Here is a 246929-nt window from a genome sequence, read left to right on the forward strand (position 1 = left end):
GTGGCAATTTCTGAGACAAGGCCAGGATTGGTCATGTCAAACCACACAGAGGAAAAACGAATTATGCAATGTCGCAGGTTTTTTTTCCCCTGTGCCCCACCTCTGCCAAACATTGGTATTGCCAGCTACGCTCATAAGCAATCGAATGAGACAACAGCATGGGCCATACCCCCTTTAGGAGCTCAGAGGTGCTTTCCCAACATTTAAAACCCAGACACAATTTCCCCTTTCTGCAGAAATCCAAAGGATTGCAGAGAAGTTTAGCACCACTAATTTATTACAAACAGATGGGAGAAGTCTTAAGTATGGCCCTTCCACCTTCAGTGGCAGTTTCACATAAATCAGTCCTCCGTGTCACTTTGAAATTTACCACTTTATTTCCACCCATTACATAAAAGCCTAGAGATTAAAGCAGCAGAATTTCTGCAGACCCTACCAATGTCTATAAAAGAAATACTGTACTGCCACCCCCATTTTCCCGCACGGCTGGCTGTAGAAAGAGACATGAGCAAGAAATGTCTTTTCTCACAATTCTACTATCACTACAGTGACCATCCGACCTTTATTATAAACAACAGGCCTTCATTTCAAAAAGCTGTCCTTTAGATATATTTATTTTTCAAACCCTCACTTTTGTCCTTTATTTGGGTCCTTTAACTTTGACCGTGCAAATGGTACCGCTGAATGCACCGTCTTTGACATTCATGTGAAAAACATGGAAATTGAATTGTCTTTTTCAAATAAATTTACATACACTGTTTGATTTTATTAGAATGTTTTGTAAAGTTTCTCTTGGTTTTGCTCTTGAATTTTCCTTTGTAAAGCAAAGTTATAAACATAAACAATTAAATGATTTTATTCCTATGAACCTCTTTCAGATTTGCCTCTTTTTCAGGTTTGTCCTTATTTTTTCCAAGAAAATATGGTCACTGTAACTATCACCCCATCCTATATAGTGGGGAGGAACAGGCAAAATTAAATAAGGCTGTCTAAACCCTTCCAAAGGAAGTGGCTGTGTAGAAAAACCTTTCTCTCCCCATTTGCCCGAGTGGTGATCATTTCGCACACAATGAGATCCTGTACAGGGGAATAATTTCCAATCTGTAAAGTTCCAAAGTCTGATCTATGTAACAGGGTTCCTAGGAATAATAGGGTAAAACAAGTTTAAAGAGAGTCAGCTGTTTTGTTCATGAAAAGTTGTTTTGTTTTTTTCATTTTGAGGATTTATGGCTTGACGCCAGTACTGCATCAACAATGGAGAAGAAAGAGGGATTCCCATAGAAAGAAGACCGGAAATTGTGACCAGAGAACGCCCTTATCCACAACCACCAGCTATCTGTCAAACTAAGGAAAGAACTGGGGGGCCCTGATCTGGCTGCTCAAGGACCATTTCCTCTCCTCGCTGCTCCCACCCCGTGTCCAGTCCTCAGCCAAGTTTTCCAGCCTGACCCAGATGGCCCCCGTGACTGAAAAGATGCCTTGACTTCTGGCAAATGATCCTCTTATGCTTGCTCAGCAATTGTGTCCTGAGGCTTGAGGCACCAACCCTTAAAAGGTTTGCAAGAAGGGACCCTTTTGAACACCCTTCAAGGGTTGAGTTTCTCAACCTTGGCGACTTGAAGATGTGTGGACTTCAACTCCCAGAATTCCCCAGCCAGCCTGGGAGTTGAAGTCCACACATCTTCAAGTTGCCAAGGTTGAAAAATGCTGGAGAGGACAGGCCACCCAGGAGAGAACCACCTACAACAGAAAAATTATTAAGTCTCATTTCAACTTAATCATGTGCAGACAACTTCAACGCAGCTTTCCTATTTGGAAAGAGAAGCTGCTGCAGAATCCTCAGAATATTTTCTGTTTGCTTTGATTTTAATTTACAGTTGCTAAAAAAGCTGACCTCTTTTTTGAGCTCCAGGATGCCTAGGTGAAGGCCATTTTATTCTTTCCATTTCTAAAATCATCGGTAGTGCTTTTAGAAACTTTACATTATTTATTCAGGTGGTAGTTTTATGGTGATTTTATGTGCTGTGTTTATTATTATTATTATTATTATTATTATTATTATTATTATTATTATTACCCTTGCTAATGATGGTGCTGATTTTATTTTGGTTTTATTGTCCTGCTTCTTGTTATTCTTTGCATTTCAATGATGTGTATAGTGCTCAGAGAACAGCAACTTAGAAGGGAAATAAGCAATCATGAACATAACATTAACTTTATTTTATGCATTTATCTTCCAGCTGCTGCTGCCAAGCCATTCACCCTCTTTTCTACAGTTCAGTTCTGTTTTTGCTGACTTAGAAACACCCTCCACTGAAGTCAATGAGATTTACTCCTGGGTAAATCTGTAAGGGAGCCTATGTACAGTAATTTCATTTATTGGCAATATGAAGGGTGGGAGGGGAAAAAATACAGCTGCTAAAGCAGTGTTGTCCAAACTTGGCCACTTTAAGATGAGTGGACTTCAACTCTCAGAATTCCCCAGCCAGCATGCTCACAGCTGGGGAATTCTGCATGGCTGGCTGGGGAATTCTGGGAGTTGAAGTCCACTCATCTTAAAGTGGCCAAGTTTGGACAACACTGTGCTAAAGGTTGAGACAGAAGGTAAAAATTCGCACTCGCAGCTCACATGCTCAAGACTATGTCACCCATGGCTGATTCCCTTGGGAACTGGGCCTGGTGACCCCCACAAGCCAGGCTCCAATCTGACTTAATTAAACCTCATTTGATAATTTTCACCGCATGGAATAAACACCAGGACTCTTTGGCAAAATTAAGTATGACATTTTAAGCTCTCAAGGGGCATAATTCCTGCACCTATGAAGTTTTTTACATTGTCATGGAAACAGATTACGCAAGGCCAGAGCCCAGTCCCCTTGAGCTTTCCAGTTGTCTGAGCAACCCCTAAATTAAAAAAGGGGGGGAGAGGAAGAGGTCACAAGCTCCTTCCAATTCCAGGCTTATGATTATCTGGAGGCCCCTGCAACATAGCAAGAATTTATACACCAAATGACAGCACCAGATTAACTCAATTAAGCAGCTTTGGGCTAGGCTGATGTTCTTAACTGTGGAGTACTTGGTGCTCTCTGAGCTTGGTTGGTTGCTTGCAGATGGTTTATTATCCAGCTAGGTAGCATCATCAGTACACTGATAATGTTACCTGGTGGGGTAATGAAATGTCTGCAAACAAACAAGTTCAGAGAGGCCCAAGGACTCCACAGTTCAACCCTGAGCAACAGATATTCTCTTCTATTGGTTCTTAACTTGGTTGTTTAACTGTGCTCAGTTGATAACGTCTTTTCCCCCCTCCAAGTTTCACCAACTATGATCACTGGCTGAAACTGTTGCTTTAACTGAGGGACTGTGAGCATGTTTCTTCAATAACATAAGGACGGCCATCATATCAAGAGCTCCGCCAAGCAAAAGGAGGGTGGGCATCCCACAATTCCTTGAGAACTGCTTCTGACACTGAGATGGAATCCCAGCAGATATACATTTACCCACCACCACTAACAAGGACTTGCACAACTAAATAGTGCCATCAGTGCACTGGGCCTTATAGAAAAAATTAGAGGAGAGAAACCCTGTGCCAAGGAAGATTTCTAAAAATTTAACAGACAGGAAGCAACAAAGGAATGGGGAGGAAAAAATGTCAAAAAAAGAGATCAGTATCCCAGTGACATAATCATAATGAAGATGATGGCAATCATGATAATTTATTCAATTTAGGTGCTGCCAGACTTTAGAATGACTGATCTTAATACTGTATTAATATTGCACTTAATACTTTAGCATGGAACTACTGTAGGGCAATTTTTTCAACCTGGTATCTACTCAATGTATTTGATTCCAATTCCTGCAGGCAGGGGATGATGGAAGCTGCAGTCCAATATATCCGGGGGGCACCGACATAGAGAAAAACAAACTACAGGGCTGTTCCAATGGCTTCACAGCATAAAGCAAAGGTGGGCAAGCCACAGCCTGTACGCAGCCATTTTGCAACCCTTCGGAATCATAACTGCAACAGGGCAATTTTCCATTTTTAAATGAAGCACACCATCTATTTAATTCAATGCATCAATTTTATTTTACTTAGGAAAAACTGCCTTGCATTAAAAAAAAAAAAAAGATGGTAAAAACTGGAATGATCATTCTAAGGTCTGCTTTCTCCAGGGATATCACAATCCCTAGATTCAGCTGTTACTGCAAAAGATTTAAAAAAGGATGGTTTCTGGCTATAAAAGGGTTGCCTGGCCTTGGTCCAGAAAGCAGATTCCTAAGTATGACACTGTTCCTCAGCATTTCTCCAACCTGAGCTCCTGCCAATGGTCTTGGCTAAATAAGAGGAAGAACTGACTAGATCACACAGGAGTTAGCTCTATTCTGAAGACGCTTCAGAAATACTTGGGACCCCAACTCCATAATGCAACTCCTCCAACAGAAGGAGACCCATCTTCAGATTGAGATGTCTTGGGTCTACACCCCATCTCCCAAACACCGCACTACTACTGCCACCCACCTTTTCAAATTTGCTCACCTGGCGCCAGGAACGCAGCGGACATACATGCAACTCACTCGGTTCCCTCGGCTGCTTTTGGTAAGGAACACCTCAATGGTGTCCAGTTCTCGTTGGGTATACTGGAAATCAGCCCGATCTGTCAAATGAAGCTTCCAGCGAGCCATGGTGCCACTCCGGGAGGAGGCGTTGCCAGTGCTGCCAGCAGGATCTGGTTCTGGGACAATTGTATAAGTGGGCTCTGGAGGTAGGAAAGCCAGCTTGGCAGCTATCCGACTAGGACAAGGTGGACAGCAAAAAAGACAGCAGAGTTCACTAACCGACAGCCCATTCATGGCCGCTGGTGGAATAAAGGGGAGGAACTGTGGGGTATCGGGTAGTTTTCAGGGAAGACCAGGAAAAGCAGGAGTCCCAAATAAAAATGAGGAAATCCAACCAGTTAAGAAAACATTTTAGCCTCCAGTGAGATATAGCAAGTCTTTATGACATGTCCACTCAGAACAGCCATAACTGGGGTGTCCCACATTCCAGCGTAGGGGTTGAGAATCGCGAAGTCTCTCTCTGCACATGAGTTTCGCTGCACAGAATCCTAAAACCAAACAAGAGAGGAAATTGGTTTTTTTTAAAAAAAGGGTCTTTCACCAACAGAAACAACTTGCACAGAGAGGATGTAAACAGAATCCCCCGTCAAAGAGATCCAGTAAAAAAAAGGGGAATTGTCATGGTTTACTGATCTCGGTGGATCTTCTTTAAGCATAGTTACATCTAATCCAGTGTCACCAAATACCCATTTATCTGCCTGTAGAAGCCAAGGCCATACAGTTGTTGCAGCATCCACAGGACTGATCCAGCAAAATTCAGGTGCAAAATGGCATGTCCCAATGGTATGACTTTGGGGTTTTGGAGTCTTTAAGGAAGATGTGACAGCTGTCTGCCTTCCATTCCCATTCCCAACCTTAATCCCTCCCCTAAATCTATCTATCTATCTATCTATCTATCTATCTATCTATCTATCTATCTATCTATCTATCTATCTATCTCAATCAAACAATGGGCAATAAAATTTCAACCACACCCCATCTGGTGGTATCACCAATGGCCTTCTGAGTCCTTCTAAGTCAAGAAGCTGTACTGCAACCTCAGAAGGTGGTCTCTAAGATCTTGAGATGCCTTCTGATTCTTATTCAGTGATAAGAAACCAGCTTACAGTGGTAGGGGTAACAACATGGGGCCTAGGGATGCCAAAGTCTTCAATGGCCTTTTAAAACATGCCCACCCATAAAATTTCACACAGAAACCAGCCTCATCAACAATCTTTCAAAAGTCTGTTCATCTTGCCCAACCAGAAGGCAAGGGGGGTTAACTGTTTGCTGATTCCTGATTCGTAGCCAATATAAAGCCAATGATTTATCACACATTTATGAACAAATAACTGAAACAATGATATAAACGTATCCATGCAATTTCCACTAATAGAAATATAATAAAAGGAAAATGACTTTTTCTATAAAAGTTGAACATAACATACAGTGGTAGACTGGCTCATAAAATTAACTGAACTTGCAGAAAGGGCAAAGTTGACCAGTTAGGTCAGAACAAAAATGATAAAGACTTTTTTAAAAGACTAGAACCCTTGTATGGACTTTTTGCTGAAAGAAGAAAAAATGAATTGATGATTTGGGGATTAAAAATGAGATGAAAAGGTTGGGGAAAAGTTTTAGATGACAATGAATGGATAGAAAGAAGGGCAGAAGGTATAATTTTATGTTTTTTCTTTCTTTTTTTCCTATTTCTTATTTTCTATCTTTGTTCTTGCTTGTGTTGTATATTTTATTACACTGAAAATTTATATATACAGTATATATAAAGCTGAACACAACAAAATTGAACACACTGTCTGCTTATCTTGTAGCTCAAGCTTGGAGGAATCTATGGGGTGGGGAATCCTCAATCTAGATTAAACCTAGGTTAAACTAGGTTTAACAAACCTATACTATGCAATCAATAATATTTTTTTTCTGGCAGGATTCACACCTCATGTAAAAAGACCGTGTGCCTTGTTTACTTTCGGTGTAATGGCCTAAGTTTAAAGCTTGTATGATCCCAGCCAACTATGGTTTATGAAGCAAAGCAGGCTTAATGGAATATGTGAACCCCAATCACAGCAGAGACAAATCACATGAACCTCACATAACCCAGATGTTATTGTTACTTGTCTTTGATCCAGGCCATCTAGATGAACTTCCTGCTCAGTGCCAGACTCATAATAAATTGTAATAACTAACAGCTGCCTAGCCTCTCCTTCAATCCGTCCAGTGCAGGGGACAGAAACACATAGATGTCCATTACAAGCCACGATAGGTCATATCAGAACTCTCTAATCAGGACTGGAAACAAATAATTCAAGGAACAAGCCCTTCTGAGTTTGGATTAGTAAGATTTATTAAGAAAAAGGTTAAGGTGATAGCACAAGAATTGCAACCAGTACTTTTGCTTTCCAATGTGAACTTTATATTCAAGCAATTGAAAGCCATTAGCTTTTTGCTTGGCTCCACCTGCCTTTTCGGTGAAGAAGGGAGGAAGTTTGTCTTACGCTACGACTACTAGACTTATGAGGATGACTCCACTCTCACGGGTAAGACGTCTTGCAAATGAAGCAATTAAGTGATTTACATCATGATGTCCAATATAAGCACACAAGGCACATCATTTGCAGGATGACATGATGCACATCATCATTCCTCCCCAGAGACTCCCATGCTACCAATGAGGATGGTGCGCCCAATTCACAGAACATCCCCCTGCTTCTACGAACAATGCAACTCACCCAGGCAGTCTTCCAGGGGCCAATTCACCTGTCTGGATACTTCCCTTCCTGACCACCTAAACCTGTGTTTCTCAACCTTAGCCACTTTCAGATGGGTGGACTTCAACTCCCAGAATTCCCCAGCCAGTCCACTCATCTTAAAGCGGCCAAAGTTGAGAAACACTGACCTAAACTATCCATAGGGTTTTTTTTCAAAAAGCAAGGAGTGGGAGGGCATTGCTTGCTTTTAAAAAATAAAAAAGCAGCAAAAGCAGCAACTGAATTTGTGCAGGTATTCGCACTTGTGAAGCTTCTCCCGACAACCATAGTAGCTCAAGGCAAGGCTGCATACACCCGCATGTCTCACGTCAGCTTCAGAGACTCAGAGTCCCCAAAGCCAACCCAAACCCCACGTTGCCTGTGCCAGACTTGTACACAGCGGCCACATGAAGAACATCGCTAACACAATACTACATCTCCCCCTCGGCGCATGAGTTCCAAGCCGCATGAGTCACTGGAAAGCAAAGTAGACCCACAATGCATTCCAGCTCCTTGCAACAGATCCATGCTCTCCCCCGCGACGCAAAGCCCCCAACCACTCCCCCTTCGGTTGCACATTCCAGCCTTCCCCAAAACAGCCCCCTCCGTAGGCACTGCATTATCCCACCCATTATCCTCAGCCAGCGTGACCTCTACCTATAAAAACATCAACCAGGCTCTGCCGTGGGGCACTTTCCAAGTGTGTCTAACTGCAAACCCCAGTATCCCCAACTCTTCTTGCTGGGGATCATGGGCACTGTAGTTCAGGTGTGTTGAAAGGCCTCGGCTGGGGCCGCTTAACGCAGACACCGCAAAACCCCCCTCAGTCAGTCAGGCCATACCTTTAACAGCGGTCAAGAGGGATTTCCTCCCGAGCAGCCCACCTCGAGAAATCCCCGCGCGTTTTCGCGGTTGGCATGGCCAAGCCGGCGCTCACGCAATTCTTCGTCGGTGGAAGCAGAGCCCAGTCCACTGGGGCGGGGGGATCGCTTTCCTGGCAGCGCCGAATTACGGAAATCCGAGCGAAATTCCTTCCAGCGCTCCCGATCAACAACGTGGGATTCTTTACGGAACGGACAAAACGAACGTGCGGAGAATGGATGTCGTAGCGGCACATGACATCATCGGGGCTGTCACTACACACAAACATGCACACGCGAGGTGGCTTGGCCACTTTAGGGACCCGGGCGCCCCTAGAGCTCCTCCTGAGCAGCCGTGCGGCGCGCTCCCCAGCGAGCCCCGGCAAGACTTTTCGGTTTGCCAGGAATAAAGGCAAAGGACCGCCGTTTGCCCAGCAGAACCGACCCCCACACCTCCCCTTGCCAAAGGGGGAGACCCAAACACACGCGCGCCCCGGAGGTCAGGAACACCGCACCGGTCCAGAAAGCGCGGCAGCCGCCGCCCGCAACCCCGGGCTTGGTCCTCGCCAGAGATGGAGAGGCGGCGCTCCTCGCGCGCATCACGCCCGGGCGCCCCAAACTCTCCGCTCTGCCAGCATGAAGCGCGGCCAGCCGAGAGGCACGCAGCCCCCGCGGGGCTCCCCAACCTGCCCCGTCCATCCCACCCTCTCCCCGCCCGTAATCACCCGCGCGAGCCCCCCGGTCCACGTTGCCCGCGGGGGTTCCCTAAGCCGCCTCGGGCGCGCACCGGCTCCGCGATGGGCAGCTGGCAAGTCTCTCTCTTCCGTCGGCAGGCAGGCAGGCAGGCAGGCAGACAGGCAGGCTGTCCTCCGGTCCCCTTGCAGAGGCCGCGGCCGCGGCCGCCCTGCTCAGCCGCCAAGCCCTCGTCCGGCCCCGATCTGCTGTTTCCCGGCTCCCGCCAGGGAGCTCCAACCGGGCGCCCCTGCGCTCCGCATTACGCGTCGGGCCTGCAAGTTGGAGCGAGCAGCCGCCGCTGCGCCGGGCCTCCCACCCTCTGGCGTCTCCTCCTCCCGGGGAGGCGGATGTGACAGCGCGACGCCAGCGCTGGAAATGACGACACCCGCGCGGGTGGGGCTTTGAGGAGGTCGGGATGGTGGGGAGGGTCTCTGGGTGATAAAGGGGAGCTCCCCAAATCCGTGCTGCGCGGGGGTGCGAGTTCGACGTTTTCGAGCTGGAAAAGGCGCCCGAGACCCTGTTCATGTGGCGTGCAAAGCCGTGGCTCGCTTAATCGTGGCTTAGAGCAGTGTTTCTCAACGTGTGGTCCCAGGACCCCTGGGGACCCCCAGGACCCTCTCAGGGGTCCGCGAAATCAAAACGATTTGCCAGCCTACGTTGAAAAATAACACAATATTACAATCCCATCAAACACGCGTGAGAAGCCGGAGCGACAGCGAATGCGTCCATTTTAACTCTTAATCTGGTAAATATCGATACATGTAACCCATACAAACGAAGCTCTTTTGGGGTCCTCCATAATGTTTAAAAGTGGGAAGGGGCCCTGAGTGAAAAACGGTTTAAGAAACACTGGTTAGAGAATAACCATAATTGGCTGACTTCACAGGCGCGCAAGTAGTCCCGTTTTGGCTTAGCTTATACAGTAGCGGGACTAACTGCTGCGGTTTGTAAACTGAGTTAAGGCAGAGACTGTTCTCTGCCTCTTTGATTCAGGAATATGGCTTAGTTAACCCACTATTTACACGCGGGCTGTTTTTATGTGCATAAAGACACTTTTCCTCCAAGGAGCAGCACTCAGAGTATCAGGACGGAGGACTTTGTACAGGGGCTGCGTTCAGGGGCCACAAACGCCATTTAAGCCCAGCATGGGGACCTCCTGCAGCCTCTGTGGTTCATTGTGTGATACACACCCTGAAAATAGGGTAATTAGGATATCAGCTAGCCACAAGTAAGTGTGTGGTTGAACCCAGCCTCAGTTACCTAGCAATAAATGTGCTTGAATCAAAGGTCTTCAGCCCGTAGAAATGCAAACTTTAGCATCTCATTGCAGATCACCATTGAGCAATATCCAACTTCTGATTATTTTCCTCATATTCTGATTTTCTGCTGATCTGCTAACTGGCAAGGCTTGTTACCACCACACTGATGTGGCCGGACAAGGCAGGTACATGAAACTTACCAGCCTTCACACAAACATCGTTGTTGCTCTTCTGAAAAAAAAGCTGCCTTATATCCCCTCTGTAACAATACTGTTTGGGCCAAGAGAACTGCCTTTTCTTGCAGAGTGTCTGTTGCATCCCTGCATGAGTCTCTTAGGGAAAACTTCCTCCTTCCTGCTGGCCTTTTTTGAGGGCTGGGACAAAGCTGTGCTTCACATGAAGCGTTTGAGGGAAACAGTTTTATGGGGAGACCGAAACTGCGGTATTACATTCTTTCCAAGAAGATAGATTTGTACAAGTCACTACATTCAATTCCTCTTTATTCTCTGAGTCATAGAGAAATGCACGAGAGAATCCTTAAGGGATATTCACTCTTTTTATAGTTCTCAGAAGTAAAATCCTAATGCTTCCATTTTCTATTCAGGGGGAAAAATGCACCAGAAATTTTGTAAGAGCGCTGTTAATCCACTCCTTTCTGCAGTGGAGAAACAGGCTGCCACAAGAAATGTTGTCTATTGACTTAGATTAATTTGAAAGGGTGGGTAGCAAAATTCAAAATTTGGAGGATATATACCCCTGACTAAATAGCCAAAAGCCGGGACAAACAATGAGGGAGCGCAGTTGCTTTCTTACACACTTCTCAAATATCTTTAACAAGCAACTGTGGGAAATTCTGTGTCCCCCATTCAGCAGAGGTGGCCGGGGAGAATTTTTTTTTTTTTAATCCGCACTCAATCGTGACCGATTCTGCGGCGACTGCCTGGACGAGTCCCTGCAGTTTTCAAGGCAAGGTGTTTCAGAAGTGGTTTGCCATGGCCTCCTTCCTAGAGCGGAGCCCAGCTGGCGAGTGCAGGAGGCGGGGTTTCCGTTGCTTCACGCCTTTTTCGGGCGTGTGCGGCTTCCGCATTACCGGCAACTGGTCCCGTCTCCCGTGCAAGCGGTGCCAGCATTTTTCCTCCCACCAGGGTGAGAGTCCCCATTTATCTACTCACGTAAGTTTTCAAGCTGCTGGGTTGGCAGGAGCTGGGGAGGAAGCAGGAGCTCGCTCTGCTGCGCAGAGCTGGGCTCGAACCGCTGAAGTGTTGACCATTTCTGGCCGGCAACTTTCAGCGTCATTAAGCTGCTGCACCATTGTGTCCCCATTTAAATTTAATTTAATTTAAATTTAATTTAATTTAATTTAATTTAGAAATTTAATTTGATTGATAGATAGATAGATAGATAGATAGATAGATAGATAGATAGATAGATAGATAGAATTGTTGGTCTCATTCGGAAGAGCTGTGGCTGATGCGGAATTTGGAGATCTCTGTGGAGCGAAGAAGTTGGAACTGCTGGCCCTGTGCCAATCAAGATGGCTTTTGGTAAGTAGCCAGACATTTCCAGCACCAGAAGTACTGTCATATCATCAATCCTCTGATCTCCTTTGGAGTGATGCTTACACCCAACCACCCAAAGGCCAGCAATTGAATTGCAGCTTGGACAAATGCTACAGAAGGAGACAAAATAGTGTTTGTGCCATTCCCACATTCCTTCTTCTATGTAATAGAGTGGGAAGCCTTAATAACAGTCCCTACTATTTTGGAGCTGGACTACTGAAATGAACGCTACTTGGGGCTGCCCTGGGAGACTACTTAGGAACTACTTTTGTGTTTGGTGCAAAATGCAGCAGCCCATATACTGGAAGGGGACTGACACTACAACAGTGCTGCACTGCTATGATTAGTAACCAGCTTGTTTCTGGGTACAACTCATGCTGGTTATTACCTATAAAACCCTGCTTCCAAGAGTTGCTTTTGATTGTGGCAGGATAGACATACAATAAATAAATGAACAAACACATGGCTTAGGTGCAAACTATCTATGGGACTATCCAGGACAAAGTCCAATTCCAGGTCGATCTATCCATGAAGAGATGCTCTTGATCAGTGTTTCTCAACCTTGGCAACTGTAAGATGTGCGGACTTCAACTCCCAGGATTCTCCAGCCAGCTGTGCTGGCTGGAGAATCCTGGGAGTTGAAGTCCGCACGTCTTAAAGTTGCCAAGGTTGAGAAACACTGCTCTTGATACTCCCATCTGGACAATTAAGGGAAAGAGGAGCAGACTAGGAACAGGACTGTCTCTGTAAAATATCCACATTCATAGTTCTTCATAGAACAGCAAGGCTGTGGCTCTTCAAGAGAGCATCTGGAAATTAAGAGCTGCTGTTTTATATTGTGGTTATTGTTATATTTATGTTACAATGATTCTTATGGCGAGGGGGTCGAGGAAGAAACGATATGCGGCTTCTAATAAACCTTAAGGTAGCATTAACTAATTCAGGTCATGAAGGACCTCTCCAATCCTGTTCATCTCCTGGTGACTTCATGGACATTTCCATGTGGAGGTTTGGAAGTAGTTTGCTACTGTCTTCTAAGATGTTTTTTCAGCTGCTCAGCCTAGACTACAGTCTGGATTTCCTGGTGTTCTCCCATCTAAGAACTAGGCAAATCCTGTGCTGCTTTTGAGGTCAGCAAAGCTTGCTGTGGTTCTACCTGGATCTTTTTCAAGGCGCAGGATAGATTGCATGACAGCCCCCCATTTTTGAGAATGCAAAATCTAGGGATGATGTGGTGGTGGAACAATTATTACCTGCTTTCTAATAATGCCATTATTTAATTACACTTGACAGCTCATTGGAACTTGAATTGTATGCAGATCCCGGTTTGTTTTTTTTAACCTTGGCCACCTGCTTTTTGTTTTCTACTCTGAATATGGAGGCCTCTTCGTTGAGAGAGAATGGTAGATTTTTACTGAGCAAAAAGCACAGGGTCAGATAGAAATGGAAGCCATATTAGGTGATGTTACCTAGTGATTAGAAATCACAAAATCCTCCCCTTACCTACAGAATCCCATCCTATCTCATTCATTACAGCATATTTTTGTCATGGACAAAGTCCATTTGTCCAGATGGATGAAATATTTCCACTCACATGGAATTTTCCTCTGGGGCAAGCGAACTGTAAGCTACACAAAAGGAAATGAAGAATGACAGATTCAGATCATGTCTGCTTTTGAGGGCTTGGATGCATGCAAAATAAGTCCAGTCACCTGTTGGAGGTTCAAACTGAGTGTGACAGTCAATCTCTCTCAAGGAACATAAACATAGGCTTGCGAGCTCTGTGGCAGAAGATTCAAGGACGTGCCTTAGCGAAGTTGCATTTACAGCAGAGACAAGGGGAGTGCTTGTAAGTGTACTTTTATGTCAGGTTTAAATTCTGCCTCTTCCTTTCCTGCCCTTATGTGATAAAAGACTTTACTGCCTGGTTGTCAGCCTTGGGTGTTGAGAGTACCCGCACAGTGTTTTGGTAGCAGTCTGATCTGATCACAGACACCTCTGGCTTGCCAGTTTCAGCCCTCACACCACCCTTCACAACAGTAGTGGGAGATGGTGACATCATGACTGGATTTACACAACCTCACAAACCCAGGTAATGATGTACATTCTCTGTAGTCACACAGCAGCCTTTGCCCAAAGAATTCAACCTTATTATGTGATGACCTGGCTCATACAATATATCTCGACAATGCTGGGATTCCCACAATGTGCTGTATCACAAGCCTCATAATAACCTAATTTGTTATGCATGGTGAGCCATACAGCAGTGCTGAGTACAGATGAAAATCAATTATGTGCTACCAAGTTGTTTTCGACTCCTGGCGACCACATAGATTTTCTCCATGACAATCTGTCCCTAACATGGTCCTTCAGGTCTTCCAACAGGACACCCATCACCACTGTAACTGAGCTCTGCTGGTCATCCTCTTCTTCTCTTCCCTTCCACCTTTCCCAGCATTATGGACTTCTCCAGAGAGCTGGGTATTTGTATAATACTGAAGTAGGATAATTTGAGCCTGGTCAGTGGGAACTCCAGGTTGATTTGTTTGATGATCCATTTGTGTGTTTTCTTGGCTGTCCATGGTATTCTCAGGAATCTTCTCCAATTCCTCCCAGGGTGGAGGTGCAGATGGAGACAAGTGGAACTGACAACATTGGTCTGAGGAAAATCCAACTCAGTCTTTTAATCCAATTACTGTATTAAAAATCCAACTTTTAATAGCCCAGTCTATAGGAACTGGTAGTTGAAGCTTTTCAGGGTGTGGAGATAATACTCTTCCTATCCTGCTTCATCAAGGTCCAAGAGTATGAAAAGAGAGAGCAGAAAAACTAGGATTTTATTAAAACTAAAATGAATAGCACTGAACCTGGTGAATTCTAATTAGCAGTTTCAAACTAGAGCACCCATGTCAAGGTGTGGTCTGGGATAGTCCATGGCAGAATGTCTTGCTAGTGGGAAATCGCTTATGGCTGAGTTAAAGTGCATCCTGCCAGTCCTTGCACCAACAATGCACATAAAAATGAGCTGTTTGCATGGTTATGGCCACCATCTTGCATTTTTTGACACACACACACACACACACACACACACCTGTGGGCATCCCTTCCCCTTCCCACCAAATATCACCATCAAATTGCAAAACATCCACCAATCACTCTTCTGAATATTGGACAGGGCTGGGACTGGGGAAGAGGCAAGCTTCAACAGATGGCCAGAGTGGCAGATCTGGCCAATCCTCCAAACTCTGTCTAGTGTTTTACATGCATGCATTTAAAGTGAGTTTGACTAGCAACTTTTATCACCCGATAACCAGGGCTCCTTTTGGACAAAGGTCCAGCACTTGAGAAACACTGCTCTAGAGAGTGCTATTCCAGAAGAGCATGTAGGAATGTTAAACCTTGAGATGGCAAATGGAGACCCAGCAATCTCTCTCTCTGCTTCACCATGTAGGCCCTTCTCTGCCCCCATCACTGGTTAGGGATCAACTCAGAGATCTGGACGATACAGCGGGAGAAGCCTGCTTGAAACAACCAGGTTCTCCTGCTGCCTAAACCAAAATGGCCCATGAAGATGGTGCCTGGGGCCAGAAAGGAGAGGCTGTGCCTTCACTAGCCTAAAGTGGCCAATAAATTCCGGATTGATGCCATTCCCTAAGAATCACCCAACTAGGACATGGACCAATGGTAGCTGAAGCCTCTCATCCTCTATTGTGACTTGTTGCCTACTTAAAGGGGAAAGCGCTGTTTAACACCAGAACAGCTAACAGTTAAGCTGTCTCAGACAAATGGGGATGAGATTAAAGCATGCAAATATGTTTAAAAAAAAAAAAGAGTGAGATTGTGCCATGGTTAGGTGCAAGTGGGGAAAAGCCCTTTGTTTCTGGAAGTTGCTGTTTCTATGACCATATTTGCAATCCCTGATTTTTTTTCCCCCATAGAGAGATCTTAGTCCTAAACAGAATGGGAAGTACGTTCCAGCAAATTATGAGATATATCACATTGTCAAGGACCCTTGAGTAGTGTTCAACACTGACCTCTGTATTACCGAGACCTGCAATAAGATCAACCTGTGGTTTTGGGTGCTGTTCGTAATGTTCACATTTCCCCAGCAGGTGGCATTGGAATTCCACAGTTCATGGAAGCAGGAGGTTGAAAGAGGCTCCATGTCATCCAGTGCAGGAGTTAAATTTAAAGCATCTTAAATTAAATTAAATCAAATCGGTAGATGTGTTTAAGGTGTTGCTTAAACACATCTACCGAAGGGGGATTCACTGTGTCCCTCTGTACCTGCTCCCACTGTCAAACTGCTCTTTGTGTTAGAAAGTTTTCCCTACCTTTAACCAGGATCTGCCTTCCTGGAACTCAGTCTATCATTCCATGCCCTGCACTCTGAAGACAACAGAGAACAGGCCCCGACCTGCTTCTCTGGGACATGCTTTCAAGTGTTTGAGGAGTGTTAACCATATTCCTGCTCAGCCTTGTGTTTGAGGTCTAAGCATACCCATTTCCCTCAATTTCCAATCCCCCCAGTCATCTTCACTGTCTTCCTCTGACCCTGTTCTAGTTTTCCTGAATCCTTCTTAAAAAGTGACAGCAAGAACTGAATACTCTCTCAAGGTTGTATCCAACCAGTGTATAATAGGTTGGATTTATTACTTTCCAGTATTTGGAATTACACTTCTGCTGATGCAGCCTAAAATAGCATTTGCCTTCTTAGCAGCAAGATCACAGTTTTGATTCATATTTAGCTTGCAATCTATTCTGAAATCAAGTTCGTTTTCACAAGGACTCTTACCAAGCCTGTTATATACCTGTTCATTTGATTCTTTTTTTTCCTAAATGAAAAACTCAGCATTTGTGTCCACTGAACTGCATTCTGTTACTTTCCGTTTTACCTTTTATATGTGCCAGTAGCCTCGTAGTTTTAAAAAAAATGGGAGGGTAAATAAATCTTCTAAATAAATAAAACATAAAATAAAATAAAATAACTGCAATTTTTGGCATGCATCCTTATTCTAGCTCCTGTGCTTCTCCTGCCTCCTGGTTGGTCTCTTGCTCCTCTCTCTCCTATTTCCCTTTTTCAAATGCTAATCTGGAGTCCCCAACTGCATCTGATTTTACTGTGCACTGCTGTCTGTGCATTGTTGTTGTCATCAAAATACTTTTGCAAGCTGTCAACTGCCTGAGTAGTCCTGGCTAAATTATCAAGTGTCTTCCTTTTGCTAGAGACAGAGATTGCTCTTAAGAATTAGCCTCCTCGACAGCTAGGAAATAACCATCTCAAAGAAAGGAAGACAACTCTTCTCCTGCATCTGCATTTCTGTAAAGAGCTGGTGGGACAGGCTTCAAACCTGGGGGCCACTGGGCAAACCCTTTTTCCCCCTCTTCCGTGATTGCAGTTCACATGGTTCTGAACTGTTGAGTCTAGCTGACTAAGATTTCCTATCCTGAACCAGAATGATACAAATCTGTTAGAGGAGGGGTTTAAGACTAAAAAGAGGGCGTTTGCAAGGGGCTTGATGCTTGGCCAGAATAACTTTGAAAGAAGGGAGGGAAGAACAGGACAGATCTCCAAGCAACAGCGACATTGGATTTGGGATGGAGCTTTAGTAGCGTGGCTTGACTTGCTTTCTCCAGCGGGGTGCAAACCTTGGTGTGCCAGTCCCAGTGTGGAAGCCCTGAACTTTCCTGAGGCATAGGGAACTTTCCATCTCTTCCTGCACTGGAAAAAATATATATCCTGGATACAATTAGATGGGAATTGATGTCACCCTGTGCAGAAGACGTATTTGCAAAGGGAGAGGCAATCAGACATCACTACCTGCGTGGTTCATAGCAGCAAGGCTTTGCAGAGCCCAAACTCATGCTTTTTGGTGCCCACCAGGATACATGGGGATTTCCAGTGGACCAGATTCACTACCAAAGACTTACCATGAGTGACTATGCTAGGCAGAGGACAGGGTCCTCCACTGTATCTGAGGGCAGCCGTCTTGCTTAGTGGACACAGGAGTGCTGACCCTTGAGGAGGGAAAGGATTAGCAGCCTGAGGATGAAATCTGATGGAGCTGATCCTGCCTTTCAACACTGGCCACCTAAAGCAGGTGTCTTATGGGGGGGGCGGTCCCAGCAGCCAGGCAGCTGGAAGCCATGAATCGCTCCTCCAAATAACCTCACTGTAATTACATTCTGTTACTTAATGGAGTTGAAGCCACCAAAGGTCTTGCAAGTTAGACCTTGCCAGCGAAGGAATCACGTGCAAACTAGGTGTTCTGCATAAGCAATTCCAGGGAGATCGGTCTCCTCTGTGCATTTGCAAAACTCAGATTTCTCCGAGAGGAGGGAGAAGGAAAGCCTTTGGGTTTCAGCCTCAGCCCTTGATGTGACAGGAAGCAAATGCGGGGCGGGGGGGGGGGGGGTTGCATCAAACCAGGGACCCAAATCGTTTGCAAGGAAGGGCGACACACCATCCACGTGCCATGTCAGCATTTTGAAGACTATGTTGCAGCAGAGGCACACAGGGATTAGAAGTTGATGGATGGAAGGGCTGTTGCACTTTCTTGGGTGACCTTGGAGAAATCTGAGGCCTGGATCCAGAGATCAACATACAAGGTTTCCCCACTCGCTGAAGAAATAATAATGTTCTCTATGCTATTATTCTCGAGACTCAGTCTACTGGGTGTGATATGTCCTGAGGGGTTCCATTTCCAGCCAAAAGACCACATCCAAGTAGGAAGACATAGTTGGAAGAAAACATCAACCAGATCATGAATTTCTATGAACGGGGCAGGGCAATTGTAATAAAAGGTGAGGGAGAGAGTGCATTGGATTCTACTTGTCCTAATAAATTTCTGTACAAGTCTTGAACAATCAAACCAACAAGGGTGTCTTTAATCTAGAATTTTTGCTTCCCGCAGTGGCCAACCAGGCGTCTTTAGGAACCCCATGAGAAATGCTGCCAAGATAGGACCCCTTTCCCACTGCTGCTTCTTAGAAACTATTACTGTTTTTGTGACCAGCAGGCACAAAGCCACCGCTGAGGTGATGCTGAGGAATTGTTTTTCCCACGTTTCCTGGATATCTGCACTGAAAGCCACACATCGCTCCATGCTGGCTGGGAAATTCTGGGAGTTGTCCACATATCTTAAAGTTGCTAAGGCTGAGAAACACTGCTCTACAGATTGAGAGCTAAGCTACCCATTTCTCAGTATCATCTTAAGTCTATAGTAAGTGACCAATTCACTATTCTTAAAAAAGAAAAAAAGACAAGACACTAGCAAGAAAAAGTTACGCTTAGCTGCTGCCCTTGAACTATTCCTTGTCTGTGTGCAGAATTACCAACCTTTTCACTTGCTCAAATATTTGGGCCACTCCATCACTATCATTTACACCTCAAAGGGACTAAAGGCCAGAATTCCACCACCTTGGTCTGTAGTTTGCACACTTGAATTAATATTTGTCATAGAAACACTCTGGTTCCAGCTTACAGAAGCTCCATTTGTGTGCATGTGTATGTTTTTATGTGTGTTGCATGTGCGACACGCGTAAAAAGTGGGTGAAGCTTCAATCGCGCCACTGTGGCTGTCAACTTGACTTTTTCTTACTACACCCTGCAGACCCCACTGGAAATGCAGGCTTTCTGCCAGAGTGGATCATCCCTAATGAACTTATTTGTTTTTTGGGATTTTAAATATCTGTCTCCACATACTCTTAATGGACTTGATTCTCTGCAGACATGTTTGCTCTGCTAAAAACAGAACCCAACAAAGGCACAGGGAGACATCAACATGGTTGTCTCTGTTTTCTTGACACCTTCTCAGTCTGAGACTGTAATTTCCACCTGAAAGGCACCAAAGAAACCTACTTTGGAAGGATTTAATCAGACTTTGTCCAAACAAAGCAAGGTTACCCACCCCCAGAAAAGGTCTAGAATCAAGTAGCGGTCTCCTTTACAGCTGGGCATGGCAGGCTCTTCCTTTTTGTTTTATGCCTTACGTTCTCGTAATATGAGAAATAGGTAAAGGAACAAAAAAATTAAGGACATCAGCAAGTCATTTCTTCATGTGATGCAAGTGTGTGAAGCAAAGGAGGACTATGTGTATAAACTCAAATGTACGAGGATAGGAGAAATGCATGGAAGATGGGATGGGCGTGTTTCAGATTTCATCCATTTCCCAGCATGTGGGAAAGATCCGACAAGGAAATGCAGTCTTCTATGGCTGTGAAAGATTCTCTCTTGCTCTGTTACATCCTATGTTTTTCCTACCAATTATCCTTCGGTCTCAAAACAATTTGCTCAAAATAATTTGCTTTCAAAATTTCTTTTAAAAAAACATTAGAGCGAAAGCCTCGTGGATGGAACAGCACTGTCTTCTCCTTATGAGGTGGCCAGGGGTGTGAGTGAAATGAAAGACAAGTGATTTGCCTCATTCATCTCTTCAGCCATCTCCAGCAACCTTGGCTACTCATGAATCAGTGCAATCCGCCTCAGAAGGAAATGCCCGCTACAGAGTTTATTCTGACTGGGGAGTGAGGCTTCACCATATTGAAAAGAAGCACAACAGAAAACAGTGTTTGCAGTATTGCCCTCTGCCACTGCCAGGAACAAAGTAGGCTCTAAACACTTCTGGAAAATCAGAAAGGAATTCTCAAATACTCTGAGGATAAGATCGCAAACTGAAGCCTGTTTCAGGAGAAGAAAAAAGTTGAGCAATCACTAGGCAGTTTTTGGCACATTAATTATAACAGGTAGTCCCTGGGTTAAGAACGCCCGGTTTAAGGACGACCCACAGTTAAGAATGGAGCCTACTGTAGCAACATTTGAGTTAAATACACAATGATTCGAGTTAAATACACAATGGTTCAAGTTCATTACACAACATTGCTTATACAGTATTATACAATAATACTGTTCCGGATTACATACACATTCAACTTAAGGACAGACCTTGGAGACTGGAACTCGTTCTTAAATTGGGGACTACCTGTACCCACCATCACTCTGTTGTCTTTTCATTCTTGATCCTAAAAAGGCCCCAGCATGGTAGCTGTTCCAGTCCCCAATCCTTTAGGGTGACTTTTCCTACACCTTTCCCAACATATCTGCTGCGCTTTGAAATGAGTTAAACAAAAGTGTAGCAATTTTCCAATTTCTAGGCTTTCAAATGAGACACGAGACACAGCACAACTGTTGAAAGCATAGCTTATTTAATTTTTTATACATTTTTCCCTTTTTTTTTTCCTCTTTTTCTTTTTTCCTCTTTTTTCTTTTTTTTTTTTTAAGTTTTAAATTGTCCTTTAGGATTTTTTTTTTCCTTTTGCATAGGGGAAAAAATTAAAAAGAAAAGAAAACCAGAGTTGGCTTTCAGGTAATGGTACATAAAAGTAGGCGCGTTGGCTAATAGTATGCGTATAAATGCTAGAATCAAATATTGTGAGAACACCAGGGAAGTGAGCGAGTAGGGAGGTGAAGAGGGTGATAATGGCCTTGAGGAAAGACATGGCTCCATTTTGGAGGGCTCCAACTGAAAACTGCACTGGGAAAATGATGTTTTGAATTGCATTTTGCCTACAATCTAAAAATCTAAAATCTGTCATGGATTCCCCTCCCCAGTAACTCCTGTATTGGGGATATGAGGAGCTTTCTGTTAAAATTCCCTCTTTACAGAACCGAGGGAAAAGAATTAAAGTAGTTTAAGGCTGTAGTGTAAAGTGTCCTCCAAGGCTGATTCTCTTTCTTCAACCACCCATGAAGATCTTCACCCAAGGACGGGGCTCGCTCATTTTCCCTGGTGCTTCAGTGTGTCTGTGTGTGTGTTAATGTGATGTAGCAAGCAAGAAGCAAGACAGAGAATAAAATATTATTGTTAACCACTGTAAAATATAAATGGACAAAAGTATGTGCATGGGTCTGAGAAGGTCAGGGAAGAAATGTTCTCCAACACAAACGCCAAAAGAGAGAGATGGCGAGCAGGGGAAGGAGGGGTAAGGGGAGGAAGGAAAGAACATTTGAAAATGGCCACTCCAATCTTGGCATTGAACTTTAGGAAACCATTTCTGCTGATTTCTCCCTTCTTGGTGACCTGCTCCTCAAGACCATGTAATAACAACAGAAAACAAATCCAAAGGATAGAAGATGCATGTCCTAAGTCGAACGGTGGCTGCTAAGGGTGATGTGGATGGGGGGACTGTACAGAGTGTGGTTTCAGCTGGGCAGGGCAGTCTAAGACCCCTCATCCTCCTGTAGTTACCAATCTAGGCAAGTATGATATCATCCAAGTTATTAACCACCAGGCCCAGCCAAGCCTTACTTCTTGGGCTAATCCAATATGCTTGGCAAGTAAGATGAGGAAGCCACGCCTATTCTAGTCATGCGACCAGACATTCACCTGACATTCTAGTTATTCATTAATTTCAGATTCCAAATTTGAAGAAAGAAACTGAGCTGGAGACTTGACTTTCTGACCCAAAGTGGAGATTTTAATTACCTAGGAGTTTTTTGGTGACTGAAACAAAAAGAAGCAAAGAAAACATCTTGAGATGTTTTCTGGAAAGGCTGACCACTCCCACTTCTGAGAATACCTGCTTTCTGTGCGCACACTCCTGGGATGAAGTAGTGCACAATATGTTTACCTCTGAGCAAATAGGACTGCAACCTTGAATTGTGCCCCCATGCCACTTATTTCTATACATACGGACATAAGGAGATTCAGTTCTCTCTTCACTGTACATAGGATTGCATTGCAAATTTCCCTTAACTGAACAATAGTAAGATAAAAAAAACACAAAGTGGGCAGAGCACAAAACGCATCTCCGGCCACTCAGTGTCTGACCGCAATTGAACTCCATCTTCTTAATCTCTTCCCCTCCCCACCCTCAGCCAATCCTGATGGAATGGAGTTTCTTGGACATCCAATCCCCCCCGCCCCCAAATCCAATCAAAACTTCAAATAGACTACAGACAATAACCTGGAGGAAGAATTCCATGAGCAAAAACAAAGCAGTCAAGGAAACAAAAGCCAGCAGTATAGGCACAGCTTAAGTTATATTTTTGGTATTTCATACTTCTGCTGGCTTCTCTTCCTTGTGTGTGTGTTTGCGTGTGTGTATATTCAGCTATTACTCGCTTTACGTTATGGTCTGTTAACAACACAGACCTGGAAACATCCAGAATTCAAAGTGTTTGGTGTAGAAATGTTGGAAAATTAATGACAGTTTTAATTACCAGAAAGCCTTCTTTTCAAACAGAATACGCACCCCCCAGCACACGTGCACTTCCTGAACTCCCACTGCCTGTCCTGTTGAGAGAGGATCTGAACAACCCTAAGCAACCACTTGAAATCTGCAAATAATATGAGAGAAAACAGAGGCACCAACAAGCCAAATACTGAATCACTTAACTGTTGGTGGCACAGCTACTCTTCTGGAGGTAAAACAAACTCTGTATCAACACAGCAAGCTTACATGGGTTTGAATCCAGTTTAATTGTTAGCTCTCTCCTTTCACAAACACACAAACACACACACACAGACCAGTTCTCAGATTGTTGGTGCTTTTGCAAAATTGCTGTTTTTAGATCTACTAGAGGAAAACCATGAGATTTCATCCAGATTCAAACACAGTTGCTACTTCTGCAGATAGGAGCAAACATTTTATATGGAGTCAACTGCAACCATCTTTCACTTAAACAAGAGTTGCTGCCAAGGTTCATTTGGGGATTTACCCTAGGCTTTTTCCAAAAGAACAGATTTAAAGAAACTCCAGATTGTTTCTTGACCTCAATTTCATCTCACTCAGCCTTCTTGGAATCTTACCTTCAACATGCAAGGGGCCACGTCGTCCTCCTGCAGATATTCAGTGCCTCCTCAGGCACCTTCCTCCCCCATGTCATGGAAACCAGAGTTTTGACTTTCCAATCCAATGCTCCCTTTCAGCATTTCTCAAACTTGGCAACTTTAAGATGTGTGGACTTCAACTCCCAGAATTCTCCAGCCAGCCATGCTGGCTGGGGGTTTCTGGGAGTTGAAGTCCACACATCTTAAAGTTGCCGAGTTTGAGAAACACTGCTTTAGATAATATCATTTCACTCTGTGCCACCCACCCCATCTTTTGAAAAAAAAAACACCTCAAAATCTAAAATCAATGACCAACTATGTGCAAGTTAAAAGAAACTTTCTTTCCAGAAAAAAGCAGCAATGTAATAAAATTATATTCCAAAAGTATTTTTTTTAAATATATACCATTTCTCCCCACCCCCACCCCACATTGCAAGGTTATCCTGGTTTATAAGGAAGGATTGTCTATTTAGATTCTATACCCCCTGCCTCCCCACTGACCCTTCCAAGCTTTCCCCTTTTAACCATTCCAAGAAGACCCCTCATTTTTTGGAAATTGTATTTTGTTTTCCAGAGGGAGGGGCATGGGGGCAAGGTGGGGGTAGAGATGTATTACTCTTCCAGCAAGTTGGAATAACCGAGTTGCCCAAGTTGTAAAAATCCCCCAATAGCACCGCATAAGTAAATATATTATATATACTATTTTTTTCCTATTTATAACACAAGGCCTTTCAAAAAGCAATAATAACAACAATACTAATAATTAAAAGTGTCATTTTTTTCATCCTCTGGGATTTTTGTAGTGCATGACCATGGCAGTTGACAGCAAGAAAAGAAATGGGACAGGAATGAAAACATGAAGACCACTCCTGCCTTCCTGGATGAGGCTAACCCAAACTTGATCCATAAAAGTCTGATTCTCTCCAATACCCTTTCTTTCTTCCTTTCTTCCCTTCCCTTCTTTTCTTTTCTTTTTTCTTTCAAACCCTTTTTTCTTTCTCTCCCAAATAGCTTCAAAAACGGGGCAGAATACCTCATCAGAGTTCTGAACTGATGCTGGGGAATTTAGAAATTAGCCCCAAAGCTACATTAAATTAATCCATGGGCTACAAGTTGCTTACACCTGCATTCTCCAATGGGTATTCTGTGGAATCAAAATACGGCATGGAAACTGGGATGACTTTGTATTGCCCACCCTAGAATCTGGTAGGAAGCAAACAGCTGCCCGCTCTGCAATATCTTTAGCTTCTTTGATTGCCTAAGATACTCTTCCAACTGTTGATTGCTGGGAATGATTCAGAAAATACCTCCAGGTAACCAAGAAAGATGCTGAATTTGCATCCATTTTAGGAATGAACTAAACCACTAATGAACCCACTAACTACTCTGATTTGCTTTTCTCAAGGAAAGTAATTCTGTATGCCCTCCTTCCAAAAAGAAATTAGGAACATGTCCAACCATCATTTCAAATCTGGAGCATGTGCAACTAGAGAGTCCAGTTCCTTTAATTCACTTGTTCATTACTCCTTGTATTCTGTGTTACCGATGTAAATTTATAAGTGGATCCCACCCCTACTAAAATCAGCCCCTTGTGGTGAAGTTGCAGAGATATTCTGCAGCAGGTTTATGCAGTCCCATGATCAGTTCAAGTACTGCAAAGGAGAAACTGCAAACCCCTTCCATGACTGGAGTTCAAGGGAAAGGAGATTGCAATTCAAAGAAAGAAAAAGGCCACCATTTGGAAAAGTAAATCCAACCATCTTACTTCTCTAAATGCTCCATCAATGTTTCCTCTGGATCTGAAACACACTGGAGAGAAATCTGCCCTGCAAACAGCTGTAAATTTACACTAGTCCATACAGTGTGCATCTGTCCTTGAGTACTGAGTCTTGATGCAATAATTGTGCAAATGCATTGCTACTTGTGTGTCTCTGTGTGGTGTCATAATGCAGAAGAGGATTTATCAAAATGGTTTTAGCTCAGAAGAAGGTCACCTGCTTTTAATGCAGAATGCTGCAAGTTCAGTTGCCAACATCTACAAACTGGTCCGGGAAAGGCCCTGTCCAACACTATGGAGAATTGTTGCCAATTGGTGCAAGTGAACCTGAGTTAGATGGATCAGTGGCCACCTTTTATGAAAAGTAACTTCCTAAGATCCTGCATATGGGGTAGTGGAGGCACTCTGGAAAAGGAAGCAACGGTAAACCGCTCAACTTCAATGCTTGGTATATTTAGAAATAACCTTTTTGAGAAACTACAAACCTACGGAACGTTCCCGGTGTGAAAAAAAGCCAAATGGAAAAGGAAAAATAGTGAAGGAGATTTTCAGAGGAATCTTGTGCTACAGATGACTACATCTGGGGGTGAAGGCTAGTAACAAAGCACAAGGCCCATGGCATTTCCAAGGTCAAGGGGAAAAAGAAAGAGGCAATAGCTTTTTCTTTGACAATAAAGAAGGGGCTGAAAATCAGTGGGGACATAGAAACATCCCCATTGATAACGGCGCAAGAGAGTGGAAGCTTACAGAGCCAGGGCAGATATTGTATCATGTAGGGCAGTGTTGTCCAAACTTGGCCACTTGAGGATGAGTGGACTTCAACTCCCAGAATTCCCCAGCCAGCCATGCTGGCTGGGGAATTCTGGGAGTTGAAGTCCACTCATCTTAAAGTGGCCAAGTTTGGACAACACTGATGTAGGGCATTCTTCCTCAGGCATCAGGGTGGGGATGGGTGAGGTAGGGGATACCTTCTATGTCACAGAAATAAACTGCTTTAATATTAATTTTTTCTTCACCCCCCTCCCCCCGCAAACTGCATAAGATCCTGTGGAAAGAGCTAGACCAGTGTTTTTCAAACTTGGCAACTTTAAGATGGGTGGACTTCAACTCCCAGAATTCCCCAGCCAGCATGCTGGGGAGCTAGACTAAGAATTGCTTATAGCGCTTTTGCCAAGCTAAAATCCCAAGAATTATTTTAGAAGATCTAAGGAAAAAACTAAATTGGGCTCACCCTGAGCTTTGCCTCTTGCAGAGAGGTTCCAGGATTTATTTTTTCACACTCGCAGGTTCCACAGCCTGAAAAAGTTTGTAAACCCCCGGTCTAGGATAGCATTCTCCCCTCTCCCTTTAAATGCAGAACCAGGCACATAGGTCTGGGATATGTACAGAATAAAGTTTACACCAATTGGCCCAAATGCTCTCCTGATTTATGGTTAGATTATCCAGAGACGGGAAAACTCAGGGGACAGAAGAATGGAATTTGCATGAGGCTCCAATTCATCCTTCCAGATGTAAAAGGGTTGGCTTGTGATACGGATGGGGGGATATGTGCTCTTTGACATCTGTACAAGGAGACAAAGGTCAGATAGGGAGATCTGTCTAACCCGATTGCACTAGCCTTGCAAACAGGTGGTCCAAAAAAGCTAACAATGAAAGCACGCCAGGGAACACTCAGTCAAAAGCACAACTGCAGATCCGTAAAGATTTCCTATCCAAAGCTTCATGGATCACATTTCCCCCTCCTCCTCTTTTTCTCCAGAATACATTGCTTTCTCCGTCACAGGCAAATTGTAGGCAACCACCATTCTAATTCCATGAAAGAAGATGGCTGTCTTCCATGGCTTGCAAAATAACTTAATATTTACCATTTGGTTGTTTAGGACTTGAAGGAACAGTCCTTCTCCAAGCTGGTGCTCTTGCATTGGGACTGCAACTCCTGGAATTTTCAACCAGCATGTCTTAAGGTTCAAGAAGACACGACCCCATGAAAAGGATACGGGTTTCATACTGGGAAGCATTATAACAAGGTCCTATTCTGTGAATGAATTATTATTTCTGATTACTTCTCCCAGGTAACACTTAAAACGCCTCCTCAATTTCACCTCCATTTTCCCTCTATCTTATGCCATTTCTACATTTTCTCCATAAGCAATGATTAAAAAGTGGGGAGACACAGGGTTGGTGGAAGAAATGGGAAGAACATGTTTTTCCTAGCGGTCTTTATCTGGGAGATGGCAGATGAAACAGAGAAATTTGAACTGTTGGGAGGATATTAATAGTGCTTTCATTTTTGAGTTTCCTCTCCACTGGCTGATGGTCCATAAACAACATACTCAAATTAAGTGCTATTTTCAATAGTTGAAGAGTTTGGGGAAGGGGTCTACTACTTCCAATCAATCAGGATGGGCAACATTTTTGAAACTGGGGAGGCATAATTTAATTTAGATGTATTTGGGAACTCTCAAAGGGCTAGGGCAGAATGTTTCCCTTTCTCCCCCTAATTTTGCAAGATTTGAGAATTTTCTAACCAGTAAAACAGGCATGTTTGGCCTAACAAAGGGTTAAATACATACTATCACATGATGGTGGTGGTGGTGATGATGATGATGATGATGATGATTCATTGAAACTATGGGTTGACTGATCAACTGTCTGATCTATAGACCAGTTGTTGGCAGCATAATTTTTGTATCTCTTGGGTTCCATCTAGTGATCATCTGGATTTGTGCAGCCATTGGGTCAGTGCTGCTGAAAAAGAAAGGGTTAGCTATGGGAACTGGTGGAGGAGCTGTAAACTATTCTAAGAACTTTCCAAGGGGAGGTAGGAAAGGAACGGCAGCCACTAGGAAGGAAAGTTTCTACCAGGGCTATCTCTGGCTTAATGCATCTAACTGGAAGTGTAAATAAAAGGACTTGTATCTTGTATTTCTCCCTCACAGCCAAAAGAGGTGAAGAACAGGTCAGGGACTAGATATAAGAGGGTAGTCCCATAGGAAAACAGCAGAATTAATTGGAGCCACACGTTTACCAACACTGAACATGTCATTTCAGGCTACTTCACTCATATGCATCAATGCACCTAAACTGCCCACACAGGGTCTGGAAGCAACATAAAAGGGGAAATACCACTTCCAGACAGAAACATCTAAACCTTGGGCTGATTCAGTTGCGTATGGAGAAAGAGATACTGGCAATGGCATGAGCACAGCACCTCTGGAAATCAGTCAAGGCAAGGAGGCTGGGTAGATTTGCCCATAGTCTGAGATCAGGAGAGTGCAAGGAAGCAAAATCGGCAACTGTGGTTGGTGTATAATATATCACGACAGGCTGGTCCTAGTAGAAAATAGAAGGAACCTGGTCTTCAGGCTGTCCCAAGCCATCAATGCAACACCATTAGCCTGTTGAAATTCAGACTCTCCATCAGGGGAGGGAACTTCTGTCCTTCCAGATGTTGCTGATTAATTCTTAAGCCCCAAGTGACATGGTAATAATCAGTGGAAACTATTTTAGGCTCAACACATCTGGAAGACCAGTTCCTCAGTCCTGCTCAAGGTTTGCTGTTTTCCACACTGAAGCCAGTTAGAAAGCCTCTGCAAAAGCACACTTTCAAGGTCTTGGTTTGGGTGTGGCCAAGGATGCCTCATCACTTTGCCTAGCTCTGAGTGTTTGTTACCAGTCTGAATGTTTGCTTTAAAAAAGCCAGCCAAACAAAGTCCAGATATGTTGAATTACAGTGCTTATACTGGTTGTGAGATGAGACTTATAATTTAATACATCTGAAGAGCACCAAGTTGGGAATGTCGGCTTCAAGACATATTTTTAAGAATCAATGTATTTTTCCATCCTTTCCGCCAAAATTGTTGTCTGCTATTCACTGTTCTTGCACAAAGAGCCTCTACAGAAAAACCTTTGTTGCTTAACAAAATGGGGCTGTTTTTTGCCTTCTCTTTAGACCAGCTTTGATAACGCAGCTTAAATAAAACTGGTATGACAAAAATATCAAATTCAGATGAAGCACAGGCCATTACAGCCCTCCAACAGAATGATAAATACTGTTTTCAAAGTTTTCAAAACTTGTTTTCAGGTTTTAAAACTAAATCCATACTGTAATGTTTCTGACACAAAAACTGACCTACAAAACAAAGCAAATCTTTCCACATGCCAGTGTCTCAGCTGCAAGATTTTTTTTATGGAGTACATTAAGATGGGAACATTTCCTGTAATATTGAGGTAAGCAAGTTGGTACCTTCTCCTTATTTTGGACTAGAGATTCCATAATCCTTTGCAATGAACTGCTAGCAAGGGCTGATGGGAATTCATATTCAAAACCTCTGGGGAGCATCAGGTTACCTACAGTGCTTCTGTTGTTAAGTCTTTGTTAAATGTGATAAGAAAGAGGGGGCTGGCTATGGATATATATCTGGTTTTTTTAAACAATTGAAATATAAAATAAGCCAACTCAAAATCACTGAGATTTTCACCTGGAATTCTCTTGAACCACCTGTACAAGTCATGGAAGGGAAGATAGAAAGAGCACCATTTGTTTGGGCTTTTCTAATCAATGAAATGCCTATATAATTGAGACTCTCTCTCCAATCTATATATAATTTGGCAGATTCTAATATTTTGAGAAAGTAGACTAGGCTTCATTCTTATAGAAAACACAGAAGTTACAAACAGATGATAAGCAACAGGCTAATAAAAATATTTATAAGTAGGAGACCCTTTGTCATTATCTATTTCAAAACGGCAGATTTGAAAAAGTAATAATAAAATGCCTGCGAATATAATGCTATTTGGATGGAAAAATCTTAAAATCAGAGGCACCCAAAGAATAAGCTAAGTCTCCCATAGAAAATGACTGGAAAGAAAAACAAATGGGAATAATAAAAACCACAAAACCAGCTATGAAAATCAAAGAAAAAGCAAATGTGTGAATAATTTTTGTTTAAATAATGGAACTAATAAAGTAAGTAACTAGTATTTTTTTTTCCCCCTTGCGCTCCCTTAACATCAAGCAGAAACCAGAAAGGAAAAATACAGCCATTGAAGAATAACTAAATAGAATCATTGGGATGAATGCGTGTAAGGATTTGCAAGCAAATTCAGTGTCAGTGAAGCAGAGTAGCAAATCTTAAAGCTCCACCTTGGGCAAGGCATTAAAAAAACTGACATGGAAGGAAACTTTACTTAGACTCACAGATTCCTGAAACAGAGAGAAGATGGGGCGATGGGGCAGATTAGTAGAAATGACTGGGGATGTTGGGAAAGTCTTCTCTGCTTGGGGCTTACCCATAAGCTACTGCCATAAAAAGTCTTCTTTTTTTTTTAATCATTTTTCCTTTATATAAAATTGTTCACCCATACTATCACACCATCTTTTAGTTCAAATAAATCTAAACAAAATTATAGGGAACAGCAAAATTCACCCCACTACCTTCTGGCTTAAAAAGTCTGGGGAACTTTTTAAGCCTAGGGAATGTCCCCATACAATGTGAGGGATTTTCAGTGCCATAAAACACAGTTTTGAACATGGGAAGGAATAATAGATATGAGTGTGGGCATGTGTACAGGCAAATCTTCCCTGCTCATAGCAAACACCCCCCACCCCCAGTAAACACACAAAAAAGAAGAGATCTGGAGGACTTAGGCCTTATGGTTGGAGCATAAATCAATTTCTCAAACTTTTGATATGCTAACCCAGGGTTTCTCAACCTTGGCAACTTTAAGACGTGTGGACTTCAACTCCCAGAATTCCCCAGCCAGCATATGCTGGCTGGAGAATTCTGGGAGTGAAGTCCACACGTCTTAAAGTTGCCAACGCTGAGAAACCCTGCGCTAACCAGTAAAATAAATTTTAATTACAGATGCAATTAATCCTATTTTTACTGTAAAAGCAAAGTGGCCTATCTTTAAAGGACTCTGCCAGTCTCTCTCATTCTCCATACACCCCTTTTAGGGAATCCACTCAAAGGGTATTGAATTCTGTTTGGCCAGTACACTGAACGATTGGACGAAGTATGCTGGTGGAGCAGTGGAAGAGGTAGCTTCACTCCCACACTCTTAGTTGTGAGTGTGAGAGGTCACACTCGCAGATGATGCTAAATTACCGTCTTCTAATGGGAGCTGATTGGGTTGGGCTGATTGGGCCTTCTTCCAAATATAGAAGTCTTTCTACTTTTTCAGTCAGTAGGAATCTTGAATGTCCTTTGGTGAAACAATTTGAACAGATTCCCTTGTAAATTTGAAGCACCAGCCTTTAACCCACGCCTTCCCCACGTCTGGAATATCCAAGTCATACATATAAGCTACCCATATTTGTACACCTGCCTGAGCCACCAATGTACATGTACCTATTTCACCACTCTTCCAGTCTATTCCAAATATCACAAATCAGCCCAAAAGAGAAAAGTGAAGGGTTGAGTTCAACTCTTTTCCACTAACTTCAATAAGCCAAGATTGAAGCTCAACAACAATAACCTCCATATGCTACCACTGGAAACTTGGGGAAGTTACAAAGCAAAAGAAAATGTACGGTATTAGAAATCCTCAGCCAAGCCTCCTCTCCCCAGAGTTAAAATCTACCCAAACCAAGACATACATCTCTCATGGACATTAAACTGCTGAGATAATCGTGTTACTACAATGGGGGCTAAACACGCGTTTAGCCACTGCACACAGAAGGGCACTGCATATTTGAAACTTCATTTCTGATTATATTTATAACTGGAAGACATGTGACAAGACCCATAATGCCAGGTTTCCTAGTTCAGATTATCACCTCACTGCCTTGCTGAGAAAGAAAGGAAATGATGGCTTATTATGAGGAAGAAACCACATTTGCCTCCTGCCTCAAAGTGGAAAAGACTGGACTGATGCAGAGTCAAAATTCTAATCTTGATTCCTTGGAGAATATCTGTTCTGCAGTAGGCTTAAAACAGGAATGGATACACATAGCCCCATTGCTGCATTCAGCACTGCCATGCTCTAAAACCTGTCCCAAAATTTGTGGTCAAGTTGTAATTTTTATACGACAGGAAAAAAAAAATTAAAACACACAGGAAGGAAATTTGTTAAAACCCACAGGGAATATTCATATAATATTGCATTTAATGACGTCTGAATTTAATCTAATTTAGTTTTATTCTGGAGCCATTCACTTTTTTAGGAATTCAGCCTCTAGCATATCTATCATTCAAAGACCAAGTGGGGCTTTTAAGCTGAGAAATGGTTCTGTGCCCTGGCTTAAAATCAGTTGCTTCTCTTGTCTAAGCTGAAAATAAATTATTGGGATGTTTATAAGGTCTTCCAGGCTCAGGTGGGATTCTGCCTCCAGGTACAGAGAGCAGGGGAGGACCACAAAATAGGAGGCCTTGTTTGTGGGAGTCCTCCAGACATCCGGTTTGCTACTTCATAAAGAGAAGTCTGGATAAGACAAGTCTCATATAGCAAGGCAGTTCTTGGATTCCTGTTTTGAAGGAGTTGCCCTTGAAGTTCTCCACATTCCTTTCCCAAAATTTCTGGGAGAACAGGAATACTAGGACCAACTGGATATACTCATATCCAAAATATACAATTGCCTTTAAAAACAAATAGGTTGTTTCAAGTTGAGTTCATCACATGGGTTATTATGGCCAGTGGCTGGAGGCCTAGAAATACAGTTCCCTTCTCAGGATGATCCAGTGAGCAGTGCAACCTTAACATGGATTTGCAACTCAGGGAAAAGAGTGTAAGCAAACAAACAGTTTGAGAAAGCCTTTGCTTCTGACAAAACCAACCAACCTACCAATCTGTTTTCTGCAGGGTGAAAATAAAATAAATATACCCCATGTCTTTTACATATAACTTTCAGCAATAAGACTCTCAGCCCAGAACTTCTGAAGAGAAGCTCTGGAAGAGAGAGATGGAGCCGTAAAACTGATCTCATTGAGCTCCTCAGCTGTCCAAATGCTGTTTCAACCTTTTCTGGCCCATCCTAGTGTAGATCAGCTTCGTCCAACCTGGGGCCCTTCAGATGAGTTGGGACTGCAATTCCCCAAGTTCTCAACGAATGAAGGCTCTGAGCATTTAGGGAACTGCATTCACAACACACCTGGAGAAGCCTGAACTGGGGATGGTTCACGCAGACATTTTTAATAAAGATCTGAATTTGTAATTAAAATTAACTGAAAAATCCCACTTCAGTTCCCCTATCCCTCCCATGCTCCCATCCATGTTTTTTTTTAAAAAATGGCAATATATCCCCCACCCCTATGCCACCCCAACCCTTTTTTCTTTCTTTTTCCCCATTTTTCCCCCATACACGCATCAAATAGCATGCAGCAACACCTGTGCATTGATCTCATTAGAGTTAATACGTTTTTTAGAAGGCAAGGCACATTATGTGGTATAAAACGTATTTTCTTTTTTCTCGTGCAAATTAGGAAAAATGAAGATTTTTCTTTTCTTTTCTTCTTTTTTTTTTTGTGTCCCTCATCATAGATGTGGACTAAAAGGAAAAAGAAGGGGAAGGGAGGGGGTGGGGTAGGGATGGGGGAAAAGAGCCTTTATGTATAATTGCCATGCACATTCTCAGCCAGCTGATTGGTTGAGCTAGGTCACATGAATTCCTGTTTAAAAGCACCATGCATTCTATATTGTAAGGGTTAAATCTTTTTTTTTCCTTAAAACATTGCCTCTTCATCAACTGCAGATTTTTTTCCTTTTAGTTTCACTTTAAAAAAAAATCTGATCAACCTCACATACGAAGTCCCTCATTGTCTCCATGATACAGTCCTAGCTTGGAGACATCTGAGGTCGGTTTTCTGGGGTGGAGGGGCTCTGACAGATATTAATTTCTTCTGCCCAGTTCCCACCCATGGGTTGAACACGGCATCAACATTTCTTATTGTAAAGGTGCAGAGGTGTAAACAAGTGCCGCTGGAAACTCCCCCTCCCCATGATGCCAAATTCAAGGTGGGGGTATCTAGGAAAGTCTTTCACTGCCATTAGTCCAAGGGAGCAGGTCGGAAGGAAATTTTGCATATGCAAACGCAAGCCCCAGATGGGTACCAGGTAGGCTGTGGCGCCGGAGGCCAAATTGCATGACATGTTAAGACGCACAAGGGGGACAGGAGAGCACAGAGGTCGGAGCTTTTCAACTACAAAGTTGTACTGAAGATGGAAGATTCTGGAATGGAAGATCCACCTGAGAGAGGACTGTAGAGCCATAGGTTGGCCTCGGCCAACATCCTGGGCAAACACCGCAGTGAAGGAGCAAAGGGGTGTTACTTGTTTCTTCTTTGTTAAAAAAAATATCCTGCTTTCATGTGTTCCTTTGGACATCGTTGGAAAGATCTGGAACACCTTCAGCCTGTTTGGACACACAAGAAAAAATTTACTCCCCCCACCCCAGAAGAATAAAAGAAATTAAAATCACCCAATCTTAGAAGTGGATCTCCTCTGTACACAGCGACAGGTTCACTCTGAAAGTTAGGAAAGAAACTTATGCTTGTATATTGGAAGTTGTTCACATACATGGAATAGGATATGCATTCCTCTTGGAAGTCCAGAGAAAGGTATCAAGGTGCAAAGAACTGAAGATTAGTGTTGGTTGCCCAAATTTTGTCATCTTTCCATCCTGGAGAGGATTGAAATGTCTTCTTCATATCTCATAGAATACAGTACAAAGGTAACTACATATTACCCTAAGAAGAGATGTGAATACAGTACTTTCTCAAAGAATCCTAGGATGTGTAGTATGAGGGTGAGGAGAATTCCATTAAAAGTTCCCTAGCTCCTTCATAGGACTACAATTCCCATGAGTTCCCTGGGAAAGAGAACTACCATTAAGCCAATTTTAGTCTGCTGGATAGCCACTCCATTAGGGATATACTCTTAAGTTCCCACAGTTTTCTAAGGAGTAAAAGTTGGCCATTGTGTTAGGCCAATGTATGGCAAGTTAGTTCTGCAAATCCAACTGTCTGTGGCTGAAGCTTTTCATTTGAAGATACTGATGTTTTCTTGGGCTTTCCAATGAACTATTCCTTGCAACTCATTGGTCTCATTCAGTCTTGACAGATGTCTGCTTTCTGATTCAAATCCACTCCAGGATGTAATCTGGGATAGATTCCTCTGCCTCAATGAGATTCCTCTGAAATCTTGACAGTTTGGCACAAGGAGAAGGAAACATTCTGAATGCTTTTAGAATCATGGATGACGGCACCAGCCCTCAGAGGAAGGTTGTCCAGAAGCCAGCATGGACTGCCCAGTTCATCAGCTGTCCACCTGGCCGTCACGGAGGACTTAGAGCCAAACTCTGGCACCCCAATCTTGGCTGGGTTAAAGGGAGTTTAATCCGTGGCCTCTAAAGCTTTGGTGTCTGCTAGGAAAGAGGGATGGGGAGTAGTATTGAAGTGAAGTGGGTGGAGTGCCATTGCTCAGCCTGCCCCTGCCCCATGGGGGTCTCCATCACGAATGCCGCTCTCCATAACCCAGCAAAAGGACTGGAGCATTAAAATGTAGGCACTTGAACCAGTCCTAGATGGCTTCTAGGCTCCACCTTGGGGCTTGCATGTGGGGTGGGGTAGGGGCAAGAAGAGGATAGAGCTCTACATGAAGGGGCAATGATAGAAGAGGGTATCACCATCCCCTGCTCCTACTGAATCTATTTTTTTTCTCTTGTCCTGAAAGGTTTCTGTGTAAGGCCCCACTTGACACCATCCCGTCCCAGTGGGCTGGATAGTCATGATGATCCTCTCCACACAAATTACACATACCCTATAGGAGATTACCTTCCTTATCCCTCCACCCTCAAGTTACTTTTTCCTCCCCCTCCTCTTCAAAGTGCATTTCCTACAAAAAAAATGTGCAATCCATATTAGCAGTCATCAAAATCATCTTGAAGCTGGTCTGCAAGGGCATGCATAGCTCTTTGTACACAAGGTTGGAAGCTCAAGGGGGGGAGGGGGAGAGAAAGCGAAGCCCTGCCGACCCACTGTCCCCACTCAACTTCTTCCTGTCCCCTGAATCAGAGATTCAACAAGTTGCACAGGCCCCTGCTGGTGTTCATCTGACTGGCTGCCCACCTTTTGAAGAAAGGATGTTAAAGCTGGTCGGAAGCCATCTTTAAGAGAACCTGCAGGCTGTGGATGCCATGTCCCCACCCCACCCACAAGAGCAATTCCCTCCCCGTAAGAGAACAGGCTGACAAAAGTCCATACAGGCTGAGCAGAAAGAGCCCACCTCTCAGCCTTGGTCCAACTTTAAGGCAAGGGTTAAAGACAGACCTATGGTCATGGCAGAGTTGCAGCAAGGGGAGCTGGGGTGCTGTTTAAACACAGTGTAATGGCAAATTCTTTCCTGACTCCCCCCTTGAAGAAATGCCACATTTCCCCCAGCTTTCATTCTATCCCAATCCAACAACACATGCATGGTTTCAACATTCACAGCCAAGTTTCAATGTCTCCCCACTCCCAAACAAAAACAAAACCCACCACCATTCCAAACCATCTGGTTCAGGATTGCACTAAGTCAACAAAATTAAATTTAGGTGGCTTGAATCTGTTCCCTTCTCCCACAATATCAGACTCTGTCAAACCAACCCGTCTCCTTCCCTTTCCCCACCCCACACCATTGGCACTCAAATCCATTCAAAAAAAGGATGTCTTTTGAGACTAAAGCACAAAGCATTCTGGGAGAGGAGTGCAGAAAACAAGCCACGTGCCCCCTTCTTCTCCACCAAAGAAGTCCTGCTAACACCATGTCAGTAGGTGCTGGGGACCAGCAAGCCCCCATCAGAAAGCAAAGCATAGATTTTTGTGTGGGGAGGAGGACAGATAGATACACTGAAAAGGTGCCCAGCATTTATCTTTCCCTCTCTCTTGAGCGGGAATTAGCTCACTTTGCATCTTGACGTTGGCCCAACTTCAGCTGCTTGACCAGTCTAGATGATTTGTAGTGCAGTCTCTTGGTCACGCTGCCCCCATTCCCAGAGGAGGAGAAGCGGGGAGGGTGTTGAGCGTAGAAAAAAGAGAGGGGAGGGTTCTGCAGCAGGCCAGATTAATTTTTTTTTCTACTCACAAGAGATGGAAAAATAATCAGAAACTTTTGCATATACATCCCTTTCGAGTATGGGAGAGACAGGATTCCAGCTAGCCACGAGTTGGTAGGGTAGATGGGGAAATCCATCCCTCTGAAAGGCGTGTAGTGCTTCTGGCCAAAACGCCTCCCCTCGGAAAGCTGCCTGCTCGAATTTGCTCATTTCAGGAAAATCGCAGTCGGGATGGCTGGAAAGCAGGGTCGGTTTTCTGTTTTTATCTTTTAAAAAGAAGTTTGAGCTTTTCCCCTTCCCTTCCTTCTGTCCTTCTGTGATGTCTCTTCATGATGTTGACGTTAATGCGTGTCTCTCTCTCTCTCTCTCTCTCTCTCTCCATGCTGCCCCCAAGGTTTGGGCCAGGGGTGGGAGGGCTGCACTGTTCTCCTCAAAGGAAGCCCAAAGCCCGGGGGGGAAAGGAAGATGATGATGATGCAGATGGAAGCTGCAACTAGCCTAGGTACCAGGACTGGGAGAAGATTGAAAACAAATTACTAAGTGGGAAGGCACCTGGATCCCCATGCATCCTCACCCGCCCACCTACCCAAATATCCATTCACAGTGACATCTAAGTGGGATGTGCATTTTGGAACCAGGAGGGCAACACGTATACAACATTTAGTGAAGCTGCTGGAAAATGGATTCACCCATATCATAGCAGCCACTTTCAGTGGGAAGAGAGCACCTTTTTCCCTGAAAGGTTCTCCCCACTTGGATTTTTATAATGAACTTCCCTCCCTCTGCCTGGCTGGCTGCCACAGCAATGAGAACATACACACATTGGCTTTGATGTCCTCCCCTCCCATTCTAGAGCAGACCGGAAATTTTGCTGCCCCCACAGCACACCCTTCCCATACACCCAGGACAGGTCTGTACTGAACAGCTGCCATATAGCTTTAAAGCACAATATTCCAAGGGTCATAATTGCTGGTTCCATTGGCTGAAATTTCAGCCCTGCCCAACATCATCCACAATGTGAAAAGATTCCTTCCACTGGCAGGCACAATGCCCTGTTTAGTCCATGCAATGTCATTTTTTTCTTTCCCTTCATACCATCATTCATTGAACTTTTTTATTGTGCCTTGAAACTGTGGTTGATCAGTCAGCTGTTCACCCTATTGACCATTAGGTTGCGGCAATGAGTTAAATTTTTCCTTATTTCTTGGTTGCCACCTAGTGGTTGCCTGAATTTGTGCAGCCACTGGATAAATGCTGCTGAAGAGTTGGAGTTCAAGAACAGGGTTTAGCTGTGGAGATCAATGTAGGAGCTGTAAAGTACCCCAAGAATGTATTGTCGAAGGCTTTCATGGCTGGAATATGATGGCTGGTGTGGGTCTTCCGGACTGTGTGGCCATGTTCTGGAAGTTTTGTTTCCTAACATTTCGCCAGCATCTGTGACCGGCATCTTCAGAGGGCAGGAGCACAGACAGAGAACCTGTCTGTGCTCCTGCCCTCTGAAGATGCCGGTCACAGATGCCGGCGAAACGTTAGGAAACAAAACTTCCAGAACACGGCCACACAGCCCGGAAGATCCACACCAGCTACCCCAAGAATATTCTGTAAGGATAAGAGAGCTCCTGGGAGCAATGGCTACTGGGAATGGAATTGCTGGCTAGACAGTCCACAGAAGTACAAGAGATGAATCCTTTCAATTACATTTCCAATTTCATGCATTAAACCAGGGACAGGCTAGTCAGTTTCAGATTTCCAACTCTCTAGGTGACAACTTATCCAAAAAAAAAAAAAAATGTTGCAAGGATTGAGGGACAGGATAACAGGTCAAGGCCTGGATGGAAGAGAGTAGTCTAATTGGAGCCACGGGTATGCTGACCTGAAATGACCCAATATGCCCTAAATTCCCTGCATGCAGTGTTTGGGAGCAGGATAAGAGGGACTTCCAAGCAGAGGCGCGTACACTACACTGCCTAGCTGTGGACGGGTAATAAGATACAGGCAGTGGCATATGGACATGTCTCTGGAAATGGCTAGTGGACCATTCTGCAACCTGGGCAAGGAGACCGTGTGGATTTGCCCAATGCCCAAAGTACTTTGTGAGGGGCAGGTGTTGGGATAATATGGTCACTGTCCTAGAGAGGTCTTTGGAGTATGATAAAGTCTGAAGTCCAAACTTAAGATTAAAATAAACTGAACTATTTCCAACTGCTTTATTTTGTTACTACTTTTTAAAAATTAATCTGCCAAGTCTAGTTATAAATCAAAGTGAAGAAAATTTGGCCATTGGCTGGATGAAAGGGGAAAAACAAACAATCTAGCCCAGGATAACAGCCAGATATCAACCTTTGGAGTGTCCACAAAGAGAGCAGAAATATAGCTTCACTCTGCTGCCCCACCCCACTCCCTTCCTGGAATTTAGAGAGTGACTGCTCTGAGTATACAGAATTTATATAGCCGTTAGGAGTACCAAGTGGGACCTGGACAAAGTCCCAGTATGTTCCTATTGATGATTCCAGCCAGCCATGTCTTTTTCATAACTGATCTCCAGGTTTTCTCATTTTTCCCAACAGGCAGCCAACAGAATTTGGATGCAAACTACCCCCTCATTCTTAGGACCTAAGACATTCATTCATTAAGCGTCCTTGCTTCCAAGAATCTGTCTGATCCAAAGCCAAGCGGGTCTTGTGACCAACATCACATCTAGTTACAATGAGCCCTAGCATCTAAACTGGATAGTAAAAACAATAGTAGGTCAGGACCCCAGGTCAAGATTTTTTCAAGGGAAGTCTTTTCTTGCAATTCTGGCTTCAGATATTTATAACTCTCAAAGACACGATTTATTTCATTAAAAAAAGAAAAAGCCAGGAGCCAGCAGCTGATCAGTGAATCAGTGTGTGCATTCAAGTCAGGACTTTGTGAAGCAATGACTAGTATAGTGATATTTCAATGCTGAATTTTCAACATTGTATAAAATGGAGGATAGGGCGCCTGGACAGATTTGCCATTCATTCTAGGGGTTTCTAATCTGGCTGTCAGTTTCAAAGACTCCCCAACTCGCTATCTCCTGAGCAGAGTTATGAGCAAAGCTCTTCTCTATCAGTATCGTAAGCAGCAAAAGGATTCAGTCTGAGGTTCCCGTTAAGTACCTCCACTTGGTATAAACAAAAAAACAGTTGAATGCTTGTAACTTCCCTTGGCCTTCCAACCCAGCACTCCCAAAGCTCTAATTTGCTCCTTGGTTCTGCTGAGTGGGGCCTTATAATTTGTGGGATTACTTTGGAAGACGGAAACTAGAGAGAAGTCACCAGCATCATGACTGCACAAAGGGGGAAGCTGCCCACAAAAAAGCTGCCCGCAAAGAGGGTGTGACCGTGAACCAGAACAGCTTTATGGTGGCTGAAGAGATACAATAATAGAGGAGGGATGGATGGAGATTGTGTGAGAAAGAGAAAGGGGAGATGAGGATGGTCTGGTGGCTCTGAGCCCTATCTGAAATCAGCCATCACCTACAAGTTGCACTGCCAAGGGGCAACATTTTCTTTACTCAGCAGACTTTGGATATCAAACCTGAGGCCCTGAGATTAACATGGGCACCTGAAAAACATGGATGTAGCCAGAACACTTCCAAAAGTTGCCAGTATTGTAATTTTTAATGCAACCAGAAAGGACAGACTTAGCATATTTGGGCTGCAAAAATCCAGACAACCATGAAGTTGCAGGAAAGAGCTACAGTGTTAGGTATCTCAGTGCTGCCATTAGTGGTTCTCCAGATTTTTGCAACCCAAATACGTAACCCCACAGAAGCGAAATTATTAAATACATGAAATCAGGAGTTTGGGAGCACCTTTTCCACCTGCTGCAGAGTATGAAAACTTAAGCCTTTTAATAATTATGTTAGTTGGAAAAGGTGCTCCCAGACTCCTCCTGATTTTTTGCTACGATAGACTACCATGACTGTTCTCCTACAATGTATAAAATACATAACAAGATATCGTATCAGTGATATCTTATTAACATTAAATTAAATTACAAAATATTGTAATGTTTGTTTTCACCCTTCCGAATTCTCAGTTCTTGCTCCACTTCCATTTTGGAATATACCCCATGGCCTAAATATACTGAATTTTTTTGGGTGTTGTTGTTCAGTTGTTAAGTCATGTCCAACTCTTTGTGACCCCATGAACCATATCGCGCCAGGCCTTCCTGTCCTTCACTGCCTCCCTGAGTTTGCTCAGTTTCATGCTCATTGCTTCAGGGATGCTATCTAACCATCTCATCCTCTGCCATCCCCTTCTCCTTTTGCCTTCAATCTTTCCCAGCATCAGGGTCTTTTCCAAAGAGATCTCTCTTCGCATTAGGTGACCAAAGTATCTGAGCTTGAGCTTCAGTATCAATCCTTCCAATGAGCAGTCAGGGTTGATTTCCTTTAAGATTGACTGGTTTGACCTCCTAGCAGTCCAGGGGACTCTTAAGAGTCTTCTCCAGCACCACAGTTCAAAGGCATCAATTCTTCGGCGCTCAGCCTTCTTTATGGTCCAGCTCTCACAGCCATACATTGCTACTGGAAAAACCATAGCTTTGACTATGCGGATCTTTGTCAGCAAGGTGACGTCTCTGCTTTTTAATATGCTATCTAGGTTTGCCATAGTTTTCCTCCCAAGGAGCAAGCGTCTTTTAATTTCATCTTGATTCCTGGTGACTGCCTGAACTAGTTCCTCCAGGTTTCCTAGCAAGGTTTTGGAAGTGGTTTGCCATTGCCTTCTTCTTCCTAGGGCTGCGAGAGAGGGAGTGACCCAAGGTCACCCAGCTGGCTTCCTGCCTAAGGTGGGACTAGAACTCAGAGTCTCCTGGTTTCTAGCCTGGTGTCTTAACCACTACACCAAACTGGCTCTCACCTATGCTGTGAGGCTCTCAAATATGCTGAGCACCCCTACAAATATATCCCTCCCACTTTGTCGTGGCTGCACAAAGAAGTTGTGTATGAAGGACTAGTAGGTTTTAGACCCTCCCAATTTATATAGGAAATTCGAACTGTTCTCCCAAATTGGCTTGATTTATCCCTACATTTCTGATTCATGCTGATTTATCTGAGAGCTACCATTTTCTGCACCAGGGTTAGAGAATGGAGCCTTTGAGCACCTGCAGATAGCTTTATTTATTTGTGTAAAATATTTATATCCCACCTATACTTTACATACGTAGCTCATAAAATCATGAAAACATATAGGATTGGGTTCAGCACTTCTTTCAATAGATTTCAGCAAATGACCAAATTGGTTGAAATTCAGTGTTGGCTATGGGAAATTTGATTTTTCTAACTGGTCTAAGGAAAACTAAAAGTATGTATCACCAGATTCTGGAAGCTGTTGAATTCGTCTGAAATTACAAATAATAATTCATAACAATGAATTTGAGTCAAGCAACTCCCCCTGGATCCTGCTCTCCAAGCAAACAGACAGGAATCTAGACAAAAACCCATGCATTCTTGGCATGGTGGAGTAGCAGGAGGGCTTAAGTGCTCTGGAGGTGAACTTTGCTAATGTAACAAAGAGAGGGCAGAGAGGATATCTGCACTCTTCTCATCCTGGATATAATCTGTTCCAACTTCTTCCTTCGGGATGGCGCTATAGAGCTCCGTATGTTAAAACATCTAGACATCGGAATAGTTTTTTCCCTTGTGCCATTGCTCTGTTAAACACTGTATGATTTGATATGTACTGGACAGTGGCTTCTTCTTTGGAAAAGTTATTTTATTGGGCAGTGTTATTGTTACTGTTTATTAATTTTTGTTGCTATCCAAATGCACCATTGATCTTGCTGTTCGTCACCGAAGACAAATTCCTTGTGTATATTTTATACTTGGTCATTAAAGTATTTGTATTGTATTGTAACAAGGCCAAGGACACAAAACCCACACCTAGCAAGTCCACACTGCGGACATTTGAGGCTTCGAGAGAGACAAGGTAACATTGTGGATAGTCTCCAGTAAGATCTTGGCGGTTTGCATGCCATTTTTGCATTTTCTCAAGATGGCTTGGGCAGGAACTGGATCTCAAGGAAATGTAACCAGGACAGCCTCAAAAGGGCTTTAATGTGCCAGGTTGGGCTTAGAGTTGGAATAAGGACAGGAATTTACAGTTGGCCACCCTTCGGATTTGGGTACCAGCAACTGCGGATGGAAGGGTCCATACATACTGTCATTTCCAAATCCCACGATTTAATTGATTAAATATTCGCTCTGTAGTTTTTGCATACAGTATTTCCAGCAGGTGGCAGTGTGAGACTCTCCTTGTGCATCTCCCATCTAGCTATAAATTTAGTTTCTGGGTTTAGTCAGTATAGTACCGCTTGAAGAAAAATAGAACAAGTGCTGAAATGTTGTTCTGGGCACAAACTACATCTTCCTAAGAACCCCTGGCTTTCATTGAAAAAAAATAATAAAATTTTTAATCCTGAATAAGATTTCTGTTAGTTAGGAGACATTCTTTAAATGCCCTCAATCATTTCTAGCTTGTCCCTATCAGTAGCAAAGCCAGAATACTGTAATTCACACAAATCATTTCATCGTTTCCTGATAATCTTATCTTAAATTTGAAATAAGGAAGACTCTAGCCCTGATGAACTACATAGACATACTCTGAAATGTATGGAACATATCTGCTAGAATTTCTGAAATCCCAAGCAGCAAACTTTTTTCTCCCCAAAAGTCCTACTGACTTTTTGGATTATCAGAACCAGAATCAGTTCTGCGTTGCAATAAACAAGGGAAAGAAACATATTTACAGTACTTGAACTTTTTGGAGAAAACACAGGATTAAAATAGAATAATTTTCATAATGTTTCTTTCTGTCCTTTTTACCCCAACATTAGCTGCATTTAGAGGAGTGAATGGAATGAACCCCAGGCTAGCCAAATGCGCATCAGGACTGAATGAAGGAATCGAATCCAAATCTCATTCAAGGTCCCCTCATCACCAACAGGTGCAACTGATATTGGCAACAGAAGATTGACTTTCCCTGTTGCAAAGATGTGGATCACCTGGGCAGTGAATTTTAATTTTTAACCTGGACTATACTCACTCCCATATTTATTAGGTAGCTGTATCAGTAAATCTGGATGCCACCCGTCACAATGGTGATGGGAGACCACACTATCATTCTTACAATGCTCAGGCAGCATTTGCAGAATCAGCAGTACTGTACCACACTGGTGAAATTCTCTCCCTCACTCATCTTTCTGAACTGCACAACCGCAGCCTGTATGCGGCGGCCTTCGCTGCTTTGCACTTGCTCTCTCTGCAATCAGAAGTGTTTTTCTCTTCCTTGGGGACTTTTCAAACCACACAGTGGATTAAGCACACACAAAAATGATGCACGAAGGGAGACAGCGAGCACCTGAGTGTCTCCTGCCTAGTGAGAACAGAGCAGAAAATCTCCTTGCATCATTATCATTATTATCATCATCGTCATCATCAAAAGACTTTGTGTGCAGAAGTACATGTGCCACTAACCACAGCTCTCTTCACTGAGGTTACGAGTCCTGTTCTGTTTATTTTGGAGTTCATGAGCAATGAACAAGAGGTGATATATATTCACCTCCTGATACTTAATTCCACCACATGGCTTCATACATCTCTGCAAGGAGCCTACTACTGTATTCCACCATCTCCTGGCCTGGACCCCTGTTTTCCCTCACTGCAGTTGCTACTGGATTACTTTCCATCTGCAATCAACTAAGTATATAAGAAGGAACCAGAACAAGCAGAAGAAAAGGCGTACAGTATTTTGTCTTGTACTTGCCTCTGGACAGATTGATCCAAAGGAAAGAAGGAAAGGTTGCTGGTGACGAAGAAAGAGATGGACCCAGGCGTGGGAGGCATTGGGGGTTTTGGCTAATACCCCTTCAAATCTGGAACCAATACTACCTTTGTGTTGAAAACTCAATGATGAACTATCACTGAACAGAGAAGTTCCATTTTTTAGCACTGACCAGGTGAGCAAGTGAGCCTCTTTCATCCGCCATAGGCAAATTGTGGTTTATTTGTAAAGAAAGGGGTACTCCTTTTCTTCTTATACAGAGAGGTATGGATGGATACATACATGAGATGAGACAGGGAAAGAGAGAATAGAGGAGACAAAGGGATGGTGCCGCCCCCTGCTTTGTATTCTGGCCTTGCTGATATTAAACAATTCCTTGCCATGTCCAAGGAACAATTGGAAAAAGGGCTTACACCTGTTCTAACCCTTCAATAGGTCTGGTAGATAATAGCTAAGAAATGAAGTTTTAACTCCCCATTTCATGAACTTTTAAAATAGACAATCTATCTCACTTTCTCTCAGCCTCAGTCTTTCCCCTGCAATAGGGGGAGAATAATTCTAGCCTATTCTACAAAGGTTATTTTCACTGGAAAAGTGAGAATTACCTAGATAATATATGGAAAATGATTAAAATGCCTGAAAACAATATATAAAAATAGAAGAGGTAAATTACAGGAGATAGGGAGATCTGCAATTTTTCTCTTCAGCAAAACCCAAAAAATCTTTAACAGAGAGCTGTAGTAAACTGCCTTTCAAAGATATTTAAACAGGTGGGGGAACCCATCAAGGATGATCTCCAGGACTGATGTGAAACTTTTCTGCTTCACATTTTAATACAAATCCTCCTAATTCACACTTCCCAAAGAAAATGGCAAGAAAATTATCTTGTTTTGGCATTTCTCTTAATTTTACAATGCAATAGAAAAATGTGTACATTAGAAAAATTGCATCCAAACATGCATATACAAGGGGAAATGCCCATCTTACAAGAAAACATATACAAAAATACACAATAAGTTTTGTGCAGATTTTTTTTTAAAAATCACTAACTTATGGGGAAACAAGGCAGAACAAGCTCGTGTTCAAAAAACACGACCACAACTGAAAAGTAAAACAGATGGATCTGACCCATCAAATGATCTCTGACAATTTCATTTGATTTGACTGAATTTGAACGCTGCGGAAGATGAAAGCAGCCTGCGATTGCTGAGGTTTCGTTGCGGAGCACCTCCCCTTTCCCCGAAGTCTTAGCCCACTAACAACACGCAAAGATGCAGTGAAAGGGAAGAGGAGCTGAATGACTGAGAAAGGGAGTTCATTTCAGTCCTCCTGTTTGTTTTCAAAGGTGGCTTGTGAATTGTGTTGTCCTGCTACCATCAGGAGCTAGACATTTGGCACCCTTTCCCCCCGCTCTGCAGTCTCCAAGATTGATCAGGCTCTTGGGTTCAGCTCAGCAGGCCTCGGGTTTTGCAGGGCCAGATGAAAGGCAAGGAGTCAATACGTGAGCTGCAAGCCCAGCCTCTCCCGCAGAGCACACACCCACCCATGGAATTTTACAATCTGGTGTCACATTTCTTACACCCTGATGGTCAGATCCCAGAGAGGAGAAAGGAATGCAAAAGCTAATTCCAAAACAACCCTTAAGCCCACTTGGAGAAAGTGGTACACATTGGAGTTGTTGTTCCTTGTGGGGGGGGAGGCACTCTCTCGGATACCCGGAAATCCTCGTCACGCCTCGGCCAGAGCGGCAACTAATGGCTGGTGCCAGTCTCTAACAACGCCAGAGGGGAAGGAAAGGAATCCCATTGGCCAGGAGCCATCATGTTAAGCACACCATCCAATTGCATCTTAAGAGGCCAAGCAGAGGGAGGGTAGGAGGAGAGACTGGGCTTAGCTTTGGCCTCTGAACTTGCTCCCTGTCAAGGCTGTGAGTGTGTGTGTATGTGCGCGCGTGCGCTTTGTTGTTATTTTTCCAGAGGCATGCAAAAGTAATTGTAAAAGCCACTGAGCTTCCCCTCGGGTGCTGGGAAGGTGCCAGGCAGAATCCTGCCAGGAATGACACTGGAGAAGCCAAGTAGACCTAGACTTGGAGCCAAGATACAAAGGACAGCATCAGAGATGAAAGGGGACTGTGATTTCGGAGTGGGGCGCGGGAAGGCATGAAGCTGTTTCCAGAGGACATTTTTATCCATCTTCCAACTTTCACAAATAGAGATCTGGATTGCACAGACATGCAGATCTGAGCCACCAAACCTCCTGTTTTGTTTTTAGAGGCTTCTAGAAAAATACATACTAGTAGGCCCAATCAGCAGCTACTGAACATAACACTGAGAAATGGATCCTGAAGATCAGAAGCAGTCCACTTCCACGTACCAGGATAACCAGCCTGTCCTGGTTTAAAATCTCAGAAGAATTGCCCCAAAACCCATCTAGAGGACCTCATGTTGGGGTACGGCAGATCTGCTGAGAGTAGCAGCAGCTATCCAGGATTTCAGAAAGACTATTTCTCAGCTCTACCTGAATAAGACAAGGACTATATAGCTCAGACTAATGGATCCTGGGGTCAAGCAAGTGGGAGGACATTATGCTTGAATGCTGTCCCTTGCAGGTGTCAAGGAGACCTCTGGCTGGGCAGTAGGGAAAATGGGATGTTGCACTAAATAGACATTTAACAATGTCCATATATTAAACACCAGATCTTAAAAGAACCTCTCTATTCATGGACTTTTTGCTGAAAATGGATAAAAATGAACTGGTGATCTCTGGATTTACTAATGAAAAAGGCCTGTATATGGGAAGAAGGAACTATGTTATGTAATTTGGAAGGACAGAAACAGTATTATGTTTGCAACTGCTGCAAAGAAAATCGGAAGTTGCTTCTTTAAATATTGCTTTTTTTCTTTCTCTTTTCTTGATCTATACTGTTGTTCACTTTTTCTATCTTTCTATCTTTCCTATTTTTCCTTTGATATCTTTTTTTTCTTTTCTATATTCTTTTTTATTTTTCTGTAGCTTTTAACTTAGTAAAAATTTTCAGGAAGGTCCTTGAGACTCACCTGTGCCTGATAGATGCTGCCAGGATCCCGTGGTCCTAATCCCACGAAGCGGTTCGCAGGGGGTGTGCCTGGGGTGGAGTAGGCTGGGGAAGATGGTAGGGGGGAGAGGAAGGTAAAGAAAAGAAAAAAGGAGAGAAAGAGAACAAGAGAACATTCTTTTTAAAATTCAATCAGTCCACTGTTCTGATCAACAGCTTTCATCTCGTCACGGGAACCACTCTCCGCCCCCTACCCCAAAGATCTTCAGTCCTTCTTTCCTTTGCAATTATCTTTCTTTTCAGAAGTTTGCTTATTCTGAATATAGAGACTTCAGTGCAAAAATATCCATCAGCAGGAAAGCCACAGAAACTTATCAAGGGCTGCTTTTCAATAGTCAGAGGGCTTTCTGTTTAATTTCAAAGGGTGAAACAGGTTCCTTAAGTATGTGCATGACGGTTTGGGGACAGCAAAGGGCAGGGTGCGAGTTTTGCATCCCTGCTTTAAACTGTGGAATGATTTAAGACAGGGATTCATCTCCCAGGGCCTCAACCAAGCCTGGCCAAAGAGCAAACTGGAGAATGGCCGTTGTCAAATATGTTCTAGCTGCATCTTGCACTGTACATCCTGCAGTGAGTAGCAGGTTGGACTAGGTGACCTCCAAGGACATTTTATCTCCACAGTTCTGTTCCCTCACATTAGAAAAACAGAAAGCTGCCTCATACTGAGTCAAACCATTGGCCCATTTAGCCCAATAGCACCGACACCGATTGGTAAATTCAGGAAAAATATTTTTCAGCCCTCTTGGATACACCAGGAATTGCTTATGAGACCTTTTGCTTCCAAAAATGATGTTCTCCTACTGATCTATGGCCATGGCATGCTTCTTACACTATCAAGCTAGAGTAGATGAAAAACTCATCCTAAGCAACTGATATGAACCACAGAAATTGCAGAAGTCTAGAATCACGCAGTCTGAACTTTAGGTACAAATTGAAATCTGTTCCAGGACATGATCCCAAGGTCCATTCAGTTGCAGCATCTCCAGTTAAAAGGATTCAAGTTCACAGTGCTGGAAAACAACTCTGCCACCCCCAAGGTCATAAACTATAACCCTGCCCTGCCCCCATGTGATTACAGGAACTTTGAATCTGCCCAGGGAATCTATTTCCAATGCTGAGTTAAAAGAAGTGGATCGATACACCTTTGCTTTGTTTCTTGCATACAGAAGAGCCCCATGTTATTCAGCAGCAGAAGAATAAATTTACACCTTATTTGCTGCAGCAGACAGCCAATATATATTGTTTGTCAACATCTGGCTCAGGCTTCTTTTGATAGAGGGGTTAAGAAAAAAGATACTCAAGAGAGGTAAACAAATTTTCTGGATATGTTTTGTCTATGATACAAAATTCCCTGGGTTTTTTTTCCCTTTAATTTCATAACATATATGGACTGTTTACACGATTACTTTAGAATCGAAGTCTTGTCCACAGTTGTATAATGCTGAAATATTATATACATGCACACACACACACATATACATGCATGCATATATGCACCACTAGTCATTACTAATATTATTATTTTTTTAATTAAGCACACCCAAATACTATTCCTGTATGCTATGCTTCTTACTCAGTTTCTTCCTTTCTGTAGAGTTGAAAATGCTTACTGTATTTGCAAAGAGGTGTGTGCAAAGAGGTGCGCTAGAGGCAGCTGATGGGCCTAGTGGAGATATTATTCCAGAGGATACAGGCCGTGTCCCCATTGGCCCCTAAGCATAACACATATATGCTCTGGAACTTCTTTTTCCTTTAGCATTCCATTGAGGTTGCCCTTCTCTGATCCCCAGACCATGTGGGAGACAGGATTAAGTTGCTCTTCACTGCATCACTGATGTATTTCCCCTCTTATTTCAACACCATTCAAGGACAGTCTTAAGGTGTGCGAAATCTGTTAGGCTTTCTCACTTTGGATGGAAGTCAGGGGGCTGGCAGAAACAGTGACTGAGAACAGAGGTAATCAAGGCAGGAAAGGAGTTGGCAATCGGGATAGCCAGTTTCAGCTGGGATCGTTTTCTGCTATGTCAAGGTTGGGTAGACAGCACTATAACTCAGAGGAAGCACTATGGGGAAAAATCTGTAAAAACTGAGTTTTTTAGAGCATTACTATATCTTGCTGATAAATTTAATTTGTGCAGCAATTACAATGGCTCCCTCCTCCCAAACCTCATAAATTATCATCCCCTATGTACTGTGTAATGATAAGCAAACATATACACACATACACACATTTTGCAAATAGGCATCCCGCAGCACCACATGACTTGCTCAAGGTCGGAGAGAAGAGAGAAGTTAACTCAGGTCTCTTTTGCCACCCATGTAAATTCAGTTTGTTGGAATGTTCAGAGTACCCACACGCAAAAGAGGAGGAAGAGGTGGTTGGCATCAGGAATGGGTAACCTGGGAAAGCTACTGGGAATGAATACCAAATGTAATCAGCTCCCTGGAAACATCAGAAAAGTATTTTGGAAAAAAAGAAAAATGGCAAGTAGGACTTTTAAACAAGAGACACAACCTTTGAATGTATCTAATATCAGATTTCACAAGATGGCTTTGTAACGTAGCACCTTCTTTTCCATTTAGACATCACAAATTAACAAAGATCACGAGGATGATTCATGTTGAATCAACAGAGAGTTTCTTCCCTAGTCCACTATAAAACCTCAAAAACAAGCACAGAGACATTGTTTAGTTCAAAGAGCCAGTCTAGTATAGTAGTGAAGGCACTGAACTAGTATGTTGGAGACCTGATGGAAGTCCATCTTCAGCTATGGAAGGTCACTGCTGATTTTGACCCAGTCAGCCTTTCTCACCTGAACATACTTCAGAGGAATGTTATTCAGGGGAAATGTGAAAGAAAAGAGTGCTATACTGTACATCAAGGTTTCTCAACCTTAGCAACTTTAAGATGTGTGGACCAACTCCCAGAAGTCCCCAGCCAGCAAGCAAGGGGGAATTCTGGGAGTTGAAGTCCACACATCTTAAAGTTGCTAAGGTTGAGAAACCCTGCTGTACACACTGCCTTGAATTAAGGAAGGAAAGACGGGATATAAATCCAATTAACAAATTAATAAATTAAATGTTGTGTAAGGCTGCTCAACTGCAATAAATTGGATGAGTAACGGAAGCTACATCACAGCTGATGAGATAAGCTCCTAGGAAGACCTTCAGCTCTTATTAGAAGCAAAATAAGTTTTGCTAAGCCACCTCCTCTCCACAACTACTAAAGCACAGCAGAGATATTTACAAGACCTTTCCTCAGCAAATTGCAATAAGCAAAATAAATTACACCAAATACACAGCCCTTAAAAGCGACATTTGGCTTCTTCCCTGCAATTAAAGAACAGTGAGCCAAGGCACCAGTTAAGTTCTTAAGTTCTGTTAAGCCTCTAAACAAAAGTTTACACCAGTCCTCAGTTTCAAAGCAGAGCATTATGCTCTGCATATTGTTTTTAGACATTTAGGAATATTATCTGGAAAGGAGAAAATGGCATGCTATGTATTTTATTAGTTTGCCTGATTGATTGGTACTGGGAACTGAACTACGGTCAGTCTAAAATGTGGTACATTTTAACATTTACCTTATTTTTTTCAAATCAGCAATATTAAGGGACCTGGTTTGATACAACATCTGATCGCACTGCAAACTATACAGTAGAAGTCAACATTCATACACTCACCACGATCAGTCTATAAGCTTCCATTAAACACAGTAAGACGCCTAGGTAAAGAACTGATGAAGTGTGGAGAAAAAATAATAATATTTTACCAGTAGGTACTAGAAGAACACAACTTTTTCGAGATAAGGAAAATAAACATTGATGCTGTTTGCCTGAGTGATTAAATAGTGAGAATTTGCATAATCAAAGTCATATATAAAGATTAAGAATTAACAAGGCTTCCTTTTAATTATTATTATTTTGGAGTGTACTATGTTAACATCAATATTTAGATCACAGGCGGGCAAATTTTCAGAAGCTAAGGAAAGCAATTGCCCCTTTTATATAGGATAAAAAATGGAAGATGATATTGTATGGGGGAGCAGGAAGTGAGAATAGACATAGTCAGGGAAAAGATCCTAACAATAAGTCTTTTTAAAACCTTATAAAAATGTTCCCCAAATCATAAGCAGTGTTGTACTTCAGGAAAATCTTGGGAAAACACTGTGCCCAGTCATAATAGGCTAGGAATGTGCAGCACTTCCAATTCATTTCCCAAAAGTGTCTTCAGAGCCCACAGGGACAGGAACAGAGCCTGTCTTCAAGAGATTAAAGCAGCTGTGTCTTTTCCTGAGATTGAGCAGTATGCTCCTGGGACAAGACACAGCTGCTTTAAATAATTTCATATTGGTGTTTTGTTGGTACCCCTCTATGCTTTGAAGGACCTTTCTGAAATCAAAGCAGAAGTGCTGCACAGCTGTTTAATACACCATTCCATCAATGATACAACGAGGAATAGGCTCTAGGGCAATGTTTTTCAAACTTGGCTAATTTAAGCTGGCTGGGGAAGTTTATGCTGGCTGAGGAATTCTGGGAGTTGAATCCACACATCTTAAAGTTCCCAAGTTTGAAAAACACTGCTCTAGAATCTCTGCAATGCCATGCAAAGTTGCATGGAGGCTGCTGCTCACAGGCCCCAAATTTAGAAGGCCAACTAAAGAGCATGGCTGATGAACTTTTATGTCTGCCATGTAACTACCCGCTTTTGCTTGGGATTTTGTATAATTTCCAAGGAATTGATCTCATTCAGTGTCCTGAAATATGTAAAGAGAAAGCCAAATGGAACGATTTCATTCCATAGTTGCTCTCCTAAATTCAAGGTCCCCTTTGTACAACAGGCATGCAAGGTAGATGACGTTGGATTACATTCTGGGGTGCTACAAAGCCTTTGTTTACTGCAACCTGGCATGTCCTATGGTAGCATGCATGTTTGCTTGGGTTTTAAAAAAATAATGGATTTAAATCCGTGGCAATTTCTGATAATTTAAATGAACAATTTGAACTTCCTCTGTTTAGATCCATGCACCCTGCTGCCATCTCATCTCAAAATCCTTTCCCCCAAAGTGGCCATCCCCTTACCCCAAAATAACAAGGCTGCAGAGCAGTCTGAACTGGTGAATATGGCCAGAGGGTAGGGAAGAATTAGTGACAGATGGCAGGCAGGAGGACAAGGCCGTTTGGGAGTGGGTAGGTGCAGGAATGGTGAGTGGGCTTGCTTACTGGGAGACGTCGGCGAGGTGGTCCCTCCCTCGGAAGTTGTCGTGGTAGATTTGGTGTCAGGTGAGATTGCCAGGCGGGGCATACCTGGGGGTGGCGGCGCCAACATCTGGGTAGGAAGGTAATGCCCGGGTACCTTCACTTGACCACCTCCATTTAACTAGGGACACAACATAAAAAAAAAACACAGAGCAAGCCATTAGCACTGCCCACAGGAGTCACCTGCCCGCCCAGAGGAACCTCCCCCCTCAAAACGGGGACAGTGGGCGGGCTTCACTGGGGACCCTGGGAATCTTGGCCAGCTCACCTGACTGCGAATAAGGAAGATCTATTGAATTGTCATGGCCCATAGCCAATGACAGTGCCTTCCAGTATACAAAAACTCTTCACAATCCCATTTAAAAGTTCTAGCTCATGTGGCCACATTTGGCCTCTAATCAATCTTTCAGGATGCTTACTTTGACACTGTGCTAACAAATGGCTTTTTCTGCGCTCTTTATTACTCTTTAGCATTGCAAATGTCGGTTTATGTTTTGAGATTTTTGTGCAAATTGCCAAAACTTAATTTATAGCCACAGCCACACAAATAACCGTACCTATACTTGGGTGCATTCATAAAATACCACAAAAAAGCAATGATGTTACTATGATATGTGCAGCGGCATCTTTTTCTCCTGAATTTTACGTATGTACACATGTGTTCCTGAATATTATCAAAACACTGCACAAAAAGAATCTTGGTACAATCATACGTGATCACATAAATGGCCCTCCTGTAAAATATTACTGTTATCAGCATTTCACTTGATGACAAAAAGGAAAAAAACAGAGAAAGATACTGAACACTGTTATCAACTATGGACTGAATAACATTTGAAAAGTAAAAAAAGAAAGAATGGCAAGAATGTTAATATATCAACTTCACTTTGAATGTAAGACCAGATAACTCAGAACTCAAAAATTGGGGGAAAATCCAGATGAACAGATTTAAAAAGCTTTCTTAGTGCTCTCGCTACAGTCAGTAGTGTTGCCTGTGTAATACCACTTTCAGTTCTATCTCCAGCCTATGTTTTCCACAACAGTAAGGAGATGTATTGGCCCAAGAAAGCAATCACAGATATTCAGAAGCAATACTAGCTTCCAATTGCTCTGTATGTGTCTGTATGTGTGTGAGAAAGAAAGATAGAAGGCTCCTTCCATTACTCACCAACTGCCCTGCAAGTAACTAATACATTAACTGCCCTTGAATGGTGCCATCCACCAGGACGGGCACCCAGCCGAAATAGAGGAGAGGAGAAACAAGCTGGACTTCCAGTAACAGACATATGTGTCCATGTGTGTACACATATGGCCTAGATGCAGGTTTGATTAGGAGAGCAGTGGGAATATTTGTTATTAAAGCTCTCTCTGTGGCTCTGCATCATCTTCTGGTCTGACAATCTACAGTATTTTTTTTTTCTGATCTTATCTAACCTGATAGCTCCTTCAGAGGCAAAGATGGCATCTTCAACACATAGCTGAATAGATGGGGCAGATCCTGCCACTCTATTCGGAGGATCCCAACAGTTTTGTCAAGACTTTTCCTTGATCCCACCCTGGGCAGAACCGGAGTGCCACAATCAACTGCTTCATTGCGCAAGTTCTCAGTATGGAGACTGAATTAGTGTGAATTCATTACCTCTTCACGAGCATCAGCCCTGCCTGCAAAACAGCATGCAAATACAGGCTTCTTGATCTCCACTTTGATTCTTATTTATCTAGTCCAAGAAGGATTGTACCGTATCTTACTTCAAAACGTACAATGTGACTGTAAGCTACATTTTTCCCTCACTAAACCCTTTACATACCTTGGGTACCAATGGCCTTGGGCTTCATGAACTTGCCTGAGGCATGCTATGCAAATTACAGATAATTACCATCAGTGTTTTGAAGATCCATGGATTTAAGATGAGCAACCCCACTCCACCCCTCCTCAAGCACACACATTGTTTTGAGTCCTGTTCAAAACTCGCATACGTGCAGGTGGCACTTAGGAATTAGCTGTTTTAGGAGTGGAATTTCAAGAATGGAAGGGACAAATCTCACCCCCAATAACCATTCCCCCCAATCATCATTTTTTATTTTTTAAGAATAATAGCCTAGAACAAAACTGTCAATTTTTTAATGTTCCGGGGTGTTACTGGAAAGTAAAAATAGCTGCTGCCAGGCCCAAACATAAAACAAAACATAAGAGCAATGATGACTGTTTCAATCAAATATGAAAGTGGAAATGTCTGTCCAAGACTGAGATGGTATGGCTTAAACCAGTGTTTTTCAAACGTGGCAACTTTAAGATGAGGGGACTTCATGCTGGCTAGGGAATTCTGGGAGTTGAAGTCTCCTCATCTTAAAGTTGCCAAGTTTGAAAAGCACTGGCTTAAACTATGTTGCTTAGGGATTCCGGAAGTCCAACACATTTGGAGAACAGCAGGTTGGAGAAATCTGGCTTAAGTATACCATTTAGAAAATGTGTAAGTATTTTCTTCTAGGTCTTGTGATGGCTGAAAAAAAAAAAAATCTGAAGGGCTTGGAGACTGCCTGGTTGTATGGGCATTTCAAATAACTGCCCTGCTGTTTCTCCTCAGACTCAGCACGTCATGAACTAGACTGACTGAGCAGAGGCTTCCCACATCACAAGACAAGAGGTGACAGGAGTTATAACCCTGGCAGTTCCTTACCGGTCCCGGCTGTTGATTGGATGGGTCACAAGCCAACGAGACGAGGTCTTTCAGAGGGTCCTGCGGATTCAGATGAGGCGGGTACCTTATGGCTGTGTGCGGGAAGTAGGTGGAGGCTGCCTGGGGCAGGATCGAGGTGGTGGGAAAGTGCAGCGCTGAAGAGGGGTGGGGACTTCGAGAGATACCTGCAGGGGGTGAGAGAGAGAGGAAACTGGGCGGCCTTCATCAACAACTCGCACCCAGACCCTCCTGCTCCCGGGCACCTCTGCAGAAACCATTAGTATGGGGGCAGCAGAGCAGCCCCAGATGATATGGCCTTCCTCCACCTTCCTCTGCCTCCTTCTGGGGCAAGCAAACATCCATCACCTTTTCCCTCTCTGGCATCCTTGGGCAAGTTGACAAATCCTATAGGAATCTCTCACTCCCATTCATCTTTATGTTATGCACAGGATGGAAGGTAAGGGGCCCAAGTACCAACTTTGGTCACACTATCCTTTGGGGGGCAACATCTGGCCTTTGGCCACACAGCCAAAATTGTTCTCTGATCCTGCAAGGGGATTTAGCACTTCACTGCTAGCTGCATAAAGCCAGTGGCACCTCCCTTGCCTCACCACATGAGCACTAAGACCCTAAACTTCCTAGAATTCTGTTAAATCTTTAAATGTGTGGCTGTGCTGCCCTAAATATTTAAAACCTAATCATTCTTTTCCTTTTGACAAATAAACCACATGCAACTTCTGCTGGAAAACTTTCAAGAGAATTTGGGTTGCCTAACACATTAAACTTTTTTTCCCTCTAACTCCCACAATTAATAGTATTCTGAAGAATTCAAAAAAAAAAAAAAAGCTGAAATGATATGTAAGATCCAGTTCTACTCTATCCTGTGCCAGAAAGCTTCCTTCCCTAGCTTGGTGTCCTATAAATTACTATGTTGATGGGAGCTGTACTCCAACACATCTGGAGGGCACCAAGTTGAGGAAGGCTGCCATTAATTTTGGCAATTCATCTCAGCTCTACCTATAATAAAAATTCTTTCCACTTGGTCTGCATGACACTGTTAAATGCAAAAGATGCTAAACAGATGCAATAGGGAAAGAAAAAGAAAGAAGTCAGAGGTATCATAACACAGAATCATAAAACCATAGGATTGGAAGGGACCTTAGAGGTTTTCTAGTCCAACCCCCTGCCCTAAATAACTGAACTCAGAGTTCACTCACATCTGCAAGAAAAATCCAGTTTTCTTCTCATTTTGACAGCTAAAATGTTAGGCCCACATATACGCAGTGGAGTAATAGTTTAGCTAGCAGCCTTGCCCTCTTCTCTATTTATTTTAAATGTTGCATGGATATACTCACGTATTATGTATACGTTCATCACTGCCTTGAGGTTTCATTTTCATTTTTTGTTTTTGTTTTTTAAGGGCAAATAATTCTGGAAATTGAGAAAAGGAGGTTTCCTGTAGACGTAACAAGCACCTACCAGTTAGGGCTGTGTGCACAGCTGGATTCTGTTACAAAGTTCCAGGACAATTTCTTCCCAGAGTTAGACCCCTGAGAGGAATAGCTATATTTTTGCTGATTGCAGCAAGGACGCTTCCAAAGCAATCTTTTCCTCTAATAAAGTTATATTTATCTTAACTCAGGCAGTTTCCTCTGATGGGGGTTGACCTATGCTAGTGTTAGCTGCTGAATCTAGTATATTATTTAATAGGCACGTGAGAGCTCTTAATGTAATTTTTTTGAACTCTTCTAGAACTATCGGATCTTCCATCATATCTCCTAAAAGCATTAATAACAATTTTCTTCTTTGAGAACTTCTACCCATGCAGCTTCTTCTCTTCTTTCCCCACATGTTGCTGAACTACCATTCTTAAGAAAAAGGAAGTACTATTAAAAAGAATAAGCAAACAACCTTTTTTATAATTAGATCTCTGAGACCTATGCCGACCCACAGGCTGTTCTAAAATGGCAAACAGGCAGAACATAGAAAGAAAGAAAAATGATGATTTTGAATGTTCCCCTAGATGAGGAAGTATTGGAAATTAGAAAAGAAGCACAGAAAGGAGACCCTCATTTTTGACATGCTAGTTTTCCACGTAGATGTTTAAAATTAAACAATATTATTAACACTACCAGAACCCCCTCCCATACACCCAAGGTGGTAACATAACTCTGTCCTCTTAGGATTCTACTGTCAAGTCAACATAAAAATAATATTAAATTTATTATTAAATTTATATGCTGCCTGACTCCCAGCATGAGTTGACTTGGTCTAAATCTAGAGATCCTTGCTCTTTGGCCCTCCCTGGTGACTGCTTACATACCACTGTGTACAGCAATGACAGGACGGTGATGCTGAGTGAACAGCCGGGGTGAAGTGTCCTGCGGAGATGGGCTGTTGAAGGGAGACTTGTCCATTTCTGTCTTTTTCACAGTTGGGGAGATGCCTGGAGAAGAGTTGAAGGAAGTGGCATGTTATGATGTCATTGAAATACTTGATTGCTGGCATCACTATGCCCTTTAAACTATATTTCTGCTCTGTCTATATAGCTTGGAACTGTCCTTTAACTACAGCAGCCATGCTCTTCAGAGACCTAACCAATGGAAAATGTCACCTTTCCTGAGCCATTAGTCCCGTTTACTGCAGTGCCCTGGTCTTCCCAACTGTAAAATGGGACCAGGTGCCCTTCATGTAATACAGTGCATGTATGTGACTTAGTTCTATCAAGCATGTCTTGTTTTTTGTCACTTGGAGTTATCCTTTTCCATGTCTGTGTGGCTTTTTCCTTATAGCACATTGATGCTGAGCCACTATGTCATTGGGTTGCCAGAGATTGTTCAAGATTTACCAATTTTCCTGCAGAAGTTTTTCTATTTTAATCTGTGACATATTGATGGAAAGGGGTTTTCTCCTAGTTGGTTGTTAGGTGTGTCCTCAAATGTGTGTCTGTCTTTCCCTATAAATATCAAAGGTCTCCATTGTATGTGTGTGTGTCTGTGACAGGATGCAGTTAATCTCCTCTGTTTGATGGCTCAGATTTATCTGGGCCAGTTGGTTTAGTCCATGCCACTAAAAGGTTTAGTCCTTTCTCAGACACTCACTTGGAAGGATTTTACAGAACATCCAGTACAGGATTGAAATTAAACCTCTTCTTGCAAAGCATTTAAAGATATTTCTACTTGGAGAAGGAATAGGTGGGTGTATTCTCTTTTTTAATTGTTTGTCTAAATGCAGGCAAATAATAACCACAAAAATATTGCAATGTTTATTGAACTGATCATTAAGCTAACTGATCAATTCTTTTAAAAAAAACCTTTTATTTTAAGTGAGGAAAAAATAAAATCCTCTAATTAGATAGCAACCTTTTTCTTTTTATAAAAAATCCCACAATTTATAACATCTGCAGGTGGCAAGCATCTTCTCAAATGAGCATTGACCCACTGAAAGAATAGGGTACTTCTCAAATTAGCATCACCAAAAAAATATAGCCTCTCTCATTTTGGCACCTCCAGTGGTGTAGGATTGTAAGTCCTATTTGCTGTCCTGGCTAACAGACTGTGAGCGAATACAAGGCTGAGAAAGCTAATAAGAAGAACGTTGCTACAGAACTTGGGTATCTTCCCATCACTCTCAGTAACACTAAATATTGTCTTGGTACTGTATGAGGATCCTGTAAAACAATGTTCCACTATACACAACTTCCATCAGCTTCAGGGCCTCATCAGCTTTCTGCAGCATGTTAAGGACACCCCAAAAATGGGTTGAGTTAGAGTCCACTGTGGGTGGGGGGGGAATGGGTGCCTTAAGCATCTGCAAGGCTTACGGTATCAATTTTGTTTGGTTGACACCTATCCTATGCCAAAACGTCCACAAGTTTGGCCCTATCCAATTTTGCACTCCTGCATCTCTGATACAAAGTAAACTAGCATTAAAATAGCTACACTTGCCAGCAGTTTAAGTTACAGAAGGCAGCTTTCCTATGATAAGAGATAAAATTTAGGAGAAAAGATATCTAAATACTAGATAAACTAATTAGGAATCATTGCCTTTTAATAAGTAATACCCCACATCTTCATCAATGAAAATTTTTTCTATAGTTAGTTCAGAACAATGGTGTACCTCTTTCGAGCCTTCGCTTGGCTGAGAACCATGAATAATGTGATTATATTAGGAGACACAGCATTTCCAGAAACCAGGCAGAAGGAGATGCAACTGTTGATAATTGTCCTAACAAACATGGTTATATCTCAAGTGATATTTCTAAAATCGTGGCTTAGCATGTGGATTTGCCCAGTTTGCAAAATTAACCTGCAATTCCTAATAATCAAGCTTGGAATATTAAAAAAGACGTTATGCATCCATAGTTCACATTCTGCATATATCCAGCTCTTTTACCAATATATGCATGTATAGAGTGTCTTAGACCAAAGTCCCTTCCCTAATCAAGCACTCTCCAGATGTGTTGGCACTAGAAGTTCAAAATTCTCCAACCACTGTAGCTAAAGAATGCCAGCTGAGAAATGCCGGGAGTTATAGTCCCAACATTTCTGAAAGGTGCCATGTTTGTGAAAGTTGTTCTATACTCACAGCATAGGTTGTTCTATCCACAGCAAACCACAATGATGTCAAAAGAATGTGTCTGCAGTGCTCTCATCGTACAGATGCTGCCATTACATACTGACATCCCAACATCTGATGCAAATGTATAAGTCGCAGCATTTTTGTGATGATGTCAGGTTTCTTTTGTCATTTCCTCCCTTGGCCCCTGCCCCAGATACCCATGACTCTAAGGTGCTGACATTCGTGTAAAAAGCCCTTAACAGAGTGTTGCCTTTATTATAATCTTTTAGCATGAACATCCACTGAGAGGCCCCTCTTGTAGCCCCACTAGTAGGTCTGTGGCTGGGTGGCAAACAGTAGAAGTGAACCCTTTTTAAAGGTAGCATCAAAAGTACAGCCTCCTTACTGTCTTGTTTTAAATGATATGTGAAGGCATGCTTATTCAGCACGTTCGCTGGCTAGCCATGGACAGGATGGACTTTTGGACTATTTTTTGAAAATGAACTTATCTTGTCTTATTCTGTTTTTATTATCTTGTTTTATGGTAGTTGTATCCTTGTCTATTTCATCTACATAATTGCTTTTAACTGAATCTAGTTTTTATTGTTCTTTGTTATATGCTACCCTGGGAAGAAGCGTAAAAATAAATAATAAAAATGGAACACAAGCAATGTTTCATAAAAACAGAGAACATAAGCAGCGCCCTGCTGGATCAGACCCCTGGCCTGAGTAGTCAACAGTCTGTTCTCACAGTGGCCAACCAACTGCACAGGGAAGCCCACTAGTAGATAGCTTTCAGGGGCAGACCCGCTGCCATCAAGGCTAATTGATCCCCAGCTGTTGATCCCCAGGACTTCCATGAATTGGTCCAATCCTTTTTTAAATCCAGCCAAGCTGGTAAGCAGCATCACATCTCATCAGCAGCATTTTCTCACATCTCAATCAGCATCAGTAAAACATGACATACTGAGAAAAATCTTGAGGTAATCATATGTACAAACATATAAAGATAGCTTTTTTCCTTCTACTATATATATATATGCATATATAACATGGATGCTGAGGAGGGGAAAAACAAATGGAAGTAATTTGTTTAAATTAAATTAGTAATGCTCTGATTCTGGAATTTATTCTAGGTATTTATTTATTTATTTATTTATTTATTTATTTATTTATTTTCAAATTTGTATGCCGCCCATCTCCCCCAATGGGTGACTCTGGGCGGCTCACAATATTAGACATTATTCTAGTTGATCCAGAATTAATCTGGATTAAGTAATTCTGTACTGTTAATGAGACTGAGCTCTCCTGCAAATTATATATTTTTTAAGTGGCTTTAATTACGTTTATTTTTTTTTAATTATTCTTGTGGTTATTTTTTGGTAATTATGTTGTATTGTTTCATGTTTTTAAATCTGTTCACAGTTCAGAGTCACATATGTGAGATGGATGGCTATATAAATTTACCAAATAAATAAACAAATTAAGAAAAATTAAAAATCAGTGGATAGCAGATTCCCAAACAATAAGGGAATGGAATTAGAAGAAAAATAATTTTCTTCTAATGAATTAATTAAATTAATTAGTTTCCAAACAATAAGGTAATGGAATTAAATTAATTAATTCCCAATCAATAAGGTAATGGAATTAAAGAAAATTGTTATATTTTTTTTAATAAATGTTCCTCACTCTTCAAACAAACTTAAATCATAATGATTTGTTGATTTGGTTGCTAAATATTTCCTAGCTATGCTCTATCAACACAATTGTTCTTCTGGCCTATCTCTACATTCAGTAGTTCAAAGACATGCGACAATTACACACTTCACACAAACGGTGAAAGCATCAGAGGACCTGGGGTGTTGGGCCCTGAAACTAGGAAAACAGGAAGCCAGTGAAAATGCGAAATATTCTGCAAGAGCATTTGAACTCGCAAGGAGGGCAGGCCCACCTGCCCCACACTTACTCCCTTCCATGTCCTCCGTCCAGTTGCGGCTGCTACTTGTGGGGGAGCTAGGGGATGCATAGTATTCACCCCCGGGGCTGGTGTCCAGATCATCCTCCATGGATCCTGACTTATGCCGTTTACTCCTTATGTGAAAAAAAGGAGACACGTGGTTTTAACAGCAATTTAAATCTAAGAATATCAAGCTCATCTAACCACATCTATGATGAACCCCTCTTCAAAAGCAGCATGATAGCATTACAACAGCTATCAAAGGTAAACTTTGAAAGGAACATCCTCCTTTTTATACTTCACTGCTCTGTGTAACAAATCACAAAGTCCAAGGAGTTAAGACTGCTCAGAGGAGCTTACATTGTGAAATAGGATTCAGAAGAGAGACAAATGAGGTAAGAAAATCAAGGCAAAGGTAAACAATTTGCAATTATTCACTTAACAAATTCCTAACATTATAGTGGAAAGAATAAAGAAGAGAAGATAAGCTGGAAGAAGTATGAGGTACAGGTGCTTTGGTAGAGAGTTCTGGGCACAAGAAGTAAAAGAGAAAAGGTAGAATCATTTTAAGGGACAGGAACAAAGGACAGAACAGTGATATATTGGGATAGAAGAACAGAGCAATAAAAAGGAAAAAGTCATGGAGGGCTTCAGAGGCATCCGGGGGTCAAAAAAGTCAATATGGCAGCTGTGACCACATGATCAAAGCCCCACCACTCTTTCTGTGTATCAGACATGCCCCTGAAGGATTCTGAAGATAAGGATCAGGAGTTTGTACAGGATATGGGAATGGGTAGTAAGGCAAGATAGGGAATGAAAGAGCAATTTCAGCAGGTCATTAGCTACTTAGTGAACAAAGCTTTTCCTTTTCTTTAATTAAAAGATGACAGCACTCCTAAAGGCTGAGATGGTATCATGTTTGGCTTATGAGTCACCAGATGATCACCTTTAAAATTTCAATTCTGGTCCTAAGAGCATATTAGAGGGGGTTGCTTCCATTATACAGAAAGACATTCGGAGGGCTGTCAAACGTTCCACTTTCCCCTTTCTCAAGTAATTTGCATTCCAGATGCTTGAGACATGTGGATGTGAAGTGGTTGAATAAGTCAGGATCATGATTCAAGTTGTTTAAAAAGTGAGAAAGGAAAGAGAAAAAGTGGAGCATAAAAGCTACAGCCTTCTAACTTGAAACCTTTTACCTCAGCTGGAAGAGAGAGAGAAAGACTGCATTAAATCACACACAATGTTTGTCTGCATATGCTAACTAGAAAATAATTTCTAGTTACAAGAAATAGCTGGATAAAGATCCTACGTTCTTGAAGAACCACTTCTGGACATGACCCAATTTCGTAAGACCTGGCAACCTTCAGATCCCGTCAGTTGCATCCTCAGTGGGGTAAAAGCCTTATTCCGTAAATATATATACACACATGGCAAATTTAGACTTACCCACTGGAGGAAGTGCTGGGGAGCGTCCGCCTCATCCCTGTACTCGAGGGATTCAGGTCGTATGCTAAGTGCCCCTGCAACTCTCCCAAAGAGAAATTTGGCCCTGTGCCTGTCACCACTGGTGCTGTGGATGACAAAGAGAGAAAAACTATCAACAGTAGGGAGGGAGAGTGAATGATTCATAAAACAAGAAGGGCTGAGTATTGCTGAGGGTGGAATGGATATGTGTTTTTTGAAATCTCTGCTTCCAACAGTGTTGTTGTGTCAGAGTTTATGGAGCGAACTGATGGGAAATCTGTATATCTATAAAGATGCACTCCAGACATATGCATACATATATGTACAGAAATCATTCACATCTTGTATATTTACAAAAAAACCTGTACCTTCCGCTATCCAATTCTCCTGATTTAAAAATGGCTAATTAGATATTCTAGAAAGATTTCCAAATTTTGGAATGTCAGAATAGATTTTATGCATGTATCTCACAAAAATAATTTAAAAACAACATTATGTCACAAGTTTCCCTATACCAAGTGACTATGAATCCATGTATTCATTTATTTATATTTTATCTATTATATTTATAATTTATCTTTTTTGGCGGGGGGTAAGCTCAAGATAGAACTTACTGTATATGGAGATCTCCCTTCATTCTATCTCCACAACAGTTCTGTGAGGAAGGCTGGGCTGAGAGAGAGTATCTGGCCCAAAACCCCTTAGGAGTCTCCATAGCTGAGAGGGAACTTAAATCTGAAACTCCACAATTCTTGTTCATACCTTGTTCAGTGCACCACACTGGCTCAGATTTAGCTCAGGGTCAGGGTTGACCTAACAGATCTTGCAGTTGCTATAGTCTGGACTGAGCACCAACCTGGCCCTGTTGCCAACCCAATGCAATCTGGACCGGAATTTCTAAAGATGGTTTAAGAAACAGCCAGGAGCACCATGGGAGAGAAGCAGGTTAGGCTGCAATGCAGAATTGCCTGGAATCTTAAAACCAATGAATACTCTGGATCCACCCAATACTACCAGATTCCACCAAGTTCTCAAAGATTCATAATAACTGAACTACTCTCATCTCTTTCAACTCAGGTGGGGAAAAGTATTTTAAAGTCAAATGCTGGGAAAGCTATACCATGGGAAGTTAGAGGTGAAAAACTGAAATCATGTATAGAAAGTAGCTGAGAATTTCATTTTTAAAATATATGTTTCATATAGGGAAAAGAGCATCCCAACTGAGAAGAAACATATGGGGAAATATACAACATACAAAATGTCTGTATTATAGAAATATGTACAAAATACATAGGAAAAGTGTGCATGAATATTATTTTATTATTAATATTAGATTTTTAAACTGTCACAATCATGTGACTTTTGATCATGTGACTTTTGATGTATATTTTCTAGGGAAAAGTTTTTCTATCGTATGGGGCCATCATGGAGAAACTCTTTCTCCTGGCCTTAGCCCCTAATTTCCCAGTAGTAGGGAACTGAAAGCCGTTTTTCCTGAAATCTTCATATCAGATAGATTGATCAGGTTTAATACGTCTGTGACCCTTGACACGGGGACTGTTGCATTTTGAACCAACTGCAGTTTCTGAATTTTCTTTATAGACAGCCCTATGCAGAATGCATTGCAGCAGTCAAACTGGATGGTGGTAAGAACGTGAATTACTGCATGAAATCCTCCCGCATCAAAGAGGGCCACAACTGGTGCAACAACCAGAGCTGGACAAAAGCCTTCTAGCCATGGCCTCCTCCTGCCCATCCAGCAGTAATTATGAGTCCAGGAAGACCCACATCATGAAACTGTTCCCTCAGGAGCAATGCCATTCTTTGGAGACAACACTGGAGTTGGCAGAGAACCTAGTTTATCAAACAGCAACGTTATCTTGCTTGGGTTCAGATTCAGCTTGTTTCCTCACATCCAGACCCCAATAGCCTACAGTCGCTGGGACAAGACTTCAACAGTCAGTAGCATCAGTACATTGATGGTAGCACACACTGAACCAACAGATACTTTTCCCAGTAGCTGTATGTAGATATTAAAACTAAAAATATGTGTACAATTTTTAATGGAAATTTGTTAACGTCTACAATGAGGAAAAGGAATGGATTAAATGAATGGTGGGAAAAATTAACAACTGAGCAAAAGTCTTACTCATACCCGCCTTTCAAACTATATAAAGTAGTTGACAGAAGTGAGAATTAAACAGGAAAAAAAAAATGAGACAAGCTACTCACTCCGGGAAACTTGGATAAGTTCTGTGACACTGAACACACCTGACGTAACAAAATTCTCTTGGAAATCTGCTGCATCTGCAAAAGAGATTTTGGACTCATTTAGAAACTGCTACAATAATCAGGTTTTTTTTTCCTGAATTGTTCAATGTTTTCAATGTCAAGGTTTGACTCAAAGAATGAAACTTCTTAAGCTTTAAATCAGGTAATTAGCATATAATCCTAAATATTCCAAACTGAATACTTTTTAAACCTTTTCCTCCCATTTATCATTGTCAGAAGGGAAAAATGACACTTAAACTAAATATCCCTGGAGCCACAGGCTATCCATTTTTTTAGACTAGAAAGAACAAGAGTCTAAGAAAGCAACCGGCAAAAGAAGTCGGACCCTAAACTAATTTAATATTATATAACAGCATATAAAATATTGAGATATAAGATATCTCAACTGCATCAGGTTTAAGAAAGCCTTTATAAAGAAAATATGGAACTGAATGAGTTTTTACAAGCTGGCTGCCATTCCCTCCTGACACTCGTTTATACTGGTGTCTGTTTTTAACTGTGATATCATTGACTCCATTCTTATTCATTGATAGGTTTCTTCATTTTGATGTAGGTTTATTATTGTTCAGTCTTCCTGCACAGCCATGGGCTACCTTGCTCAAAGCATGCAGGGTCAAATTTTAACAGTAAACAAAAAATACATAGCCCAAAGTCTAGCTTCAGCAGGCAATGCTTATCAATGTGAAGCACACACAAGGTACAAGGACTTTTCAGTGGTGACGCTTAAACTGTGGAATTTCTTCTCTGAAATGATTGCAATTCATCTACCTTAGCAAGCCTTGGAATTCTAATTGCTGCTGTTTCAGATCCTTTTCAAACCCAATTTCATTCCTGCTTTTTTTATATGAAGATGTTTGCTGTAGCTGTGTTTCAATTTCAAGATTTTAGTCATCTGCACAGGGGCAGAAATGTTTATCTATTTAGACATCACTGAATATAGCATTCCGTATTTTTGAATGTGGAATGCAAACTGGTAAATACAGTAATTGTTAGCATTTATTTACTTTTTTATTAGATTAGCATCCCTTACTTTATCCACACAATTACAATCTCGTGAGGTAGGCTGGACAGGGAGAGAGGGGTTGGCCCAAAGTCATCCAGTGAGCTGTGGATGGACTCGAATCTGGGTCTCCCCTCACCTGATCCAACACTTATCCACCACAACACAATGGCTTTTAGAAAATAATTGCTACAACAATATGTACAGTCATCATGTTACAAAACATTCTGTTTCATTGTAATCTAATTTCATTTCAAGTTAAGTGTTTGTCCTTTTATGTACAGCAGATATAACAAGCAACAGAATTAAAATGTAGAATATTTAATTAAAATTCTTGGACAGATCATTTTTTCCAAAATATTCCCTAAATCCAATAAATGTCTCTTACAGGTAGTCCTTGCTTAGTGACCACAATTGGGACCAGCGACTCTGTTGCTAAGTGACCTGGTCACTAAGTGAAACATCACGTGGCCGCAACAGACTTACAATATCACTTCCCATTCAATCGTACAGCAAGACATCACATGACGGTGACTTGCGATTTTACAGCCAGCTTTTCCATTGACTCTGCCTGTCAGAAGCTAGTTGTGAAACACCTGAATGTTAATCACATGACTGTGGGGACGCTGTAACAATCGTAAATGCAAGGACCTGGTTGTAAAGTTACTTCTTCAGTGCCGCTGTAACTTCAAACGGTTGCTAAACAGGGCAGTCATTAAGCAAGGACTACCTGTATATATGTGTGGGTGTCCACACATTCAGATAGGAAAGAAAAGCTTACACAAGAGGCCTCCAAAAGTTGCTAACGACACCTTCCAACATCCCTGTCATAGACTACTTGCTCACTATTTAGAGCAGTGTTTCTCAACTTTGTCCACTTGAAGATGTGTGGACTTCAACTTCCAGAATTCCCCAGCCAGCCATGCTTGAAGTCCACACATCTTCAAGTGGACAAGGTTGAGAAACACTGATTTAGAGATCTGCTGAATGAGGCTGGGTCGGGGATGTGCATTCCTAAGTATATTGTCCTCAAGGCTGCGGCAGGATCTGATTTGGTTTGGAATAAGCCAAGTTTTTTTCTAAATTGGGAAAGTGGGGAGAGACAGAACAGGACCCCAAACCAAGCTTATTTCTAAGCCTGCCTTGAGGTGCTTCTCCATTATTACACCCATTTCCTGCTTGGATCATCCCTTGATGTGTAGCTCCACAGAATCCATCTTTCCATGGGCCTGTTCCAGGGTACCATCCCATCTAATTCTTTCAGGATTTGTACTGCAGGTCCAGCGAACAACAGACCGACGGTTTCATACATTCACCCACACCTTTCCTCTGTCCTCCTCTTTTGCTATGGACATGCTCTTGCTCACCCAGCGTGATTATGGGTTTACTGTCCTCCTGGTCAGAACTGATTCCCGTTCTCGGACTGCTGCTTTGATCTGAATCTGAAAAAAAAAAATGTGCATTATATTTTACAGCTCTACACAACCGGGGCATGCACAAATACATCTGTCTCCTTTTTTCCCAAAAGTGGCTTTCCTACACCATCACCACAACCGAGAAGTTTAGAACAGCGTCCAGGGCTGGCTGACCAAAATACAGTGTCAGAATTTCTTTAGACAAAGTGAGGTGGCTTTTTCAGACAGCCGCTGATTCTGGGTGGCCTGAACAGGCAGTCCAGAGTTAGTTTTAATGTTATATTTTTGCTGTGAGGGAAAATGTTTGTGTAAAGGGGTGTGTGGTAGATTTTCTGCCTGATAACTCTATAACTTGTGGGATTTTAACACTAGACACTTAGACTTGGGGGACAGCAAGGGAGGGTCACTGGTTGTGTCACCCCAGGCCACAAAGCGCTCATCTTGGTAACAACCTTTGCTAAGATCCTTGGTCTTTCTTCATCAAGGTAAAGATGAACAGTGGCTGACCACAAGTCTAGGGCCTACTGGGTTGCTATGGCAACCGCCAAACACTAATGGGTGCTTGGAGTAATGTAATTTTTGCAGTAATGGCTGCCCTCCTCCCCATAATCAGCCCTCCCTCGACAGCACTCACTTTGCAGCCCGGATGGGTGATTAACGAGCAGAGCCGCCAATGCAGATGAAGCTTCTCCCTCGGCCTCCCTTCCCGGGCTATCAGCCATGCAGGCAACACCTGACCTCAGAGCTCTGTTGGCGCCACTAACGCCAGGCGTGCAATGCCACTGCGGATCCCAACCCCGTGCCATGTATTTGAGCATGATGAAATAAACATTGCCCATTGATGCAATCCTTCACCTTTATATATGGGAAACATAAGGTACCGTCTTATGCTGCATTAGTTCTTTGTTCTGCAAGGTTGGGTGGGGATAGATTGGAATCTTCTGGTGGGTCTCGGAATAATTTGGCACAGGGCTGCAACGAAGTTTCTGACTCCGTTCTCAAGAGTAGCAACATCTAAGAGCCCTTTCCAAGGAAAGCAGGAGCTGGAGCTTGCAGGGAGGGAGGAAAATTTTTGTGTAAAGGAACTTGTGTTGGGTCTTTGGTTCTAATCATGCTCAGAGACAGTTTTTCCCTTAATGCTCAAACTATGGGCACTTCCACGGGGCACTCTGGGGCAGTTCCCAGATAGTGCCACATCCCACTGTTCCTGGTGTCACCCTTCAGCAGCTGAGCTGATTTTCTTCAGGCTTTGCTGCCTGAAATCTCAAATTGCGGAACTCCCATTTTGAAATTTGATAAGCCTGAATTCCATGGGGTTGGTGGAAACTCCCACTTGGAGCTGCCTCCTGGTTCCATGGCTCTTTTTCCTACTCTAAACTGCAATGCCTCTGAAGCGCATCAGAATTCTCACACTGCACTCCAGGGATTTTTGCAGCCAGAGGGGTTTCCTCTCTTCCCCCTTCCCCCCAAAAATAAAACTCATGGGTGATGAAAAAAAGATAAGAGATGAGGTGCTGGCCAAGTGTTAGCACACATTTACTAGTGGCTAAAGGGAGGGCAAGTTGTAACTGGCCATTGTTGCAAGGGCTGTGGTGAGTGCAGCTGCAAGCTATTGTGAGAACAGCCGTAGGGGTTTGCAGGGTGGCAACACTGGCCGTGTGAAAATGCCCATATCTGCCATCTGACCCATTGTTTTGCACCCAGATCCAGCTGGCAGATGAGAAGGCTGTAGTAAAGAACAGAATAGAACTTCTTGTAAGCTTGAAACTTGCCCATTACTCAGAGTGGCAGAAGCTCCCACAGTCCGAGGTAGAGAAGGTTATTCCCCACCATCTCTCAGTCCATCGGTTTTTAAAAAGGAGATATCTGCATGCAGTGTTCTGAATGAAAATCATGAATTCTCATGCTAACCTTGGAGCAGTCCATACTACCTCATTCTTGCAGCAGGTCCTCTCATATATATCCAACTAGTTCCCTTCTCAAAGGAAATGCACTTTGCACATAATCAGGTGCCCTTTTGCTCTCCAAAAGAACTTTTTAAAGGGAGAAGAGAAATCTTGCAGACGCTCAGGGTCTCATCATCAAAGGTACCACCATTTTTCAGAAACATCAAGAAATTGGCAGTCTCAGACGAGGGGAGATGATTAGATAACTGTTGAACTCCCTTTGAACATGACCAATTCTCAATCAAATGCAAAGGCTGAGCCTCTCTACTTGAGAAAGGAGCCACAGGGACTTGTGGAGACAGCAGAACAGTGCAGAAGCGAAGGCCACTGAAACAATCCTCCTCTTCCACCCTTCCCACCTCCTGCTTTCTGTTCCTCATCAGAAACACAACTCACGCCTCACATGGGCTGCCTCCCAGAACTCCTCGTTCTCTCTCTGCTTTTCATCTTATCTAAAAATAATCAAGCTCTTTGGGCAGTCAGTGCAGACGCTGAGGTCAGCACTATAGGTTCCTACTAGCATCCTGGATTAGCCAACCCACCACCTCCTCCTTCCAACTGAGTCTCTTTTTACTTTCTCCCCACTGCACACACACCTCACTTTCTTATGCAGCAACCCTTGGCTACAATCCACACGTCCCTGAATATCCTTGATGCAGCCAGGAACATTTTAAAGTGTCTTTTTATTATCCCCCCTCCCCAAACTCAGGGTGCTTGTGGGTAAGTGCATGTGTGAGTGAGAGAGATGCCTGAGCTGTTCCAGTTCACCTGACACAGCCAATTTTCCCAATATTCTGGTACCTGTTTTATTCCTACTGCTATTCTAATGTTCAGCATACACTAAGAGCAGAGTCATTCTACCTGTACCAACATGCATGTTTGCCAAACAGAACACCAACAGGAATATCACAGTCCAATGGGTGGGGGGGAGGGAGAAGGTACCCCACTCAGTGAGAGCTAAGTGTGCACAGTGGCCACAGAATCATACTAATATGTTACATAGAAAGTGGATAAAAGTATGGTTAGTGAATTGGGAATTACAGGTACTCCTCGTTTAGTGACCACAATTGGGACGAGCAACTCAGTCATTCAGCAAAGCTGTCACTAAGTGAAACCGCGACTGTGCTTATGATCTTACTTCAGCTTTCTTTTGGTTTACAGACCTGTGAAGGTCGTAAATGCAAGGATTGGTCATAAAGTTACTTTTTCATCACTGTCATAATTGCAAACTGTCGCTAAATGAGGCAGTTGCTAAAGGAGAAGAGAAGCTGCAGAGAGAAGCACTATATTTTGCAACATTTTGTTGCATCCCGAGTGATAATTCACGACTTATACCATCGTTGAGCCTCATTGCAGCTTTTAGAGTCCTCTCCTCATCACACCACGGAAATTTGGTAGCGTTTCTTTTTTCCCAATTTATAATGGCAAATCAGCTTTTTAATGCAGTTTAGGAGACTCCTTGTCCAACTGTTTACTTTTTAAAATTTTTCTGCTGTGCCCCACACACAATAATATCATAGTGCTTTTCTTGGCCAGAAAGAAAAAAAGTGTGGCCATGAGGCACTGAAAAGAAGCCAGCCCTGATTGAAAACCCGCTTAAATCACTTACTGTGGAAATCTATAAACATTATACAGTAGCAATGTAAAAGTGAAGCCTTAAAAGAAGTGCTAAACAACAAATCAAATGAGAGGTAAGCAAATGCTAAAATCAAAATCGTAAACAATAAGCTTGGATAAAATAAGTAAAAAAAAAAAAAATAACAATCCCTCGATCCAAAAACTAGGGCAGGAGGAACTACTGAAAAGCTATAGCAATATGTCATGATATGTATGGAAAATGCCTCCCATAGTGGTGTGAGCATTTGGGATACTAAATCATACAAGGAGCCTCCATGAGGTTCCCCATTTCCTAAATTATGTTCAGCGCGGTGGAAGCAAAATGAAGTGAGGTCCCTTCCACCACAATTTCCCTATTTGTGTGAGTATCGCATGAAGCATTCCTTTGCACTTAGCAATGCTCCTGAAATTCTCATCCATACTAGCTCCCAGACAGCTACACAAGGGCATTCAATTTTCTTGGGCAGCTGCAGGGTCCGAGCAGATCACACTGCCAACAGTTTCTGGGCTCTTCCTGCACTTACAGTTGGGTTGGGGGATGATACTACATTAAGCCACAACATGACAGGATCTCAGCAGCACTGCAAGTAGTTAGAATGACGACCATGATGCGCACCACCATCCTTACATTCTCTAACACAGGGTCCCTCAACCTTGGCAACTTTAAGACGGGTGGACTTCAATTCCCAGAATTCCCCAGCCAGCTTTGCTGGCTGGGGAATTCTGGGAGTTGAAGTCCACCCGTCTTAAAGTTGCCAAGGTTGAGGAACCCTGCTCTAACAGACAATTTTACCTCGGGGGGGGGGAAGCATTAATGTTAGAGCGGGACCAGCATGGGACACTACTTTGCTAGACTACCTGTCATGGATAAGTCATGGGCAATAGGAGCAGAGGAGGAGATGGTCTCTCAGCCTTCCTGATGCAGAATTTGATGCAATGGGTGTGGGTGGAGGTATAAACGAATCTTAGTAGAAAGTTAATGGGGTCTGCCTATGTCGAGGAATACAAAGAATTGACCTTATTTTTTTAATGATGGCTAAACCTGGAAGACAGATAGAAAATGCATGCATCGTTCACTGCCTCTTGGGGGTGATGGAAATTGTAATCCAGCATCTCTAGAATATGCTAGGTGGGGAAATAATGCTGTTTTTAAAGAGAGTTTTGGAGGGCGATGTTTGTTTTAGGGGCTTATATTATAGTCACCATATGTTGCCCATGTTAAAATGGCCGGGAACCGGGCTGTCAGTTTTCAGCTGTCATGGCCAGTGGGCTCCAAGGGTTCCTCATCTCTTGTGTAGGATTGCAACTTTGGAAGCCTTCTCCATAGACTAAAAGACCTATAAGACCAAAGCAACATTGATTTTTTCCTCTCTCTGTGTGCTAAATTCTGATCTAGGCAGTTCAGATCATCTTGATGCAACTGATCTGTCAAGGCTCCCCACGTCTAAAGATCTAGGAAGACACTTCCGCTTTCAGATTTTATTCTTTTAGCTTGTCCTTTAAAAAAAAACACCCTGTTTAAGACTCTCTGAAGATGGCTTAGTTTAAAAGTTTAATGAAATAAGAAATGCTACACAAAAAAGTAGTTCCTTCTACTTGAAAGGCCAAGATGACCATGTTTGTGGTTTTAATGTATTACTGTCTTGTTCTTTTGCTTTAATTGCAAGCTGCTGAGAGCTGTTGGTGAATGGGCTGCCCTAGAAATTTAAAAGGAAGGAAGGAAGATCAAGAGGGCGGAAAGTAGATTACTAAACAGCAATTCTGTATTGGCTGGGTCTAATTTAAAAATTACTATTTTTTTTTTTTTTGCATTTCCTGGCCAACTGAAATGTCATCTTGCCTTACATTATTCATAGGGATTAATTCTTTGACTCTATCCACTGATGCACACCATTGTGTATGAAAACACAAAATCCAATCCTGGATTTGCCCATATGCCTCCCGTCAGCCTCCCCCCACAAAATCCTTTGGTGCATTTATTTTTTAAAAATAAAATAAAATAAAACAGGCGGTTCAAAAACACTAAGGCCACTGCTGCGTCGAATGTGTCCCAGGTGGCTCTGCCAGCCAAAATGGCCTAGCTAGCAATGGCGGCTGCTCTCACCCTTCCTTTAAAGTCTGGCCCACTATTTTCCTTTATCCAAGCCGATATTTGGCTGCAGAAACTGGGCACAAGCCAGGTATCTGCACGCCAAATACTTTTCTCCTGCCATCTTTCTCTCTCTCTCTCTCACACACACACACACACACGCTCCCTCCTGTCCCTCGCACGGCCATCGCTCCCTCTCCCTTCTGCCAGTTCGGCCTTTGGCATTGCACTCGGCTGCCTTTGCCCGATCTCCCAAGCCGAGAGTCACCCCAGTCAAAACAAGGAGCTGCAGCCTTGCCAATCAGCCTGGCGGCATTTCCACATTCCCCCTCTTGCACGCGGTTCCAAAAGAGGGCTTTGGAAACCGCGGCCACACTTTTTCGCTGTGCTGCAAAGAAACTTTTGCCAGGCTAGGAGCTGGCCTTTGGTCGCCCTCCGCCACCGTGCAAAAGGGTAGAGGTCTGTGCGGGAGAAATTCGTCCTCATTCCATTTTGGGGGGATGATCATTAAAACCCATCAAATTATGGTGCTCTTGGGGAAGGGTTTCAAGGCAGCACCTCCCCAGTTCATGTCGCCAGGCAGGGGCAGCCATTTTGTGTGCCCCCCACATGCCAGGCTTTCCCCATGCAGCCATTTTGTGCCGAGTTAAGATTCCCGGTGCAGGAAGCAGACAAATGGAGCCTTGAGGCTTGCAGGAAAAACAAAAACTCTCTGCAAATGTGTCTTCGGTCAAGTATTGCTTCCACCAATATATACGCACACAGAGTTAAAATAATTATGTGCTTGTTATGCCAAGGCTGGGGGGAAAAAAAACAGCCTTCTCCTCCCCACGAGATACCATTTTTCCCCCAGCTTGGAGAAACTTCTTTCCCCCAAGAACTTGGTTTTCCACTGATCCCGCCATAAATAAGCAAACAAATAAGTAAGATATCCACTTGGTGTAACCGAAAGCATTTTTAAAGCAATGCATGCATAACATTCTCTGTTTCTCTCCCCCCACCCTTTGCAATCCAGTCTTTTCGTGTCCCCTGTAAGTTGGAAATCAATAATTGTTTTTAAACTGAAACAGGAGAAAAAAAGAAAGGAGACGGGAAGAAAAACGCAATTTGCAACAGAATGCACCAGAAGAGAAAAGAACATGCAGTTCGCAGGCTGTTTATTTAAGTGGAATTTTGGCTCTTGCAGGCTGGTTTTGTTTTGTTGGTTCTTTTAAAATAAATTCTCTGCAGGCCCCCAACCTTCCCCGCCTGCTCCTTTTCTCCAATTTCCCCTCTCCATGCACACTTCCATTCTCCGGCGGCCATTTTGAAGGCAGAAAAGCACAATTACATGTGCTGTCTCTCTTGCTCCAAAAAGTTTATTTTCCCTCCTTCCCCTCTTGGCAGCCATCTTTTTGAAAAAGTGCCGTGAATTTCTCCAGCTGTCCCAGAGAAAAGCATCATCGCAGCCAAAGAGAGGAAAGGGTGCCAGGGCAGGGGTGGTGAATCTCCCCTCCCTATCTGTTTTTTATTTTTAAACTTAGCACGGAGCCACTATCCTTGGCAAGGGAGGAAAGCACACCTCCCAGAAGTGTCTGTGAAACGGGAGTGAGTTATTTGAGCTCAAAGAGAAACTGAAAAGCCAGCAGGAAGGGATTAGAAAAGAAAGAAGAAGGCTGGAGAAAGTTCCTCGTTGTACCTTGGTACATGCAACAGGCGCATTTTTGCTCATCCTCATAAAGTGGTTTCCCCTCCCTTCTCCTGGTGCTATTTGCAAAAGTTTTCTCTTTTTTCAAAACAACTTTCCCATCCACCCGATTTTCTGGAAATGGTTCACCATGGAGATCAGCCAAAACACACAGCCCAGGGTTTGGGTGATGGCTTGGGGCTGGTGCAAATAAATAAGCCAGGAATTGAGGATCTTCAATTTAAGGATTGGGGAACAAGCTTTGATTAGAGGACTTGAAATATCCTATGGGCCAAAGAATTGAGAGGATCACACATTTACCCACTTCCTGTGCCCACAAATGAGTAAGGGGCCAGCAAGATCAAGTGCATTAGGCATGACTCCTCCATGCTGATACATGCATTATCAACATGTGCTCCAGGGTTGTGTGAAAGAGCAATGCACACGCACATGCACACACACACATATATCTTCTATATCTATACATCCAAATTCCCTCTGCACCACTTCCACTCCATGATATATAGAGCAGCTATGCACAGTCCCTAGTGCAGCTACGTGCACAACTGGAGCGACGTACAGCAGGCCTGCATGGAAGGGCACGTGGCATTAACCAAACATTTTATCTTTATCTTTTATGTTTTACTGATTTCATTGTAATTTCTTTGTTTGATTTTTGTGAGCCGTCCAGTCGTTGAGAGCAATTTTCGGCATAGTGCCTGGGACTGACGCCACCTTTGCAAAATATGATTGCCAGATGGATTCTGGGAAATAAAGGGTAGGCTGCTGGTAAGCTCCTCATGAACCTTCTTGATTGTCTATTATAAAAGCCAAGAGTAGGTGAGAGAGATCTAGATCAGTGTTTCTCAAAAGAAACACTGATCTAGATATACTAAAATATTATTTTAATGAATATTTAATGAATGTTATTTTCATTATAACTGCAGGATCGGTGCTTCTCAGGATTGGCATTCGCATTTTTGTTTCTGACATGAGAATTAATCTGAATAAGTTTCTTGGGCTGTATCACTGTGCATCAAACTCCACCCTTCCAACTAGCAAAAAGTACTCTTAAGCTAAAATATATTTCATATCTCCCACTTCAAAGAAAAATCACATGAATATATGTTCCATTTTAGAGTCTGTCTAATAAGCAGCTTGTTTTAAACCATGCACATGCCAAATTTCAACTTTCTTGCTCAAATGAGAGTACATATATATACTGTATATATATAATCATCATCTCACAAACATGTAACTCCAAAAGTAGCCAGTCTCCATAAATATTCCACTAGTTACAAAGAAGACAGATCTTATCTACCACGAACATCCTTGTGTGGTGTCCCTGCTGTTTGAAATAATCATCCCGTCCTCATTAGATAGATACAGCAAGAAGCATTGGACAACACAGATGTTCAATTTATTCATTAAGACCCTTTTAATCCTTCACTGTCTGCAACGTTACAGACATAGTAGCCCTTGTTCTGTCTGCTAAGCTGCAAGATTCTCTGTCTGCATACTTTCAGAAATTATGTCCATTACTAAGTTTATCATCTAGACCAGTATTCTCAACCTTAGCAACTCTAAGATGTGTGGACTTCAACTCCCAGAATTCCCCAGCCAGCAAATCAGCCCCTCTGATTTGTTAATACAAGACAGTTTCATAAAGTTACCTTTCCAGGAAAGGTTGCGTTTTAATTTGTTCCCCCTTGATCATGGAGATCACTGGGTGACATTGGGCAAGTTGTTTTAAGGACAAAATGAAGCAAGACCCCATACATATGCTGAATGAGAAAAGGTGGGATGTTAATGCAGCAAATACATAAATTAAATTCAAAAAGTTAAAAGCCCATTCTGCTCCTGCCATAATAAAAAGCATAGTTACCATCATCATCTCCATATCCTCCTAAGTCACTCTTAACGACCCAAAGTCTCTAAATGTACTTTAAAAAAAAGAATCAGCCTGGACTATCCATGCCATGATCTCAACTGAGGGCCAGAAACATACTGACGTATGTATGTGGAAGATAGGGGGTTCATGCAACTGTTTGAGACAGAAGAATATATTCTTTTATTTTGTTTGGGTTGACAGATATTTGGTTGGTTGGTTTTATGGTGCTGATGCTCTCTTTAAACTGCAGCTCGATACCCAGAAATTTTGAATGATAATTGGCTTGAGGCAGGGGCGTCCCTTCCTACCGCCATTTGTACATTGCTCTGTATGCTAGCAGTGCTATACACAGGATTAAAAAATGAGCCCATGAGAGAACTTTCCCCACCTTTTATTTCGCCAGGACAATCGTCTCTTGCTAAATTTCCTCACCGTCGCTGCAATGTCCTCTCCCTTCCAAAATTCACCACCCCTACTTGGCTGGAATAAAGCTGAAAGAGGCCATATGACAACATTCGGTGACGGTAGGGAAAGCTGGGTGAGCGCACAGAGAGCAGGTGTTCATCCTGGCAACTGCCGTTTTTCTTTTCAGAGGTGTGGGCAATCCACAGCCTGCCAGCCCCACCTCCCCGGAGTCCCCTCTGAACACCATTGTGCCAAATCAGCAGTGGGATTGCAGCCATTTTGAGGTGGGAAACGGGAAAAATGGATAGCAATCCCTACAAGAGGTTTAAAATAGCTTAAAAAAAAAAAAAAAAGACGGGTCTCGAACCTCTCCAAAAGCCAGGGAAAAAATTCCCAAATCTTGGCACACCTGTTTGCAGGATCCCCCACCCAACTTGGTCCTAAGGCTCCCTCCGTATACTGCTGTATGGACCTTCAGCCATCTCACGGCAGCCCAGCTGACAGAAGTTCCCTTGAAACAACACACCCTCATCAAACAGAGTTATTCTGAAGGATTTCTGGGGGGAAATAGCAGGGAGCCACTGGACATGTTATGGTATCTTTGCCTCCCCCCCCCGCAAGTTTATTTCCAAAATTCCTTTAGGATAAATTTATAGTTTGGCTTTTGCTTAAAAGCACACATTTTCTCTGTTGTGGATTATGATTATGTTCCATCAAGTCATTTTTGACTCTTAGTGACTGCACAAATAGGTGTTCTGGACTTACTTATTACTCTTATCATTATTACTGTATCATTATTGTGGTTGGTCGCACAGTCAGCCAGATGTTTAGACTGGATTTGGCATTTTTATCCACCTATCAAGTCTTTCCCAAGGACCTGGGATAGGCAGATGTTGTTTGAGGGCGTTAAAGGTATCGTTGCAGGATGAAAGCTGTTCCAACTAAAGCTGCCTTTTGCAATTAACGGATGGTGATTTTCTCAATGCCGATGGTCTTCAAGTGGTGCTCCAGATGTTTTGGGATTGCACCCAAGGCACCTATTACTATTGGTACTATCTTTGCTTTCTTTTGCCACAGTCATTCTATTTCTATTCTGTTTTGTGATTTTTTCCCAGTTCTTTCTCTTCTATTCTGCTGTCTCCAGGTATTGCAATGTTCACTATCCAGACTTTTTTGTCTTTCTTATCAACAACTGTTAAATCTGGGATGTTGTGTGGCAGGTGCTTGTCTGTTTGAATTCTAAAGTCCCAGAACGCTTTAGCTTCTTCACTTTCTATTGCTTTGTCTGTTTTGTGGTCCCACCAGTTCTTGCTTGCAGGCAAATGGTATTTCTTGCAGATCTTCCAATGCACCATGGTTGCTCCTTTGTCATGCCGTTGTTTGCAGTCTGTCTGTGCGATCTTCTTGCAGCAGCTGACTAGGAGGTCCACTGTTTCTTCAGCTTCTTTGCAGAGGCAGCATTTGCTGTCTGTTGCTGTCTTCTCGATTCTGGCTTTGTATGCATTTGCTTTTAAGGCTTGGTCTTATGCAGCCAGAATTAGCCTCTGTCTCTTTCTTCAACTTTCCTGCTCTTAGTCATTGCCAGGTCTTGTTGTTATCTGCTTTGCCTACTAGTTTGTGTTTGTGTGTGTGTGTGTGTACTGGCTATGTAATACTTTGCCTTGCCATGTCTCTTTTCTATTCTTCATTTGGTCTTTCTTGTAGGCCAGTTTGGTCTCTTCACTATTCAGTAAGCCTTCATGGTGTACTAGTTTCAGTGCATCTTCTGCACTGTCTTTCAGATATTCTTCCAATGCCCTTTTTTCTTCTTCAACCGTCTGGTGTACTTGCAACATTCATGCCTACCAGTGCTCCTTGGTAAGTAGAGTCTGTCAACATTGCTGCGTGGATGAAGGGCATGATTCATTGTCATTATTTTTCTGGTCTTCCTATCCAGGGCTTCTAGTTCTGCTTGAGTCCAGTCCACTATTCCAGCTGTGTATCTAATGACTGGAATTGCCCAGGTGTTAATCGCCTTGATGGTATTTCCTCCATTCAGTTTGGACTTTAAAATCTTCTCTCTCATGATGTATTCACTCCTAACCTTCTTGACTTCAATGAGTTTGATGTTTTCAACTTGAAGGATGCCCAGGTATTTGTAGTGATCTTCTTCATCCAGACTCCTGATGTTATTTCCATATGGCATCTTGATTCCTTCAGTTTTCACTATTTTTCCCCTGTGGATGGTAAGGGTGGCACATTTGTCCAAACTCCATTGCAATATCTTGGCTGTATATTTGGACCTTGCTGAGCAGTGATTCCATTTCCGATGGTGTCTTTCCATACAGCTTCAGATCGTCCATGTAAAGGAGGTGGTATAGCCTGGCAGATGTTTTTGATGTTTGATAGCCATGGCCTGACTTGTTCAGTATTGTTGACAGAGGAATCATTGCAATGACAAACAGTAGTGGTGATGGTGAGTCTCCTTGAAAGATTCCTCTCTTGATGTTAACCTCTCCCAGTCTATCACCACTGACCAGCAACTGTGTCTGTCTTCCATTGTGTCATTGATCTTTGCACAAAGCTTTCTACTGACTCCTGTTATTTCCAGGCACTTGATTATCCAGTCATGTGGCAGGGAGTCGAATGCCTTCTTGTAATCAATCCAAGCTACATTCCAGTTGGTCTTCCTTCTCTTGCAGTCTTCCAAAATCATCTTGTCAGTCAGGAACTGATCTTTTGTTCCTCTGCTGTTTGGGCAGTTTCCTTTCTGGTTTATTATCACTACCAACACAATTTCTTTTATTCTCTTTCTCCCAGACAAACCCTAATGAGGCCTCTCTGTTCCAGGAACAGCCTTGGCCAAGCCTAAAGAAACTAATTGCAGACTCCTTTGGGACAATTTCCCATATATATTTGATGAATCAAATTAATGTTAAATCCACTGATTAATTAACTTATTAATGCAGCAAACCTTGATACGATTACTCAGAGGTAAGTCCCACTGAGTTTGGATTTACAAGCTTCACTGGCACAGAACTACAACCTCAATCTCCATTGCTTTGAAGAAGAAAAGCTTTTTTTAGATAATAGAAGTATACTTCACAATAGGTGCCATCTTAGAAAAATATTATTTCCAGATGGATAATGCATGTTCTGTGATGCTTGCCCTCTGTGGTTTTTGTAAATACTTAATTATTTTAAATCTAAAAAAGCTGTTATTCAAATATTCAAGGCTTTTTTTAATTGGTTAAAGGGATTTCAATCTAGACATCTAACAATTTCACTGATGAAACAGTTCACTGCCCCTTTTTCCATGTAAAGCTAAAGACTTGGCGGTAACATTTCCCAACCTCACACCTTCCAGTTGATGAAAGTTGTTGTCCAATAGATCTGCAAGGCCACATTGTGGAGAATCAAAAATATTCAGTTGGACTACATAGATAAACCAAATGTAATCGTTCTGGAACATCTCTTTGTTTTTCTCAATTTAAGGGAAAAGGACACAAATATTGGTAAGCATGATTTGAACAGATCTTGCCAAGGCAAGGAATACCATGTTCTAGGCACTACAACAGAAAAAAGCTCTTTTGTGGATTCCGGCTAAAGTTTTCAGATAAAGGTGCCAAGAGCCAAACCATTCTTTTGTAAGGGAACTAACATCTGTACCCCTGGCAGTTACCCAGCCCAGCAGCAGGAAAAGGGTTAAAATAAATCACTTTAAATGTTGTGGGGAGGGATGGACAAAGGAATAGAATGGATATAAATGACCCAGCCAACAAAATCAATAGGTTGCTTCTTCAGTAAGAACAGAAATAGAGGGAGGGAGGAGAAAGCAGGGGTGGGGCCACAGCAGCTTGCCCAGGCCTGCTTCTGGTGACCTGGATCAGATCCATCAATTGGCAACACCAGGCACTTAGCAGCAGAGGGAGAGATATACAGTGCAGCTTGTAACCAGCACAGACCTGCCCTGCCATTTGGAAGTCCATCTTCGCCTCCTTCCTCCCTGGCTTGTTGAAATTTGATTGCCCCACTTGGAATGGGGAAAAAAGAGTTTTGTGCTGCTCAGTTTCCTGATTGGCGAGATATCTCGAATGCCAATGTTGTCAATTAAACAAAGCGCTTGGTAAACCCTGCTGGGCCTGGAAGCAAATTAAAAGAAACCAGGCACTTAGAGTTGGCAGTCAAGAAGTATTTCTTTATTAGATTTACTTCCCACATTTCTTCTCAGCAGTTCCTCCAATGTTAACTTCACAACAGCACTGCCAGGTAGGTTGTGGAAAGAGAAAGACAGAAACGCAGTTGGTCAAAGTTCACCTACTGGGCATTTAAACCCAGGACTAAGTCTGACCCTCTAAGCCAGTGTTTCTCAAACTTGGCAACTTTAAGACACGTGGACTTCAACGCCCAGAATTCCCCAGCCAGCTCTAACCACTCCACTGCACTCCACTGTGTCTACAGAAGTACGTCTGTTGAATGGTTGGACTCCAGACCCTCAGTCCCATAATTTTCTAGAGGCTACCTGTATAGTTATAAGAAGGAGAAGAATTTGCAGCCTCAGACTCTTAAATTTTAGCTTTGTATTTCTCTGATCCCTTTGATCTGTGAAGTTACGTCAGTGTGCCAGTCAGATTCTATCCAACATCTGACTAAGAACAAAGCTTGTTCCTTATTTCCAATATTTTGATGCCAATGAATGATTACTGTACAGAGCACCTGAATAACAGACAAGCATTACTTTCCTATATGAATTTATATAGCAAGATTTAAACTATATGAATAGGAGACGCAATTAAGTACTTTTCAAACTTGTCAGGTCACCTGTACTAATGTCTTGCTGTTGTGTGATGATTTTCTTCTTAAAAATGTTTCTGATGACAGACCTCTAAGCTCTCCTTTCAAAGCAAGGCATTCTGCATACCTTCTCAGCAACCTGCTTTGTTATTCGCACCTGACTCACTGATCAGAGCCCAGAATGACAATCGCTTTATCTAAGCCTGGAAAGCCAGAAAGGAAAGCTGCCAGGTTGTCATCCTGGCTTTTTGCAAAAACAAAGAGACTGGGTTTTGCCACTGGGAGGAAGAGGGTTCTGTACCAGCAACAAGTTTTCATTGTTTGGCCTTTTACCCAAGCAATTATGGCAAAGTGGGTACTGATTACCATCACAGCATTTGGGAGAGGCCCAAGGAGGAGAGAGGAATTTCTTAAGACTCTCTGATCTATTGACCAGTGTTTCTCAACCTTGGCAACTTTAAGACATGTGGACTTCAACTCCCAGAATTCCCCAGCCAGCTTGCTGACTAGGGAATCCTGGGAGTTGAAGTCCACGCGTCTTAAAGTTGCCAAGGTTGAGAAACACTGCTCTTGACTTTGGCCAGGGGAATGAATGCCAGTTACAGCAGGAAGTCGTTTATGATCCTATTAAAGCAAGTCGTCTACCCCAGGACCGAACTGATACAAGTCCCAGAAGCCTTTTTCCCATCCAGACGGTGCCAGGAACCTGAGACTTGAATGCAAAGAAACCCTCCTCTTACCGAGCGGTGTCCTCTCTCCAATGCACAAGTCGTTACTCAGAGGGAACGGCTGCTGCAACATATGGAGGAATGGACAGACTGCAGGAACAGGCATGCATTTTTGATGCCAGGGATTACACTTGGCCTTTGCAAGTCACAAGGACTGTGGCTATCCATGTTCTCTGCATCATTTGTATTTTGATGTCATGATGTCTAATGACCACCCCAAGCTTTCTATTTAAAGGGTGCTCGAGAAATGAAGTACTGTAGTTCTACATCAAGGAAGCACACCACAAAACTACAAATAAAAATAATCTACCTTTATGTTTGTTCCACTGCAATTAAGAATAAACTAAAATAAATGCTGAGCTGGTAAATGACTGTAATAAAGTTGACTTACTAAAATAAATGAATTGCATGAGGCCTGCCCCACAATACGTCTTTTCAACAGACGTGAATAATATGTCTTTTTCCCCACAATATTCTATTTATTGCCTTTTTGTAATGCATGTATCTGCATTTACCTTCTCTAACACTGCCCTGTCCCATAAACTGAATTTGAAGTTGTAGAAATCCAACAGAGAGAGCTGAAGTTTAAAGAAAAACAGGCATGCTAGTGTTTTAACTAGGCACTCCCTGAATCTTCCTCTCTTGAGACAAAGAGGATTTTCATTCATTTTGCTGGAAGTGAGAGGAATACTTCCCAGTCCCATTTTAGAATCAGTTTGCCCTTGTCTGCTAATTTTATTCACAACCTTAAGATGGCTGGTGCTGTGCAATAAATACACCTTGCATTTTTTAAATGGCCAGTTCTCATTGAATGTTATGAAAACCTTGATAAAGGTTTTCCAACTTTCTTTTGAAGGGAAAAAGGATTTTGGTAATTTTCTCATGGGTGGGGTGTGGAATTTTTGCCTTTATTTAGTCACAAGGTGTGACCAGATTTGTTATTTGCGAATATCCTGTCATTCATTGTACTACTCCTCTTATGGGCCTTTTCCAGATTGGAAAATGTTGGCAACTGAAGATGCTTCTAAAAGGTAGAAAGGTGTATTTTCAAAAAACAGTATCTCTAGTGCAGTGTTTTTCAACCTTGGCAACTTTAAAATATGTGGACTTCAACTCCCAGAATTCCCCAGCCAGCAAGTTGTACTTTCGGCCATTTGCAACAACAAAGCCAGCAGAAACATCCCCAATCAAAATGTGAGCCTAATTTTCCAGCCTTTTGAGAATCGGGCTGAAAAACAGAAGCATCTCTTGCAGGAGAAGAAAACGTCTCAAAAAACTATAACACAAATTTTGGCACAGCACGAAACAGAACAGATGGTACCAAACAAGGTTGAATGCTTTGGTAGTAGAATTTTAGAGAACACCACTTCAGGATGCAAATGGTGCGGAGGGAAAAGTCTCCTTGTTTACTTATTTTTTTAATGCTTCCTCCACAAAACCGGGACAGTGATTTAGGAGGGATGTGCCTGGTGGATGGCAAAAGTCTGTGCAACAGAATTAAATCCCCTTTCTAAATGGTTCTATGCCTCAGCACATTCGCAAAGAATAGTATAGTGCTTTACCTAAAACACAGGGGAGTTTCATTTGTGTAATCCTCTCTTATATAATAAACCTGACGAAACAATTTGTTCCTGCCACACATCCTGGCTGAACTTCCTGGCCTGCCTAACAGTCTTGAAGTTTGTCAGGGAGGGGGAGTCAAGAAGAGGGCAGTGTGGTCACTGCACCGTCAAGGCTGCCAAATTCTTCCCCAGCCTTTGCTCCTGCGTCCCACAGCATCTAATTTCTGCAGAGCCATGGCTGAGCTGTTCAGTTGCCAACAACAGGTGGCACGCTGAACTGGATACTTTAAGGTCCTCATGATCCCCCCAGGCCGGGAGGTTGACCAGCACACCCCTCTATGATTTTGACCTGGCCTCTGCTTTGCAGGGTTGGAGATGGGCGTGCTGCCAGAACTCTGTATGCAGTGTGGTCAATCACGCTTAATGCATCTTAAGGCACAAATAAAAATGCTATATTAGCCCAGGAGTCTCTCCCACCCAACATATGTTTTCTATCATCCCCAACCAGGAAGACCACAAGCTGTTCTTAAATGCTTTTAGCAGAAAATCAAGGTTAAAATAATGTAAATAAATAATAAAGAAGGCAACAGCACGCTCCCACTCATGTTTTCCAGCGAGAAAGGCAGGCCATGTCCGAGTCTGGAAAAGATAGAGCCACGAAACAATGAAAAGCTCAAAAGAGGTTCTCTGTTGTATCTCTGCATGTGTCAGTGCACTGGGCTTGCTTTCTTCTAATCAACAGATAAACTTAGAACGTTTATGGAGTAACCCAGAGAGTTGAAATGAGCAGTGGATGGCTAACACTGTCCCCTTACATGCCCTAATTAATTTTGGAGCAGAAGTTTGGAGGGAAAAAAAAAAATCCATGTATTCTGCAGTTATACAGGAAAACAAATAAATAATAAAATTCTACTGACAAGGACTTGTTGGCCCAAAGTCTCTACCAATATGGTATAATATTAATCTCTACTACAGCGTTTCTCAGCCTTGGCAACGTTCAGATGTGTGGACTTCAACTCCCAGAATTCCCCAGCCAGCAAGGCTGGCTGGGGAATTCTGGGAGTTGAAGTCCACACATCTGAACGTTGCCAAGGCTGAGAAACACTGCTCTACTCTAAGCCCCTTTCCACCTGAAATAAACATTTACTTTGCAATACTCTGAACAGATTTAAAAACAAAGATGTCTACCAACCAGTATACTCTACCACGTAACCAAGCACTTGGTCCAGGACATTGCAGTGTGTGTAGCTTAGCATGCGCCACAAGATGCTCATGAAACATCTCTGGCTTCTTGAGCTCCCCTGGCTCCTAGTTAGGCTTCCAGATGCAATTCAAGGTGCTGATGGTCATCTATAAAATCCTGTATGGTTCAGGGCCAGCTTCTTGGCAGACAGCCTGTCTTGGATTACCTCTGCCCATCTCATCAGATCTGGCAGGGCGGATCTGCTGTGGGTCCCTTCTGTGAAATAATGCCATCTAGCTGGATCCAGAATTCAGGACTTCTCCGATGTAGCACCTGCCCAATGGAAGCCCCCCCTTGCACTGAGATGGGATATGGTTTATTAGGAGCCTCGGTGGCATCGCATTATAGTTTATTTATGCTGTGCTCTTTTATGTTTTATGAATCGCGAGCTGCTCAGACTCACTAGAGTGAGATAGGCGGCCACAGAAATCCAATAAATAAATAAATAAATGAATGAATAAATGAATGAATGAATGAATAAATAAATAAATAAATGCCCCAGTTATCAGTCATTCAAACAGAAACTCAATGACTATAGCATAAACGAAAGGACAAGCACACACCACCAAATTCAGATTCCTGCGCAACCCCTGAGGCTCCCTGGATAGTCTCGTCCCATTCCAAGATCTAGTTCTACCTTGCAAGGTTGTTGAGAAGATAAAACGAAAGCAAACTCTCTTAAGCTTTTTGGGAGAAGGGCGAGATTCACGACTCAGATCTATGACTGCCTCCTTTGTTAGAGTTTTTAGAAAGCGATGAACTTTTAAATCAGCTGATACTGTATATGCTGAAGTTCTCGACCAGGGGAACTTTGCTTTCCCCCCTCTCATCTAAGCAATAAATGGGAAAGAAATATAACAGTAGAAACTTGGTGTTTCTAGTGTGCAACTGTAATCAATAATATCCACAAAATTATGAAGATGTACACCGAAGGTGAAGGTGTACACCGAAATGCAGAGAGACTGAGGTATGATGGTCAGACTCCTGGATTAGCACCAGGGCACTGTCTTGTTCTCCGGCTCAGTGCTATTCTGAGCCCAAAAAGGGGTTGAGCAAGTGGAAGAAAAGAACAAATTCTGTCCCGTGCTCATGCTTGGTGTAAAAGCAGAGGAAATCAGTGCAACAAGACCAGAGAGAGACACAGGCCTCCAGAAAACCAATTTGCCAGAACACACGAACAAAATTGGAATTGTGCTGCACAGAACAGCCACAGCCACTGTTTATGCCAACATCTTCCTCCCAACTTGTTTGCTTCTTGGCTAAACTGGGACACTCTTCCTTCTCTGTTAAGAAGCTCTGCTATTCATTTAGTCGGGCCAGGAGAGGAAGCCAGCAAGAAAATCACATGCTGGTTTAACCTAGCGGTTTCCTCTGCACAGCTCTGTGTCCGTACAGGGGTGTGCGCACGCGCGCACTCCTGTGTGTGGCCGAGGCCTGCAAAAGCGAGTTGGAGGCCCCGCTGCAGGGAAGTAGACCGAGTGCCACGTCAGGGCAGCAGTGACGGAGAGCAGATCCTGTTGGCCAGGCCTTGCCAGACGAGACGTTAAGTGGGGAAGGGAGAGGTAGAGCCAAGCTGGGGGGGAGCGGGAGGGCGGGGGCGCCACTGCGGCTGCTGCGCCTTTAAGTGCGATGTCTGCCTAGCCTCGTCCTCGGTTGACCCCTGGCGCATGGATGGCAGCAACCGCAATTCTTCCATAGGCAGGCCTGACCCACATTCCTGGCCAGGGCGAGGAAGCTAAGCGGGAAAGGAGGTGGAAAAAATGAGACCGAGGATCAAGACACAGAAAGAGAAGCAAAGCACAAAGAATTATCGGGAAAGAAAGGCGCTTTGAGAAAGGCTGGTTTAAAATGCCCTCCCCCAGCGCACCAGCTAGACACGATGAATTAGGGGGAGCCGCTTTGGCTGTTTCAAGAAAGACACTCTCAAATTCTTTTAATATTTCTACATCTTCTTTTCCCTCTCTTTCTCTTCCTCGCTCGTCCACACACACACACCATCCTGGATGTGGCAAAATCTCAGGGCATTCTGGGGGGAAAAAATGCCAGCAAGAGAATGAATAAACTTGCCAGCAATTTCAAATTCTAGAAGGAACTTCAAGAATTTCAGGCCCTCCCAACCTAAAACTGACCCAATCTGGGAGTTGAGGGAGGCATATTCCTTGCACCCCCACAGTTTGTACACATTATGCATGAGATTCAAAAGACATCTTCTCAAACCCTGCTACATCAGGAGCAAGTGAATTATCCACTAGTCCAGTGTTTTTCAACCTTAGTAACTTTAAGATGTGTGGACTTCAACTCCCAGAATCCCCCAGCCAGCATACAGGCTGGGGGGTTCTGGGAATTGAAGTCCACACATCTGAAAGTTGCCAAGTTTGAAAAACACTGATGTGGACCCTTATGGATATTTATTATTCTCTTGCATCACTGTCATTTTTAAAGCTTATCAGCACACACAATCCTGGTGAAATCCAATAGCAAAAAAGTGAAGTAAATGTTTGAAAACATAGCATCAACTTTTAATGGCGCTGAAACAATTGTGCCTCCTTAAAAATGAGTTTATATTTCAAGGTCCAACCTTTGCTGGATATTCCCTGAACATTCTAACATTACAGAGAGGCCTACAATAGACGACAATAGTTTGAGATTTATAACAATTAATATCTGATTGCATTCCCTAAATCAGGGTTCCTCAACCTCAGCAACTTTAAGATGGGTGGACTTCAACTCCCAGAATTCCCCAGCCAGCATGGCTGGCTGGGGAATTCTGGGAGTTGAAGTCCGCCCGTCTTAAAGTTGCTGAGGTTGAGGAACCCTGCCCTAAATCAATGGAATTTTTCACAGCTTACTAATCCTGTTTACATCCTGCTCTTCTCTTAATGACTTTTGGTTGCCCTCTGAGGTCCATCTCCCTTCACTATTTTCTCCTCATTACAACCCAGTTGAGAGAATGCAACTTGCTCAAAGTTCCTACATTTCATGGATGAGTTAGGTGAAACCATACAAGCTCTGGACTGCATCGGTACTGTTGAATTATTTTTGATAGCATTTGAAAGATGACATTCAAGGGAGTGCAGTATTTGACGATGGACGGGGAGGGAGGGGGGAGGAAGGAAGGAAGGAAGGAAGGAAGGGAGGAAGGAAGGGAGGGAGGGGGGGGGAGGACAACCTCTTGGATCATACCAAATGCCCATAAGTCGCACATCCTGTTTGCAACCCTGGCCAAGAACAGCTGCTTCCAAGAAAACTCACAAGCAGCTGTCCCCTGTTGTTTATTCACAGCTCTTTCCTTCCTCTTCTCCTATTTCTCTGAGTTTGCCTCACTCCTTTTCAAAGCCAACCAGGCTTAGTGGCCAGCAACCCATCTGATGGCAGCCAATGTCATAAATTAAAGACAGGTTGTGTCTACTGTTTATGAATGTCTTTGGGTGACTCAATGTTCCAGCACTCTTGAAGAAAATGTCCCCCCCCCCCCGCCTGCCAGTTTTCTCCATTCTGCACAAGATTTTGTGGATCTGATTTATTTTTCTCTCCTCTGGACTCCACACATCTCCAGAGTAGCACCGGATGAGAAGAAAATCCAAAATCCTTCCAAAAGATACCTGTGAGGTACCTTTCTTCAGATGAGTTCATTTCATATAAAACTCTACAAGCTTCTGAGTTCTCCAGAACACTTCATCGGGTTCAATGTTAGAAAAACACAGAGAAGGCGGTGGCGGGGCGGGGGGGAATAATGGAATTGTTTAATAATTAGGCTGGGTGTTTAAAGCCACGAGACTTACTTGAGAGAGTAAGTGGATTCCATTCCACTGTCTGGACTTACATAGCTGGAATGACTTCTTAAGCTGAAGTAAGGAGGCTTAGAGGCTTCACTCACTCTAAGGCAAATCTGCTTTATGTACACACAATTTCAAACCCCGTCCCTCTCCCACACAAAATGATGAAAAAACAAAAAATACATCACCACAGTGCTATCACCCAAGGAGGCCACAAAAGTCCTTGCCAGTTAACAGTGGGCAGGGTTGCCCGCAGCTGCCAAGAAGCCATCTGGAGCCCACTCCCCACCCTTGATTTCCTCCCCCCACCCAAATGAGGCACCATACTATTCTCCCAACACCCAGGCCATTTCTTCCTGTTTGGAGCTGGCTTTGGGGCGTATTGCCACCTGCCTGCCCATCTGCCCAAAGCTGGCATTGCCATCTGCTCAGCCTCATCACCAGGGTGCCCACAAGCGCCAAGGAGACAGCTGGTGTCGGGTTTTCCCAGGCCGGTGGCGATGCCAAGGCCGAGGGTCGCTCCAAATGGGAGCCGTCTGTCTGCCTGTTATGTGCTACAAAAAGAGCTTGGTGGCAAGCAACAGATTCCCTTTCATCAGATGGTGAGGAGGGGTCTCCAGCCATGCCAGGGGTGGGATAGGTGGGGGGGAACCGCAAAGAGGTCTTTGTGATGGCGTGGGCGATGCTGATTGCTAGAAAACCCAGCTATACTGCGTGTCTTTCTGTTGTTCTTTTCATTATTTATAAACCCTCCTTAAATTAAGAAAGAAAGGTGGCAACACTCAGGAATCTCACACCGATAAGTCTGATTATGCAATTCATGTTATGCACTGTGTAAAAGGTCCAGTACAATACAGATGAAATTCTTCGTCCCCAATAATGCCCTTTTTCATCTCCCCCTCCCCACGACATCTATATCATTCTTTTTTCAAATTCATTTCTGTGAAAAGCATTTGTTGCTACACATTGGCAATTTTTTAAAAAAGAGGTGCATTCACTGGATGAAAATGAAGATTCTCAAGAAAATGGGTACATCCTGTCATACTAGATAGTTGCCTTATTCTGTTCTTAACCTCATTTCTATACCGCCAAATAGCTGACCCTCCCCATGTGATTCACAAAATAAGGCTAAAAGTATAAAATCCGATAACATTATCTATAGCCAAAACCCAATTCAAAACGGCTGCTGAATAAATTTAAAGCCAACAGCAAAAGTGTGAAAAGTCCTTTCAAAAGAAAATGAAGGAGGATGGAAAAAAGTCTTCACCTCGCCTCGAAAAAAAGTCAAAGCAGTCAAATGGGCTTAAATGAAGGAGGTCATTGGCAAAGGGAGCGGTACCACCACAATCGCTGCCTTTTTACTTATTCTTTAAATTTTTATTAGTACAAACAGCACACCCACGAAACATCAAAGATAAAAAAGAGCAGAACGCTGAAAGCAAAGCAAAATCAATTCACCAGTTTAATGTTGGCTTTTGTGTTTTGTTGTAGTTGTCAACAGCTCCTTTTCATCATCTGTATATTAAATGCATCCTCCGAGCTCCAGTAGGATGTGGACTTCTCCCCCAAAGTAACTTAGGCTTTTCAAAGGTTAACTGCAGAGTATGTTCCTTTAAGGCCAAATCCTGGTTTTTCTATTGGCATGGCTGAATAGGGATTTGAACTCAGATCTGTCTAAACCAGTGTTTCTCAACCTTGGCAACTTTAAGATCCGTGGACTTCAACTCCCAGAATTCCCCAGCCAGCATGGCTGGCTGGGGAATTCTGGGAGTTGAAGTCCACAGATCTTAAAGCTGCCAAGGTTGAGAAGCACTGGTCTAAACCTTCTAAAAGATGACTTACACGCTATGCAGGATGTGGTGGTAGAATCCTAAACCCCATCGCTTCTGATCACTAGCAAACTGAAGACTGAATGCTATCAAATTTTCTCCACAAGGAAAACACTGATCTCCTTGCCTGTGGAAAAGTAGCACGAAAACAACGGCCTAGAGGTGATCTCTGCCTGAAGTGCTAGTTTTCTTACATATGTGGAATTAAAATATATCCTGCCTTTCTGCAGTCTGATGTAACAAACTCTGAGATTCTAAGCATATCCCACTGAGTTCAACAACCGTCTTTATTCTGGTCAAAGACTAGCATAAAATGACAAAACTACAGCAGCAATGAACAGGCAAGCTGATCTCTGGATGGGACGACTCTTCGGTCCAATCCACTCCGACAATTTCAAAATTGTTCTTAGGCTTTAAAAAAAACACCCACCGAGGAGGTGCTATCGGTGAACCGAGATGCCTTGTACCAGAAAACAGGATTTGAAAGTTGAAATGACAAGGAAGCTGATTTAGGCTAAGCACTAGGAGAAACATGTGTTTTAAAATTGCTTTAGTGTGCAGAAAAAGAACAAAACACACGCACACACAAAACAGTAACAGCAGACAAACAAAAAAAGAAAAAAACAGCTCTGTTTTTAAACACAGCATTAAACCTTCGACTAACTAATATTGATCAGTTTTTCCATTACATCGATAAAGAGCCAGTTCATAAGCAGAAAATGACCGCAGATCATCAATCTGAGATTGTAAAACCTGGGGTGGCGTTATCTTTCCATCTTAATAGAATATTTTTTTGCTGTAACCCATAGTTTGTAGGTCTGGAGTTCCTCATGCTATCCTAATTCCAAAGTTTGGATACATAATTCAAAATCACCCTGACAGCTTTTAAATCATATTAATCTTTCCAAAATCATATTCACAAGCTGATGGACACTAAGCCAAACCAGGGCAATAGCAGGACAACCTTCTCCACCATTTTACACTTCCAACACACTGAAGGCTGTTGCCCTCCCATCCTGAATATTCTCTGAAGTGTCCAACAAGCATACTATAAACATTGTAGAATTAATTATCTTAAGATCAAAAGGGACCAAAATGATGTTTGACAGTGGAACAGTCTGTCTCAGGAGGTACACGGTTCTCCAGTCCAGATGACCATTCATTCAGGATTCTTCAACTATATTATATTCCAGTGTTTCTCAACCTTGGCGACTTTAAGACGTGTGGACTTCAACTTTTAAGATGTGCGACTTATGGGCATTTGGTATGATCCAAGAGGTTGTCCTCCCCCCCCCTTCCTTCCTCCCTTCCTTCCTTCCTTCCTCCCTTCCTTCCTTCCTTCCTTCCTCCCTTCCTCCCTTCCTTCCTCCCTTCCTCCCTCCCTCCCTCCCTTCCTTCCTTCATTCCTTCCTTCCTCCCTCCCTTCCTCCCTCCCTTCCTCCCTTCCTTCCTTCCTTCCTTCCTCCCTTCCTCCCTCCCTCCCTTCCTTCCTCCCTCCCTCCCTCCCTCCCTCCCTCCCTTCCTTCCTTCCTCCCTCCCTCCCTCCCTCCCTTCCTTCCTTCCTTCCTTCCTTCCTTCCTCCCTCCCTTCCTTCCTCCCTCCCTCCCTCCCTTCCTTCCTCCCTCCCTTCCTTCCTTCCTTCCTTCCTCCCTCCCTCCCTCCCTCCCTTCCTTCCTCCCTCCCTCCCTTCCTCCCTCCCTCCCTTCCTCCCTTCCTTCCTTCCTTCCTTCCTCCCTCCCTCCCTTCCTCCCTCCCTCCCTCCCTTCCTTCCTTCCTTCCTTCCTTCCTTCCTTCCTTCCTCCCTTCCTTCCTTCCTCCCTCCCCGTCCATCGTCAAATACTGCACTCCCTTGAATGTCATCTTTCAAATGCTATCAAAAATAATTCAACAGTACCGATGCAGTCCAGAGCTTGTATGGTTTCACCTAACTCATCCGTGAAATGTAGGAACTTTGAGCAAGTTGCATTCTCTCAACTGGGTTGTAATGAGGAGAAAATAGTGAAGGGAGATGGACCTCAGAGGGCAACCAAAAGTCATTAAGAGAAGAGCAGGATGTAAACAGGATTAGTAAGCTGTGAAAAATTCCATTGATTTAGGGCAGGGTTCCTCAACCTCAGCAACTTTAAGACGGGTGGACTTCAACTCCCAGAATTCCCCAGCCAGCCATGCTGGCTGGGGAATTCTGGGAGTTGGTCCACATGTCTTAAAGTAGCCAAGGTTGAGAAACACTGCTGAACTGTGAGAACTGCCCGAGGGCTGAGGGGTGGGGGTAAAGTTAAAGAAATCAAGATGGCATGCAATCAACTTTTTTACACACGCAGACACCTGGTTCCTGGCTTGATCAGAGTTGGACTGGAGGATCTCCAAGGTGATTTCAGCTTTATCCACAGCCCCTGACACCGAAATCAGTTTACATTCATACAGTCAGGTCCTAAAGCACTTCAGATAAAGTTATCACTTTGGATAAGATTTCCCTTCTTTTGCTGAGCACACATTAAAAAAAAATGAAGGCAACAGGGAATGTACTGTTCAATTTTTAAAGAGAAAGAGGCCCTGGAGCTTAAATCAAACTGTGAGTTGCTCAGTCACTCAGAGTTCTTCACTCCCTCTAGGACACTGGTTATTCTCTGGGAAATACACTCTGCACGTGCTCAGAAACATTCTCACCTTGGGCTGCTGCTTGGTAGGCTCCATGTCTGAGCACCAGTTCTGGACTTGAATACAGGAAAACAATATGTTCCCCAACATTAACAAAAAACTCTCTCCATGCAGACAATTAGCACATCAGAGCATTGCTCTAATTTACTGCCCATAGGGAGATACTTTAAAGCAGTGTTTCTCAACCTTGGCCACTTTAAGACATGTGGACTGCAACTCCCAGAATTTCCCAGTCAGTCTTGCTGGGTGGGGAATTCTGGGAGTTGAAGTCCTCACATCTTAAAATTGCTAAGGTTGAGAAACACTGCTCTAAAGATGATGATTAAGACTGGGAAAGCTTAATAACTGGGGGGATCTTTCTCCAATTTGTACCAGTGAAATGAAAATTGAAGGTGGGCAGCATAAGTCACTCCTGGGTATTCCAATAACCCATTTCCAAGTTGACAAAGTGGGACACTGTGGCTCAGCCCTAAAACCTCCAGGCTATATTCACACCACACAAGGCAGCACAACCAAGCATATTTTAGCTTAACAAGTCATGGAAATGCAGCCATAGTGCTGAGCTAATTCTTCTCTCCCACCCTAATCTACTTCGCAGAGCTGTTGTAAGGATAAAAGAAGGTGAAGAAAATCATACAAAACCTTTCCAACAAAGGCTGACATTGTTAACATAAAACTGGTTGCACTCAGGCAAGAATGCTGTAAATTGTCCTTTCTGGGAAGGGCAGCTGATACATTTTAAAGGAAAAGATCTTTGGCAGTGTTTCCCAACTTTTGCCAGTTCTAAGCACGTGGACTTCAATTCCCAGAATTCTACAGCCAGTATGGCCATTGATGAGAATGCTGGGAGTTGAAGTCAATGTCTCTTGAAGTCACCAAGTTCAGAAAACACTGCTACAGCCAGCAAAATTAATGGGATTGAAGGGAGTCATGACCAAGTCTAAATATAAGATACAGCATAATCGTATTTTGTCAACGAAAGAAATAATTGTGCAGATGCCAGATTGTGACTAAGAACTCAAGCTGTTGCCCCCATACATCTGGAGTTCCTGTGTGTTGAGTGTGTAGATAAGCATGTGTGTGTGTTATTCAAGGGTATAAATCTACCCCAAAGGAGGCCAGCATTGTTCGACATCTTTTGGGTCAGCTCCTGGAACAGTGTTTCTCAACCTTGGCAACTTTAAGACGAGTGGACTTCAACTCCCAGAATTCCCCAGCCAGCATGGCTGGCTGGGGAATTCTGGGAGTTGAAGTCCACTCGTCTTAAAGTTGCCAAGGTTGAGAAACATTAAGAAACAGAATGCTGGGCAGAAACAGCTATTGATGTCATCTAGAAAAAAAAGCTTTTGTGTTCCCTTTGGATCTACCTGGGGAATCCCTGTCCACTTCCAACCCCACCCCTTTCCGCTCCTCAAAGTCTTCCCATGTGAACATCCCTTCCCAGGCCCCCCACCTCCCCAAACCCCTGCAGCTGGCAAGTTTGGAAAGCTGCGTCCCAAGAGACAATCCGCCCTGGCCTCCTTCTGTCTGCCAAAATAGGACGAGTGATTCTAATGGAGTTCCTGGCAGAGAAACTCGGTGCGAGAGAAGGGTTGGGGAGGGGAAGGGAGGGAGGGAAAGCACCGGCAGCTGCCGCCATCGTGGCACTGAATGAAGGCAGGCCTGCTGCCAACCGGGTAACTGCAAACCCATTAGAGGGCAAGGAGTTTGCCAAAGCGGGAAGGAGCAGGGGAGGGGAACAGGTGCATGCCAGACTTCCCATTTCATCTTTAATTCAACAGCCACAAACAGCGAGGGAGCAGCTGAGCGGCATTCCCTCCCACACAACGTGGGAGCCATGGGTCTCCCGGTGACAGAGCAGCCCCTTGCTCCAGGGCTTCGCTTGCCAAAGGTCCTTGCCCACAGCCGTCTGCACACTCAGACCCAGGGTTGGCAAACGGCAGCCTAGCCTACAAACTGGGCGCCAGAGATGCCTTGCCAAGCTCTCATCAATGATAGATGGGACACAGAAAAGGCAACTCTGAAGGATCCTCCGAGCCCGCCACCAGCATTAGAAACATCTCATCAGAAGGACGCAGTTCTCCTTTTGTGATGGTTATTTCAGGGTGTTTTCATCTGTTCCGCCCTCCGCGATGGAAATTTATAAAGTGGCACAGGCAGGATTCTGAAAAGGAAGGTGTGCTTTTCCATCTTTTTTTAGAAAATGACAATCTGTCCCTGGTGCCCTGTTAATAGAAGGAAATCCCTGCCCCAAGGAAGGTCAAGAGTGGCTTACTTCAAGATTATTTTTGGAAGGAAGGAAGGAAGGAAGGAAGGAAGGAAGGAAGGAAGGAAGGAAGGAAGGAAGGAAGGAAGGAAGGAAGGAAGGAAGGAAGGAAGGAGACAGACAAAAAGAATTCATGAAGAACTGTCTCGACAGATATTAACTGCAATAGATTACTGTCTGCCTTTGGGATGATCTGCAAACACCATTAATCCAAAATGAGGTTGGATTAGATTATTAGACTGTTAATGTGACTGATCCATATGTCAATGCACCAGCCACCAGTTTAAGTCTGGACCCTTCCAATCTGGAGTACTGACTTTAACCTTTGCAGAGTTAAGTGGCTTGGAACCAGATTTCCTGAAAGACTACAAATTTTCTCAACCTTGGCAACTTTAAGATGTGTGGACTTCAACTCCCAGAATTCCCCAGCCAGCATGGCTGGCTGGGGAATTCTGGGAGTTGAAGTCCACACATCTTAAAGTTGCCAAGGTTGAGAAACACTGGATTAGATTCTCCTGTATTGACCTACCCGAATCCAGAGGTAACCATCTCATCCCTACTCCAGAGGTTCCCACAACCTACGCCAAAACAGAAGGCCACTAGAGAAAAAAAATCTGTCACAGGTGTCTGCAGGGAGGGGATGAAGATGGCAGCCACTGAAGACAGATGTAAAAAAGGTAGCAGGACTTCAGTGGCATGTTTGTGGCCACCACCTTGAATCTGCAGAGACCCCTGTACCTGTAGCCCTTTCCTTGGTGCCTTCCTCAGAGAGGCTTACCAGGTACCTACATGAAGTTTTTTTTGTTCAGTGCCAGATAGGAAACATTTCCTTTCTCCTCACCAGGAATTTTAGAGGATTCTTGGGGAGTTTTCAGATCTTCGTACTCTCTGTTGGCTTTATCCCATGATGTTTTATCAACTTGGAAGGATTCTGGGCACTATAAATATGTAATTTCATCAAGTAGATCCTTGTAAGCCAAGGCACTCTGCCTCCACATATGAGAGAGTGGGACAAACAACAGGGGCCAGCAGTTGCCTTCATAAGTTGCTTGTAAACTGTTCAGAGGCCATCCATGGTTGGAAACCCTATGCTGCCGGGGACCCAGAGACATTTCTCCTATTTTGGACAAGATCTGGGAGACCCATGGGCTGCCTCTTCCACTGACTCAGGGGAGGTGGATTCCTCTGTACTGTAAAAGCCACCCAATATCCAGTGTTATGTTGATCACATAATTAGAATAAAGTTGCAGAGGAGCTCATAGCCCAGGCTGCGGTATTGGAAGCTATTACAGTCTTTTTGTGATAGACGGCTATCCAGGCTTCACTGCCTTATCCACAGTGAAAAAAACTAGCTCTACTGTACCGCCAAAGGCCTTGCATTATTAGAAGGTTTCTCCTTATGTTTAAGTGAAATCCGGCTCCCCATAATTTCCGGCTCCCCATTTGTTCTAGTCCCACTGAATTCCAAGAGAGCAGATCTGCTCTCTCTTCTTCCTACAGCTCTTCAGATAGTAGAAGAGAGCAATCATGCTACCTCTTACTCTCTAAGTCAGTGTTTCTCAACCTTAGCAACTTTAAGATGAGTGGACTTCAACTTCCAGAATTCTCCAGCCAGCCATGCTGGCTGGGGGATTCTGGGAGTTGAAGTCCACTCATCTTAAAGTTGCCAAGATTGAGAAACCCTTCTCTAACTGCTCCCTCACAAGATATAGTTGCCAGGCATACAATAAGCTCATCATCCTGATCTCCCTCGTCCTGGACATATTCCATTGTATCAATATTCTCTTGCAATCTGGCACCCAAAACTGGACACAGTTTTCCAACTGTGCCTTGACCATCAGTATTGAAATATAAATACTTTGAATGCCCACATCCTTTACGAGGATTAAAGGAATCATCGGCTGACGCCATTAATATGCCCAAGTATTTCCATTGGCTTAAGGAGGCAACAACCAGCCCCCAAAAGCCACCCTGTAATGGTTCAGTGCAAAAACAGCAATGCAGCAAAACTCCCACACGCCCACAGAAATACAAATGTTCTGCAGCCTTGTGGTCACTACTTTCTCACCCAGTGACCCACCCCAATAAATAAGGAATTGGCTTCAGATTGCAGTCTGTGGCTTTGGCTAAAAACAAATCTCAGAGAGAAGCAACGTTCACGGCCCTGAGGATCTGACTGCCTTATTCTCCCCTTCCCCGCAGTGATATTTCAGTTTTTGTCTAACACGGAGTGACCAGATGTATCCAAATTTTGTGGGAGGTATTCTGGGTGCCTGGCATGTACCACAAATACAGAAAAATGCCTTGGTTTTCAGAAGCCCAATCCACCTGGCCAGAGAAAAAAGCAGAGTGAGAAGTAGGAAACTTCAGTGACAAGAGCAGTAGAAGGCTTGCACCAGCCTGGGGAAGAAATTCACATTTGCCATTCATTGCATCAAGAGCTATGAGATCAGGGCTGCAAGATTCTGGATGACTACTAGAAAGAAGCAAAGAGAATTTTTGATATCTCTGCTCCTATCAGGCTCAAATTATCCTACTTGGGAGATTTTGTACGAAGACCTAGCTCTCTGGAGAAAGTTCTAATGCTGGGAAAGGTGGAAGGAAAGAAAAGAAGAGGACAATCAGCAGCACGATGGTTGGACTCGGTTACAGTGGTGACAGGGGCACCATTGAGGAATCTGAAGGACCACGTTAGGGACAGATTGTCCTGGAGAAAATCTATCTCTGTGGTTGCTAAGAGCAATGACTTGACGGCACATAATCAATCAATCTTTGCTTCTATGTAGCAATGTAGGTAGTCCTTGAGTTATGATGGCAATTGGGACCAGAATTTCCATAGCTGAGCAATGTGGTCGTAAAGCGTGACATCACATGACTACATCACTTAGCAACCGCAATCCTGACAGTCCTGGTTGCCATCATTAACCGAATCCACCAGTTGTTAGCCAAGGACCCACCCCAATCCAAGCCACGCCTGGCTTGGTCCCTCCCAGGCCCGAGCCTTGGTAAGGTAAGGGACTGCCTCCTCTTCAACTCCCCCCCCACCTATCTCCCCCCTATCTCTGCCCTTTTGGTCACCTTGCACTCTGCCACCTCTGCTGGTCTTGCTGCCCTGTGCTTGCTGGCCCTGCTGGCCTTGATCACATGATTGCAGGGGTGCTGCAAAGACTGTAACTTTGGGGACCGGGCATAACTACCATTTGTTCAGCACTGCCGTAACTTTGAACAGCCGCCAAACGAATGGTCATAACTCGAGGACTATCTGTAGTCCTCTGGGTTTTTGCAGCCCAGATACAGTGACTCTAATTGCAACTGCATCAGTACTTAGTTATGGATGAACTTTAGTAAATACGCAAATTTATACAAAGTAATATGTCCTAATTTTTACTCTTGGAACTCTGGTCATCCTGGTCCAAGAAAAATTTGAAGTATCTTGGGGGAGAAGGTCCATCCTCCAATAGACCATTCTTAGACAGTTCTGACACATCTTGAAGCAAAGGCTGATACTAGATAGCATCACAAAGAACACCCAAAGCACTTCTGTCACTGAAGAGCCAGTGGGGCATGGTGGTTAAGGTGTTCAACTAGGATCAGGAAGACCCATGCTCACATCCACCTTTAGCCCTGGAAGCTCACTTATTGGTTTAAATAATCACTGTCTCTCATCCTAACCTATCTCAGAGTATGGTTGTAGTAATTACCCTACATTAAGTTCCTGAATTAAGCTCCCACATTAAGCTCCTGAAGGAAAGTAGAATATAAATCTAATGCATAAAATCAGTAATCCAAAATTATTTCTTACATCTTACACATCTCAGTGACTCCTTATTTCCAACAAGGCAGTGAGCAATTTAGATATTTTGGCCCAGTAGATGCTTTTGGACATGGAACTCTAGATTGCCTCTTGCTGGCCTCTAGCAAACTTCAGAGGGTAACTCTGAGAGTCACTTTTTAAACAGAACAAACATGCAACAAATCCAGAGGCAATCTGAACAAATGAGAAGAGGTGAAATTTAGTAGAAATTTTCCACTTGCGTAAGACATTCCTGGACCGTCTTTTAAAACGAAGTTCACTGTGGACTTTGGGAGGAGAGAGAATCATCACGGGATAAAACAATATTTGGGAATTTTCATGAGCTTGAAAAGACAGACAATGGGCTATCTTGCTTTTTGGATGTGATGGACATGCTACTCCTAGATGACATGTCAGGTGCCAAGTGATCTTTTGTGACCACAAACATCTCAGAGAGAAGGAGAAGCTGGATTTAATCTTATTGTCATTTAACAACAAAAGTTATTCAAAGAAATAGGAGAGCGCCTGAAATTTGGAAGCAACGTTAACGACTCCTTAAGAAGCCACAGCCAAATTGTATTCCCACAGGCAGTAGCTGAGAAGGGCAGCCTCCCACTCCCGCCCCACCTCCAATTTAAGCAAGAGAATGGGCAGCCTTCTCGCCTGCCTGCTGAGCTCAAGAAATTGCAAAACCCAAGAAACCTAACTATATTGGCACTGGGCACCTCCCTCCACCAGGGAAGAGTGGGCTGCCCATGAGCTTGGCACAAGAGGGTGGCACAGACGCAAAGCCTGGCATATAAACAAAAATTGGCAGATTGTGGCCATCTGCTTGCTTTTCTTCCTTCCGGGGGTGGGGGGTGGAGGGTGGGGGTGGACGGGAGGAGGAGGTGGCCTCTTGCCAATTTGAAGAGCAGGAAAATAATATATAATAGGTGACAATTCCTTGCCCTCTGCGTGTATGATGAGCTCAGGTCAACCCCACGGTTTGGCTGCACCTGCTAGTCTTCCTACAATGCTTGCACACCTGAAAAGGAAACTGTACAGCTCCAGTTACCTGCTCTCCCACCATGACTCCTGGCATCAAAGTTAGTGTTTCCTTAACAAGTACCAGTTTTGCCGTAATATTTAAAATGTTCAGCCTTTTCACATGGTTTATAGGGATGGGTGACTCTATTCCAGGATCCAGAGGGCAGAATTTTTTGAAGCCCGTTTCCCCATCCCATTCCTGCAGCTGCTTGTCATTTCTGGATAACATGTCTGCATGAAAATTCATACACATTTTTTGCAGGGACTTCTTCTGATGTACGCCTACATACATACATAGATATGTATATTACTCATCACACTTTCTCATTTCAGAATAAGCAACATAATGCGATGTGCAGAAAAGACAAAAGAAATAGTAAGCTGAAGAAATTAAAGGCAGGAGAAAAGGAAATATAGCTAAATTTGATTTACACCAACCTCATTCACTACACCTCTTGTACTGTTGTGTCTGTGCAAAACCACCACGTCCATATTCCACCTTAGTTATTTATTTATCACATTTATATAGCTACCCATCTCACAAAAAGCAACTCTGGGCAGCCTAAAACATTTGAATAAAACCATGTATATTGGTTTTGTTCAGTAAACCACATACATTGGTTTTGTTCATTTGGTTCATCCATTGCCTTTGTTCATTAAATCTCTCTAATCTCTCTTTTTGAGGATTTCATTCATTCTATTCAACCATGACTTTCTGGTGAACCTATTTCTTTCAATCCATTCACTCTTCCTTCATATATCTGATGTGCAATTTGATCCTCATTTATTCTTTCTATATGACCAAACCACCTCAACACACTGTCTGTATTCCTTCTCCATTCATTCAGCACCCATTCATTCTTGACTCTATCCCTTAGATTCCATCCACATTTCTCAAGTGTCCCATTCCCTCTGTCTAACTTCTGTTTCTCCTGACATACCTAACTCTCACTTCCATATAAAAAGTAGGCAGAAATACACTCTTATGCAGACCGTTTTTGCTTCTCTCAACATCCATTCATCTCTCACAATAGACCACCTATCATCTATTACTTTTCTATCAGCATTTTCACATCACAAAATTTCTCTATTGTATCCTCTTTAGTAAACATGATATCAAGATACATACATTCATCTACTTGCTCTGTTTTTCACCATTTACGTATAACTAGTTATTGTCAACTCCATTTTCCCTTTCCAGAAGGGCATTAATTCATACTCCCTGCTGCATTATACAATCTTTCTAATATTCACTGCAAATCATTCAGGTTCTCAACCAATTGCCCAACATCCTCTGCACAGAAAAGAACATGCACATTCATCTCCTCAACCAACACACCTCTAATATTACCACAAGCATTCCTATACTTTTATCCACAAATACATTAGACCATGTACGAAGCATTCTATTTATTCTCAGACATGCTTTATTACCATCACATATCCTCTTCACACATTCAAGAATCAACATTCTATCAAAACATTCCATCATGCAAAGATATTATTTTTTTCTAAATCTACAAAAGTACAATCGACTTTCTTTCTTGGATTCAGATATTGCTCAATAACCTGCAAATGAGCCAAATCTGTTCTGCACACACTCTGCCTGGCATAAAACCACACTGCGCTTCCCAAATTTTGCTCATTGACACCTCTTGTACCTTTCAATTAGAATTCTGCCAAACACATTCCTAGGCATTCTTAACTAACTACAGTAATCCCCTGTAGTTTTTGCATTTACTCTTGTAAATGTACCTAAATGTTGATGTACCTAATCATCAGGTATAGATGTCATCTTCACATGCAGGTTACACAGGTGTATTTTTCTATGAATGCATGCCAAACAAACAAACAAAAAAAAGCATATATTTGGGTGAAATGGGAGCAAGCAACCCACACACATCTAGCTCTTCAAAAATTGCTGGGTTGCAACATCCATTGTTTCACCATTGGTTATGCTGGCTAGACCCAATTAGAGTTGTAGCATCTTAGACCATGCCATATTCATCCCTAAGTTAATATACTGGTAGAACTTGTTTAGTGACAACAACTGGGACAGGCAACTCAGTCATTACGTGAAGCAGTCACTAAGTGAAACTGCAACTGTGCTTATAATCTTCCATCAGCTTTCCTTTGCTTTACAGACCTGCAATGGTTGTAAATGCGAGGATTGGTTGTAAAGTTACTTTTTCATCAACATTGTAACTGCAAATGGTCGCTAAATGAGGCAGTCGCTAAACAAGGACTATCTGTATGCAGCTTGTTACATATTCTTGGATTAGAGAAGAAATTCTAAGTACAAAAGCAGCATGATAACTGTTTTTGCATTTGCACAGTAGTGTGGGAAGTGGAATCTCATTTATAACCTGTCTTTCTTTTAACAGAGTACTGTTCAAGGTTCAAAGCACATATGGTTCGTACTCTCTCCCTGCCACCCACAATTTTATTCTTGCAACAGTTTTGTGGAGTAGATCAGGTTGAAAAAAGTGATTGGCCAAATTTCTTGGCTAAGTGAAGATTTGGACTGAATTTTCTGAACATAATCCCAAACTCTAGTCCAGTGTTTCTCAGTCTTAGCAACTTTAAGAGGTGTAGACTTCAACTCCCAGAATTCCCCAGCCAGTATTGCTGACTGGGGGATTGTGGGAGCTGAAGTCCACACCTCTTAAAGTTGCTAAGTTTGAGAAACAGGATGTCGCTGGAACCAGGGAAAGTAATCTGACCCCAGAATAAGAAGCACAACCTGAGCTCAGCCCCCAATTTGTAAGCTGGGGAGAATCTTCTTCCGAAGAACCCCCCCCCCCGAGAAAGAAAGGTTTCGGTATGGTGCTCAGTGGAAGAAGCTACAAGGCTGCCTCACGTTCCCAGTCTGCACCCATCGTTTCAATGGGATCCTCTAGAAAGCAGGTCTCCCAACTCAAGAGTTTTATCTCTGGCTGCCTCTTTGCAAGCAAGCTGGGCCCAAGGCGAGAGTTCCGATGACCCGTCGCCCCAGCTCCTGTGTCAATTCAGCAACTTTTCGAATCGTGTTTTTCCTCCCCGTAAAAATATCCACCCCCCACCTCATCCTTTCCTCCCCCACACCAACACGGATGGGCCTTTTCTTGCCAGAATGCTGAGCGGAGGCGCGATCCAATTTGATCGATGGCGAGAGATTGATTACTATTACGCTGCAATGGTTTTGACTTTCAGCACTGACCTCCTATCGTGCAACTGGGAGAAACCTTCACCCCCCCCCACACACACACCATCCTCTCCTCCCTTCCCCCACTGCAGTCACAGCTTAGGCCCTGTGCAAAATACTGAGGATGCTGGTTGGGTTGGGGGAAGACAGAAAAAAGAAAAAAGAAATGGATGCCCAGATCTCCTGCATTTTTCGCATAGGCTCTATTTGCTTCGGCTGAAAGAACTATTACAGCTGGGATCCCGGCAGGGTTGGGACACCCCCACCCCACAGCAAAGGCAAGGGCTTGACTAAATTGCCTTCTGGGGTCCTGTCCATGCTTTCTTTCAATTTGGGCCCGGCAAGCAAGGAGGGGTGTCTGATTGAGATGCTAAGCAGATGCAAAAGCTTTGGTCTGGCAAAGACTTTGCGCCTGCTCCAGCAGCGCTGCTGTTGCAGAGGAATAGGCTGAGAATTTTTTTTTTTTGCTGACGCTGGAGAAAAAAAGGGCATTATCACAGGGAGGGGGAGAGGCTGCAACTGCTCCAGACTGATAATGTCAGAGACAACGGCAGCAGCATCTTAAGAATGGCTAGGCTGCCAGACCACCTCCATCCAACCCGGGGAGTTACTGCCTTCGCTGATAAGTCTGAGTTTCGGTGTAACTTGATGCCCAGATCCAACCTTTTTAGTCTCGGCTTCTAATTGAGACCCTGGTCTAATGCCGCCTTCTTTTCCAAATCCAGAAAGTTTATCTCTCCTGGGTACAATTAAACCCGGGGCAGGCTTAGGTCTGTAGGCAGACTTGGCTGTCTGTGCACGGCAGGATGCTCAGCTGAAAATCTTCAGCAGCTTCAAACCTAATTTTTAGGAAGTTTCATCCGATTGTTTGGTTAATTCCTGATTAGCTAGGGTGGCTGTGTTATCCTGCCCCCCCCCCGTCAATATTACCCTCACTCTAAATGGGCTTAATTTACTTTTCGTGGAATCAGCACATGTCCATCAATTTAGCTGGCTTTAAAAAGGCATGAGTTAGATTCATGGAAGATTAGGCTTCAGAGCCTACTAGTCATAATGGTTATGCCTTATCTCCAAGGTCAGACTCAGCAATGACTCAATGTCAGCCATTGGGGGAACCGCAAAAAGCCATCTTTTTTGAGCTTCGAAATACAGAGCAGAGTTTTGCAGAAGCTTGGCCACTGTGGGGAAGTTTCTGGTATCTGGAGGGCGTCCAGTGTGAAGGCTGGACTACATTTGACTGATAGCATGCCATCAAGGCAGGGTTGATTCTTAGCGACCACATAGGATCGTGGCAAAAGCACCATTTCACCCTGTGCAGGAGAAGGCAGTAGTAACCATTCCAAGAAAACCATATAGACTAAACTGGGCTTTTCTTGTTTCTAAATGTATTCATTTAGGACCTTTATGTGCCGCTCGCTCCTTTCATCGCTGCTGCCAGTTTCAAAAGTCTCTGTGCATCACTGTGATGTCAGTTAGCTACTTGGGGATCCCTGGCTGGCTGGCAGGACTCAAAAAGAAACAAAGGTGGAAAAAAATAAACTGGTACAGTACCACAAAAGCACAGGCACCTGCTACAAACTGCAGTGACATGAAAAGGATGACACGCGCATCACGATGCAAGCCCTAGCCTCCCGTACTCGCATCTTGTCATTGCACACATGTACGTCAATCACATGGTTTGCGCTGTGCCATTGTGACACGCATTTAATCATTTCTCCACCCCCTGCCCGTGCCTGTCCTCTGTGGACATCCATGCCCAGGAGTCAGTGAGGGGATAGAGCAAATGTACCTCTGTACAGTATTTAAAAGAAGGGGCAGTTGATGGATTCTGCTTTGAGGTTAAAAGCAAAACTACTTTGGAACGGTTATTGCAAAAGAACATATCACAGAGCATCATGGCATCGTTAGTGCAAAGACATCAGGGGAAAGCTCGCAGGAATAGCTGACCAGGATCCCAGCAGTGCAAATTTTTACGCTCAAGTAAAGAGCCAGAGAGTTTAAAAACAGTCTTTTAAAAAGAGTTAAAAAGAGACTGGAGAGAATCCTTCTTCTCGTGGCGCACACTAGCTTTCTTCAACTGGCACCCTCTAAATGCATCAAACTACAGTCCCATCATCCCCACTCATTTGCCTGAAGTGATGGGAGGGGTAGTCCAGCACACGTGGCAGGCATCAGGTTGGAGAAACTGGAGAACACCTGAACAGATTTGCTAAACATACTGCATTTAACCATAGTTTGCTTAACTATAGTGTAAGCCAACATTGGCCGAGTGTGCCCAACCTCCTAAGCCATAAACTTTGGTTTCCAAACCACAACAGCTGGACTTGTACAATACATTAAATCAAACAAACCACTTTATCTTTTAGCAGACCATACAGTTTTCCAAGAATATTACTTGGGATTCATCTGAATGGGAAAATTGTAGGGGTGACTCAGAAATATGATTTGCTTTTTCTTTTACTTATGTCTTTTACTCTACAGGTATTTTCTAACATATATTCTTATGACTGTTCCGTATTTTATATTTTGTATTCTGACATGGCTTCATGGCTAATCAGTAAATGATTATTGTTGGTCACACAGTCAGCCAGATATTTAGACTGGATTTGGCATTTTTATCCATCTATTGGATGATATTCTTATTATTATTTTCAAAATGCGCAGAGGAATTCAGAAGAGAACATTCTGCCAAGGAGCCAAGGACAAGAATTCCCATTCTACCTTAAAATCAGACATCTGGCAGCACCTTTTCCGACTAACAAATTGTATTAAAAGGCAGAAGCTTTCATGAATTTTTGCCACCACAGACCAAACAGAGCAATCTTTCTACAGCCTACCTTAAATAATACTATGGAGCCACCTTAAATAATGGGGGGGGGGGAGGGAAGAACCCAGCCACAACTCCCTCAGCCTGGAGAAAGTGACAGCTCCAAGAAACCTTATCAGCTGCCTATTTACTACCAATTAGAGGGATCAGGTGATTTCAAGGCTGCCTCCAGACCCACACAAGGGGGTCAAGGTCAGGAGGCAGCCTTGAAGAGAAGAGGCTTGCAAGGCCCCAGCAAGACAATGACCTCCCAACTCTATAAAAAAAATAATAATAAAGCAGAAAAAAGGCAGCCTTTTTTGCTTCCCCTCCCCTCCCTTTTTTCCCCCTAAAAGTTATTGCTCTTCCCCTTTATAGCCCTTGCGTGAGTTTGAAAAGAAAAAGCAAGAAAAAGAAATCTTGTCTCATTCATTCTGCCCTCCAGATGTTGCAGAGGATTCTGAAATGTCATTTTAAGAGGAACCAGGCAGGGAAGTGGAATTTCAAACACCACTAGCAGCAACTACAAGGTCAGGCTTTCCCAACCTAGGGGCTCCCCAGATAGGCCGGATGGCAACTCCCATCAGTCACAGCCAGCATGTTGGTGGCTGGGCGAGGATTAGGGATGCTGGATTGAGTACCCCAGCCAAACTGGAGAAAGCGTGGTTGATTAAGAGGGTGAAGCAGTTCTTATACGTTCCCTGTCTTAGATGCGCTCAACTTCCTTCTGCAACAAGAGACCACTCCTCCGACCACCCCAGGATGACTCTCCAGGACAAAGAGTGGCTTCTCCTTTCCACCTGGAGCAGGTGGGGGCCAAACCTGAGACTTTGTGAGTAACACAAATTAACCCTCATCATGATCATCCAACCAGAGGACACGTCCATCTCAGCTGATAAGAGTCTACTGACATCAGAGAGGCTGGCTGTCTAAACCAGTGTTTCTCAGCCTTGGCAACTTTCAGTTGTGTGGACTTCAACTCCCAAGCTGGCTGGGGAATTCTGGGAGTTGAAGTCCACACAACCGAAAGTTGCCAAGGTTGAGATACACTGCTGTAAGCCATTCAGGCTGGAGTCTTTCCCAGGCCTCCGTAAGAGTGTCACAGATTGTGGCCTTCTACACACAAAGCAAATGCCCTGCTATTAGGAAGAGGTACAATAAGATTCTAGTCCTCATCAGTCTGAAGAAAGGGGCAATCAGGCCGAAAACAATACTCTTATCAAGAAATCACCAAGGAGAAAACCCTACCCCCACCAACCCTGGCAGGGCAAGCTACTGTATATAAACAGGGAGCAAACCCCACACTCCCGCACACTGATGATGTTACCTAGTTGGGTAATGAAACGTCTGCAAGCAAACAACCAAGTTCAGGGAGCATTAAGAACCCCACAAACGGGCAACTTAAGTGGACACACAGGGATCAAACTAGGCCTCTAGTCATCTAGCCCAGTCTTGCTGAAATTCTAAACTTTCAGAAAAGTTTAGAATCTCTTCAAGCTGCCTGGAATTTGTCAGAACGCAACTTGAGCTTTGTTACAAAGTCAAATGGATTTTCTTCACATAAAGTGTTATGTCCAGTGGTATCGGGAGGGTTAAAATCAGCAGGATGGCAGAAGGAGCATCGCAACACAAGCCCCGCCCCTTTTGAATGATGCATGGACAGAAGGGGTGGGGCTTACACCATGATGTTCCATTCACCACCTTGCTATTTCCGACCACCAGTGCTACCTCCATCGCCCGCAGATGTGGCTGGAGGTGTCCAAGAAAGGAATGTCATTAAGGCTCAAAATGTTGGCTTGGTTCACGCAACAGGCTAAGACAATGTCTAGTCTAGCATGTTGCACTAATCCAGCCTTTATGTTCTTCTGTCAATATGTGAGGCAGAAAAGTTCTTGAGGAAAGCAAACACAAAGTCTTAATTTCTGTAGGCACTATACTGAAATGGGACCCCATCCCCTTTATTCTATACTGATTTGCCAGTTCTAAAGTAAATGCCTGTCCTTCTTTAGAACAGTTTAATGACCTCAGGGCACCTTATAAAACCTTAGATCTGAGCTATTTAGATTTTTTTTTTCAAGAAACCTTGATTTTAATTCAGTCATGGCCTTGATGACTCCCATGAAGCCAGTTTGCATACGGGCAACCGAAAGGGATTTGATCCCTGACATAAATCCAGTAGCTTTCAAATATTCTTACCTTCAGGGACCCAATCCCACAATTAATTATCCACTGCCACAGAACTACTCTCAGCACAAAGGATTCTGTGGGACCATTCACTTATGAAACCAACCAGGCATGTTTAATTTCTGTGTGTATCCAAAATACACCATAGCGCATACGCACCATTGCACTGAAGTTCCATGTTGTATATAGCTTTACCTGAAATATCCAAGAAACTACCATATGCCCCAAGTATGATGCTATAGAAAAGGGTATTCACCCAGACCATCTAAGAAAAGTCTTCTATTGAGGTGCCTTTAGAAGCCCAACAGAATAGAAAGCAAAGGGCTTTGTCTGTATTTTACACTCCGGACCTGAGAGCAAGAGACATAACTACCACTAAACATGACAGTTCTTTATGTAACAATCATGGCTTAATTACCATTGTATTCCATTAAAAGAATCCTGCTGGTTCAGACTACTGAACCCATCTGCTGCTTCTCACATTGGTCAATGTGGTACCATCTGGAGACCCCTGAAGGGGGGCACGAAAGCAACATCTTCTCTAGATATTGCTTCTTATTAATTTCTTATTCAGCAACAGACTACCTCTGAACATAGAGGCCCCATTATTAACTTTAATGGCTAATAGTAACAGGAGGATAACTAGGCTAGACCTGGCTCAAGATTCATGAAGCCAAACTTCCTGCTTCACACAAGGTCAACCACATTCTTCTGGGCCTCATACAACATTACAGAGCTGCCCTCATGTATTCATAGGGGCACTGTCCTCTGAATCAGGAAGTTCCCTTCGGTATCATAGCTAAGAACTATTGATAAGAACTCTCCCTGAAGGTGCACAATCCTAGGTTACAAACAGGTTGGAAGCCTACCTCTCTCACGAACAAAATATGCCAGGTAGAGATCAAGCTCTTTGACCGAGACACTGATGTGGTGTGGCTGGACACAGAGAACAGAGTTGGTGCACTGTGCGGCCTTGACAAGGCGTTCCCCGTCGGTGCTCTCCAGGGGGATTCCTTTGAAAAGGATCACCATGACGAGGTCGAGACGCCAGACTTTATCAGCCTGGCGGAGACAGTCGATTCGGCGCATTTTGCCCTTCTGATCAGGGTTGGAGAGGACGCAGCATGAGGGCTTCTTCCCCGTGATGGAAAGCACAAAGTCCTCCCGGTATTCGGGCCGGATGTCCTTGCGCAGCTTGGCCAGCAAGCGCGAAGCCCACTTCTGTTTCACTTCCGGCTTCTCATTGAGGAGCTCATCTTTCACAGCCCGCTCCTCATCTTTTGTCATCCGCTTCTCATGCTTCTTGAAGTACTTGCGCTTCCGGGCCTGGAGGTTGAACCAGGTGTAGGCGAAGGCCCGGACATGTGGGAGGAGAGCCTCAATGAAAGGATGGAATTCATCCTGAAGATGGAAAATTAAGAAAAAGAAATACTGGTCAGGTATAAGCTGTGCTTGGAAATATTTATCTTCTTCTATCAAGCCAACAAAAGGACATGTGTTGGGTTGCCAGGTCCCATACAAACCTGCCTGGTTTTAGGATCAGGCATCTGAGACTCTACTTTTTGTCTTGTCACCATACATGGTCAGACAACTGGGTTCAAAACACAGAGACTTTATTGTTTGGGGGGGATGAGCCAGTTCAGTAATACTGTTTGTTTTGCATGCAGAAGAAATCCATTAGGTCCCACCTATCCCCCTCCTATCAAATCATGAGTAGGGTCACTGGGCAGACAATGATTTTTTTGTACCAAGTTTGCTCAAAGAAAAGAAGATGGTCCCTCATCCTTGCAGTGATCCTGCCCATTGGAAATAACCCTCCTTAGCTGTCCATGAGGTAAGATGCTTGGGACCATGACTTCCCAGCACTGCTGCTCTGCACTGTTGTTCCACGAGTGCACAGTTGCACTAAGGAAGAGATGGTGCTCCTTGCAATCTCACTGATCAGCTGTTTGGCAGGATGTTTGGCAGGCACAGGGAAACTCCTTCCCCAGCATGGTAACATTCCCTGCCAGTCTGCCAATGGATTGCCAAGGAGAGCGGGAAGGGCATAAGGACCTGTAGGAGGCTATGGAGCCAATGACCAAGGGTTAAGTGTGGCAGCATGTAGCAGTAGCGACACTTCCAAAGGAAATTGAGAACTCTTGGTCTCTTATTTCCAACAATGCCCCAGAGTGCTTGATCTAGTGACATGTCAGAGCAGCTTCCCTCATCTGGATGTCTTTCTGACATGCTAGGACTGCAACTCCCAGAATTCTCCAGCTTCCAACCATGTTGGGGAAGAGTTCTGGGAGCTGCAGTTCCAACACACCTGAAGGGACTCTTAGGGGGTTGAAACCAGGCCTACCCTACCCACCGCTCCAAATGTTTTGACCAACAAGCAGCATTATATGAAAACAAGGGGTCATTCCTGAGAATACTGTCTCCACCTGGTCTTATTACTCATTTTACTCCAACCCTTTGAGCATTTTTTTTAGATGAATGGCTGTGTAAGTGATGAATAACAGTAACAGTAACAGCAGCTATACCAATACACTAGTAAATATTTCTGAACACTTCCCTTATCATAAAGACCACCTGATGTTCCACACTATCTTTCTGCAGCTGTTCTAACAGTAACCCTGCCTTTCATAGAATTCAGGATCTTAAACTCTGTGTTACATACAAACGCAGGAGACAAATTGCTGTATTTTCTTTTAAGGAAAGCAACCTCAAGAGGCTCCCAAATTGAGCAGATATTGCCTGTCACCCACAAGCCTGAGGAATCTATGGGTCATGGATTCCATTGGCAGGAACAAAAACATCCATGCCTGGACTCCAGGTTATCTACGAGAACAGGGAACACAATGCACCAGATTCAGGGCCACCAGCAAAATGTCAAGCTAACTAGAAGTAGGTCTAGAAGAAAGGGAACATTCCTGTAAACGTCTGCCCCGATCTCCACAAGGTTGAAACCCAGGAAGAGGTGGTACCTCCAGCTTTTGGCTTGAGCAAAGCTCCCTGGCAGCTCTCCCACATGCTTTGCTTCAACTGAAGAAACAGAGATTTCCCCAGTGACTCTTCCAACCCCAGTGTGAGAGGACAGTAAGAGTTTCCTTTCAGGAAAAGCGAAAGGAAACCAAATCAAGCTTCACGGGCTGCTTAATTTCACAACAAATCTAGTGTGGAAGGTCTGACTAAGCAGCAGCTGAAAAGACAAACAGTGACTCTATTATCCAGAAAACTGATTTCTGGGAAGAGTAACGAAGGGAAAGGAAACAATCTGGTACTGGGCACAGGGGCATTCACACACTTACAGAAAATGAGAAAGGCAGCCTCATTGGGTCAGTATGAAGGGCAAATAGGTGGAGAAGATGAAGGTGCCACATCTCTTCTCCACACACCACACTACACTCAGGAGTATCTCCCAAGGGCTCTTGGCTAAAGTCTACTGCACAAACAATCCTTGGCTGGATGGGGTGAACCATTCATGGGAGATTGGTTAGACAAGTTAAATAGGTTATAGCTACCCCTATAAAACAACACATCTCTATGCCAAAATGGCAGACAGGGAATTGTGGCTTGTTCAATGGAGCATTCAGTGAATGTGACCCACATAAAAATCAAACCTTTGATCTATCTAGACCAGGACTGTTTACCTTGACTGGCAATAACTCTCTGGAGACATTTCCCAGCTGAACCAGAAGCTATCAAGAACCAAATCTGGGACCAGCACATAAGGCAAAGCAAGGATTCAGCAAGGGCTGTGGCTCCTGTTTTCAGAGTTTATCTGGGTACAAATCTGAGTTTTGCTCAGATACAACAATATCATACGCCTAAAGTTCATTCACAAGATTAAAATTGCACACTTGGATATGCTATGTAGCTCTCTTGCACAACGCCCAGCCTTACCCTCCATATAGTGGAGGGTGAACTTTTGCAGCAGGAAGCCTGTTGCCCTAAGTTGCTCCTAGCATGATTTACAACTAGGTTTCTAAATTATGGTGGGAGCCCATGTGAGTACAACAGTTTTAGTATGACAGATATTAACCTCCAACACATGAAGTATGGTAAGATAATGTTGAAAAATTGTGCGCCATACCTCAGCACATCTCTTACATATGATTCTAACAGCAAGGAGTTAAGAGTCTAAGCAGGGTGCAAGAGCATTCTCTGTGTGAACAGATAATCAAAAAGCAATGGTATCAGAAGAAAACTGGTCAAGAAAATGTTCATACTACTGTTGCTTAAAATCTGGTTCTCCTTTTGGACCAGTGTTTCTCAACCTTGGCAACTTTAAGACATGTGGACTTCAACTCCCAGAATTCCCTAGCCAACCTTGCTGGTTGGGGAATTCTGGGAGTTGAAGTCCATATATCTTAAAGTTGCTAAGGTTGAGAAACATTGTTTTGGACTCTTGAGGACATTCCACCAACAGCCAGCATCTCCACTCCTTCCCAGTGTCAAAATGACTTGACCTCTGCATGGAGTTACTGGGAACTGCTTTCTCATGCGGCTGGAGATAGCCATCAAAGGTCAACATGGCCCTCTGCTTTCCATACTTTCAGAATGTACAGCTTTGGATGGACAATATCAATCGCACACAAACTGGCAGTGATGGAGCTAACAGGAATAAAAAAATCCATCCTGGGATACAAATGTAAGAAAAGTGGCATAATCTTGGAAACCTCTCTCTCCTCCAATTTTCCTTGTTTCAGGGTAATATTTACATGACCAGGTTTGAGAAGAATTTTTTAATAAAAAATTGCACCATCTAAATCAGTGTTTCTCAAACTTGGCAACTTTAAGATGTGTGAACTTCAACTCCCAGTGCAAATCAGAGCACCATTTTTTGCTTTTCAAAAATTAAAGGCGGGGATGGAAATATCTGAGCGACTTCCCACTTCCATTCCAAACTTTAAAACTCTAAAAAAAAAACCACTGAAAATTGGGGGCCAAAATTCTGCCACTTGAAAGCTTCCTTTTGCCTTCCAAAATTCAGGAGGCTGAGTTCTAACCACCAGCCCCTCAAATGTTTTCCATTGCTGACTTATTTCAACTTTAAAAATTAATGTAACCACACTAACCAAAATTGAATTTTGCAAAACGGCTAGATTACAGAAATTAAATGAAATATGAATTTTTCATTTCTAGTAATCTCCGGTTAGGTCTTTAAAAAGGCAGAAGACAGCTGATAGACTCATCTCATCTCCTGTAACAGATAGACACAGCTCTGAGTCCCAAGTTGTATGTTCTACACAAATGTAGGCAATGATTGTTGAGTAATTCAAAAAAGCCATTTTATGAGAGGGCAAACGTGAAAGAAGAAAACATCTAACCCAGTGTTTCTCAAACTTGGCAACTTTAAAATATATGGACTTCAACTCCCAGAATTCCCCAGCCAGCATGGGGGAATTCTGGGAGTTGAAGTCCACACATCTTAAAATTGCTGAGGTTGAGAAACGCCGGCTTATAGTATGGGAGACTAATATTCACCTATTGTCTCCATAACAGATAGTGTGCCAATTCGAGCCAAGGTGAAAAAGCTTTTATGACTAACATGTAGGATGTTATAAAAATATCTAGGGATTGTCCCTGGGGAACCTGCAATTACACCATCATGAGAGTGAGAAATGTTGGCTGGGGAATTCTGGGAGTTGAAGTCCACACATTTTAAACTTGCCAAGTTCGAGAAACACTGATTAACCGAATCCCATTTAAAATGTTCATTTTTTAGTAGCTTCTCCTCACTCCCCATTTGAGGCTTTAAAAGTGGAATAACATCATATTTTAAATCCCTGTTGGTTTGTGCAAGAGGCTAATTTGGAGGAATTTGTTGTTCCCCACAAGAAATGGGGAAAAACTTAAATGCCCCACTAAGGTGAGGTGTAATGTATTTCTATTTATATTGCAGTTATGTAGCTTTGTATTCATACAAATTAACATGAGGAAAAAAATGCTAGTCTGTATTTCCTTCTATTCTCCTTGCTGATGATCCATTTTCCTTCACTATTATCTTCACTCCCTGTCTGTCTCTTGGCATTATATTAAATGGGCACTCAGTCTGAACCATGCCGGGCATGACACAGCTTCCAGTTCATTTGTCCATTACCTCCCTTCCTTTTTCTTGTTTACATCCAGCCCAACAAGTTTACCAGCAGACTTACAATAACCCCCCCTCTTCTGCAGTTACTAAATGTGCATCAGTAAACGTAACAAGAACTCTTGACATCATCTTATAAGCGGATGCATTCAAGTTCTTTTTGTATGCTGATTGCCAAGGGGGTCCTGCACGCAGGTGAGCAACCTACAGAAATAATGAAGGATTTCACAGCATCTCAAAGCCCAACATTTATTATGGCATCAGCTTTCCCAAACTACTGTCAATCCATTAGCCAAGATGTCACGAGACCGTTTGTTATTTTTGCTGTAACAAACTCAGTTACCTCTCGGCAAATGCTACCCAAAATAATCTTGATACCTTCGTACCAATGATTGCATCAATATGTTTTTCCCATTGAATGTTTCATCAATGCCCATTATTTATTTACTTTCTATATAGCTTTATACAGCTGCCCGAAAGCAATTTCTGGGCAGTTCACAATACAAAATGAAAGGATGCAATTAAAAACATGATTTTCAAGATGTACACATTGCATACTCAGAACAAGAGCCTGCATGAAAGAATTGATAGAAGTATCACACCTGGACGGGAAAAGATTTGGCTGTGTTCACACATTCTGCTGAGCCAAACAGAGGTTTGGTTGATTTTGGCTTAGTACGTGGTATATGTGGTGCAGAAGATGGAGCTTTAATTCTCCACATTTCCAGAGAACCAATGGATGGAAATCACTGGGAAGCAGGTAGCATCTAGCTGTCTTTGGCTATCACAAAAAGCTAAGCAGGGTCAGACCAGTTAATATTTGGATGGGTGTTAATGCCAGTGATACAGTTGAGGCTAGAATTTTTTTAAAAAATGAAGGAAGCATGAATAACTACTTCCACATTATTGTCAACAAAACTGCATGGAGGTGTCCATAAATTACCCGATGCATCATCAAAGGAGGCTTTACCTTTCACTTTGAGCTAGTTAGCTGTTTTTTAGGATATTTTTGTTGCAGATTGATTTGGGGCAAAAAGTTCAGAGATAAGTCATAAACATAAATAACAAAAAAGTAAATTCCGTAAATAGGAAACATGGTAGTTAACCATGGAACAAAGGAGGGTCTCAAACAATGTTTCTCAACCTTGGCAACTTTAAGACATGTGAACTTCAACTCCCAGAATTCTGGGAGTTGAAGTTCACATGTGTTAGTTGTTAAAGTTGAGAAACCCTGGTCTTAAATGTACCAGTTTGGATGGTTCCATATGAACTAGGTCTATTTAGCAAACAGAGAAGAAATTTGGAACCATGCTAATGAAGATCACCTCCCTCTTTTATCACCATTCAGTCTTTTTCTCTTCTTGAGGTTACACTGGATCAATCAATCTACCCCATCTATTCAGCACAAATGCCCAGTTTGGGCATGTTTGTTGCTGCTAAAATAGATGTCATTTTATGCGAAACATAGGATATATTTGAATTTAAAATAATGATAATATTTCAGATATGCAGCTGAGAAGCAATCTCATAAAAATATGGATTCTGAATGGCTAGGGTGGGGAGAGAAACTTAATCCAGAAATTCAAGTGAGCTGTAGTTCACAAAGGCATACCCCTTTTAATGAAATTTGTTCATTTGAAAAGGTGCTTCCTGACTCCCGATTTTTCAGCTACTCCAGACTAACATCCTCCTACAAGATCTATAACAAGAAGCATCAATTAATTTTGAAATCATCCAAAAGATCTTATTGCTCTGTGTCATTGGGCACAGACTCCTTCCTTTTCATTTCTAGGCAGCCTTTTCCCATTTTCATCCAGGCCATTAAGATCCCTGGTCTGTGCTTGAAAGGGACAGGAAGAGGAAAAGGAGAGTCCCCAGGTACAAAAAGTTGCAAATCCCAAAGCAAGGTCAGGAGAGGACACCACTCCTCAAGAAGCATGTAAAGTAAGTAGAGGTCAAGCCAGGTGAGGTCTCTGCTGGGAGTAATTCATTAGCCCCGGTGTACATCTGTGTTTGGTCTCGGATAATCCCCGATTGGATTTCAACCTTCCATGACTGTACACACCCACCCTGGCTTTGTGAAGCAGCTCTCCCCCCCCCCCCGCCTTAAGCTTTTCCCAGCTTCAGCTTGATAAATGTCCTTGCTTTCTGTGATCCTGGCAAAGTGATAATACACCACTGTAAAAAAAGGAAAAAAATGTACAAAAGTCTAGATAATCTAGAAATAGGAGCAAAATTTAGGCTGCCAAAAAATCCCAGTTGGCATTTGTCAAAAAACCCAAGTACTAGCCCTTAAGAGGGCAGCATCCATGGTGAGGCAATAATATGGTAAAGTATTATTAATATTCATATGGATCTTTCAAGTACTTATTAGCTGATACAAGGCCCCACCACATGTGAGAATAAATCAGTCTCATTTTCTTCATATTACTAGTATGGAGATGGAGATTGAAGGAGGAGAGCTTTGCTGGCTGGGGAATTCTGGGAGTTGAAGTCCACGCATCTTCAAGTGGCCAAGGTTGAGAAACACTGGTCTAAAGCCATCTTATAAGTTCATGGTACAGGTGAGTTTGTAGCTAGGGTATTCCCGATTCATCATTAGCAACGATCTCTTCCAGTAAAAATGGCAGCCTACATAGGGAACAACTGTTGATATCTCCAATAAAAAATAAGGTAGGAATGCTGACATGTGCCACAGTACTGCATAAGGACAAGATTTGGGAGCAGATGCTCAGCAGAGTCACTTAATAAAATCTCTAGGAAAGTTCCACATGCAGCAGAGCTGCCTGGCTTGCTATGTTTCAGCAGAATGAAAATAAAGCAGATTGCAATTTAAAGCCCTCTTGCCTGGCCTGAACCCTGGGCTTGCAACAGCCAGAATTCCCAGTTCACATGAACAAAGATTTATTGGCTGCGAATGCTGGGAATTGTAGCCCCAGTGCATCTGGAAAGTTCATGGCTCGGAAAAGCTGATTTAAAGAGTTTGGGGGAGGGAATGTGGGAGATGGAAGACCATTAAGTCCAGAATCTAAAACCATCCAAGCATACCTGTGATTGACATCAGTCTCCAGGCACTTTGCTTCACTCCTTGTATTCTCTTATAATTTGCAAACAGAGGCTAAATGATTACCCTTTGCAGAATTATGCAGAAAAAGCATTTAGTCTGGCAATCAAGTTTTAAAATACACTGTTGTTACTAAGTTGTTTTAAATCAGTTTTTAAATGACTACTATTTCATGCCTACGTTTCATTTATTGCTTTGAGTTGGGGGGAAAGGAAAATATGAATGTTATGTAAGTAGAACAAAAACATGAAAATGCATATTATTATTGTCTCGATGCAATTGCATCAGAGTGGGAGAAAAACTGTACTTAAGAAGCAGAGATCGGTGAAGTTGTTGGTGCTGATGCTAAGAACTAGAATGGTGACTTGAAATTTGAAAATGTCGAAGACTTAATAACTGGTTCACACAGAGCTTTTTATATCTGACAGGCAGGTTTCATTCCACACACAGGAAATTGATACTGATTCAGTGGCAGTAGACTTAACACCCCTTGAAGGCAGGTTCCTTTCAATCCAAAAACGAATATTCTACTCCAGTGTTTCTCAACCTTGACAACTTGAAGATGTGTGGCCTCCAACTCCTAGAATTCCCCAGCCAGTGGCTGGGGAATTCTGGGAGTTGAAGGCCACACATTTTCAAGTTGTCAAGGTTGAGAAACACCACTCTACTCAGCTGGTATCCGTAAACTCTTAGGAAGGAGATAGGAGATCTGTAGAATCCTAGGAAGTAGACCATATCTACTGCTCTACAAAACTGGCCCAGTTTTAAAGCCATCACCCACAGGTAGAGAGAGGAGAAAAATTGACTTAGCATTCATCCTTGGAAATGCAAATTCTGACCATTGGCTCTGGAAGCAGAGATTCCACCATTAATTTGGAAAGAGTGCAAGATAAGACTCAAACCCCAAGACTGTTTTCCAGAAATAAAAGAGGTGAGTGCAATCCAAGTTGGTAAAGAAGATAATTCACAGCAGCTGGCTGGTGGTGGTTGATCAAAGAGAACCGAAAGCTGAGTAAGGCAGGAGCCATGGAAATGTGAAGTAGCTCCAAAAATATCTGTGGGATAGTAGAAGAACACGCCCTATTTCAGGATTTTTAACAGCTGGGTCATCAATCCCAACCACAGCCCTGCTCTAAAGGTTTTTTGGATTGAACAGATTTTCCCCGTTCCTTTCCATTATTGTTTGACTTTTTATTTGCTGCTGGCTTCTATTCCATCTTAATTCTTTCTCACAAGAAGAGTTTCTACACAGAACTCCTGACATGCAAAGTCCTACAACTTTCAGTTAATTACTTCCCTCTCTAATGAAATCACCAAGTTATACTTCTATACACATTGCTTTTTTGTAGTGGTTCCTTGATGCAATTGGAAGCACAGCCAATATCCTTTTTGCACTGCAGTTTGCTAATCTGCAAATGGAGCCCTAAACACAGGTAAAAATGCCATATAAAAATGATTATTTATCTGATCAATCACACACGATTAATATCAAGACTACTTTTGTGTAGTGTTTCATCAATCCTAGAATTGCAACATTAATTAGGAAGGGAAAATAACAAAGGAACTGAAAGCAGAGGCAAAATATACATGTGCAACTATGTTTTTCAGCCTTGGCTACTTTAAGATGTGTGGACTTCAACTCCCAGAATTCCCCAGCCAGCATGCTGGCTGAAGAATTCTGGGAGTTGAAGTCCACACATCTTAAGGTTGCCAAGGTTGAAAAACACTGATGTACACAATACTGCACAAAATGCAGAAATAAACCTGGAATGAAGAAAAAAAAAAAAAAAAAAACAGGCGGGGATTCCTAATGCTTCAGTTCCACTTCAGAAATAAACCAAAATCAGTCAAAACTCAAAAGTCTAGGGAGAAATTTGGGGGAGTGAATTCTGAAGGCATTCTCACAATCCAGATTATTTTTCCCAGAGAGGGAATACAGTATCATCAGCAAAGATCTGCACTCAAATTGCAAGAAAAAAAAAAGATTTGGAATAAATATAAGGAAAGCTGATGAACAGTGAAACAGATGCCCTTAAAAAAGTGGTTGACTCTCCTTTGTCAGGAGTTGTAAGCAGAGGCTGCAAAAGATGCTATATTAAGCAGGCTGGTAGGGTAGGGCCAGATGATCACTTTGGAGATCTCTCTTTATCTCACGATTCTGTCACTTTCCCCAACTCTAGAATTCTCTGTGACTTTCAACCTGCTCCCAGGGCAAACAATTTCTGAAAAATGTAGCCAAGAAAACTGCAGGGACTTATCCCGGCAGCCGCTGGCAATGTGTGTGTGGCAGTGTGTGTGTGTGTGCCTTTGAGTTAGTCTTGATTCCCAGCGGCTGCCAGGATAAGTCCCTGCAGTTTTCTTGGCTCCATTTTTCAGAAATTGTTTGCCCTGGCCTCCTCCTTCCTAGAGCTGAGAGAGAGGGACTGGCCTGAAGTCACCCAACTGGCTTCATGCCAAGGCAGAACTAGAACTCACAGTCTCCTGGTTTCTAGCCTGCTGCCTTTAACCACTACACCAAACTGCCTCTGTTCCTATCAATTGTTATACCCTAAAAAAGCAAAACCAGAATAAATATGGTTGTGTGAAGTATCTTTTTCTCCAACAGCGTATAACTGAGAATGGTCGACACAGTTCGCCCCTTAAAGGTTCTTTTGTCCCTAAATATCTATTCAAGCCATTCATTTTTCGATAATTGTATTTGAGCACAATTGGTTTCCTTTGTAATGCAACCTATACCTATGTATTTTATTTTATGCATTTAAGTACATTTTTCTGAAGAGACATCTGTAAGTCACCAGATTCTCAAAGGTCAGGATCCTCTGTTCTACCATAACAATATGTGCAGGCACATTGATGCAAAGGTACTGTCCACCCACATGCGAAAGCAATCCTGTGGCGACTGTATGCAAGATTCTTGTTGTGCAATTTTACTGATGTGCATGCGTGTGCCAGCAAAACCCTACACAAAGTGAATCTTGATGCAATTACTCATTTGATTATGTCACAACTGCCAAAATGCAGTTGCAGCAAGAGAAGTAGCACAACACACAAAAGGCATGCGTGAGGCTTCAGGAAGACCCTCCTGAAACAGAGGAATCTTATTTGAAAATCAAAGAAGAATTCTGCTTTTTATCGTTACCACAAAATATGTTATCTATGAGCGCTGGTACAGAAGTAAGGTAGAGGAACAGGAAAAAAAACCTGCAAATAATTTTTGCAAGAGGATAATAGCTGTACATGCACCAATTTGCAAATTAATCTGACAATTTTTCCCAGTTTACCAGAGAATTCAACAGGCGTAGATGTCAGGACTGTGAAGGATAAATCAGTCTTCAGTTTTGCTCCTCTCCTTCTTTTTTAAAGCTGTAATGCATCTGTCCCATTTTCACATCCATTTGCAATTTTTTTCCAAAAAAGATACGCAGAGAAGTCTGGATATATTTGCTTGCATATCTCAGAACAGATGTAATTTTGTGCAAACCGTTCCGAATATTCATTTTTTAAAAATAAAAAGCCATTCTACCATGAAGCGTTGGATCTGCGTGCTTTTTCTTGCACTGAAAACAGCCCTAAAAAAATGGAACAGTGAACGTTTCAATCCGATTCATGTCCAAGTTCCGAAGGGCAACATGGTAGTTAAGCTTTCATTAAATGTTGCTGTTCTGCATTATCACAGGGGAATGCCCTGACCTCCGGCACCAGCTTTTGTTAATTAGGTCTCGCCACCTGCATTTATTTTTTGAAAGGGGAGAGGAGAGCACAAAACAGCAGGCAGAATATTTGAACCAATATAAACCATTTATTTCCATACATCATCCTCGGCCTTATTTACCAATAGCCTAGCCATTACTTAGAACTTTTACATGGTGGCACCGAGCTGAGGGATTCTCCATCCCAGAAGGCCGGCTTAGCTCTTTTAGATAGCTGCTCCATGAGAGTCCCAGTATTGTCTAGTGCAGTGTTTCTCAATCTTAGCAACTTTAAGATGGGTGGACTTCAACTCCCAGAATTCCCCAGCCAGCCATGCTGGCTGGGGAATTCTGGGAGTTGAAGTCCACCCATCTTAAAGTCGCCAAGGTTGAGAAACACTGATCTAGTGGTGAGGGGTTGGACTAGAAACAGTGAGACCCAGATTCAATCCATACTCAGCCATGGAATCCCTCTGAACGATCTTTGCAACAATCACTGTTTTACAGTTTAGCCTACCACACAGGTTTCCTGTTGTTGGAATAAAACTGGAGGCAGAAATACTGTGGCTGCTGCCTTGGGCTCCAAAAGGGAAGAAAAAGTATAAATCAAAGAAGGATTAGAATAAATAATACCAAGCTTTTTAATGGATGACGTAGCTCTCTAATCTCACTGCCTCTCTTTGGTTTTTAATTAAGGAACTTTATTTAAAAGAAAAAGCTGCCATTTTTAAAGCCTGATTGATTTATTATTCCTTTGAATTACAAGTAGTCCTTGTTTAATGACCACAGTTGGGAATGGTGACTTGGTCGTTAAGGGAAGCGGTTGCTGAGTTAAACCACGAGTGTGCTTATGATCTTACTTCAGCTTTCCTTTGCTTTACCGAGCTGCAAAGGTCGTAAATGCAAGGACTGGCCACAAAGTTACTTTTTCATCACTGTCGTAACTGTGAATGGTTGCTAAATGAGGATTACCTGTAACTTGATTTTGTATGTTGCTTCAAATACTTATTAGGCAGAGAAGCTTAGTTTCCAGAAAAAAAGACAGGAATAAATTAAACTTCGGCAAGCATCTTACAGAAAGCCATCTACCTTAGTAGTGTTAGTGCCTTGTTTGAATGCAGAAGACCCCAGTTTCAAATCTTAGCCTCTATATGTAAAAGCGATCCAGTAGCATTCAAGGGGAAAGATCACACTTTCCTCCTTACTACCTGGACGGTCTGCAGGAACGGATTCTACTAAGCATGGATTCTACTAAGGAACTATGGTCAGCTTTTGGTTCAAGTTCTTATACGAACTTTTTCAATCTACCCAGTCCAAAATGTATGCAAAAAACCCAAAACCATTTGCATGCCCATCCCTGCATTTTTTTTCAGAATTTTGCAATGACGCACACAGCTCAAAAATATACACGCCAAAAAGAGAATGGATGTGGCACGAAAAGCACTAAGAATGTATCCATACAACAGTATGAAAAGCTGCTAACAAAAAATAGATAGCAGTAGGAAAAATAGATAAAAACGATGTCTCTTAGAAGACGAGTACATGGAAATGGGTATGAATTTTCATACGGCTTTCTTCTCTTTTTGCCAAATTTATTTATTTAAATTTGCCGATTGATTTGGAAACAGGCCAAACTGGATTTAGTTCTGGAAAATGAGAAACAAGTGAAACCTAAATGGGTACATTCGCCCATCTGTATTCTCGCCTACTCCGATCAATATCTCATAATCCAACAGCCTGTAATTTAACTCTACTGATGTTCAGCACAAGATAGGTCCCTATCCAAGGAAAACTAGTGGAAGAAAAAAAACGGAATGATGAGGTGGTTAGGGCAGTGTTTCTCAGCCTTAGCAACTTTAAGATGCATGGACTATGCTGGCTGGGGAATTCTGGGAGTTGAAGTCCACGCATCTTAAAGTTGCCAAGTTTGAGAAGCATTGGGTTAGGGTATCCAGCTAAGATCTAGGAGATTCAAGTCCCCTCTCAGCCCCAGACCCTCACAAGGCAACTCTGCACCAGTCACTATCTCTCAACCCAACCTACTTCACAGGGTTATTGTGGGGATCAAATTACTGGAGGAAATGCTATGTAATACTGCCTTGAGCTCCTGGAAGAAAGGCAGAATCTTAAATCTCAGGAGTCAATGAATCAGTAAAGGGCCTTCCCATCTAAAATGCAAACATAGCGGAGGTAATAGGAAAAGGGGGGATTGGAAACCAGGCAAATGAGACAAATTCACTTCAGTCACATCTTTTCAGACTGTTTTCTTTCTACGCAAGAAGTTGTGTGCCAAGCTCTTTCATTTGACCTGCAGCTAGGACTACTGTATCTAGGCTGCAAAAATCTAGAAAACAGATTGTTACTGCTGCGCAGGATTTCTGCAGTTATGGCTGTCCTACCTGTCATTCTCCCCTCCATCCCCGTGTCCAAACCAGGTCTCTTGGGGGGCTTAAACTATCCTGAGAAGAAGTGGTCCAGCCACTTTAGGTACATGCTTTGGTGGGGATCAGCCAAGGAACTGCAAGCCAGAACAGGGCTGAAATCGGATCAGCCACTCCAAACACTTTTCCTCCCACCCAAGATTAGCCCTGGCACAGATGACAGCTTGGAGTTAATCTGTTTGAGGGCTCCAGGCCAAACAAAGTTTCCAGGGTGGGGAGGGGAGGGGGAAAACAGAACAGCAGCATGAGATTGCGAAGAGACCATCCTTCAGAATAAGAAAAATAAAAAGTCCAGTCAGAACAGCTGGGGGGGGGGAGGGAAACGACCCTATTTATTTATTTAAATTTAGCATCTTAACAATGGCTTGGACAATCTTCAGGGACGCTCCCTCAGAATCTATAGTTCTGAATTACTTGTTTTAATTTCCAAAATGGAACTAACACATTCAAAATCCTTCCCTGCTTGTTGTTTCAGCCAGGGTGCTGAACAGCTCAGCTTTATTACAAAGTTTAGTTCTTTATTTCGGTCCCTCCCCCTTCATCTGCACAGGTGGTCCTCATTTAGCGACTGCCTCATTTAGCAACTGTTCAAAGTTACAACAGTAATGGAAAAGTAACTTTGCGATCAATCCTCGCATTTATGACCTCTGCAGGACTGTACAGCGAAGGAAAGCTGAAGGAAGATCATAAGCACAGTCACGGTTTCACTTAGCAACTGCTTTGCTTAATGACTGAGTTGCTGGTCCCAATTGTGGTCACTAAATGAGGACTACCTATATTTTGACTAAAACACCATTTTAAAAAGGCATCTCAATGTTTAAAGGAAGAATTGCAATATTCACAACATAAGATTGCTTTAGTGTGGTGTTTATCAGAACTCATAAGCCTCTGTGCTATATGATGAAATGAATAAAACACCACACAAAATTATAGCTCCTGTGATTCCTTTAGTGAAGTTGCTACAATTGCCTTCCTGTCCTAGTCAAGCAAAGGTGTGAGTACCCAGACAGGTCAGCTCAGGTATCCTGCACTGCAGGTAGAATTCAGACCACAGCATTTTCTAGGGGAAGTAATTGGTTACTAGTCCTCAAGAAAATATAAAACAGTCTGCTATAATCCAAAGCTACCTAGTTGGTACGGTTAGTTTGACATTGGAGTGGAACTTCACACCTCCAGCAAAAAGAAGGCTTTCCCAGATGCTGCCATGGGACACCTTGCACACAAAGCAGATGCTGAAACTCTTGAGCTATGATTATCTCACATTCTTTTCTCTTAGAAGTAAAGATCTACCTTTGAACAGAGTGGCTACTACACTAGGAACAGCTTGAGATGGTTTCTGCAAAATACCCTCTCCAGTCCCTTGCAATCCAAGGACTTTCAGGGAGAGAAAGTATTTTTGCACTTGTTAACCCATGTGGTTCTTTGGAATTAGGACCTGGCCCAAGCCTAGCCCCACCCTTCCCTTTCCTTCAAGGACTTGATTGGTCACTTTTCTGCAGGCAAAGTCTGCATTGGCGGCTGCACCCGGCAAAGCGTTTGGAATCAACATCATCATGCTGGTGCTGATACCCTACGTTTCCTGGTGGTGCTCAATGGCTCCACCGTGACTGTAACAATGTGCCTCTTTAAGACAATCAAAGAATCCTCAAGTTGGAAGAGACATCAGAGGTCACTTAGTCCAACTCTCTCCTCAGCACAGGATCCACTATAGCATGCTGGCTGGGGAATTCTGGGAGTTGAAGTCCACTCATCTTCAAGCTGCTGAGGTTGAGAAAACACTGTGCATCTGTGACAGATGGCCATCCAGCCTCTAGCGAAGGAGAACTCACTGTTTCATGTGGCAGCCTGTCCCATGGGCTGGCCCTTTGTATAACTGGGAGGTTCCTCCTGACATCTAGCCTGAACTCCTCCTCCTTGTGATTTCAACCCACTGGATCTCGTCCTGACACTCAGGCAAGTACAACCAACCTCCTCCAGAATAGAAACAGCATTCCCAAAACGGTGATCTCACCTAGAGTCATGCTGAAGGTCCCTTTCTTGTCATGCTCAATCTATAGAAATCATCTGGGTTACAGCCGAAAAGGAAAGGTACTTTGCACGCGCTCAAAGGACTCTTTGTATGTGATTCAGCCCGGAATATAAGTGTAACATTTCAGTACTGGATGACAGTTTCACATATCACGGTGCTGGAAGTTTGGCAGTTCACAAGGTTTGTGGAGATGGGAGGGGATGACAGAGGAACGGATAAACATCACAAGGTCTTAAATTAGTATTTCAGATTACTAACCAGGTTCAGTCAAGCAGCAGTTACCTGCTCTTCTTACGCACAGCACACACACAAGCACATACACCCAGGGCAGGAGTGCCGAGACAAGTTCAGATTGGCACCAGTCAGCCAAGTCACAGAGGAAAACACAGGTTATCAGGAAGTGCCATTTACATGCCAAGCTGTTTACCGTTCTGCCTCAAAATCACCGCCCGGCTAGTTCCAGTAAAACTGCCATCTTTCATCCTTTGGCCCCTACTCACCCTCGGCATAGCCATCTGTCCCCCAGTTGTTCCCCTCACCCCAAAGCAGCCTCCATGCAAGGGAAAAATCCAGGCTGCCAGGAAAGTCGCAACTCATAGTTTAAAAATAAGCTGGAATCTTTTTCCATGAGGGAGTGAACAGGCAAACTCCAGAAGGGATGGGCTGGTGGGAGACCTCCAATCACCAGGCCCTCAAACCCGAAGAACTGAAAAGGTCATGCTTTCACCCAAAAGGAAGGGAGGAAGGGAGGGAGGGAGGAAGGAAGGAAGGAAGGAAGGAAGGAAGGAAGGAAGGAAGGAAGGAAGGAAGGAAGGAAGGAAGGAAGGAAGGAAGGAAGGAAGGAAGGAAGGTTGGTTGGTTGAAGGTCTTCTGAGCATACTTAGCTGACGAGTGGCTTGGAAGGGAAGGGACAGTGAAGTTGGACTGGTTGCATCTGTCCATTTTCCTTTCTTGCAAGTCAGATTCTTAAAATTTCAAAATAATCCTACCCGGCATATGATGAAATTTGCAAATCTTTGTCAATGCCTTTTAAGAAGCCACTCAGGCAATCAACCAGTAAAAATCTCACGATATACACTCATCCAATTCGATAGCTACAACTATTTGTAGCTAGGACACAGCTATGCTGAATCTGCTAACTCAAGTGTTGTTAAAAAGGAGGATGGTGTCCTAAACGAGAGAGGCAGACAGACGTGGAACAGTAACTCAACACCATCAATATGGTTGAATACACCGAGGGAGATTCAGACTTTCAGGGACCAGGCTTTCAAAACTCTCGGCCTGGATGGACAGATTTGTCACTCCTCTGTTTAAGAAGGAATGTGTAGACTGGTTGGGAAATCGAGGGGAATAACTTTCTCACCTTCCCTTCTCATTGGCAACATTTGCTGGAGTTGTTGGGAATTGTGGTTTAGCAGCATCTGGAGAGCTACAGATTTCCCATCCTGGCCATATATTTTCAAGAAGATTTGCACTGCCAACTGTATCGATCAGAGCCACTTGCACCATTTCTGATCTTTTGGAAACCTTGCATTATTCTGCCTTTTGATCTAAGCTGATATACATATGTCCCTCCTTTGACGTCTCAACACAAATCATGGCTTAATTTGTAAGCTCTGCCTGACGATTTTGCCTTGTCATCTCAGATTCTAGCTGAAACAAATTTTCCAGGGTGAGTCTTCGGTCCGTCTTAATTAAAGAGACTTAACTCTGTAAGAGGAGGCAAATTGATTCTCACTCTGGCCTAGATTGTCACTTGGACTAGAGAAGGTCTTAGTGGGACTGAAACAGAAGTTCTGAGGTTTAGATCTTCAAAACGATAAGGCCAAAATTTCTCACTCTCATGATGGTGTAATTGCAGGTTCCCCAGGGACAATCCCTAGATATTTTTATAACATCCTGCATGTTCCTCATAAAAGCTTTTTCACCTTGGCTCGAATTGGCACACTATCCATTAGGAGGCAGTAGGTGAATATTAGTCTCCCATACTATAAGCTGGCGTTTCTCAACCTCAGCAATTTTAAGATGCGTGGACTTCAACTCCCAGAATTCCCCAGCCAGCCATGGCTGGCTGGGGAATTCTGAGAGTTGAAGTCCACGTGTCTTAAAGTTGCTGACGTTGAGAAACAATGCTATAAGCACATTTGTGTGTGTTCAGATGTACAGTTAGAGTCAGTACCTCACATACTGCTAAATTGCCCTTTGTACTCCTCATAGAGTCTGGCACTCATAAACCTAATTGTCAGAAATCTTAGTTGTCTCTCTGGTCAAGAAGATGCCAACCTCCTTCTATAAATTCAAACATGGGTAACCACCAAAAGTTGTCAGGTTTGTAACAATAGCTATAGCTTGCCCAGATCAGATGGTACCTCCCTTTCATTACTAATGGTTTCAGATTCGATTTCCTTGTACTTTGAAGTTTACTTATTTGTGGTTTATTGGCCTGGGACAGCAAAATAAATAAGTAAATAAATTCTGATTCTGAAACAGACTCATTTGTCCTGCTTCCAACAAATCAGGAATTCTGGATCTGTATTCCAGCAAAGTGAAACATTTTTACTTGGGCCAAGGACTTAGCCTTCAACATGCCTATTGCCCAAGCATGTTCTTGCTTGAGATGAGGCAATGCAGGTGTGAACACATTCTAATGAACCGCCAGCCAGATAAATGAACAATGCTGTAGGATCTGGTATGTGATATGGGACCTACGGCATTATCTAGCAATTTGATTACAGGTAGCCCCCAGGTTAAGAATGCCTGGGTTACAGGCAACCCATAGTTAAGAACAGGGCCTATTGTAGCAAAATTTGAGTTAAATACACAATGGTTCAAGTTCATTACACAATACTACTTATACAGTATTATACAATAATATTGTTCTGGATTACATACACATTCGACTTAAGGACAGACCTTGGAGACTGGAACTCGTTCTTAAACTGAGGACTACCTGTACAGAAAAGTGAACCTGTGTTTAGATTCAAGTTCACCCTTTACCCCAAGCTGGAAGAAACATGCTTGTCGCATACCAAGGACAAAAACAGAGCCTCAAAAGAAAGTCAGCTGAAACGGATCAGTAGGTTTATGAGCTGGGAGATATTATTATTGGGACAGGAGTGGAGGTAGGGGGGATATAGCACAAAGGAAGCATGGGAAACTTCTGGAAAGCCATGGTGTAGTCAAAAACCACATTGCGTCAAAACACCCTCCCCACCCCTCATCCCCCAAAAGGTATCTGGATCCAGGAAGGAAGGAAGAATCAGGCCGAGAAAGGTGGGGGGAAAGTGGTGAGCTGTGGTTTAAGCAACAGCTTATTCTCTAAAGTAGTATTTCTCAATCTTGGCAACTTGAAGATGTGTGGACTTCAACTCCCAGAATTCCCCGGGCTCCTGGCTAAGGTTGAGAAACGCTGCTCTGAAGAGTGTAAGATTGGGCACAAACTACTCTTAGATTTCAAGTGAACAAAAACCCGGTTGTAATTATGAAGGAAAACCATTCTAAGCATGCCCAGAGGTGATCAGCAGTTTAGAAAACAAATAAAAACATCACACGAAACTTGGTTCCCACCAGCCATGTCCACCTGACACCCAGTTCTAGGGACAGAAACCGCACTGGTGACAGAGCTGATCATCCTTCCTCATTCTGGCACATCTTTTCAAATGTCTAGTAATGAGCCGCCTGCCTGGGGTCACCAAATTTCAACACCGAGTAACCATCTTGAAAAGCTTTATAAAAAAGGAATCTGGTTCCCCAGGATCCATGAGTGGCCAATAAACCGTTCTGTAACTTAGATTGTAGGACAGCCTTGTGATCTCTGGGCCAAACAGCCTTGGAAGAAGAGAAAGTGTCACCAAGGGACCCCATCTGCGGTCTGCAGTTACTTTCTTAAGTTTCAGTGCTGACCCCGTCCCCACCCTGTCCAGTCACCCCTGGATGGTCACAGTGCAGTGACTCCATTCTCCAAGCATCTGGGCAGGGAGGAGGCTACTGGTGCTTTGCAAAATGCTTTTGAAGGCCAGCTATCTATAGCCATGAGCTGAGCTGCAACTTGCTTTTTTCATGATTAAGGACCCAGACTTGGTAATGTGATTAAACCATCTGGGCTGGTCAAAGAAAGATCTTCTGATCCCTTTTTGCTGGCACTATTAATTTCTTCTGGCATTGCCGGCAGGGCCCCACATCTCCCCATGAGACTTCTCTGCTAAAATCATCTTGTTTCATGATGCCTACCACCCTCCATCTTAAGAATAAACTGGCTGTCCCCAAATATCCAGGTAGCCCAGCCTTGCATGGGAAGGCATGATGGAGGAGTCCACTGGTGTGGTTTGTCCCTAACATCTGGCATTCAGTGGTAAACTGCCTGTGAACGTGGAGGATTTCCTTGCGCTACGATGGCTATCAAACCCACCCATTTTTGTTCTTTCTCTGCCTTCCTATTTTTCTAATTCCTAAAAGACAAAAGCGGCATCAGGAGAGAGCCCTGGTTAAGTATTTGCCTAGAACGGTGTTTCTCAAACTTGGCAACTTTAAGATTCTCACACTTTAATCTTAAGACACATCTTAAAGTTGCCAAGTTTGAGAAACGCTGGCCTAGAAGCATCTCTTCTAACCTAGTATTCTTTCCTAAGAGCTGCTGGAGGTGAGGGACAGGTTTGGTAGGAAGACATACTCTGCACATGCTCAGTGGCACTAATTCCCTCAGGTGATGTGAGGATGGAAGGCTGTTTTTAATGTAAGAACGCCGTGGGAGTATGTAAAGTCCAATAAAGGTCTATGGCATTCCTTGCCTATTGAAATGGTTAACTTAAATTCCTTTAGACATATATTGCAGCCATGGATCAATGCTTGGTTTATGCTTGAAGACTGTTGTACAACTTCATTAAGATCAAGGATGTGATGGCTGGTGACCCTGATCGTGTTCCATCAAGCTCAGCGCCATGAACTCTGACTGGCTGCAGCCCAGACAAATGGGAATTCTCTTCCCAATCATTTGCTTGCCAAGATCATTTTTGATTTGGAGATGTTGGCTTGAGGGCTTTTGACACCCCAAGCAGATGCTTTACCCCTGAGCTAAGAGTGTTACTGGTGGATCTACAAGAGGCCTGTATGCTGACCTGGTTTACTGGGTCACCCAGCACACTATCCTGGATAACAACTCCTGATTCCTATGTTCACAGAACAAGAGATGTCCAAGCAAACAAGCCGTATTACAGTATAGTTTCACCTGGGGTCCTGTTTTCCTTAAAGCAATGGCTGTCTTCCCATCACACTAAACCACAAATTACCCAGGCTAGCAAATCCTGTGACCAACCACCAAGTCCACGGTTGCTTGGTTTAATAGTCATCTGAACCCAGACCATGGCCAGAATGTGGTCAAGGTGGCCTTCCATAGCCACACTTTAATTATAGCTGGGCATGGGACAGCTTACCTTAACCAATATTTAGTTAATCATCTGAACAAGGGCTACTGGTTGTCTTATGGTTAAGCAGCCACTACTCCAAGAACAAGAGGTACAGGGATGAGTAGCAACAAAATAAAGACACTTGTGCAAGAACACCTCCGCTATTCCTGCTCTATTTTCATCCCTGCCCAGGGGGATAGAGGGAAGGGTAGGAGTTTAACCTCCCCCAGCTACCTACACAATGCCTCCAGCCCAAATCAAGTTGTCATAAACTTGTAGTGTTGTCTACTAACACCCCTACCCCCTGTGATGGTCAGGTACCCACTGCAAAAGTTACTGGGACATCAAGCAGCACAGAAGGAAGAATGATACCAAGATGCACAATGGCCTGTGACACACTCTACTGTAGAAATACTTCACCCACAATTAATGCTCATCCATGTTCAATGCATTGTGTAAATAGGCTCACTGAGTCAGGCCACCGATCTATCTAGGCCAAGATTACCAACCTCAGAAGCCCTGCAGGGATGGGGTGGGATGGGAGCTGAGGTACCTGTCTCATGGGAAACTCATCCAGGATGTTGACACAGAGAAGGTGGTTTCCTGGTTATCCACCAACCAAACCTCATTTGGGGGGTAGCCTCTACAACAGGGCCCCAAGGGATAATATTATATTAAAGTCAGGCTCCTGTTTTGCCAAAGAGTCTTCTAGGAGGAAGGGGGAATCAGGACTTTGGTCGCCATACTTCACCAAGGCTATAGATCAGTGTTTCTCAACCTTGGCAACTCTAAGATGTGTGGACTTCAACTCCCAGAATTCTTTTTCATCACTGTCATAACTGCAAACAGTTGCTAAATGAGTTAGTCACTAAATGAGGATTACCTGTAATCATAGTTCAGCCTGTAACAGCACGGTGGGACTTCCCCAGAATGGCTGGCTAGGGAATTCTGGCAGTTGAGTCCACACATCTTAGAGTTGCCAAGGTTGAGAAACACTGCTATAGACCTTGGCTGCCAAAATCCGGGGAACCACAAAAGGGCAGTAATTAATTTCTTTTTTTCTTTTCTCCTCTCTAGTGGTTGACCTCATTTTTGCAGCTCAGAGCTGGTAGCCCCAGCTGAATATGCTGAAGGCCTTTGTACTTTAAACCACTGTAAGCCTATTTTAGGATTTACATAACGGCAGCTCTGTCTCAGATTTGGGGGGAAACCACTCTGTTACATTTCAACAATCCTGTTTAACCTAACACAACACTGGAGAAAAGGTACAATATCAGCGTGGGAAATTAAAATTGGAGGATATACTACAATGGCAAAATTGGCAGTCCATATCCACAACAGAAGTTTAAATTCAAACAGGAATGGCTCCCTTATATACAATATATCACAGAGCAAGGCAGGTTTAGACATCTGGAATACGGTTTTTAGGACTCAAATAGAAGCCAACATGCTGGTGGGGGAATTCTGGGAGTTGAAGTCCACCCATCTTATAGTTGACAAGGTTGAGAAACACTAGACCACGGCTGTTTGGTTGAGGACAGAAATGGAAAGGGAGGGGAAGATGTATCACTAAAAAGTAGCTTACTTTTTCTTTTTTTCACTAGGTTTTTTTAAATTCAAATGTAGCAGTCTGTTTTGGTATCGCCCTGCTTTTTTCTTTTTTACTTTCTCTGCATTTTGCTATTTGCTTTTTTCTACTTCCTTTGTATTTCAATAGCTTAACAATAAAGATATGGGTTTAAAAAAAAGAAGATACTGTTTAGAGGGGCTCTGGGAAAAAATAGGCAGGTGCCGATTGCCTATCGACGCCAGCTCCGTTTTAGGATTTTACAGATGAACACCAGCACTGAATCGGGCCTAGAAACAAATCAGAAGCCAGTGGAATGGAGATAAGATCAGTGTAAAGCTGTCGCTGGAAAACCATCTGGCTGCTACACGTCATCTCGACTGCCGTTTCCAAGTAGTGTCATCCTTCGTGGTGCTCACTGTTGTAACCTAATCCAGGCATGGCCAAGACCTGAGTCACTGGGGCCTTATGTGTTTCTCGAAGAAGGGGGCACTAGTCCAGACCGAGCAAAGGCAAATTCCCTGCCCTCTTTACTCTTAGCAGATGGGCCTTCAAGGAAGGCTCGCTGGCAAATACAGGCCTTCCCCTGAGCTCTCCCACCATGCACATACAGATAGTCCCCAGTTAAGAACGCCTGGTTTAAGAGCGACCCATAGTTAACAACAGAGCCTATTGTAGCAAAATTTGAGTTAAATACACAGTGATTCAAGTTAATCACACAATACTACCTATACAGTATTATACAATAATACTGTTCCGGCTTACATACAAATTCAACTTAAGGACAGACCTTGGGAACGGAACTCGTTCTTAAACTGGGGACTACCTGTATACATCTCGGCAGTCTTTGAGAAAAGCAGCTTTCTTTTCCCAATCCTCAATTACAACCCATCTACAATCCAAGGTACTACAACCCTTCACTACCTTTTCCAAGTGTTGGTCTTGTTGGCTTTTGCACAAGGCTTTCATTCCTTCTTTGGTTATGTCAGCACAAGTTAACCCAGGTGAGCTCAACACAATTGTAGGAATTAGACCACATACAGCACTCAGCCAACCCAACCATATGATGGCTCAGCTTGGTGGACAGGTTCACATAAGACTTGGTGCCCTCAACAAACACATTCTATTATGGCTTAACCTGGTTCCCACAACATGCTGAAACACATTAACTTATTAACTGCTTAATTTGATTGTCTCCAAACTGACCCTGGGCAGCCACAAATGGGATGAGCCATAAGCAATCCAACCTTGTTTTAGTCTAGCCCAGTGTTTCTCAACCTTGGCAACTTTAAGATGTGTGGACTTCAACTCCCAGAATTCCCCAGCCAGGCATTTTGGGGAAGTCCCACCACTCTGTTATGGGCTGAACTATGATTACAGGTCGTCCTCATTTAGTGACTGACTCATTTAGCAACCATTCATAGTTATGACAGATGAAAAAGTAACTTTGCAACTAGTCCTCACATTTACAGTCTTCACAGGTCTGTAAAGCAAAGGAAAGCTGAAGTAAGACTGTAAGCAGAGTTGTGGTTTCACTTAGCAACCGCTTCACTTAACAACCAAGTTGCTGGTTCCAATTGTGGTCACTAAGGATGCTGATGTAGAAGAAACAATTATTACTTCTTCGTCCTTCTCCTCCTTCCTAGCATTTTCCCGCAGGTGCAAAGTCCACTTTGGATTATTACCTGCATTCTCTGAACATTAGAAATCCTGCCGTCAATACCAACAATGCCAGCTCTATGGATCAATGGACTAATTCAAAAGAGAGCAAATTCCTATGGTTTTATTTTAATCGGCCCTTTATTTTATAACCTGAAGGACCAGGTTAGGGCTAGATTGTCATGGAGAAAATCTATCTTCAGAGTTGACACTGACTTGATGGGACGTAATCAATCATTTTATATTGTGTGTTTACGAATGCTCCTATGCAAATCAATTTCACAAGTACCTGGATAGGACAGTATGACATTATGGAGGCAGCCCTGCCCAGTTGAGTATTTGCAATGAGGCAATTCTGTCTTATGACTTAAAGCAGCATGCTGGCTGGGGAATTCTGGGAGTTGAAGTCCACATATCTTAAAGTTGCCAAGGTTGAGAAACACTGGCTTAAAGATTCCTCACCCCTATTTTAGAAACATGAGGAGCAGAAACCAGCTTTATTGTTAAAGAAAGGGCCCTAGCTCAGTGGTAGAGCACCTGCTTAACTTGCAGACGACTTCAGGTTCAATCCTTAGCAGTTTGAGGGACGAGTCTCCACTTGTACCTAAGTATGCCACAAACATGTCCTGGCACCATCTCTTTCCTGCTGTGTTCCCATGACATTCCCTTCCTAATCCGTGAGAGCAAGACAGAGGGAAGCTGTCCTTAGCTGCTTTGACTTAAAACAGGGCTCCTCTCTTCCAAGGACAGCCTCAAAGTCTGAAGATTGTTTAAGGGTTGTCACCCATCCCCTCGGAGGGAAGTCAGGAAACTGGCCATGGCTGTGGACAGAGGCTGGAGAGATTGGAGGGGGATCTGCAAGGATGACAAACAACTTCAGGCTGGTGTTTTTGGTGCCAGGTCAAGAATGGTGGTGGAGCACTGCCAACTCTCACGTGAAAAGGCTGCAGGTACAGTTATGGGAAAAGGCCACCAGTAAGTGCAAGCAATCTTGAACTACACATTCCAGCTGATTGATTAGTATGGGACCAGAGGTATTCCTACATCCATTTTGCCCTCGATCCTATTGACCACGATTTTTTCAGGGTTTCTGCAAAAAGATATCTTTTCTAACAGTGCTGTTTCAACTCAACTCGACACGGAAACCCTGAATCTCCTCTACGCAAAGCAAAGACTTTTCTACTCATTTCCTCATTTAATAATTAGGGGTTTGGATTCTGCCCTCTCTAGGAAGTTCACTAAAGTGAACTTAAATACAGGGAAGTAAATATTTAGTAGATGTGTTTAGCAGGATTCCTGAATACCACTTTCTAAACTTGTGCACCAGGTTCAAGGCACCTTCTCCTGTCATGGGCAGGATCTCCAAAAGATTTTAGGGAGATCTTTGATGAAATCACTTTGATGTGATTTTTTAAAAAAATATTGTAGGGGGGAGGGTAGAGGTTGCTGATCTCGTAGTACACAAACCCAGAGACCAACTTTATCAATGCATCTTTATTCTCTAAAGATTTTTGGAATAAGACGCTGCTACTTTCTTGTATCCAACATTAAAGCCCATGTTAAAAAACATACTGACTCAACTAGTTTGCACTTTTAATGCTAACTGCATCAGGAACAGGAGAAGGAGTAGTAAAAGGCAGAGAGAGGTGAAAGAGGCAATTCAATATTAATGCACTTTTACTGCATTGGACACTTAAGTCATCTATTTGTAGTACAAAAGCATCCAGGCACGCATGGATCCTTAACACCCTCTGCGTAGGAGACTCCTTCGTGGTGGATGTGCAGGCATTAGGGTTACCTGTTACTGATCCATCCTGTAAAATCACCAATTCAGTTGGTTTAAGAAAAAAGAAAGGAAACGATGGAACGGGCTGCCACAAGGTGCAGGAATGAAAGCTATCTCGAACAGCCTTAAAACGGCTTTGGCAAATCCAGAGCGATGGAGAAAAATAAGAATTCAACTCCCCCCTTTGCAATCGATAACAAAAAAAACATACACCCAAGATATAAATTTTGCAAATAGATACATTCATTATTTCCCTGCTTCTACTCCTATTTCCCTCCGCCCCCCCCCATCAGTAACATCCTCTTTTGTTTATAAATTCCTTGGGGCAGGGATTTGCATTGCTGTTTTATTTTTACAACATTGCACAGACAGATAACGTAATGTGTGTGCAGATAAGAAGAGATATATACATCTATACATAAACGACTGGCTGTTAGTTGTGAAGTACAAATAGAACCACTATGTTTAGAGCAGTGTTTCTCAACCTTGGCAGCTTTCCTATGTGTGAACTTCAACTCCCAGAATTCCCTAGCCAGCAAGGGGAATTCTGGGAGGCTAGGGAATTCTGGGAGTTGAAGTCCACACATAGGAAAGCTGCCAAGGTTGAGAAACACTGGTTTAGAGGCAGTCTATCTCTGAATATTTATGTATTTATTTCTTGAATCTATTTATACAGCTGCCCATCTCGTAGAGGCAATTCTGGGCAGCTAACAATATATTTAAAAACAACAACAAAACAATATTAACGGAACATTAAAAAAAACCTTTCAACCCAGCGTTCTCATTCGAGGCACAAATGACCAGGCTCAAAAGGTCCTCCTTCGGACACATTATGCGAAGACCCAGCTCTCTGGAAAAGTTCATAATGCTGGGAAAGGTGGAAGGAATCAAAAGAAGAGGATGACTAGCAGCAAGGAGGATGGGCTTTACAGTGGCGTTGGGGGCACTACTGGAAGACTTGAAAGACCAGGTTAGGAATAGATTGTCATGGAGAAAATCTACCTATGTGGTTGCTAGGAGTCGAAAACAACTTGACAGCACATAATCAATCAATTAAAAAAAAAAAACCTACAATGGTCACTGAGAATAAACCCAGAAAACATTAAGCAAAGCAACAGCATATCACGGGCCATCTAACCCCCCAACCCCCATGCCCTGGAGCACATCCGGGTCTCCAGCGCTTTGTGAAAGGCCAACAGGGTTGGGGCCACTCTGATCTTCCAGGAGCTGTAACAGAAAAGGCCCACTTCCTAGGTCCCATGAGATGGCATTCTTTAATTGAGGGGACCCAGAGTGTGCCCCTCCTGTCGGACCTGGTGAGATGGGTACAAACAACTTTTCTGCTCATTGGAGGGAACAATTGGAGAACATGGCAGTTTCATGTCCTGCCTGTGGACTTCCTTTAGGCCTCTGGCCGGCCAACGTGGAAAACAAGATGTTGAATGCCACCTGGTCCAGCAAAATGCGTTAAAATTCTTAACAAAAATGTGCTTCAAAACCCCTCGAGATCACATTTTTCAACTGAACATTTTACCTCTGGCCCAGTGTTAAAGGACCACAGAAAAGACCCAGTGGCTTGGCTGAAACATAATGTTCAGCCATTGCACAACTTGCTTGTTTTGGGCTTAGAGTGATGAGCAAAGCAAGTCATTATGACTTGTTCAGCAAACCATAGTTAAAAGATCCTGGTTTGGCATTAGGGGTGAGTGCACATTACATGAAATCGCATTAGACTGCAAGGGGAGCGCCTAAGTTCACATTCTAATTTCTGATAAAGACTCATTCAGTTGGACTAATCACTCCGATGCAGCTTCACCTATCGGAGAGTGGCTGAGAAGATAACAATGGCGAGGTGGAGAAACTACAGAGGTCCTTGGAGGAAACATGGGATCAAAATGTAATAAATAGTTGTGCTTTAATTGGAAAAATTGAATTCAGGCTCTTCTCCTTTGTAATGGACATTACCTGCCTCAATAGGATTAAATCCATCCTCGCAAGAGGAACCAAACTGACTATTTACATCTGGAGGGTGGCGAGAGAGGCAGAATTACATGGTGGAGGTTTCTTTTTAAGGCTGAAGTAGCTATCAAAGGCTACTTCTGTTGTGGGTTGTTAAACGAGAGTTTGCCTTTCTCTTCCTTTCGTCTCTGCCGCAAAGAATATCTCCCCTATCATTGTCCCAGCTGGTTCTCAAAAAAAACAATGCACCAGATTTGGCCAGGATATCTGGGGTGGGGAAGAACAGAAGAGAAGAAAGGGAGAGAGGAAAGATAAGATTACACATTTTTCAGGGTTCCTGTCAAGTACTGTGCATTGTTGAAAGAAAACACTGGGCTCTTTCTTTGCAAGTAACCTTCCTCATGCGCTCGTTCTGGGGCTCTCTATCTCAGATACGTACAAATATGTTTTTACTTGTTTCGCAGGCTGCCCTGCCTGCTTTCAGATACACCAGTGCTGGGAAGGGTGACCGGCTTTACATTTCTCCTCTTGCTAACCACAACTGAAAATTAATATGGAGTTTTTCTTCTCCATCCCATCCTCCTTTTAAATGGTAGCTTTCATTGCAGGGAATGAGAGCCGGGTTACTTAACAGCTGAGGTTAGGAATACTTGGCACAAAAAACCTGAGATCTAGGACTGCAAAGGCTTCGAACTGTATTTATTTTCAGGTTTGACCAGCTCAGATGCATTCACCATCCCCACACTAAATAACATTTCCCAGATCTGACTGACTGACAGAAGATCCTGAGGGTCTACAAAACATATTTAGAAGGCATCTTTAACATCAGGGTAAATAAAACGTAGGTTGTTTCCTTAGCCCAGAAAATGACTTTTAATTTGACTAAGCACTGCCCAGCAGGTGGTGGCATCTAGTTGACCTTGGTCGGTCCCAGAAAGTTCAGCAAGATCAGATTTGGTTAACACTTGGATGGAAGACCACTAAGAAATCCCAGTAAGCTAATTAAAGACTGGCATGGTAAACCACTCCCCTATTGCTGCCAAGAAAACCAGGTGTGCCTTTACTTCACTTCTCGCCTTTTGAGACCTGTCATTGGAGGATAGGGGTGGGTAGGGTGGTAATTTTCATTCCCAATAGCATATTTCTATCTCAAGATACCTGGAAGGTGTCTATCAGGTGACAACAGCTAGAGGTGACTTCTGACCTCTACTGACCTGCTGGGCAGTGCTTAGTCAAATTAAAAGTCATTTTCTGGGCTAAGGAAACAACCTACGTTTTATTTACCCTGATGTTAAAGATGCCTTCTAAATATGTTTTGTAGACCCTCAGGATCTTCTGTCAGTCAGTCAGATCTGGGAAATGTTATTTAGTGTGGGGATGGTGAATGCATCTGAGCTGGTCAAACCTGAAAATAAATACAGTGACTTCAGCTGTGGATATTCTGAAAGGAAATTGCTCTTAACTGAAGCTTTGCAGCGCAAGATTCAACAGTTTCAGTTTAGCAGAAGTGATCTGTGTTGTTCTTTTCTCTGCTCTTCCCCCATTTCACAGATGTTTTCCCAACTCTTTTAATCCTTTCTTGCCTCTTTCTCTACAATGGACCCTCCTCTGTTCTTTCTTTTTTCCCTATCCTATCCTATCCTATCCTATCCTATCCTATCCTATCCTATCCTATCCTATCTTCTTTTTCCAGGCTTTGGATGCTCAAAGCTAGGACTACCAGATACAAGCTGCAGAAACCACCTCAACCTCAGCAGCTTTAAGATGCGTGGACTTCAACTCCCAGAATTCCACAGCCAGCATTTCCCAGCAACTCCCCAGAATTCTGGGAGTTGAAGTCCACACATGGCACATTCTTTGCTGCCTTCTAATGCCCAACCAGATCTTTGCAGCCCAGATCTGGCAGACCCAAGAAACTCCCAAGATCATTCCAAGTTTATGGGACCCTGAGAAGAATGGGACTTCAGATACTGTAACTGAGTGAATCAGCGATTCTCAGTCTCTCTGCCTCCTTCTAGAACCCTTGAAAATTGAGGGAGGGCAACCTCCGTGAACTCAGTTATTAAAGTAAAGATATAATTCATATTTTAATAACGTTGAGGGTGGGGTCTTTGGCTTCCGCATCATTGCCTCAAAGAGGCCTTTCTAAGTAGAAATCGCAAGGACCAAGTCCTTTGGCCTCTATCCTAGATATTGTCATCCTGTTTGATACATTCTGTTTGATACTCTGAGTTCTTAAAAGAACATGCTTAATCAAGAACAGGGACAAATTCCAGTACTCTGAACAGTTTGGCAACTTTTCTGCAAACCAGCTGAATTCAGGGTTACATGCCAACGGTGGTCCGTGGGCCATGGTTTGTGAGCCTCTAGAATAAACAGTTCTAATCCGGGAAATGGCAAAAAACTCTTTTCCCAATATATTGGTGTTACGGCCACAATAAATTCCTGGTCGCAATGCCCACTCCTGAAAGTAATTTATATTCTACCAAGTGGATTCATTTCGTTTCCCTAAGGCAGAGATGAAAACATCTGCTGATAGAATAAAGAGAACGTGAATATGTCAGTGAACCCCAAAATGGGCACTGGAACCAATGTTTGAATTACTGAGGATTGGAGGACACCCCCCCACACACATCCCCAGGGCTTACATCTATAGGACAGAGGACTTGGCAAAAAGAGATTGACAGCAAACACATATACATTTCATTCATCCTCCCACTCACACGCTTTTACCTTCCGAACGCAACCACAATACCCCAAAACCTGCTTGATATAAATCAGACCCCCAAAAGGGAGAAGTAAAGAAAATTAGTTTTTTGGTTTTTTTTCTCAGAAGGAAAAGCAGCCACGGAACAACAGCAGAACAGAGAGCAAATCCTTGGTTTCTGAAAGGCCAGTTAAAGCAAGGAGGCGACGCTGGACCAAGATGGGAAGGAGGAAAGTCCTGGAGTTGTGAGAGTCGGCCAGGAGAAATGAGAGAGAGAGAGCGAGAGAGAGAAAGAGAGCCCGCCGTCAAGGACCTGGATGCAGCTCAAGCAGGTCACTCTGAAGCCCTGGCTAGGAGTGGCACAAAGTTTGCCAGGACTATTTTGAGCCTGTGGGATCAGATTGGGAAACTCCTTCAAGCTACAGTGGCACCAGCAGCTGCTGCAGCCACCTTGCCAGGAAGACGGATGTTCCCAAATCCACAATGTGCCGTGCTTGCTCCCAAAAACAGTGTCGACCAAAATACTTGCCAGGGTTTTAATCTGTAATTGGGGAGTTGCAAAGCAGGAATGAAAGAAAAAGAGGAAAAAACACGCCCCTCTGAATTCACAGAGAGGCAGATTTATCTCTCAGCTGGGTGGTGACATTCTGTGCATGCCCAGAATAGAGCAGACGCAATTTTGGGGTGATAGCGAGGGGAAAATTTCAAGCAAAGGTCTCTTCTCTTCTCTTCTCTTCTCTTCTCTTCTCTTCTCTTCTCTTCTCTTCTCTTCTCTTCTCTTCTCTTCTCTTCTCTCCTCTCCTCTCCTCTCCTCTCCTCTCCTCTCCTCTCCACTAAATCAACCGTTTTAAATCCCCTAAGGATATTTTTCCATAAAGGCATGCAACAAAATTATAGCTAAAGAAATATCCTATAACCATAACTCCAGTTCTTAAAAATCTCTCCCAACTCATTCCTGAGTGCAAAAACACTGAGCATTTCCCCAGATACTACCAGCTCTGTTTTTGAAATCTCGGGGTTAGGAATTTGCTAGGAATTCTGCAACTAGTATCTGAGTAAGACCCAATGAACAATGAGTGACTGATAAAAACACAAGAGAACTCAAATCAGCAGAATGTAAAGATGGAAATCAATACTAAAACTCATTTCTATCTAAGCAAACCCATAAACCTTCAGGAGAAATGTGCTGAAGGTGCATGGATGCACCCTAAAAAAAGAAAAAAATCTGGTGTACCAGCTGAAAACAATCATTCTCCTTCTGTCTACCACTGATAGTTCCCAAAGGTGGGCAATGCAGCCTTTCAGATAATTTAATTGCAAACAATTTGGATTTATGCAACAGGGCAGACTAACCTAATAACAGCGTTGGGGAATTTGCAGTTCAGTGTGTTGTGAAAACCCAGCCCTTGTTGTCATAGTTGTATGAACTGGGCCACCACGTTAAGCCACGATACAGTTTATTAGTTTGCAGTTATGATGTGTTAACCCAGTTTTAGAGTTATGTTTTACAGGAACCCATCCCTTAAGGCTTTACAGCAGCTCTATAAAGACACTCCCAACTTGTTTTGTTTCGGTTTTGTGGTTCCCAAAGATACCTCTGACCAGAGTTTCTGGAAACCCATGGCATAATTGCCTGCTATTTTGTAATACATGAAAGACAAGATGTAATGTAAACCTTAATGGCTTGGCTTAATGTACCTTTAAAAAAATTAAGGACTTCCTGAAACTCCCCTCCCCAAACCGAGGAAATCCTAGGAATCCTGAGTCTTCCCATGACTGTCACATAGCCACGCCCAGTCTAGATCGCTGTCCTATCCACTCTGGCCTTTATTCTCCCCAAAATGTATTCAAGCAGCTCCATGTAGAACATAACTGAGAAGTCATCTCAACACACAGGTATCTTGGCAGGGCTGGCAAATGAAGATATGTGCCATCGTGTCATTACGCACCTGTGTAGATGTCATCAGGAAAGTATTCAGTTGTATCATGTCCGCGATGACATCTTGACACATGAATCATCATTGTGATGCATTTGTGGTGCGTTATAGGTGTCGCGGCCTGGATGGACATCACTGGTTTAAGAATTTATGTAGAATTTGGAAATGGAGAGTCTAGAGTCTATGCTTATGTATTTGATGTTGTTGTTATTATTATGAAAAAGATACCTGGCTTATCAAAGTTGTCTTGGGGGGGAAATGTTTTACTTAATATGAAAGCTTTTGTGATCTCGGTCGCTTAAAGCCTCTTTTAGGGTCAGCATTGCAATATTCACTTTGTAAAATGGTAAGATTAATAGACAGTTTGATCAAATTAAAAAAAAAACGCCAATGAAGTTAGACCATCAAATTTTTAAGAAATATATCTTGAATGAAGTGTAAAGGACATATTTTTAGCATACGTCTCTACTTTTATATTTCCAGATGGAAATAAGGCAGTATCTTTAAAAAGCATTTTTTTCACTCTAAGAAAGGAGGGAAGAGGACACCTTATTTTAGAAGAGGTAGTGCTCCTAGCGTAGAAAGAAAAAAGCAGGAATACTTCTTCTAAAGTGATACACGTGCAAAACCCAAAGTATTATTTTCCCATATGTTAAGTATACCCCCATTTAATTCATCTGGCAAACAACTTAACTCTCTCATGATTAATTGGCATGAACTTTCTCTAATCAGATGATGGACATTATTCAAAGGCAGGTTTTAAATCTATTCCTTCCATGTGACAGTTTTGAAAATAAGTGCCAGAAGCAGCCTTAGTACAAATTGAGCTGAATTTGCTTATGAGACTGATGGTGATCAAGGTGGATGCGAAGCTCAGGAGAAGAACAGAGCGACACATTGGAAGAGGGCATGCATTGCCTTCCTTTGGGGGAGAAAGCGCTGAGCTTGTTGTACCACCATCGCTACGAAAGCAGCGAGTGCCAGTAACGTGTGCCGTGCAGTTGGGGAGACCCATGAAGCTTGAGCCATGTGCCATCACTCAACCCAACCTACTTCACAGAAAGGGAGGGCTGTGGTTGATCTCAAAAGGAGATGAAGATATAATTAAGGAAGCGTTCCCTGCTTAGCTTTTTGCTCCAGGGTGAATTGCTTAAAAAGGAAATCCTCTCCAAGCTTGTACTTCTGTGTCTCCTATTTAAAATACTGATGCCTTAAGTTAAGGGACTCTGCTTTGGTTCAGCCCCCCCCCACGCCCCCCCGCCCCGAGCATACTGCAGACTGTAAGGAGGAACATGGGTGAGGGCTCAGAGGAGCCCCGCTTATGCCTCCTGGAAGTAGCTTCCTGGAAATTATTGCACTGAACAATAAGGCATCGATCTTGTTTATGGATCTGCACAGATTTCTTCAGGAGACTGATTTTGGGAAAAGGAGGGGGTATTTAATTATGCACCAGGTCAAGCAGCAGCATGATACAATATGCAGGGAATCAACTCCATTCATCTCACTGAGTCATCACACAAGCCACATTTTCCCAGTCTCAGTTTCCCTAACCTGCGAAATGGGCACAATTTCATACCAAGCCGCCTCAAGCCAAACTACTGGCTCATCACATTTCTAACCCTTAAAGAAGAGGAAAACGTTTCCCAGGCTTATGGCTCCCTTGTGATTTTTTGTTTTTTTTGTTTTAATCATGTTCAAATGAAAGCGAATATTGGGTGGGAGGGGGGAGGCAGGGAAAGAATTCTTGAGAAAACATGACTTTTGCTAGCAGAACAAATATTTTCCTCTTTTTCAAATCTCTAGTCTACTGACCACAGATATTTGGATTTAGAATTTTGAAATGGTTTGTGGAGGGAGGGAAACAGGCATAGCCTTATCATTGGGAAGACCCAGAATCTAGCCCCCCCATATTGGAAGCCCCCCCACAGGCCAGTCCTTCTTTGTTAGCCTAGCCCAGCTCAACGGGTGTCTTTTGTGGGGAATAATAAGATCATGGAGCATGCTGGATACCACCTTGCTTGAATTCCAGGTAGAAGCATAATTCACTTTTACAGACTATGAGCTACATGACCTTAGGAGACCCCATTCTGGGTCTCAGCAGAGCAAACCCCCGAGATGCAAAGGACTAAGTCAAGAGAATAGACTCGTGGGGTTCTGCAGCCCTCTCCAACTTCTTTCTGTTTATCAGGATTTTTTTGTGGGATGCAATCATAGCAGACGAAGGATTAATGACACGTTTTCTCACGGGAACCGAATGGAAGAAAACCTAAATGTAAATGCCTTTGAGTTACAGAAACCACTTTCCTTAGTGGATCGTAAGGCACTTTTTATAACATGTCTTTTCAGCGCTATGGCACCTGTACCACATGGCAGGGTAAGAATTGGGCTAGCTGAAACACAGTAGCCCTTGCATTGGATCCCGGGGGATGACTTCGCTTTCTCCTTACTTTCTTATTCAAAATATTGGCCTTCCAGGAAAGGTTTCTGCAGGCAGAAGTTTAAAAAGTCAAAATGGCAGCCACGACTGAGAATCAAAGCTCTGCCTTTTTTATGTGGGTTGTGTTTGATGACCATCCTGACATTTTTTTACTTGTATACACCCCTGCCTTGCAGGGGTGTATACAAGTGATTGAAAATAAATACATAAACAGATCTCACATTTGTGCATACAGTAAGGTCATTTGTATTCCAGTTCAGGCCCTTTCTCAGCTAAAAGCTGACTTTAAGGAAATACACTGTTATTTTAAAAAAGGCCTCCCGTATTCATTCATAAATTACAGTGCTTCCCTAGCACGATGGTGGAAAGTAATCGTAAAAAGGAACAGTTTAGAATTCAAAAGTTTTACATTTCAGCTGAGCTGTGAAACTGGACCAAGTCTTCATTGAGTTTAGCCAAATAATTTGGCTTCCCTGGCACTGAGCACCAGCCACTCAAGATGGATGCGATCGGTGTACGCCAAGGGTTTGAGAAGGCCCCTATCCGTCTGGAATGCCCTAAATGCAGCTTTTCCCAATGAAATAAGAACATAAAATTGCAATTGCAATCAGCCCCATTTGCTTCCCACCCCCAGTTTTGGTCCTGCTCAGAGCTAAGAAGCTGCAAGCTAAGATTCCTATATTTTGGGGACAGCTTTTATAACATGCACTTTTCATTTGCAGTAAGGAAGGAGTTACACTGGGACGAGGAGAGATATTTAAATAAAATATCAAGAATCGATAAGAGCGAGAGAAAGAACAGCCTGCCACGCTCCAGGGGACATAACTATAGAAAGCCCAGAGTGAAGCTATGCCAAGTCAAAATGCGCCTGCTCAAATATTTGACCCACCACAACACCAGACACGCCTGCTACAAAACTTGCAACAGGGAAAAGAAAAAAACCATAGAACTATGGAAGAAATTTCACTGCCACACCAAGGCAGAAGAACATGGTGTCCTAACTGTGCACATGGGAACTGCAGTCCCCAAACCACCAGCAAAACAAAGGCCACTGATGGGAAGGTGTGCTCCAGGCCATGTGTTTGCTAACACAATCCGTTCTCATGCATGGCTTATCATAAGCGTTAATACACTTTGTTTGCCATTAATTGCAAATCCAAAGAACAGCATCTAAGCAAAGATACACTAATGGGCATTTTACAAAATGTATTTGCCTGAAACTTTTCCACAAGCAAGAAATGCTCTGGATTCATAGTTTAGCAAATCCTCTTGACAACTTTCTCATAAAATATACCCAGTATGAGGTGTGAATATTTTAAGGCATGAAGGAGCAGCACAGTTGTAGCAAATAACTACACGCGCTCACACACACGCACACTTGGGATAGAACAAACGGCAGGGCGCACACTCTTCACTCCCATCTGGCTGCACACTAGCACCATTTTTCACACATGCATTCCGACATTTTTATACACACACTGAAAGAGCATGCAAGAGAGACCCATATGCTCAACAGCTCCGAGGAACATTCTCACTCTGGCAGCTGCACTCCACAGCCAGCTGCGCACATTCTTACACACCTTTTCTTGCGCAGGCACACACATTCTTTTTCCCACACATGTGTCTTTCTTTCTTTAATGCCGGACAGCGCTGATGGGGCCTATGATGTCAACCCATCGGGTATATTCTTAGGTTCAAACCCCCAGAGACTGGGACCCTATTCCAACACATCTGTGGCACTCACATTGTCTAACACTGGCTAAACACATCGTTCTGCACACAGCGACTGACATGCTTGTTTTTACACTGGATTTCCACATAAAACAATCACTCCCTCACACTTCCTAAATCCCTCTGCAATCCTATCTAAATTTGGGATGCAGAAAAGGGGTTGAGGGAAAAACAAACCCACTAGTTCCTGTTTAACCATCTGTCTCTTCCGAAGGACCAAGTGCTGGTAGACCCGCTGGGGGATTCCCACGTGCACCTGGACAGAAGGAGCCACCTAGCCAAATATCATTCCTTCTAACCTTCCACCAAGTTGTCGGCAAGGGATATCGGGAGTTCCCCCCCCCCACCCCCACCCCCCCCGCTCACCGAAGACCACCCTGAGCCCTAACGCGGCTCTCTCCCTCTGCGTACTCGGCCCAGCCAAGCATTCTGCCCCAGCCGTATTCGGCGGGCAGCGACCAGCGCGCGCGCGCGAGTGCCACAGAGAAAATAACTGTTTCAGAGTAAAAGCGGGGAGGCGCGCGCGGGTGGGGTGGGGGGGAGGCTGGCAAGAGAAGAACAGAAAGTAATTAGCAAGGATTAAAACGACCTGCCGGAAAAAGGAAAGGATCTGACGGCTAGTGCAGGCTCCACCGGAGGGCTGCAGAACACAACGCCAGTTCTGTCCTTCCTCCCCCCCCCCCCACCACCACACACAGATATGCACGCACACACTTTCTGCAATTGGCAGAACTACTGTTGTTGTTGTTGTTTTAACTGCGGGCGGGCGGGCGGGGGGGGGAAGCAACGGATACAGACGCTGAGAAACCTCGCGACCACGCATGCATCTGGGTGAAAAAACTGCAGGGAGAAAACAGGGAAGCAGAGTAGAAAGCAAATAGTAATGCGTGCGAAGCGCGGCAGCGCGGGAGGGGGGGGGGTGCGAAGGAGAATGTTGGGGGGGTGAGAAAGCTTTAATTACCTGGGCGAGGCAGAGGGGTGAAGAATACATCTCCAAGCTTTAGCGGAACAAACCGTGGAGGAGGAGGAGGAGGAGGAAGAGGGTGGTGATGATGATGGGGGCAGGTTTGAAAAAGCAGATCCAAGCGCAAAAGTTACTGAGTCATTTCGGCGGCGGCTGGAACAGTTTTCTTGACTCCCTCCCTCCCTCTCTCACTCTCTCTTTCCCTGGCGATGGATCGGTGCGGGGGGGGGAGGGAAGGGAGGAGACGGCGAGGAAAGGAGGGAGGGAGCGGAGGGTGGGGCCAGAGGGGGGAGCATTCAAGAGGAGCGGATTTAAAAGGGGGGGGGCTTCAAAAATAAATCAATTAGGGGCGCGAATCACATCAAACCGCCGGAAGAATTCAATGCGGGCATCTGCGTAGAGACAGAGATTTAAAAAAAAAATAATAAAGATTATTTTTACTCGGGGCGGGGGGGGGCAACGAATGACACGAAGCCGTGAAAGTGGAACCCGGTAGGTGTCCCATTAAGTTGGAAGAGACTTACGCCCGAAGAAGCGCGCGGATATTACTGCACCCTTCAAAACGGGGGTGGAGAGGCATAAACAAATGAAATAAAACTATTCCATTCTTTCCAATTCCATTCAACCTCCCGGGAAAAGAAAGAAATGTTGAATCCACCCTCTTCCGAGAAGATCCGTCCGATCAGGAAGGGATATAAGGTTCTTTCTTTTTGTATTATTATTGTTCAACTAATATCTGGGGGAAGAGAAAGCATTGAGACTCGCTCCCAAACTTATTTTAAAGCGGCTTGAAATAGCCCTTAACAAGTTTGAAAACGTAGGAAAAAATAAGTCTCTCTTTTAAAAGTTTTCCTAAAAAGCTTGGGAGGGTGGGGAATCAAAGGCCTAAAAGGAAATTTGAAATAAAACAGTATAACTCTAAAGGGGGGGAGAAGATAAAGTGTAGGGGGGTCCAGATCCCTCAGCACATATGCAGATAGCCAGTGCTGACCTTGTTTCCTTGGGGGAAGAGTTCTTGGGCCTTACTTCCGAGTAAAAATGTTCAGACTCGAGGAGATGAGAATTTGGAGGAAAACCAACTAAAGTTGTCCTTGAAAAAGTAAAAATCCTGAGTGAAATTTTAGGGGGAAGAAAGTGAAATTTAGAGGCCGCCTATCCAGAGACAGAAAGAAAAAGTGAAAGGCAAAAGGACAGCGAAACCCAGATTCAATCCCCGCTCCCCCCCCCCCGTGAAAACAATTCAGTTTCTCCCTTTTCCCTGCGAGGTGGGGGCAACACCATCTCCTCTAACTTAGGAAAAGCGAATACAAAAATATAAGACATCAATAGAATGAGACTTTCGAATACATCAAGGGTTTTTCTGGAAGCAGATAAGACAGGCAGACAATGCAAGACTCTAATTTAGAGAAACTCTTTTCCCTTTTTATTATTTTTTTTGCAATAACCACCATCCTTAACCCTTTTTATCTCCTATCCTCAAACATACATCGTTTTAAAAAAGGGACCTGCCCCCTTTACATGTCATTGTCATCCACAGAACTCAGGGCAAGGGGGTTAAAAACTTCAAACCCTGGTTTGCCTCCACCCAACTCTCACCAAGGAAATTACAGCCCTCCTACCTCCCTCTGCCTGATCCAGGGAAATCAATTAAAAAATCGTGTTCAAAATAATAATCATAAGGTGCTGCCTCTCTGGACATATATTAAGAAAGCTAAAGACATTTGGGAGAGAATTGTAAAGTTCTTCCAGCCGAGCACAATCTTTAGCAACTTTATTCACCAGTCTCTGTGAGTGAATTCGGTGGAAATACTCAGCACACAGAGATGCAGTATTTTATGGAATTTAGGATGGAAAAAAGAGCAAGCTGAATCAATTACCTCAGCGACTTTAGGTGGAGAAGTGTGAGTGTGCGTGGGGGATAGTATTAAAATAAAAACAAAGCCAACACTTTTTCCTTCTTCAGGACTCCCCAACTTCCTTTCTTGGAAGGAACGCGTTTTGGCTGTCATTGCTTCAAGACACAGTTTGGAGAAGCAATCTTAAACTAGATCTCCAGACGCTGGAATTCTTAGCCCTGAAAATCTAGCCCCCTCCCTAATATTCCTCTTAATTCTTACAGTGTTTTTTCCCAGATAATGAGGTTTCTCTCCCTCCCACTCCATAACACGGCCAGGCCATAGCATCAGGCAGTGGAATGGAAGGGAGAGAGGCCGCGAGTTTCTCCCCCTCTCAAATCCTCTTTTCCTCCAGTTATTCCAGCCTCCCCATTGCAAAGGGGAAGAAGAGGGTTAGCTACCCCTTCGGGGAGGCAGCTCCTCTCTTCCGACGTTCAACGGCGTCGAGGCGACGCTGCGTTTACGCGGCAGCCGAAGAAAATGCCAAGCGCCCCAACTTCGGAAGCGCAGCCGTCCTGTCTCTTTTTCGACACACCGGCACTTTCTCCACTCCACAAAGGTGAGGTCGAGATAGACAAGCGAATTAAAAGAAGCTGGTGGAATAAGGAGAAAGGAATAAGGATCCATCCCTCTGGAAGAGGGGTGGGATGGGGGGAGAGAAAATGCTTCACTTGCAAGGCTGCCAGTTTGGCGTCAAAAGACGCAAGCCCTCCGCCACGGTTAGGCAAGCGCTTCAACTCAACCCCGCTCAAACTTAGTGAGGATCTAAAGATTGAAGAAATCCTGTTATTAACCCGGCCGGCACTCAACCTTCTTCATCTCTGGGCCGCTGGAGACTCCCCCTGCCTCGAAAAGGAACTTTTTAAAACGGGGTCACCATGAGGACTAGCAAGTTGCCGGGGCAAGTAGATCACCCGCCGACAACGCACGCCTAGGCAAAGCAAGTCACACGCAAGATCTACGGAGTCCCATGAAGCACTTTAATCTGGAATTAAGGCCACTGAAAGCAAATGGGATTTACTTTTGAGCTGGGAGAGCCAGGACTACGCTCTTTAACACGAAAAATGTGCGCGCAAATCGCATGTGGACTTATCTAGCATCTAGGAGGATTTAAATGAAAAGGGAATTTGAGGGGGGGGGGGGGAAGCAATCATAAAGAAATTTTACTTGTTTGAACAGGACTAGCCACGACTGAGTGTAATAAATACGCTCAAAAACAATACAGTGTGCACAAGACTATCACGGAGATAATGGGTGGCTTTTTAGAATGGGCCCTCTCATCCGCACGTGCACGCAATTTAGAAAGGACCTTCTGCCCACCTACCAAAATGGGATGAGGTAGAAGAACAAACCGCGAAGGAGCAAATTCGAAATTATTCGAGAACAAGGATTTTCCTTCCGCCTAAGGACCCCAAGACTGCAGGGGTAAGGTGTGGATACTCCCCCATAACGAAAAAGAAAAATAAACCCCAAGAGACATCCTGCATGCAGAAACAAGTCCGGGGAGAGTTGACGCTTCCAGACGTCCTTTCTACCACCTAATCTTCCAAGTGGGCCGGAAGCGATACCCCTCGGCTTTTAAGAGACTGCAAGCACCTTCGCTGGACCCACAGTCGCTAATTTGCAGGGCTCCGTAGCTAAAGCGAGAGTCCACATTTGCAGTCAGATGTCTGAACCCGGGCCACGACCGACCGCACTGGTTGTCAGAGGCAGGCCGAACTCCTGAAGCCAATTCACCCTTCACAGAATCTGTCCTTTGTGGTCTCCAGCAGGCTTCTTTCTCGGTACCCTATTGATCTATCCGCACAGCCACGCTTGGATGACGCTCTAAATCACTGGTGAGGATGACCACAACCTCCGCGGCACCTTAATGGGGTCCTGACTTGCCTCAAGTTAGCGCACTGTCTCTTTTCCTTTGCGGGGTGCCCTTGAGATTTTTAGTCCCACCCGGCCGGCCACCCCCCTCCCCCGGAAAAGCCCATTCCACTCTCTGGATTAAAAAAAAAAAAATTCCGACTCTCCAGCCAGGCAGCATTTTCGCTCGGTTCGCGTTAGGGTTACAGGGAACGACTAACGTTCCAGCAGGCCGGCAGAGTCAGAGGGAAATTGTTGTGCAGTCATTGACGCGTCGGAAAGGGGGAAAAAGGGGTATGTGTGGAACAAAAGCAGTCAACCTCTGGTTTAAATGAGGCCAAGAGAGGCCACGCGGAGGATCTGGGATGCACCCCGACCCGCAAACTAGTGGCCCAGGAGTTGCAGCTCTTTTTCCCTGAATGTACGTGTCGGGGTGTTCCGACAAACCCAGGCAGCGAGTCTCCTCACTTCTCTGGAACCAGATTCTCGTAAGAATCGTAAGAATCCCTAGAGGATTCCTCGCGCAAAAGGAGACGGGCCAGTCCCGGACCTGGCCATATTTATTTGGGGTGCAGCTCCCAGCAACTGTACTCTGGGTTGACAGAGAGGAAGATCTATGTGGGTAATTGGGATCAATCTCCGCCGAGAGAGAAAGGACGGAGATCTTCACTTAGGAAAAGAATGACATTAGCTCTTCTTACTCAAGTCCGTCAATTAACGCCCCGTTCCTCCCCCTCCCCCAATCATCTTTAGCCCTTCCAATGTGCAATGCCAAACACCTTTACCCGGGAGAAAGTGCCACTGACTTTTACTTTTGAGTTTCCCCACTAGGTTTAAGATTGCCCTCTGAGCAATCTTTTTTGGGTTGGGGGGAGAGAAGACACACACACACACACAGCCCGGCGGCCGCAATTCGTCGTCCATCGCGAGCGCAAGCGATCCGGGCAAGGAAGCGCCGTCCGACGGGCTTTGACGCAGCAAAATCGGCCGCGGCGGCGAGGCGCCCGCTTGCCCCGCGTGGAGGCTTCGGGCGAAAGGCTGCAGCTGAGGAAGGACGGACGGACGCAGGACACGCAACGCGCCCCAGACAGCCCCTCTCTCCAGGATGGGGATGGATAGGCAGCTTCCCCAATGTATCAGCATGTATGCGGATGACATACAACCCAATTTTGCTTCGGGGGGGAAGAAGGAAAGGGTCGAAGAGCAGGGACTGGGGGGGGGGGGCGCCCGCTGCCGCAAAAGCTGCAGCCGAGGCGGCGTGCGTGCGCCGGCGGCCTGCGCGCCGCCTCTCCCCCTCTGGTCCAGCTGGTGCTCCGCAGCAGCACCTCGCCGCTTCTGCTGACGAGGCGGCCTGCCTCCTCCTGCCGCAGGGCCCAGCTCGCATCGCCCGCGAGACGGCGAATTTTGACGCGCAAAGGGCTGGGGCACGGCGAGGCGAGGCGGGGCGCGGCGGGGGAGCCGCTCTGGGAGGGAGTTCCTGCTCGGCCTTTCCTGACTGGGCGGGGAGGGACGGCACGGAGGGCGGCTCATCTGGCGCAAGAGAGGCCCGGGGGAAGGCAGCCGCCGGAGCAGCCTTGGCGTTGCACAGCCGCGGTGGCTCTCCCTCCCCGCTGGGCGTCATTTTCAAGTTCAGCTCGGCTCGCTGGCTCGCCCGCCCTCCTTCTCCGCCCCCCTCGCCCGAGCGGCCATTTTCCGCTACCTCGAGCCTCGGCTAAGCTGGCTGCTGCCGAGAGCGAGCGAGCGAGCGTGTGCCATACTTTCGCCCCTCGCCTCCCGCCTCCTTCACAGATCTTACGCATTTCCCCCCTCCCCAATTCCATGCGTAAAAGCGCACCAGGGAGAGGAGAGCTACCCAGACACTCCGCAGACGCAGATCGCCTTGGGTCTCCCGCTTTTCTCTCTCCCTCCCTCCCTCCCTCGCCCCCCCCGCCTCCCCCGCAATAAACTCTGACACTGGCAGCACTTTGCGGCAACCGGGGGGGGGGGGCGGGGAGAGACAGGGGTCTTCCACTGGACGAGGCACAGTGGCTAAGAAGTGCACCTCTCCGAATCCTCGGCGCACTCTTGCAAGGGGGGGGTTCCCCACTTATATCAGAAGCCATCTCCCCCCTCCTCACCATACGGGCGGTACGCTCCCCCCGCCCCCCCAGATCTCAGGTTTTTCCTCTTGTTTTGCTCCCGGCTGAACTCCCTTCCCGCCTCCCCTTTCTTTGCCCCGATCCACCTGCCGCGGACTTTCTTCCCCCGCCCCCGCCCTCCAAGAAAGACCATAAACTTCGCTGGGCCCCCGCCAAGCAAACACAAAGATTGGAAAGTGAGACGAAACTTACCATCACCCAAACGAAATTGGTCAGGGCGGAGGAGCGGATTGATGCCAACGGAAGCGAAGCTGGGGGCAAGGAAGAGTGGGCGCTTTTTTTTAAGGTCCCACCAAGTTTTTTTTTTTTAATGTATTTATGGAAGTCGAAGGGGGTCAAAATAGTGCAATCTTCCGTCCTTTCAGCGTTTGATCATCTCTCGGGCGCTTTCATCAACGGGATTAGCATCTTAAGGGGAGGCAGGCTCGTGTTTTGGTTCCAGCTGGCGCCGTCCCCCGATGTAAAAGGGGCTAAGGAGAGGGGTGATGATGTCCTTTTTGTGGAGCCCCCACCCTCTTTATCTTCAGTTGGGGTTAGTTGGTGGCTCACTTCGAGGATTAAATTCTTCCCGGGCTGGAGAGGGCGGGTGGATGCTTGTAACTCTAGAGAAACGCACATTCAGAGGTCTTAATAAGGAGGAGGTGGAAGCTGGTGAAACGGGGCAGAAGAGTAGTGATGGGGAGAGAGGGAGAAGAGAGAGAGAGAGAGAGAGAGACCTCACTTTTCCTGGGACGCCCCACCCTCACGGGGGAGGGAGAGGGAAATGGCAAAAATAAAAATCTCTTCTTTCGCTGCCGGGTGGAGAGAGGAAATCAAGCTGCTTATCAAAACAGAGGTGATGAGGGTTTGATCAGCGGTGAGGGAAAGCGTCACAATCTCTTTTCCCCTTTGCAAAGAAAATACCGGGGGGGAGAGGACACCCTCACATCTCCCCCTCCCCCTCGCACGGCTCCCGCGGCACCCATGACCGACCTCTCCCGCTCTCTTCCTCCCCGCCCTCCCCAAGTCGCTAGTCTCCGCCCCTTTCTCCTCCCACTTAACGGGGGGGGGAGATTAGAAGGCGTCGGGTAGCGCTAAGATGCGAGGGGGGAGCGAGGTGGTCTGGCGAACCTCCCCTGCCTCCTCCTGTCAGCTCGCAAAGGTGGTCCAAGGATGGGGATGGTAGGGGGGAGAAAGGATGCCCCCCCCCAGAGAAGATCCAAACCAGGGATGGTACCCAGGCCTTATGATAAAAGCGGGGGGGGGCGGAGAGGGGGAGGAGAGAGAGAGAGAAAGGAAGATAACATCTCCCAATTGGAAAACTCTGTGCACCAGCTCTTTCGATTCGATTGAAATTGCATTTTGTTTCGTGAATAGTATTAGCGGGTAGAGGGTGCTATAATGGTGAGGCAGCCACCCCCCTGAGCTAGGCCACTGCAGGAGATGACCCTGCGGGCACCAGATGACAGCACAGCTGTGGGAGCAACCAGGGGAAGATTTGGGGGGGGGGGAGAAAGCCACTGGGTCTCATTCAGCGGAATAAACCAGAGAGGCTGCAAGAGTGCCCCCCCCACCTTTTGAAATAAGTGAAATGAATGTCTCAAGGGTGGAGCTCCTATAAGGTCATCATGTCTCAATTCATCTAATTGTCCTGCTGTACATAGTATGGACTCTTAACTCTGTCCTGGGTTGTCTGAAAAATCTCTATTCTCTACATTGGGGTGGGGGGTGAACTCTGGTTTTAGTGGTAGTCCCTGAACACGTTTACAGCACGCAGAGTCACTCATAATTTGACACACACACACACACACACACCAACCTCTGGAACCAGTATTAATGTTGTGGAATGGTATTGGAGTCATGCTGCAACTAGGGAAAAGGAGAGATTCGTTCAACATCCTATGAAAACATACCTCTGTTTCTATTCGCCTTTCCTTTGAACAAATAAATTATGGTGGACAATTTCATGCATAGGGCTTTAGAAATGTGGAATGGAGATAACCGTGTGTGTTGGCAGGGAACAGGAAAATAATGTCTCCATTGTGGGGGATAATATAACTGACTTGCTATTATGTTATGGTAAGGAGTTACAAGGAAAGGGTGGTTTAGATGCTAAACTAAATATGAAGGTGTGTACTCAGGAGGATGGATCTAAAGTTCAGCAGTGACCAAACATTTATGTTTTAATCCACCCCATCCTTTCAAAGAATTGATATGCTGTTTTAAGGGTCAAAGAAGAACATTGCAACATATAATTGAGAGCAGAGGGGAACTGCTGGAATCACATGCAACCTTCACAAATCTGGTCTGCACAATCCTCTAAGTCACATTGTGATGAGGTTGGAGTGTAGCCCTAATGAGTACCTTGACCAAGTTGATGACTACACAGAAAACCTTCACCACCTTCAGTAACAATGGCTTATTTTAGGTTAGGTTCTCCAAACCATAGTTTCCCATATTGTTGAAATGTGGATTAATAGCGATTTATGATTAAGTCATGGGGTGCATGAGCTGAATCCAATTAGATTCAGCATTCGAAGAGATTTAGAAGATCAATTCCATTTGATGTGGACATCTGAATTAATTTGGACCTTACTTCTGAATCAGATCCAGTTTCAAGCCATCCAAATGTCCATATGCAGAAACTGTCTTGGTTGATCCAAATCAATTCAGGTGCGTTTCATCTGATTTGACAAATCAAATCAATCCCTCTGTTCAATTTGTTGAATTGGTAGTGGGGAAGAGAACATCTACTCAGTGGTATCAAGCAGTCCCCTTGGAAAACAATGCGGAATGCAGGAATTACTGCAAAAAAAATTACTACAAAGCAGAATTCCCTCTTTGAGTCCTGGGATTCACACACACGCACAAACACACACAGGGGTACATGGGGTCATTACTGAGGATTCTGGGAGGAAGTTCACACACATCTGGAGATCACTCATGGAGGTGGGGGGAAGACTGGACTAAAGAAAAGTTTCGATTTCACCCCACATAGGCAGTGACTTTGACCTGGGTCAGACTACTGTCGGCTTGTCAGACAATAGTACCAATAGTTATAGGTGACTTAGGTGCAATCCCAAAACATCTGGAGCACCACTTGAACACCATCGACATCGACAAAATCACCATCTGTCAATTGCAAAAGGCAGCTTTACTTGGAACAGCCTCCATCCTCCAATGATACCTTTAACACCATCAAACAACATCTGTCTATCCCAGGTCCTTGGGAGGAACTCGATAGGTGGATAAAAATGCCAAATCCAGTCTAAACATCTGGCTGACTGTGCAAGTGCTGCCCAGCCCAGAAATGCAAAGGTGACTTGGTACTGGTCAGGAAGGACAAGAACTAGCAAATCACTGTCCACAGCTGTGTGACTGCTTGTGCTGCAAAATGAGAATAACACTAAGCAAGGCCTAGTGTTACATGCAAACCTGCCCATAAATTATATTCTATATGACATCTATATTTCAGATCACACCGTTCAAGAAAGAGTCAGAGAAACTGGGACAGGTTCAAAGAAGAGCAAGAAGGAAAATCAAGAGACTGGAAACTCAGCCTTGCAAAGACAGACGGAGGGAACTGGGAGGGGCTGGTCAGTTTATGGGATTCAGTCTCCAAACAGTGACCACTGGAAGCTGCTTTAAGACATTGCACCACTGTGTTACACTTGTGCTCCTGCATTTGTGATGCATTGTTTTTTAAAATGTATTATTGTTATTAGGACTTATATTTATTTTTATGCAAGGAAGGAAGGAAAGAAGGATGGGTGTCCAAAGGTATGGTCAAAAAAGTCAAGATGCATCACACAGGAAAAACAGGGAGCTTCTTGCACTGCCATAACCATTGTCTTGACTTTTTTGACCATACCCTGCAAACATCGAAGGAAGGAAGGAAGGAAGGAAGGAAGGAAGGAAGGAAGGAAGGAAGGAAGGAAGGAAGGAAGGAAGGAAGGAAGGAAGGAAGGAAGGAAAGGGAGAATATAATAGCTCTCTTCAGGTACCTGAAAATATATCTCAAAGAGAAAGCACAAGATGTATTCTCTATCATTCCAAAGTGCAGGACATGGAATATATGGATTTGAGTAACAAGAAGGCAGGTTCTGATTGAATAATACATCTGCAGGATACCAGGTTATAGAAGGCTTAACCCAGTGCTTCCCAAACTTTTTCCCTCATTACCCAAAACCAACGTCCCTTCCTTTAGCACTGTTGTAACTTTGAATGGTCCTGAACGAATGGTCATAACTTGAGCACTACCTGTATTATAAAAACAATATCACTGAATGATCTTTATGTCATTTCAACAAATTACCATTGGTAATTTCATTGATTTTCATCTTAATGGGAATATTCAAATATATTTTAAATGTCCCTGTTGTGATTGGGTAATGGTTTTGTGTGTCATTACCCAAAGAAAAACCACTTTTACCCAATTTTGGGTAATTTAGCCAGGTTTGGGAAGCACTGGTTTAGCCTATATAACATTTCTGCATTGTGCCCAGACCATCTCCCCATATCTACAGGTTGCACCATTGCATTAATTAATGCAACATTAGAGTTAGTGTCCTACTTTAAGGGGAGGGAGGAGGAAATATAAAATTAGAACTATTTTTTTCCCTATCACTAAGCTACCCCTTAATTACTTGCAGCAATGAATCATTCTTTAAAAAGGACGAGAAATTATACCTAAAATGGGAGCAATGATGTAAAAGTTTTGTTGAACAGATCTTAGCATTTCCTTTTGAGCAGAACACAACCAGGAGGAACATCTGGAATTATTAAAACTCTCATCTTCTGATTTCCATCAGATCAGGAGCTCTACAATGGTTCAATTCAGAAATTAAAAAAAAACAACAACTAACCAGCATGTCCCTGCAATATGTGAGCAGGGATAGCGATGTGTTGAGTAGCTCTCCCCACATCAAGTTGGGGGAAGAGCATTCCAGACCCCGGCAGTTATGGCACAGACATCTGCATGGGCCTTGTGCCCTGGGTGCTCCGTGAGTCAGAATCCCCATAGAGTTGGGCTCAGGCTTGTACAAGTAAAACATTTGTGCAAACCCTTCCATAGGACAGACATTTGTGCTGCACAAGTAAAATCCAGAAGATGGGGCCATTTAGATCAGATAATGTTCAGGCAGAGTTATTTGATGCCGTTACACTCCAGGCTCACAATTAACATTTACCATTTTTAGATATGCCCCAATAAGATCAATACATCTTCTCACCCAGCCCCTCCCTCACATACATCGTACTTGCACACTTCCAAAGAGTTAATGGGAAGACTTCTAGGAAGATAGGGTTTGGGCTCTGTTATCCCACCCCCAAAATTAACACTAAGAACCCTGGAGATTTAGGAGCCAATCCTTTGTTTACATGATATAGGAATTCTTTAAACAATATTTTCATTTTTCTGTGGGTTGGGTGGTAAGTGGCTGCCAGTATGGACTCACTTGCAATCTACATTTGCAGCCCTAGGACCGCCCCCCCCCCAAAAAAGGAGGAACAGATTTGCTTTGTATTCCTTTGCTCTGTATAATGCAACACTTGAAACTTGCTCAATTCCATTGGAACACAGCATGCTTGAGAGTCGTCAGCCTTTGGTGGGTTGGAACATGGATTCACCTTGAGTTTTATTCCATTATTCCTCTGAAGGAATGTTGGTCTGTTTTGTCCCAAGCTTAGAACCATTTCTCTGTTCTGGAACGGCCCTTACTCAGGCATTGCAGAATCTTTGGACCTCCTGAAATGGTTGAACTACAACTCCCAGCAGCCCTGCCCAAAACATGGCCATTAGAGAGGAATACAGGGATATGCTGAAATTCCTTATGCCGGTTCTTGTTATCTAACCTGGGAGAGAGGAGCTTCTTAAGAAGGGGTGTGAATATTCCTTATGGCAGAGAGCAGAGGCGTGACAGTGGAATGGCACAATTTCAACGGTTCTCCTGTTTGCACGCGGGGTGTCTACACAATATGGTCCAAAAACAGTGCAAAGTTCTGCCTGATGTGACCTACCTCAAAAACAGGCAGAGCTTCAATTGCACTGTTGTGGCTGCCATCTTGACTTTTTTGACCACATCCTGTAGACGCCCCTGGTTTGCATTATGCTTAGTGGCAAACAGACCAACTCAGTGACATATCTATGAACTCTGAACTGCCATATCGCTGCTTTACTTTTCCCACATAGAAGTAGTTACAGAATTCCACCAGTCACTGCTGTTTTTAAAAAATATATATATAAAATATCTATTTCTTTTTTCACCCTGCTGTAAAAATAAGACAATGCCAGGCTGCAGTCACGCAAGTAAATGGCCATGATACAAAAGACAAACAGAAAGAGGAGAAAGAGGAAAAGAACGTTTTCATGGTTGTGCACCACAGATTTTTTTTTTTTTAACTATTATTTTTTGGCAGTCAAAAGCTTTACTCACTGATGGGTGAGTTTAAATGTCATGTCTACTATAATTTCAGCAAAAAGCACTAGGTGAGCATTTTCTCTCAGCCTTGATAATACTGACATACCTTATGGAGCTCTTGTGAGGACTGATGAAATTCACATACACACCTTTGGAATAAGTATTGCCCTCCTATCCGCATTTATTTAGGAATAACTCCATTAATCCTTGGTTCCGCAATTCATCTATTAACTGATTTTAAGGCATATGAACTTTCTGATAATATTGTAGGCCAGACGTAGGCAGTTGGTGCCTCTGGACCCCACGCGGACTCCAAATCTTGTTATTCTTTGCATCTTTACAGTCGTAAAGTTACATGGGACCAGTTGCTTAGCCCTGACCCATTTCTGAGCAAACCCCAGAGTAAAGCTGAGAAAAATGAATTGCACAGTTTCCTGTCGTTTTGAGGGGGGAAATGCATAAAATACGAGCGTAATCCTTAAGCCAGGCTTAAGACATAAAAAGAGAGAAAAGAAAAAAACTCCCATCCCGGGCCAAGCTTGCAAATGAAAGAAAAAGGGGAAAAAAGGCAATCCTGTCGCTAGCACCGTGCATGAAGTGTTTCTACCCACAGCATATCATGATTCTGACCGATATGGGTCCTCGCCTGCCCCCAAGCATCTTATCTATGCCTCAGCTAGCAAAGAGTTGTTCACTGCGGTGCAGATGGCAACGTTCATCTCGAAAGTTGCAATGAGGAAATTAGAAACTGCCAAACGATGAATCCAACCGTTGCAAATTTGGACCAAATTTCTCAGCCACTGCAGGAACGTGAACTGTCTCGGAGTTCTTGTGGTCAAAACTCATCCAGGGAAAGAAGGGTGGGTAGGATGGAGGGGAGAAGAGGCAGTGTTCTTGCTTCAGAAATGTGGATTTACTCATCTGTCAATATCCTCTACTCATTAGTGAACCACCAGATTAATCAACTCAAATTTCTTTAAGTACAGAATTGCCGCTCTACCTTGCCCTCGTGAAACATACGGCTGAATAAAAGGCATCAGGTTGCTCTGTTAAGAACAAAGGAGTTCCGCTGGACCAGCTGAGAAGTCCATCTCGTCCAGCATCTTGGCTCCAAGAATGGTCAGCCAGGTGCTTTCAGGATACGCATTAAGTGTCCATTAAGGTGACCATTAAATCAATTAATTAATTCATTTAGCCTGCTGTCCTATTATTCAGACTCCCAGTGGCTTAGAACAAAATCAGACACAATAAAAATGGTAAGAAAAGAACAACTATAATACATGAAAATGAAACATGATAATGAATATATATATATATATATATACACACATACACACACACACACACACAATTGAAATTTACTTCACAGCCCTCATAATACCAGGGCCCCAGAACAATTATAAAAACCCAGACCAATAAGAAAGGAAAAACACCACAGAAAACAAATGATTATAGTGTTGTTTATTCTTAGCCAAAGAGCAAAAATGACTTGATTCTTCTTCCCCAAAGAAAGGAAGGAAAACATGCAAAACGAGAGGGCTATTTATTTGCTTCAGCAACAAGTCTGCATCTGGGTTTAAACAAAAAAGGCTGAGGAATGGATCAGTTTGTGAAAAACTTCATTTAAAAAATAACCATGGAGAGAGAGTAGAAGTTTCAGTTTTATTTATGGTGACACAAACCACTTAGCATGAACTTTCAAATTGCCAGACTCAGCAGAAATGCACACGGTTATCCTTCAAAGCGTCACCCGATTCAGCCGCATGGGAGAGAGAAATCTTAACACAATCACATTAGATTTTTACAAGCTAATTTTAATGCAGGCTCTCTCTCTCCCTTTCATGCAGATCAGACCAAAGGTCCATCAAGCATCCATTTTCCAACAGCAGTCTGATAAATGCCTCCTGGAAGCCAAAGACAAGGCCCAAAGTCAACAATTTATCTTATTTCCCCTCAAGTGATATTCACAGGTAAGCTGCCTCTGCACATGGAGGATTCATTTCTGCCAGAGAATAACAAGAGCCTTCTGTTGTTTTTGAAGTGTCTTTAATTGACTCTTTTCTCCCATCTAATTGAAGCAGCAATCTCTCTCTCTCTTGTTCTGCTGGATCAGATTCATTGTCAACCAGTTTCTCAAAGAGCATATGGAAATCTAACAGATTTTCAGCAACTGCACTTTGATTAAACATTTCCAAAATAATTATCATGGCGTGACTATAAGCATCATATTAGCCCAATTCTTGTTCTGCTGCATTTGATCAGTGCAAAGTTGTGCCTCGGTGAAACGCTGCACAAAAGGAATCTCAATACAGTCATTTGCACAATCACAGGAAGATGTCACACGTGCACATCCTACAAACATTCCCACACATTTTATCCCTCTCAGAGGTTTGTCGCTGAATGTGGATTTCCTGCTGTCGTTCCCCACATTTGGTGCCAGCCTCAGGAATGGCCCTGAAAGCTGTACCCATGACTTTGAGTAGTTATAAGAACCCTTAGGGCAGTGTTGTCCAAACTTGGCCACTTTAAGATGAGTGGACTTCAACTCCCAGAATTCCCCAGCCAGCATAGCTTTATGTTGGGGTTGAGAAAGCTGGGTAGCACCAGCATACTGATGATACCAAACCCCAAACTGATGGATGACCTCACCCAACCATTTCATGTTAAATAGGAGAGGGGAGAGGATCGAGCCCTGAGGCACTCCACAAATGAGGGACCATAGGCACAACCTCTCCCCTGCCCCCCCGCATCAACACCCACTGAAACCAACAGCACAGGAAGGAAGTGAGCTGGCTGGGGAATTCTGGGAGTTGAAGTCCACACATCTTAAAGTAGCCAAGGTTGACAAACACTGGTCTGGAGGCTGTTTGGGTCTGGAGGGGGCAGAACAGACTTCGGCTCAGTCCTAACAAGACAGACTGGCTATGGCTGTTTGGCCCCCAGGGTCAGGGACATTTCCATCACTGGTCTTGAATGGGGTAGCACTTCCCCATTCTAGACCGATGCACAACTTGGGGGTCCTTGGGGACTTGCACCTGAGAGCAGGAGGCAGCTGTGGCCAGGAGGGCCATGTGTCACCGCTCCTACGCAAGCTCCAGTGGTTGCCAGTTGGTTTCCGGGTGCAATTGAAGGTGCTGGTGGTTACCTATAAAGCCATTTATGGCATAATGCCTGGATACTTGATACTGGATACGTGCCTATCTCCAACTTTGCTTGCCTGGTACAATCCAGCAGAATGGATGTGCTCTGGGTCCCTTCCATTAAATGTTGTCATCTTTTGGGACAGCACGCAGGTACAAAATACTGGAATGTACATTTATATATTTTAAACTAAAAAAATAAAGAACTAGAGCTATGCTTAGTACACAATATTTGTTTGTTTACTTATTTGGAGTATATTTTATAACAAAGGATATTAGTACAGCAGTGCATGTACATAATGTATATTTATTTATATTTATATATCAAATTTGTCACCGCCCATATCATTAAATGGCGCTGGGCGGTTTACAAAACAGTTAAATCAATTAGAATTACAATAATAAATAGCAAATAAATAGGTCCAAAAATAATTGGCAGTCACTCAGGGAGCGTCATCAATATAAAAAAATAAACATGCAGATCTTGGGGGTACATCTTCAAAAATGTTTTATTGATAATGGTGTGCAGTCTAAAGGTTTGGAGACCTCTGCTGTAGAGGATAGGAAAGAAAAGTTGGAAACATTTCAATATTTCTCTAATCCAGTGTTTTTCAACCTGGGCAACTTTAAAAGCCAGTTTGGTCTAGTGGTGAAGGCTCCAGGCTAGAAAGCAGGAGACGGTGCGTTCTAGTCCCGCCTGAGGCACGAAAGCCGGCTGGGTGACTTTGGGCCAGTCCCTCTCTCTCAGCCCAACTCACCTCACAGGGTTGTTGTTGTGGGGAAAATAGCGGGAGAAAGGAGTATTTGATATGTTTGCTGCCTTGAATTATTTATAAAAATAATCAAGGCGGGATAAAAAAAGAATCTAAAAAAAAAGAATCTAAAAAAATGGATTTCAACTGCTGGGAGTTGAAGTTCACACATCTTAAAATTGCCAAATTTGAAAAACACTGCTTTAGGAGATTTGGCTTTGTATGTTGTGTGAACCAATCCTAATGTGACTTAGCCAACAAACCATGATCAAGCAAACTATGACATAGGACTCTATGTGAACCAGTCACATGGATAGATTAGTACAAGTGTGATGTGGCACTTAGTATTAGTATTAGTATTTCATTCACGCTATTAGATCCGTCTTCAAAAATTAAAGTCATGCAGCCCTTTTTGTATAAATGTTGGCTGTGCTCGCACAACTTACTTAATGAGGTCAGATGAAGCTTCAGCAGCTATACTTATACAACATGCTGTTTGGTTAGTGGTAAAGTTGGCTAAGTTTCTTTTTAATGTCTTAATATGTTATATCAGTATTTCTTAAATTTTTCCTCTCAGCATACCTTCCCAATTTTAAAAATTATGGAAAACCCCAAAAGAGCTTTTGTTTGTATGGCTTATATTTATTGATATTTACCATATTAAAAAATTAAAATGGACGCATTCAATGCCACTAATGCTTCTCATGATTGTTTGATGGGATTTTAATATTGTATTATTTTTCAACATAGGCTGGCAAATGATCTTGATTTTGTGGACCCCTGAGGGTCCCCCAAGACCTTCTCAGGGGGACCCTCAGGGGTCCTAAGACCACACTTTAAGAAACACTATATGAACTTGGCTCATTTGGTTACTTTGTGGTTCATGTAATAAGCAAATGAAGAAGATGGGTCAATTCAATAACTAGGCAGTGTTTTTGTGAACATGACCATTAAAAGCACCTCCCCCAAAGCCCCAAATCTGACAGTTTTCCTCATTTCCCATACACAATGACTTCTTCCTTACATTTTGCTCCTAGATGCGTTTAGCCAACTTTTTTTTGTACGCCCCCCCCCCCATCTTTTCTTTCCCCACAGAATCCTGCTAGTGCCCCTGGCTGGGTGGGTAGCAACAGGCAGACTGTAACTCACCAGGAGGAGCTTCCTAAGAGCTGGCATAGAGTCCCAGAGATCATGGGATGTGGGATCAGCTGGGGCCAGAACTCAGGGGAAGGGCAGAGTGGAAAAAAACAAAAGGAGGGGGATAGGGAAGATTAGAATACCAGAAGCTACAGATGCTAAACTCCTTAGCAACCTTGGCTCACCTGTGGCCTTAGGCTGGTATTAATTTGTTGCACAGAGCCACAATCTAGACATTCTGCACGTTCCTTCACTCCCTTCTAATCCCTGCCAAAGGTGGGGGAAAAAAAGGCATCTGGGAGACGTCGAGTGGAATAATATGTTCCTCAAACTAGAGGACAATGATGATGATTTATGATGATGATCAGCCCCAACCAAGTCCACCGCGGGTTATGGACCACAGTCTACCACATTAGTCCGATGCAGGTTGGTAGGCAGATGTTTCTGCGGAGCTGTCCCAAGATCACCCAACTGGCTTCTGTGGCTGAGGGGGGACCTCCAGCACCTTCATGTCTGAGCCACAGTGGTTCTTGGGCTGAGAGGGAAGGACTGACCCAAAGTCCCCTAGGAAGCTTCTGGGACTGAAGGGGGACCGAACCTGGATCTCCCTGGTCCTCCTCCAGCACCTTCACGACTACACACTTGCTCTTGGACTGAGAGTGACTAGCCCAGAGTCTCCAGGGGACTACTGAGTCTGATGGGGGGGAAGAACCTGGGAATATATATATATATGCTGATTTATAACCGTGTTTGTGTATTTTGTCTGGCATCAGAGATTGCACATTTGTAGATTTCTAGGTTTCGTCAGAGCAAAATATTTTGCTGCTTTGGCACTTTCCTTGGTCCTGCATATATATCTTTTCCCACATTCATAATCAGTTCTCACTTTCTGGCCATTCCCAGCTTGAAGCCTGCCCAGTGTTTTGGACTACAGTTCCTATTAGCTCTCTGGCCATCTTGGAGATGGTCAATGGGGAATTCTGGGAGTTGAAGTCCACACACCTTAAAGTTGCTGAGGTTGAGAAGCACTGATCTAGGCTACTGCAAAGAGCTTCATGTGGGCCTGCTCTTGATGATTATTCAGAAACTTCAGCTGCTGCAGAAGATGGCTGTGGAAATGTTGCCAAAAGAGACGTGGTTATTAAAATAACTATTCTGCATTATCCTTCCAGACTATCAACATGTTTCCAAGCCAATTTTAGGATGTTCACTGGTTTATAAGGTTTGCAGCTAAACTCCTTGAAGGACCACCTTCTCCCATTTCAGACCACCTGCCCTTTAAAGATGGGGACTGGTGGCCTTTCTCTCTTGTCCTTTTCGTTTGCTATTCGAATGACTAAAACAAGAGAAATGGTCTTTTCCATCAGGCCTCATCTCTGACATTTTTTCAAAAAAGGTTGTTTTAAATCTTGTCCTGCTTTGGTTTTAATGCTGAGTTTTATGAATGTTTAATGTTTTCATCCATTTATAAGTCACCTTGGAAGAATTTTGCCCTTAGACCAAGCAGAGAAACATTTTAAAGCAATCAATATATAAGATAAAATAGGGGAGGGAGGGAGGGTGCCAAGAGTTTCTCTCGGTTCCCTCTATGCCCCACAAAAGAAATAACATCTAGAAGGATAAGATGCAGAGCTGGGAATATCCCCGCATGCTACATCTTGTGGTTTGTCACCCTCCAGTTTTTGGACAGCCTGGCTAGGTGGCAGCACCTAGCTAATCTTGGCTTACCTCCAAAGCTAAGCTGCCCCAGACTGGTTAGTACTTGGGTGGGAGACCATCACAAAATCCCAGCATTGTACTGCAGTAAACTAGATTGGGGTGTTTTTTAAAAAATCCCCAAAGCAGTCAACGTCAAATTACTTTCATACTGTTGTCAAAAAACCAACATGGAGTCATCAGGAGTCAGGTTCAGTTCAAACAATGCAACTTCTTTTTGAATTTTCTAATTTATCATCGGATGGTAGAAGGGCGGTGGAGGAGGGATGAGTAAGGGAGCGCTTTGGCTTTCTCAGGTTTGATCAATTCTAGAAGAGGCTCTAAAGCAGTGTCGTCCAAACTTGGCCACTGTAAGATGAGTGGACTTCAACTCCCAGAATTCCCTAGCCAGCCATGCTGGCTGGGGAATTCTGGGAGTTGAAGTCCACTCATCTTAAAGTGGCCAAGTTTGGACAACCCTGCTCTAAAGGCTGAAGCTGGTGAGACAGGAACCAGCACTGCCCGGGCCAGAAGAAGCCGTGGGGTAAACCCCAAGCAGGTGCATTCCAGTATCAAGACTGGGAAACTTGGAAGGGGGAGAAGACAAGCTTAACATTTAAACCCTGGAACTGACATATAGAGAGGGCTTGATTTCTGGGCAATGCAGCAGGTGAACCAGTGTGTATATGACTTCTTTCTTATCTGCAAGAAAGAAAACTGTATTAAGTATTAGTATTAGCATTAGAAAGAAAACTAGCAGTATCAGGTTCTTGAAGTTTCTGCTGCCAGTTGCTGAAGCTGGGGTTGAGTTTCTGAAAGAGTCGGGATTTAGAGCCGCGACCAGAGATGTTACCTAAATTAGACAATGATCAGCTCCTGAACTGGTTAGAAGGGCAGGGGCAGGCAAGACAGTGGGAAAAAGGCTGGTGGGGACCGAGGCATCCAGAAGCAGCTTTCAGCAGTGGGGAGGGAGGGTGACAGTCCTCCTGCTCAGCTCTTCAGGTGGTGGAAGGGGAGACACCTCACTGTGTGCATGGCCCCTGGTGCTCCTGGGCTAGACTGCTGAGTATCTTTGGGGAGCAGGTGCTAATAGTGCTACCTGCAATGTCCTGCTGAAGACCAAGTGGAGAGGTGTCCCCCCCTCCCCACTGAATCAACTAAATAACATCCCTGGTCGTTCTTGGCCTGGAACCGGTCCCCCAGCTGTTCCTCAAATTCTTCTCCATCGATTTTTTCCCTGAATTTCATCTCCTGTTCAAAAATAGGAGGAAATATTAGAAATCTGCCTCTGTTCACTGCGTTCTGCTTTAGATTTTCCACTTTTTCTAATGTTCAATTTTTTTTTTTTTAAACTTTCAGATTTTATGCAAAACATGCCTTTACAGCAGTGTTTCTCAACCTTGGCAACTTTAAGACATGTGGACTTCAAGCTGGAATTCCTGGCTGGGGAATTGTGGGAGTTGAAGTCCACATCTTAAAGTTGCCAAGGTTGAGAAACACTGCTTTACAATATGCATTACTCCTGCACAGGAACAGCACACACTTGGGCCATGCCTGAAACGGCATCAGCATTTCCTTTTGTGTGGTGTTTTCTCCTCCTTGCAAGAGATTTATAGGCACATCAGTAAAACACTGCAGAACAATAACCTTGAAGCTTTCATCTCAGTTTATAGCTGAGAAAGTCCCAAATTTTCTGCACTGCTTTTTGCTGCTGATGTCCTCAGTTAGGGGAGGCTGTAATGTGATGAAGTTACAGTAAATGCATGTGGCAGATATTTTCTTGCTTTTTGGTATTTTGGAATGCATGGGTCTTCTTTACATTCTAAAGCTTGCACACGCTTTCCTACTTGATTTTATTTTGAACGTCAACTGAAAAATTATGCTTCTGTGTTTATATTGCACTTCGGTACTAGTACAGGTGCCGTATATATCAAATAAAAATACTACTAGTACCACTAATTTGATGTTTGCCACCAAATTTTAGTGGCATACTCTGCAGGATGTCTTGAGACACACACAAGAGTACTTTTTTCCACACATACACACACACATAATGTTAAAGTGAGGAAAAGATGCTGGAAACGGGTCATGATCCAATGTCAGTAGTACTTCTAGAAATTAATTTTACTACTTAAACTAAAATTTTGAAGGAGCAAGATGCAGGGCAAAGTGAACCTGCCTGATAATGCAAGAAGGGAATTGGAGAAAATCACTTATTCATCTAAATTGCCTTTCTTCCACACACAGGCATCCATTTTTACATGTATTTTTACATGTATTGAATGTAAAAAAGGGACAGGGCTTCAATCACATGTTATGGCTGTCATCTTAACTTTTTTGCCCCCCCCCCCGGGCTATCCCTACCTCTATGGAACACTGTAAATATTTTATTTATTTAGTAAATGTAACATCCTACTCCTTTGGGGTAGATCCTTACAAGATCACTTTCAACAACTGGCACCAATGAAAAGGCCAAAACCAGCGAAGTGCTTTAAGCTTAGGGTGCCGGGCCTTCAAGGTAGGTCAAGTCAAAAAGCAGACGCTGCAGGGACTTCAGAAATGCTACTTTCTTGTTGTAGGGTATAGTCACAGAACCTTGAAAGCCCATCCAGGTTCCTCCCTGTCCCATCTTATATGAAACGTAATCAAGGCGGGGCTATTTTGAGTCTCTTCCTCATGCTTGCTTCAGTCTCTGGACCAGTGTTTCTCAGCCTTGGCAACTTTAAGATGTGTGGACTTCAACTCCCAGAATGTTGGATAAAAAGATCAAGATGTCCATTCAAACCTGCCCCCCGGTTCTGTGTACGTATGTGGTGGTGAGAGTATCCCACATGGATCAGAGTGGCATTCCTCAGCTCCAATCATACCTCACTGCTGAGCACAGCATGGCTTTAACTGTGTAAATTATTAGTCTTACTTTATTCTTAAATGTAAACTTGGCAATCGTTTGCAGTTTGCCTTAGAGACTAGTAATTGGCAGTATAGAATCTCCCGCTGCCCATGGTTAGTTCTGAGATTTTGCAGAATTTTCTCCCTACTGGTCTAATATTAAATGTTTTTATAAGTATGAAAATCTGTTAAAGCCATCATTTTTCAGCCAAGTTTTCAGCCAAGTTTTCAACAGACGCTTCTGGCTTCCAATCTACCATTTAATTATATTATCTACTGCTTTGAAGCATCCATTATGTCTGTCTGTCTGTCTGTATCTATCATCTGTCTATTATCTCTATCATCCATCCGTCCGTCCGTCCGTCTATCTATCTATCTATCTATCTATCTATCTATCTATCTATCTATCTATCATCTTTTACCTCATCTCTTCAAACTGATGAAAATTCAGCAAACTAAGCTCTGTCTTGCAAAGAGTGTCATCTCTTTTCAGTCATTATACAACTGTCCCAAAATGACAGTGATGATTGCAAAACCCCGTCTCTCACATCAACATGTGTAGTTTTGATCTGTCAGTTTTTCAGCAAAATAGCAGCTTGAATTGCAAAACACCCACCATGCTGTTTTTATTCAAAAGCAAACCCAAAGGTTTTTACGTCTATGTATTCTGCAGGAAAGGGAAGAAAGCAGATGAAATGCACAATCCTATGCGTGTTTAATAAGACACAGCCCTCTCTGAATTCAGTGGATTTTAATCCCAAATAAATAACTGAGAAATCAGTAAAATGAATCCCCAAAACAAAATGTGTGTGTGTGTGGAAAACATTCCACAAAACAGTTTCTTCTCACATTCAAAAATGTTTGATTAAATAATGATTTCTCATCCGCTCTATTACATTTTTTAAAGGGGGTTGAATAAGCAGGGAGGGAACTCAAGTATTAAAAGCAGCCAAGAACAATTTTAACATATAATGACTTTAAAATCCATTATTAGGTGTTCATATTTTTAATATGCACTAAAATTAATAAAACCTATGAGCATTTTCAAATGTTTAAAAAGTACTCCAGTTACAGTCTCTGCTAATAAGGTCAACAGCCTTTGGAAGATACATCAGAATTATTTTCCCTATTTAGTAGAACAGTTAAGGCAGTTAAGTGAAAACAAGAATGCCTGTGGGCAAATTTCATGTCATTTCTTAGCTGTTCCCCTTGTCCTTGGAGATATCTGAACATATTTGACATTGAAAAAGTCCCATTTTGCAGGTGGATTTTAGCTGCATTTCCAAACTGGCCTCAGATTTTGGCTTACCTGGGCAATTCTCCCCCCCCCCCCCCAATATATGAGTTTAGTTGTGGACAAGAGTCATTGTGGAGAGGATTACACTGAGCCATGACGATCAAAAAGGAGATAGAATTCAGTCACAGAACCATGAAAATCAGTGTAGCATAGTGGCTAAGATGTTAGGTTAGGACTGGGGGGAAACCAGGTTCTAGGCCCCCTCACCCATGGTAGCTCATCCAGTGACTTGGGGCCAGAAACTCTCCCTCAGGCCAACCTACCTCACAGGGCTATTGTTGTGGGGAAAATTTGGAAAGCAGAGTGTTATGTATGCCACTAAGCTCTTGGTGGGAAAGTGGGATATAAATCTAACAATTAAACATGTTCTGCAACCATTTCCAATTGGAAGAAATTCAGGTAATCACGTGCAGCGAAATGCATCTCCTTCCTGTGGTGTCCTTGCAAACTGCTGCCAGTCAGTGCAGAAAATACTGGCCAAATCTGTCAAATAGCCTGATCTGGATCAAGAATGACGTACCTTTTCCAGTCTGTTTTTACCTATCTGGTTGCTAAAACAAGGAGCTGTTGTGGAGCAAAAACAACAGAGCATCTCTGATAGATGTTGAGCTCTTTCTCCTCCTTGCCAAGTAACTGCCGTCCCAGCTGTTTTTCTAGCTGAGCCCCAACCCTGCTCCCCCAAATGTGGGTTGCTTAACAAGATGAAGTAACTAAATGCATAACACCAGGCTTTTGTCTTCAGCAGCCCAGAGCGTTGTTGTTTAACAAACTTTCTAGTTGTGCAAACTCCTGGAACATTTTCTGTAGCACAAGGCGTTTAGAAAGGAGGAAAAAATGTGCTAAAGAACAAATTGTTCCATCGTCAGGTACAGATGCTTCCCAGATCAGATCTCTGGCTGGATCAGAAAGAAGGCATAACCCTGACCACAACGGGTATCTTTGAAATCCTCAGGTGAGTCAACCGGTGCCAGGGAGCTCCTTACACTAGAGGCCAGAGTGGTGGGGAAGGCAGCCTTTGCTCAGGAAAAGGCTAAATCCTCAGGCGCAAATCCAGCTGCAAAGGAGGAGGCTATTGGCACCAACTGACTGATTTTCCACGAGATTGTCTTATTGTATGTGATAGAAAAAAACAGAATTAGTCTTTCTAAAGTAGCAGGCAGCAATCCGAGGCCTACCGGCTGCTTGAAACTTGCTCTGGAGTTCCCCAGAAGCTACAGATCAACTGGGGGATGCAAATTTCTAACTTTTCTTTCTCTGGGGCCACATGGATGTATTCAGCTTTGCAGGCACCTAAGGCACTCGTTGCAACTCTTGAAAAAACTCCAAGCTCTTAAAGAATCAGTCTAATTTTCCTAGGGGTTTTAAAGGGCAATGGGGTTCCCTTAAGGCCCTAAAGGATTTGAGGCACCCATTTTTTACCCCTTAAATTTCCCTCCCAAATTCTAAATATTTTTTTAAAGGCTGAAAGTATCAGCTTGGCCTATATGATGGCTGTGGCCACCCCAGCCCCCAATGGCCCTCAAGCAAGATACATAAAATTCAAGTGGAGCCCCCCAGGCCCGCTCAAGTTCTTTAAATCATGGGAGTGTAATCAGTTGCCCCTTCCTCACAATTCTTTTTTGTTGTTGTTGTTGTTCTGCCCCCCAAGGATCTTTATAATTGCTGTTGATTTCCAAAAAGTAAACCCTTTTAAAGTTGTTTTTAAAGTTGGATAAGATGCAAGCTGCTGGATGTAGGGAGGAAGAAGGGCGGGGTCCTTAAGAAACGCAAGGGAATAGGCATAAGAAAAATATGTGTTTTTGACTCTGGACTTCCTAATTTTTTACTTTAACCAAACTTATTTTCTTCTTGCCTTGGGCTACTGATGGATGGCAGCAGAGACACCAAATCCTCTCTTTGCTGCCATCTAATGGTTATTTGAAATTTTGCTGCTGAGTTCTGAGGTCTAGGCTTTCTACATATGGCTTGAGATCTATTCTATTATCCCCTAAGATCTATTCTGTTCGGGGAGTCTCTCTGTTGTTCACCGCACAAATATTTATTGAGACATGAAGTTTCTCCCCTTAGGAGAAGGCCAGGGTGCTATGAGAACTGCAAGGCAGCCCTGAACCCATCACATACCTCCCAAGACAGCCTTGGTGGCTCCCAAAAGTAGAAGGCAAAAGAGTTTGGTTCTGGCCTGCCTGTCAAGAGACAGTCCGCCCCTGCTCAAAAATATCCCAACATCATTTAGCAAAACCTTCCACCTATACTATAAATCACTACCATGGTTTCCTGGAATTTGACCAAGATGTGACATGCACAAGCCCTCGGGTTGTCTGGCAGAGAGCAGCAAGCTTAGGCAACCTGTGGCATTTGCCTCTCCCTTCCACACTGTTCCTCCCTTTGCCATGTGCCTCATCCATGTAAACGGGTAGTACTGGATCCTCTGGGTAGAGGCAAGCGTGCTTCCTTCTTTTTGTTCCCTGTATGGAAGCGGAGAGTCATGGAAGGCACCTAAGACCAGTTCAGGCTGATGCCTGCCTGTAGCCCTAGATGCTCCTCACAGATTAATAGCAGGGCACCACATCCTGGACCAGAAAAAGCCTTTCCCATCACTTTTCCTCTGGTGGCTTTCACTGGAAATGAGACTGGGCTTCTTCCCTTCTTAACAGCTTCTCAGGTTGGCACAGAGGTGTTATGTAAACTTAGGCCACCGTTCCCACAGCAAGAGGGGGGTCCACACCAAAGCAGGAGACCACATGGCAAGATTTGCAGGGACGTCACTGTGCAACTTCCTCCTTTATATGCGTGGGTCACAATGCTACTGCAGGGCAGGGCTGGTGTAGTGAAATCACTGCACGTGCTTACATGCCACAAAGATGCCTCTTGTTTCTGGCTTGCTGGCAAAAAGCAGGCCAGACAACCCAACTGCCTTGTTTTCTGTCAATTAATTGTCAATTGCTGACTGAAAGCAGGGCAGTTACTACCATTGGCCGTTTTTTTTGCCAGCAAGAAATAATGAGAGGGTCTGATGGTAACAACCAGTTCTGCTCCTGCTTCCGCTCCTTCAACTTGGCAGGTCTGTGGGATTCTCATCCTGGATCTTGCCTGGCGGGGAACAGACACACGCTGAAGCTGCGCAATCTTTTCATGAACTGCTGAAAACCGCTGAAAACAGGCTGTATATTAAAAACGCACAGCTTCAGTGGTTCATGAAAACATCGCACAGCTTCAGCGGTTTGTCAGCTCAAGAGAGGAGAACGCCGTCCGCCATTTTTAGTAACAGGCAGCCCGTTCATAAGTATGAGTTGTCCGTAAGTCGAACATAATAATATGGGGACTGCCTATAGTATTTAGAACTTTCATTTGGTTTGCACTTCTACTTAAGTGCAGTTGAGACAAGCTGCAAAAATGCAAAGACAATATAGCAACATATTCAGAAGTTTAAAAAATTAACTAAATCCAGTGCTACCATAATTTAAATCAGTATTAACTACTGGCATGTTAAAAAAAAAAATTCAGAGGAAGAATTTAACAGCCAGTTTGTAAGAACCAGGCCACAATGGGCAGATCACGTTCCTATTTGGGAGAGAAATTAATTTTGTTTGCATTTTGGAATGAATACCAAACCAAACATGCAGCTCTCTGAATTTTGCAATTCAGTTTGCCAATTATCACTCTGTTTTAGGGAAATGCTATACAAAAACACATGTATATCTGTGCATCAAGGGGCAAACAGGGGAGGGCCAGGACTGGAGAATTGCCAGGGTGGGGCAGAGAGGAACCAGCGTAGTGGAATGCATTCGGAATCCCGAATTCTGAATTTAAATACATTTAAATAGTTTATTCAATCAATTAGCTGAACAATTTACATCAATTGACATAAATTTAAATAGACTTTTATCTCTCCTCCATTCTGATTCTGAAATTTTGTGGTGCCTTCATCTTAGCCAGGTTGGATGCACTGCCCTCTGCAGTCCTGCGGGGTGGTATAAAACCAGTCCTTTCCAACAGCTTTTATGCCCCTGTGGGGATGGCTTAGTGGAATCCCTAGGCCTCATTCATTCATTCATTCATTCATTCATTCATTCATTCATTCATTCATTCATTCATTTGTCACATTTATATAGCCATGTTCCTTCATTGTTTTCTTTACAGCAGTATTTCTCAACCTTGAGAACTTTAAGATGTGTAGACTTCAACTCCCAGAATTCCCCAGCCAGCCATGCTGGCTGGGGAATTCTGGGAGTTGAAGTCCACACATCTTAAAGTAGCCAAGGTTGAGAAACACAGGTCTTAGAAGCCACATATCTATCCCATTTTAAAGATGTTCCAAGTCAAGCTGCCTTTTGCAATTGACTGATGGTGATTCTGTCAATGCCGATGCTTGTTCAAGTGGTACTCAGATATTTTGGAATTGTTGTTGTTGTTACATCTGTATGATTGTTACTTTATTAGTTTATTTTATATAATTGTATTGTATTTTATGTCTAGTTTTTAGTTTTATTAATTAGAGGCTTATGTATTTTTTTTGTAGTATTCTGCAGGCTGTAGGTTTTGATCTGATCTGGTATTCACTTGCTTGTGTGAAGAAGAGGAACCCCCCCAAAACCTGACAGGAGGCCAAACCCTGTTGGACAAGGTAGACAGAGCTATCTGTGCAAAGCTTGAAAAAAAGACAGTTTAAGAGATGATTTGTTAGCTGCCTTCAAATATTTGAAGGTGTGTCGTCCAAACAATGGATCAAATTTGTTCTGGGCACAGGAGACAAACCAGCTGGTGGATTAGAAATCAGGACAATCTATTTAGGACTTCCTTTCCTTAGAAGTTTTTAAACAGTGGTTGATTCATCCCTTAACAGGGACTCTCTAACAGCAGTTTTCTGTTATCTGCAGGGATTTTGGCTAGATGACCACTGATGTTCACTTCAAATTAATGATTCCCAATAAAATGTTAATATCTTACCATCACAAATGCAGTGTTTTTCAATGAAATCCATTTACGTATCCCATAAATGATATTTCCAATACTGTCCTATTCTAAATTTCCTTTCCAAACAAGCGTCTTATTTTAAAAGTGAAACTGATGCATTAGAATTTTGCTATCATGCCATTTTTTATTTCTAAACTTGGATGTTTCATGCACATTTTCTTCCAGCTTTCCATCTGTTTCCTCTGTGTATTTTTTGCTCTCCATAAATAAAACACTGCACAAAAGCAATTTATTGGATTGCGCCTACAATTGTAACATATTTTTCCCCCATGTGTATGATCTGTTATCAATGCACAGGAGCGCATCAAAGATTAGGTAAAACATCGCCCAAAAGGAATCTCCATGCTATCGTATATACAATCACAGCCGGGGTCCTACTTGTTTTTCTTTGCAATGTTTTCCTCAGGGCACTTGTGAGTATCAGTAATACCAAAAAGACAAAATACAAGGACCTACAGGAGTACTGCTTCAGTTGCCGAACGAATTTCAGGCGCTCTCCTAAACCCTCCCAATTCTCAGGCGATTCCCCTGGCAAAGGAATGTACATTTTACATGCATCCTTCACCATTTTAGTCATCTTTATGATTTATGGGAAAGTACTTAGGGAATAACGTGATCGTTTGAAGCCCTCCCTCTTACCGCCTTTTTGCTTTTTACTGTCTTACGTCAATATAATAGGTTTCTCCATTGCTTTTTCTTCATTGAAGCCTGTAGCCCAGTAACTAGGGTGAAATAAGGCTAGAGGTTATATTTTTATTGATATAATTTGCTGCTCTGCACGGAATGTATTGATCCATTGGATAATTTTCTATACTGAGCTATACTTTAGATAGGACGTCTTCAAGGTGGGCAGCCTAAAGCAATTCATCTCCCCCCACCAAGCTTTGAGTGCCTATGGTTCTATGGTCCAAACTACTGTACCTTCTGTTTCATCTAACTGTATTCCATTAAATTTCCACATCAACGGGCACATTAGAAAAATTATAAAGATCACATTTATTTTTATGTTTAACTTCTAGTTATGTATGCATTTTGCTATGCGACTTTCTTTAATATTGATTTTGTATATGCCATCCTCCCTGATGCATATATTTTTATTAGCAAGTTTTCTAATATACATATTTCTGGATGTAATTTTTGAGTTGAGAATTGCATTGCAAAGTCTAAAGAAGTCTGAGATCCAAGCTGCATTGCACTGCAGTCCTGCAAAGAGTGAATTAGGTTGTACTCACTCACATACCCACATGCATGTACACACACAGAAACACGCACTCAAATCAAATGTTATTTTTAGAAATCTGTAACTCCCCCAAGTTTTAGAACCCTGAAACATCAGGGTGGGATTCAACCAAGAAAACCGGTGCTTTCTGCAGCAATAAGGTGCATTCCTTGCACTGAGTCTAAGCAATGTTGTGAAGGAGAAGTCAGTGCCTACATTTATCATTGTTTATGCACACATTTATTATTTACAACCACTCTTCCTCCTAAAACGCTGGGGCACAAAACAAGGCTAAAGGCCCACGTGCACCTCCCCAAATGTTATGTGCTGCCCCCAATGTTCTCCAAAACTGTTGTTAAATTTTATTTTATTGTGGGACAGGAAGAGAACATTTGTAAATACATCCCTGGGAAAGCAAACAGGGAATGCTACCGGGAGTTTGCTGTGGAGATCCAACAGGAGGTAGGAAGAGGATTGACCAATGAAACTGTTAGTGGCAGGGATGGCTCGCTGGGCTCATATTGAGAGCGCCCATCAAATGGGATGCTATAAGAATCAGTCCCGGATCCCCTATCTCTAATTCCCCGTCTCTATCCAATCTGATTTTGATGAAGATATAAAGGGAACATTTATCAAATTTTCAAATTGTACAACATTTGATGGAGTAATTTAACTAAGGCAGAAATAAAATTCAAAACTCTCTTGAGAGGTTGGAGAAATGAGCTGAAAGTAACACCACGAAGTTTAACAGAGACAAGGGCAAAGTTCTTCAGTTAGAAAACAAACATCAGATGCATGGGTTTAGGGTGGAATACTTGGTAACAGGACTTCTGAAAAAGACCTGTTTAAGGGAAGAGTAACTGACGGGACACTGAATATGAGCCTACCGTGGACTGGTACTGCAAAAAAAGCAAATGCAATTTTAGACTGCATCAACAAAAGTATGATTTCCAAACCACAGAAAGCAGTTGGTCCACTCTGTACTGCTTTGGTCAGTCCCCATGTCAAGTATTTTTTCTTCCAGTTCTTGTCACCACACTTTAAGAAGGATTCAGAGAAACCGGAGCATTTTCTGAGAATGGTAACAAAGACAATCAGAGACTAGAAACTAAGCCACATGAAGAGAGATTGAAGAAGGTCGGTATCTTCAGCTTTGAGAAAAGGTGACTGAGGGGGATATGATAGCATTCTTCAAATACCTGAAAGGATGTCATATGGAAGAGAGGCCAAGTGCTGTTCTCTTTCCAGAATAACACACACAGAATAATGGAGGGGGGGGGAGGAGGGGAAGGAGAAGGAGAAGGAGAAGGAGAAGGAGAAGGAGAAGGAGAAGGAGAAGGAGAAGGAGAAGGAGAAGGAGAAGGAGAAGGAGAAGGAGAAGGAGAAGGAGAAGGAGAAGGAGAAGTAGTTAATGTCAGAAATATCTTCCTAAGAGCAAGAGCTGGTCAACAGTGGAGTCAGTTATCTAGAGAGTAGTGGGCTTCCCTTCATTAGTCCAAATGGAGCATAATAGTATGCTCAGATCCTAAGAGAGATGCACATCTGAATAGTCCTCTCCTATCACAGAACAGCCTCCTTTGCCGTTCACATAGAGGTTGTGAGTAAAAAACTGAAAAAGTCTCACTTTAGCAGCCTGGGAGATAAATTGGGTTCTAATGTGAAAACTATCCAGCTGATGAAATTTCTGTACCTTTATCCTATTCTCTTCAATCAATCTTGTTAAAAGAAACCCTGAAGAGAATCTTGTTTTCTGTTGAAGAAGGTGGCTAAGAGCTTAACACAGAGGCTAGATAGTCACCTATGTGGGAAGCTTTAATCTGGATTCCTGCACTGATCAGGAGGCTGGGTTTGACGGTCACCAACTCTCTTTGATGGCCTTCCAACTATAAGATTTTATGGTCAAGACTTCCATGGTGTCTCCTGCTTGGCCCAGGGTGTCATGTACATATGGATATCACTGGTGTACTAATGATATTTCATTGTGAACTGATGGATGACCTGTTCCAGCAGTGTCCTATATGAGTTAAATGGTAGATGGGAAAAGGGGAAGCTCCATAGGTAGGTGCCCTACAGCTGATCTGTCTCCCCTACTACCACTAATTTGAATCACTCACTTATGAAGAAATAAAAACACTGTAAAAGAGTGCTTATAATTCCCAACACTCGTGGGCAATCCAGAAGGATTCTATAGTCCAGTGTTTCTCAGGTGTGTGGACTTCAACTCCCAGAATTCCCCAGCCAGCATGCTGGCTGGGGAATTCTGGGAGTTGAAGTCCACACATCTTAAAGTTGCTGAGGTTGAGAAACACTGCCATAGTTGATGGTACCAAGACCCACTGAGTCACCAAGTAAGACCAGGATAGGTTCAGGCTCCATCCAGGCCTCCACAAAGGTCATCCATCGGGGTGACCAATGCCATTTCAGTTCCCTGGCTTGGTTACCTGACTGGAAAGAGGCCAGACAACCCATTTCCTCTAGGGTCTCTGAAGCTGAAGGCATCTTACCAACTTCTCAATAACCTTCCTTAAAAAGGGAGGGTTGGAGACATGGAATATGGATTTATAAGGAGCCCATGGAAGACTTGGAAAAAGCTCGGTTGGGTGTCTGGTCCCTCCTGCACCTCAAGCCAAAATGGCTACAGAGGGCAGTTTTCAGTAACCAGATGGGAGGGTGGAATAGTTAGGTGGCCTAAAGTGACCAGTAAGAGCTGGGCAGATCCCAACCTGACCCTGTCAGTTACCCAGATGGTCTGGGACATGTGCCTGTTTGCATGTCCAGCAAATATTGTGTTGGGATAAGGGGAAGGACTCTCCTTTCAAACTGGAACAGCTGAGGACAACTTTAAATTGCCTTAGCTGTGAGCCGGGAAAAAGAGGAAGGCAAAGTCATGAGGACATGGTGCAAAAAAAAAAAAAGAAAAGCAAACAAAAAAAGCAATTTCCGAGGATATTCTTGATGCAGTTAAGGGGAAGTGAGGACAACTCTTTTGTGTCTGCAACACAAGCATCTGTGAGAACAAGGCTGCAAACACCCCACAACGGTGGACTTGTAGCTGCAGGAAGTGGCTTATTAATTCCAGATGACATTTCCTCCCCACCCACCTCTACTTTTGATTTCCTGTAATAGCGGCTTTCGGCAAGGATGGGGAGGAATGTTTGCGTGTAGCGGGTGGAAGTGGAAGATTTTCTGAGTAAAAGGAAGAAGGAAGTTGAAGAACGCAAGCAATCTGGCAAGGAAGCCCAACAGAGAGAAGAGAGGTTGGCAGAAACCCTAGAATTTAATTTCCAGAGAGACAGATGCCTCCAAATCTTCCAAATCTTCCACGGAGTTGAAAGACACAGCTGTAGTTTTTCCACAATGTGTGGGAATAGCACTCCGCATTTGCATAAACGTATTCATGCTGAATAGGTTTTGTAAGTTGCTCCTATTGCAAAAGTTCAAAAATAGAGGTTCATTAGGAGCCATTTTGGACGCAGACAGGGTGGGAAAGCAGGCTACAAATCAATGAAACCGGGCAGAGCTGAAAACCTCTCTGGATGAAGTTAGGCCAATCTCAGCCTCAGGTTACTCAATGGGGTTATTTTTAGGGAGCTAAAAGGAGGGGGGAGGGCCCAAGGGCAACATTGTCCCCACTCCTCTGGCTTTCCAGCACGATTCGCTTTTAAAAAGTCCGCCTGTCTGAAAGGCACCAAGGTAAGGAAGGCTGGTTTGAGAGCAGAGAGCAAGTGTTGGCTGTGGGTTGCCAATTGTTAGGATCAGCCCTGCTCCTGTGCATGGGGATCTAGGAGGGCCCCTAATGAGAGTAAATGGGGAAGCCTCTTTGCGGGCAGGCAGGCAGGAGCTGGGGAACAGAGCCCGGGCCTAACCAGCTCGATGCCCCGGGGAAGGGGGGGGGTTTGCAAGCTTGGGCCGAGGGATTAGGGAAAGGCCAGCCCTCCAACAGCCTCGGCCTGTGTGTGTTTTCTTGCATCTGGATCCATCCCCCCCACCGGCAGGAAATGTTGCAATCCGGGAGAGACAGCAAATGACCCCCATCGTTGCCGTGTTTATTGTCTGGGGGGGAGAAGGTTTCTACACAGCTGTCAAGGTTTCCTTGGAAAAAGCCTTGGAGGGTGCAGCGAGAGGTCACAAACAGCTGGAGGAGGGGGCAGGAGGAACCGGAGAGAGGCAGAGGGGCCGACCCCTGCTCCCTGGTGCCATCCCTGCCCCCTTATGCCCTGCCACTCCCCCCTCTGCCATTGGCCCTGCCGGTAAATCAATGTTATGAGAGAGCGAGGGGGAAAAAAAAGCCACCGAATTAAACAAACAGAGGAGAGGCGGTTTATATAATCTGCAGGACAGCTTGTCCTCAAACTCTGCACGGATTAAAGGGTTGGCTACAGCTGTTGCTCATTAAACAGGCGGACTGCCCTCCCTTTCCCCCCCTCCCCGAAGTGGCGTCCTCCCCCCTTCCCAGTGATGGCTGGTCCCCTTCCAAAAGCTCGCCTTCTCCAGGGGGGTGGGAAAAGAGAGCAAAGACTTCCAGTATTTTATTGGACAACTATTTATCTTGCCAAATACTTTTTAACGAGCAACCTTGGTTTGGATGGAGGGGGCGGGAAAGGCAATTGAATTGTGGAGGCTTTGTGTGTGTGTGTGTGTAAGCACTCCAAGCCTTGCTTGAGGGTTCGGTAGATTCCCATCAGGAAGTTGAAGGAGTGCCAGATTTCAGAGCCTGTGCCCAGTGGCACAGGATATGGGGGGGGGGCGGGGGAGGAATGCATTCCTGTGCATTCGACCGAATGGAGCAAAGAAAAGATTGGTCTCCTGGCTCTTTCCTTCCCTCCCCCCCCCACTTTTGAAACTGGAGGCCTGCTTCATGCTTAGGCAGGAAAAAGGGGGGGGGGAATCATTTTAAATGTGCCAAATGGAAGGCAATCTCTTCTACGAAGAGCTGCCCGCTAGAGTTCCTTGTGAGTTGCTGTTCTGCGTTGCTCAGAAAGCAATGGTATGTGAAAGGGGACGGGGGGGGGGGCTTAAAACCAAGCACACAACTACCCAGATGTGCTCGGGGTCAAGAGAATTGCCTGCTTCTCCAGCATGAGCGTGAGGGAAAGGGGCGGGAAGCCAAAGCAAATGTGCATGCAGAGATGCTGTGGGAAGACTCCCCTGAAAAGTAGAATGTGCCGATTGTTCTTTGCTTTGGAGTATTTAGGGAGCCAAACCATGTTGGTACAGCAGAATCAGGCTCTCTTTATCAACAGCTAGTTGGAAGAAAGGAAGGCTAGAACTGTTTCTCATAGAGGGATGCAACAAGCAGACTCTGGGGCAGTGTTTCTCAACCTTGGCAACTTTAAGACCTGTGGATTTCAACTCCCAGGCTGGCTGGGGAATTCTGGGAATTGAAGTCCACAGGTCTTAGTTGCCAAGGTTAAGAAACACTGCTGTGGGATATCAAAGCTGCTGTATGTGTTTGTGCAAAAGGGATGCAGAAGCCAGAAAGAATTATTCACCAAAAATTAATTGGAAGGAAGAAAAATCAGAGCAGGGACTCATGCAGAGATGTGATGAGCATCCTTCTCTAACAGAATGGAGTGCTTTGGTTATTCCTGATGGAAAAGACAAAGCAGAATGGTTCACCAGCAGTTGAGACTGATGGGAAGGAGAGAGCGGAGAACAGAGTCATGCAGAGACCTAGCAGGCATCTTCCTCTGTTGCAACTCTGGGCACCCAAGAGTATTTCATTATGTAGTTCATTAATTTCCCAAGGCTTGTAATGACTGACTTTTAGGATGGAAATGAAAGAGGATAGATTATGGGAGAATTTGGAAAGAAAGAAAAATATTCTGAGAGACCAGCTGGAATTTGAAAACAATCTGGATTTGCACTTGCATTTCAGAACCCAAGTGCTACCAAACTCTCGGCTGTCTGCAACTTTGAATGTTGCTTGTATGACATTTTAGAGGTTGTCTTCTAAATCCAAATGGATTTGCATATTGTTCACCTTTGCTCTGAGTGGGGGGAGTTGTTCCTCTACTTTATACAAGAAGTAGGTTAGAAATATCAGCTCCCATCTACCTCAGTTAAAATGTATTTCTCCTCCTCCTCCTTGGCTTCTCAGCTCTCCTTAAATAGGGAGAAGGTTACTTCCCTTGAATGGAACAGCAGGCCCCATAGCTATTTAAAAAAAAAAAAAAACCACACAGAAACTTGCATTTTGGAGTCCTCTTTGGCAGATGTCCCGGTCTTCTTAGTAGCTGTTTAGTAGCACGTCCCCGACCTCTGCCGGTGGCATTTACTTCCTGCACTGTTCTTCCTCTCTGGCCCCCACCATTACCACCTGCTTCGTTGGCACAGCTTGTATAATGCCCCCAGCACATCGCAAGACCCCAGACCTGTGAGATCAAACACAACTGGTGCAGGATTGTGAGGAATCCTGCAGTAGGATGGCCGATGTGGGTCTTCCAGGCTGTGTGGCCGTGTTCTGGAAATTTTGGTTCCTAACATTTCACCAGCATCTGTGACTGGCATCTTCAGAGGATCTGTCTTCTGAAGATGCCGGTCACAGATGCTGGCGAAACATTAGGAACCAAAACTTCCAGAACATGGCCACACAGCCCGGAAGACCCACATCAGCCATCGTATTCCGGCCGTGAAAGCCTTCGACAAATCCTGCAGTAGCTGAGCCCTACCCACTGTTGTCGACGGGCACATAGCTAGATGATATCACGAAGATGGCTTCCATTATCCCCAACTCTCCAACCCTCATTTATTCCATATTTCTATCAAGGCTGTATTTGTCTAGGCAATTGGAAGCTGCCTGAAACCGACCGGAGATCCATTCTAGGGGAGGGTGGTAAGAGGGTGGAAAGACTACAAGTGATTTTTGGGTGGAAAAGACTGAAGTTAGAGGAAGGAGCAGACTAGCTGGGTCTCCCTTTGAAATGCACGGCAAGTCAGCAAAGGACAAATGAATGGGAAGAGAGGAAGCAAAGCAATGAATTCCAAGTCAAAGGCGTTGCCATTATACTGCTTCTCCAGAGAATTCCAATATTGGAGCTTCTGATAGATATTGCATCCAAGGGAATGCAAAAATAAAAGGAAGGTTTTCATTGCACAGTGTTTAATGAAACTTTAGGCTTCCCTGCCATCCCACAGAATGATAGATTCATTTAGAGCAGTGTTTCTCAACCTTGGTAACTTTAAGATGCGTGGACTTCAACTCCCAGAATTCCCCAGCCAGCATGGCTGGCTGGGGAATTCTGGGAGTTGAAGTCCACGCATCTTAAAGTTGCTAAGGTTGAAAATCACTTATTTAGATCCTTTTCAAAGGGAGTAGACCAACCCTTAGGCAACACTGCTACCAGATCTGGCCTGTCAAAAGCCAGAGAGCCAGTAGATGGCGGCAATGAGATTCAAAACATCTCTTTGCTACCCTCTTGTGATCATCTGGTAGCCCTAATGGACAATCTGGCTCTTCACGATGACTAGGTTTGAGGTTTAGCACTTTCTGAATCAGAGGCAGAAGAACTTGATCCATCTGTTGGATGTGATAGCAGAAAAGGGCTCCTTTGTCCTCTTTGTGAATTCCCTGAATGCATGTGTATGGCCACAGTGGAACATCAAATCCCAGGCTACTCAAACCCCTGGACTAATGACTTTCTTGTGAGTCACTTCCTCATGAGATGGGCAGTGTCTAAATTTGAAATATAAAAATAAATAAATTACCTTACAACTATGCATTATCCTTATTGCTCCCTGCTGCCTCCCATTATCATTCCTCCTTTCTGAAGCATGAGATCTTTGATCTTTACCAGTTACACAGAATTATGAATGAAGCTGAACCACCAGACTCTCCACTAAATGAGCTTACCACACAGTAGACTTCATGGAAAAGTGTTGATGTGCCAACTAGTATGTAAAATCCTTACCTTCCTCTTGACATCACCCTCAAGTAATCAAATATAGGCTATTCCTGGGCAAGGAGGCTCTATGTAGCTATTCTGATCAATAACCACTTGCCATAAAAATGAACGAGAACGTGACATTTTCTGCGTCAGAGAAAAAAGTTGGCCAGTCAAGTGCTTCCAGGGAGACCTTAACAGGATGTGAAAATAATAAATTGGGGATTATACCAGTTCAAATCTATTGCTTGCTTGACTGTCAGTGGTCTTCTAAGAATTCAGTAGGGAAGGGACAACCATTGTCCACTATCAGGATCTTCCAAAATGACATTGCTGGGGATGGAAGTTGACATCTTTTGTTTATAAAGCAGCTCTCCTGATTTGTGGTCAAAGTATTTGCTCCCTCCTCACTAAAATAGTTATATTTATTTATATATATCAAATTTATATGGCCGCCCATCTCATGAAAAGTGACTCTGGGCAGCGTACAACAAAGTTATAAAACAGCAAACTTATAAAAAACAATCATTACTAAAAAATAATTAAAAATCACAAGGCTAAGAGGTCATAGATGTTAATGGAGCCTTCCCTCTGGCCTTTTCTCCCATGCCTGACTCCTCATGTTGGTGAGGAGCAAGCATCACCTGTGAGGCTCCTACCTGCCATTGGCCTATTTAAAGACCCAGCCTTAAGCATTCTCCTAACTTTTCAAAGCAGATATTTACATGTTCCTGCACTGCCATCTACTGGCAATAAATACCAACCCTGAGATGAAGAGCAATTCTCAATCTTCTTAGAAAATATGTTCCTTTATGTCTCACCTTTCTCAACACGATATAAAGGCCAGTATGGCGGTATTTGTGCTGTAACAACCTGAGGTTAATACAAGTGTTAATTTATTTTGGCTGGCTGATTTAATTTTTAAGCCACCCCTCGCCAAAGTCCAAGGACGTTGTACAAAACAGTGAAAAATGAATAACAAACTAGGTAAGACATATAAAAAGAGTAAAATCTTAGGTTAAAATTGCAATAAATTAACACTTTGGTACAGATTAACATGGTACAGATTAAATTTTTGGAGCATGTTGTAAGAAAAAATGGATTTTGTTTAACTTTGATTTGCCAGATTAAAATATATTATTTTAACCGCTCTGTCAAGGATTGATTTATTTTATTTTTATTTACTTAGCAAATTTATATAGCCGCTCATCTACCCAGTTTGGACCTGATACCTTAGTGGCTTGAGAAAATCCTGAGTATATAACCAATTGGTGATATTGATAATTGAATCTTATCATGATAAATGTTGCTAATTTATAGAAATAGGGAATAAAGGATTGGAGTATCTAGTTTTAACAAGGCTATGATCTCAAGTTTTGAAGCACGTTAAATAGTTTCTTATGATTTTAAGGTGAGTCTAATTCATCAAAAAGTACTTTTTGGTGTTTCCCAGACACCCCAGCATTTGTTCCAAACATGTTGGTTATTTATCTTTCAGTGTTGGAGATGCAAAACATTTGAAAGTACGTTGTGACCAGGAATACTCTCTGGGTGTTCCATATTGATTTAATGTTCTTAACATTGTGGAGTCCTTGGTGCTCTCTGAGCTTGGTGTTTGACTGCAGACATTTCATTACCCGACTAGGTAACATCATCAGAGCTAGTGGGTGTGGGGTTTGCTCCATGTTTATATACAGTAGCTTGCCCTGCCAGTGTTGGTGGGGGTGTGGTTTTTCTCCTTGGCAGTTCCTTGATTAGTGTCTTGTTTGTCTGCTTAATTGTTGTCTCCTTGGTAGTTCCTTGATTATTGTTTTTTGCTTGATTGTTTGTCTGGTGTTAATCTCTGCTTATCTGGGTGGGTTGCTGGAGAGGATGTGTTCTGGTCTTTTTATTTCCTTCTTAGTTCTCTTATTGTCTCTTTTGAATGGTGTGTAAATGTGGTTTATCTCTATGTATCTATTGATGGCTGATGTTTCTGAGTGCCAAGCTTCCAGGAATTCCCTAGCTTTTTTGGATTTAGCTTGGTCACAGTTTCCCAGTTGGAACTATGGTTGAGTCTGTCCATGTTTTGTGAGATTAAGGAGTTTTCATCGTGTCTTCTGACTGCTAGTTGGTGTTCAGGGATGCACTCTGCTAGTCTTCTGCCTGTCTATTCAGTATAGTGGCTATTACAGTCCTTACACTGCATGTTGTAGATAACTCCTGTTTTTTCTTCTTGGGCTACTGGATCTTTTGGTTTACTTAAGATATTTTGGAGGGCTTTAGTTGTTGTGTGCTACAGTGATACCGTGTGGTTGTAACAGTCAGTTGGTTTCTGAGATGTTTTTGATATATGGCAGTATTATTCTTTCATAGCTTGGTTGGTTGTGCTGTAGGTTGGTTGAGTGGTCAGGCACTTTTTGATAAAGTTGCATGGATATCCATTTTGTTGGAAGATGTATAGGTGATCTGTTTCCTTTTTCTGGTGTTCTGGGTGGCAGTAGTGCGTTTGTGCTCGTCTGAATAATGTTCTTACACAGCTCCTCTTGTGGGAGGTTGGGTTGTTATTTTGGTAATGGAGTACTTGGTTAGTGTGGGTTGTTTTTTAATAGACTTGCATTTCTAATTTGCCATCATTTCCTCTGCTGATGAGGATATCCAGGAAGGATAGCGTGTTGTTGTTTTCTTCCTCTCTGGTGAATTTTATTCCTTTGAAGATGTTGTTGATTGTTTCATATGTCTTCTCTGGTTGTTCCTTTTTCATTATGACAAAGGTGCCATCTACATACTGGATCTATACTTTTGGTTGTAGGCATGGAAGTGCTATAGTTTCTGGATGCTGCATTACAGTCTGTCAGGTTCAGCCCAAAGAACTCCCCGAGACAGCGCAGATACAGTTCTGTTGCGTTTATTAGCTTCCACCTCAAGACAGAATCTCTCCAGACTGAACCTAACTTCCCAAGCCAGCAAGCCAAAACACCGTGAATTCCTTAGGGTGGTGCCAGTCTCATCTTCTTAAACTTCCCACGCTCCTGTGGAGGGCTAAGGGAATGCTTATCTCCTCGAGCGCGGCCTTCATCCAATAATTCCTTCACACAGTCTCTGCTATGAGTCCTGAGAGTGGTGATCCCATGGGTGTGCCTCTGATTTGTTGATATATTTGTCCATCAAACCAAAAGTAGGTAGCAAGGAAGAGGTTGATGAGGTCCATGATTCTTGGTATTTCAATCTTAGTGTATTTGGTTAAGACGGGTGTGTTGTGTAGTAGTGCTACCATGGATTCTTTCGCTAGTTCTGGGTCTATGGATGTAAAGAATCCTGTGACATCGAAAGAAACCATAATTTCATCTTCATCTATTTTTAGGTCTTTGATTTTCTGTAGTGGGGAGTTGATAGAATATTTGTTCCCCTCTGTGAGATGTCCAAGCTTTTTTGTAAGGGCTTTCACTATGTTGTAAGTTGGGGTCCCTGGTAATGATACAATTGGATGAAGAGGTATGTTGGGCTTGTGTAATTTTTGGGCGTCCATAGAAGTATGGGAGGATGGGTCCATTGCTTTTCATCTGCCACTGTTCTTCTTTTGTGATTTGATCTTTCTTGGTTAGGCCGTCAAGGGTTCTCTTGATCAGGTTGTCTAGTTTCTGTATCAGGTTGGTGTTGACTGGGATGTAGGTTTCTTTATCCTCCAGTAGTTCTCTGGCTTTTTGTATGTATTGTGATCTGTCCATGATAACCGTGGTTCGGCCTGTGTCTGCTGGGAGGAGGAGGAGGAGGATGGTTTGTCCTTCTTTAGGTTTTTGAGGGCTGCTCTGTCCTCTGCTTTGAGTTTGTTCTGATTCTGTGTTCTTCTGGTCTGTGGTATGATGGTCTGCCTTATGTTTTCTTGGGTTTCTGTGGCACGTCCTGTGGTTTTAAATGCTGCTTCTAAGGCTGCAAAGAATTCTCACTGACTAGCATCATCTATGTCAGTGTTCCTCAACCTTGGCAACTTTTAAGATGTGTGGATTTCAACTCCCAGAATTCCCTACATCTTAAAGTTTTCAAGGTTGAGGAACACTGATCTATGTTATACTTGAGGCCTTTCTGGAGGATATTGTGTTCTGTGGGAATGTGGGGCGCTGGACAAGTTGACTAACCATTCGGGTTCAGGTAGCTCCTTTGTTTCTGGGGTTTAGCTTGGTTTGGAGTTTTGTTTTCCTCTGGAGTTTTGTTTTCAATGTTAACACTGTTAATAAACATTTAGCCCAGGAATTAAGATTTAAAGAGGTTAATGTTGAATTATATTCCTAAAATTTGGAATGTATCAATGAATTTTGGAATCTAGCAGGCTTGGATGGTTGCAAAAAAAAAAAAAAGTGACATGTTCTTGAGAAGACATTTCTACATTAGATGCCAAAGTATGGCACGAGAAAATGGGTTTACGCTCAGTTAGGACTGTCTGCATGGGGGGTGGGGGGGGTGGAGGGTGGAGGGTCAGAAAAGTGAAGATGGTAGAAGCAATCATCTGGTGGAAGCCCCAATTCCGTTTATCACTATAGGGAGTGACAAAGCTATCCTAGAATTCACAAATGTGCCCCAAAGTATTCAGATATACCCCAAGGTTTTCAACATACACACCACCATGTAGCTTTTAAACTAAACTCTATGCGGCTTATACTTTTCTTGTTTACCTATTCCTCTTTTTGATCATTAATTTAGTTTTTTTTCCTAACTGTGATTTTAATGTGTTGTAAGCTATCCCAGGAAAACATTTCTTTGAAGGGTGGCCTGAAGGATAGACTGGAAAATGCAAAAAAAGAAAAAAAGACAATCCAAGAAAACTCCATAAACGCGTTCAGAAAGTCACACTCAACTTGCACAAAACTTTACCTTTATCCATATGTTAACCATGAACACTTGATCTCTTTCCCACTAGTGGGGAATGAAATCTGAAAAGCAGATTACAAAATTGTGGTAACTAAAAGGAAAGAGGCCTTGTGTTTGGGCAGGGGTCAAAAAAGTCAAGATGGCAAGCATGAGTGTATGATTGAAACCCTACCTTGAGTTTTTTGACATCCCCCCACCCACCCTGGGACACACTGGGTGATGTAAATCTTAGCCCTCAAGTCCCTTCTTGCGTTTCAGTTATAGATATGTACGTTTTGGATGCTCCAGAGCGTAAAGCTCTCCAGAAGGCAACCTTGCTTCTCCACTAGAAGCACAAAAGGAGTAAGCATTTATGCTGTGGAAGTTGCTGGAAAATTAAATGAATGCCTTGCTGACCTCAATGGCTCTGTCCGCCTCAGGGCAAAACTGAATTGCTCACAGCTGGCTTCTGAAATGGATGTCGGGGGATGTTTCAGCATAACCATACAGAAGTGGAGAGGAAATTCTAGAATTAGGAGGATGCAAACTGGAGCAAAGTCCATTGCTTCCAGCAACCTGCTCTCAGCCATGATCAGCTGGATTGGAGGGTTGGAGGAGATATCAGAAGGACATTAGGTCATGCCCTGTGAAGGTGATCTCCCTTGGGGTTATCAGGCTCCTGTTCCACCTGACTACTCATGAATGGATAAATAACAAAGATGGTGGAGTTTTGCCAACCATTCACATGGGGCTCATGCATGCAAAGGAATTTCTGAGATAGATAGATAGATGATAGATGATAGATGATGGATGGATGGATGGATGGATGGATGGATGGATGGATGGATGATAGAGCCTTTGAGTCAATGTTGACTCCTGGTGACTACCCTGCAGTTTTCTTGGCAAAATTTTTGGAAGTGGTTTGCCATTGCCTGCTTTCTAGGGCTGAGAGAGAGTGACTGGCCCAAGGTCACCCAGCTGGCTTTGTGCCTCAAGCAGGCCTAGAACTCACAATCTCCTGGATTCCAGCCTGGTGCCTTAACCACTACACCAAACTGGCTCTCTCAACTTCTGAGATTCCTCAATTTAAAAAATTACACTATTTCACATTTTTAATGCCTGGGCAAGATTCTGCCATGTTCCTGAAGTGGTTGCTGATTCTTGCTCTATCATCTATTGTATTTAAAATAATGACTCTTGGCTCCATATGACTTTCGTAAGGGAGGCAAAGAAAATTAAAATTGTAATGGGGCCTCGCTGATTCCCACAAGGGATCTCCAAACTTCCCAGTGACTCTGTTGCACCCTCCCTGCACCTTCTCCTGAGAATCAGCTAGTGATGCAGCCAAGCAGGCGCTTTACTCGAGAGGAATCCCTGCTGCCATTGATTTACTAGGAAGGAGGCAAATGGCACTCCCCGCCCCCCGACATCATTCTATAGTGCAGTGTTTCTCAACCTCAACAACCTTAAAATGTGTGGACTTCAACTCCCAGAATTCCCCATGCTGGCTGGGGAATTCTGGGAGTTGAAATCCACACATTTTAAGGTTGTTGAGGTTGAGAAACTGCTATAGTCTGACTGGCAAGAAGATCTTGCTAAAGACTAGAACCTTTTTCCAGAATGACAGCAATGATTCATTAAGAATTTAAGTCTCTGGTATAACGAGGTCAGAGACCCAGAAAAAGTTGAAAAAAGAAGGAAATATGAACAATTTAAGCCTGAACTGCTTAAATTCAATCTCGATTCACTCAGGGACTAGCTGTTCTCTCAGCCCCCCTGATCTTGCAGAAATACTCCCAGAACAAATTCACACAGGCCAGATCTCAGTTGGTAGAAATCAAACGGTTGCAGCCAGATTCTAGTTCAGGAGCATTGAACTAGATCAAAATCTGCAAGGGGGGGGGCGTGGCATTGCAATGGAAGCCCATGCACAAACACTCCGCCCACTTTCAGGCAGATTTTGACCCCTCACTGCCCCCTCATCACCATCAAATGAGATAGCTTATCCCTTTGTTTGCTTCCAGCCAACTTCAGAGAGAAATCACAACTTTGACAAAGTTATAATGGAAATTGCCCTCTCTTCTTATAAAAGCCCACCCAAGAGGGAATCCCCCCTTCTGATGGGCTCATTGGTGTTTTAATTTGCCCCTGGCCTGGATTGACAGGTGAGCTAATTTTACTATAACCCTTCAATGTTTGGAGTGCTTCAAGTGGAATTTTTATGCTGGTCTTTGACCGTAATAAAGATTTGATTTGATTTGATTTCAAGTGGAATTTTCCCACATTCACTCCCTATTGGAAGCAGCCTTATGCTTTGGGGCTGAAGCATAATATAAAAGAAAGATCAGAAAGCTGGCGAGGAACAATTTCATCAATTTGCCAGGCAGATCAATAGACATTTGGAGAGAATCTACACCTTGCTCTCAACATTACAACTCTACCCATTACAGGTAGTCCTTGTTTAACAACCATAATTGGGACCAGCAACTCCATTGCTAAATGATGTGGTTGTTAAGTGAGACATCACGTGACCATGATGGACTTATGGCATCACTTCCCATTCAGTCCTTAAGCAAGTCACCGCAGGTCATTAAGCGGGATATCACATGACCACAATTTGCAATTTTATTGCTGGCTTCTCCATTGACTGCTTGTTCAAAGCTGGCTGTGAAGCACACAAATGGCAATCACATGACTGCAGGACATGACAGTCATAAACGCCCTCCAGTTGCAAAGTGCCCAAATCTCAATCATGTGACCATGGGGACACTGTGACGGTCCTAAGTATGAGGACCAGTCATAAAGTTACTTTTTCAGCACCTTTGTGAGTTCAAACAGTGGCTAAACTGGGCAGTTGTTAAGCAAGGACTACCTGTAGTTAAGAAAAACTCTTCATCCGACACCTGGTCTAGTCCAACATCCTGCTTTTCTTTCTTTCTTTCTTTCTTTCTTTCTTTCTTTCTTTCTTTCTTTCTTTCTTTCTTTCTTTCTTTCTTTCTTTCTTTCTTTCTTAACACATTTATACAGCCGTCCATCTCACAAGACGTGACAATACATAAAAACAATAGTCCACACATTTACAATACATAAAAAACAATAAACATCATAAAACACTAAGTAAAAGCAGAAAAACAAAAAAATAAAAACTCAGCATAGTGGGAGAGACAACCATCACTTAACATTACACAACCATCTTGTGGGCTCACCATGGGACCCCCAAGGTTGATGGAAAAACTACATCTTGAGAGCTTTCCAGAACACAAATAAGGATGGGGCCAATCTCACCTCAGGGGGAATGATGTTCCATAGGGTGGGAGCCACAGCAGAAAAGGCATGCTGCCTGGGTCCCACCAGATGTAACTCCTTAACAGACAGGACCCGCAGCATACCGTTCCTGCTCAACCTGATGGGACGGGTAGATGTGGTCCCTCAAATAATCCAGTCCCGTGCCATGTAGGGCTTTAAAGGTCAAAACTAGCACCTTGAATTACATCTAGAAGCAAACTAGCAACCAATGCAGCTCACGAAACAGAGATGTAATGTGCACCATCCTAGGGGTACACATAACTGTCCGTGCAGCCGCATTCTGCACCAATTGAAGCTTCAGGATACTCTTCAAGGGCAACCCCACATAGAGTGCATTACAGTAATCCATACTGGAGGTGACCAGGGCATGAGTAACTCTGAGTTGAGCCTCATGGTCCAGGAAAGGACACAACTGGTGCACAACACAAAGTTGCACAAAGGCCCTCCTAGCCACAACTGCCACCTGCTCCTCAAGCAGGAGTCATGAGTCTAGAAGGACCTACAGATTGCGCACTGGGTCTGTCGGGGTCAGTGCCACCCCATCCAGCACCAAGGATGATAAAATCCCAGCTCCAGAAGGCCCCCAAACCCAAAGCCACTCAGTCTCGCCAGGGTTCAGCTGAAGCCTGTTGTTTCCATCCAGACCTTCACAGCCTCCTCCAGGCACCGGACAGGACATCAATAGCATCACGTAATTCACCTGGGACAGATATATATAACTGGGCATCATCAGCATACCGATGATACCTACCCCATGGCGATGGATGATCTCACCCAACAGCTTCATGTAGATGTTAAATAGGAGTGGAGAGAGATTTCTTGCAGAAACCTGGGGAAATAGAACCTGATGTTCATTTTCCAGTGGATATTAAACTACCTCTAGTGAAACCAGACAGAGATTTCTAGATTTCTGATGCAGTTCTCCGTTTAGGAAAGTTACCATAATTACATAAGATTTGTTTATATTGCACGCATATCTATCAACAAATCTAAGACCAAGGTAGTTATCTTTGGGAAAGGGAGGATCAGGTACAATTGGACAGGGAGCATATAGAACAGGTTAAGTCCCATCTACACTTTGTTGTTGTTTAGTCGTTAAGTCGTGTCCAACTCTTTGTGACCCCATGAACCATATTGCGCCAGGCCTTCCTGTCCTTCACTACCTCCCTGAGTTTGCTCAGTTTCATGCTCATTGCTTCAGTGATGCTATCTAACCATCTCATCCTCTGCCGTCCTCTTCTCCTTTTGCCTTCAATCTTTCCCAGCATCAGGGTCTTCTCCAAAGAGATCTCTCTTCGCATTAGGTGACCAAAGTATCTGAGCTTGAGCTTCATTATCGATCCTTCCAATGAGCAATCAGGGTTGATTTCCTTTAAGATTGACTGGTTTGACCTCCTAGCAGTCCAGGGGACTCTCAAGAGTCTTCTCCAGCACCACAGTTCAAAGGCATCAGTTCTTCGGCGCTCAGCCTTCTTTATGGTCCAGCTCTCACAGCCATACATTACTACTGGAAAAACCATAGCTTTGACTATGCGGATCTTTGTCGGCAAGGTGATGTCTCTGCTTTTTAATATGCTATCTAGGTTTGCCATAGCTTTCCTCCCAAGGAGCAAGCGTCTTTTAATTTCATGGCTGCAGTCTCCGTCTGCGGTGATCTTGGAGCCCAAATAAATGAAGTCTGTTACTGCTTCCATTTCTACCCCTTCTATTTGCCAGGAATTGATGGGTCCAGATGCCATGATCTTAGTTTTTTTAATGTTGTGTTTCAAGCCAGCTTTCGCACTCTCCTCTTTCACCCTCATCAAGAGGCTCTTTAGTTCTTCTTCGCTTTCTGCCATTAGGGTGGTATCGTCTGCATATCTGAGGTTGTTGATGATTCTCCCTGCAATCTTAATTCCGGCTTGTGATTCTTCCAGCCTGGCATTTCTCATGATGTACTCTGCATATAGGTTAAATAAGCAGGGTGACAGTATACAGCCTTCTCGTACTCCTTTCCCTATTTTAAACCAATTGGTTGTTCCATGACCGGTTCTAACTGTTGCTTCTTGGCCCGCATACAGATTTCTTAGGAGACAGGTAAGGTGGTCTGGTACTCCCATCTCTTTAAGAATTTGCCATGGCTCCCCCATTTCAAGAGAAGCTCCCTAAAAGCTACAGCCTGCGCCAATGCCTTAAGGCAGTTAATCAACCACAGTTACCCAGGATCGTTAACCCCAATTATAAAGATTTATAACAGTAAAATCGTCCCAATGCTTACCTATGGTGTAGAACTGTGGGGATGCTTAAATGTCCCTTTGCTTGAACAGATACAGTCTTCATTTCTGAAATGTATTCTGGGGGTGGATAAGTCAACTCCAACCCAAGCTGTGAGAGCAGAGCTAGGCATACCCCCCATAGAAAGCCATTCGGTAACAAAAGTATTTCATTCCTGGCTGAAGATCCTATCCATGGACTCAGAAAGATTACCTAAGCTTTGTTTTGAAGAACAGGTGCACAACAAGCCTTCTTGTGCTTGGGTGGCCCGATGTATCAATACCATCTCCCAATATGGATCTTCAATCCACTTCCCAGTTCAATCAGACTTGAAGGCCAAGAAAAGCTTTAAACAAAGGGTTTTGGACGTGGCTGCCCAAGAGGATATAGCATTTCTTAAACATCTCAAGTCCTTGAAGTGGCTGGCCCAACACAAATCAGTCTTTCAACTAGAAAAGTACTAAACAACTCCTTTACCCCAACATCTTAGAAGAGCTTTTACTAGAGCTCGTTTCAATCAATTAGACTCTATGGTAAGACATGGGAGATTTCAAGGAGTTCCATATGAAGAAAGGCTATGTCTTTGTGGCGCCCCAGCTGTTGAAATACCGCACACAACTTATTTGATTGCAAATTATACTCGGTAGAAAGGACTGACCATTTAGATCTATATTTAAAAAATAAAACATACTGGAGCAGCCAGCAGAAACTTTTCTACTTTTTACAGGGCAAGAACTTGCGTATTACCAGCAAGACTGCACTCTTCATATCAAAGGCAATTACAAAGAGGACAGAGTATTTAGACCAGATTGGTGTTGACTGTAGGGGTGACAGTTTGATATGAACTTGTATTATAGTTTTACTTATATTTTTACTCATTCTTATCTGTATGTTTACAATGGCTTTTTACTTATTTCCTTTATACTTGATAGGGTTGATGGATTGATTGAAGTTACCATAATAAACCTTAAAAAAAAATAACGTATCACTTTAGGATGAAATAGTTTCAGAAAACAATATTCACTGAAATAAAAATGGGAAAGCATGCTTGTAATATAGGTTTTCAGACTGATTTCTTTTTTTAAAAAAATCTCAGTGTAGAAATAGGAGGACCTGTATTTATTTGTTAGATTTATATCCCATCCCATCTTTCTTTCAGGAGCTCAAAGTGGCAAATGTACCACTTCTCCCCTAGTTTTTCCCCACAACAACCCTGTGAGGTAGGTTGGGCTGACTGCGAGTTTCACTGGCCCAAAGTATCCAATCAATATCTAGGTCTGAGTGAAGACTTCAACCAGGATTATCCCTAGTTACAATCCAACACCTCAGGCTATATATCACACTGGTATTTCAGTGTAAAATTGATAATAAGTTGAAATAGTCACCAAAATTTGGGAATTTGTTGACATTTGTGTGGGTGACCTGTTGAGGATGAGATTGTTTTTATCAGGGCTTCAATTTGTGTGTGTGTGTGTGTGTGTGTGTGTGTGTGTGTTTTAATTGATCTCAGCTATATTCAATTTTTTTCTTTGTTCATTACCCAGAGTTCCACTGGTTAGATGAGTAGCCATATAAATTTGTTTAATAAATACACGAATAAATAAAAGTGATCAGTCCTAGGTCCTCTATTCATTAGTGTTTTTATTACTGACCTGCTTAAAGAGACACAGGAATATTTATCAAATTTGCAGATACTGGGTGAAATAGCTAATAGCTAGAAGACAAAAATAAAGTTCAAAGCAATCTTAACAGGTTAGAGCAATGTTTCTCAACCTTGGCAATTTGAAGATGTGTGGACTTCAACTCCCAGAATTCCCCAGCCAGCCATGCTGGCTGGGGAATTCTGGGAGTTGAAGTCCACACATCTTCAAGCTACTAAGGTTGAGAAACATGGGGTTAGAGAAATAGGCGGAAAGAAGATAAAATGCCAGCAAAAATGCACGGGTATAAGAATCAGGATACTTGGCTTAGTAAGATTCCTGGACTGGGCAGGGATTTGAGGGGCAAAACTGTTCCTTCCGGTTCTATGATTCTCTGCTTCTAGGTTCTGTGTTCGAATCCCTGGATGAAATGGATTTCTGACCTGAAATGGAAAATCAAACTGAACTGAATGTGTTTGGAAGGGCTTCCTGTATGTGCAAAAGCCATTTTTTCCCTAGGGTTTTGAAAAATCAAGGCACTTTTCTTTATTAATTCAAATGGGATCGAATCAATGATTTGAATTGGACCAGAGCCAGTCCAAGCCCCTGTAATGAATTGTTCTCCCAGTAGCTTTGTTTTATTACAAGGTGCAGTGGTTAGAGACAGGTTGGAGATTAATTTAATTTAATTTAATGTATTGGGTTTATAAAGCCGCCAGTTCAAAATGACTCTGGGTGGCGGTCCCTAATTGCAGATTATGATGATTGAGCTGCGTGTCCAAAATCCCATTTAGCTATAGCGTTCACTGAATAACTTTAGCTCAGTCAGGAGCTACTTCACAGGGTTGTTGGGGGCGTAAAGCAGTCTCAGAAAGCTGAATCCAATCTAGTCAGCAGAGATCTTAAAACCTCCATGTATGAGGCCAGTCTACCTCTCCATTTACTAATCCAAACCCTGTTTGTTCTAGTTTTACCACTGCATGTCAGGTGTTGTGGGGTGTTCGTTCATATGCCTTTGTCAGCTTTCAAGGAACATTAGGTTGAATATAACAAAACACTGCAGTGAATAGGCCTTTGATCGAATCGCTATTGTCATGGCGTCTGCATTGGGGGGGAAATCCCTCTCCACCAAATTAGTTCTTTCATGGCGCAGAATAGAGGAAGGATCGCCTGGTGTCCTCCTTTCCTTCTCTTTTCTGCTGCTGTTATGAACATTCAGCTGGAATAATCAAAGGCCACTCCCTTTGGGACTGTCCATGCTCATTACCACAGCATTGTTTCCAGCGGCTCTGGAAAGCCCCGTGGCTTTTGAATGATTGACTGATTGATCGATGATGTAAATTCTTGCCTGTTGTTCATTTCTTCCTCTGTCTCTGTCTCTCTCGCTCTCCCTGATTTTGCCTTTTATGCCAGTTGTGCCCATTAACTGCTTTTGATCTTTGTTGATGTTTAATAAATAAACATCAAGCCATATTATTTTTTGGTAGCTGAACGGAGTGATGTCTCTGGGTACTCTGATCTGGATACACTATAAGGATGGGCTGGGAATGCGCTGGGGACAAAGTGAACTGGGAATAACCCACTGTAATTTCCCAGCAATGATGTCACTGGGCAAAGGACCCGAATTACCTACTTACGTCTTTTGCGCGATGATGTCATGACCCCCCCACCCCCTTTCGATATCATTGTGGCTTGTACTTGCTGTAGAACCTCCCTTGAGACATCCCGTCCCGTCCCGTCCTGTCCCGTCCCTTCTCTGCAGGCTCGTTTGAGCTCAGCCCATTTTATGTCCTCAAGAAACCAACTTGGGTAATTTGGTCGGGGTATCCAGCCCTGCCCGGGGGGAGGCGGTTGGCTCTTCGGCTCTCCTTGGGACTCAGCAGCACCACCCAAAGCAGCGAGGCACGCAGCCCACCCATCGAGACCTCTCCGGAGAGCCGAGATCTAAACAGACCGGCAATTAGAACACACAAACCTTCCTTGCGTAGCAAATTGTTAGCTTCTGTGGCAGAACTGCCAGTTTTCTTTATTTATTTCAACCCTGCTCCTCCCTTGGCCTTTTGGATATCCAGGGAAGCTGCTCCAGAGTGCCTTAACTCTATGTTCCCCAAATGCTAGGGTTGTCAGATTGGGGCTGGAAAAATCTGAACAGCCACTAAATCAGGGTTTCTCAACCTTAGCAACTTGAAGATGTGTGGACTTCAACTCCCAGAATTCCCCAGCCAGCATGGCTGGCTGGGGAATTCTGGGAGTTGAAGTCCACTCATCTTCAAGTGGCCAAGGTTGAGAAACACTGCATTAGATGGTAGCAATGGGATATGGAAAACTGTCATTTGTATATTTACAAACCGTCGTTTGGATATTTGCAGAGCAGAAGTGGTAGCCTTGCCAAATCCGAGAACTGCATTACTCGCTTTTTTTTTTCCCCCCAAGGTACATCTGGAGCACATGAGATCTGGATACTCCAATTCACAGTAAGGATAAGAGCAATCTCTGTAAAGAACAGGCAAGGAAGGCGTGTTTTCCAAAACCAATTCAATAAAAAGGGAGGGATGGTAAAATGTGCAATAAAGATACTTAGCATTACTGTACTTTTCATGTGACGCAATTTTAACATTTAGTCTGTATGTACGCTTACTGTTCCACTCCCATATCTGAGTTGAGTATCTCCTTCAAACCATACATACAATCATCTGTTCATCTCACTTTTTTTCTTTTCCCAATCTGCCAAAAACTCCCCCCAACTTGAAACTTCTCTAAAATGGATTTTCTCCCTGTAAAATGCATTGCATGCTTTGGATCCACTCTTCTTCACTTTTAAAAGGAAGAGATTTCTGCCCTATGCCTACATCAGGGGTATTCACAGGGTATGGTTAAAAAAAAAAAATTAAGATGGTGACAGTGGGATCAAGGCTTTGTCTGATTTTTAATTTAATTCTCAGTGGAGTTGAGCTGCCTGTGTGTATTTCTCTATAAATCACTGCAAGAGATTAATTCAGAAAAGACCTAGAAAAGGGATTTAATTCTGTGACATGTCAACAATGGCAGTGCCAAGAAGATCCAATGACAGTAAAGTAGAAATATAGAAAAGATACTTAAATGTTCTCTCTCCCCTGGCCAGATAAGCCTTGCAAATTTGATCAGAGGTCATGTAAAATTCCAAAAGACATCTTCATCTATGCATGGCTATTTGCATTGCATTTTTAAAAATTAAAATAAAATAAAATTATTTCTCATATCCTCCTTGACATTGTCTCCAATTACTAATTCCTTAACAGAGGAACAGATCCACTCCCCAAACCATGTTGCTTAGTGATTCCTTGAGGGACCTAGAAGGCTGAGGCCTGGTATGTATATTTACACGTGCACATATACTGTATGTGTAAGAGACAGAGAGAGCAGATCAGATGGGAAAGATGTGGAAAGGGAGTAAAGAACTTGCTTTGTTTAAAGGACTCTTTAGGATGATTAACCATCTGCCTTCTAATGATCAGTAATTTTGTCATTTGTAGCCTTAAAAAATGTGCAGTTTAACAAAATCTCAGAGACACCCATTAGAGAAAAACATACCCCAAAGTTATTACAGAAAAGACAGTTGCAAATACATCTTCTCCTCCTTTAAGCTTCTAAGAGACCGAGATGCCGAAGGGCAGTGTACATTTCTGAGATGGGAGGCTGGCAGGCGGTTTGTTCTGAAGGTTAGATTTCCAAAAGAAAATAATGGTTTATTTTGCCTTAATGGGAGCATTAAGGCAAAATATTGATGAACTGGACAGAATGAACTTCCCAGAAAGCATGCGTCCATATGCTCTAATGTCCTATTTATTATTTAGTTATAACTTGGAGGTGAAAAGATATTTTTCTTCAAGGAACCACAAGCTTTCACCAGCGGGAGTGAGGAAGGGACTAACCCCTTGGGGGTCTCTAGCACAAGGACTTGCAACCCTTATGCTCCTGGCTCCCTGTCTTGTTTCTCCTGGATGGCAGCAAAGACCCTGGGGGGAACCACTTTGCACGAAAAGGTAGACGTTTCCCTTCCTCCCTGCCAAGAAGACAAAATCACCATGTTTCTGATGTTGGAGAAGGAGAGTTCTGCTCGTCTATGGTGGGCAAAAATCAGGAGGAGCCTGGGAGCATCTTTTCCGGCTAACATATTTTATTAAAAGGCATAAGCTTTTGTTTATGCCTTTTAATAAAATATGTTAGCCGGAAAAGATGCTCTCAGGCTCCTCCAGAGTTCATATTTCTGCTACTAAATGTGAAAGGGGAGGAGAATTAAGGGTAAATGGCGAGATTAATGGGCTAATTCAGGATAGTTTCTCTGAGTCAAGGACCCCCACTTTCTCCTTGACCAGAAGCTCTCTATAGACATGGTGAAATGACTGGAAGAGGCAGGACTAAAATCCTCCCCTTTTATTATTTTAGGGGGGGCTATGAGAGTTTTAAGGTAGAAATGGGATCACTGGTCTCCTTGAAAATTCCAGCTTCCATTGCCATCTTTAACTGCACCCCCCTTGCATGCCACAACCTCTGGCAGGCCAAAATCTCATTCCAGACTTGTGACCCTCTTTCTGCAGAATTTCAGCCATTTTCCCCATTCTCCGGGACTTTAACTTTTTAAAAATTGCTTTATTTAATTTGTTCAGTTTTTAAAAATGGGCTACCTCGGGGCTTCCTGTTCCCATTTCCAGCTTTATTCTGTTTTTAATTGGGGGGGGGGGAATTGTGGCACCAACCTTTGGCCAATGTGCTGCTAAATTTCAGTGGTCAGTGCCAAGGCACTGGAGGTCTCATATGCTAAACCATGGTTTGTGAATCAGGTCAAAACCAAACCAAGCACATGATGTCTTAGTAAAATATATCTGTACGCAGGTATATATAGGTGTTGCCTTTACAGACTGCTCAGCAACAAGTGCACAAGCTGTGATCTGCTGCTTAGGTAGACTGGAACTAGCCTTTCATTGACTAGCCATACTGGCAAGGAATCCTGGAAACTAGTCCTGGCAAACCCAAAGATCACCAGGTTGGGACAGATCTAGACATTTTCCTGCTTGACCCATACAGCAAATGGTGCTTTCCCCGGCCCCTATCTCTTTCTCTCTCCCCATCCATCCATCCATCCATCCATCCATCCATCCATCCATCCATCCTTTATTCAATTTCTATAACTGCCCATCTCAATACAAGTGACTCTGGGTGACAAATACAAGCATCATTCCCAGATCTAGCTGGGAATCTAGATAGCATCTCTGGACTGGATATGCCCGTGGAGCCTCTCCCAGAAATAAAAAATACAGGAACAATTCAGTGATGTTTCACTGCCTCAAATCGGTGGCCTTAGTTTGCTCATTAAGAAGCCCAATACTAGAATGGCTGTGACAGAATTTCTCAACATTTCTCTTCTGACTCAAAAGCAGGATTTTGGGGTCTCTGGTTTGGGACTGGTCTGGCTCCCTTGCCTTGGAAAGGCTAGGTCTGCAGCTGGGGGAAAGGCAAGGGAGAAAAATTAAATTTATTCTTGTTTTAGAAAAGTCAGAACGTCTCACGCTGCTTTACATAGAAAGCAAAGATGAATGGCTCTGCATGACAGATTTTCCTTGTCTTATTTAGTGAGTAAAAGATATGAATGGCTCCATTTTTTTTTTTTTTTTGGGTGCCTTTGAATCAGGCTTGATTCCTGGCAATTGCCTGGACATGCAATTTTCTTACATCGTTTTTGGAAGTGGTTTGCCCTTGCCTTCTTCTTCCCAGGACTGAGAGACAATGACTGACCCAAGTCATCTAGCAAAAAAAAAATAAAAAAATGGCACTAATCCAAAAGAGAGCTGTTGCTTAAAATATTCAATCCATTTTGTAAAACAACAAGCAGGTTTCTATGATGTTTTTCCCAGAGCCTCCCAAACCTATTTAACCAACTTGGACTTGGTTCAACAGGGACATCCGTGGGAGCAGTGTGTGTGTGTGTGTGTGTCAAAAAAGTCAAGATGCAGTCACCATCTCAAATTGTTTGACACACACACACACACACACTCACACACACACTCTGCCCTGACCATGCCCTGGACAAAGGGATAAGAGAAGCCACAATGTCACTTGACCCCAACAACTATGGTCTGTACATTGGATGAACCCAAGAACTGTGGTTTGTAGTTGAGCATGATGTGCAAATCCAGCCACTGTGGCTTCTTCCACGAATCATTTTTAAACAAGCCCCAGCTTAGCCTACAGCCAGGATCTCACATTGTGCAAAGCCATGTCTTATTTTAACTCCAAATTGTGGAATAAGATTTACTTGTCATTCTGCCATAAGCCTTAGTCTGCAGGCCATAATACTTAGGTTCACCCAGCATGTTAACATCCCAAGGGAGCAATCTGCTGACCCAACCACTGGGCTGGATGGAGGTCATCCAGCCCGACCTTTGTTCTACGGAGAACACCCACAAAATCTATCTAGCATCCGCTCATAAGATTTCAGCAGAAGGCCACCTGTTCTCACCTGGACCGCCTGCTTGCTCTCCTGTTGAATTGCTTGTATGCTTAGCCAGTGGTTTCTAATACTCAGCCAAAGTTTGTTTCCGCATGCAAACGTGTAGAACTACAGCTACATGGCACTAGCCCTTTCCTCTGAACCGTAGCAAGAAGGAACCATTTTCTTCCCCCTTTCAGATATTAGAAGATCGCTCAAGAATCTATCAATGATTTTGTGAGAAATAACTCCTTGTGATGAAACAAAACATTGTTTTGATGCCTTTGAACACTTGCTCATCTCATCCTTTCATGCCCTCCTGTCTCATCCTCTTTGCTCATCCTTTAACATTCCTGTTCAAAAACTGAACCCATTTTTTTTTCTGTAGATAGAATGGAGGGGATTCTCTTTCTCCCACACTCCAACACTTTGTGAATGGATACTTAACGTGTATTTATTTTCCGTGGGGGCAGGAAGACCTATTCTGACATCCTTTACCCACTTTCTGTTTTAATTGCAACTGAAAAAAAAAAATCAAAGAGATGTATTTCTTCTTCACAAGCCACAGGGCAGGGAACAGATAGAACAGCCAATAACATTTTCCTATCCTGATAAGCATACAAAAATAGTCTCTATACAGTATTCCTTTACAGGTAGTTCCTGGGTTAAGAATGCCCGGTTTAAGGATGACCGATAGTGTTAAGAACAGAGCCTATTGTGGCAAAATTTGAGTTAAATACACAATGGTTCAAGTTCATTATACAATACTACTTATACAGTATTATGCAATAATATTGTTCCGGCTTACATACAGATTTGACTTAAGAACAGACTTTGGGAACAGAACTTGTTCTTAAAGTGGGGACTACCTGTATTTAAACGCACAGAGAGAAATACTTCAAATATGGAAATTACCATATCTAGACATCACTCAAATTTTCTGTGAAATTGATGAGACGTAGCTAAACAGTTCCACTGATATAAACTCATTTTAAATCCAACTGAATTTTTTTTTTTTGGTTCAGTGCTTAGAATGCAAAAAGAAAAAGGTTCAGAGTTGAGTTGGATCCAGACGTTTTCAGGTAGAAAACTTATTGAAATCAGCATGGCAAGTTTATGCTAAACGTAACCGAATCCAGATCCAATCCGGTGGATTTTGCACATCAATGTTTCATCATCCCAGCTGTAAAATCTAAGGATCGAATGTAGAATTACCCTTGTTTCTCCCAAGCGCTCTTCCCAAATGTATACATTTAAAAAAAAAGGGGGTTTCTTTAAAATTCTGAAATGTTAGTAGATTTTTTAACTTTGATATAAACCTTTCAAACTGACTCTCAGATCACAGGAATTTTTTTTTCCCTACTCACCATCCACCAAGTTTTCGCTGCCATGTCATAACACAACTGCCATTTCACGGTGCTCTCTCCAGCCTGGCTGCTTGCCCCACTGGGTCTGGGGAACTCCATTCCACTGGACGACGGTCAGGCAGATGGCTTCTCCGATGAACCGAAACAATCCAATGTTCCAGGGTCCTGAGGTCACCTTGGGCAGCGGGTCAATTTTAGTCAGCATCCTTGGGAAGAAAAGCTCCATTCATGATGGCCTTGCCCTTTTTCATCCTTTGCCGAACCAAATAAGCCCTCCGTCGCAGGAGGGTCAGAAAAGAGCAAAAATCACATTGCATAAATAATGAAATAGTGGTCTTCGAAGGAAGCTTATTTAATAGCCAATCTTCCAAACTATTTTTTTTAAACGATCATGTCTCTTCAGAGCGTTTTCTAGTTGTTGCTGTTTTGGTTTTTTGTTTTATTAAAAAAAAGCAAAACAAAAACAAAAATAAATAACGGGGCAGATTTAAAAAACAAAACCTCAGCGTAAAAAAGACTTTGCGCAGGAACGGAGAGAGACAAACTTGCTTTGGTTTGTGGGTGGCCAAAAGTTCCAGGCTGGCCGTGTGACACGGCGGTTGCGTCTCTGGGGAGGTGTAATAACCAAGGGAACGTACACCAAATGGTTGGTTTCTGTAAGATGCCTTTTTCTCCCCCCCACCCCTCCTGTTTATATTTGAATGAATAGGAGGGTATGGAGTAGTTTCGGGTGGCGCATGAGATGTGGTTTAGAGGGAGGCTGAGATGGAGGGTTGCCCATTCCTGAGGGGGGAATTGTGGTCTCCAAATGCCTCTTTTGGCAACATATAAATCACACCAAAGGCTCACTGAATCCAGCATCCTGTTTCTGACAAATGGCTGGATGCCTGGCGATTGGTGCTCTCAGATAGTCTGTCCCTGAACAGAGAGGTTCTATTCAGCTGACATGGCTGGCATCTATTTATTCCTTTTCTCCTCCAATCGTTTGTTTAACCCAGTGTTTCTCAACCTTGGCAACTTTAAGATGCGTGGACTTCAACTCCCAAAATTCCCCAGCCAGCTGTGCTGGCTGGGGAATTCTGGGAGTTGAAGTCCACGCATCTTAAAGTTGCTAAGGTTGAGAAGCACTGGTTTAACCCTTTAAAGACAACCTCCGAATTATTAGCCATCGCTCTTGCTTGGTGGGGGCAGTGGGTGATGTGTTATTCTCTAAGAACTGTTTCTGACTTAACCAATTCACAGTAGGAAAGGCTAACCATTAGCAGTGTTGGCTGAAACGTTCACTGGACAGACCAAAGGCTGTGCTTCCTTTTGCGCTTATGCGCTCTGCTTATGGGACTCACTGCTACAAGACACGGAAATAGTCACTAACGTATTTGGCTTGCTAAAGATCCATTTGCTGAAGAGAAGTCGAGCCTGGTGACTGAATCCTTGTGGCTATGATGGGGCCAGAAGGAAGCCATGGAGGAGCCTGTGGCTTTCGTGTCTTGCTCGAAGCATTTAGCTGTTCACCCCTGGAGAAGCGGGGCTGGGGCTGGATGGCGCTTCCCTGTAATCCAGCATGGTCCTCCTCGTGGTTTGATTAGTCATGACAGTCAAGAATGGAACCTCCACATGCAGAGGCAGTCCATGAATATGAAATGATGGGGCCAAACTGCAGACGCTTGGCATTTGGTGTGTTCTTGGGCCACTTTGTAAAACCTCTGACCTGAACCTGCACTCGTGATGATGATGAGGATGAGGATGAGGATGAGGATGAGGATTTTAACAGAGAATGGATCTATCACAAGTTTTAAAACGGGACCTAGGAAGTGGAGCTGCTCCATTGAGAAGCAGTCTAGCTTAGAGTATCAGATTCTGGGAAGACACGACAGGGATGGGCTGTTGTTTTCACACCTAGTTAGCAGGCCTCTGGCTGACGTGTCTGAGCCTCAGGAGGCCGAGATCCTTGGCTGGCGGCGCAGCTGAGCAACTTTCCTTACAGTTTAGGCAATGTGGTAACTTGTGTGTGTGCACAGAAGAGGCTTATCTCAGTTGTCTGGCTCCCCCTTCTCTGCACCGACCCTGGTTCAAGAGATCGTTCTTCCTTCCTCCCATTAGGTGGGAGGTGACAACTCCTCCTTGCCAGCACTAACCCAGCTGCCCTGTTATTTTCCAGTCCTTTGTAATTGTACATAACCACACGGTCCCTTCCAGCCTTCAGCTCCAGTTAGCGGGCATCGGTTCTTCCATGGGCATCCACACGGAAACGCCTTCCAGATCTGGCTGTAAGGAAGCCCCAGCAGCATATTAAATATGTGTGCATGTACATGTATATGGAAGACTAGCCTCATCTGCGAGGAACAGGATCCTCAATGACGGAGTGAGGTGTAGGAAAGGCTCCACTCCAGTCCATGGAATGTGACACCCCCCCCCCAGAATGAGATAGCTTTCTCCAGCCTGGTGCCCTCCAGATCATTAGATTACAACCTCATCTGGGTTCCCACGGGCATCTTCAAGAGACAGGGTTCGCACTAATCAACTGTAGATCTTCATTCGCCACGAGCAAATTAATTCAGTCCTTTCGATTCTTTGGAGGAGGGGTGTTTCACTTGATTCTCTGATCGGTTCTCAGATCATGTGTGTGTGTCAAAAAGTCAGGATTGTGATTGTGATCACACAGGGCCTCCATATTTTTACTCCCCTCTGTGGACACGTCTGCAAAGTGGGGGGGGCAATTGATGAAATGTGTGACACTAGTTTAAAAGGACGGGTGTTGTGCTGTGATGTCACGACACACGTTTTGTCTTTGTAGCATCTTTGTGGTTAGGAGCAGGTACCTAAGCTCTAACCCGGTGTTTCTCAACCTTGGCAGCTTGAAGATGGGTGGACTTCAACTCCCAGAATTCCCCAGCCAGCCAGCCAGCCAGCCAGTTGAAGTCCACCCATCTTCAAGCTGCCAAGGTTGAGAAACACTGCTCTAACCATTTGGATGATTTTCCTACTATTTGATTGGAATCTGCTTTTCTGTAACTTAAACTCACTGATCCCTACCCTGTATCCTGGGATAATGGAGAACCCATCCAGGTCTCCTTCCATTTCACATCCTTTTAGACTTCTGAAAGGCACTAACAAATAGGCAGTGATAAAGAATCTTTTAATGGATTCAGGATTTTCTGTAGGTTTTTAGAAACAACGACAACCCTATTTTAGAGCTTAGGGCACTACTTTCATGCACTTCCCACCGCAAAACGGGCTGGCAATTTTCAGCATGGTAATCAGAAGAGCGTTCAGGAGCTGGGGCCTCATGTACCCACCCTGGTGTGTGTGTTAGCATGTTGTGTCAAACCAGCCATTTGTGGTTTGCTCATTAAACCATAGTTAAACAAGGCATGGCTTAAAATGATGTATGAAGCCAATCATGGGTGAAAGTGCGCAGGCATATTTCTAATGATGAGGCTTATCTGGGCTTGGAAATAAAGCAGTACACAGGCCTGTTAGTCCTAGGATCAGGGACCACTAGGAAATCTGAGGGCTGAAGACTAAACTAGGAAGTTGAGAAAAAGCCCTGTGGGATCACTTTGTACTGTTGCCACAAATCCTTGAATTCCCCAGGAGCTAATCTTGGGAGAGGCTACTTAATTGTAAAAATAAATGGGCAAAGATTTGATTGTACCACTGTGGCCTCCATCTTGACTCTTTTAACCCTATGCTGCAGACCCCCCTGAATGGGATAATAGGAACATCACCCTCATGATTTCCTGCAATGAAACCCATGTGGAAAATGATCAAATGTAGTGCTTCATCAACAAATGGGGGTTCAGGTAGTTAGGTGATCAAATGGGTGTCTCAAGTCTTGACATCCTGTTCTTTCCATTCCTCCAATACCCATATAAAAGCAGGCTGAAAATATTAGACTGACTCATTCAAGGGACCTCATTTCTTATCTCCCTACTGATTGGGGTTGGGGATCAAGTCGTTGTTGACTTAGTGATCACACAGATAGATTTTCTTCATGACGATCTATCCTTAGCCTGATCGTTCAGCTCTTCCAATGGTGCCCCCATCGCTACCGTAACTGAGCCCATCCCCTTGCTGCTGGTCATCCTCTTCTTCTCTTTCCTTCCACCACTGGAGCCTTTTACAAAGAGCTGGGTCTTCTTATGATGTGTCTGAAGTAGGATAATCTGAGCCTGGTCGTTTGTGCCTTGACTGAGAACTACATAAATGAAATAATAGGTGGCAGCTTCTATCAACTGTGATTGATTAAAAAAAACTAAGTAGAGACAGCCCTGGTTAGTATCCTGATGAGAGATGGGGCCATCCATGGTGTCAAAAAGTCAAGATGGGGTTGACAATACACATAAAAAGGGGCAGGCCTTGTAGCTGACATCTTATAAAGGAATTTAGAGCAAAGTCTGTTAAGCGGTTGGAGTGGGGTTGGAGAAAGAAACCCTAGAATTAAATTATAGTGGATATCAAAAGTGAATTTCTCTTTCATGTTGACAGAAGGCAATTAGCAGCTTTTTCCTACAGTCTAGATCAGTGTTTCTGATCTGGCTGGGGAATTCTGGGAGTCGAAGTCCACTCATCTTAAAATTGCCAAGGTTGAGAAACACTGATCTAGATAATAGGTTCTAGCTAGACTCTTATCTAGATATGCCCTGTTGTGCATCTCGGAGTCTTAAACGGAGTGTGTGGAGCTGAACATCTGGGAAATTCTGCCGAGGTCTTGGGTTGATGGAAGGAAAGAGAAGAGGATGACCAATAGCAAGGGGGATGGACTCAGTTACAGTGGCGATGTAATATCATTGGAAGACCTGAAAGACCAGGTTGGAGAAAATCTATCTATTTATTTGCTAAGAGTCGACACTGACTTGGCGGTATTCAATCAATCTTGTTACCGAGCCTGACAAGAGACTAGATTAGGAAATTAGGCAAAAAATCCTGAGAGAGGGCAGTAGTAATCTTCTCCATGTGCCATTGAGTCAGGCATTCATTGAGTGTGCAGCTCAACTCAAGAGAGTATTTATGACTGTTTTTGCTAGACAACCCATCTTTTTCTGCAAGGCTCGCCCCATTGCTGCAATGTTGTCTACTCCCCATTAGGAGGAGCTGCCCCACAACAGAACATCCTAGGCTCAGATCAAAGGTTCATCCCAGCCCAATGTTCTGCTTCCAACAGTGGCCAGCCAAATATTTCTGGGAAATCTCGGAAGTAGGAAAAAAGCAACTCCATCCATTATTAATTTGCAGACACGGAGTTGTGTGTTCTCCTTCTCTTGTCAAACTTTAAAGCTGTTTAAGGCTTGTCACACAGAACAAACACCCAAAGAAAGAAAGAAACCTGTAAGTGTGTGGGCTCTTCCATTTTCAGCTGTTGGTGTCTTGGAATTCCTTGTTGTGTAGAAATCTAGCAGGTTAGGATGACAGCATTGTTTATGCATTCAGGAAAAAAAATTAATGAGTTGTAAAGAATTGGACAGCATCTTGAAAATTCTGAACTGCTAGTGAAAAGAGGCATAATCTGTGGCCTCCAGAAACGGGGCCTTCCTTGAGGTTGACACTCAATTTTAATTTTTCAGAGAACTGAAGAGGATAATAAGGGGATACATGTGGAATAACCATATAATTGAAGCAGCATATTGTAATAACTAACTAAATATACAATATTCATTAATTTAATCACAGGTAGTCCTCATTTAGCATTCACAATTGGGACCAGCACTCAGTCATTAAGCAAAGTGGTTGCTAAGCAAAACCACAACTGTGCTTATGATCTTACTTCAGCTCTCCTTTGCTTTACAGACCTGCAAAGGTTGCAAATGCAGACTGGTTGCAAAGTTACTTTTTCATCACTGTCATAACTGCAGTCGCTAAATGAGGCAGTCACTAAACAATGACTATCTATAAGTGTAAATTAAAAGAGATCTGTTTTTTTTCCAGGCCCTTCATACTTTGGAGAGTACAGTTTGTTACAGGAAGATCCATGGGGGATGCCAAAAAAGTCAAGATGCAGCCATGACTGTGTGATTGAAGCCCAGCCTTTTCTGAACAAGCCTTGCACATGCTACGTACATAAAAAAGGGACAGAGTTTTGACTGTGTAATCATGGCAGCCATCTTGACCTTTTTGACCATCTCTCATGGACACCCCTGTCCATGTGGCAGATAAAACATTATAAATAGAGCTAATATAATAAAACCCCTTCATGGATCACTGCCTTGTCGTGGCGAAGGGGCTTGTGTAACTCAGTGAAGCCATGAGCTATACCGTGCAGGGCCACCCAAGACGGACAGATCATGGCAGAGAGTTCTGACAAAATGTGGTCCACTGGAGAAGGAAATGGCAACCCACTCCAGTATCCTTGCCAAGAAAACCCCATGGACAATGTTAAAAGGCTAAAAGATATGACGCCGGAAGATGAGCCCCTCAGGTCGGAAGGTGTCCAATATGCTACTGGGGAGGAGCGGAGGGCATTTCCAAGTAGCTCCAGAAAGAGTGAAGCGGCTGGGCCAAAGCCGAAAGGACGTTCAGCTGTGGATGTATCTGGAAGCGAAAAGAAGGTCCGATGCTGTAAAGAACAATATTGTATAGGTACCTGGAATGTAAGATCTATGAACCAAGGCAAGCTGGATGTGGTCAAACATGAGATGACAAGATTGAACGTCGACATCTTGGGAATCAGCGAACTGAAATGGACGGGAATGGGTGAATTTAATTCGGGTGACCACTATATCTACTACTGTGAGCAAGAAACCCTTAGAAGAAATGGAGTTGCACTCATAGTCAATAAGAGAGTGGGAAAGGCAGTAATGGGGTACAACCTCAAAAACGACAGAATGGGAGGGCGGAGCTGGCGTCGCGGCGATACGGCGGGCGATCCTGGGCTCCCAGGATCGCAGCTGATATCTCCTCTCCCGGACGGTCCCGATGGACCTAAGCCGTCCCGTAGAGATGGCGAACGCAAAGGGCGCGTCCCGCGGATCTCAGGGACGCCGCAAGTCCCAGATCGATCCCAGGAGAAGCTCTTGAAGCCGGCGGAGGAGAGGCAGCCAAAAATGGCTGCGAAAGCCGGGGCAGCTCCAAAGGAAGATGGAAGAGAGGGGTGTCAACTGGGTGAGATGGACTTTTACTATTCAACTATTCTTAGAGAACACCTTAAGTAACTTAAAGAGATTTTTAAAAGTGAAGAAAAGTGGATTAAGCGGCGAGATTGAACCCTATTAAAAAAAAAGAAGGGGGAGAAAATTTTTCTTTTCAACTTTCCCTTTTTAGTGGAATTGACAACATGTTTTTCTTTTAAAAAAAAAATATATATTTTTAACTGGATTGGCTTTCTCTTTTTAATACTCAATAACTCTTTATTTTAAGCCTTTTTTTTTTTACTAAGATTTCTTTATTGTTATAAGAAATTTATATCTTTTTGATTTTGAAATGGGGAAAGTGGAGTTAAGAGAAAGTAAATGAAAGAAAGTTGCACTGCCATCTGGAGGCTCGATTTAGTGCTTTCTTTTTTCATTGTGACGCACGCTCAAGGACTCTGTGCTTTCTAAAAAGATAGTGGGATGTGCATGTTTATACAGGTGCCATCCGTAACTATAAACAAGAAAGTGGAGTTGAAAGCGATTTTGAAAACATTAAGATGGAAAGTTTGAGCTAGTCACAAGAGCCTTGATTAGTGGCAGTAGCTCCTTTTTCTGCTAGAAGCTCTGCTTTGCTCTCTATTCCCCCCCCAGATGGATTTTTTTTTTTAAAGAGGCTTAGCCTTTCCCTTCTTTTCCTTTTCTTTTTCTTTTTCCTTTTTTTTTTTTTTCTCCTTTTGCTTCTTTTTTTCTCTTATTTTTGGCAAGAACAAAGATAAAGAATCCTTTGACTCAATGAAGGTTTATCAAGATAATAGATTATACGAGAAACACAATGCAGAAAAAGATCTTTAAACTATTGAGGATGACTATAAAAAATTGGAAGAAGAGCTGCAGAAATTCTCAAAAAAAAAAAAAAAAAAAGATATTAAAGCTAAAATGGACTTAATTAAACATAAAACGGGATCATTGGAAAAGGAAGAAATAGTACAAGAAATCAGAAACATTAAACAGAATTATTGCGAGGCCTACAAACTGAGAATTAAAAGGGTTAATCAACTGATAAATGAAGAGAGACAGATTTGTTCTTGGCACTGAGGGTGAGAAAAAGATTATACAAGATCATAATGGAAAATTGTACTAAGAGAATGCACAAAAAGAAGAAGTAAAACAATATTGAAAGAAACTATTGCAGAGGTTTAAAGAAAAAATCAGGGGAATACAACAATGATGGAACTGACAGAAGCTTCTAAAAGCAGAATGTTTAAAAGGACATTTATTATTGCTTTCTCTTATCCAATAATATAGAAAAAAGGAATGAACAACCAGATATTTTGGGATATTGAATGAAAAGGGTGAACTCAAAATTATGCAAGCGCTGGAATAAAGTATAAATCTGAGATATATAGTTAAAAATTGTATAACATGTAGTGAAGAATCTGGTTAGAACTGTAACCTGGTTAGAACTGTAATTGATACTGTAACTGATATTGGTTAGAACTGTAACTCTTAAGAATTGGAAAAATTAAAAAGTACTTATGCAGGAGGAAGTTATTGAAAATTATGGAATGTGCAGAGATGAGTTAAATTGAGATTTGAAATTAGAGTAAGAAGATAAGTAATTTTATATGACACGGGATTTGCTTTTATTAATGATTAGATGAGAAAATATAGTAATGTAATAGATTAGAAAATTTTATAATAGAAATTTGATATTAATTATTATATATATACACATATAATAGATAGACGGAAATGTACTACTAATCCTATTGAAAGTTAAAATTTTTTGTAATATATGATTTTATAGATTAGCTATGAATGATTAATAATTGTTAATTGATAAGTATACAAGTATATTTTGAATAGATGATATGAGAATTTAAGATTATGAAAGGGGCACCAACGAGTTTAACTGGTTGACACACGGTATAAAATGGAAGATGCTTTTTTATGCCTTTTTATGTTTTTGTTTGTTCATGTTTGTTTTGTGTTTGTTGTAAAAATAAAAAAAACATTATAAAAAAAAAAAAAAACGACAGAATGATCTCAGTGCGTATCCAAGGCAAACCATTCAATATCACAGTCATCCAAGTCTATGCCCCAACCACTGATGCTGAAGAAGCTGAAGTTGACCGCTTCTATGAAGACCTACAACACCTTCTAGAACTAGCACCAAAAAAAGATGTCCTTTTCATCATAGGGGATTGGAATGCTAAAGTAGGAAGTCAAGGAGTAATCGGAATAACAGGCAAGTTTGGCCTTGGAGCACAAAATGAAGCAGGGCAAAGGCTAATAGAGTTCTGTCAAGAGAACAAGCTAGTCATAGCAAACACTCTTTTCCAACAACACAAGAGACGACTCTACACATGGACATCACCAGATGGTCAATACCGAAACCAGATTGATTATATACTTTGCAGCCAAAGATGGAGAAGCTCTATACAGACAGCAAAAACAAGACCAGGAGCTGACTGTGGCTCAGATCATGAGCTTCTTACTGCAAAATTTAGGCTTAAATTGAAGAATGTAGGGAAAACCACTAGACCACTCAGGTATGACTTAGATCATATTCCTTGTGAGTACACAGTGAAGGTGATGAATAGATTTAGAGGATTAGATTTGGTAGACAGAGTGCCTGAAGAACTATGGACGGAGGTCCGTAACATTGTACAGGAGGCAGCAACTAAAACCATCCCAAAGAAAAAGAAATGCAAGAAAGCAAAATGGCTGTCTGATGAGGCTTTACAAATAGCTGTGGAAAGAAGGAATGCGAAAAGCAAGGGTGAAAGGGAAAGATATAAGCAACTGAATGCAGATTTCCAGAGAATAGCAAGGAGAGATAAGAAGGCCTTCTTAAATGAACAATGCAAAGAAATCAAGGAAAACAATAGAATGGGGAAGACTAGAGATCTCTACAAGAAAATTGGAGATATGAAAGGAACGTTTAGTGCAAAGATGGGCATGATAAAGGACAAAAAAGGCAGGGACCTAACAGAAGCAGAAGAGATTAAGAAGAGGTGGCAAGAATACACAGAAGAACTATACAAGAAAGATCTTAATGTCCCTGATGTCCACGCTGGTGTGATCACTGACCTTGAGCCAGACATCCTAGAGAGTGAAGTCAAGTGGGCCTTAGGAAGCATTGCTAACAACAAAGCTAGTGGAGATGACAGTATTCCAGCTGAGTTATTTAAAATACTAAAAGATGATGGTGTTAAAGTGCTGCACTCAATATGCCAGCAAGTTTGGAAAACGCAACAGTGGCCATGGGATTGGAAAAGGTCAGTTTATGTTCCAATTCCAAAGAAGGGCAACGCCAAAGAATGCTCAAACTATCGCACAATTGCACTCATTTCACATGCTAGCAAGGTTATGCTCAAAATCCTACAAGCTAGGCTTCAGCAATACATGAACCGAGAACTACCGGATGTACAAGCTGGGTTTCGAAGAGGCAGAGGAACTAGAGATCAAATCGCCAACATTCGCTGGATCATGGAGAAAGCACGAGAGTTCCAGAAAAATATCTACTTCTGCTTCATTGACTATGCAAAAGCCTTTGATTGTGTGGATCACAACAAACTGTGGCAAATTCTTAAAGAGATGGGAGTACCAGACCACCTTACCTGTCTCCTGAGAAATCTGTATGCGGGCCAAGAAGCAACAGTTAGAACCGGTCATGGAACAACCGATTGGTTCAAAATAGGGAAAGGTGTACGACAAGGCTGTATACTGTCACCCTGCTTATTTAACCTATATGCAGAGTACATCATGAGAAATGCCAGGTTGGAAGAATCACAAGCCGGAATTAAGATTGCAGGGAGAAACATTAACAACCTCAGATATGCAGATGATACCACCCTAATGGCAGAAAGTGAAGAAGAACTAAAGAGCCTCTTGATGAGGGTGAAAGAGGAGAGTGCGAAAGCTGGCTTGAAACTCAACATTAAAAAAACTAAGATCATGGCATCTGGACCCATCAATTCCTGGCAAATAGAAGGGGTAGAAATGGAAGCAGTAACAGACTTCATTTATTTGGGCTCCAAGATCACCGCAGACGGAGACTGCAGCCATGAAATTAAAAGACGCTTGCTCCTTGGGAGGAAAGCTATGGCAAGCCTAGATAGCATATTAAAAAGCAGAGACGTCACCTTGCCGACAAAGATCCGCATAGTCAAAGCTATGGTTTTTCCAGTAGTAATGTATGGCTGTGAGAGCTGGACCATAAAAAAGGCTGAGCGCCGAAGAATTGATGCCTTTGAACTGTGGTGCTGGAGAAGACTCTTGAGAGTCCCCTGGACTGCTAGGAGGTCAAACCAGTCAATCTTAAAGGAAATCAACCCTGATTGCTCATTGGAAGGATCGATAATGAAGCTCAAGCTCAGATACTTTGGTCACCTAATGCGAAGAGAGATCTCTTTGGAGAAGACCCTGATGCTGGGAAAGATTGAAGGCAAAAGGAGAAGAGGACGGCAGAGGATGAGATGGTTAGATAGCATCACTGAAGCAATGAGCATGAAACTGAGCAAACTCAGGGAGGCAGTGAAGGACAGGAAGGCCTGGCGCAATATGGTTCATGGGGTCACAAAGAGTTGGACACGACTTAACGACTAAACAACAACAACAATATAATAAAAAGTGACAGAGCCAATCTTACCTTCATTGATTTCAAAAAGCTAAGCAGGGTTGGTTTGGACTTGGGACCTGGAAGAATATAGGATGTCTCAGATCTGTGGGCTAGACTAGGAGATATATCATCATCATCATCATCACCATCATCATCCTTCTCCTCTTTGAAATAATAATAATATTTATTATTATTATTAAATAATAAATATTATTATTATTATTATTATTATTATTTTTAATCCCAGAAAATGTCAATGACAAGCCACTTCTGTATTAACTTTATAGACAAGCCCATTATTATTGCCTTTATTTAGTGTATATCCTCGCCTATAAGACCATCTGTGGATAAGCTGACTGTCAAATTTTTAACCAAAATACCGTGAAAAATGTGCCACCCACTTATACTTATGTTTTCTGGAAATTTCTTTAATTCTTCTTCTTTTCCCTTTATCTCATCCAAAATAGCTTGTGTTTTCTCTTGACTCTTCTTTCTGAGTTCACTATTATGCTGTATAAAATAACCTCTAATAAAAACTTTACTTGCATCCCAAACCATTCTTAAATCAGTGCATTTACCTAAATTATTTTCAAAAAATTATTTTAATTTCTTTTTACAATCCTCCACTAGTGCTTCTTTTTGCACCAACATTTCTTTAGTCTCCATCTAAAGGAACTAGATTTTCTTTTATAAACCAAACTCACAGGATTATAATCCAAAAAAGTCTTTGGTAATATCTCTACTTTAGAAACCTTAGTACAGGTAGTCCTCGATTTATGACCACAATTTGGACCAAAATTTCCATCACTAAGTGATGTGGTCATAAAGCGTGATGTCATGTGACTGCATTGCTTAGTGATGGCAATCCTGGGCAGTCCCATTGCCATTGTAACCCCAAGACACTCAGGTTGTAAAGTGGGGGAAGAGGCAGAAGTCCCAGTTAGGAGTGCAAGGGGGCCATGGGGGTGGGTGGGAGAGGGCTGGAAGAGCTGGTGCAGGCCATGCACGAGTAGGGGAGGGGAGGGGGTGCTGCAGTGCAGCACGAGCTCAGGGAGGCCGGGGAAAGAATATGCTGTGGCTCAGGGGCTTCTTGGCACACCATAGCTCTGGGGCTGCAAGCTGTTTGCAGCCCCAGAGCCATGGGGTGCCAGGAAGCCCCTTTGCACTGCACGAAACTCAGCCCCAGCCCAGCCCAGCAACATGGTGCAAAGCCCCAGCCACCCCAGCCCAGTCCCAGCTCCAGTCGCCCTCGCTGCCCTGCACTCCGAGGTCCCTGCCCCCTTATTCTCCACCACCCCAGCTGTCCTTTGCCATCTTCTTGCTCCTGCTGTCGATGAGCGGTGCCTGCCCTGGCCTTTTGCAAGGCAGTTTCTGGCCAATGAGGCTATGTTCCCCAGGTCACATGAGGAAACCGCCATGCATGACCTTGCCCTTCCCTTCCAGTCACTCCATGGGCATTTTGGCTGTACTGCAGGAGAGGCTGGACACTTGGCTTTCACAGAGGCATCTGCCCGTGTCCAGCACTTTCTAGTGCAGCGTTTTTCAAACTTGGCAACATGGTGGCTAGGGGATTCTGGGAATTGAAGTCTACACATCTTAAAAGTTGCCAAGTTTGAAAATACTGTTCCAGCGCATTTGTCAAGTCTTACACTGGATCCTTATAAACCTAGGTTGAAGTGTTGCTTTGAATGTGGGCTGTCCCTGTGCTGCACAGAAGAGAGGAAGGTTCTGCCAGCTATATGCTCGTAGTTCTGCTACCACCAAGTGCATTACAAGTTTTTCACTGCTTCCCCTGATGGATTTGATGTGTAGCTACTTTTTACTGTTTCTATCATTTTTACCACCTCTGAGGGATCATGCTAAACAACAAATGATCAAGCAATGGTCTTGGGACTAGTATCATGCAGCTGCAGTTGCTACTGTGATGTTTGTGTAATGCATCACAGATACTTAAAGTTAGGACACTGGCCCTCCACATGTTGCCAAGGTAAAATTCCTAGCAGGTCTCATCATACAGTCTTATTGTCTGGAGCTCCTGGAAATTGTAAACAACTCTATTTCCCCCTTTGTACTGGAGGCATCATTTTGCCCACTGCATTCTTGCTTTGGTGGCTCCAGATTCCATGGTGATGTTTGTTGCTATTTTGCATGTTCAGTCACGGTTGTGTGAATCCAGAAGTCCATGCTAGTGTGCATGCTCTGTATGGCTATCCAGAATCTGTTTCTGAGTGCAGGAGATCACAAGATCAGAACTGGATTTGCCAACCCCTGGCTGTCAGCCACCACAGCCATTCATTCACTCACAGCTCTATTAGAGCACATTCATTAGTGATTGTTCCCTCTGCTTCACGCTGTGCTCCTCCATTCTTTTATCTGTCAGCTGGGCTATTTTTGAACACAGGTTTGGCGTTCTTTCAGAAGGGCGCTATACCCATGTATACAAATAGCATGCCTGATGAGTTATGTGTGGAGGAGGGACTGCACTAAGCAGGGGCATCGGAAGAGCTTGGTCCTGCTTCACCCCGTGCCTCTTCTCCATGCCTCTGACTTGTCCATTGGACTGTTTCTGAACAGAAATTTAGTGCTCTTTCAAAAGAGCAGTATAGTTATGTTCAAGAATATCCTGACTGATGGGTCACAGGGAAAGAAGAGGCATTGTGAGGAGCATCAGGAAAGATCCCTCTTGCTTCACCCCAATGCCCCCTTTAGGTCCTGTCAACTATTAGCCAGACAACTTGGTGGCTAAACACACTGTGCTAAATGTCTCTCAAAACACACTTCATCCCATCCTGCCCCACCCCATGTTAGGGAAAGTGATTGGTTTCCCACCAGCAGCAATGCTTGGTGAGAAGGGAAATGAAGTCAGAAGAATCTACCGTCAGCTCAACAAGGTAGACCAGAGTAAGAAACCAATGGCATATTGGTCAGGACAACTTTTATTGTAACAGCTCTAGTAACAGAATCCTGCAAGTCTGAATGTGCTTCCCTCCTCCCTCACTGTATCATTGTGTGAATTAGGGAGGAGCCCATCTGAGATGTTTTCTCATGTTGTTTTCTTGGCCAGGGCTCAAGCCTTGCTTATCTGGCCATTCCCTTGGTAGCGCCTCTTCCTCCTGTCCTTCAAGGCCATTCCCTACGTCCTCTACATCCACCAATTTCTTTCCTTAACTTGGCCTGGGGTAAATAAGTAAAGACAGCACCCTTCATCAGCCTTGTTATTGTAGCAGAACAAGGACTGGGAAATAGGGGCAGTATATTTTATGCTAGCATACTTTTCTGCCAGCTGAAGAATTAGTACCTTGATTCAGCCATGGGGAAGAGTCTCAAACCTAATAGATTTTTATATCCTTGGAGGATGTCCTTGGGCAGTAGCAGAGTAAAGGGGGAAAGGCTACTTAACATTTAACAGCTAAGAATGTCTCACTCTTAAGTTGAGGACAAGATGAGCATGGCAGAAAAAAGACATTGGCAGGGTGTCATCACCATGATTAGGGGCAACCGGGGAAAGACCCCTAGTTGTGAATAGGAAAAGGGGAGGTTTCAAAAAGTTTGAGGTTCATCTACCTGGGACACTTAGGCATGAACATTTTAGGGGCCTTACTACTTTGTCAAAGTTTAAAAGACTGATCAATTTCAGATGATGAAACAATCACAATTCCAGCAGAAACTTAAAACGATACTTGTTCTATTAGCCTCTCATTCTTTTCCATGGAGGTTCAATCTGCTGGTCTCTGCTTTGTAAATCTATTTATGATTCTTCTGTTTATGACATTCTAAGCTATCGGACCATGGATTGAAACACAAGCCTTTTGAACCCCTCCACCAAATTTTGGGATACAGTGATTAGGCAAATGATTCCTCTAACTGGAGAAATTCTCCAACCACTTCTTAAGGGCAGGAGTTCCCTCTTAGGGGTCACAGTAGCTCTAGTCATAAAAAGGCTTGATGGGAGGCATTTCCTCCACAGATTTTCTCCTGGGATTTAATGGAAGCAGCACAAGGGAAGATTGCAGGCTGTTGGAGAGATGGCTGAGCAATGAACGGTAAAACATTCACACCCACTCCTTGCCACTTTATAACTAAAGAAGTGAAAGAATCCTACATTCACGCCCAATAATTCCTTCCAACTTCTCTTTCCCTTGGAAAGAATCTTTAATAGAAATTCTTTTTCATCAAACTGTATGAGAAAATAGGGGGGAAAATGCTGATGAATTTTTCTGACCAGCACTAATCACTTTCTGTTTTGGGCCAGAGACAGATTAGACAAAGCATTTCCATTTTAAATGTTGTGCAGACACAGTCAGATTCACACCCTCTCTTAACTTCTTCCTATAGCTTTTCTGTGACCTGCAGGCTCTTCCTGATTTTCAAACACATTTCATTCCGAGAGCAGTGAATCAATGCTTTATTTAGAACTCATTCATTTGAAGTCTACTTCATTTCCATACTAAATAAAAATGGGGCTTATTGGTTTAGTTTTTCATTCACTTTAAAAAATAAAATGCATAATCCTGACTAAACTGGGATATCAGTGGAGTACTCCTTTCATACAGTATATTTTTCTGGCTTCTCCTCACAAGCATGGAATGGAACTGATCAGATGGAAGGCCTTTTTCACAAATAATATCATTTATCGATGGAACTCATAATCTCAAGAAGTGGCAATGGATCAGCTTAGATTAAAGAAGAGGGTAAGCCATTCCCATTCTCCCAATGGTGATGAGTCATGATGGCTACAGGGCATCTCCATGTTCAATAGCAATATGTCTCTGAATAACCTTTGCCTTGATGTAAGGAGTTTTCAGAAACATCTAGCTGGCTTCTGTTGACCAGATAAATCCTGGGTTTAATACAGTTGGACTTTTCTAGATGGACATATAATTTTTCTTCCATCTTTCTTAACGTCCTTTAACTTATTCACTGAGGGGATCAGTGAATTGGGATTGGGTGGGAATTATTTGCATTGTGGTCTGACAAGCTTGTGGGGGGGGCACCAAGTTGGAAAACTTCAGCTTAAACTCTGGACTATCAGGATTTTGAAAACTATTGCCTCTGGAAAGAAAATCAGTGGTCAGTGCTGTGTTTTCCGAGGTGTTGGGTTTAAGAATTAGAAAATCCCCCCATTCCTCCACACTTGTAAGGTTGAGAGATTTTACTATGTTCTATTGCATTCTATGAAACTTCTTTATGAAGTTTCTCAATTTAATTCTAGCAGCAAGTGCAGTTTACTACAACTTGTAGGTTTTTGGCTTCTCTCTCCCACCCAAGAGTAGGTGTGCATGGATTAAACACTACAACAAAACCATCGTGATGTGATTGAGGGGATGATAGTATCAATTGCTTTTTTGTGTTGTGTCTCCAGGTCACTCACGAAACACTGTGCAAGAAAAAAGTATCAAACCTCCTTTGTCTTTATGGAATAATTTCCTTCTCCTTCCTCTTTATCCAGCATTTTATCTGTTCCCATGTAGGCATCATTCACACAGAAGGAAAGAGGAAGGCAGACAGAAATGCCCAGTGGCAGGAACAAAATTTAAAACCAGAACGGTGGTGGAGTCCAACCTTACCCATTCCACTCTGAAATCAGAAAACTGGAAAATCCTAAATCTGGATTGAAATTGAAAGATCAGCATTTGGAAGCTTCCCTAAGGGAACCGATGCTTGAAGAAGACTGCCTACTGGACACAGAGATGCCTTTAAGATGCAAACGCTCAGTCGATCCGATGGCCCCCGCCTCCTTCGCCTTCTCCTCTCTCTCCCCGCCCCACGCTCTGTTTTTTTAATCACCCTGACGTCGGGAGCTATCCACGGGCCGTGGTGCTGAAGCAAAATGGCTGGCTCCCGCTAGGCACGAGAAGGAGGAGCAGTCGGGGGCCCTTCAGAGAAGGATGCCATTTCGCAGCAACGCAACACACCCTTCCTTTCCCAAGCAGCTCCCGAGGAGAAAGACCACACTGTAAAGCCAAACCGGCTTTAGAACAGCGGCCCTGAAAGAGAGAGCGAGAGGGAGAGCGCCTATGCCATGTCTTTGCTTTGCGTTGGAGGTAAGGGACCCCCACTCCCACCCCATGCACATTTTTGAGATTTGAGGGTGTCATATTTGTGCAGATCACGATAGAGACAGAAATATATAGCTATCTTTGAGGCTATGGGGAGGTGGCCATTTCTGAACTAGCTTCAGTGGGAATATGAAAGCGTGGGACAGTGAAGGCATGTCCATGATGCTGAGTTGGGGTGGGAGAGATGGAATTTCTTCTGCTCTGATTCCAGATGCTCCCATCTAGCAAAGAGATGGCCAAACTTCATCTTTGAAGCAAAGGCTTTTCTTTTCTTTTTCTTGAATAGGTGCTAATTCAATACAGTATTTTGGGGTGTGGTGCACGTTGACTGCTTTCAGGCTTGCTCTGTGTCTCTGTGTGTGTCTGCCTCTGATGGGGCCAGCTCCACTTTGACAATCTCTTCATTGTTTCACATAGGTTTCACATGGTACTTAGATGCTGGATGGGCTGAAGGAACATGGGCAAAATCTTTTCCTTTCAGATCTTTCTCATGGGCTAATTGAGATGCTGAATTAATTTTGCAACCTCCCACCTCCTGTTAGCAGAGAAGTGTGGTCTTGCACCTCTTGATTTTCCAAAGGCAGTTGATGATGATGATGGTGATGATGATGATTCGGAAATGAACAGCCCTGGCTTATTTTTTTCTCTGTGCTACCCTTTGGTCCTCAGCCATTGGTATCTGAGACATTATAAAATGAAGTTTTAAACGTCATTCTTCCCTTTCCAAGACCACCATGGTTGAAAGATACAATAGGCACAGCGTGATAATATTCTGTATTGTTATTTCATATTGTTTGAGTTACAGCATTACTTGCTACATGGTGTTATGATAAGCAGTTGTTTAGGATAAAGCCTAAATCCAGGAGAGGGTTATTAGCCAAGGTTCTTGTATGGATCCTCCATAGCAGATGCAGTATACCATCCAATGGTCAAATGCTGCAAATAAACAGGAGGGGGCTGTGCACCTGCAAACCCTATTAGTGGGCTTTCTGACTGGCTAGGCTTGAAGAAAGAATGATGGTTTAGACTGATATTTGGATCTGGTCCAAAAAGCTCTTGTATGGAATTCTCTATTAAGGGTAAGATGTAATAGCAGTCACCATTATATACACCACATAAAAGGAAAACCCCATAGAAGATGGCCCTGTTCTTTAAGGGATCTTATTTCTGAAACCCAAACAGAATCCCCATAATAGAGGCTGTCTACTTCTGAAAATCAGGTTGATTTATTTATGACTTTCTGTTCCTTCTTTGTGATCCTGACAACAATCCTGCATGGTAGATTAGTAGTTGACACAAGGTCACTCTGCAAGTTTCAGAGTTGAGCAGAGATTTGAACCTGATTCCTGCCATGATTCACATTCTACCTACCTCACAAACCTCACACTGGGAATGAAAAGCAGAGGATGGTGATATCTTTATGCCCCAACTGTGGGCATCCCCAAAATAGTGGGCTGTCTTTGGAAACAGACTTGATGGTGTCTCATCTTAATTGGAAAAACAATTCTTATGCTGCCATTTCCAAAATAAGGGAGGGAGAATTATTTTAGAGCTAGAATTTGGAGGGTGTATGTCATCTAGCTTTATACAACACACTCGATTAGGCTGTGTGGAGTGTGAGAACCCAGTCATTCTTACAGCAGGTTATAAAAACCAGGCCATAATGTGAAACCATCATGCAAAGTATTACTCGGTGAATAGCATGTGGTGCGAACTCAGCCATTGAAAACATTGTAGGAATTACAGGGGGATCAGCAGTCCATAAAGCAAGGATCAAAAGGCCCAGATTCACTCCTCAGCATGGCTAGTATGAGGTTAAATACCAACCATTTGATAAGCAAAGAATCTGATCTGCTGTTTGGCAGTTTAACCAAGTATCTCCCTTTGAGCGAAATATTTAGCTCCATGTTAAACATATGCTCTGTAAGTGTATGTGTGTGTGTGTTTAAATTAAAAAAAGAGGATGCAAAAACTCTGCTACCTTGACAACAATGTCTTCATTAGCTGGTCCCTTCAAAGCACTGGGGGAAACACTCTACTCCCCACACTTCCCAGGCCTGTCTTCATTCACAAAACTGGGCCTGTTAACTCCTGGATGTTAAAAGGAATAACATGGGTGCAACTAAACCCTGGCATCAGCCACCAATGAAATAATGAAGATGTAAGGAAGCTTGTAAAATGATGGACACAAGGGAGCCATTGCCATTTCAAGCTTAAAACTCCATGCTGTCTCTGCCCCCCCCACCCCCCACTCCTGTTTCCTTGCCTTGCCGAAAGATCTGATATATGAATCAATGTTAGCATGGGGGGGGAGGTTATTGGGGTCATTTAACGAAACCCACAAGCTCTAACCCTTTATTCTCTCTCTGAGTAAAATAAATACACTCCTTCTCTATGGCCTTGTGAACTCCAAAGCTAAGCTCTTTGTCAGCAGAAATGAGAAGGGGTCAACCCTCTCTTCTTGACCTTCCTAATGATTTGACATCTGCAGTGTTCGATCCTGATTTTCAGTCGATGAGTGCTCTGCATATCAGGCCCAGAACTGCTTTGGATCACACTGAGAAGGTGGTGAACAGCAGGCCAAAATGTGGAGGTTGGGGGAAACGGCCTTCTGCAAAGCTGGTGGGGCAGGGGGCATGTTTGTACGAGCTGTGGGGCCAAGCATGTACAGCAAGGCTTCCGGGTCCTTAGCATTCATCACAGTTGCAAAATCTATAAATCAGAGCTGTCAGATGAGGTTAGGTGTGTCGCAGCCTCTGGCGACAGGCGCTTTCTGGGAACAATTTATGAATGAATGAGTGATGGAAGACTCTTTCCAGAAAGCCAGAAGCTGTAGCAGTGTTGGGAAAAGCAGCACAGCTATTAGGAAATGGTGGCTCCATTTTGGCTCTTTTTAAAGGAGTGGATTTAGATATTCCTAGGCTGTCCTCTTCCGCCTCTTTTTAAATCTTAAACCTTAAAGAGAAAATGCTACAAATAAAGCTGCAGAAAATACTATTTTGGTAGATTCCTTCTGGCTTTATTTTGAAAAATTAATTCATTTATTAAAATATTTATAACCCACCTTTCCTTGAAAGACATCCAGGCTCCCAACCCTTAAATTTGTTTAAGATGTATTCACCTCTGCAACAGGGAGACTCATATAATACAGATTTGAAATAGGTAAATCTCACCTCCTAACATTTTGTTTTTTTTCAGCCTTCCTCATCCACATGGCAAATATTTTTGATTACAATTCCCATCATCTACCACTGTCACCAGATAGTTGGTAGTCCAACATGCCAGGTTGGATAACACTGTTTTAAGCAATGAGAGCATGGGGAAGAGCTGGGGGGGGGGAGGGTAGAACAATTGGGCAGGGCACAAAAGCAGCAACATGCATTTCTCAAGGGAGAAAATGTAGCAGTGAGCTTTACTTCTCCATACTCTGGATTTCCGAAATAGAAGTAACACTACATTTCACATTTACTCTCCATCCTTATGAGGTCTTTCTGTAGTCAGTTTTATTATTCTGCTGCAATTATTGATTGAGTAAGCACTATTACCTTTTTTAAAAAATTCATATCTTATTGTTGCTGCAACAAACTAGCATTGCTAATCTGCTGAAGCTCACTTAGTTTTATGCCTCTTTTTAATTTCAAAGTTATGATGACTTAGTTATAAGAGAAATGTATATACTTTCTCAATGGTAAATCATAACATAAAGCTGATTTCATTTGCCCTGTAAAAAATTGCCAGGGAATGAGACCTCCCCACAGTGTTGCTAAGTAGACAGTCAACAGATAGATTTCTCTGGCTTGGAGATGAAATCATGGAGAAACTTCACCTAGTGAACTTCTGCCCACTGTGTGGCTATTAATGCCACCTAGGGTTTGTTGGAGGGTTTTTTCCCCTCATATTGAGTGTTAGCACACATGCAAGTGGCAGATTTGCTTGGAAGGGAAGCAACTGGTCCTTTGTAGTTGAATGTACCAGTGTTAAAAGAGACACCTGGAGAAGGGCATTCACAAGAGATCTCAAACCACAGCCAGGTTGATATGGGAATAGACACTCTCTTAATAGTTGGTTCCCTCCCAATTTAGGGATTTAAGAACTAGCACTTTGAACTAGACCCCAAACTAGAGAAAGCCAGAGTTTAGTTTTGTTTTTAATGGCATGACGTGCATGCATTTCACTGGACCAGTCAGAATTATGGCCATATAGTCAATACCAGTTGAAACTTCCAAGATGTCTTCAAGAACAGACTCACAAACAACACTTTGCTATTAAGAGCCCTACTGTATATTCCATTCCAGTGTTTCTCAACCTTGGCAACTTGTAGGCATGTGGACCAACTCCCAGAATTCCCCAGTCAGCATGGCTGGCTGGGGAATTCTGGGAGTTGAAGTCCACATGTCTTCAAGTTGCCACGGTTGATAAACACTGTTCCATTCAAAGTCTTTTAAACCCATTGCTACCATCTCAGTTTATGGCCCTGAAGGCTAACTCACGTTATTTAGCCAGTATTGCAAGTTGGAAAATGCAGGTCTTAGCAAAATTCACCAATTCTATGAGAATTAAAACAAGCTTGTTAACCTCTCCTTTCTTGTATCAAAAGTCACTGGATAAGTCTCCCTTATGGGATGCTGAAAGATTTGGGTTTAAAGAAGACTCCATCACATCCTTTGTGGCGAAAAAAAAGATGATGTGTCTTCTGTGCTATAAAGAGACACTAGAAGAACACAGCTGCTCCTAAGATCTGCTCCCAACAATTTAAAGTGAATGCGTGAAATAGCAGGGCGTTTATATGCACATAAATGCTTTGCAAATTGCAATGCCTAGCATTAAAGGAGAGGCACATCCATCACTGGTGAGCCTAAGGAACAGCTGAGTCTTCAAGAAGGGCTAGAACTATGCATTTTTTAAAACATGGCATCCTTTGAGGGCAAAAACTGGGGTAGTAATTTGTTTGGCCAGGATCAGAAAATGAGGTTTCCAAGGAAGCTGGATCACGCATGCATTAGAAATGGAAAACCGACAGGGCCAGCCCTAGTGCAGGCCAATTCAGGTTGATCATCTCGATTACTGGAGGGCAGAACTCCTGGTTCAGAGCTACACACGCCACTTGGCCTGTTTTGCCCACCCTAAACTAGTCTGTCAGCTAGTTTCTAAAGCTGAGTGAGGACTTGATCCTGAATGTCCCTAGTCCTAGGGACTAACCACTGCATTCCACAACCTTCAACTCAGCCAAGGAGCTTAAATCTCCTGCAGACCTGATGCTGGGGTGTGTTGCATTATCAGCCGCATCAAGCAGTTGCTCTCTTGTAAATGCTTTGTCTCCCTCCAATAATCTTTCAGGACCAATGGGGTCTTTTGCCAGAAAGAACATGAGATCACTAGGATAATATTCTTCCTTGGCCTGGCTTCTCCTAAGCAATTGCTATTAAGCACCTCAGAGCCAGTTGAAACCACAAGCGTCATTGAAATAAAAATGCATTTAATCAGAAGACAATGGCCTTGTAATACAGTCAGGGTGATAAATGGACCTGCTGTGGCATTAGTTGACGCAGACTTTCCAGCTGCCCCCAACCACAATTTCTCCCCAACAGTCCTGCTTTCTGACCCTGGTAGATTCTCATTCTTTACTTTATTACAATGCCATTGAGATACTAGAAATGCTGTTCTAAACATGTTAGCTGCCTCTCCAGAGCTTCTAGAAAGTGTCTGCATTTGCACAATATGATTAACTTGGTTATTCAATTAACCCATTTTCTAGATTTGCCCAAGACACTGAGCCATAAATTGGCTACTGGGCTGGGTTCACTAAGCCATAAAATAGAGTAACAGAGGTTAACTGTGATATCACTTCTCCTCTGTGCCCCGCATGGAGTCCCGTGGCTTTTAGCAGTTGTGACCCAGCTGGGAGGAGGATTGGCCTGAGACAACTGGGGTAGGTTTGGAGAAATGGGTAGGATTTCTGAACTGTGAAGTACTGGATGATATGATTTTGCTGACAGTAAGTCTCCTTCAAACCCAGTTTATCTCCTGATGATTTCATGGACATGTCCATATGGATATCTTAGCAGCAGCATCAAAGTGGTTGGACATGTCTTCTTCTGGGATGAGTCCTCAGTTTTCTAGCGTAGCCTACAGCCCCAGGATTACCTGGAGATCTCCTATCAAGTACTGACCAGGTTGGTCCCTGCTTAGCTTCCATGTCAGACAAGCCATTTGGCTGCTGCTATCTGGACCAGTAAATTCTAAGCCAGCTTGGGACAATGATTCCTCCAGTTCCAGTGCTAGAGTTGGAAAGTGCTCCATACGTCATCTAGTCTAACCTTCTGAAGCAACAAAATATAGTTAAAACTTAATAGAATCTAAGGATAGGAAAGATGCCCAGTCAAGATCTGGCGAAACCACGGTTTGTCAGAAGCCTGGGCCTGATGGACTGTTCATCTGGTTTCCTAAAAAAGAAGGCAATGGCTCACACCTCCCACTCAACCTTGTGGTACCTAGCATTTTAACTGAATGTTGCTGATCACTTTGATAACGCTATATGGGTGCCATCCCATAATAGCTGCCATAGAGGATGGTGCAGCTGGCTGCTTGGGGGAGGGTACAGCTGGTCACAAGGCGGCTACTTCATAGAAAAGCAAACTTGGTGAAGCTAAGGGACAAGTAACTTGCCCAAGAACCTGAATACAGGAAACAGGCCACGAGACTGCTGTATTGTATATGACACTTTGATGCATTCTCCCTGGTCTTGTTCATATTGATGTTTTAATTGTTTTAAATAACCATTAAACTTTGTTTTCCTCATTTTGTTTACTGTACACTGCCCAGAGTCACATCTGTGAGATGGGTAAATATATAAATCAGATAGATAGATAGATAGATAGATAGATAGATAGATAGATAGATAGATAGATAGATAGATAGATAGATAGATAATACACACACACACACACACACACAGAGCAAAGGGAAGTTATAAGCACTAAAGCATATACCAACTCTTTTCAATCCCCAGTAGAAGCCCTCCCCCACGCCCCCATTATGGACATCTGCAGGGGGGCAAATGATGTCACATGCATCATGATGTTGTAGTGCAAATAATATGAATTATGTAATTTGTGCCAGTCATTTGTACAATGATGTTGTCTTCCCTCTTGTGCAGATGCTCCTGTTGGGTAGCTTGCTTTTCTTTTACCCAGGGGGTGGGGGTGTAATCAGTGCTTTAATATCAAGTTTGGCTTCCCTTCAGTCTGGTGCAGTAGACTGGAATCAGCTTTGTGGGTTCCATTCCTGGCATTTCCGACTGAAGGAATCTAGTAGCTGATGGTGGAAAAATAATTCTCTGCTTGTGATCTGAGAGCTCTCAATAATAGTGAGAGCAGGACAAGGATGTGCAACTTTGGGGTAGATGAGTCCCACTTGGCTTTTGAGTGAGGTGCTGGGTGCTACACTCCCAAAACTGGGTAGGCCTCCCTGAAATAAATTGTAACGTAGTTCAACTAGTTCAAAGGATTACTTCTCACAATGAATGCCCACTTTTTGTCCTATTACTCCATCTAATTTGGCAGCAATTTTTGGAAGAGCTCCCTAGGTTTCACCCAAATTTTTGTGACGGGGATGATGTGCAGATTTCCAAAAAAGGATGTGCTGTGTGTCCAAATAATTGCCTATCTTTTAAGATGGATCCAGCTATGTATTTATCATATTTCATACTTCAGCCTTTCCCAACCTGGCTCTCAAATATAATCTCCATAATTGTGAGCCAGTATGGGAGTTGAAGAAACTGAAGTGTGATACATTTGGAGGCTTCATGTTCTAGAAGCTCTGCTATACTTTCTTCCTTAAAGGCCTTGGTGAAGTGGATGGCATCTCAAGATGGCCAGATGCGAAGCCGGTCATGCCAAAATGTAGTTCTCTGTGGCCCTAAGTAGTTTTCTCCAAGCTGGTGCTCTTCAAATACTTTAGATTAGTGGTTCTCAAACATTTTGGTCTCAGGACTCCTTTACATGCTTAAAAATGATCAAGGACCCCAAACAGCTTCGGTTTATGTGGGTTATATCTATCGGTATTTACTGTATTAGAAATTAAAGCTTCTCAATTTTAAATTTTAAAATATTTATTTATTTGACTTCGCAGACCCCTGAAAGGACCTCAGGGATCTCTAGGGGTCTCTAGACCACACTTTGAAAACAGCTGCTTTAGACCACAACACCAGTCTGTTCCAGCCAAGTTCACCAATGGTCTGGGATTATAGGGGTTATAGTCCAAAACACCTGGAGAGCTGGAGATTGGGAAAGGCTCATGCAAATGAAATTCTTGATTTGTTCTACTTTAGAAACCAGCGCCCTTGACCTTTGAGGCTACACTTCTGATTATTGTAACCAATTGTTTTAGCTGTAAATCAGGGCATACTCTTTAATGGGAAGCTGTATTGATAACATAAAATATAAAATATATAAAGAAAGGAAAAAAGAAATAACCAACAATGGCTACTTCTGGTTTGCTGATGGTTTGGATCGGGCAGACTGATGCAGTTACTTCAGGCAGCAAACCGGGACAGGAAGCAAATGGGGCCGAGGACAACTGCCCTCCCAAGCCACCACTGGAAACAGCCATTTCCTTCTCCAAGACGTATGGCTCTCCAAAGCAACTGGCTGCCCTCTAGAGCTCAGTTTGAGGGGATCCTCAGAATGGTGCTTTGTGAAGTGGCCATGACAGTGGTCCACATGGGCTTAGTTCTCAGGCCCTCTTCAGAATATGATTTACAGAGCTGGCCACCAGGGATAAATAGCCTTGTGTGGCCACTGAGGAAGCCTTATTTGAGCAATAGCAGCAGATCCTTGTCATCTTTCAAACAGAGGTGTGATCCTCTTTTAGTGGCAGATCTTCTTGGGCCACAATCGCTGTCAGGTATCAAGCTTGGGGGTTGTAATGGGATGTGGGGAAGACCTTGGGAGACTGGGCAAAGAGACGCTGCCAAGAGCGGTCAGATAAGAGAAAGCATAGTCCACAACTGAACAGTGGACGGGGCCAGAGGCTCAGAAGGGACTTTCCCTAGTTTCTCGGGTTGTAAAGGAAACAGGGAGAGGATTGCACTTTCAGACTTGCAAGATTGACGTCAGCCTCGTGGGGTAAAATAGGAATCACAACCAGATGAGCCAATTCTACTTTATTTTAAACCTGCATTGACAGAATCTTGCAAGTCTGAAAGTACATCTCTCCCCCTGTCTCCTTTACAGCCCAAGAAACTACGGAGGGTCCCTTCTGAGCCTCTGGCCTTGTCCACTATGCAGCTGAGGGCTATGCTGTCTCTTATCCAACTGTTCCCTTGGCAGCATCTCTTTGCTCAGTCTCCCAAGGTCATTCCCACATACAGTTACAGGTGTCGGAGTGCATTGCTTTGGGAAGATGAAGGAGGGGGGCTGCAGCTCTCCCTGATTCTCTGCAATCACGCCTTCCAAGCGAGCTGCTATTTTCGGTGCTGAGCCCAAACTGATATATTGCTTGCAAGTCAGACATTGTGGAGAGCTGTTAATTGTAGACCTGGCTGATGGTATGCCAACTGTAGGAGGAGGAGGAGGGGAGATAAATAGATCCCTCTATAAAAGCCTGCTGTATTTTGGAAATTAGGCCATTACTCTTTTTCTAACAGTGCACTTAAACATAGCAAGCTGTTGAAATCTAGCATCTACCTTAGGTATCCTCTCCCTTGTATATGGGTTTTGTTGGCAAGGAAAGTGATGAGTGATGAGAAGAACAAGACAAAGACCCTATGGCAGTGTTTCTCAACCTTGGCAACTTTAAGATGTGTGGACTTCATCTCCCAGAATTCCCCAGCCAGCCATGCTGGCTAGGGAATTCTGGGAGATGAAGTCCACACATCTTAAAGTTGCCAAGGTTGAGCAACACTGCCTTATAGACTATCAACCTGGTTCCCGTAATGCATAAGCCCACAATTCTGCTCACCATGATTTCTCGAAGAAGTTGCAATCGGCTGGATTTACTGCACTAAAAGATTTGCACCTCACCATGATTGAGTTTGCAAACTACACTGAACAAAACCAAGCCAACTGTGCCCCAGCTCAGCAACACAACGGGTAAACACAACTGTCTTGCTGCAGTCAAACTCACAAACTGCAGTTCACTAAATCAGGCAGAATGGGAGGTGAAAATCCACCCCACTAATTCAGCCCATGCAATCGCTAGGGTCTGTTTTCTGCTGGAAAAAATGATAAACTCCTGTTTAGAAATAAACAGAGACTGGGCAAAGAAAGTGCAAAATTTGGGAAGCTAAATTTAGCCCTGGTGTCATTTTCTACCTTTTTTCCTATGCTCTTACAGAATCTTAATAAACACTGTTCCCTGGCGATAGCCAGCTGTTGAGGAGATTAAGAAAGATTTCTAGAGAGGGTGTGTTCAACTCCATACCATTATTAATTCAGCTCTTTCTTTCCCTAGCACTGATTTCCACTTCTCCTTCATTCCAACTTAATTGCCACATTTTCAATTAATTTGTTCATCCTTCCCCCAAGTTTCTCCCATGCTTTTATACTGGTGAAAAACATTGCAAAAAAGCAAAGGGACTGGTTATGGTTGGTAAAAGGTACTAAAATAATGTTATATGGTCAGTGTATATATTTCATACTTCTGAGCATTCTACCAGTGGCCATATGAACACATTAAGATTTATGCCAGTGCTCGGGGTTGTATGTGTATCTCAAGAAAGAAAGAAAGAAAAATCAATGCGACCTTAACTATATTTGATTTACGTATGTCTCATTTACAGAAAATGATGGATGTGTCAGAAATTGAAAGCTTTGTTAAATTATATATGGATATATATGGATTGAATTATATATGGATGTGTTACATTCAGAGAAGGAGGATACCACTACTACAACTACTACTAATAGTAGTAACATAGAAAATTCCAAATGCATAGATTGATAAGCACACTTCTGTCAAGAATCCTGAAGTCACACTTTGCACTGTAGGTCATATTAAGTATGGGAAATCATCATCATCATCATCATCATCCCAACTCCCAGCGACTTGCTTGGAAGACAGAAAGTAGATTTAATGGTAGGCTGTGGATGAGGACAAGGATTTCTGAATCCCCATTTGTAACAAGAGTAAGGAACTCCTTCTGTTAATGAATACCCTAAATCAGTGTCAGCGACATTTTCAGGTGGAGAATACCACAACTGTGTGTGATGAAATTTCACCAGACATTCTACATTCTCACCTATAACCTTGCACAATCTCAAGCAAAATAGAAAGATTTTCTTAGATTTGGTGACTTGGACTATTTTTAATGATAGGTAGGTAGGTAGGTAGGTAGAGTCACTGGGGGACATATTATAAAGCTGCTTTGAAGTACAATAGTGAAATGGAGAAAGCTGACGTGTTTCATTCTGGTGTTCAGAAGAAATTCTAAATCAGAATTTTTTTATCAGTATCCTTGCCAAGAAAACCCCATGGACAATGTTAAAAAGCTAAAAGATATGACGCCGGAAGATGAGCCCCTCAGGTCGGAAGGTGTCCAATATGCTACTGGGGAAGAGTGGAGGGCAATTCCAAGTAGCTCCAGAAAGAGTGAAGCGGCTGGGCCAAAGCCGAAAGGACGTTCAGCTGTGGATGTATCTGGAAGCGAAAAGAAGGTCCGATGCTGTAAAGAACAATATTGTATAGGTACCTGGAATGTAAGATCTATGAACCAAGGCAAGCTGGATGTGGTCAAACATGAGATGACAAGATTGAACATCGACATCTTGGGAATCAGCGAACTGAAATGGACGGGAATGGGTGAATTTAATTTGGGTGACCACTATATCTACTACTGTGGGCAAGAAACCCTTAGAAGAAATGGAGTTGCACTCATAGTCAATAAGAGAGTGGGAAAGGCAGTAATGGGGTACAACCTCAAAAACGACAGAATGATCTCAGTGCGTATCCAAGGCAAACCATTCAATATCACAGTCATCCAAGTCTATGCCCCAACCACTGATGCTGAAGAAGCTGAAGTTGACCGCTTCTATGAAGACCTACAACACCTTCTAGAACTAGCACCAAAAAGATGTCCTTTTCATCATAGGGGATTGGAATGCTAAAGTAGGAAGTCAAGGAGTAATCGGAATAACAGGCAAGTTTGGCCTTGGAGTACAAAATGAAGCAGGGCAAAGGCTAATAGAGTTCTGTCAAGAGAACAAGCTAGTCATAGCAAACACTCTTTTCCAACAACACAAGAGACGACTCTACACATGGACATCACCAGATGGTCAATACCGAAACCAGATTGATTATATACTTTGCAGCCAAAGATGGAGAAGCTCTATGCAGACAGCAAAAACAAGACCAGGAGCTGACTGTGGCTCAGATCATGAGCTTCTTACTGCAAAATTTAGGCTTAAATTGAAGAATGTAGGGAAAACCACTAGACCACTCAGGTATGACTTAGATCATATTCCTTGTGAGTACACAGTGAAGGTGATGAATAGATTTAGAGGATTAGATTTGGTAGACAGAGTGCCTGAAGAACTATGGACGGAGGTCCGTAACATTGTACAGGAGGCAGCAACTAAAACCATCCCAAAGAAAAAGAAATGCAAGAAAGCAAAATGGCTGTCTGATGAGGCTTTACAAATAGCTGTGGAAAGAAGGAATGCGAAAAGCAAGGGTGAAAGGGAAAGATATAAGCAACTGAATGCAGATTTCCAGAGAATAGCAAGGAGAGATAAGAAGGCCTTCTTAAATGAACAATGCAAAGAAATCGAGGAAAACAATAGAATGGGGAAGACTAGAGATCTCTACAAGAAAATTGGAGATATGAAAGGAACGTTTAGTGCAAAGATGGGCATGATAAAGGACAAAAAAGGCAGGGACCTAACAGAAGCAGAAGAGATTAAGAAGAGGTGGCAAGAATACACAGAAGAACTATACAAGAAAGATCTTAATGTCCCTGATGTCCACGCTGGTGTGATCACTGACCTTGAGCCAGACATCCTAGAGAGTGAAGTCAAGTGGGCCTTAGGAAGCATTGCTAACAACAAAGCTAGTGGAGATGACAGTATTCCAGCTGAGTTATTTAAAATACTAAAAGATGATGGTGTTAAAGTGCTGCACTCAATATGCCAGCAAGTTTGGAAAACGCAACAGTGGCCACAGGATTGGAAAAGGTCAGTTTATGTTCCAATTCCAAAGAAGGGCAACGCCAAAGAATGCTCAAACTATCGCACAATTGCACTCATTTCACATGCTAGCAAGGTTATGCTCAAAATCCTACAAGCTAGGCTTCAGCAATACATGAACCAAGAACTACCGGATGTACAAGCTGGGTTTCGAAGAGGCAGAGGAACTAGAGATCAAATCGCCAACATTCGCTGGATCATGGAGAAAGCATGAGAGTTCCAGAAAAATATCTACTTCTGCTTCATTGACTATGCAAAAGCCTTTGATTGTGTGGATCACAACAAACTGTGGCAAATTCTTAAAGAGATGGGAGTACCAGACTACCTTACCTGTCTCCTGAGAAATCTGTATGCGGGCCAAGAAGCAAGAGTTAGAACTGGTCATGGAACAACCGATTGGTTCAAAATAGGGAAAGGTGTATGACAAGGCTGTATACTGTCACCCTGCTTATTTAACCTATATGCAGAGTACATCATGAGAAATGCCAGGCTGGAAGAATCACAAGCTGGAATTAAGATTGCAGGGAGAATCATCAACAACCTCAGATATGCAGACGATACCACCCTAATGGCAGAAAGTGAAGAAGAACTAAAGAGCCTCTTGATGAGGGTGAAAGAGGAGAGTGCAAAAGCTGGCTTGAAACTCAACATTAAAAAAACTAAGATCATGGCATCTGGACCCATCAATTCCTGGCAAATAGAAGGGGCAGAAATGGAAGCAGTAACAGACTTCATTTATTTGGGCTCCAAGATCACCGCAGACGGAGACTGCAGCCATGAAATTAAAAGACGCTTGCTCCTTGGGAGGAAAGCTATGGCAAGCCTAGATAGCATATTAAAAAGCAGAGACGTCACTTTGCCGACAAAGATCCGCATAGTCAAAGCTATGGTTTTTCCAGTAGTAATGTATGGCTGTGAGAGCTGGACCATAAAGAAGGCCGAGCGCCGAAGAACTGATGCCTTTGAACTGTGGTGCTGGAGAAGACTCTTGAGAGTCCCCTGGACTGCTAGGAGGTCAAACCAGTCAATCTTAAAGGAAATCAATCCTGATTGCTCATTGGAAGGATCGATAATGAAGCTCAAGCTCAGATACTTTGGTCACCTAATGCGATCTCTTTGGAGAAGACCCTGATGCTGGGAAAGATTGAAGGCAAAAGGAGAAGAGGACGGGAGAGGATGAGATGGTTAGATAGCATCACTGAAGCAATGAGCATGAAACTGAGCAAACTCAGGGAGGCAGTGAAGGACAGGAAGGCCTGGCGCAATATGGTTCATGGGGTCATGAAGAGTCGGACACGACTTAACGACTAAACAACAACAAAAAAATCATTTCAACTCTCTATCCAATTGGTTTCTGTACAAAGAATAGAAGAGAGGAACGCTCCTTCCTTTCTGCTCAGAAATAAATGCCTTGGTCTGGCCATGCAAACTAAATCCTGCAAACCAAGACGGTTCCAGCGTTGGACAAGATAGCCCCAAGGTCCTTTTCAGCTCTACGTTTTAGAAGCCCCTCTGGAAATATAATTAAGTTTAATTATCCCACTTGGCCCCCAGTGTCTTCATGGAAACATCCATGCAGTTTTCTTAGCAACAGTACAGAAGTTGATTTGCCATTGCCTTCTTATGGAATACTTTTGACTTCCTAGTTTAGCCTATGCATCTGGGATTACTTGTTGATCTCCCATCCATGCATTAGGCAGGCTGGATCCAGTTTAGATTAGATAACTCCCAAGTGGAGGTTAGTGGGAAGAAATTCAAATGTGGAGAAAGGCAGAAGTTCTGGGATCAACTGCACACATTTTAAATGGTACCCTCCCTCCTTGCCAGTACAATTATTCTCATGCTACAACAGTTAAGGTTGGATTACCATTCTGTGCTTTTTTTTTTTCTTTTTTTGGATAAAAGAAAAGTGGATGTTTTCTAACAATGTACTCCAGACATAAAATGGATCTAACATATTCCTGGATCAAGAGGTTGGGTTAAGTTGGTTTTCAGGTTTACCCAGCCATTGTTAAAAAAATTTGGTGTCTTGCAGATGGATTGATTATCTGCCATCAAGTCAGTGTCAATTCTTAGCGACCACACAGATAGATTTTCTCCATGATGATCTGTCCCTAACTAGGTCCTTCAGGTCTTCCAACAGTGCAATCATCACCACTGCGACTGAGTCCATCTACCTCGCTGCTGGTCATCCTCTTCTTTTTCCTTCCGCCTTTCCCAGCATTATGGGCTTCTCCAGAGAGCTGGGTCTTTGCAGAATGTGTCCAAAATAGGATAATTTGAGCCTGGTCATTTGTGCCTTGAGGGAGAACCCTGGTTGATTTGTTCAATGATCCATCCATTTGTTTTCTTGGCTGTCCCCGGTATTCTCAGGAGTCTTCTCCAACACCAAAATTCAAAAGCGTCAATATTCTTCCTATCCTGGTTCTTCAAGCTCCAACTTTTGCTTCCATAGATGGTCACAGGGAAGACCATGGCTTGCACAATTCTGATCTTTGTAGCTATAGACATATTATGGCATCTGAATACCTTTTCCATGGCCTTCATGGCTGCTAATCCGCAGCATATTTCTTGACTGCTTGTTCCTTTATTGTTGCTGGTTGATCTTAAAAGGCAAAAACCAGCTACCACTTCAATATCTTCATCGTCAGTTCTAAGGCTGGTTGTTGTGCCTCTTCTCATTAGTTTGGTCTTCTTCATATTTTTTCACTGTGCAGACTAGAAGGGATCAAAACAATAACCACAGCTAGGGAGATTCACTTCCCCACATAGACAGATGTACCTGTGAGTATGCACAATATATACACATGCACACACACATACAATGTGCAGTGCTACAGTGGATGCAGGAACCCAGATACAGCAATATTTTATCTTTATTTTTTATTGATTTTATTGTCATTTCTTTGCTTGATTGTTATGAGCTCCCCAGAGTCGTTGAGATTCAAGTGGTATACAAGTTTAATAAATTTTTATTATTAATACCCATCCATAAGGCTTTAAATGTGATTTCTTTTCCCAGGCTCCCGCCCCATACACACCAAAACTGTGATGGAGTGTATCTACAAGGAGGAGAGTGATGTGGGAGATCAAGACTATCGGGAAGGAGGGGGTGCATTCCAGGAGGGAGGAGGAGGCAAGAGGGAGGCTGTGAGGGTCTGGATGGGGAACAACAGGCTCCAGCTGAACCCTGGCAAGACGGAGTGGCTGTGGGTTAATGGCTCCTCTGTATCCGGGACGTTGTCATCGTTGGTTCTGGATGGGGTAGCACTGCCCCAGACAGATCCAGTGCGTAATTTGGGGGTCCTCCTGGACTCACGACTCCTGCTCGAAGAGCAGGTGGCAGCCGTGGCCAGGAGGGCTTTTGCACAGCTTCGGGTTGTGCACCAGTTACGCCCTTTCCTGGATCGGGATGCCTTGCGGACAGTCACTCATGCCCTCGTTATCTCCCAGATAGACTGCTGCAATGCGGTCTACATGGGGCTACCCTTGAAGAATATCCGGAAGCTCCAGCTGGTCCAGAATGCGGCCACGCGAGCAATTTTTGGGGCCCAAAGAAGGACCCATATAACACCTCTGCTCCGTGAGCTTCATTGGGTACCAGTTTGCTTCCGGGTCCAATTCAAGGTGTTGGTTATCACCTTTAAAGCCCTACATGGCATGGGGCCAGGCTACCTGAAGGACCGCCTCACCCCCACGATCTCTACCCGTCCCATCCGATCTCACAGAGAGGGCATGCTTCGGATCCCCACAGTAAAAGAACTTCGATTAGCGGGGTCCAGAAGGCGGGCCTTCTCTGCTGTGGCCCCCGCCCTTTGGAACATCTTGCCCCCGGAGGTGAGACAGGCCCCCTCACTCCAGACCTTTCGGAAGGACTTGAAGACATGGCTCTGCCATCTGGCCTGGGGCAGGGAGGGAGGATATCAGAAGTGGGGTTGGCTGACCCCTTAGTGGTATGCTGTGCCCCCAGCGGCCTCTTGGATTTTTTAGTTTTTTATTTTTAATGTTTGGTTTTATAACTTTTAATGGTATTTATGTTTTTTTGTGTATTGTAAGCCGCCCAGAGTCCCCCATTGTGGGGAGATGGGCGGGGACAAATTAAATAAATAAATAAATAAAATAAAAATAGTCCGCAGGAGGATCGTGGGAAGCGAAAGAGGTTCATACCCTCCCGAGAATCTCACAGGGTATATCCACTAGTTGCTGTAGTATAGATTTAGTTTGGCAAGATTCTGTCTATCAGGTATAAGCTAATAAAGGAACTGTACTGGACATGACTATTTCATCGTTGTTCTTAGGCTGGGCCTGACAAAAGCAGATTTGCAGAGTTAAATCTGAAGAACGCCCTACCTGTATATTTTGCATAGAACATCCAGTTCTAACTCTACCCCTATTTCTAACCATAGCCCTAATCTTAATCCTACATTGCTTCCAGCTGGACCACAAATTGGAACTATCATATGTTTCCAATTGCTTAGCAGATATGGAAAGGGCTGAAAGTAGCGAATATCACAATACCATTAGGTAAAGTTGAGAACTAATGGTATAAGACTAGAAACCAAACCAAACCAAACCAAGCAAAGGAAGTAAGAGGGGAAAAATACATAGCTTAGTGATGTTTTTTTATTATACAACGGTTGGCAGGTTTTGAGGGCTGAAGGGGAACATTTTATATCTGACTGTACCTACCCTTCAAGGTAGGCCAGACTAGAACACCAAAGTTATGAATGCTAATGCTACTTTCATTATAAGGTTATGATAACAGAATCTTGCAAGTCTGAATGTGCTCCCTCCCTCCCTCCCTCCCTCCATTTTTGTGAGAACTAGGGAGGGTCAAGTCTGAGATGCTTTTTCAAATTACATTTCTGCCCTGGACTCAAATTTCTTTTCTCTGAACATTGTCTTGGTTGCGGCTCTTCCTCCTGTTCCTCAAGGTTATTCCTACTACCCTTTACATCTAGGAGTACCACAGGGAATGTGGTAGTGATGCAATGACATCCTTGGAGTTCAGAAGAAGACAGCCACTTAATGACCTTTAATTTCTTCAAGGTGCTACATCCAAAATTAATGGGACAAAACAGCACATGAAAAGCACAGCCCTACACAGTAGAGTAGGCTAAGACAAGGAAGCTGGGTCAAGGATCTCTTGATGAGATTTGTTTTCCCCCAGTGGCTGTGTACACATTTGACCACTGCATTTTCTGATTTAAATCCAATATTGTGTCTAATGTTCCACACTATACTAGTTCTTTGGTTGACTCTTTCTCTCTTAGCAAAGAGAATTAGATGTGTTGGAATGGCAATTCTTAAACCCCAGTGCTCATTTCTGTTGCAAATTATTGTGCTGTTTTGTATAGGTTCAAAAAACGTAAGGAGGAAATACCTTGCGTTGTCTTGGTTTTCAGTGCATTATGTGTGGGTGCACATGTGTGTGTCTCTATCTGCACACCAATAAGCACATACCATCTGCAATGCAAAAAGCAAGTGGAAGATTAAAAATAGTATAACAAATGTGAAGGAAAGGAGGTAGAATTTGGCAGGGAAGCTATATGGAAGGAAGTTATTTTGGAATACTTTTTTTTTTTAACATTTCTACTTCATCTTTATTCCATGGATCTCTGGGAAGGCATGAATGGCTCTCCTGTCTTTTTTTTTTTTTTATCCCTGTAAACTTTTTATGGGACTTCTTTGTCTAAGAAAAAGAAGCAGTTCCAAGGGTTTAAATATGGATCTCCCCAGTTTGACTATCATAATACTTCAGATGACTAGGCTGACAAGTGAACCACTATACAGATAGACCTCTACTTACGAACTTTTAAGTTGTGAACTTTCACTGATATGAACAAACTTGTCCACAATTCCAACCTAGATGGTCCTGGAAGGCGGGAGAAGGGGGAAAAGGGTTAGTTTACGGCGCGCCGCATACATACACTTGGAAGCACTGTCATGTGTTGGGAGGCATGTTTTTTATACTTGGTTGGACTTACTAACAAAATGGACTCATGACCAGTCTCTTGGAACGTAACCTGTTCATAAGTAGAGGACTGTCTGTATCAGTATTTTTCAACCTCAGCAACTTTTAAGATGTGCGTACTTCAATTTCCAGAACTGAAGTCTGGGGGAATGCTGGCTGGGGAATTCTGGGAGTTGAAGTCCACACATCTTCAAGCTGCTGAGGTTGAGAAGTACTGCTCTATATGACACTCATACAGAGCGGTATTTGTCAACCTCAGCAACTTTAAGATCCACACAATAAGCAATCCTCACCCCTGAGTTAACAAAACACAGTTCTGGGTTCCTATGCAGGGCTCAACCAACTAGCACCTGCTTGGACTGAAGCAACAGATAAATCACATCAATAAATAAAAAAGCCAACAAACCATGTGATGTAAATTGTATTTAACAAAGTCATTTACAGTAAATGTAAATACAATTAACAGATTTCCTTGAATTTACTAATGTTTCTGTTCTGACACATTAAAATTACAATCAGCAGCAACTTTTGGCTCTGGGGGCCCTTTGGTGAGCTTCCTGTTTCCCGAAGTCCAGAGTTTGTGCATTTCTGCCTTAGACAACCTAAATTTTCAAAGGACATTTTAAAAAGAAAGTTGGTATCTTGTTTTCCCTCTGAAAGGTCCTATGGTTACCCCAGGGTTGTTAATATGCTGGATCTCTTATGAAAAAGGAAGACAACTTCCAAGTGATTATTCAAGGAGAATTTGAAATCTGGGAATGAATCTGTTCCCTTTCCTGCCATCAGTTTTCCACTTAAATAGACCTTAGATGTTTTGGGAGCAGTTGATTACATATGAACTAACTCCATGTGACATTAGAGGTGCTTATGGGAAGAAGAAACTACAGTGCACTCCAATGGAGTAGGAATTGGATATAGCAGCCCATGGTCATTCGGGTCTGAAAAGACAGAAATGATGTTGGTCAATCAGTGAGACTGGGGGATATAAACCGGGTTTCTACTACACACTAGATTAGGCTAAAACAGGATTGGGTACTTTAGGATTCAGCATATTTAGGAAACCCAATTATTGTTCAAGCGGAAGGGTGGGATTACCTTCAAGGTGGCATGTGGCTTTAGCAGATGAATGCCACGCTGCTGAAACCTGGAAGCAAAATGGATGACACACATCAAGACAGAATAGAGCAGTCCAGGATTTCGATGTCTGTGGGTGCCATTTTGACTTATGTGACCTCTCCCCCCAGGATAACTGTAGAGGAATAAGGAGATGGCCGTGAAGAAATACATGGCACCTGCAAGCGTCTTTAGCATATAGTTAAAAAAGTCAAGATGACAGTCAAAACAGTGTGACACACATAAAAAACAGGTAGAGCTTTGATCACACCATTGTGGTTGCCTTCTTGACTTTTTTGACCATACCCTGCGCAGCTGTTAGGAAAACAGGAACTTAGTATGGGAAAACAGGAAGGCATGAGAAAGAAACTCAAGACTGCCCCACTTTGACTTTCCTTGGCATAGAAAGGAGGGAAGGGGAAATGTTGTCAAGCTTCCAAGCTTCTGTTATTATAGTCCAATGTTTCTCAACCTTAGCAATTTTATAACAGGTAGACTTCAACTCCCAGAATTCCCCAGCCTGGCTGGGGAATTCTGGGAGTTGAAGTCCACACATCTTAAAGTTGCTGAGGTTGAGAAACAGTGGTTTGACCAGTGAAGTTGTGTACATTATTACCAGAGAAACAGGCAAAAGGTGCAAAGGACCCAAAAGCTTTATTGAACCCTACCTGCATAGTTTCGCTTTGGAAAAACCACCTGATAATTCCGTACGAGTTCTCCACCGAGAGGCAGAACTCCCATCCCCAGATCGCAGTTTACAAAGCTGGAGAAGGGAGGGGCTGGTGCTATTTCTTCCCCAGGATCATCCTGTGCACAAGAAAATGTCTCATCATGTCAACAGAGACAGCAGGAGAGACAGAGCACCTGTTCTGTAGGTGGCTGCTGATTTTTCTCTGCACCTGCCATGATGTGCTTCTATTTGTTTCCTCATCTCAGAAAGGATCAGTAATAGAAAAAGAACTTGGGGAATTTCTTCTGCCTTCTGGATGCAAAATCCTTTACATTCTCAACCAGTGTGCTGCCAAAGACTTAGGTTTATGGGCTGGCAGGTATTTAGCAGACTAAACAGGATTATCTGATTATTTAGCTCCAATTTTGGATGTTGAAGTAACAATTCTTGGTTCTAAAGCAGAACCAATGTATTTGGAATCCTCCATTTCCCTTCTTCCTTTTGTTGTTTAATCCTGGATTCACATTGGCTGCATTCACACGTTTAACCTGATTACAGAATTAAGCCTGACTCCTCTCTCCCTTCATCTTAAAGATCTTGTGCGAACAGAAGTTAACAAAACTTTGTTAAGCATGTTGTGCAAACAGTTTAACAAAAAAATAACTCTGTGGGTATGAGTGCTTCAAAATAGTTTATGTGCCTTGTTTTACAAATTTTCAGGTGTGTATCTACACATCTGTAAAGAGCTTGATACTATATATTAATACTAACATTCTCTGAATCTGTGTGTGCAGTAGATATTGGCAGAAAATATTTTTAAAAAGCAGGGGGGATTGTGCAGTCACAACAGCCAGCTTGGCTTTTTTGACCTCTCTCTGCAGATGCCCTTGAATGTTGGGCCACTCTGTATTTGTGGGTAAGTGGTGGTGGTGGGAAATCTCATGTAAACTCATGAAGAAACATTAATCTTTTTTGATGGGTCTGATAGTCATAGCTACTGGAAAAGCAATATTTAGAAGAGATATTTTGTTGACAGATTTCAATACTGGAAAACATATAACCAAATTTGAATGAATCCCCAATTCATATGAGGACAATATCTTAATCAGGCCAGCTCAGGGGTTATAAAATAATGTGCAGCTGTTTGAATTTTCCAGAATTCCTAGAGCCAAGACAGGAAACAAAACAATATATTTTCAAAATGAAAGCAGGGCTTTAAGATAATAATATCTTATATAATCATAAAATGATTATTTTATAATCATAAAATGAA

At 43.2% G+C, this 246929-nt stretch overlaps 2 protein-coding genes across 14 annotated transcripts in view; both read right to left on the reverse strand.

Annotated features, from left to right (window-relative positions):
- ABHD17A (abhydrolase domain containing 17A, depalmitoylase) overlaps positions 1–9300 on the reverse strand; it is a 14120-nt gene extending 4820 nt beyond the window's left edge. Inside the window, exons 1-2 of one of the 3 annotated variants that reach the window (XM_088149502.1) lie at positions 9009–9300; positions 4538–5105 (exon numbers count right to left, since the gene is read on the reverse strand). In XM_088149502.1, coding sequence (XP_088005628.1) covers positions 4538–4851 — 314 coding nt within the window. In that variant the 5' untranslated portion in view covers positions 4852–5105; positions 9009–9300. Of the gene's footprint in view, positions 1–4537; positions 5106–8203; positions 8851–8946 lie in introns of those variants that run through there. The other 2 variants (XM_088149503.1, XM_007439664.3) reach the window with 2 other exon arrangements.
- An 11659-nt stretch (positions 9301–20959) lies between these two features.
- On the reverse strand, positions 20960–156694 carry NFIC (nuclear factor I C). 11 transcript variants are annotated; one of them, XM_088149511.1, is made up of 11 exons: positions 149839–150041; positions 111260–111791; positions 68853–68972; positions 66471–66545; positions 64221–64344; positions 62781–62905; positions 58578–58700; positions 56255–56439; positions 53625–53697; positions 48284–48366; positions 20960–37924 (listed from the first exon to the last, which is right to left on the reverse strand). In XM_088149511.1, exons 1-11 carry the CDS (start codon positions 149866–149868, stop codon positions 37907–37909), a joined length of 1488 nt encoding a protein of 495 aa, XP_088005637.1. In that variant the 5' UTR covers positions 149869–150041; the 3' UTR covers positions 20960–37906. The 11 variants fall into 11 exon arrangements, with proteins under 11 accessions (XP_088005637.1, XP_088005636.1, XP_088005638.1 ...); XM_088149510.1 differs by having other exon boundaries at positions 53541–53697; positions 149839–150040; XM_088149508.1 differs by lacking the exon at positions 20960–37924 and adding an exon at positions 41959–47312 and having other exon boundaries at positions 149839–150043.
- Positions 156695–246929: the final 90235 nt, after the last annotated feature.

The sequence above is a fragment of the Python bivittatus genome, unplaced genomic scaffold (genome assembly GCF_059951505.1).
Source record: "Python bivittatus isolate LINGU-HERP-01145 unplaced genomic scaffold, Pbiv_v1 ctg000580_np1212, whole genome shotgun sequence".
Taxonomy (NCBI): Eukaryota; Metazoa; Chordata; class Lepidosauria; order Squamata; family Pythonidae; genus Python; species Python bivittatus.

Bases quoted from the DNA above. Each gene is read 5' to 3' on its own strand.
- NFIC (XM_088149504.1), bottom strand. From the start codon at position 149,868: ATGTATTCTTCACCCCTCTGCCTCGCCCAG. The intron at 66,546-68,852 runs GTGTGGGTGAAT...TCTCTTTTGCAG, and splicing joins AAGAGGAGGACAGAGGAAAG to ATGCAGCAGATTTCCAAGAG. The intron at 64,345-66,470 runs GTGAGTAGCTTG...TGTCATCCACAG, and splicing joins ACTTATCCAAGTTTCCCGGA to CACCAGTGGTGACAGGCACA.